This window comes from Citrus clementina, unplaced genomic scaffold, assembly GCF_000493195.1.
Source record: "Citrus clementina cultivar Clemenules unplaced genomic scaffold, Citrus_clementina_v1.0 scaffold_4, whole genome shotgun sequence".
NCBI classification, from domain to species: Eukaryota; Viridiplantae; Streptophyta; class Magnoliopsida; order Sapindales; family Rutaceae; genus Citrus; species Citrus x clementina.
The window spans coordinates 18,470,169-18,754,816 of NW_006262274.1; the positions used below are offsets into that span (position 1 = coordinate 18,470,169).

General features: G+C 35.4%; 25 protein-coding genes, 1 long non-coding RNA gene and 9 pseudogenes across 55 annotated transcripts in view; 12 read left to right on the top strand and 23 right to left on the bottom strand.

The window, feature by feature from the left end:
* Window positions 1-2,938, bottom strand: part of LOC18044802 (MAP3K epsilon protein kinase 1) — a 16,608-nt gene extending 13,670 nt beyond the window's left edge. The window contains exons 1-7 of one of the 2 annotated variants that reach the window (XM_024186720.1): window positions 2,537-2,938; window positions 1,987-2,121; window positions 1,768-1,788; window positions 1,283-1,356; window positions 1,100-1,190; window positions 922-1,005; window positions 1-53 (exon numbers count right to left, since the gene is read on the bottom strand). The exon at window positions 1-53 is cut by the window's left edge and continues 49 nt beyond it. In XM_024186720.1, the coding sequence (XP_024042488.1) occupies window positions 1-53; window positions 922-1,005; window positions 1,100-1,190; window positions 1,283-1,356; window positions 1,768-1,788; window positions 1,987-2,121; window positions 2,537-2,596 (518 nt within the window). In that variant the 5' untranslated portion in view covers window positions 2,597-2,938. The remainder of the gene's footprint in view (window positions 54-921; window positions 1,006-1,099; window positions 1,191-1,282; window positions 1,357-1,767; window positions 1,789-1,986; window positions 2,122-2,536) is intronic. The other variant, XM_006437460.2, reaches the window with a different exon arrangement.
* Window positions 2,939-7,223: 4,285 nt separating this feature from the next.
* Window positions 7,224-7,970, bottom strand: LOC112099166 (protein FAR1-RELATED SEQUENCE 2-like). Its single transcript, XM_024186276.1, has one exon. It carries the CDS (start codon window positions 7,968-7,970, stop codon window positions 7,224-7,226), a length of 747 nt encoding a protein of 248 aa, XP_024042044.1.
* A 5,611-nt stretch (window positions 7,971-13,581) lies between these two features.
* Window positions 13,582-23,553, bottom strand: LOC18044803 (alanine--tRNA ligase). 2 transcript variants are annotated; one of them, XM_006437461.2, is made up of 22 exons: window positions 23,195-23,553; window positions 22,860-23,098; window positions 22,475-22,762; window positions 22,189-22,341; window positions 21,537-21,666; window positions 19,923-20,019; window positions 19,507-19,627; window positions 18,912-18,971; window positions 17,981-18,031; window positions 17,803-17,898; window positions 17,546-17,647; window positions 17,014-17,136; window positions 16,591-16,734; window positions 16,427-16,498; window positions 16,250-16,325; window positions 15,564-15,706; window positions 15,357-15,465; window positions 15,088-15,275; window positions 14,578-14,667; window positions 14,267-14,446; window positions 13,994-14,173; window positions 13,582-13,858 (listed from the first exon to the last, which is right to left on the bottom strand). In XM_006437461.2, the coding sequence occupies exons 1-22, from the start codon at window positions 23,484-23,486 to the stop codon at window positions 13,787-13,789; spliced, it is 3,006 nt and encodes a 1,001-aa protein (XP_006437524.1). In that variant the 5' UTR covers window positions 23,487-23,553; the 3' UTR covers window positions 13,582-13,786. The 2 variants fall into 2 exon arrangements, with proteins under 2 accessions (XP_006437524.1, XP_024042489.1); XM_024186721.1 differs by having other exon boundaries at window positions 13,994-14,176.
* A 21,444-nt stretch (window positions 23,554-44,997) lies between these two features.
* LOC18043716 (tetratricopeptide repeat protein 27 homolog) lies at window positions 44,998-58,805 on the top strand. 11 transcript variants are annotated; one of them, XM_024185475.1, is made up of 21 exons: window positions 44,998-45,596; window positions 45,697-45,847; window positions 45,950-46,281; window positions 46,633-46,714; window positions 46,791-47,079; window positions 47,742-47,800; window positions 47,899-47,988; window positions 53,347-53,438; window positions 53,618-53,716; window positions 53,809-53,886; window positions 54,633-54,717; window positions 54,805-54,863; window positions 54,966-55,035; window positions 55,126-55,223; window positions 55,930-55,992; window positions 56,153-56,219; window positions 57,102-57,200; window positions 57,312-57,467; window positions 57,833-57,949; window positions 58,193-58,345; window positions 58,515-58,805. In XM_024185475.1, exons 1-21 carry the CDS (start codon window positions 45,178-45,180, stop codon window positions 58,608-58,610), a joined length of 2,754 nt encoding a protein of 917 aa, XP_024041243.1. In that variant the 5' UTR covers window positions 44,998-45,177; the 3' UTR covers window positions 58,611-58,805. The 11 variants fall into 11 exon arrangements, with proteins under 11 accessions (XP_024041243.1, XP_024041237.1, XP_024041242.1 ...); XM_024185469.1 differs by having other exon boundaries at window positions 57,102-57,467; XM_024185474.1 differs by having other exon boundaries at window positions 57,102-57,377.
* A 393-nt stretch (window positions 58,806-59,198) lies between these two features.
* Window positions 59,199-63,097, bottom strand: LOC18043718 (probable LRR receptor-like serine/threonine-protein kinase At3g47570). The gene is made up of 3 exons (XM_006437465.2): window positions 60,502-63,097; window positions 60,067-60,416; window positions 59,199-59,399 (listed from the first exon to the last, which is right to left on the bottom strand). Exons 1-3 carry the CDS (start codon window positions 63,095-63,097, stop codon window positions 59,199-59,201), a joined length of 3,147 nt encoding a protein of 1,048 aa, XP_006437528.2.
* A 3,863-nt stretch (window positions 63,098-66,960) lies between these two features.
* On the bottom strand, window positions 66,961-67,744 carry LOC18043719 (annotated as a pseudogene).
* A 4,281-nt stretch (window positions 67,745-72,025) lies between these two features.
* Window positions 72,026-129,147, top strand: LOC18044937 (tetratricopeptide repeat protein 27 homolog). The gene is given in 17 exon segments (XM_024185480.1): window positions 72,026-72,074; window positions 72,779-72,839; window positions 72,970-73,027; window positions 73,247-73,535; window positions 74,236-74,294; window positions 74,393-74,482; window positions 124,588-124,679; window positions 124,859-124,957; window positions 125,070-125,147; window positions 125,885-125,969; window positions 126,040-126,098; window positions 126,201-126,270; window positions 126,367-126,458; window positions 127,163-127,225; window positions 127,386-127,452; window positions 128,334-128,699; window positions 129,060-129,147. Coding segments are annotated over 16 exon segments (1,443 nt in total). The 5' UTR covers window positions 72,026-72,067; the 3' UTR covers window positions 128,508-128,699; window positions 129,060-129,147.
* Window positions 76,531-77,334, bottom strand: LOC112098879 (annotated as a pseudogene).
* LOC18044933 lies at window positions 94,048-94,809 on the bottom strand (annotated as a pseudogene).
* LOC18044936 lies at window positions 120,685-121,614 on the top strand. 2 transcript variants are annotated; one of them, XM_024185487.1, is made up of 3 exons: window positions 120,685-120,792; window positions 121,022-121,174; window positions 121,309-121,614. In XM_024185487.1, the coding sequence occupies exons 1-3, from the start codon at window positions 120,703-120,705 to the stop codon at window positions 121,402-121,404; spliced, it is 339 nt and encodes a 112-aa protein (XP_024041255.1). In that variant the 5' UTR covers window positions 120,685-120,702; the 3' UTR covers window positions 121,405-121,614. The 2 variants fall into 2 exon arrangements, with proteins under 2 accessions (XP_024041255.1, XP_006437538.1); XM_006437475.2 differs by having other exon boundaries at window positions 121,344-121,614.
* A 1,132-nt stretch (window positions 129,148-130,279) lies between the features above and the next one.
* Window positions 130,280-131,041, bottom strand: LOC18044938 (probable glutathione S-transferase parC). Its single transcript, XM_006437477.1, has 2 exons — window positions 130,670-131,041; window positions 130,280-130,597 (listed from the first exon to the last, which is right to left on the bottom strand). Exons 1-2 carry the CDS (start codon window positions 131,039-131,041, stop codon window positions 130,280-130,282), a joined length of 690 nt encoding a protein of 229 aa, XP_006437540.1.
* A 1,980-nt stretch (window positions 131,042-133,021) lies between these two features.
* LOC112099167 lies at window positions 133,022-141,503 on the bottom strand (annotated as a pseudogene).
* A 3,246-nt stretch (window positions 141,504-144,749) lies between these two features.
* On the top strand, window positions 144,750-159,147 carry LOC18044939 (annotated as a pseudogene).
* LOC18044941 lies at window positions 150,661-151,779 on the bottom strand (annotated as a pseudogene).
* Window positions 159,148-159,235: 88 nt separating the features above from the next.
* Window positions 159,236-160,036, bottom strand: LOC18045360 (probable glutathione S-transferase). The gene is made up of 3 exons (XM_006437481.2): window positions 159,925-160,036; window positions 159,720-159,832; window positions 159,236-159,640 (listed from the first exon to the last, which is right to left on the bottom strand). The coding sequence occupies exons 1-3, from the start codon at window positions 160,034-160,036 to the stop codon at window positions 159,236-159,238; spliced, it is 630 nt and encodes a 209-aa protein (XP_006437544.2).
* A 17,848-nt stretch (window positions 160,037-177,884) lies between these two features.
* LOC18045361 lies at window positions 177,885-182,723 on the bottom strand (annotated as a pseudogene).
* A 1,293-nt stretch (window positions 182,724-184,016) lies between these two features.
* On the top strand, window positions 184,017-187,404 carry LOC18045362. Its single transcript, XM_024186277.1, has 9 exons — window positions 184,017-184,163; window positions 184,274-184,423; window positions 184,526-184,857; window positions 185,208-185,289; window positions 185,366-185,654; window positions 186,359-186,417; window positions 186,516-186,605; window positions 186,947-187,038; window positions 187,218-187,404. The coding sequence occupies exons 2-9, from the start codon at window positions 184,379-184,381 to the stop codon at window positions 187,402-187,404; spliced, it is 1,176 nt and encodes a 391-aa protein (XP_024042045.1). The 5' UTR covers window positions 184,017-184,163; window positions 184,274-184,378.
* Window positions 187,405-187,887: 483 nt separating this feature from the next.
* Window positions 187,888-189,807, top strand: LOC112098881. 2 transcript variants are annotated; one of them, XR_002905927.1, is made up of 6 exons: window positions 187,888-187,953; window positions 188,305-188,378; window positions 188,468-188,524; window positions 188,626-188,695; window positions 188,792-188,883; window positions 189,600-189,807. It is a non-coding gene; the product is annotated as an uncharacterized LOC112098881 (long non-coding RNA). The 2 variants fall into 2 exon arrangements; XR_002905926.1 differs by lacking the exon at window positions 187,888-187,953 and having other exon boundaries at window positions 188,149-188,378; window positions 189,600-189,795.
* A 1,084-nt stretch (window positions 189,808-190,891) lies between these two features.
* LOC18045363 lies at window positions 190,892-193,435 on the bottom strand (annotated as a pseudogene).
* Window positions 193,436-197,709: 4,274 nt separating this feature from the next.
* Window positions 197,710-204,878, top strand: LOC18045364. 4 transcript variants are annotated; one of them, XM_024185484.1, is made up of 8 exons: window positions 197,710-198,132; window positions 198,974-199,032; window positions 199,131-199,220; window positions 199,561-199,652; window positions 199,832-199,928; window positions 200,072-200,163; window positions 200,654-200,770; window positions 201,025-201,299. In XM_024185484.1, the coding sequence occupies exons 2-7, from the start codon at window positions 198,982-198,984 to the stop codon at window positions 200,655-200,657; spliced, it is 426 nt and encodes a 141-aa protein (XP_024041252.1). In that variant the 5' UTR covers window positions 197,710-198,132; window positions 198,974-198,981; the 3' UTR covers window positions 200,658-200,770; window positions 201,025-201,299. The 4 variants fall into 4 exon arrangements, with proteins under 4 accessions (XP_024041252.1, XP_024041250.1, XP_024041249.1 ...); XM_024185482.1 differs by lacking the exons at window positions 197,710-198,132; window positions 201,025-201,299 and adding exons at window positions 198,225-198,273; window positions 204,729-204,878; XM_024185481.1 differs by lacking the exon at window positions 197,710-198,132 and adding an exon at window positions 198,225-198,273.
* LOC18045365 lies at window positions 201,304-202,172 on the bottom strand (annotated as a pseudogene).
* LOC18045366 (protein TORNADO 2) lies at window positions 202,882-204,655 on the top strand. The gene is made up of 2 exons (XM_006437487.2): window positions 202,882-203,562; window positions 203,935-204,655. The coding sequence occupies exons 1-2, from the start codon at window positions 203,065-203,067 to the stop codon at window positions 204,247-204,249; spliced, it is 813 nt and encodes a 270-aa protein (XP_006437550.1). The 5' UTR covers window positions 202,882-203,064; the 3' UTR covers window positions 204,250-204,655.
* Window positions 204,879-205,274: 396 nt separating the features above from the next.
* On the bottom strand, window positions 205,275-206,233 carry LOC18045367 (probable glutathione S-transferase parC). The gene is made up of 2 exons (XM_006437488.2): window positions 205,835-206,233; window positions 205,275-205,755 (listed from the first exon to the last, which is right to left on the bottom strand). The coding sequence occupies exons 1-2, from the start codon at window positions 206,150-206,152 to the stop codon at window positions 205,411-205,413; spliced, it is 663 nt and encodes a 220-aa protein (XP_006437551.1). The 5' UTR covers window positions 206,153-206,233; the 3' UTR covers window positions 205,275-205,410.
* A 3,056-nt stretch (window positions 206,234-209,289) lies between these two features.
* Window positions 209,290-211,108, bottom strand: LOC18045368 (probable LRR receptor-like serine/threonine-protein kinase At3g47570). Its single transcript, XM_006437489.2, has 2 exons — window positions 209,791-211,108; window positions 209,290-209,705 (listed from the first exon to the last, which is right to left on the bottom strand). Exons 1-2 carry the CDS (start codon window positions 211,106-211,108, stop codon window positions 209,290-209,292), a joined length of 1,734 nt encoding a protein of 577 aa, XP_006437552.2.
* A 7-nt stretch (window positions 211,109-211,115) lies between these two features.
* Window positions 211,116-212,756, bottom strand: LOC112099168 (LRR receptor-like serine/threonine-protein kinase EFR). The gene is made up of 4 exons (XM_024186278.1): window positions 212,713-212,756; window positions 212,315-212,414; window positions 211,362-212,203; window positions 211,116-211,242 (listed from the first exon to the last, which is right to left on the bottom strand). Exons 1-4 carry the CDS (start codon window positions 212,754-212,756, stop codon window positions 211,116-211,118), a joined length of 1,113 nt encoding a protein of 370 aa, XP_024042046.1.
* A 4,074-nt stretch (window positions 212,757-216,830) lies between these two features.
* On the top strand, window positions 216,831-217,988 carry LOC18045369. Of its 2 annotated transcripts, XR_002905925.1 has the most exons (3): window positions 216,831-217,281; window positions 217,394-217,540; window positions 217,643-217,988. XR_002905925.1 is itself a non-coding variant. In XM_024185486.1 (2 exons), the coding sequence occupies exons 1-2, from the start codon at window positions 216,863-216,865 to the stop codon at window positions 217,647-217,649; spliced, it is 426 nt and encodes a 141-aa protein (XP_024041254.1). In that variant the 5' UTR covers window positions 216,831-216,862; the 3' UTR covers window positions 217,650-217,662. The 2 variants fall into 2 exon arrangements, 1 of the variants encoding a protein (XP_024041254.1); XM_024185486.1 differs by lacking the exon at window positions 217,394-217,540 and having other exon boundaries at window positions 217,643-217,662.
* A 1,161-nt stretch (window positions 217,989-219,149) lies between these two features.
* Window positions 219,150-220,192, bottom strand: LOC18045370 (probable LRR receptor-like serine/threonine-protein kinase At3g47570). The gene is given in 2 exon segments (XM_024186279.1): window positions 219,150-219,412; window positions 219,415-220,192. Coding segments are annotated over 2 exon segments (1,041 nt in total).
* Window positions 220,193-220,300: 108 nt separating this feature from the next.
* Window positions 220,301-221,842, bottom strand: LOC112099169 (putative receptor-like protein kinase At3g47110). Its single transcript, XM_024186280.1, has one exon. The coding sequence runs from the start codon at window positions 221,840-221,842 to the stop codon at window positions 220,301-220,303; it is 1,542 nt and encodes a 513-aa protein (XP_024042048.1).
* A 6,470-nt stretch (window positions 221,843-228,312) lies between these two features.
* Window positions 228,313-231,343, top strand: LOC18044419 (probable metal-nicotianamine transporter YSL7). The gene is made up of 6 exons (XM_006437492.2): window positions 228,313-228,880; window positions 229,210-229,373; window positions 229,492-229,589; window positions 229,684-229,818; window positions 229,915-230,104; window positions 230,203-231,343. The coding sequence occupies exons 1-6, from the start codon at window positions 228,505-228,507 to the stop codon at window positions 231,292-231,294; spliced, it is 2,055 nt and encodes a 684-aa protein (XP_006437555.1). The 5' UTR covers window positions 228,313-228,504; the 3' UTR covers window positions 231,295-231,343.
* A 987-nt stretch (window positions 231,344-232,330) lies between these two features.
* On the bottom strand, window positions 232,331-235,895 carry LOC18044420 (probable metal-nicotianamine transporter YSL7). Its single transcript, XM_006437493.2, has 6 exons — window positions 235,220-235,895; window positions 234,398-234,561; window positions 234,198-234,295; window positions 233,978-234,112; window positions 233,671-233,860; window positions 232,331-233,572 (listed from the first exon to the last, which is right to left on the bottom strand). Exons 1-6 carry the CDS (start codon window positions 235,623-235,625, stop codon window positions 232,451-232,453), a joined length of 2,115 nt encoding a protein of 704 aa, XP_006437556.1. The 5' UTR covers window positions 235,626-235,895; the 3' UTR covers window positions 232,331-232,450.
* A 2,968-nt stretch (window positions 235,896-238,863) lies between these two features.
* Window positions 238,864-243,024, bottom strand: LOC18044421 (4-hydroxybenzoate polyprenyltransferase, mitochondrial). Of its 7 annotated transcripts, none has more exons than XR_002905964.1 (8): window positions 242,412-243,024; window positions 241,851-241,972; window positions 241,532-241,601; window positions 241,262-241,411; window positions 240,561-240,696; window positions 240,380-240,476; window positions 239,675-239,978; window positions 238,864-239,158 (listed from the first exon to the last, which is right to left on the bottom strand). XR_002905964.1 is itself a non-coding variant. In XM_006437495.2 (8 exons), the coding sequence occupies exons 1-7, from the start codon at window positions 242,952-242,954 to the stop codon at window positions 239,909-239,911; spliced, it is 1,188 nt and encodes a 395-aa protein (XP_006437558.1). In that variant the 5' UTR covers window positions 242,955-243,024; the 3' UTR covers window positions 238,864-239,158; window positions 239,907-239,908. The 7 variants fall into 7 exon arrangements, 5 of the variants coding, with proteins under 5 accessions (XP_006437558.1, XP_024041546.1, XP_024041545.1 ...); XM_006437495.2 differs by having other exon boundaries at window positions 239,907-239,978; XM_024185778.1 differs by having other exon boundaries at window positions 238,864-239,734; window positions 239,907-239,978.
* A 687-nt stretch (window positions 243,025-243,711) lies between these two features.
* LOC18044422 lies at window positions 243,712-260,297 on the bottom strand. Of its 5 annotated transcripts, none has more exons than XM_024185246.1 (25): window positions 260,031-260,297; window positions 259,159-259,753; window positions 258,939-259,063; window positions 258,735-258,829; window positions 258,415-258,630; window positions 257,254-257,341; window positions 256,379-256,430; window positions 252,234-252,299; window positions 250,498-250,652; window positions 249,846-249,916; window positions 249,503-249,697; window positions 249,360-249,398; window positions 248,698-248,805; window positions 248,519-248,608; window positions 248,289-248,364; window positions 247,613-247,709; window positions 247,460-247,529; window positions 247,187-247,363; window positions 246,966-247,088; window positions 246,236-246,319; window positions 245,416-245,600; window positions 245,118-245,256; window positions 244,970-245,029; window positions 244,197-244,268; window positions 243,712-244,104 (listed from the first exon to the last, which is right to left on the bottom strand). In XM_024185246.1, the coding sequence occupies exons 2-25, from the start codon at window positions 259,722-259,724 to the stop codon at window positions 243,997-243,999; spliced, it is 3,057 nt and encodes a 1,018-aa protein (XP_024041014.1). In that variant the 5' UTR covers window positions 259,725-259,753; window positions 260,031-260,297; the 3' UTR covers window positions 243,712-243,996. The 5 variants fall into 5 exon arrangements, with proteins under 5 accessions (XP_024041014.1, XP_024041012.1, XP_024041016.1 ...); XM_024185244.1 differs by having other exon boundaries at window positions 257,254-257,344; XM_024185248.1 differs by lacking the exon at window positions 252,234-252,299.
* A 1,587-nt stretch (window positions 260,298-261,884) lies between these two features.
* On the bottom strand, window positions 261,885-266,019 carry LOC18044424 (glutamine synthetase nodule isozyme). The gene is made up of 12 exons (XM_006437500.2): window positions 265,811-266,019; window positions 265,653-265,692; window positions 265,408-265,511; window positions 265,240-265,288; window positions 264,990-265,096; window positions 263,281-263,497; window positions 263,112-263,186; window positions 262,953-263,006; window positions 262,820-262,857; window positions 262,570-262,729; window positions 262,400-262,460; window positions 261,885-262,239 (listed from the first exon to the last, which is right to left on the bottom strand). The coding sequence occupies exons 1-12, from the start codon at window positions 265,882-265,884 to the stop codon at window positions 262,148-262,150; spliced, it is 1,071 nt and encodes a 356-aa protein (XP_006437563.1). The 5' UTR covers window positions 265,885-266,019; the 3' UTR covers window positions 261,885-262,147.
* Window positions 266,020-271,910: 5,891 nt separating this feature from the next.
* On the top strand, window positions 271,911-278,721 carry LOC18044425. The gene is made up of 13 exons (XM_006437502.2): window positions 271,911-272,386; window positions 272,492-272,569; window positions 272,740-272,897; window positions 273,575-273,650; window positions 274,086-274,153; window positions 274,334-274,592; window positions 274,789-274,917; window positions 275,041-275,147; window positions 275,236-275,289; window positions 275,393-275,476; window positions 276,501-276,664; window positions 277,565-277,714; window positions 278,336-278,721. The coding sequence occupies exons 1-12, from the start codon at window positions 272,065-272,067 to the stop codon at window positions 277,710-277,712; spliced, it is 1,647 nt and encodes a 548-aa protein (XP_006437565.1). The 5' UTR covers window positions 271,911-272,064; the 3' UTR covers window positions 277,713-277,714; window positions 278,336-278,721.
* A 2,755-nt stretch (window positions 278,722-281,476) lies between these two features.
* The window catches only part of LOC18043451 (nucleolin 2), a 6,008-nt gene continuing 2,836 nt past the window's right edge, over window positions 281,477-284,648 (top strand). For both annotated transcript variants that reach the window (XM_006437504.2, XM_024185835.1), the window contains exons 1-10: window positions 281,477-281,657; window positions 281,765-281,813; window positions 282,038-282,228; window positions 282,449-282,541; window positions 282,630-282,749; window positions 282,869-282,994; window positions 283,232-283,381; window positions 283,604-283,741; window positions 283,837-283,950; window positions 284,497-284,568. In XM_006437504.2, the coding sequence (XP_006437567.1) occupies window positions 281,625-281,657; window positions 281,765-281,813; window positions 282,038-282,228; window positions 282,449-282,541; window positions 282,630-282,749; window positions 282,869-282,994; window positions 283,232-283,381; window positions 283,604-283,741; window positions 283,837-283,950; window positions 284,497-284,568 (1,086 nt within the window). In that variant the 5' untranslated portion in view covers window positions 281,477-281,624. The remainder of the gene's footprint in view (window positions 281,658-281,764; window positions 281,814-282,037; window positions 282,229-282,448; window positions 282,542-282,629; window positions 282,750-282,868; window positions 282,995-283,231; window positions 283,382-283,603; window positions 283,742-283,836; window positions 283,951-284,496; window positions 284,569-284,648) is intronic.

Sequence of the window (284,648 nt, forward strand, 5' to 3'; positions counted from 1 at the left end):
TCAGCCTCAGTTAATTTTGTGGCAACACCAAAATCAGCAAGTTTCACAAGACCCTAAAAGCATCAATTAGGTAAAGTTAATACTTCACAGAAAGGAACCTTGAAATGCTGGAGATTTTATAATCATGCAAGCCACATGGCTGGAATAACAGAGCACACTTAAACAAACAGATGTATTAGGTGAGGGCTAACAAACAATCAATTTCTACAAACAACAAAAGTTTGATTGACTTAAGGTAAAAAAAAATATACTGCAGTGATCAGACTTAGTTAAACAGACTATCCACTGGATTTATAAAATAAATAAGAAAATCTCCAATTATTTGTTCAATCAGATTGGCTTAGTCAGAATCAGCTACATCAGCAATGATTTTAATGCTCACCACCATGAATCACTTCTTCATTAAGCCACAAGAACACACACTCATAAAGACACTGTTATGTGTTACTAATAAAGCCAAATAACCGCATTAAACTGATAACATAAGACCAAACATGAGAAAACCTAACAATCATTCCCCTCAGCCACCTGTGGTCAATGCTAGTCCATAAGCACTTGAGTTCATTTCCTCACCATCCATCTACTAACAGAGCAATGACAAGTCACAAATTAATTTTTCATGATAACTCAAAGCACAACCCGTACCCGAACAATAGTAAATTTTCACAACTATCAATACACTCATGTAAAAAGTTCCTGTTGACATTAAATAATACCACAAGACCATGTGTGAGCCCCCCCCCCCTCCCCTTCCCCTTTTACCATAAAAGTATTTGAGGTGTGAAGTGGAATAAAATCGCATTATAAGATTAAATGACTTTTGGGTAAGTTACCATTTCATGCAATATAGTGAATAAGCACAACCTGCATGTGTATAAATTACTCTTGCTAATACAACAAGAACAAAAAAATTCAAATTACCTCTTTGGTTGTCAATATGTTTGCACCTTTAATATCCCTATGGATAACACCTTGTTCATGAAGATAAACCAAGCCCTCCAACACCTGTATATATATATATATATATATATAATTATCATGGACTGATGAAACTTGAATCCCCAACCATTAGCAATAAACTGCAACTACAAGAACAAACCTGAGCAATGTAAACAGCCACCAGCGATTCTGGAAAAGGCCCAAATTTATTTGGCTTAATAATATTTGCAAGAGAGCCATTCTCCACATACCTACAGCATACAAAAACTACAGCATAAGCTTTTTCGGCTCCATTTCAAGAAATACCATGATTAAATGTTCTTCATCACTATGCCTTACTTACTCAAGAATTATGTGAAGGTGACTCCTTGTCTTCAATGACCCGAGATATTTCACAATATTTTTGTGGTTCAGATTCTGTAAGAGAAATTTGTACTTAAATAGTATGAATGAAAATGTTGAGAACACACATTACTCCAAAGGACAACATAAAACGGTCTTGGTCCATTACTTCATAAGACAAAACCAAAGGGCTGTCAGAGGATCCAAATCCAGTGGCAAAACAATTAACAGACAAGACAGCCCAGTCAGCTTTTTCTCACAAGGTATAATTGGTCACTGTTTATTGCGAAACTAACTTCCAACAATTTCAGCATATCTAAATGAGTTACTCCTTTAAGATTAATACAAATCCTTCAGGTGCTGACCAAGAGGCGAATGCAGTTTGGCATTGGCAAAGCATATGTCAGAGTATAACAAGAAAAATTAGAAAAAACAAAGAGGAAAAAAGCACTTGAATGAAGAATAAAAACAGTGGAAGAAAGCTACCTTCAATAAATCAATCTCTTGCTGGAATGTTGATGAATCCCCCAAAAGCAGCACGCACAGGAAAATGGCAACAAGTCAGGCAATGTTATAAATAAGAGAACCAGAAGCAGTATAATTTCCAAAAATGCAAGATGTACCAAGCAAAAAATATGAAAAAAAGCACCAACTTAGGAAGTGTAAAGACCAAAAACACATTTCAGAGAAAATAAGGAACCAAACCATTATAATATTGAGGTCTTCTTGAGCAATATTCTCCAACGAAACTTGTTTAATTGCAACAAAGTCTCCATTCTCCAAATCCAGGCCTTTGTACACACGACCATAAGCTCCTTTCCCAATCTCATCTCCAAGCATCTAAACCAAACAATGACAGACAAACAAAAGCCACACAGTCAAATTCCAAATACTCCAGTCCAAGTAATTCACATTGCAAAACCAACAAAAACCCTAACGCCTAACTTGGGTCACTTAAATAAACTTGCAATTCTAGGGTTTTTACTACTCAAACATAGCAATAGCACATTATTTGACTTCAATCACGGCTTTTCTTTCACTCAAGTTCTCCAAAACTAAATGAAGAAACACACACAATTCATTTCACTAGAGTATAATTCACTCAACTGTAAACCAACAGACAGTTTCTTCAAATGCAAACAAAACAGAGAATCAAAAACCCTAACCCAACCCAGCCCTTCTTGTTCTACAATTAATCTCAACAAAAGAGTAAAAGAGACGATCGAATTACTGAAAATTAACGAAATGGGCTTACGTATTTGTTGTCAAGAGTCTTGGATTTGTGGAAAGCGGGCGTCGTCGTCTGGCGAGACATTTCTTTCTTCCTTTCACTGCGTGTATATATCTCCCTATCTATTCTCTCCTGAAAAATGAGAATTGATTGCTTTCAAGAAACAGACTCCATTTTTTTCTGAAAATATTTAAGAGGGAGAATTGAGAATTTTTCCGGCGGGAAAGCAATGACCAGAGCTGTCTCTCCGGCCAGAAAAGGAAAAAGAAAAATGTTTAAAAAGGAAAAAAAGAAAGAGAAAGTGAGAGGCAATTGGTGCGTTATGCAAATAAATGGAAATGTAATTGACAGTAATGGCATTAAAGAATTATTAATTGTTTAACAGGGTGTAAAAATTATTGTCTGAGCTTTTGATTTGGAGACACAGTTGTCTTTTCGTGTCAATTACAACAATATTTATTATACCATATCATCCAATATTTGGCGTGCGTGGCGTGGCCACTGGCCCCGATCCACTTCGGATGCTCCGGTAGTCGGGTTATCATTCGGAAGTTTTACCGCCTATTTTCTTTTATGTTTAATAATATTATAATGAATAGATTATTTTAACTTAAATTTTTTATTTCATTTCTTAAAACGAATGATATACGAACTCAAAGAAGATAAAAAGACGACAGAAACGCAGCGTTCAATTGTCGTTTCACGCGTTGAGTTATGCTTCTTTTAGTCTTGCGTGGATCCACAAGAAATAAAAAAAGAAAAGAATGGAAAGCTGGTCATTTCTGCCCCCCTCTCCAACCACTCATTTTCTTTTCCTTAGTTTACTCTCCCGCCACTCATTTTACTCCCCCTCCATTTACTTCGTTACCGGACTCCCCCTGGATGACAACCGCTTCTTATTCTCGCCGAGCCCCTTCTTTTTTTTTTTGCTCGCCCAGCCTCATTTGCTTCGTTACCAGACGACGTCCACCACTCATTTTACTCCCCCTCCATTTGCTTCATTACCGGACTCCCCCTGGACGACAGCCGCTTCTTGTTCTCGCCGAGCCCCTTCTTTTTTCTTTTTTTCTCGCCCAGCCCCACTTGCTTCGTTACCGGACGACAACCGCTTCTTGTTCTCGCCCAACCCAAATCTACAACGGACACGATCAACTCTTCTTCATCTACGACATCGCTGTTTTGGAGACTTCTAGTTGTTGCTTGCTGTTGTAGTTGCAGTGACCCATCTGTAAGCATTTCTCTTTTTTTTTTTTTTTATCTTGTGGATGATGAAATTTTGAGATTGACAGTGTGAGCATTTCTTCCGTAAGCATGTTCAATTCAAGCTTATTTCAATTCTCAGTGCTACCGATTAACAATTTGAGATCATCTTTGTGTATCAACTAGTAATGGGTGCTGAATAGATAATCCCTTTTCTAATTAATCTTTTCTGAATTCTATTAATCTTTTACTGCGATTTGTCACACTGATGATATATTAAAAAAATAAAAAAGCTGCACTTTTGATATAAAAGATAATTATCTCTAATTAATTTTCATTTTTGCTATGAAAAGGTAATTATTCCTGAAAATCTTTATTCTCCTGTCCCCATAAAATTAACCATTAAATTGTTGTTACCTTTTATTACTATTTGATGCAAGAATAATTTAGCAACTAGAATTTCCATATATAATTTATTTTGCCTTAAATAATTTCCCAAATTGTTTTTCTACTTCTGGGAGCTGTATTTCTTGCATTTGTTGTTACTTTTAGTTTTTCTTTTTCCTGCTACGAATAGACTTGTTTCTTCTGACAAGCTTTGAATAATATATGCTTCAAATCATTCTCATTGAAATTATTTTGTCTGTGGAATTCTTGTGGTCAATTCTATTATAGCACAACTTAAATTTCTATTGTTATATTCAAATTATAAATTTCTATTCTTAATATACAATATATTGAGAGTTGAAGACTAGTCACTTTTTTCTGGAAAAAAAAAATCATATTGGCGTACATTGGGAAGAACATAATAATCAGTTCAATTTCAATCTTAAGTTACGTGACTTATTACATTTATTTTGATTGACTGTTTGAAGCCATTATTAGATAAAAATTTGGTTATAATAGAGATGGTCGACTGAAAGTCCATAAGATCAATGTAAGTGCAGGGCAAGGAAATCAACAAAGTCCATAAAAATTTTAGAGTCTTACTTCCCTGTATTGCATATCAATATATATTATCATTAGGAGTTTCTTAGCATAAATGTCTAGAATATTTATTTGTGATAATATTTTATCTAAATTTTTCCAATGTAGAATTCAAATGCCTACTCAAAGCCATTATGTTGTTTTCAAATGACGAAAGCCGGGCATATACAATTCTTGGCTTGAATGCCAGATGCAAGTAACTAGATTCAAAGGGAATTCTTATAAATCTTATAAATCTTTGTTGGATGCTGAAATAGCCTACAATGATTACATAAAAAGGCATGAAAAATTGCCAGAGACATCCAATATGCTAGAAACTACAAAATTTATTGTGAAAACACTCGAAAAGGGGCTGCAAACTGAAGTGCCTACATGCAACAAAGCTGTGCAAACTGATAAAGGCAGAAATGATTGTATTATTATGTCTATATTATCCATTGTATGTTGTATTTTAGGGATAATCGTTGCTATATGTATTTTACATAAATGAAATTGTACCCTGTATTATGTATAAATTTAAATAATTTAAATAAAATGATTGTTGTGTATGAATTGTTTTCCTCTAGACCCTATACATATGAGATATGAATTTTGTAACATAAGAAAAGTAATTTTGTAAAATTATGTCCTTGCACACATTTGTGCAACATGGCTCTTTAAGTGAATTTTAATTCTATGCATAGGGCCTCTGTTATCTACTAGTGAAAACAAAGCCTCCAATTTATATTAATATTGTATCACACATTAGCTTTGCATTTGCAAAAGGATACAAGAATTGAAACAGTGATAAATTGAAGATGATTAGATTTGATAACTTAAACAGAATTGAGAACCTGAAGAAAGGCATGGACATAAGTATAAAAGTAGAAAGAACAGTTCAATTAAAGACGTGGACATGAGTATGAAAACAAAATTTAAGAGGAAGAATTATTACCTTTCACATAGCTGGAAATATTTGCACTCACTACAAAACCATCGGTGCCTATACAATATCACTTCATGACAGTGTGAGCAAACAAATTGCAAGTGGACAACATTAAACAAATCTAACATAATTTCAAAAATTTTAAGTTCAATTCAACACAAAACATTATTCCATTACTACAATTTCAAAGATTTAAAGTCAAATCTAACATAATTTTAAAATTTTAAAGTTCAATTTAACACAACATTATTTCATCACTACAATTTAAAGCTAAAATACAAGTCAAGTATCATCATTGTTATCTTCATTACGCTGCTGCTGCTGTAGTAATTGTTGGAAATTCTCACTTTGAGATCCTTGATAAGTCATCGAAGAAGAAGAATAATGCAACTGCGAAGTATACGGTGGGACTGGTTGCTATAATACATAAAAATAAATAGGGATGGGCAAAAAAACCGTAGTCTTAAAAAAACCGAACCGAATCGACGGTTTTTTCTAATTCGGTTCGGTTTTTATTTTTTAAAAAAACAGAATATATCGTTTGTAAAAAAAATCGAAATGTCAGTTCGGTATTCGGTTCACTTAGCTGAATCGAAAAACCGAACCGAAAAACCGAATTATTTTTTGAATTTATTCAAATCAAACATGTGTTATTTCTCTTTATAACATTATGATTATGTTTATATAAATGGAGTATTGGAGTTTCGTTATGTATTTTGAAATTTTAATATTTCATATTTTGGGAATATCTTATTAATAGTTAGTAAGATATTGTGATAAAATGTGTTTTGAATACTTTGTATTTATTGTTAATATTTGTAATAAAATTAGGATAAATTAATTGTTGAAAAAAATTATTACATTCATGAAGGCCCAATGGGCTAAAATTTTAAAAATTCAAAATAGGCCCAATAAGCCCAGAACCGAAAAAACCGAACCGAATCAAACCGATCTGAAAAGAATCGTTTGAGTTCGGTTCTTATTGAGTTCGGTTCTTATTCGGTTCATTTTATAAAATAACCGATTTAAATCGGTTCTACTTAATTTCTAACCAAACCGAACCGAACCGAACCGAACCGTGCCCACCCCTAAAAATAAACATCATATTACATTATAGAAATATTAAAATATATGTATTCATTAACGACTTGTAAACAACAACTTATTGTGTGCCAATTATAAGGAAATGGCTGATAAATGTTGCTTCCACCGAATTGGGATTGGTACATAGGTACTTAATCAAATAATAAAATATATGTAAAATTCATATAAAAATTTTAAAACAAAAATTTAAATAATTTAATTCTTACATTATAATAGCCCATAGTGCCGCATTGGGTGAGATTTTCGTAAATAATACTTCCTTCTTATAGTGTCTATATATGCACAATCTTATACTTAATTACATATCCTCGAAATAAAAAAAAATTTTAAAAGAAAAAAATTCACAAAATTTATCGTAGCTATGTTCCTCCCTTGTGTGGAGATTTCATTAGGCACATGATAAGATGATGGGGCATTTTCTTGTAAATCCTATAAAATTATTAAAGACAATTAAACTAAGACCAAATTAATTAGAAAATAGATCTTTATTTTTAATCATACCTTATTTTTTTGTGCGAACTTGTTCTTTTGAACGGATTTCTTACGAATCGAAGATTCTTTCCTTAGGCAAGGTGGAGGGCCTTTATGACGTGTCACTACTGGATCATTCAGTGCAAGTTGAACACTGTTGCTGCTACAACTTACTTCGCCAATAACAGTTCTTTCCACACTCTCACTGTTAATTTGTTTGTTGCTGCTACAACTTGCTCCACCAGTATTAGTTTTTCCCACACTTTCACAGCGAATTTGCTTGGGCAGATCTTTTATTGCTTTCTCAATCCAATCCAACACCGTTTTATAGCTATTTTCATCATCGGAGGCTATGTCTGCAACCTCATTGAAAGCGTTACACATTTTTTCATATCTTTCTTGCTGGATGGTCAAATTCTGCACACCATAACAAACTTTCAGCTTACTATAACATCTCCTCACATCTTTCCTCCACCTTGATAAAATGTATCTTTCTAGAAGAAATTCAACTAAGTTACGTATCAGCACTGCAAGGGCATGCCTGCAAAGAATCCCCATAAACTGGAATTTTGAACATATACAATTAACTTCACACTCAGCTTCTTCAAAAACAACCTCAAAGAAGCCTCTCCGACCTTGCCCAAATAATTCAATTATTTGATATATTGATCCCACAGAATCCAAGATATCACAATACATCAGAGCAGTCAATTCTTCTTGAAATTCTTTAAACTTGGAAATGGTGTACACTTCTTCAACTTGCCTCTCCATCTCATATCTTGATACGCATGGTGTCCTTTTACTAAAACACTTGGCATCTGCTTGTCATTCTAATTCAACTTTCCTCCTCAATGCATTTTCATATTGTTTTACAAACTGTTTCAGATTTGTTTTTAAGTTAACAAATCCATCAAAAAATGCATTCATACTTTCACTTCGCTGAGTTGTTGACATTCCTGCCCAAAAATAGCCTTTTAAATAGCATGGGACCCAACAATGCCTCTACTCGTACAAATTATTTAACAAATCATTATCCCATAAATCATATTTTGTAATCATGTAATGCCAAGCTTCCTCAAACGCATCAGAACTCAGTGAATCATAAACAGCAGAAAGTAGGAAAGATATAATACTTTCACGTTGTTTAAAAGCCCCTAACTTCTCATGCACCTTCTTCATTATGTGCCATAAACATCATCGATGCCTAATAGTAGGAAAAACATTTTCAATTGCCTTTTGCATTGCCCTGTCTTGATCTGTAATGATACCAATGGGAGGAAAATCAGACATGCATGATAGCCACGCCTCAAATAACCACGTAAATGTCTCCGTATCCTCGCGTGAAATCAATCAGCATCCCAACAAAAATAGATTGTCCATGGTGATTAACTCCAACAAAGGGCGCGAATGGCATGTCATACTCGTTAGTCAGATATGTAGTGTCAAATGTGATGACATCTCCAAAATATTTGTAAGCTGCCTACTCCGCGAATCTGCCCAAAACACATTCTTTAATCGATCCTCTTCATCCAAATCAATGCTAAAAAAAAATCCATTACATTCTGTTTGCTTTTTCTGGAAGTACTTTAAAAGCGCCATAGCATCTCCTTCCTCAAGCTGTAATCGCCTTGTTTTGTCAACAAAACTTCTACAATCTTTTTCTAAGAATGACACATTTTCATACCCACCAGCTCCAACAACAATAGAATTGAAATTTTGGGCAATTCTAATTCCTACACAATCATTCATTTCAATTCGCTTTTTAGCGCTTGCACTAATTCTGCGATTGCATGGGAAATACCTAGCTTTGTCTGGACTCAATCCATGGTTGTGTTGAAGATTTAAAGTTCGAAGAACCCATTTTCCATCTTCATTTAGACAACCTCCAATTTTTGCATCACAACCATTTTTCACATTCGGTTTTGACTTCAATGCATTAGCAGATTTACTTTCTGACTTGCCGATACGCCCACATAGAAATGTTGCATCTTTTACAATTCCATCGGTCCCCTTCTTAGTACTTCAAACCTTCACAGGAAACCCCTCTTCTTTACCATAAGCTTTGTAAAATGCAAACATTTCTTCATGATTATCAAATAACATTCTAAGAGCTGGCTCACATTTGTTCGGTTCCACAATTTCATTTACATCGTTAGCTCTTGTTTCTTGCAACTCTTCAAATGCATGCTCATTTTCCAAATACTCCATTTCTACAAAATAATTAACATTTGTATTAAGAAACTTATATAACATTTTGTCCAGTAATGAAAATTCCTAACAATTTAAATATATAAAACACATCTACAAATTGTTATAATTTATTCCATTATCTCCAACAATTTAAATTATAAAATCCTAACAACTTAAATATATAAAACACATCCAGAAATTGTTATAATTTATTCCATTATTTTCAGCAATTTAAATTAAAAAAATCCTAACATATATAAAACACATTTAGAAATTGTTATAATTTATTCCATTATTTACAGCCATTTAAATTAAGAAAAATCCTAACATATATAAAACACATTCAGAAATTGTTATAATTTATTTCATTATTTCCAACCATTTAAATTTAAAAAATCCTAACATATATAAAACACATTAAGAAATTATTATAATCTATTCCATTATTTCCAGCCATTTAAATTAAAAAAATAACAATTCATAACAATTTAAATATATAAAAAGCAAAAATCTATGAATTTTTATAATTTAAATTAAATATTCTAACCATTTAAATATATAGAACACAATAAAAATTTTATTTGAATGTAGTGAGAGTCACCAACTTACCAATTAATCAGTACCAATTTTATCAAGACCTCTGTTTGTAGATCTAGATCTAACTTCTTCCTTGTGATAAGTGAGATGTAGAGACGGAACTGATTTTTCCTTCCTAAATGCAGATGGTTCACATTGAGTAAATGAGAGGTGAGAGATGGAGAGAGACTAAAGATGATTGTAAAAAAGTAATCTCTTTTCGTTACTTTTCTTTTTTTCTTTTGATTATTTTATTTTTTAAATGAAAAAAGTAATAGACAAAAGCTGGTGAGTGCAGTTTAAGCAACAGACATTGACGTGCCAATTTTTTTGTCGTCCCTTTGTCGTCGCAGAGTTCAAATAGCAGAACTCTATTTATTATACCATATTATCCAATATTTGGCGTGCGTGGCGTGGCCACTGGCCCTGATGCACTTTGGATGCTCCGATAGTCGAGTTATCATTCGGTAGTTTTACTGCCTATTTTCTTTTATGTTTAATAATATTATAATGAATAGACTATTTTAACTTAAATTTTTTATTTCATTTCTTAAAACGAATTTTGAGTAATTTTTATTGATTTAATAGTGGATGAATAATTATTATTAAATATTATTTTAATTTTCCAGATTTACTAGTAGATTATTTGCAATCTATAATCAAAATTTTAAGTTAAAATAACCTAATTATGAAAGAATAGTTATTGTGATTTTTTAATACACACAAATTAATGAAAGCAATATTTGATTTTACATAACTTTTAATTGAAAAATAAATAATCGAGTGTCCAAGTGGGTGTGAGCATAAATCACCACCCACGGAAAACTTTACCAAATATTGAATTGCTTAAAATTTATAGCCCAAATTTTGTTCAAAATTTTAAGGAAAAAATTAAGTCAAAATAATAGCCCTCACCTTTCTTGATTTAGTCCGATCCCATAAAAGTCAGCCAAAAACACATATCCATCCCCTAACTTTTACAAACAAAACATCACACGCCCATATATTAGTTTTCTTCATAAAATGTACCTTTAATTTTTGAATGAAATGTGGCAGAATTTTATTTTTTTAATTAATGGATAAGTTTTTAATATAATTGAGCAAAATTAATCGATTTTGATTGTATTTTTATCTCTTTACTTTGGTAATATGGTCGCGCATTGTAGAGTTCATTCCGTTCCCCCATCAAATGAATATTTCCTCATCATTATTGTTTAGCACGCCACACACCACCAATACCATAAATTTATAAAGATAACTCATTCAAACGATTGTTTAATAGGTAAAGATAACTAATTCAAATGATTATTTAATAAGTATTTTATTAAAACATTAAAAAACTGATATAATCATCCATTAAAATTTTAACCTTTCAAACTGTCAATTTCTTTCATTTACAATCCCAGAAATGATTGCTTAAAAAGGCAATCGAACACTACAAAAAACCAAGTACTCAGTTTCATATTGATTCAAGCATTCTGACTTCCGCCGGTTAAATACCAAAAGAAATCTCTCTGATCTTCCCGTGGACAAAAACCCAGAAAGAAAATGAAAAGAAAAGGGCCCAGGAAAAGAGGAAAACAAGAATGTCCAACAGCAATCTAAGGGCCTGTTTGGTATTGTTTTTGAATCTGTATTTTCTGAGAATAAAAACGAAAATAAAAATGGTATTTTGCAGTTACTGTATTTCGAATTTAAATATGCGTCTGGTATCATTTTCTGTATCCTATATTTTAAAACTGAAAACAGTAATATGCGTTTGGTAGACACAGTTAAAAATGATAAAAACAGAGAATATGCGTTTGGTAATGCTTTTTTCAAAAACAGTTTTTACTAATCATTTACATTATATTTATAGTCATAAAATAATTATTTAGCTAATACACACAAATACAACAAAATAATTTAACCAAATTTAATATAAAAAATTACATGATAATAAAGTTTAAGAATTAACATTAATTAAAAAGAAGTTTGACATTGTCATTGTTTTTACACTATATAATTAAGATCTATATTACAACACATGATTTAAACAAAATAATTATAAAAAAACTACATGATACACATTATACATTACGTATGTAATCATGCCACATAAAAGCTGCAATTCCATCTCTTGTAGCATTCATCTCTGCGACACTTGCTGGAGATAAATCAAAAATAATTTCGACTAAGCATTTAAGTCATGTTTATTGTTACAAAATAATTGTTTAACTAATACATACACAAATATACCATAATAATTTAAACAAAATTATTATAAAAAATTACATGATGATAAATTTTAGTTTTAGCATCAATAAAAAAAAATTACATTGTCATTGTTTTTACATTATAATTAAGATATATATTACAACACATAATTTAAACAAAATAATTATAAAAAATTACATGGTAGACATTATGCATTACGTGTGTAGTCATGCCACATAGAAGCTGCAATTAGACTCTACAATTAGAGGGACACATGCTGCATTTTTTACAATTTCCAGACCCCAATTAACTGTCTCAGCTTCTGCAGATTGCTACATTGCCATTAAAACTGGATTTCTTTACAGCAGCAGCTGCAAATTCTCCCTTATGATTTCTGATGACAATTCCCAGGCCAACATATTGATCTTTCCAACTTGGCTGAGCAAAAAAGCTAACACACCTAAATCATTTTCTTTTTTTAATAACACAAATTCATGTCAAAATGGTATTCATGGAGTGACAGAACAAACGGAACATGTGTATCGGCAACAAAACAGCAAACCACATTTAAAAAAAATTAATTCACATTTTAAAAAATAACTACCCATCGAATATAATTCACGGTAGCAGTTTGCCAACATCCAAGTAAACTGGACAATGTTCTTATACTAACACCAACTTAATCAATCTCATGCCAACAAAATCATATTTACCAAATAGAAAATAATTATTAAATATAAGAAAGAAGGGGAATGATACAAAAAACTACTAGCAAACACAAAGATTCTCAACATTCACCATTTTCCCAAGCAAATTAAAACCCAATGGATAGCAAATTCGATTGTATGCAAGCCTTAAAAAAGAAAAATATTAGCAACTCACATAACAAAGATGGAGCCGAGAGGGCAAAAGCAATCGAGGTAGTTGGATGGAGCAGCAGTGGTTGCGGCGAGATGGCGCACTAGCGGCGACGGAGATGAAGCAGCAGCGGCACCGGAGATGAAGTGCATCAACCGAGATGGGCACATAGAGAGAGAGCAGATCTGGAGAGAAAAGGACAGAAAGCTTGCTGTTGTGTGTAGATCGGCGAAGATAAGGAGAGGGAGAGAGAGAGTTTCGTTGTGAGCAGATCAAGAAAGGAGGTAGAGAGAGCACCGTGAGTCCGCTTCGTTGTGAGTAGATCAGGAAATTCGTGAACGAAATTTTTTGTTGGCTTTTGTTTTTTGATTTGTTTTTGAGTTTGACTTTATAATAAGTAGAGAACATGTTAAACATGTTTTTGCTTTGCTAGTCATAAAAAGTAGATTTGGATTTCTTATTTTGTAATTTGTTTTTGGATTCAGCCCACCAAACATGTATTACATCAGTACTCCGAAAATGAAAATGAAAACACTAGCCCAAAAACGATACCAAACGGGCCCTAAATAGATAGATGATCAACAATGATGTATACAGTATAATAATGTTCAGTAGCAATTGCTTTTTAATTTCCTGGCTGATATAAACACCCTAATCATTTTCCTATATTCTTCTGTTTCCTTTCATGTTTCAATAATACTTCAGTAGATGTTCATGACGAGCAGCAACATCATATTTCTGGAAAGACAAACTTAAAAATCCTTTGGTCACCTCAATTTCATTGCCGCAAATTCTGCTGCCAAATCCATGGCCGGGGTCACTTGGGCCGCATCTGTTCCCTGCAATTATATTTTAACGATAAAAGTAGATAAATAAGTGAACTACGAAGATTTTTGAAGTAGATATGAAACTAGTAAGCACAAAATACAGGATTTAGGAAGCTTATACTTGTAACCCATGTAAAACCCACTAACCTGTCCAGAAGCAAGACCTCCTTTACCTTTACCACACCTCCCTTTCAGTGGCTGCAAAGCTGCTGTCAACCACTCTGACACCTCCAACTGTTTGCTCTGGTCTGATTTCTCTGGTACACCTGCACATACGACAGCCTTATTCGTGGTTTCATCGGTACTGAAGACCATGACCGGCATGCCCTGTCAATAAACACCAGCACTGGTATAATTTCCTTCTGTACTTGTCCATAGCAAGCAGATATTTAAATAGAAGCAAAATAGTACTATCCACACCTGCTCTATGACTTTCAGAACTGCCTCACGAACTGCAGCTGCGTCCAATCCAACCTCAACACGAGAGATGCAGAAGGGTTTTCCATTTGAAGCAGCAGCTTCAGCCGTCTCAGTTGCCACCTTGACAGCTTTCTGAAGATTTTCTTCGGCAACCTTCTTTTGCGCCTTCCTCACTTGATTCTATAAAATAAAACAATTCAATACAATCCAGAAAAACAGATACCCAATCGGGACTAAGAAGAGTGCAGTCTGTCAAAAAAATAAAAGGTTCTACGATGCAACGTCTTGTTTAACCTAGCAATCTAAAATACCTGAAGTAACGCAATCTTAGCCCTGATATCAGCTTTCTTGGGTGCTGGAATTGCTGCTCCATCCACTTTACTCTTTAAAGAAGCCACTGTCTGAACAATAACAGCATTCAGAAAGAACAGCAGTTGGATATGTACACACTCTCTTTTAGCTTATAGTTTGAAGCCAGGAAACACATTTTTAAAATCAAAATCAAAATCAATTTATACATTCATCTTGTTGGCATTCAGGAAGCAAGTTCAGGAAACATTTGTTAAAAATCATGGAGCTAACATGTTTACAGCCCATAACTATAGATATACTCTAATTAACCAATTCTATAGATCTCCAAGATGGAAAAGGTTGGCAAGCATCAAACAATCAAGCATAAAACAAGAAAGAAAAAAGTATCCATACTCCCTGAAACACTGGGGTATCATGCATATGTGAAATAACATGAATAAAAAGCTAATGGTATGATATTACTGCATATAAAGCCAGAGTGAGAGAGAGAAATAGCAAGATGAACAGACCTTTTCCAGCAAGCTTCCTTCTATTTTTGATGCATCATCTACTTCCTTCTCAAGCGAACATGCTGCTTCAAATGCCTTATAAGCCAACCCAGTTGTAACAGCAGTTATCCTTCTAATTCCTTTAGCAATACCCTCCTCAGATAAAAGAGCAAATGCTTCAGCTTCTCGGGTATTTGATAAATGGGTTCCTAAAAGTGTCCATTAAAACTTCAATAAACAATTCAAAGCAAGACTCCATAAATGGGAACAGATGATTGCAACATACTGACCTCCGCATAGTTCTGCTGAAATTGACAACCATTCTTTATTTTCTGGATCAGCCAATAGATCCTCAACCTTCCGACCAATTGCAACTACTCTAACAGGATCAGGATAAACCTGCACCAGAAACAGAGATGATGTTACAGAATAGGTTTTGATATTTTATGTACAAACACAGAGCAGAGAATAAAGTTGACAAAAGCAGCCCAGCTTACTTCTCCAAAAACAGCTCGCAACCCATTGATGCGCTTGGCTTCAGCAAGTGTTGCCTCCTTTGAAAACACATCTAATTCAGCTTTTATCTGCTCGTTTACAATTGATTCAATTCTTCTTAAATGCTCAGGATCAACTGGTTTGCCTATTCAAAATTAAACAGAAATTTAAAATATTCTGCAAAATGTACCAGGTGCAGCCATTTTGAAAATGAATTTGCTCTTATTTAAATTTTCCATCTTAAGTTTTTCACTGCATAAGGCATTTGTGCACCCTCTATTGATGCACAATTCCAATGATTCAGAAACCTGATCCACCATATGTTTGGGGTAAAATAACTTTTTAATTTATAATATTTATTTTTGAGTTGCTCTTAGTTTTACATGCAGGGGCAAAAAATTGTATCAGATCAGTAGTGTTTCACCTAACAAATATTTCAGTAAAATTGTCTTGTCTAGATCGAGTTATCAGGTCATGATTTGGTATTTATTGATTATATTGAGTTCGTGTGCTCTTTCTTCTTTAAAAAGCCCAAATTACCTTATTCATCAATATTCTTTCTTACTCTTCACACCTCTATCTACCATGCTATTTGCAGTAACTACTTACTTCAGTAATCTCCCACTTCTCCATTATCCCTTATACTAAAGCTAGACTACATTGCAAACACTCAATTGATAAACCTTACCATGAGAAAAGTCGAATCTTAACTTTTCAGGAAGAACAACGGACCCTTTCTGATCGACGTGATCACCAAGTACTTCCTACAGTCATATTGAAAACTTCTGAGAACATGTAGAAACTGATATTCAGATAATGATTATAAAATTCTTACGAGTTCACAATCACTGGCACCTAGACATACCCTAAGAGCAAAGTTCAACATATGTGTGCAGGTATGATTAGGGGCAATAAGCTTTCTCCTATCATAGTCAACCTGCGGGTATAAAAGCACATAAAAGAGTTACAAAAAAAGAGAAAATGGAGAAATAAACTTACAAAAGAAGATTGTAAAACTGCTGAGCTTACCTTACAAATTACTTCCTCACCGACAGAAAATCTGCCAGCCCCTTCCGTAAGAGAACCAATATGAATAACAAACCCTCCATAAATTTGAACATTACGTACATAGAATGAGCCAAAGAGGCCTTCAATAAATCCCTCATCAAAAATCTACAGCCATAAAAGACTATGTTTAATGCATAATGCCTTACAGCAACAGGAAGGTGGGAAAGAAGAAAAACGCCAATAGAAGAAACTCAATTTACATGAACTGAACTGCTACCATTAGACTGAATAATTTAATTTAAAAATCATTTTATTTTCGAAAACAAATTTTCTAATAGTTAAAATCATCTGAAGCAAGTGAACTCCCTGTATCTCTGAATTGCATCTGACGTTGTTACTGTAATAGGTTATACTAGCAAACTTAAATCATATAAATGTCAGTACCTGACCACCTTGCTCAGCGTAGAAACTGGAAGACTCCAAAACGATACCGACTTCATTGCCGGGAACAACACTTTCTATGAACTCTGAACCAGTGTAAATAGCTTTTATTACACTTTTATGGTCCTGAAATGCCAAGGTGCAAGATTAATAACTTCAATGAAACATGCAGTAATCCAATTGCAAAAGGGGCAATGAATAACAATACCAACTTAGTTTGTCTTACATTACTGGAACAAAGGACAATATATTGCAACAGTTTAGACACTGAAGAATGAGAACCATACAGGATACTATGTTAACTTTAAACTTGTCTTTAAAAAAAGGAAGAAGAAAGAAACCATGATGCATGAGATACAAAACCTAACTCCGATTTTTTCTAGTTTGTATATCCTATATGCACAGTGAAAAGGGACAAATCCTTCCTTCCTAATCCAAACTCCAGGAAAAAATGTAGCTGCCCCATTCTACCAACTTGAAAACACCATATTTAAAGTTTCTCAAAGAGATATCTGATAACAACTTGTATGTTTACCTGAAACCAAAAAAATTTGAAGGAATCATCTGTTGCCAAAACTCCTCTCTTATGCAATGCAGCAGTGGCATCAGCATCCATGACAATAGCACCACCAGCTTGCTGAAGAAATCGATATCAGCACAAAAAAGTTGAAAATTTCTTATTTCCTTCTTCATGTTATTGTAACATTTGTCCAATTACTTGGGAAATAAATCTAGTATGTAACAACTATGACAGACATAATACTGAAAAAACAAAGTGAACCCATATGATACCTTATTTTGTGCACTCCTCGATCTTTCCCGTGCCTCATCCATAGCATTGTTGAAACCCTCAATGTCAACTAGTAAGCCTCTTTCTTCCGCCATTAACTGGCATGGAGGGGAAAAAAATTAAGAGGCAGACACAAGTTTGTCTATATTTAGAACAAAAGGAACAAAGCTCTCCATGTACCTGAGTCAAATCTAAAGGGAATCCATATGTATCCCACAAGATAAATGCATCCTGCAACCATAAGGAAAAAAAAAGAAGTTAGAAGATGAACAAAGAAAAAGAAAGCTGGGATGCTACCTCCCATCCTAAATACAAAATGTATCTTGATTTTCATTTACCATGTGACGATTAAAGACTCATCTTTTCCAAATTCAAAGATGGTCTGTGCACCTTTTGCATATGTTCATCTCTTTCTCCACTAATTTTGTCTTATTTGATTTGAATATAAACACCCCATGAAAACCAGTATACCACCCAATTCTCTTTTCCATAGTACAATTATCTTATTCAAGTAGAAGGTGAAGAAGAAATATAATTTTCTGTTGCAGCATTTTGAGATGTTGAACTCACCTTCAGCATATAAGATAGACTCTTTATAGACTCATCATCTCTAACTTTCAAGTTCAACACCAAATGAGCAAACATTTGTCTTAATTGTTGAATACATAAAAACAGTTCATAAAGAAAGGAAGCAAGTTAGGGGACAAAGTGGGAAGATCTGATTTATGTCAAAAGTTCCACTGCCAGCTCAACCATGTCATTGAGTAATTTCAAATATGTACACCAGAGAAAAAATGTACAAAGCAACTTGGGGAACTATTTCAAAGAGAGGACATCAATCCCAATTTTAAGACAAAGCCATCTCAATCCCAATTTTAAGAAAAAGCCATCTCCTCATCAAAAAGTGACAGCAAAACCACAATAATCTCAGGCAAGTGATAAATCAAAGACTGTTGTTGTATGCTTGATTTATAACAAATACAGAATCATATTAGTGCTGGAGAAAAGTACTCGTATCAGTAACTAAGTCGAGCATTAATCTAGATTATAACTAAGTCAAGCATTAATCAAGATAAAGTAACAATGCTAAAAGAAATTAGATTATACTTGCCTGCCCACTCAAAACTTTCCCTTGAACATCCTGAGCAGCCTTCTTAAATTTCTCAATTCCCTGAATGAAAATTCAGGATCAATCAGTCTGCAAAAGGATGGTTTATAATACTATTCACACAAAGAAGCAATGCAACTGATTGAAAATTATTCCAAAGTTCAACATAGTCTCAGCAAGAAGTTGATACATTCTAACATAACAAAACCCATAATTACGCCAGACACAACTTTCCCATATCTTTAGTGCCGTAGAACAGTCAGAAATAAAAGAGCAATGAGATAACAATACTTCACATCATAACAAATGATGATGAGTTAAATCTAAATACCAGTTAACTTTTCAGAATTTAATTTCAAAAGCTAGCCTGTATAAAGTAGCAATTAGAAGTTATCATTGGATAAACCCAAGAAACTCATAATTTTTCCCCCCATTATCATACAGAATAGTCTGGAAAAAATCTATCAATTAGGATGGGAGGAAATGAAGTGCAAACTAATCTAATTTCTTTAAATCATAACATTTTGTTGATTTAAGAGATTATTAATCAATATAAAAAATTTTAAGGGGTTATGGAATTAATAATAATCAGACTTACTTTAAGCAAAGTTTTGCCAAAACTTGCTTCCTCAGCCGCAATGATCTCCCGTATGTGAGCTTCACGTTGCTTCAGCTCAGGAAAAACATCACCCATAACTTTCACCACGATATTTACAAGCCTGAATTCAACCAATAATGGGCAACAAGTTACAGGCAACAAAGCGTATGGGCCAACAAGCCAAAATAGTGGATGGTTCGTCAATTTTCCATATCTCACCTTAAATGTTCAGAAATAATATAGTAGAATGGAAGACAAACTCAACAAGTACCAGAAGAAAAATGGTGAAAAATTAAATAATGAACTTAAGATATTACTTAAGGAATGTGACTGGTGTGGCTCTTAGGCGCAAAAATTACCAAACTTATGTACATAATATAATGTAATATAGCATAACATATGTTGGTCATGCCTACCCATTGAAAAATCCATCTTGGGCTTTTAGGACCTCGCTTCCATATCGTACAGCTCGACGAAGAATACGCCTTAGAACATATTCACGGCCCTCATTGCCTTTAAAGCAAACGTAAATATCACAAGTTACATGGGAAAATAGCAGATAAACATCCAGCAAAACACTGAATGATTCGGGAAATATGAAAACACATATACGCAGAGTGTATATATACTTATGAAGCTGAACACCATGAAAGAAGAAAATGGATATATTGAAAAGAATCAGCAACTCAGAGAACAATGATCAGAGCATTCCAAAGCAAAATAAATGTATATGAGATGCTTTCAAATATCTCCTGTCGCAAGAAAAAATATAAGTACGTATTTTAATTTCTCAGTTATGTTGCAACAAAAGCTATAGACATCAAGTTCATGTCATAATGCAAGAAAGACAATTAAAAAAATACCCATTTGGGTGAGGAAAGTGTTATAGTACTACAGAATGTGCCCAAATGCAAAACATTTGACTTAGTCACACATCCAGTATTTCTCATAACATAGGTAAAAGTAACCTCTCAAAATCTACAGATTTTAACAGGGCCAAGTGTGTACAGCTAGCAAGTCCCAAAAAACCATGCAGAGAAAGATACTAAAAAATGATAGCCGGTGCATCAAAACAAAAATTCAATGGTATAGAAGCCATCAATATTGATGTCCCATTGAAAAACAACTGAAAGAGTTAGTAAAGTGAACTCATTCTTCTCTTTGCTACTATGAGCACATTAATCATTCAAAAGAATGAGAGCCACTCAACTAGATTAGGATGAATCATCACAACAAAATAAGGTTCTATGCAAAAAGCCCAATTTACTCTTAAAAATGTTTTACATTCAACAAAATTAACTCTCGAAAATGTTTTATATTCAACGAAGCTGCATGCCAATTTCAGAAACTAGAACCCAGAAAGAACTCAAAGACCACTTCAAAGTGGAGATTTTTCTGGGAACTGAATAGCAAGCAAGTATTTCTCATAACATAGGTAAAAGTAACCTCTCAAAATCTACAGATTTTAACAGGGCCAAGTGTGTACAGCTAGCAAGTCCCAAAAAACCATGCAGAGAAAGATACTAAAAAATGATAGCCGGTGCATCAAAACAAAAATTCAATGGTATAGAAGCCATCAATATTGATGTCCCATTGAAAAACAACTGAAAGAGTTAGTAAAGTGAACTCATTCTTCTCTTTGCTACTATGAGCACATTAATCATTCAAAAGAATGAGAGCCACTCAACTAGATTAGGATGAATCATCACAACAAAATAAGGTTCTATGCAAAAAGCCCAATTTACTCTTAAAAATGTTTTACATTCAACAAAATTAACTCTCGAAAATGTTTTATATTCAACGAAGCTGCATGCCAATTTCAGAAACTAGAACCCAGAAAGAACTCAAAGACCACTTCAAAGTGGAGATTTTTCTGGGAACTGAATAGCAAGCATGCACATCACATTAAAGTGAATTGGCGCTTTGGTTTAAAGAGTAAGAAAAAGCACTGCTGGCCTCAATGAAAATACTAAAAGAACAGCTAGAGACAGATACGCACAGACACAAACTCTTCAATTTCAAATTTCTACCTGGGCAAGAACCATCAGCAATGGCAAACGAGAGAGTTCTAATGTGGTCAGCGACAACCCTATAGGCCATATCAACTTTGTCTGCATCATCTGCTCCAACTTTTCCAGAATATGGCCGGGCCCCAGTTGCCTAGCAGAAAGGAGAACAGAAGATAATTATATACCAGGGGACAATATGATATTCTGTATAAAAAGAATGAAAGGGGGGAAAAAAGGCACTTCACACCATCAAGCTATTCAAATTCGACACCTACAAGCTATTCAAATTCGACACCTATTTACAAGGATCATCTAAATTTATGGACATGACTATGTTCAAAAATTAACAACTGCAAGAGTATTTTAGTTATTCAAGCATCAATAGTATCCATGCTAACCAAAAAGAAACCAGACAAATATACAGCACCAGAAAATCCTGAGTTCTTTTCCCTGAGGGCATTTGCGTTCAGGATTGCACATTCAGTCCAAACATAGTTTTAGATGAATATAATACAATTATGGAAAAGAACTACAGAACAAGATAAAAATGAAGTTATTTACAGGTATATTAGTATTTCTGGGGGAAGCTTTTGGTATATTGAAAATGTTAACAACTAAAACACTGAAATTGGGTAAGATATAGCAAAAGAAATATGAAAGACCGTCATCTTACTTGTTGAATAGCATCAAAGATGGGCATGAACACATCAGTATCATAGTTGCTCATCTTGTTCTGTAATATAGAAGTTAATCTTTCAAAACCCAACCCAGTGTCAACGTGCTTGGCAGGGAGAGGCTTTAGAGAACCATCACTTTCCCGGTTGAACTGGTCAGAACAGCAATTTAACGAAAACCAACATTATCAATCAACAGTCAAGCAGTTCATCATACTATATGCAAATTTCATCCTATCTTGCCATGTCAGCAGAATTCAACATACATGATTGCAAATATAATACCTGAATAAACACAATGTTCCATATCTCAATGCAAGTAGGATCGTCATTATTAACCAATGAAGCAGCATCCCGGTTACCAGTTCTGTCGTAGTGTATTTCACTGCAAGGACCACAAGGACCAGTATCACCCATCTCCCAGAAATTATCCTTACAACCGAAAGGCAGTACACGCGAAGCTGGTAAAAACTTGAGCCAAATGTCTCTAGCTTCATTATCAGGTGCAAGCCCAGCTTTCTCATCACCGCCAAAATAAGTAGCATAAAGTCTATCAGCCGGTAACCTATAAACCTAAAAATCAACAAACAAGCAAAAATAAATAAAATTAAAGAAATAATACAACTGAATTACTTCAATAATTACTTAATCAATTTAAGTAACTAAATACCTTGGTAAGCAACTCCCAAGCCCATTCAATAGCTTCGTTCTTAAAATAATCACCAAAAGACCAGTTACCAAGCATCTCAAAGAAGGTGTGGTGATAAGTGTCCTTCCCCACATCGTCTAAATCATTATGCTTACCACCGGCGCGTATACACTTCTGAGTGTTACACGCGCGCGTCAGCTTACTCAATTGAGTATTCGGATCCGCGGTTCCAAGAAAAATCGGCTTGTACTGATTCATCCCTGCGTCAATTCATTAATAAACTCTCAATTCCTCCCCCAACACACCTCCTCAAACGAGCAAATAAATGAATAAAGAAACACAAAATTTGATGATACCGGCATTGGCGAACAAGAGAGTAGGGTCATTGACAGGCACGACGGGGCTGGATTTCCAGTTGACATGGTTCTTATCTTCGAAGAATTTGAAAAAAGTGTCTCGTACTTTGGTCGCCGGCCACTCCACCACTTGAGGATCAGCGCCTGGCATGGCTGCTACGGCTGAAGCTGAGAAACGAGAAATTAACGAGTGATGGTGATTTGTGACTGCGAGGGTGAGGGATGGATTTAACAAAACCCTAGCCGTCGCCACAAAAGATGCCGTTTCAGTTTTACGCAACAGACCTGTCATTCATTTTTTATCCTTTTTTTTTTTGTTTTAATTACAACGCTACTACCACGCTTTTGAGTGCCAATTGCCTCCGGTACACCTCCATACTTAAAAATTTATCACAATACCCTCAAATCTATTTTTGCCAAAATTTTCATCGATACACTTTAAAGATTGATAGGAAATTACTAAGCTATCTTCATTTTAAAACATTTCAACTCAACGGACAGCTCATCTCCCTTCTCTACTGAAGCAAACAAACACTCATCTGCTGCAATTCCCTCCATTATCAAACTCAAACAAACAAACAAACAAACACTACAATTCCCTCACCGGCATCACCTCTACCGAAACAAACATTCATTCTCCATACATGGTAAATCGAACTTCAACACGAGCAAACTAAGCCTGAGAAGGGGAAGCTGCCACAACTGAGAAAGTGAAGCATAGTTCGTCACTACATAATCGCTGGAGAGAGTTGAACATTTACTGTAAAATTGTCAGAATGTAACTAGTTGAGACAAGTAATTCCATGTAATTAGTTTTCTTGTTAATATTCAAGGGAAAAAAAATAAAAAGTTAGGATTTTATATTGAAAAAATAGATTAATTAGTTGTGGGTCTCTCATAACATGTTTGAAAACAAATTTCTAGTTGTTTTGCTGCATGCAAATTGTGAAAAATTAATGAATTGTGCTAATTATAATTTTGTTATGTAACACAAGATTTGGTCGTGTAAGGTTATGTAAAATTCAAGGTTGTGTATTACACGACCTTCATGTGTTGCACGATTACACGATCTTCATGTATTGCACGATTACACGACCTTTATGTATTACACGTTTACACGACCTTCATGTATTGCATGTTTATACGACCTTCATGTATTGCATGTTTATACGACCTTCATGTATTATACAATTACACGATCTTCTTGTATTACACAATTACACAACCTTAAATTTCACATTTTGTTTTTTGTCAATAGAATCTACACATTATATTTAGTTTAATTAGGCTCACAATAAATTGAAATGGTGCATATACATTTACCTGGTGAAATGTCATTAGTTAGAGAGATTCTTAATTTCCAATTATAAGCCATGTTAAGTCATGATATGTCTAGTTATGAGTGAAAATATTTTATCATTGCGAATGGTGTTCTTATGTGTATAACATTACATTAATTTCCTATAGTTGATATATTTTTTTTCTTAATTGATTTCATGGATTAATTATATGCAGGCATTCCTCATGTATGCTTGTATGCTTGGCCAGAGGAAGAAAGCACTTTGAAGATAAAAAAAAAAAAACTTTTTAAATGGCTGTAATATGTTTAATTACGACTTTAAAATTACACGAATTTTTCCATTAATCATTAGATTAATTTAGTTCTTTAAAGACTTAATTTGTGCTAAGAATTTATATTTGTTGCTATGCAGAAAATGTCAATGAAAATTATTAAAAAAAAGAAGTGAAATTAAATTGGAATCTAAAAAAATTCCACATCATCATTGGTTTGAATTGTAACTGGTGGCATAAGATCAGATGTCTTAAGTTTGAACTTCATTGTGATTTCGAATTCCGAAGTATCTATATCAATAACTTCAGCTATCTTCTCCACCAATTTGGCATATGTTGTCGATCGTGGTATCATTATCCCTTTAGCCTTTGAACATTTGAACTTATACTCGTCATTTTGCTCAATCCATTCACCATTGAAGAGAATATGCACACATACCAAAACCATATCTGATGATACAATAAAAACAATAATATTAAATTTCATATACAAGTAACTACACGACCTACAAGACTATATTACTTACACGACTATATTTCTTACATGACCTACACGACTATATTTCTTACATGACCTACATGACTATATTACTTACACGACTATATTACTTACACGACCTATATGACTAACTATATGACGTACGCAGTATCAAAAGAATGCACGACTCGAAACATTTTCGCCATAAATAAGTTATATTGCTGAAAAAAATAATTAAACAACCTACATTGCATATATTTCTATGTATAAGAAAAAATGGTGAAAATAAAACATTGTAATGTGAGGAAAATTTCTAAATTTTCCTAAAAATTAAAAAATTTAAAACCCAACAACATTAACATACCTTATTGGGTTGTTTAATAAGCAATGCACCTTTAAAGAAAGAGTGGGTGTTAAAGAAATGAATACATAATTGTATTTGTGTAAGAAGTTATGAGAGATTTTGAGAGATTCTAAGAGATTTTAAAAGAATCGGCAGCAAAAATAGATTTTGGTGAAAGAAATGATGAAAGAAATATGAAGATAATTCATTGAGTGAATTTGATGCATTCATTAAGGGTATTTCCGACTTTGCTCACATTTGTTAGGGTATCCATAAAAACAAAAAAGGGAGGGAGTATTTAAATAATTTTGAAACTATTAAAGGGTATTTAATTAAAAACCCCCGCTTTTGAAGATTGCCTTTATTCCATCCATTTGTTCGAATTTCCATATCCATTAAATGATACTTTAATTGCTTTCGCTGGGAGTGTTTTTTTTTTTTTTTTTAAATGGTACTCTGAATTTTTTATCGGCTAATTTACGTATAGGTCCTTTTTTTCCGACGAAAAATCAAATATATTAGATATTATTTATCAACTAAAAAGTAGATCCTTTGTGTTTGCAAATTTCTGCACGGGGGTCCTTTTACTAAATTTGACCGTTGCTTTTGGGTTCACATTTTCACAGTGAAGAGAATAGCAGCTTTTGCGTTTGACTATTTGATGGGCGCAAATGACATTATCAAATGATGCGATTATAAATAAATAAATATGATAGTTGGACTATTGGCTCCCTCCAAAATCCTCTTAAGCACCTTTTTTATATTTAATTATGCCCTAATAATACTAAAAATATTACTTTTTTTTCTAAATAAACATAATTACATCTTTCAGTGTCTATAATTTTCTATTTCTTAAATTTGTTTTGCAGTCTTAATATTTATATTTATATTTATATTCTTCTCTTTTAATTTTCTCTCTCTAAAAATTCAAAAAAATAGCTTCCAAAAAATAAATAAATCAAAACATAAATTTTCTCTTTCTATAAACGAAGGAAAAAAATAATGTTTTAAGTTGTGGAAATAAATTGTATAGGTGAAACTATGAAAGAGACCGAGAGATGAGCAAACTTTGGATTTATAATCAAAAAACAAAAAATTCATACATTCACGTGCAAGATAAATAATAGATTGAGGGAGAGGTTTAAGCAAAACTTTTCTCGTTGACGGGCTTTAGGGAAAGGTACTTGGGCATCACCGAGGAAGAAGGGAGCAGCAGCCTTTGCTTCACGGGTTGGATGGTAATTTTGGGCACGAATCCATACCTCGTTATGGATTTACGATGTGTTTATTTATTGAGAGTGAGAATAAAAATTAAGGCATGCATATGAATGATGTGTTTACATACTTTAATGAGAAGTGGAATGAAAATTAAAGTGATGGGTTTCACCTAAAATTGATAATGAATACTAGAGATCTCATTCCCATGAGGAGATGAGTATAGGAATTTCATTATATAAATTGACCATATTACTACTACTTAAATCTTAAAATTTTCATTTTATCTTGTCTTATATATTATTATTATTATGAAAAATTTATTGTTGATAATAATAATAATAATAATAATAATAATAATAAATATTATAAATAGTAATCATCATCATCATTGTTATTATTATTATATAAATAATGACAATTATCAACTAAGGTTAGTTTAGTTAATTATAACAATCCATTCAAATTCTAAGATAAAATAAATACATCAATGTCAGTATAGTTCATTCTAATTTTGATTTCCCCAGCTAAAGTAAATAATTTATTTTAATTTTCATTCCTCATTCCGATTCCACGCCACTCCGATCACTAATTAGTAAACACACTATTAGAAACCTTAAATTTGTGAAGACTAGTTTCATGAGAATATTATCTAAAAATGAATTATCTTTTAATTTTTTATAAGGATGAATGAGTTTTATTATCGTTTGACCCCTTTAAAAAAATGAAGGGAGAAAAAAGAATCAGTGGCATTAATTTTATAGGTCCCTCTATGATGCCGTAATTTTTTTATGGCATTAAAGTGTAAGAATTATTGAAATTTTTAATTATTTCAAAAATATTTTAACCTATTAAAAACCAGTTAAAAAGGTTATTTTAAATTTAAAAATAGAAAAAATAGAGATATGGTAAAATACAATCTCTCTCTTTATATCTCACGTTCATATATTTACAATTGGATTCTTGAAGACTATCTCAGTTTCCTAATGATTAGATGAAAGAGATTCGATATGTTATTCTTGACAAGTATTACGGTAAGTTGTTTTTCAATTGATTTTATAGTGAATCCTTGTGAATTTCAATCATATTTTCAAACTAGATATTTTTTAATAACATAACAATTAGTTTTTCAATGTATTGTCAGTTTATTGCCTTGAGTATTTGTAGCCATGGTTTAAGGCATGTCCTATGCTGCTTAAAATCATTCTTTAACGTGTCTAAAGACACTAGGCGACTTAGAGGCTCCTAAGGGGTCATGGAGAGTGCTAGCCATACAGAAAAAGCCGAGGTTAGAGCAACCATGAGGCAAGGTACACATAAGGTGAGATATCGAATCTTAATTAGGTGTGGGGCTTTGCAAATTCTTTCATGATTTTTTTTATCTTTTTTATATCTTTTGATAATGAAAATTTACTTGGTCGCCCATGTTGACATTTTGCTTTAGTTTGAATTTCTCCAAGTAAACAAAAGATTTAGAGTTCCACTTTTATGCAAGCCGCGAATCCCTTTAATTATTTAACTCTTCTAACTTTTTAGTTTAGGAAAGATTTTAATGTTGGCTTATCACACACACACACACATATAATGACACTTGCATTTTTGTTGTATTGTTGTCACCAGAGAGAGATCATAATAACCTTGTTGTTAATAGACATTAATTATAAGAAGCATAGATAGTATATTTCGTCGTAGATTATGTGATTATACTATTACAGTGCTAAACAACATGTATGATTAATTAATTCGCGAGGCAACTAGGCAAGTTGGTGTGTCTCTGTTTGATGATATATTGGTTTCGACAAATTCATTTGACTTATTTCAAAGATTTTATTATTCTTCTTAGTTGTTAGAATAATATTGGGAAAGAAATAACTGAGTATGTTGAAAATGCTCAAGAAAATTATCCATTTGGAAGCATACATCGCCAAGAGTTTTTTCCGTTACACTTTACAAATTTATGTTATTTTGAGGAGGAAATTCAATTCAATGTGAATATTTTACAATTGAATTTTAAAAGTTGGTCTTTAAATTCTAAAAATTAAAGACAGCCCTAATATGAAAATATAGAAGTTAAAATTTCCAGTTTTATTTATTGATATTTTATTTGTTTAGTTTCATAATTTTATACTTGATGTTACATGATTAACTAAATACTAACATAAAAATGTAAATGGAAAGAAAAAATGATGCAGAACTCTATAAAAGCATAAAAACAAATGGAAAGGGTGAAGCAAACTTTCGAAATTGCAACCATAAGAAGGAATTGACAAAGCTTAATGAAAAAATTGATCAAATGACATTTAATCTTGTCAATATCAGGTATGAACTTGGTGAGCTAAATAGGAACAATTTAGATACTTATGCATTAGTGCAAAAAATGTGCAGTGTCGTTTAAGCACTTGAACATTATAACTCATATGCTATCACACCCATGGGAGGAAAATATGACTTCTTCTGGTAAAGATGTTCAAAATAGCAAAAATAAATCAAGTGGTCAAAATTTCCATGGGAAAGGGAGATGAGTTCAGGGTGAAGATAGCAGAGATTAAGGAGAAAATTAAAGATGCATGCGTTCAAAATTTGTCATTGAAAAACCTATTCACATATAGGAAACTAAAAACATAACCAAATCTTCCACAATGTTGTTAAAAAGGTATGATAGTAAACTATTATTCTATATTTTTTTTTCAAAAACTATTTATACTAGCACATTCATTAAACAAAAAAATTAATAAAATTCATGTTCTTATGTATGCAGGATAAAGCCATGGAGCGGGTTAATTTTGTGGATTTGGTATCATCTGTCGAACTAAATGCAATTGAGGGTAAAAATGTGTGTCCTCAAAAGCCCAATCGTTACAAAAAATCCCCTTATGAAAATTTCACCAAAAAAAGAGGCCGTCGCAACAAGGAGTTTGGTTGATCCAAACATAAAGCTTCTTTTTTGGAGGAAGAATGGTATATTTTACAATATATTTTTCATGAACAACTAGATAAAAGGTGTGGAAGTATTTAAATATGATAATATTTTGTATCTTTGTATTTTGATGTTCTTATTTGTTTTAATCTACTATTAATGTGAGTGTATAATTTATACACAGAGAAAATTGTAATGACAAAGCGACATACTGCTACTCACTCCTTAATGTCTTATTTAACTTGTAATGTTTGGATATTTGATGAGGTATACGATATATGTCTATATATGTAGTGTGTGTGTGTATAATAATATTCAGATTGTAGTAGGATTACATATATTTAATTTATAATTTATTTTTCATTTGGTAGTGCATATTTTAATAATGATATTGTGATGATTTTATTCATAGATCATAAGTTGCTATGCTGAGTATTTAACTAGAAATGAGAGTTTGAAAGAACATAAATATCAGAATTGGTTTTCATTAACTCTTATTGGGATATGTTATATATTTTTTCTGTTACAAATGCATAATAGGTTTTTACCAAAATTTTAGATTTTTTTAAAGAACTTATATCTCACCATCTTCATATAATTATTACTTTATGAATTTTGTAGCAAATAGTGGGGAATGTGTCAAGTGTCTCAAGCGTTGATAGATCAGATATTGAAATTTTGATTTGTAAACATAACATTTCTGAATTTTACGTGAGTGCACTTAAAAAATGTGAAAAGGTCATAAACATTATCATATGTTCAAAAAAGAAAAAAATTATTTAATCAAATATCATATGTCTTATTATTACAATTTGAGGTGTGTAATGATTAGTACAAAATTTGTGTATTGTTCCATAGATATGTTCCTCTGGATGATGGGCATGCAAAACATTAGTATCTTGCGATAATGAATACAAAAGATAAGACTGTTGAGATTTGAGATTCTTTGCCTACTTTTGAAAAATAACCAAATCATCGCCAGGAAATGGTTAAGCAAAACGTAAGTTCAAATTTATGAATTGTCCATAAAATTACTAGATGCAATATGTAATAATTATTAACATTACTATTGCAGTTACGTGCATTGGACCTGGTATTGTTTCATGATATAGCCTTTAACTTTCCTTCTGATTGGTATTTCGTTGATTTTGACATTTTTTATCCAAATAATGTACCAATCCAACTAAATGAAAGTGATTGTGGCTTATATATGATGAAGTTCATGGAGACTCCTTGTGAGATGTTATTCCCAACTTATAAGGCGAAGTAATCATACAATTCATTTTTCTTGGTTTTCGCAATACTTTAATCAATATTAAATTTTGTTACTAATTCTATCATATGCAGTATGAGTTGGATAAAGAAATATTTCGTCTTGCACTATACCTTGTAAATGGTGATGCAAATGAAGCAAAAGATAGTGTTGTACAAAAAGTATTATCATCCTGTAGTCTTAAGACAAGTGTTATTTCAACTAGTAAATGCAAATGAAGTAAGAGATAGCGTTGTACAAAAAGCACTATCATTCTATAGTCCTAAGACAAATGTTATTGCAACTAGTAAAGTTAAAACTAAAGTTGCTTCTTTAAAAAATATATATATATTTCAATTTATAAAGTTAGAACTATAATTGATATCAGAGAACATTTGAAGAAACCAGCAAGAAAATCCAATTGAATTGCCTAATAGAGGTTGAATAAATTTGATATTAGATGTAATTTGTATTTTGTTACTTTTAATTTTTTTGTCCCTTTCAATTGAACTATGTATTCAATGTAAAGTTTTTTTTTTTAAGTTTCTGGTCTCTTTTAATATTTAAGAGAAAATATCTACTTTTGGTATTCCATGTTGAGCTCAATGATAGATGCAAGTATATACATGTTGAGGATCTTTCAAAATGATTCGAATACTTCAACAAAATCAGCATCTTAAATTTGCTTCAGTAGTTGCCCAAAATTAAGAGTTTAGGACTTAGTATTATACAATAGCAGCATGTCAACATACTAGGTGGAAAAAATAATAGCATGCTTTTTTAAAAAAAAAATTCATACTACAAGTAAATGATTGTAAGTCATTACCTAAAAATCTCAAATGCCAATTTTCGTCTTAAGATGATATTTCAAAGATAAATTTTAGAAGCCAGCCTCAGTCTCTATTCCAATGTACTTTATGAAAATTATGTTGGAAAAAATTATCGAATTTTCTTTTAAAATCGAGTCTTGAAAGATGACTTCAAGAAATCAAAGGAGCACATGGTCGAAGGAGCACAATTGGAGAAAGTATTCACAATTTCTCATTCCAAAACCCACATTTATATCAACCCAATTCGAAGTAACTAAACTGAGTATCTGCACAAATAATACATACATATTACTACATACGTAAAATAGGCCAAGCTGCCAAGCCATCAGCAAATCACAATCACTGCACCAAGATCCTGGCACTTGATAAGAGCTCTTCAATGGAATCTCGAATGGCTTCGTCAGTTATTACATTAGATAAGATAAATCTCCAATTTCATATCTCCATTACATATTACGTCTAATAGTTTTTTATTTCTAAAACGAAAAAATAAAACATTCAACATCATAATTACAGGAAAAGGGTTAACAAAAATAAAAACTTGTGAATTCATCATATACTACTTATTTAATAATCAGCAAAAAACTTTGTCATCTTCTTGCAATTTCTCCTTAATAACATCCTTATTTAAATAGTCTTATTGGAAATTTAAGCTTTATTAGCACTAAAAGCATATTTTTTAAGCTCAATAGCCTTATTGGAAAAAAAAAATTTACATGGCCATTGGCATAAATAACTTGTTTACCAAATTAATATCAAATGGAACATTTGAATTGACTTCGTGATCTGTAATATTTTTTTGCTTCTCATCACCTTTTTTCCCAACCTACATTATATCAAACAAAAATGCATCAATAAAAATAAATTCTAATAACAACCAAAATACTCAGCATTTGTAAGAATTATGCTAATATAAATATACTTGATTAAGTATTGGACATTTGCGTCTATTGTGTCTGGGTAAGTTGCAACACCCACATTTTTTCAAGTTGACATCTTTATTAAATGTTACACTAGGAGCACATTTCGTCTTCATAATTAAATGATCTTTTATAATAACAACATTTCTCTTCTCACTGGACCATCTACCTCTTTTCTTTTCAAAAGTTCCATTCAATTCTATCATCTCAAACTTGAGTTAGGTGATAAGACCCTTTAATTTCAAGTATCCAATATCGTCACCGAGGCATAGTGACAAATCTCATTGAAGTCGATACTTAATGACCCATATCTAATCATTTTAAGAATATCCCTTAATTGATCATCCAATGACTTCGATAGACATTTAATTACTTTCGCATCTTTACTCTATCTTTTATTAAACAATGAATCAGGTATCTTAGAAAGATGCAAAGACTTCGTCATACAAAATAAATAACAACATGGAATGTTGGATGATTGAAACTCCATGCATTTACACTCAAAATTTTGATCCTTTGGGTGGTACACAACAATCCACTTGTTCTCTATTTGTCCGAATCTAGTTAATTGGTACACTTGCCTCTCCAGAACAGTCACATGGTTTGGCCCTATAAACTGAGCTTCCTTGCAAATCTGATCAAGAACCATGAAAAATAAATTATGAGTGTAAATGCTCTTAACATGCTTCCTAAGCTTTTGAGATGGATACTCATCAAGGAACTAGAATACTTTATTTTAAATGCTTGCTCTAATTCTTTGTATCTTGTGTGTGACAAGGCTTGATCAACTTGTCGAACAAATTCTTTCAACTTTAACTTCTATTAAAGAAATCTATTCATATGTGCATTCATTCCCTCACACCATTGTGTAGTATGCATGTCAGCAAAGAAATAACCCTTTAAGAATGTTTTTGCCCATCTATGTCGTTTTAAATAAATTTTATTATCTTAATCATTATTTTGCAAATCTTTTGCCTTCACAAAATTCCACAATAACTTATCAAACTCTTCAAGTGTAAGAAATTCAAAAAATACAATTCATAAATACTTTTATGAAATTAGGTTTATTAAGTACATTAGATTATGCATTTCTATGTAGATGCCAAACACACAAATGATGTCGAGCTTCAAAAATCACCTTCTTAATTGCCTTCCTTATTGCTCGATCTCCATCAATCACCATAGAAATAAGCTTTTTATTATTCATAGCAGACAAAAATGTTTCCAACATATGTCTCAATTGTCTCATCCACAAGTAATGCACATCTAAAAAAAATGTTGCATAATAAGTATTAACTCACACTAACATGACTAATGGCTTACTATACTCATTTGTCTTGTACGTACTATCAAAAGCTAACACGTCCCCCAAGTGGTGATAATTTAAACGAGCAATATAATAAGCCTAAAACAAGTTTGCGAGTCTATTCTCTTAGAGTATAGTGTATTTACAAAAGAAATTAAGATCCATATCAATTTTTCTTTTTAAGTATGCGAGTGCAGATTCTGAATCAATTTTAAGTGTCATAGATCAACGTTTAACATCTAATGAATTATAAAAACCCTCTAGTGTGAAGCCCATGTTGTCATAACCCTCAGCTTGATTAATTAAAAAGTCCATAATTTGACCAGTCTTAGTACCAACAGTTTTTATTGAAGTAACTTGAGCTATATCATAACCTTTAACTAATTGATGGGATCGACTTACTGTCATAATCCATTTTCAATTCATGCGAGTGTTCATGAATAAACTAATTAAAAACCTTAGTACCACGTTTCTTAATCATTCTCACTTTGAAAGCAACTGGACACTTGACTCTCGTAATAGCCATATATTCCTTATTACAAACCCAACAGCTCACATTGGTTTCACCATCATTATCATACCTAATATTATTCTTACGAATGCTGAAGCCCATTACTTTCGAGTATTTTTCATAAAAATTCTCAACATCTGTAAGTGACTCAAATTGGCCTCTAATTACATCTTCACCAGTGAGTTGTTACATGTGCTTACCATTAAAATAAATGAAACACGAGGAATCATCTACACTTGTCAGAATGTTTGCCCTAGCCATTGAAGGAATGTCATGTGATGAAGGAATGTCAAACTCTGCTTCTTTTGAATTTTGGTTGATAACTGTAACAATAATATTGAACATTTTGCTATTAGCAAACTTGCATGATTAAACTGTATTTATCTATAATATCTAATATTACATATTATATATGATTAGATACATAAATGAGTCTAGTTATAGAGAAATTTTACAGAATCAAATTTCGACTTCTTTTCTTAAAGATATTTAGGATTCAATAAACAAAGGTCACAGGTGTCCTAAAAAAACACAAGGCCAGAAGTTTTCACTTAACTGGTATCAACTAATCAAGAATAAAATTACAAGCTATATACCCCTAGAAGGCTATATTTGTCAAGAGTTCAAATAATTTTACGTTTTCAATTTAAAGTTTTCTACATGAAGATATGGCTTAAAGAATTCTGACTGCTCAGAATCACTGAAGCAACTAAATCCATGATTATCAGCCAAATTTCAAGATTTAATTGTATTGATTTAGAATATATGAGATTGCATACTATATATAGTTGAATAGATAAATGTGTCTACTTATAGAAGAACTTTACATAATCAAATTCGAACTTCTCTTCTTAGAGATATTAAGGAGTTACTGCATAAACGTCACAACTGTCTTCACACAAAGGTCACAACTGTCTTCAAACTACACAAGGCCATAAATTTTTGAATTAAATGATATCAACTCCTCAGGAACAAAATTACAATCTATATACCACTAGAAAGCTTTAATTGTTAGAAGTTCAAATAATTTTACAATATTCAATTTCAGTTTTTCTACATTGAGATATGACTTAAACAATACAAACTACTCTGAAACATTGAAGTAATGAATTTAGAAGATGTATTAGTTCTTTCTTTCAGCCTCTCTCTTCAAGAAGCATGACTAGCAGACATTATATGCTCAATTTTCTTATGTTTCTATATGTTTTTTTTTCTTTTAGTTTGGACAAATGTCGAACAAGTGTTTGATTTTAAAGCATTAGTCATTACACGGTTACATAACTGAAATCTCCTCATAACCATCTCTCTACTCAACAACAAAATAAACATAAAAATTCTAAATATCAAATTATAAAGAATAGATACAGTACTAACCTTGTTGATCAATATCCATGGCTTTCTTGTAGTGATAGCTCTCAGATTTACCTTGAACATAATTTTTTTCAAAACCAAAAAACTTGATTAATTGACAAAAAACTCTACTCAAATTTAATTAGATTGATTGACCAAAAACTCCACTCAAATTTGATCTTTGATGAGATATTATTTGTTTTTACAAATATTAGTTTGAATTGTGTTTCGTTGCTGATATGAATTTATTTTGCCAACAATCAAAGTGGTTAACATGTTGAGAATTTTTAGAATAAACCGTCTTGATTGTGTAGTTGGCTGAAGTTCGGGAAATTTCAGTGACCACACCTACAATTTCATTTGAATAACATGTTTTTTTTTAATTACACAAAGTTCATAGGAATGTTTAAATACACTTTAAAATTTATTTCACTATGTGTCCTACACCATTCATTATCGGCTTTTCATAATTTACTAAGAAGTAACATTAAGGATATGATTTAAGTATCATATGATATTTATTTATTATTTTTATCCTATATTACTATATTTATATTTATTTAGATTTTCTAATCAAAAGTTATAATAGTCATTATGAAACCAAGAGGATTTGTATGACCATTTAAGCAAATCTTAGGAGTGTATGTGGTTTTTTCTCAAATTAATATTTACTAGCAACTTATATGTTACCTGCTATATTTTAATTATTTATTTAATTATTCATTATATTAAATGAATGATTCAAATTAAAACTCTTACATTAAGGGTCCATATTAATCGCATTATAAATGTTGTAAAAACACATACCACATTGTATCGAAATCCTAATTTTATTTGTATTTGTTTTTAAATGAAATTGTCATATCATGGAGGTTTTATGAGATTCATGAAGGGTGCCAATAGTGGAGCCCATCCGTGTGGAAGCGAGAACCCATAAAAAAATCATTCGTGTAGTATCCAGAAAACGTCAAAATTAAGCGCATTAGCAACTTTGCTTTGACGACAAGCCAGAAGGACTTTGAAAGCTGGCCCAGCAGCTAGGAAATGGGAAGAAAAGATAAATAAATAGTGGGTGTTTTGACACCTTTTTAAATTCCTTATAAAACTTATTTTTTTAATTGAAATTATTTAAATAAGTAAAAGATAAATTAGTTTCCTTTTTGTTCTAAATGAAAATTCAAGTAAACATTTAAATAAATAATTTTTACACCCACCCTCTTTCATAATTTGTATTTTTATTTTAAGTTTTGATTGAAAATATTTTTTTAGAAACTTTTAAGAATTACGAATAGTGGAGATAAAAATTATGTAACAAGAATAAAATAATTTTAATATTTTAGGAATTGTATGCATTTATAAATAAAAACTTAAAAGAATACTCTTTTTAGGGTAAAATTTAATGAGAAGATGATTGATTTTGATTTATAAATTAGTATTTTCAAATTAAACTAGGCGAATTTTGGGGAATAGAATTCAAAAGGGATGTTATAATGATTTTTTAGGAACACTAAAAGCTCTACTCTAAAGCCGTTTATTAATCTCAATAAATCTTAAATCTTATTCTATTATGGAGTAAGAGCATCTCCAAAAGACTCTTCAAATTAAATTCTACTTCTTATTTGAAGAGTCATATCAATATTAAACACTCCAAAAGACACATTAATTTAGATTCTTCAAATAAGATTTGTTTTTCACTCTTCAATATTGTCGAGTGAGTTTATCCCTCTTCTATTAATATTTTATTATTATTTATTGAAAAGATAAGACTGCAATAATTATTATTTATGTTTGCTTTCAAAAATATAACAGCAATTTAATTTAATAATGGAATGATTTAATTAAAATAATGTTAACTTATTCTTCTTTGATGAGTCTTTTGGAGGAGATTGTATTTTTCCATATACTTATTTGCCACATCAGTAAGCAAATTGACATTTGAAGAGTAAAATCTAAAAAATCTTTTGAAGATGCTCTAAGTTCAAGAGATACATTTTTAAATACAAATTTAGACACAATATTATAGCCAGTAGATTACAACTAATTAAGAATTGAGATTAAAGATGATATGACTTTTTTTTAATTTTAAAAACTAACAAATTAATGTAGGAGGTCCTCTTATAGTAATAAATTATTGCTCTTTTTTTTCTCTTTTAATTAATATATACCATTTATCTCTTTTATAATATTACTTGGGTTATTTAACTTGATTCTCTTTCTTTTTGGACAAATTCATTTGTCATGTCTTGACTTGTCCCATAAAATACAAAATATTTTCTGCTTACTTTGAGATAACTTAATATTACTTTTCAATCTGCCCTCTCTCTTTCCACCTTAGTTTATGAGACATTATGATCTAAAAATTGTAAATAGAATGATTACACATGCTTAATATGGTAGAATAAACATGCAATTCCTTTTTTTTTTATATTTAAAATGTTGAATATTCAAGTAAGAAGTCAGACTAAATGAGAAGAGGAACATAAAAATTACTTTTTCAATGGCCACCGGTGTTTCTCTTTCGTCCAAAGATGATGGCTCTGAATCTAATTTTTTTTTAAAAAAAATCTATTAATAAAAGAGAAATCTTGAAGAAAAAATCCAACAATTTTCACTAGATAATGAAAGAAGCTTTAGTTTAGAAAGTTCTTAATTTGGTGCGCCCTGCATACAAAATTTTCAATAAGTTGATTTGGCATTTCTTACCATCTTCATCTTTCGTATGTTTGAAAACTTTTTATATTTAAGACTGGCTATCAGAATTATTTTCTTTCAATCATACACTAGTTAAGTTGCTGATAGTCCCACACTATAAATAATTTTACAGACACATGCAACACATTTTCAGAAACCCTACTATATATAATTCCAACATTACCCTCATTAATCTCTTCTCAATATAAACTTTCATTTTTAATAGCCATATCTTCTCTGAACAGCGGCCACCCTTGCCGCAAAGCAGCATCTTCTTCTCTTCTTCGCTCAACAACCGCGTGATGCCACCCGCCTACACATTGTTTTTTTTCCAGAAAGTTTTTCCCCACCACGGATTTTATCCATTGACCGAAAAAATCAAAATTGTCATCGATAAAATACTTCTACAAACACGATCTCATGTCACACATCATATTGCTAATATATGTATATAAGTTCTTTAGTAAAATATGCTTTAACTAAAATACAATTTCATGGTGCAATCATGACATGTCAAATCAATTTGTGCCCTCAAAATTATCCCATCATCCACTCATATTCCTCAACTCATCAACTCCACTCCACCGGCCCTATTTCCTGCCATTCGTTTTCTCTAAGCAAAGCACACAAAAGTTGACAATTTGGCTGTTCATGGACAAAAGATAAAGCATCCACAGCTAGATTTTGTCACTATGAAACGACGAGATTCGCTAATCTGTCTAAAAGTCTTTTTACGTTTTCAAAGTGGTGCAAGAAATATACTTTGGTGATACGGTCTAGCTAAGCTGGCAGTGGACAAAGGCAATGCCTGACGACTACTGAACCAGCTGGGTGGTAAATTTGGAACACAATTTTTGAATTAGATTATAGGCTTGAGCGACGGCAGCTGCCCATGTTCGCCATAATGTTACGTGGCTCCACCAATAACAAAAATAATGATTATACTTGTATATAAGAATGTATTTATAGTTTTTATATTTCAACTTCAATTTTTAACACAAAATTTGAGGTGGATAAATTAATATAATTAATTGTTACTTTTATTTTCAATATCTATCATTTGATTGTGTAAGATCAAGGGCTCTAATTTTGTGTCAAAAATTTAAGTTAAAATATCCTCCCTTTCATATAATTAATTAATTAATGATGAAGAGATTGTAAACCTTCTAAAAATTTCTATCCATGAAGCAAATAATCTACCAGCATGATGACAGCTAGTGTGGCAAAAGAGTAATAACTTGATGAATTTTATGAACAACGTAACAATTGGATTGAAATAGCCGGCTTATTCCAATAAACCAGAACACACTGATACAATATAAAGCACCATTATATGTAATTACGATAAAGAGAAAAAAAAATAAAAAATAAAAAATAAAAAGATATCCAAATTAATTTCAAACCTCTAATTCATTTTTCAAGGCCAGATCTGTGTTCTACTTGTAATTACTATCTTATTATACCAACCTTAAAATACATAAATCAAAATTAAAGCCTCTCTCCCAAACCCTAGAGTGAGCGTATTCAAATAACTGAACCAACCAGCAATCATACAGTAGAGTGTACTAGTTGGAACTTACCTTAAATTTGTATGGCGAATGGAAGATTTAGGGGTGGTGGCACGACAAAAACCTTTCATGTTTTCCCACGGCATTCTTGAGCTTTGCACTGATTAAAGATTTGCATATTAATTGCTTGTTAATAGCACAAAAAAATTAACCGTACTAATTAAGTTCAAGAAAGCCGTGGAAAAGCATGCAAAAGACCTTTAATTAATTTCCTGTCTGCGTATCTTCTTCTTCATAAATTCCAGAGAGAATTCAGTTAAAAGAGAGCAAGGAACGAAGATGGAATATGAAGAAGAGAAGAAGGGCTGCGGTAGTGGAGCTGAAGATAGAGAGAAGTGAGAGTGGTGACAAAGTAACAGACAAAAGAGATAAACAAGAAAACAGAAGTGGGTGGGTAGGTTGGTGCACTCAGCACTTCTGCCTTCCACAGCACTGCTCTTCACTGCACCGCACCGCACACGCTCTTATTACTACTAGTAAGTCTACTACTGATTGAAACTGATTCCCTATTTTATTTCTTTCTCTGCTGTTATCCACACGTGCACCCACCCAATCATTTTTGGACACGTTATTAGCAATCTTTTTTTGAAAAAAAAAAGTGGGGTATGTATGATAAGATCTATCCGTCCAATTCCAATATGAGATATTCTAGTGGACGACGACACTGATCACTTTAAATGGTGAACCATAGTATATGTAATATTGTCTTTTAACATTGTTTGTAGAAATAATGAAATTTTACCATGCGTCCAGGTGCTCATAATATGATGGTACTAGTACTCACTAAATCATCTTTTTAAATTCAATTATGAATGTTAATATACCACGTATATTCATATATGAAAGTGATTATATTGCATAAATATATATGTAAATAATATAGTAAAATCTCTCTACAATGATACTTTATATAAGAATAACTTTCATATTGTTATAAAAAAATTTCATCCTAATATGTGCCAATTATAAATGATAATAAATTTTACATTATAATAAGTTATAATTTTTGTAAATCATGTCTTAGTGAACTTGCCACCACATAATAATGATTATTTGTATATTCTATAAAATATATGATATATTATATTAAAGGTTTAAGATGAAAAAATATTTTTTTTCAGAGTTGCTTTGAGCAATGATTTATACAATATACAATATTTATAGAATTTATATTTAAAAAATTAAAGAGAATACAAAAGTTTAGACTTTTAAGATGACTTTACATAATACTACATAGATACATAACCTAATTTTTTGAAACTATATCTATCTCTTTTATCAATATCTGTACGTTGGGTTTGACATATTTCTTTAATTAATTATTAATGGAGTGTATTATCTTTATATTACTTGTACTAAGGATAATTAAGCCAAAACATCAATTTTTGTAACTACATATATATTAAGTTATAACATCGTTATAGTAATTGAATTAGTTTAGTCTCACAATATGATCGTAAAGATATTTTATTGTAATAGAAGCCATCTTACAATGTGTAACACTATTAGGGATAATAATCTATCCTCATATCTATGATACATAAATAAGGGAAAAAAAAATTCTCGGAGGATCAAACTCCCTACCTCGTATCCCTCTCCTTAAATTAGATGAAAGCGGAAATTTGTACGGAACCATTATTTTAGTTAGGTTTAATTTGACAATAATGTTGTTAACAGTAATTGAAAAAATATTGTTGTTGAGTTACTAATTAATGAGAGAGTGTTTAAATTATTTTTAGTATTGGGATAATAATGCTTACAAATTCTGTCATGCAAACTAAGTGCTAAGATCGCATGTCTCACTATTTACTTCCGTTTATTTTGAGAATTTATTTATTTTTTTTAACAATGATATATACACACACAAAACCAAATGCTACTAATATTTGCAATCAAAATTCTATTTAATTACTCTAAATAAAATATATTACATTACTGTTTAGATTTCTATCTTTACTCATATAGGAGGTATATCTATTCCACACATAACAATGAATGAAATATCTATCTCCACCCAATATGATTGAGGGAGGAAACTATTGAGTTGTATCCCCAACACCCCATAAAATTTATTAGACAATTTATTTATAGTGATTACACGTGTAAATCATATTTTAACTAACAAAAAGAAATGTATTAACATGTTTATCTTACAAAAATTGTATATTATAATAGAATATCCGATCATTGGTCTTGATTAAATTTTCTAAATGTCCCATTACACATTGCAAATTAAGGTGTGAATGGATGAATGTGACAAGATAATTGCAAAACGTAAAGGTTATCAAATAATCTCATTTTAACTAAATAAATATGGCCACTCAGTCAAAGTGGCCGAGTGGTGGGCCACTTGCTCTCCTAAATGTGAGAGCAGTGGTTCAATTTTTTATGTACTCAAATCCTTCCTTAATTAAGTATGATTGAGTGGAATCAATTTGTAGTCTTTCTTCTTTACTAAATGCTTCATAAAATTTAATGTAAAATTATAGTTTCAATTAATTTTTTATTGTAAATATCAGTAATTATTTGCTGAATAATGTTTATTGTTTAATAGAATTTAATGTAAAGTTGTAATCCCAATTATTTATTTAATTGTAAATATCAGTAATTATTTACTAAAATAGTAGTTATTAACAGTTGTGAATACGTGGCGTAATATCAATTGTTAAAAAAAAAACTAAATAAATGATGTGATAGGCATGGCATAGGCTGGTTTGGTTCAGGGACTGTGATACAGGCCGCAGCTGAATGGAAGGGGAAAGGGGACAAAAAGGGGACAGGGGAAGCTGAAAAGAAGGGTGTTACTGTAACTGCTGTAGTTGTGGATTTGGTCTGAAAAATGGTGCGGTGATCAAATTTTGACCATTCCTTTTTCTCATTTTTGTTGGTTTCCGATGAGACTGTTCGTGTTTAGCAGCAGCGGTTGTAGCAGGAAGCAGAAGGATCAGCAGCAATCAGCACCATTTCCCGATCTCCTTCCGTGCTGCGCGCCGTATTGTGCGCTGACGACACTTCTCTGTACCATCAATGTGCCTTGGGCCCCATTCTTTTCACGTGCCTTTTTTTTATTTTTTAAAACTTTTTCGAGGAAACATTTGTTATAACTAACTTTTCAAATATTGTTTAAAGTAATTACAATATAACATCTATAAATTAATACTCGATATATTAATAATCTCTATAATATAATAATTTTTTACCGTCCCGACTTCGGCCTGAAGCTAAATTAATAATTTTAATAAATTAATAAGATAATAATTTTTTTGAGAACTCATATATAACTCTGTGGTCTCATTTATATCATAAATTAATAATTATAGAAATCACAAATATTGTGAAATAGTAAATGTAATTGACTATCTCAATTTATTAAAATAAGAGTCTATTGTAACTTATTTTTTCTTGAAGTTTAAATCTAGTTAAATCTCATCTCTAAGTTTAAATCTTCTTGAAGTTTAGTTCATTGAATACATTTAGATAAATTTATGTAAATACATTAATTTAGTTAATCAAGTAGATAGGTACATTAGATTAGTTCTAATTCAATTTATATAATTTAATAACTAAACATTTAATTTAGTTCATTGAATACATTTAGTAAAATTCATGAATTTATTTAATCAAGTATACATTATTTATTTGATGAATTTATTTAAATTCTATTGATTATATTTGTAAAATACAATGAATTTTCAGTCAATTAAATGTTAGTTATTTGTACTGTGAATACATTCTATAAATTAATAAATTATTAATTTATCGATTAATTAATATCTCTCTAAATTAATAAATTTCTATGGTCCCCACATTATTAATTTATAGAGGTTATACTGTAATTAGATATCAATATTTTTTTTAAATTTTGTTTAAAATAATATAATATTTCAGTTAAGGGTTACCAAAAATCTAAATTAAATACACATCTCCAGAGTTTACTAACATAGATGAGACTTTTATGCTGATAAAAGTGAGATATTCCCCCACTCACAATTATTTACGTGCCAGGATATTGAAGCTATAATTGGGGGATTTTATACGCTTTGTTATTGGAATTATGCTTGTCATTTTACCTCTTTATTGTGTGAGAAAAAATTTAGGTGGATAGTATGAGTATTTTTCCAATTTGTTGTTCTCCATTGCAAAAGTCTCGAAAAGATGCGGGCCGAATTTTAAACTTTGCCTTACGAAATAAGTTCAAATTTAAACCCAATTTGGCCCATACGAAAATTATTATCCCGAGCCTGGCCGCACAAGAAAACACTGGCCTATGTCTGGCCCCTCTAACTAAAACAATACTCAGGTTGGACCCAAGCTTTATACTGAATTTAACCGGAGTTTTGTAAGAGATTTTTTTTAATACACCGATATTATATTCAGGGACTATTCTTATACTTCTACTTTATCATAGTCCAAATTTTAGGTTATTTTTAGAAATATTAGAGATATATCTATTCTACTGTAATTTATTGGGAGACAATTCTACCCTTACTTAATTTTTTTATATGGAAATAGAATTCCAACAAGGGTAAATACATGTCTAATTTGACGTATTTTATTTAGACCATTATATTAATGTAAGTAGAGTTATCTTGACATATTTGACAGTTCATACCTTGGCTTAAGGGTCAAATTGATATGTTGGATAACTTTAATGAAAAAAATTTATTTCGTGTTGATTAAATCTATAAAATTTATACTGACATATCAGATAACCTTTATGTTAATAAATAGGTCATGTGACATGTCAATTTAACTTTTATATTGACATTTAAAAATATAAATATATATTTTGACATAAAAATTGCATGACTTGTGGTTTAGCGTTTATTTATTTTTATTGGTAGCGTTTATGTTGATGGAACGGTTTAAGGAAGTGTCAAATTCTTGGTTGTTCGGTGATAGTTTTCAAAACCTGGATCACGCGGGTTATTTTTCGTTACCTTTATCACCGAAAGGCTGTTTTAACCAACTAAAAATTAAAAGCTAAAACCCAAAACCCCCTCTTGTTCGTTTCCAGGGACTTCACCTTGATGGCCGAAAAGCAACTGGAAATCCTCCGCGGGTACGAGCTGCGGCTCTTGCGCTGCACCCTCGCTCCCCCACCGTCCGATCTTCGCATTCAATCGCAACCGTTGAACGAAGAAAGCCAATGCTCTCTCCTTCCACTCCACGAGCACATCAACAGCCTCATCGACTCCATCGAGTCCGGCCACTATCTCCAGGCTCTGTCCTCCGACGCGGCTAAACTCGTCCTGGACACGCTCGACTTCGTCGACCTCAACGACTCAGCCGAGTGTGCCGACCGCGTCTACTCCGCACTTCTCCAGCGTGTCGAAACGTTTATTGTGAACGATTCCGAAAATGACGTGGATAAGGCTTGTCGAGTTATTCTGCTCATGTGTCTTTCAATTGCTGCTCTTTTTTGGTTCACTCAGTGTAACGTGACTGGGTGAGTTGCTTATTTATAAATTTTTAAATAATTGCAATTAATATAATAAATATTAATAAAAAAAAAAAGGTTTAGTGATGAACTTTTGAACATGAATTAGTAGGCCTTCAGTTCTTAATTTGCCAAAGTGTCGGTTTCCACTAGAAGTTTCAACTTTAGAAGGCAACGAATTGATAGAGTGGGAGAATTGGGCGCGTTATCAGCTCATGTCTGTTGGCTCTGACTTGCTGGGAAAGTTCTCCTATCTTCAGGTACTCAGTCTATCCAAAAATGAATAGATTCTATTGCTTAGACAGTGTTAATATTAATATTAGCTTTTTTAACTTATTTTACATTTTGTGATCTTTTTGTAGTATATAGTTTTTGCCAAAATGTTGCTCATCAAGACAAAAGATTTGCTGTTTGATGCAACTGTGTTGCCTGTGAATGGGATTAGAACCATTTCATGGTGGCTCACAAGACTCCTACTTATGCATCAAAGGATTTTAGATGAGCGGTCGTCTTCTTTGTATGATCTATTGAAAGTTTTTATGGCTGAGACTTTACAACATTTTGGCACTTTGGAAAACGTAACTACTTATTGGGGCAACCAGTTGCATGATATCGATCCTTCAGAGATTGTTTCAACAGTTCATTTGGAAGCAGGACTGTTAGAACACATTTACAGGAGAGTTGATTCTTGCAGGTGAGTTATCCTGGGAAAGTTTTATATTCGGTGGTCTTATTTCTGGCTACATTAGAAAAGTTTTCTCTTGGAAACATGTTATTTCCAACATGGAACTTGCCTGTAGAACTCTCTCAGTCATTGCAGATGATTTTGTGCATTGTGTGTGAGGGAGGTGCAAGAATGAAGTTTTATGTTTGGACTTCATCAAAATCTCCCATTTTTTAATGTATATTGTTTCAATCATCGAACATTAGTTTGAGTTGTTAGCACTGGAATTTGCATTAACTGATTACTAACTTCCATCATTACCATTACTATAGGACTTCTTCTATAGTTTCTGCTGATTTCTAAAATGCTTTACGGTATCAGGAAACGTTTTGAATCAGCTGAAGTGGCAGCTGGTCTCCAGCTTTCGGTTACTGCGGTTCTTGGTTTCCGTACCATCCACCAGGTAAAGATCGAATGTGCATCATTTATAAAGTTGTCGGGATCTACCTTCTTAGCTTTGAGATTGCTCCTGCATATAGGTAGAGCCAAAGGCACAAATGGTACTTGTTGCAAACACAAGCTCATCCAACACTTCTGATGCCTGCCCTTCAATAAGCCAAGTCATTCATACACATGATTCTACTATTGGTGATGCCACTGATGTTTTTGTGACCCCAAAATTATTGGGGAATAGTCATGAATCTGAAACTGGAGTCCAATGCGTTCATGCTGGTGGCTCAGCAGCCCATTTAAAGGCAATCCAACAGGCAGTGATCTTGTCGAAGTGCCTTCTAATAGAAAAGAGCTCACGGCAAGATGAAATGCAAAGTAAGTTGTTTTATGGTTGGGCAGTGCGTAGTCGTCTTGTTAAATGCCATAAGACGTTAAGCATATTGCTATTTAATTTTTAAATCATTCTCAGTAATAATTCCTTTAGTAGATTGATGATAAGAGATTGCATTACAGATGATAACTGAGCACAATTTTTGTAGTTGTATCCCTGTACATCCATCTTAATATCCTCATTATATTCACATGCCTTTTACGGGTGTTATTTCTGGATGCTGAATGCTTTGTTCCACTTCTGGATACCAAATGCTTTGTTCCACAAAGCTGAGCTGGTTGCAAAGCTAGCTGATGAGGTCAACATGTCCCTTAACTAATTTGAGGATGAACACTGTGTTCCTGAAAGTCTTACTCTAATGATACTTAAAGAAGCAATGAGAATGGATGTTGCAGCAGCTTTGCCTGAACTCAACCCCAGTTCCAAACATGGAACATGTGAAAACCAAAAATGCTTTGTTTTTTTCTCTTTATGACTTCTCTAGTTGGGGAATGTATTAGATATTCACCTAATCAGTAGGCCTTGAAGGGATCCCATGTTAGCCCCTTGATGTTGGTCTGTAACTAAGTAAATACTTGACCTTGAAAAAGCTTTTGGATCTGTTGATTTGGTCATTTGCTGATTTATAGCTTGTTTTCTGATTCAGGATGGGATATGGCTCCATACATAGAGGCAATTGATTCACAGCAGTCGTCATGCTTCATTGTAAGTATATATACAATACAGTGTCAGTTTTTCTTGATGTTAAATTTCATATCTTGAAGTGGTACTTCTGATTCTCACATGATTTTTCCATCTTTCAGCTAAAGGTTTTCTGTGATCTCTTACGTGTTAGATGGGAGTCCACCCGTAGTCGCACAAAAGGGCGTGCTTTAGAGATGTTGGACAAACTGGTATGATCTGTGAGCCTTTTCTTCTTAAATATTTTGTTGCCTAAACATTTACATTCAAATCGACAAGAGTTGCTTATCCATCTATAGAAGATTCCAAACTTTCTGCAGCTAGTACTTTATTGGACCCAAAAGCTTTTTTGCTTTTTCTAAGCTGCTAATCAAGACTAGATTTCTCTCCCTTATATCGCTAGATATCCCATTAATTGTTAGATTTAATTGTCTAGAGACATTATGTACTGTGAAAATTCAGATTTCCTCTGTTTTAATCTCTATTTTCTCTTATTATACAATAGAGAAGAATACCTATTTATATACATTACACCCTAAGAACAAAATGGTAAAAACAGTTAGGATATTGCAAATCAGTATCCCTGAAAATTAGGGATTGTATCTCCTAAAATCTAGTATTTAAGTCAACACATAACTGTAAAATACAGCTGACATCTACAACAATAGTCAACACACAGTTGTAAAATACAACTGACATCTGCAACACTCCCCCTCAAGCTGGAGCATAGATGTTCTTCATGCCGAGCTTGCATACAAACTCTTCAAACTTGTGTCCAAGTATTCCTTTTGTCAACATATCTGCAGTTTGTTGTCTTGTTGGAATATACACCAAACAGATAACTCTAGTTTCCAATTTCTCTTTAATAAAATGTCGGTCTACCTCCACATGTTTTGTCCTGTCATGATGGACAAGATTATGAGCAATATTAATTGCTACCTTATTGTCACAGTAAAGTTGCATAGGACTGTTTTTGATTAACTGCAGTTCTTTGAGAACACGTTCTATCCACATAAGCTCACATACCGCATGTGCTAGTACTCGAAACTCTGCTTCTGTACTGCTTCGTGCCACTACAGTTTGCTTCTCCACGTTACAAGGTTTCCCCACACCTTAGTACAATAACTTGTTGTAGACTTCCTATCCATGACGTTTCCAGCCCAATCCGCATCAACAAAAGCTTCTACATTCTTTTTTTCTCCCTTTTCAAAATAAAGTCCCTTTCTCGGTGTTGACTTTAGGTATTGAGCTTTTCTTGGAGAGTGCATAAATTGGCTCACTAAGCTAACAACAAAAGTAATATTAGGTCTAGTATGGGAAAGATAAATTAATCTCCTTATTAGTCTTTGATATCTCCCCCTCTCCACGGGTGCACTATTTTCTTCAAGACCCAACTTGCTATTTGGTTCAGTTGGTGTGGCAGCAGGTTTACAGTCAATCATACCAGTGTCCTTTAGCAAATCTAGGGTGTATTTCCGCTGTGTAACTAGAATACCTTTAGCTGTTCTAGCTACCTCCATTCCTAAAAAATAACGTAATGGTCCAAGATCCTTGATTTCAAACTCACAAGCTAATTTTGCCTTTAATCCTTCCAGCTCTTCTTTGTCATCTCTTGTTAGTATAATGTCGTCAACATATACACGATCAAAATAGCTAACTTCCCTTCTTTAGAGCGTTTGTAGAACATAGTGTGATCAACTTGCCCTTGAGAATAACCATAGTTCTTCAAGACTTTTCCAAATCGGTCGAACCAGGCCCTAGGGGACTGTTTAAGGCCATATAGAGACATTTTTAACCGACAAACTCTTCTAGCAGGTCCTTTTTCTTCAAAACCAGGCGGCATATCCATGTAAACTTCCTCTTCCAATTCTCCATTCAAGAAGGCACTCTTGATATCGAGCTGGTTGAGAGGCCAATCTAAATTTGCAGCAAGAGAGAGAAAGATCCTTACAGTATTAAGTTTTGCCACTGGGGCAAAAGTCTCTAGGTAGTCCACCCCATAGGTTTGTGTGAAACCCTTCGCCACGAGTCTTGCTTTGTACCGGTCTACACTTCCATCAGCCTTATATTTGACTGTAAATACCCACTTGCACCCCACAGTCCTCTTGTCTTTACGTCTTGGTACAAGCTTCCATGTGTTATTCTTTATTAAGGCTGCCATTTCTTCTTGAACAGCTTTCTTCCACTCATTTGACTCTAAGGCTTTATGGATGTTTCTTGGAATAGTGCTATGAGATAGATTAGCCACAAAATTTCTATACTCTTTAGATAGATTTGCATATGACAAGAACTTGTAGATAGAATGTTTGGTGCAATTTCTTACCCCTTTCCTTATCGCAATAGGCAAATTTGTGGACTTCTGAGCTTCGTTCTCAGCATATTCAGTAGGTGGGTTTTGATCCTCCCTGAGTTCAGATCTTGGTTCTGCTTGGTCTATAAGTGGCTGTACCTCTTGAGTTTTATTCTTCCTTCGTGAATAAACATGAAACTCGCCTATAGGTTCCTCCAAATGTGAATTGGCTTTTATCCCTTCATTCCTTGGTGACACTATTGGTTGATTAAGTTCTATGGTGTTAGGTAGGTTAGGATGAATGTCTGGACTGAGGGAGGAGGTATTTGGTAGATTGAGTTGTAGGCTGGAACTGCTGGACATATTGGGTTCTAGGCTGGAATTACTAGGCATCTTAGGTTCTAAAATGTCAAGAAGATCCCAAGAATTATCTTCTCTCAAATTCTGCCCCTGAAGAGAATTACTCGGGTAAAAAGGCCGATTTTCAAAGAACTTAACATCCATGCTGACAAATAATTTTTTTGTAAGAGGATAATAGCACTTGTACCCTTTCTTGGTAGGAGAATATCCTAGAAATAGGCACTTGATGGCTCTAGGAGACAGCTTTGTTCTTTGAAGACTTGGAAGATAGACAAAGGCTGTACAACCAAAAGTTTTGAGTGCAAGATTAGAGGTAACAAGGTGATTTTGTGGGTAGCTGTCAAGAAAAACATAAATAGGTGTCTTGAATTTAAGAACTTGAGAGGGCATACGATTTATGAGATAAGATGCTGTAAGAATGGCCTCTCCCCAATATATTTTTGGTACATTAGTTGTGAACATAATGGCCCTAGCAACCTCTGAAAGGTGTATGTTTTTACGTTCCGCAACCCCATTTTGTTGTGGTGTTCCGGAACAAGAACTTTGGTGGACAATTCCTTGTTGTGATAGGTAATTCCCTAAAATAGAATTGAAATACTCAGTTCCATTATCTGTACAGAATACACGAATGTCAGTTTAAAACTGATTTTTTACCATGGCATGGAACTGTTTAAAAGTTTGTCCAGCTTCAGATTTTTCCTTCAAAAGGTACACCCAAGTGGTCCTAGAGAGGTCATCTATGAATGTAATGAACCATTTTGCTTTTGACAGGTTGTGAACCCTTGAGGGGCCCCAAATATCACTATGAATCAAAGAGAAAGGTTGGGATGGTTTATAAGTACGGGCAGGAAATGGAACACGTGTTTGTTTACCCATTTGACAAAAATCACAATATAATAAACTCAAATCTTTATTTTTAAATAAGGAAGGAAACAAGGTTTTTAGATATGGAAAGCTAGGGTGGCCTAACCTATAGTGCCACAACATTATTTCAGAAGAAACAAATTCACATTGAGAAACCTAAGCATGTCCTTTCACGGGTCCTTTATTCTCGAGATAATACAGCCCCTCATATTCCTTCGCATTCCCAATCATCCTCCCCAAGATTGGATCTTGAAATAGACATTTAGAACCACAGAATTTTGCTACACAGCTTGTGTCCTTGGTAAGTTTATTAATTGAAAGAAGATTACATTTAAGATTTGGGACATATAAAACTGAAAAAAGAGTCAAACAATCTGATAGTTTTATTGTTCCTTTTCTAGCAATAGTGGATAATGATCCATCAGCAATCCTCACTTTATAATTACCTGGACATGGAGTGTAACTAGAGAAAAATTGAGAAGACCCTGTCATATGGTCTGAGGCCCTTGAATCAACAATCTAAGGACCTTTTTCAAGGGATTGGATGTTAAGGGCTGATGGGTTACCTGTATGGACTGCATTACAACCAGAGGAGGTCAAGTCATTTCTTTTTGCTTGCTGATTTTGTATGAGAAGCTGTTGCAGCATCTCAAATTGATCTTTTGTGAGGGCAAACTGATTAGTTTTCTCTGTCACCATTCCTTTTGCTTCCTGCTGACGTTTTGGTTTCCAATCTGCTGGCTTTCCATGAAGCCTCCAGCATGAGTCTCGAGTATGTCCTTTCCTGTGGCAATAGTCACAGTAAGGACGTTCTCCATGTTTTTGTCCCTTTTGGTCAGCTGACTAGTCTGTCTTTTTGGTCACCAGCGCTGATCTCTCTGTCTCGGCTTCCTTTACCAGTCCCATCATGACTCTTTTTTGACTTTCTTCACGCCTTACCTCAGCAAAAGCTTCTTGGATGGAGGGTAGAGGATTCTTTCCCAATATTCTGCCACGAACTTCATCAAGTTCTTTGTTGAGTCCATAAAGGAAATCAAAGAGGCGTTCTTTATTCAACATCCTCTTATATTTAATGGCATCCTCGGAGCAATGCCACTGCGATTCATAGTAAAAGTCGAGTTCTTGGCATATATTGTTTAGAGAACTGAAATATTGAGTCACTGAAAGACTCCCTTGTTTCTGGTCACGTAATTGTGACTTGATTTCAAAGAGCTGAGCTGCATTCCCAAGGTCAGAGACTCAGAGTAGGTTTCTGTCACAGCTTCCCAAAGCTCCTTCGCAGATGGTAGGAAGAGATAAGTCCTACCAATATCCACGTCCATCGAGTTGATCAACCAAGCTTGCACCATTGAATTTTCAGCATCCCACTGCGGATAACTAGGATCTAAGACATCAGGGGCTTTGGTTTCCCCTGTAATATACCCTAATCGGCCTTTGCCACAAAAAAATAGGGTGACGGATTGAGACCATTGCAAAAGGTTTCTGCCATTTAACTTGTGCAGAGTTATTTGCAAATAGGGGTTTTTGGTACCTAAGGAGACTGAAGAGATGTCCTGCCTTGTTACAGAACCGGAGGAAATCTCAGATTCTTGTGCAGGGTTTGTTGTCTTCTCCATTGGATGGTTTGAGACTTTAGAATTGGAAGAGGAGAAAATTTCAGAGGCTCAGCTCAAAAGCTGCTCTAATACCATGTGAAAATTCAGATTTCCTCTGTTTTAATCTCTATTTTCTCTTATTATACAATAGAGAAGAATACCTATTTATATACATTACACCCTAGGAACAAAATGGTAAAAACAGCTAGGATATTGCAAATCAGTATCCCTGAAAATTAGGGATTATATCTTCTAAAATCTAGTATTTAAGTCAACACGTAGCTGTAAAATACAGCTGACATCTACAACAATAGTCAACACACAGCTGTAAAATACAGCTGACATCTGCAACATGTACTTGCATCTCTGCTTTTCACTTCACAACTGATTTCATGTGCTATCTTGTGTTCTGGTTCAAGATTTTTGATGGTTGCTTAACATCATATTTTGCTTTGTTTCAGGTTGAGGGCATTTCTAATTCTTCTCCCGGTGTGACTCAAAGGATTCCCTTTTGTTATGTGATTTACGTTCCAACTATTCCTGCCCTGCGAAAGTAAAACTATTTCTTCTGCATCTTTGAATGATTGTGATTTAGTTTTCTTGTCATTTTGCCAACTATCATTATGCTGTCATTGTTTCATATCTTAGTTGATATATGTTGACTTGGTTAGAGTTTAATTGCTCTGTTTATTCTCTTCATAATCTGTCTATTTCGATTTTTCTTGATTTTAGGGAATTTGCTGAACTTTTAGTAAGCTGTGGCTTGATTGGAGAGGCTATTAAAATTTTTGAGGATCTGGAGTTGTGGGATAATCTAATATACTGCAACTGGTATGGTGTCATAGATAACCATTATCCTAATCTCTCTCTCTCTCTCTCATGTTGCTAATGGGAGTTGGTTTTGTGTATGATGTAAAAAACAGCCTATTGGGGAAGAAAGCAGCAGCTGTTGAACTAATAAAAGCAAGGCTGTCTGAAAAGCCTAATGACCCTAGATTATGGTTTGTTGATGAGCCTTTTCTACGATCCATTTTATAGTTACTTCTCATTTCAGTTAAATCCATTGTTGATGTCACTTATTGCAATGTAGGGATAATTGTTCATTGGATGTGAGGATATTGTCAAAAGAAAATGAAACATTTTAATTTTATCTTTTACTTGCTGTAGCCGATTTAAAAGCTCACAGTGCGTTCTTACTGATTGCTTTTGGTCTTGCATTTGAGTCAATGGATTTTATACTCATATTCTGACATTTATTGTTAGTCTTCTGACGGTTCTGCACCTTGGTCCTATATTATCTTCAGCAGTATTATCTAAAAGATAAGTTTTTGCCGAAGAAAATTTGCATTCTAAACTAGAAAATGAGGGGCCTGGGGGGGGGGGGGGGCGGGGGCGCAACAGGAGACTGTTTTCCACTTATCCTCTTCCCTGCCTGCATTTTAGATGATTCTGATGCACCAGGTGCTGTGAAATGGTTGAGAAATACATACCATCAAGTGAATTCTGAAAATCATATCCTTCTTGAAAATATTTGGTGCTAGACATTTGAATATATGGCCACAATTTAAACAATAAAGATTTTCTGCATTGATTTCTTATAATGGATATATGCATGTAAGTAAAATATGATATCTTTTGATTATTGGCCCATTTGTTCAGAAAGAAGGAAAAAAAAAAATACATGGTGATAATGTAGCCAGAATGATGAGTTGAATTGTGGGTTGCTGACTTGTGATACATTTTGTAGGTGTTCATTAGGTGATGTTACAAATAATGATGCCTGTTATGAAAAAGCTTTGGAAGTTTCGAATGATAAGTCAGCTCGAGCTAAGGTGATATTTGTTGCACAGAGAAAATGTAGTTCACATTATGCTTGTACCGTGATCATTTTTTAGTTAACATATCTTTATGTGAATCAGAGGTCTCTAGCTCGTAGTGCTTACAATAGAGGGGAGTACGAGACGTCTAAAATCCTTTGGTATGTTGCTTTAATGCTTTACTTCTCTTTCTGCCACACAGTAATTTGCTGCATTGACAACTGAGATGGCTGAATGACAATTTACCCTTGGTTTTGTCTCAGGGAGGCTGCCATGGCCTTGAATTCTTTGTATCCAGATGGCTGGTTTGCTCTTGGTGCTGCTGCATTGAAGGTATCATATTTTTGTATTAGTATGTGTTTAGTGTGGAGAGATTTCTTATCCTTTTGCCCCAAGTTTCTGAAACTCTCGGCTGAAATATAAATACAGGCTCGGGATGTTGAAAAGGCTCTGGATGGGTTTACTCGGGCTGTTCAACTTGATCCAGACAATGGGGAAGCTTGGAACAATATTGCTTGCTTGTATGCTCTTTTCTTTGTCATCATGTCATTCCATCCTCTTGCTCTGTATTCTTTAATATGGTGTCAATCACTTTCATCTTCTATCTGCAAGAGTATGCTTCCCATATTTGGTTTACTTTGTTTTGACTTTCTTGTTGCAGTTGTTCTATATAAATTTTATATGGTTCCATATTCCCTTGATGAGTGAATTTAGTTGCTGCAAATGCTAAGAGCTAGATAGTACTGTTATAATTAGGAATAGGGCAAATATTAGCCAGCTCTTTTGAGGATTATCCATAGCATATGCCTCCGTCGTTTTCAAAGCAATTGAAGTTCTCCTTTTCGTCTTATTTAAAAGAAAAAAGCACAAATTGCTTCCCTCACATCTCTCTACAGTCTCTTTTCTCTCTGTTTAATTTTTTCTTGTGCTTATTATTTGTCTTTTAATGCGTCTTTTCTTCTTATTTTATACTGTACTAGAGTTTGTGCAGTCTCAATTTCATCTTGTCTGTGACTTACTGTTTTTTTCGCAATTGTGGAACTTTATTTAGCAGCATAATTATTAGTTAGTGAGACATTAATTGGTAAACACCACTTGTGAAAAGATACGAAGAGCTACTTATTCTCTCTACTAGTACATTTAAAAAATTCATGAGAAAATATCTGGGATGGTAAAATTCTCGTCAATTATAACAATGGAAGTCTTGAGATTTATGTAATCTTGCAGGCATATGATCAAGAAGAAGAGCAAAGAGGCTTTTATAGCATTCAAGGAGGCCCTAAAGTTCAAGTTCTGTTTTTTTCCCCCCTGATCACAACATTTTTATTTTCTGTCATGCACAATGCAGTCGGACACTATCTGATCACTAGAACACTGTCATACATAATTTGTTGCTGCTAGGCAAAAGGTGATATCTAATGTAATAACCTATAACATGATTTTGTAACAGACGGAACAGTTGGCAATTGTGGGAAAACTACAGCCATGTTGCTTTGGATGTGGGCAATATTGGTCAGGTAACCGCGGTTGTGCGCTTAATTTCGATCATTTATCACTGAAATCTTTTGAGATGAAGTTGGCATTTTCTTAGCCACCCTCTGATGGTTTTGATTGCTTCATGTATGTTGTCATCTTTGTCAACTAATGAAAGCTGCAGAGATTTTGTCATCTTTTCATTTAAAAGAATTTGATAGTTTATAGCCCATTGTCATTTTTGCATATGTATGTTATTGTTCTTTTGACCTTTTTGTACCTCAGCTTCATCCTTTTATGCAAGCAATTCGTTGTCAAGAAATATCTGGATAACAATTTTTTCCCATGAATATTTTTACGCTCATCAAGGTCCTTGAACAGTCATGGTTAATGGATTACAGATTCTCAAATTTATAATTATTTTTTTCAGGGTCATTGTCCTTTGATATATGCAACTTGATGCATGACTTTCTAATGATTAACTCCCTGCCCTCACCATGGTCGTATAAATATTTTGACAAGTGGGGATTGTATGATTACTTTGTGCTAGGAATTTTTTTGGTTGGAAAGAAATGGGAGGATTTTTCAAGAAGCTAGGGAGGGAAGACACCAAATTATTTTTGGTGGATAAAGCCTGCTGTCACTTTGGGCATCAATTTCTAATGAATGCAATAATGTTCCTTTCTTTGCTATTCATTAAAATTGAGTTGTTCTTCTTGGATGGCCTTCTTTTTACTTCTCATTATTTTGCCAGCTTGTTGATTGTCATTTTTGCTTGTTGGCAGTCTTTTCCTGCAGTGTTAATAATATTTAATTATAATATTAGACATCAGTGTCCTCAACATGATCTCTCTCCCAAATTTTTACTCTTTTATTCATTATAGTTTTAGCAGTTTCTTTATTTTTGTTTTATTTTATTTTTGCAGGCTCTAGAGGCTGTGCAGACGGTGTTGAACATGACTAATAATAAAAGAATTGATACTGAATTATTAGAAAGAATAGTGCTAGATCTGGAAGGAAGGACTTCAATTATAGAATCTGAGTCTTGCAGGACTACGCATAATCTTAACAGAACTAATAACACTTGTGCAAAAGATTTACCTGTAGAATCTGTCCATGTATCATCACCTGAGGAGTCAATCATGGGAAGATCACGAGAAAATGAGCACTTGATGGAGTTTCTTGGGAAAATTCTTCAGCAGGTTGCACATGTTTCCGTGATCATCTTTTTTCCGTCTTTTAATACTGAGCTAAGGGACATTCTCTCTCTTTCACGCATATCCAAAACACATGTACATATTTCTCATATTTCTATGCGTATATATTATCATTTCTGATCTTTCTTAGTTTATATGATAATTGTCTTTGGGCATATGATTCATATTTGCTGGGCATCCTATGGTCTGTGGGTCAATAATAATCCATAGTATCTGAATTTCTTGACAAAATTGGTCATTTTGGCAAATCATTTGGACGTATCTATGCAGCAGTTTACTATTTTAGTGCTTGCAGGAATTGGTATGCTTAAATTTTGGGCTTAAATTGTGGGAAAATAATCAAAGTGATATGCAAATTAATTCAAGCCACACGAGGAAAGAATATCCTTTCTTTTTTTTTTTTTTTAAGCTTATGTTACATGTTTCTCTGTATGGCATAGGTAGTTCGAAGTGAGAGTAGTGCAGATATGTGGGGATTATATGCAAGGTGGCTTAAATGTAAAGGAGATCTTACAATGTGCTCTGAAGCCCTCTTAAAGCAAGTCAGATCATATCAGGTTTTTCCATAAATCTCATCATCTTATAATAAGTTAGCATTATGTTTTACTTTGATGTTGATGGAATTTGTTAATGCTAATCAAATTTTGTTAATCTCTCTCTCTCTCTCTCTCTTTTAAAAAGAAGGCAAAGAAAAAGCTGTGATTTCATTTTTGTTTTCTAAATTTGTTAAATAAAGGAATGACAAGTTGACAACTCAGCCTCTCTCTCTCTCTCTCGCTCTCTCTCTGTGTCTGTGTCAGGGATCTGATTTGTGGAAAGATAGAGATCGGTTTAAAAGGTTTTCATATGCATCCTTGGAACTTTGTAAGGTTTACACGGAAATTTCTTCCTCTTCTGGTAGCCGTCGAGAACTCTTTGCTGCTGAGATGCACCTGAAGAACGTACTTAAACAAGTAAAACACCTTATAATTTGATATTTAGGACACTTACAGTTGGTTTAAAGATTGCATTTTCCGTTTCTGTTTTTGACTGGTTCAGGGTAAAACTTTTTCCCACTGTGTTAGAGTGCATTTCTGTTATTATATAGTTTCTTAGAAGAGAATGCGCTTTTTGGAATCTCAGGCTGAAGGATTTGCTGACATGGAAGAGTTCAGGGATCTTCAAGCTTGCCTTGATGAAGTGAAGACGAAACTCCAATCTGGTCCCGTGGCTACCTAAGTATCAGGAACGTGCTATTTTTGAATATCAGGAATGTGCTATTATTTTAGTTCGTACTGTAGTTGAGACCTTAACCATGACTGAATATCTTGTATTGCTGTACCACCTTTTCTGTAACAAAACAGTCTAGTTTTAGTATTTTTATTATTTTTGTATTTTCAGTGCTGTAACTAATCTCATTTGACAATGTAAATATATGGCTTCAAGTTATTTAAATGTAAAATCAAGTGTTGTTTTCAACCTCTGTTCTTTTATGTATAGCTTACATGCCGTGATTTCATTAACCTCAATTTAAGGACAATTTCATATCTTTTTTCTTTCTGCTTTTCTTTTATCATTTAAGAACAAATATGAATATATTTCAGACAGCATTTAAACAAAGCAACCGAACGTCGCTGGTTTCTATTATTACATTGACAGCAATAAAACAAAGAAGCAACTGAAAGTTATCTTCATATGAGAATGAAAGCTTTTCAGCAGCATAACACTATTCATTTCCAAACGAGTTCCTCAACATGAGAACAAATTCGTAGACCTTTTCTGGGTCTGGAAGGATCCTGGCAACAGTTTCCCTTTGCATGCACTTGTTCATCCAAGCGGAGAATTTGGGGCACTCATTCGCATCCTTAAATCACCCAAATTTCTCAACCGCGTAAAACCAACAAATTTCTCAACCCCCAAATTTGGGACATCAACGAATCCAAAGCTATCCCCGCCAAAGAAATCCTTCTCCCCTAAAGCTCCCTCTAGTTGCTTCAATATCTCTATAAATTCATTCTTTGCCGTCTCCTGTGTTTTAAAAAATCTATTGTAATGGATCTATTGTAAATTTATCTAACTGCTTGTTATAATGCTTCTATTGCGGTGTTATTCGAGTTGTCATTTTCAGTTTTATTTTATTTGTTCTTTAAACATAGTTAATTTGAAATGTTCTTTAATATCCATTACACTTGAGATCATCAAATAAGTGATTCTTGAATATAATTGCTGTTGTTACTCGAATAAGAAAAGAAAACAAAAAATAGCTAAGGTAAAAGTAAATGGAAATGAGAGCAACGTGATTTTGCAAAGAGAACTTCACACTATCATAAAACCGAAAACATTACAATTTAAAGCTTTAATAACAACACATCAAAGTCAAATAACGACCCACTAGAATCATGGTCCAAAGATTGTGCCATGATCACAACATGAACTACAAAAAAATAACCAACACCAGAAAAGTAGGAACAGTTTGAAACTTTCAACTAAGCAGCATTTATGATTCCACATCAGCAGCCCTAAACACATCTTCTAACAATCGCAACTGCTCATTTTTGCTTCTGCCAATAAAGAGTTGATTGTAACCAAAGATTGTTGTCTTTATTGTCATTTGAGAGTAACAAATTACTTACGCAGTCACGTAAGTTGTTGGTTGGCCTCGCACATTTTTGAGAAGTTTGTTTCTGAAGGAAACCAGCTGAGCCGCAACCTCTTCCATGCTCATTCGTTCTCTCGGCAACTCTGAAGAGCAAATGGCTCCGATTCCCAGTACGGAAACCAAGCACTCTTTACCACTAAAACTTCTGGTCCATTGTTTGTGAGCATTGGCGTTGCTTTTCTCCCCTTCTTCTCTTTCTACAAGAAGCACTGGATCAACAATTTCAGCGAGTCTTTCAGGAAGAGCTTCCTTGACAAAATTATGTAGGGTTAGATTGCCTGTAAACATTTCATTCGTCGGCCTCTTTCCTGTAAACATTTCCAGCAAGAGTATTCCAAAACTGTACACATCTCCACTTGTTGAGACTTCGCTCCCCATTCCGTACTCTGCAATTCGAAAACTAAAATTGTTGGTTCAACTAGTAAAATCTCAAAGGATTGAAAGACAAGTTAATTAAATAATAGTAATTACCTGGAGCAGCATAACCAACGGTTCCTTTTACTCCAACAGAGCTTGATTGATTAGATGACAAGTTATTGGTGGCTTCCGGAAGGAATTTTGCTAATCCAAAATCACCTACATGGGCAGTCAATTCACTATCCAGAAGAACATTGCTTGGCTTGAGATCACAATGGACTATTGGAGTTTCGCAATAATGATGAAGATAATCCAATGCAGAAGCAACATCAACGGCAATACTCAGTCTTTGCAGGAGATTTAGATTCTTAAGTGCCTCACGGTTTGGATGCAACCATTCCTCCAGGCTTCCGTTAACCATGAACTCATAAACTAAAGCCTCGAAATCATTTCCTTGGAAGTCAACACTTGCACAGGAAGTTATTATTTTGACGAGATTCCGATGCCTAATATTTCTCAAGGCCTGACACTCCGCTATGAAACTCTTTGAAGCTCCTCGATGTTGAAGATTAAGCACCTTAACTGCCACCAGCGTTTCATGATCATCATGATTGAGGACTCCTTTATAGACCGAACCAAAGCTACCGGCACCAATCAAGTTTTCCAAAGAGAACCCGTCAGTTGCTTTGAACAGATTCTCATAGGACACTCGTAAAACCGAAGCCAAGAGAGCTGATGGAGGAGTGGCCGGCTTCCTTTTTGATTTGCCCCGCCAGGAAGTAATTATCAAACACGACATCCCTGTTACTAACAAAATTCCTGTAACAACAGGAATAATCAGTTTCAGGAAACGGGAACGTGATTGCATTGATTCTTTGATGGAACAAGTAGATAAATGCAACTCAGATATGCCACCACAGAGGTTATCATTTCCGTCAAGAGATATAGCACTCGAATTGCTGAAGACTCCTTTTATTGGTACTTCACCCTCAAAATGATTAAAAGACAGATTTAAATTCTGCAAAAAGGGAAAGTTTTCCAGATATTTTGGAATTCGGCCAGACAAATTGTTCCTCGAAAGATCAAGATTCTCAATGCCTCTCAAAGAACTGAATGATGAAGGGATATTCCCTTGAAAGAAATTACCATTCATGATGAGTTGTACCAACATAATGCAACTTCCTATACTGCTTGGAATTTCACCAGACAATTTGTTCTCCGATATGTCTATAAAACCCAGATTTTTCAAGATACCAAAATTAGAGGGCAAAGGACCATTCAAATGGTTTTGAGATAGATCAAGATAGATTGACAAGGAAGAGAGGCCAATCACTTCAGTGGGTATGGTACCACTGAGGTTGTTATTGGAGAGATCTAATAATATCAAGTTTTGGCATTTCCCTAGACTTGATGGAATGTTTCCCTCTAACATGTTTTCCGCAAAATCTAGTATAGCTAACGATGTCAAATTTCCTATAGAAGATGGAATTTCCCCCCAAAACTTGTTCCCCAGAAGCCACAACGTCTGCAGCTTATGAAGATCTCCTATACTTCCCGGAATTCGGCCTGTGAATTGGTTGCCCCCAAGGTGTAAAAGCTCTAAGTTAACAAGATTTCTTAATCGATTTGGGAAATTTCCGAACAACTGATTGTTTCCAACTATTAATATTCTAAGTCGGGTTGACAAGTTCCCCACAGCTTCAGGTAACATTCCACCAAAATTGTTGTCACTAATTTGCAGTAGCTCTAGTCTGGAAGCGTTGACCAAAGAATTGACAAATTCCAAGTCATCCTTTTTCCCATTTCCTAAGTGATTCAGATAAAAACTAACCCATTGGAGTTTATGTAAATTTTCCAAACTAGGCACCTTTCCACTGAATCCATTCATTGGGATTGTAAGTCTCATTAGATTTGAGGCATTGGATATTGAAGCAGGAATAGGCCCAGTAAACTGATTACCACCAACGTTTAATCGTTCAAGATTAGGCAGAGTGAAGCCTAAGTCTGATGGAAGGCTTCCTTGAAGTTGGTTATGAGGGAAATCCAAATAATTAAGCGAAGACAAGTTGTAGATTGAGAAAGGGATTTCACCTGATAGCTTATTTACTCCCAATAATATATCACGCATCCTCTTTAGCTGACCCAGTGTTTCAGGAATTTGTCCCACAAATTGATTTGCAGCTGCTGAGAGGACCTCGAGTGATGACAAATTGCCCAAGGAAGATGGGATTTCTCCCGAAAAATTGTTGTAGTGTACTGTGAGCATCCGGAGCTTTGATATGGAGCCTAGTAACCCAGGAACTTTCCCCACAAGCTCATTGACGCCTAACCTGAGGGATTCAAGGTTAACGCAATGCGATATGTTGTCAGGAATTTGACCTCCGAATGTATTGTTGTTCAGCTCCAAAATTCGTAACCTGAACAGATATCCAATCTCTTGAGGGATTTCGTTGCGGAAGCTATTGTTTTTGAGATCTAACACTCTGAGAAAACTCAAATTACCAATGTGAGGCGACAGAGACCCCTGCAAGAGTAAAGATGGAAGACGTAATCCAGTCACCCTTTGGTGCCGTCGACTGCAAGTGACACCTTTCCATTGACAAAAGTGCCTGGAATAGTTCCATGATCTCAAAACCTCAAGAGGGTCATGAGTAACTTTGGCCTTGAATTGAAGCAATGCAAGTTGATCAGTTTCATTGCTTTTGAGCATATAATCGGTTGATTGCAAGCTGAAGCTGAAGCAACATAAAATAAAGAAACAAATGCTTACAATGATTGAACTCATCATGTTTACAAAATTCATTTAACTGCCGAAGGAAATTAAAATGATAAAACTTTTATAGAGGTTTGTAAGATAAAATATGTTTGTATATATTTTGCAATGATTTATGGACTCTGTCTTTGATGCTCAAATGTGAACCAGGTGGCACCGTGACAGTGAAACTAATACTTTTTCTTTTTCTAATAATATTAATTATCATATTTATTACTATTGTAAGAATAATATACTGCAGCTTTAAAGAAAGACTCACCATACTCTCTTTTGAGTTTAATCACCAATATTGAAAAGGAAAAAAAAAGTAGGGCAAGAGAAAGGTAAATACGATGGGTGGAGTGTTAAGACTACTGTTAAATGAGTTGGGAAACGTTCAAAGCACGATGGGAATTAAAGATTCACAACACCTTTTTTCTAAAATTTTCAATACAGTCTCCCCCAAAATTTGCTAGTGCAACAAAGAGACGTCGCGCCGTTAACAATTTTAAACTGTAAATGACATGTCGTTTTCACAGAATTCGTTTAACTGCCGGAGGAAATTGAAATTATAAACTTTTATAAAGGTTGGTAAGAAAAAATATACTTGCACATATTTTTTTTTCAATGATTTATGGACGCTGTACTTGATGCTGAAATGTGAACCGGCTGGCACCGGGACAGTGAAATTAATGCTTTTTGTTTTTCTAATAATATTAATTATCCTTTTCCTTTAAGGAAGACCCGCCACACTCACTTTTGACGCTCTATCAGTTTCCAGCATGTTGTCGTTTTGTATTTTAGTGCATTAAAGAAATCCACAATGAATATAAAATAATTTAATCAACAGTATTAGAAAAAGAAAAAAAGTAGGATAAGAAAGTTAAGTATGATGGATGGAGTTTCACATTTCTGTTAAATGACTTAGGAAATGTTTAAAGCACCACAGGAATCAACGTTTCACACGCTTTTTAGATTTTTTTTCTAAAAGGAAAAAGATATTCTCACGAAAGAAAGTACAAAATTTCACACAAAACGGTGCATTTAAATAAAGTAAAATTGCAAAAATACTCAAAATATATAAGATTGATCATTTACACCCTCCTTGTTTTTTTTGGGTGAACTATTTCTGGAAAATGGGCAGAGCCTAGTTTTGGTTCAAAATTTGAAATAACAAATGGTATATTGGTGGAAAACCAACGACATATTTTCTAATGCTTAACCTAAATGGGAATTATATCGGTTTGTACTGTCAATATAACAAACAACTAACTAAATTATTTAGAAGTCATGAATAAAAATGGATAGAACAAGAAGTATATTGCTATTCGATGCAAGATGTTGGATTATTAAACCATAATAAAATAATATAACTACACATGTGCAATGTTATTCACTAAAAAGATTTAATTTAGATATTAAACAGTTAGTGCAACTGTATCGATCTCATCCTCATTAATTTAGAGTTTGAGAACTCATAATAAAAGAAAATAGAAATTTAAACATAGATCCTATCCTATTAAGTAGAATCAGAAAAGAAGTTTATAGAAATAATTTTTCACGGAAGCAATGAAATATTAATCCGGTTGATGGATATATTGGTGAACACATAATAGAATATTATAATAGATTTTTATCTATCAAGCAAAGGGAAGAATATAATTGGAATAACAAAAGAATTAGAAGTAAATAGTAATATGCTAATAGGATATAAAGGATTATTATTAATTATCGTATTTGTGTATATATATATATATTTTAAATGATTTAGGGACTCTGTACTTGATGCTGAAATGTGAACCGGCTGGCACCGGGACAGTGAAACGAGTACTTTTTTTATTATTACACGGCCTGTCGTTTTCAAAGAAAAATTTTATCATGGTATTCTTATCCCCTAGCTGCCGTTTGTCGTTTGGAATTTCTCTGTATAAGATTTTAAAGCAGCAAAAATTTCGCCATCTCGCGCCGGGGGGGTGGGGTGGGGGGAAGATGATGATTCCGTGGAATATTATCTTCGACTTATCTGCTATAATCAGTGCTAACCGATTTTGACACATTTGCAGTAACGGAAGGGTTACAATTACACGAGATTGACACGAGGTAATTAGCTAGTCAAGTCTCCGTGGGAAAATTGTAAGCACTCAAGACTTAAAAAAGACTTTATAAAGTAAGGCGTATTATGGATGGTGTGGTTTGATTCTCACTTGCATCAATTGTTCTTTTCATTTTTCATTGGAGGAAAGGAAATTCAAGAGCCTGGTGTATCTAGCAAATTTTGTAACACGTTCTTGTAAGATAAAATAAATAAATAAATATATCGGATCCTATTTCATAGTTTAGTTATAGGGTTATTCGGATGTCTGAATTCAAAACAAGTTAAGTTTAATCTCTAAATAATTTTGAGGAAATCTTTCTACAAGGAGAGTTTGAAATCAATCACTACCCATGTGTCATTGGTCAGATAAATAGGTTAAGAACTCTAATCCTATCCCGACACAAAAAAAAATCGTATCGACTCGGACCTAGTCCATTTTAAATAACGGTTTATTTAAAATAATTATTTTTATAATAATAATTACTACTATTAGTTGTCCTATTATTATTATTAACAATAATTATTTTAAATAAAAATTGTAATTATTATAATAAATGATGACAATAATCAACTAAGATTATTTTGGTATTGTAATAATCAATTCCAATTCCAATAAAAATTAGATACATTAGTGACAATATAAATTAGGGTAGGGGTGGGCAAATTCGGTTTGGATCGGTTTGGGACATATCCTCAAACCGATCCAAACTAATCGGTTTGAAATATTTTCAAACCGATATCAACCTAAAATTTTTTTAAACCGAACTGATCCAAACCGATTGGATCGGTTTGGATCCGGTTTGAACTTATTAGCTAAAATTTCACTTCTTTTATATTATTTTACCTAAATTATTTGTTATTTTTTTGTGTCCGCAATCTAAATTGATACCTCTTTTATATTATTCATATCTACTTTGATATCTACATAACAATTCAAAGATACATCCATACAAGTTTACAGCATAATACATCCTAATAAACAAGTTCTTAACCTGTTCATTCAAAACAAACTCACAAAATTAAAATAAACTTAAACCACACTTGACAATTAAAATATTGTGCATCTTGTCCGTCAAAATTTATAGTCCAATTACTTTTGATTTGTTAAAATCTGCATAAAATGATAAATATAATTATTTAGATTGATTAACTTAAAATATAATGTAATTATATAATATTTCTGGATTGGATCGGTTTGAATCGGTTTGGAATCCTTCCAAACCGAGTGATGTCGGTTTGCAATCCAATAAACTGAAACCAGTTTTTTTACTAATGAAACCGATCCAAACCGATCCAAAAGGTCGGTTTGGATCGGTTCGGTTAAAATATGCCCACCCCTAAATTAGGGGTTATTTTTAGAAACCTCCCCTGAAGTTTAGTGTATTGACAGTCGGATAGAAAGTATTCATATAATTACAGGGACCTCCCCTGACGTTAGTATTCCGCTAAGTGGACTGTCAGTTGACTATTGAAATTCCAAAAATGCCCTTGCCGCAAAAATATATTTTTAACATAGAGGAGGTTGCGCTCTGATCCTTTGTTCTGAATTCATTTTTTATCCTTTGTTCTTAGTCACGGTATATAAGCCCCATCCTTACCAAACAAAATTTTAGATCAAACATGCTTAAAGAAAATGGATAATGCAACATCTAAAATAATTTTAAAACACAAAACAACAAATACTCCACATTTCAAAGTAATAAAAAAATAAATAATCGTAGTGCAAATAGATTAAACCTGAGCAGATTTATAGGCATTAAGAGTATTCTCAACGGCGACTTTCCTCTCATCGCCAGTCTTAAACTCAGCCAAGTTAAGCAAACTCATGTCGAAACCAAAATTAGAATTTAGAAAGGAAAAAAACAGAATTGAGAATCAATTTATTTTTTGGGAGCACGTGAGTGATGAGTTTTGGAATCTAAAATGATATCAAGTTATGAAGTATTTTTGGTGTAAACGCAACAGCCATGAGAGGAGAGTGACGAGAAACTTCCAAAAAGAGGTGAAAAAAAAAACAGAAGAGAAAAAGGCCAAAAGGAAAAAGACTCAAAAAAACAAAAACAGAGAGGAGACGCAAGGGCAATCAAGCAAGCAGACAAACAATTTAAAACCTGAGCAGATAATCACCCTTCATCTTCAAATAAAACACCTTGGAATCGGCAGCGGCAGCGGTGGGAACCAATTTCTGGTCCAATAATTTCAAGATCCCGCCACAGGATCTCCATCAACTCGGCTTCGATCTTCGATCTGTACTCCTTAATCACGGAGACATGGTCTTGGTTGCCGTGCGACTCGTCCTTCTGCTCGATGGAGGACACGATGCACCAAGAGGCGCGCCGTGCGCCGATGACGTTCTTGTAGGCGACGGAGAGGAGGTTCCTCGCTGGTCGAGGCAGAGACGACGACTTTTTCCATGTATTGGACCATCTCCTCGTACCACTCGGCTTGCTCCGCAAGTTTTTCCATGTATACGTTTTCTTCCCGTGGAGAAGGGGCTGCCATTGTTCCGTTCAGTTATCTTTGTGTTTGTTTGAATTTTGTTTTTGTTTAAATTTTAAATTTATTTTTACGTATTTACCCTTTATAATAACGTTATACGTATTTTTGTATTAACGTTAGGGGAGGTCTTTGTAATTACATGAATATTTTCTATCCGACTGTTAATACACTAAACCTCAGGGGAGGTCCCTAAAAATAACCCTATAAATTATTACAGCTAAAATAAATAATTTATAATAATTCTAATTCTTTATTTCAATTCTATTTTGATTCTATCTTATTCCGATTACTGATTGGTAAGCATACCACTAAACGAAATGAAACTGTCCATACACAATAAAATCTCTTTAATTGATCATCTAGCCCAGCTAAAATCAACGGTCCCGAAAGAAACAATTTCGGAACTACTCAAGCCTGCAAATCTTGCACTGTCGTAGTAAGTTACAGGAATTTGATTGGACGATGTAATAAAGATGAAGGATAAGATCGCCATTCGCCAATCAATTTTCTGTCCGCATCAAGCAAATAGGCCATCTGTGAGGCGCAAAATGAGTTAAAAAGATGGATAATTTTGGAATCCATTAATCCACAATGAACATAAAACAATTTAATCAACAGTATTAGGAAAGAAAAGAAAAGTAGGAGAAGAAAGTTAAGTATGATGGATGGAGGTTCAGATTACTGTTAAATGACTTAGGAAAGGCTTAAAGCACCACAGGAATCAACGTTTCACAAAGCTTTTTTCCCTTTCTGAAATATTCGGTGCAGTCTCCCCCAGATTTTGCCAGTGCAACCAAGAGACGTCATGCCGTTATCAATTATAAACTGTAAATGACATGTTGTTTTTACAAGACATATTATGCGTCGATACATACCTATGAATGGGTTCAAGAAATTCAGCAGGTTGCGAAACAATAAGATTCATTCAATCCGCGTAGATATCTGACTGACTGAAATTAAATAAACGATGATGATAAGAAATTTGAAATCAACAAATCTCGGCACATCTATTCTGCAGTTTGGCCGTACTTCAAATAACCTTGCGATAAAAATTTCATAAAAAATCTCAGAAAGAGGACAGAACAACCAAGGCATCAGCGAAAGCAATCGAGGCAGGGCACGCTCAAGCCACGAATTAGAGGAATTTTAAATATCAAAACCTGCTCAGAATAATAAGAAATAAAATGAAACTACAAAAGGCTCAGATTTTTGGATGAGTGAAGGGAAGATGAGAAGATGAAATGCAGAAAGTCAAGAAATGAATAAACCAATATTAATAATCTTGGACCCACAGCTCTAATTTGGATTAAGCATCCATCTACCTATGTGGATAATATTTTTGCTAACTTTTCAGCCATGCAGCAGGATCATGTTCGTCCTGTTTTATTTGATAGAAGGAATTTTCCCCTGGAAGAAAATGATGAGTCGTTTCAACGTCATGCAACTGCCTAGACTGCATGGAATTTCACCAGACAATGACAATTTATTCTCAGATATATCTAACGCCCCCACATTTGCCAAATTTGAAGGCGTCCGTTTTGAGACTGATAAAAACGTTTTCCAAAAATTCGGGATTCAGGTCGATCAGACCGGTTATGTTTTGCAAAACTTGTAAATTTTCAGTGATCAAAATTCAAAACTTTGCAAATAGGTCAAAATATGAAAAATACTTGATATATTATTGAATACTCATTTTGTTTTGCATTAATATACGGCTGTGGGTGCTATCTAGTTCTATTAGTAAAATTCCTTGGGTTGAAAACAAGAAAACTAGCATTTGAAACTCACCCATATGGATGGGAAAGAAATTTAGTTACCATTGGATTAAAAAATAATAATAACAATTAGAAAAAAATTGTAAGGCTTCGACAAGATTTGCTAATCATGTATAGATTAATATGAAGATTAAGAACATCACCTAAGCCAATTATTGAAATTGAAATTTTAGGAGAAAAATTTATGTGGGTTTGGCCACCAATTTAGCATTAGGAACTTATTGTTTAGGAAGCTATGGTGGGTTTCGTAGTGGGACTTATCCTCTTTAATGCATATGGTGATTTTAAACCAACATTTATATAATCCCATTATAAAACTCATCAAACCTTCTAAAATAACTCGTTGAGATAGTGTGCTAGATCCATATAAATATTTCTCCAACTTCTTAGCTTGAAGCGATATTCATTTCCATTGATAGTTTAATGGGCAAAGCCTTTTGAATTCTCCAGGTTATCAAGTTATTTTTTGCTGGAAAATGCAATCCGGATATGAATAGATTTTTTTGTGCAATCAAATTTTCTATGTTGACGCATCCTCTAGAACTTTCAGTAAATTTTATGGAGAAGCTTTAATTTCTTAGTTGTTGATTTCGAATAAAAAATTAAACTTAACTTTAAAATTACAGTTGTAATTATAAAATATTTACTGAATACATTAGTGTTAATACTACAAATTGTTCCATTAAAAGTCTCTCAAAAAGGAAGAAGTGACTTAAAAAATTAAAAGAATGCAGGAGCTGAAGTTGGCAATTTTGTAAATTGCAATGGCAATTGTGGGCTAGTAAAATCCCTCAATGAGTCACAGCACTAGCAATTTCGTAATATACATTAGTGGCAATTTTGTAAAATTGAAGTTGTGATAGTTTTGCAAATAAAAGTAAAAGCTTTTTGCCTAAATTCGGCTGAGCTAAAAGCCAGCTTAGCCCACACTCTCCTTCGCCACCGGTTGACGAGCTCTTCCTTCAATTTTTGAACTTGAAGTGATGCCCCATCGATGTCCAGAATTTTTAAAGTCAGAATGATGATCCTAATGATTCTTTTTAGATAGTCACCTGTACGTTGACGTGTTTAATTGATGTTTATTTAAGCAGAAATTGAAGTTTGATCCCTGATTAATTAGATGAGAACACACATTCATGAGTAAATACTTAAAATTAAATTAATCAAAATAGTATAAATACAGGAGAAAATCGATCATATGCGTGCAGACATCACAATCGAATTATATATATCACCGCCGCACATAAATTTGATTCCCATGATATGTGATTAATTAATTAATTTTTTTAATAACAATTAAATTGTAATGTCAATTGTCCACATAAGTTTTTTGTTTTTGTTGATGAAAGTTAGTAATTTTTTTCCATCTTTTTAAATAAAAGTTGTTAATAAATATCAAGAAAATATTGGGACTTGAGATCAGGGTCTACTTAAGTTAGAATTTTTTATTAGAAAAGCTATAGCCAGCGATGAAAAATAAAGAAGTAACACAAGATAAAGAGTAAAATGAGAGAGCATATATTATAAAAAGATTTTACCCATTTCAAGTGTGCACCAAACAAAGAGACGAACTCTCATTTTATAGTTACATAATTATTACATGAAATTAATAAAAATATTAAGAATTATAATTCCTTGCGAGATAGTGGGAGTTATAGAAAAGTCAAGAGTTGTTAGTGGAAGATAGCAAGAAGAGTAAAAAATATATGTTATGAACATTCACATTTATTTTAATAAATTTACAGTATTTTTTTCGTTAAATAATAGGGTGTGGAGAACAATTGGAAGGACTTTACGTGTGTTTATATATTGACATAAAAATTGCAGGACGTGTAGTTTAGCGTTTCTTGGTTGTTCAGTGCTAGTTTTCTAAATCTCGAGCGTGCGGGTTATTTTTCGTTACCTTTATCACCGAAAGGCTGTTTTAACCAACTAAGAACTAAAAGCTAAAACCCAAAACCCCCCTCTTGTTCTTTTCCAGGGACTTTACCTTGTCCTTGATGGCCGAAAAGCAACTGGAAATCCTCCGCGGGTACGAGCTGCGGCTCTTGCGCTGCACCCTCGCTCCCCCACCGTCCGATCTTCGCATTCAATCGCAACCGTTGAACGAAGAAAGCCAATGCTCTATCCTTCCACTCCACGAGCACATCAACAGCCTCATCAACTCCATCGAGTCCGGCCACTATCTCCAGGCTCTGTCCTCCGACGAGGCTAAACACGCTCTCGACACGCTCGATTTCGTCGACATCAACGACTCAGCCGAGTGTGCCGACCGCGTCTACTCCGAGCTGCTCCAGCTTGTCGAAGCGTCTATAGTGAACGATTCCGAAATTGACGTGGATAAGGCTTGTCGAGTTATTCTGCTCATGTGTCTTTCAATTGCTGCCCTTTTTTGGTTCACTCAGTGTAACGTGACTGGGTGAGTTTCTTATTTATAAATTTTTAAATAATTGCAATTAATTAATAATAAATATTAGTAAAAAATTAATCAAAAAAAAGGTTTAGTGATGAACCTTGTCGAGGTGCCTTCTAATAGAAAAGAGCTCACGGCAAGATGAAATGCAAAGTAAGTTGTTTTATGGTTGGGCGGTGTGTAGCCGTCTTGTTGAAGGCCATAAGATGTTAAGCATATTGCTGTTTAATTTTTAAATCATTCTCAGTAATAATTCCTTTAGTAGATTGATGATAAGAGATTGCATTGCAGATGATAACTGAGCACAATTTCTGTAGTTGTATCCCTGTACATCCATCTTAATATCCTCATTATATTCACATGCCTTTTACGGGTGTTATTTCTGGATGCAGAATGCTTTGTTCCACGTCTGGATACCAAATGCTTTGTTCCACAAAGCTGAGCTGGTTGAAAAGCTAGCTGATGAGGTCAACATGTCCCTTAAGTAATTTGAGGATGAACACTGTGTTCCCGAAAGTCTTACTCTAATGATACTTAAAGAAGCAATGAGAATGGATGTTGCAGCAGCTTTGCTGAACTCAACCCCAGTTCCAAAAATGGAACATGTGAAAATGCATTGTTTTTTTTTTTTTTTTTCTCTCTCTTTATGACTTCTTTGGTTGGGAATGTATTAGATATTCACCTAATCAGTAGGCCTTGAAGGGATCCCATGTTAGCCCCTTGATGTTGGTCTGTAACTAAGTAAATACTTGACCTTGAAAAAGCTTTTGGAGGCATCAGTTCTCTCTGACTGTGTGCTACTTTTTGGATCTGTTGATTTGGTCATTTGCTGATTTATAGTTATTTTTCTGATTCAGGATGGGATATGGCTCCATACATATATAGGCAATTGATTCACAGCAGTCGTCATGCTTCATTGTAATTATATATACAATACAGCATCAGTTTTTCTTGATTTTAAATCTCGTATTCTGAAGTGGTACTTCTGATTCTCACATGATTTTTCCATCTTTCAGCTAAAGTTTTTCTGTGATCTCTTCCGTATTAGATGGGAGTTCACCCGTAGTCGCACAAAAGGGCGTGCTTTAGAGATGATGGACAAACTGGTATGATCTGTGAGCCTTTTCTTCTTAAATATTTTGTTACCTAAATCATTTTCATTCAAATTTACAAGAGTTGCCTATGGATCTATAGAAGATTCCAAACTTTCTGCAGCTAGTAGTTTCTTGGTTTCCGTACTGTCCATCGGGTAAAGATTGAATGTGCATCATTTATAAACTTGTCGGGATCTTCCTTCTTAGCTTTGAGATTGCTCCTGCATATAGGTAGAACCAAAGGCACAAATGGTACTTGTTGCAAACACAAGCTCATCCAACACTTCTGATGTCTGCCCTTCAATAAACCAAGTCATTCATACACATGATTCTACTATTGGTGATGCCTCTGATGTTTTTGTGACCCCAAAATTATTGGGGAATAGTCATGAATCTGAATCTGGAGTCCAATGCATTCATGCTGGTGGCTCAGCAGCCCATTTAAAGGCAATCCAACAGGCAGTGATCTTGTCGAGGTGCCTTCTAATAGAAAAGAGCTCACGGCAAGATGAAATGCAAAGTAAGTTGTTTTATGGTTGGGCGGTGTGTGGTCCTCTTGTTAAAGGCCATAAGATGTTAAGCATATTGCTATTTAATTTTTAAATCATTCTCAGTAATAATTCCTTTAGTAGATTGATGATAAGAGATTACATTACAGATGATAACTGAGCACAATTTTTGTAGTTGTATCCCTGTACATCCATCTTAATATCCTCATTATATTCACATGCCTTTCACGGGTGTTATTTCTGGATGCTGAATGCTTTGTTCCACTTTTGGAAACCAAATGCTTTGTTACACAAAGCTGAGCTGGTTGAAAAGCTAGCTGATGAGGTCAACATGTCCCTTAAGTAATTTGAGGATGAACACTGTGTTCCCGAAAGTCTTACTCTAATGATACTTAAAAAAGCAATGAGAATGGATGTTGCAGCGGCTTTACTGAACTCAACCCCAGTTCCAAACATGGAACATGTGAAAACCAAAAATGCATTGTTTTTTTTCTCTTTATGACTTCTCTAGTTGGGGAATGTACTAGATATTCACCTAATCAGTAGGCCTTGAAGGGATCCCATGTTAGCCCCTTGATGTTGGTCTGTAACTAAGTAAATACTTGACCTTGAAAAAGCTTTTGGAGGCATCAGTTTCTCTCTGACTGTGTGCTACTTTTTGGATCTGTTGATTTGGTCATTTGCTGATTTATAGTTTGTTTTCTGATTCAGGATGGGATATGGCTCCATACATAGAGACAATAGATTCACAGCAGTCATCATGCTTCATTGTAAGTATATATACAATACAGCATCAGTTTTTCTTGATTTTAAATCTCATATTCTGAAGTGGTACTTCTGATTCCCACATGATTTTTCCATTTTTCAGCTAAAGTTTTTCTGTGATCTCTTACGTATTAGATGGGAGTCCACCCGTAGTCGCACAAAAGGGCGTGCTTTAGAGATGATGGACAAACTGGTATGATCTGTGAGCCTTTTCTTCTTAAATATTTTGTTACCTAAACCATTCTCATTCAAATTGACAAGAGTTGCTTATTTATCGATAGAAGATTCCAAACTTCTGCAGCTAGTACTTTATTGGACCCAAAAGCTTTTTTGCTTTTTCTAAGCTGCTAATCAAGACTAGGTTTCTCTCCCTTATATCGCTAGATATGCCATTAATCGTTTGATTTAATTGTCTAGAGAGATTAGATACTTGCATCTTTGCTTTTCACTTCACAAGTGATTTCATGTGCTATCCTGTATTCTGGTTCAAGATTTTTGATGGTTGCTTACTATCATATTTTGCTTTGTTTCAGGTTGAGGGCATTTCTAACTCTTCTCCCGGTGTGACTCAAAGTATTCCCTTTTGTTATGTGATTTGCATTCCAACTATTCCTGCCCTGCGAAAGTAAAACTATTTCTTCTGCATCTTTGAATGATTGTGATTTAATTTTCTTGTCATTTTGCCAACTATCATTATGCTGTCATTGTTTCATATCTTATTTGACATATGTTGATTTGGATAGATTTTAATTGCTCTGTTTATTCTCTTTATAATCTGTCTATTTCGATTTTTCTTCATTTTAGGGAATATGCTAAACTTTTAGTAAGCCGTGGCTTGATTGGAGAGGCTATTAAAAATTTTGAGGATCTGGTGTTGTGGGATAGTCTAATACTGCAATTGGTATGATGTCATAGATAACCATTACCCTAATCTCTCTGTCTATCTCTCTCTCTCTCTCTTTCGTGTTGCTAATGGGAGTTGGTTTTGTGTATGATGTAAAAAACAGCCTATTGGGGAAGAAAGCAGCAGCTGTTGAACTAATAAAAGCAAGGCTGTCTGAAAAGCCTAATGACCCTACATTATGGTTTGTTGATGAGCCTTTTCTATGATCCATTTTATAGTTACTTCTCATTTCAGTTAAATCCATTGTTGATGTCACTTATTGCAATCTAGGGATGATTGTTCATTGGATGTGAGGATATTGTCAGAAGAAAATGAAACCTTTTAATTTTATCTTTTACTTGCTGTAGCCGACTTAAAAGGTCACTGTGCGTTCTTACTGATTGCTTTTGGTCTTGCATTTGAGTCAGTGGATTTTATACTCATATTCTGACATGTATTGTTAGCCTTCTGACGGTTCTGCACCTTGGTCCTATATTATCTTCAGCAGTATTATCTAAAAGATCATTTTTTGCCGAAGAATATTTGCATTCTAAACTAGAAAAGGAGGGGCCGCCCGGGCCCGGGGGGGGGGGGGGGGGTGTGTGTGTGTGAAGGAAGCATCAGGAGGTTGTTTTCCACTTATCCTCTTCCCTGCCTGCATTTTAGATGATTCTGATGCACCAGGTGCCGTGAAATGGTTGAGAAATACATACCATCAAGTGAATTCTGAAAATCATATCCTTTTTGAGAATATTTGGTGCTAGACATTTGAATATGTGGCCACAATTTAAACAATAAAGATTTTCTGCACTGATTTCTTATAATGGATATATGCATGTAATTATAATATGATATCTTTTGATTATTGACCCATTTGTTTAGAAAGAAGGGGAAAAAAAAAACATGGTTGAAAGACAACTGTTACTTGACCTTATCTTGGTCTGTTCACTGCCGTTTGTTTCCTATAACTTCTGGTGATAATGTAGCCAGAATGATGAGTTGAATTGTGGTTTACTGACTTGTGATACATTTTGTAGGTGTTCATTTTTGTTTTCTAAATTTGTTATCTAAAGGAATGACAAGTTGACAACTCAGCCTCTCTCTCTCTCTCTCTCTCTCTCTCTCTCTGTGTGTCTGTGTCAGGGATCTGATTTGTGGAAAGAAAGAGATCGGTTTGAAAGGTTTTCATATGCATCCTTGGAACTTTGTAAGGTTTACATGGAAATTTCTTCCTCTTCTGGTAGCCGTCAAGAACTCTTTGCTGCTGAGATGCACCTGAAGAACGTACTTAAACAAGTAAAATACCTTATAATTCGATATTTAAGACACTTACAGATGGTATTACATTGACAGCAGTAAAACAAAGAAGCAACTGAAAGTTATCTTCATATGAGAATGAAAGCTTTTCAGCAGCATAAGCCTTTCACTATTCAATTCCAAACACGTTCCTCAACATGATAACAAATTCGTAGACCTTTTCTGGGTCTGGAAGGATCCTGTAACAGTTTCTCTTTGCATGCACTTGTTCATCCATGCTGAGAATTTGGGGCACTCATTCTCAACCTTAAATCCCCCAAATTCCTCAACCGCGTAAAACCATCAAGTCAGTGGAATGGCAATCACATCAACGAATCCAAAGCTGTCCCCGCCAAAGAAATCCTTCTCCCCTAAAGCTCCCTCAAGTTGCTTCAAAATCTCTATAAATTCATTCTTCGCCGGGGACCTCGCCCTTCGTTTTGCATATGTTGCAGACTGGATCGAATACCTGCCAAAAAAGTGGTGTCATCTTTTAAGTTCGCATTTAGAAAGATACAAACATTTACACTTGAGAATTATAGACTGACCTTCTTGTCAATAAAATCTGCCCAGAACCTTGCCTTAGCTCTCTCAGAAGCACAGGATGGGAGAAGTGATGGCGAAGGCCAAGTCTCGTCAATTTAGTTGACTATAATAGTGGATTAACACAATGGTTCCCCATCGTGCAGCAAAACTGGGACTTTCTTGTAGATGGGGTTTGATTTGAGCAACAGGTCACTCTTGCCCCCGAACAAGTTCTCAGCTCTGGCTTCATATCCAACTCCTTTCTCAGCCAATGCAATCTTTGCTCTCAAGCAAAATGGGCTAACCCAACAGTCCAAAAGAACAACCTCTCCCTTTGACATATTCAACTATCAAGGTTGGTATTTATATAGGAGAAAAGATGAAATTCCCAAAGATTGTGTCGCAATCAAGGTTTGTTCGTTGGCACTTCGATAAAGGATGTGGCCTTGTTCTTATCATTTCTTAGTTTTTGAAGCTAAATGTTTTACTTGGCTTTCAACAGGCACAAGAACAAGTTTGTCTTGTGTAAATAAAATAAAACCATAAAATTCCATTATTAGTGTAAAACCAAAATAATTAAAATAATAAAAGTGAGTTAGTCGTGCGTGTGGACCTCCTCTTTATGAGTTTGTTATCACACCATATTTGGTTTCTATAAATAAAATAACTAAAACTCTCTTATCTAAGTAAGAATATTGTTATTTTGAAATACCAACTCAATCTCTAACAAATCTTGAGATATAACTTAAGATTCTTGAGCTTCCAATATAAAACAAGTAAGATTAACATAACTTTTTCACTTCCTTCCATCAAAGAAGGGAATAAGTTATATAATTTAATTTATGTTTAATTAAATTATTTTAAATGGGTAATAATTATAAATTTTTCCACTTTATTTAATTAACTAGATAAGACCATATTGTAAATTCTTACATTTATCACTTTAATCTCTTTCCTTTTTCATTCCAACTCCGGTACAAACTATTCCTTTTCAAAAAGTTGTACTCAAATTGATAAGTCTTGGAAGACCAAAACACTATTTAAAATTTATTATTTGCTTTAGTAGCTTTCATGGGTGCAAGGTAAGGAACAAAACTCGGTGGATTTTATGACAAAAGCTTTATCTTATGTAGCACTTTTTTCGATATCTCGAACTTTACTCTTTAAGAATGTTGTATAATATTTCTACAATAACAACAAACAAATTATAACCCTGAAAGATCTATATACACCTCGATCTCTAGCTAGTTCTCTACAAAATATGGCACTAAGTAACAATGTAATCGGAGCCATCAACTTTGTTGCCGTACTTCTTTCAATCCCAGTCATCGGTGCCGGAATCTGGCTTGCCACCGAGGCAGACAATTCTTGTGTCAAGCTTCTACAATGGCCAGTCATTATTTTGGGAATCTTGATTCTAGTCGTGGCTCTAGCAGGCTTTATTGGAGGATTTTGGCGCATCCCTTGGCTCCTTATACTTTATCTCGTTGCCATGCTCATTCTTATAATATTGCTGGCTTGTCTAGTTGTTTTCATTTACATGGTCACGATTAAGGGCTCAGGTCACCTTGCACCCAGTAGAGCGTACTTGGAATACCGCCTCGATGATTTTTCTGGATGGCTACGTAGAAGAGTTCGAAGCCCTTACAAATGGGATCGGATCAAAAGCTGTCTCAGCTCGACACAGATGTGCCCTGAGTTGAACCATGTAAAAATGAGTTGCAAATACTGTTTGGTTACTGAGAAACAGAGAGAAAATTGATGAATATTCCAGATCTTATTATTTCATTAATTACAAATGAGTAAATCACAAGTCTTTATACTTGCATTTCATTAGTAAAAGCTATTAACGAAACTGATCTGTATTAACTAACTAATACTAACTAACTAATCACGCGAACTCTCATTGCTGCATAACAGAATCAGCTGACTCAGCATTGTTGACGTGGCATTGCTGACGCACCTTAGCTTCTGACTTCTTCTCTCTTCTTAGCTCAGCACAATGAGCTTTCTTCACAGCCCCTCTCAAACTCAAGGGGCATAAATGCACATTGAGTTTGTTCCTCAGATAAATGAACTGAGAAGAGTTTAAGGGCTTAGTCATTATGTCTGCTATCTGTTCTGTACTAGGAACATATAGAATCTTAAGATCTCCAGTTAGAACCTTATCTCTGATAAAATGCAGATCGATTTCTATGTGTTTTGTTCTTGAGTGAAACACTGGATTATGAGCAAGATCTTTGGCACTTACATTGTCACACCATATAACTGGTTTCTCCACACGACATAGATTAATCTCAAGAAACAAAGATTTTATCCATGTTATCTCTGAAACAGCTGCTGCAAGTGCTCTGTATTCACTTTCTGCAGAAGATTTTGTAACTACAGATTGCTTCTTTGAGGACCATGAGATTAAGTTGTTTCCTAGGTACACACAATATGCACCAGTGGATCTTCTGTCATCAAGATCACTTCCCCAGTCTGCATCTGTAAATGCTGTAACCTTCAGCTCACCTTTCTTAACAAATTTCAGCCCATAGTCTTGTGTTTCCTTCAGATATCTAAGCACACGTTTGCATGCCATAAGATGTTGAAGTGTTGGTGAAGATACATACTGACTTAGCTTATGAACTGAATAGGCAATTTCAGGTCTTGTCAAAACTAAATACTGAAGACCTCCTACAATGCTTCTGTAATGAGATGGATCTTCTATGTAATAACCCATTTCCCCTTCTATATTCTTCTGCAATCTGTAATCTTTGCTGCTGCTCATTGGTGTATCTATTCCTTTACACTCGAGCATATCAGCTTTAGCCAGCAAGTCTCTGATATACTTCCTTTGTGATAGATACATACGGCCAAGATCATACAAAACTTCAATTCCAAGAAAATAAGATAACTTTCCCAGATCCTTTAATGCAAATGCAGAACTGAATAGCTTGATAAAATCTTCCAGCTCATCACAATTTGATCCTGTAATCAATATGTCATCCACATATATCAGGATTAAAATAATTGATCTTTTATTCTTTTTCAAGAACAAAGATGAGTCAGACTTAGAATTCTCAAATCCCCATTGCACAAGACTGTTTCTCAGCTTGTCAAAACATGCTCGTGGAGCTTGTTTCAAACCATAAAGTGCCTTGTGAAGCTTGCACACAAAATCAGGTCTTTTGGAATCAATAAACCCTTCTGGTTGACTCATATACACCTCCTCAATTAAATCTCCATTTAAGAATGCATTATTCACATCAACCTGTCTTATTTGCCACTGATTCATTACTGCTAGACTCAGGACTATTCTAACTGTTGCTGCTTTCACCACTGGACTGAAAGTCTCAAAGTAGTTCACTCCTTCTATTTGCTGAAATCCTTTAGCAACCAACCTTGCCTTATATTTTGCAACACTTCCATCAGTATTTGATTTCACTCGAAATACCCATTTGTTGCCAACAAGTTTGTGATGTTCTGTTCTTGGCACAAGTGTCCAGGTACCATTTGACATTAGTGCATCATATTCAGCTTTCATTACTTGAAACCATCTCTCATCATTGATAGCCTCCTGAACTGTATCTGGTTCTTTATGCAACAATACTGCAGTATATACCTTTGGCTTAAAGATACCTGCTTTCCCTCTAGTGATCATGGGGTGTTGGTTTAGTGATGGTGAGGTTGTCATTGTTTGATTGAGATGAGGGATATTGTTATTGTGTTGGTTTTGTGAATTTTCATTTGAGGGCTGTTCTAATGTTGTGTCAGGTATAGAAGGTAACATTATAGGTGCAGATGGATTATTTCTGTCTGTGTTTGAGGGTTGTTGATCTGTTACCTGTGTTGAGACTACTGTTGAAGGAAAAATGTTGCCACTGGAGTATGCTTGAGAGAAAGATTCATTGCTGGTGACTGAAAAATCTGTTATGACAGGTAATGTTGATAACTGGAAAACTTGTATAGGAGTAATTGTGCAATATGTATCAGACTTAGATTTATTTGAATTATGAAAGCTAGGATCAGCTGCAAATGGATAAGAGTGTTCATCAAAGACAACATGCCTAGCTATATATATATGTCCAGAGGGGTGATAACACTTGTAGCCTTTATGAGATGGACTATAACCAAGAAAAATGCATTTGGTTGTGTGATAGTCAAACTTGTGCTTATTGTAATCTCTCAGATATGGATAACAAGCACATCCAAAGCATTTCAGCATTTTATAATCAGCCTTGTGTTTATAAAGCTTTTCATATGGAGTAGACATCTTAAGTGCAGAAGTAGGGAGTCTATTAATGTGATAGACTGAGGCATGAAAAGCATCCCACCAGAATTGAAAAGGGAGTTTGGCTTGAGCTAGAAGTGTCAGTCCTAATTCTACAATTTGTCTGTGTTTTCTTTCAACAAGTCCATTCTGATGATGAGTGTAAGGGCAAGAGTGTCTAAAGAGAATGCCACATTCATTTAGAAAGGCAGTAAATGGTCTGTATTCTCCCCCCCAGTCAGATTGTAGAATTTTGATAGAAGTTTGAAATTGTTTTTCAACTTGAAGTTTGAACAGCTTGAACACTTCTAGAGCTTCTGATTTAAGTTTCAAAGGATAAATCCAGGTGTATCTGGTATGATCATCCACAAAGCTAATGTAATATCTAAAGCCATCTCTAGAATATGCTGGTGAGGGACCCCATAGATCAGTGTGAACAAGTTCTAGAGCTGATGTGGATTTGATATCAGTGATTGGAAAATGAAGTTTATGAAATTTTCCTAGTTGACATGCTTCACAGAAATGCTTTGTAGCTTGATTAACAATATTTGTAGAGCACAAATTGGGATGCACAAGCTTAAGCAAATGAATTAGACTTTGAGTATTAGGATGACCAAATCGTTTGTGGAGTAAAGACATTTTATTGAATGAATTAGTGCTACAAGTATTCTTATTTGACTGAAAACATTTTCCAGAACAAGAACTATTAACTGAAGTGCTGAAATAACACTGAGATAGCATGGACACAGGCTTATTTATTGAGCTCTGAGATAGAAAAGAGGTAAATGTAGATTGTGATGATGAACTCAGCTGCAATTTGTATAAACCTTTCTCAGCAATACCCAGTAGCAGAATTTTCCCTTTCAGTATATCCTTCACAAAGCAAACAGAACCAAGGAATTCAACAGATAAGTCATTATCAGTGGTCAGTCTAGAAACACTTATTAAATTCTTTGTAATAGATGGAACAAGCAGTATATCTTTAAGTGCAATGCATGTACTTGCATATTGTATTTTAGAGCTTTGAATTGTAAGATTGGCATTACCAACATGTGTGATTGACAAACCTTTACCATCACCAATGATAAGCTTGTCATTACCTCTAAACTCATTGCTGACATGCATATTTGCCATACTATTTGTTAGATGATGTGTAGCTCCACTGTCAAGGTACCATCCTTCATCTGTTGGTCCTTCAAAGTTAGCAGCATAAGCAGCTCCAGCTCCACTCACAGGTGAGCTCATTGAGTCAGATATGTATGAAGAATATGGTGTATTATACACGTGAGGTATCCCTGAATAATCAGCTGCAGCAGGCCATGAATCTTCAGTAGGTGCATTAAAATATGTCATATAGGCTGATCTCTGATTTCTTCCTCTTTTCATGTGTTGAGGTATATAATTTTCTTCAAACCTATGCCAACATTCTACTGCTGTGTGTCCAGATTTAAAACAGATCTGACAAACAACAGTCTGTTCCTCATTACCATCAGAATTCGACAAACCAGAATTAACACTATATTGTCCTCTCATGAATTGTGCCTGCTTATTATTGTTTCCAATCATTTGACCTCTGCCAAGATTATTACCAAGATTTCCAGATCCAGAGGGAAAGCCTCTTGGATGAGAATTGATAAACATTCCTCTTCCAGTATGAAAATTGTTTCTTCCAAATTGATTTCCACCATGAAATCCTCCATTATATCCACCTCTTCGAGCACTACCTCTTGTTTGAGCATAATAAGCATTCATCATACCATAGCCATTATTATTATGAGAAACATTAGCAAGATTTGCATTGAACATCTGTTTTTCATTTAGACTCTGTTCTAATCTTGTTTCATGCGTGAGCAGCAATGCATAGGAATCATCAAAATCTAGCTTACTAGCAGTAATGAAAGTTGCTAAATCTAGATAGCCTGGTCCAAGACCATTAAGGATCTGTTGTAACAGATCTTTGTCAGAAACTGGACTACCAGCACAGGCTAATTTATCTGCTATTTGTTTCATTTTCAAACAATAATCTTCTACATTTAGTGAATCTTTTCTCAAAACACTCATCTCATATTTGAGTTGAAGAACTCTAGCTTCAGATTTTGCACCAAACTTTTTCTCCAATGTTTTCCACACATCATATGCAGTATTACAAGAATGAACATGACTGAGAATACCTTCAGTGATTGAGCTTAATAGCCAGCTTAGTAATGTCTGATCCTGTGACCTCCAGATTATATATTCTGGATTTTCAACTTGTTGTGTAACTCTTCCCATTGTTTCAGCATAGCTTCCTGAAGTAAGAAATTGAGTAGGTGCTGCCTTTTCTCCATTGATGTAGCCTTCAAGTCTGTTTCCTCTTATAGAAGCTAATACTTGATTTCGCCAGAGCATATAATTGGATCTATCCAATTTGATTGGCGTAATGAATGAGAAGGTAGTTTGTATTGATTGATTCATGTTTGTTGTGTTTGGATTTGTGTTTAAATTGCTTGAGCTTACCATATTTCTGGCTCTGATACCATGTAAAAATGAGTTGCAAATACTGTTTGGTTACTGAGAAACAGAGAGAAAATTGATAAATATTCTAGATCTTATTATTTCATTAATTACAAATGAGTAAATCACAAGTCTTTATACTTGCATTTCATTAGTAAAAGCTATTAACGAAACTGATCTGTATTAACTAACTAATACTAACTAACTAATCACGCGAACTCTCATTGCTGCATAACAGAATCAGCTGACTCAGCATTGTTGACGTGGCATTGCTGACGCACCTTAGCTTCTGACTTCTTCTCTCTTCTCAGCTCAGCACAATGAGCTTTCTTCACAAACCAGAGTTATAGGATGGCTCAAGATTTCTTCAATGCACATATTACCCCTTTACAGGTAATTATAATTAATTAAGTTCTCGATTACCATTAATTTTATTTTATTTTTTTCCATTAATTTCTAGAAATTAAGATTTATTAGAACTCTAAAGTTAAATTCTGATTAAAATTTTAATTTTTAACGTACACATTCCTCTTTATAATTATGACCGTACGTAATTTTATAGCAGAGGATAATTCCTACCCATTAATTAAGCTAACCCACACGCCCATGGAACAATGAAGAAGTAGCTAATAAAGTAAAAACACTGTATTAGATTCGGAAAACCAAGTTTCAAATCTTCTTTTCAAAAATATTCTTCGTCTTTATCTTTATTGCGTGCCTTTGTGCTTTTTTTTTTCTATTTATTTATTTTTCTTGTTTACAGTCTGGATGTTGTAAGCCTCCGACAGAGTGTGGTTACACATTTGTAAACCCAACATATTGGATAAGTCCAATTAACAACGCGGCGGACATGGATTGCCTACAGTGGAGCAATGACCAAATGCAGCTTTGCTATAATTGTGATTCATGCAAAGCAGGATTACTTGCTAATCTGAAAAAGGAGTGGAGAAGAGTAGATATCATATTACTCGTTACTCTTGTTGCTTTGATATGGGTTTATCTGATTGGATGTTGTGCTTTTAGGAACGCCAAAACTGAAGACCTCTTTCGCAAGTACAAGCAAGGCACTTACACGTAATTGTTAGCTGCACGTAAACTCTCTTTGATAGTAATATTAATGTGTAATTAGGGACTGGCTTGAATTGTTATTTTGATAATTTTATGAATTTTTTGTTTAAGATCCGTCTTCTTGGTTACTTACATTTGGTTAAATTATGTGTGGGGTTTGATTTGATGACGACATAATCTTGAGTTGTGCGTGCGTGATTTGTGGAGGGCGCCGAAAGTAGGTGGCTTTTGAATATTTGCTTTTTAAGGAGAAGGGATTTCGCACTTCCGCTCCCTGCTTGCTCGCATAGGGCATTAATTGTAGCTTTGAAAAAAGTTCTGCTTCAGCATGCGCAAAAGTCAAAGAAATGGGACATGTGCTCATGCATTATGCAGCCAGCATATGGGTGATAGCAGACGTATTTAATCTTTTAGTCTTTGTTGACAACTCAGCCTCTCTCTCTCTCTCTCTCTCTCTCTCTCTCTCTCTCGCTGTGTCTCTGCGTCAGGGATCTGATTTGTGGGAAGATAGATATCGGTTTAAAAGGTTTTCATATGCATCCTTGGAACTTTGTAAGGTTTACATGGAAATTTCTTCCTCTTCCAGTGGCCGTCGAGAACTCTTTGCTGCTGAGATGCACCTGAAGAACGTCCTTAAACAAGTAAAACACCTTATAATTCGATATTTAAGACACTTACAGTTGGTTTAAAGATTGCATTTTCCGTTTCTGTTTTTGACTGGTTCAGGGTAAAACTTTTTCTCACTGTGTTAGAGTGCATTTCTGTTATTATATAGTACCTGTCAAAATTTTCCATTCCAATTAGTTACAGAGTGAATTCTGTAAGGTGTGGCGCCCCCTTGAAGGCCAGGAGAGCCGTGTTTAGGGCTTATCACCCCTCCAAGGTGTAATCCCTTGTATCCCTGTAGCTTATACCAGAGGTCCGGAGTACTGCAGACTTGTGGAGATACGGGGCTATGAGTTTCCATCTTTCGGACATCACAACACTTGTTCTGGAGAAATTATGGGTTTATTTCAGAACAGAGGAAGGTTACTTCATTAAGAGGAATGAGAGATTTACAATACACTAGATTTAGGCTCCAAGACTCGATGCCTAGATACAAACCAAGGGTTCCCTTTTATAGGCACAAGGGAACCACTATTACACACTGTAGTCATTATTGATCCTTATCTCTAAGGAATCTATTTTACAACTCACTCCTTACTTTATGTCACACTCATACTCTCATCCTTATCACAAAGGATGGTACACAATACATACGAATACAAATACATATATTATTATTATTAGAGATACAAATACATATATTATTATTATTAAATATACAAATACATATACGAATACAAAGGATGGTACACAATACACTCTGATAATAATAATATATGTATTTGTATTCGTATGTATTGTGTATCATCCTTTGTGATAAGGATGAGAGTGTGAGTGTGACATAAAGTAAGGAGTGAGTTGTAAAGTAGATTCCTTAGAGATAAGGATCAATAATGACTACAGTGTGTAATAGTGGTTCCCTTGTGCCTATAAAAGGGAACCCTTGGTTTGTATCTAGGCATCGAGTCTTGGAGCTTAAATCTAGTGTATTGTAAATCTCTCATTCCTCTTAATGAAGTAACCTTCCTCTGTTCTGAAATAAACCCATTTTGGTATCAGAGCCATATTTCCCAAAAGGAAACCCCTGGGTGTGCAACAATATTATGCTCTGTGGTTGCCGAAACACTTCGGATCCTCCACATCAGAAAGTTGTTGAATACTGATCTACCTGTCAAAATTTTCCATTCCAATTAGTTACAGAGTGAATTCTGTAAGGTGTGGCGCCCCCTTGAAGGCCAGGAGAGCCGTGTTTAGGGCTTATCACCCCAAAGAAAACCCTTTGTTTTCTCTTAGCCATGGAAAACTCAAACAGTAATAGATCTGGAAACCAAACAGTTTCTGACCAAGGATCCACTTCGGCTATCAGAGTTCTAACTGATAGTTCACCCTCTATAAACTTCCATTACGAAACCCAAGAGGATGAAAGCAGTGAGAGAGCGGTTCAGTCCTTTAGACTTGATCCGTTAGATCCCTATAGATACTACCATATCAATTCTACTCTTAATCAATTAAGAGCCATAATTCCTATTAGACAACCCAAGCTTAAAACCATCTATAAATCCTCTGAGATTACTGTCCAGTTCATCTCCTCCAGTTCTAAAGAAACATACCTTCCTATAATCTCTACCAATGAGGTTACAAGGTATAAGCTACAGGGATACAAGGGATTACACCTTGGAGCAATCTAGATAGGAATACAACCATTGTTCCTAGCTGGAAAAGATATCACATGCTTCATTGCCATCCTTGACACTAGATGGCAAACTTTTGAGAAAGCCTTGATCACTGCTGTCGAAGCAGGACTCAACCAAGGTCATGTTGTTCTCCAAGTTGAACCCAACTTCACCCTTGACATACACAAGCCATTTCTCACAGATGCCATTAAGGTATTAATTCAGGTCAATGGTCTAACCATAAAACCTGATGAATCTGCCTTGGCAATTCACCACACCATGACCTATAAAGTCCAAACCCATCTGTTCTCTATGAGCAGCTCTGGCAGGCCCATTACCAGATTTCTTGCTGGTGATGGCAGAGTCTTTCAACCTCGGACTTATAGGCAAAATCAGCTCATTTTTCTACCTCAATGGATCAATGAGTATGAAAAAAACAGCAAGCCTCAACAAATCCATGAGGTTCCAAAGATAAGCCGGTTACAAGAAGGAAGGGTATCAGTCTCTTTTCCCACTGAGACTAAAGCCCTCTATCCATGTGAAAAATGCCAGCTTGAAGGAAGGCATCCCTCCTTGTGCACTCATATGCCAAGAAGAATCACCTCCTGCAGAATCATGGGTCCAATTAACATGATCACCACTCCGGATCTTGATAATGAATTCCTCAAGGATATTCCTGGAGGAATGTATGTTGCCAAATGGGTAATACAAAAAACCAACCCAACTGAATTTGGCCCAATTGAGAAGGCGATCAACTGGTCAAACATCAATGCTGTTGAACAGAACCAAGCGTTGGGAGACATCATGGTTACCCAACAGCAAATTCTTGCTGACTTAGCTGTTATCAGAAAACAGCTAAAGAAAACCAGAAAACAGCATAAGGTGACTACCCAGCAGTTTTCCCAAATGCATGACAGTGCCTCCAGATCTATCAACATGATCGTAATGACCGGAGCTGCAGATGAGGACGGAATGAGAAGAACCAGAGAAAGCTATCAAAGGACAAAAGTGTCCAGGCACTGGAAGAGCAAGCCCACAAAGCCATGGCATGTCTGGGAAGAAAATGCATCTGGCAACTGTCAAAAGGCATTTTGGAGAAGCTATGCTCCACCTCCACAATATCCATGGCCCACTAAGGCTACAGGATGGGATGAGGATAAAGATACGGATACTGAAACAAGTATCTCCTCTGATGACCAGATCCCTCTTATACCAATTCTTATGCAAAGAGCAAATCCTCCAAATCCATTCTATGTGGATACTCGAGCTAGATTTGCAGCATCCACACCAACACAGGGTCAAACCTCTGATCCTACAAGACAAGAGCAAACTCAACACCCATCAGGAACAACCCAGTTCACTGCCCCAGAATTCGCTAATCCTGCTGCCCAACCAGAAGCATCTGGAGTAGAATCCACAAATCAAGAAGACAGGGCACCACATATTGATGAGGTAAATCAGGGAGACGAATGGGAAACCCGTGTCCAACTTGGGCATTCTACGACGGGAAAAATGTTCTGGAACATCGATAGAATGAAGCCAAAAGAAATATTGGCTTACTTTGAAAAGATGGTAGCTTGGTATGAAGGAGAATGCCAACGAACTCCCCAGTTGAGCAGAAGATCGGCAGCAATGAGACTTGTTGCAGGATTCGTTGGATCATTGAGAAGATGGTGGGGAAGAAAGCTCAGCAGAGAACAAAAGGAATTCATACTCAGCAGAGAAGACCCTTGTGGAAGCTTGGTAGAAAATCTATCCTTGGATTTTCTCGGCCAACACACAAGAGAAGAAGAAGTAGCTGAAAAACAATTTCTCCAGAACAAGTGTTGTGATGTCCGAAAGATGGAAGAGTACTACCTAGAGCAAGAAAGGTTGTACTACATCTTTGACAAACAAACTGACACCATCCACAGAACATTCGTGCTAAACATGCCAGGCCCAGTAGCGGAAATGATGGAGGCTAAATTCAAAGCTGATGCAATTGTTGATTTAGCACAGCTTAGCCTTGCTCAGCTCTATCAGATATCTATGGAGCTGATCCAAAGTCATTGCAGATCTCAAGACTTAAGAAGGCACATGAAGCAGATTGAGAAATCCTCTCTGCAAAAATTCTGTAATGAGGAACCAAACAAATTTGGTTGCCACCATACAGACAAAATGTGCTCTTGCAAGAACAACAGGCAGAAAAGGCCAAAGAAACCCTGGAAGCCCTACAAAGGAAAGAAATACCGTTTCATCAAAAAACGAAAACAAAAGAAAGGCTCGGGGAGATGTTTCATTTGCGGAAAGAAAGGTCACTATGCCAAACAGTGCAAATCCAAGAAAAGACTTCCAGCAAAACTTCTCCAGATGATCCAGCAGGAAGATTTTGATGATGACATCTATACCTGGTCAGATAGCCCTACGGTGTTGTATACACAATGGATAAATATCCTCTTTCAGACGACGATGATACAGATTCTCTTTCTAGCACTGACAGTGATTCTGATGATGATCCTGTCATGACCATCCATGAGCCTCTCCAAGCTAACCTGGCAATGGCCCCTGCCTCTCTCTTCAGACCACATATAAAGGTTATCCTCAACCCATCTGAGGATAAACAGGTAGCACTCACTGCTCTTATTGACACTGGAGCAATGTGCTCATTCATTCGAGAAGCTTGTGTTCCTTCCACCTTTTATGTTCCTACTAAGGTCTCGTTTGGCTCCGCTAGTGGAAGTAACTTCTCCAGTAAAAAGATTACCCGGCCTATAGAAATCCAGCCCTTTATGATAAGGCATGGCTTCTTTGCCTTTGATTATTCAGGCGAAGATATCTTGCCAGGCACCGACTTTTTAAGTCTGATTGCCCCTTTTGCCTTCTTTCCCGATGGCTTCTCTTATACCATTCGGAATCCTCACACGGGCACCACTAACACTTTCTGGGTACCCTGGGTTGAAAAACAATCCATTTTTGGGGAGGGTGGAAAACTACAAAATTACACCATCCATAAATATGAACCCCAAATTAAAGAACTCCTTGAATGCTGTGCAGAAGTGCCAAACCAGTTTTGGGCTAGAGAACAACATTTTGTGTCTCTACCATACAAGGATGGATGGACCATGCCTCACCAGACGGCCTCTCATCCAGGCATTCCTCATGACGAAGAACTATGCAAAACAGAGATCCAGGCTCTTATGGATCTAGAGCTCATCAGGCCCTCTAAGTCTCATTGGGCTAGCCCAGCATTTTATGTCAACAAGCATTCAGAACAGATACGTGGAAAAAAGCGATTGGTAATTCACTACAGAAAACTGAATGATTGCTTGCAGGACATAAGATACCCCATTCCACGGAGGACACACATTTTAAAACGCATTGCTGGTGCAAAAGTGTTTTCAAAGTTTGACATGAAGTCAGGCTTTTGGCAAATTGGGATTAAAGAAGAAGACAGACACAAGACAGCATTTGTGGTCCCCCACGGGCATTATGAATGGAATGTGATGCCTTTTGGCCTAAAGAATACACCGTCAGAATTCCAAAACAGAATGGATGAGGTGTACAAATCTATCTCAGGATTTTGCCTTATCTACATTGACGATGCTCTTATCTTCAGCAACAGTGAAGAAGAACATGCTGAACACCTGTCCCAATTCAAGGCACTAACCTATAAACATGGGTTAGCTTTGTCAGAATCCAAAATGAAGATAGGCCTTGATGAGGTGGACTTTCTAGGATTACACATCAAGCAGAGATTCATCATTCCTCAGCCACATATAGCTGAAAAAATATCCCAATTCCCAGACCAGCTGTCAACCAGAAAGCAGATCCACCAGTTCCTCGGGATAATCAACTATGCAGCAGACCATGTGCAGGATCTGTCAAAGATGACGAGAGTCAGATATCAAAGCACTTAAAGAAGAGTGCCCCACAATGGTCGGAAGACGCAACAAAAGCAGTGACAGACTTAAAGCAAAAGTGCCAGTCACTTCCACCATTAAAGATACCTGACAAGGGACAGCTCATCCTCCAGACAGATGCAAGTGACCATTATTGGGGAGCACTGTTGATAGAGGAATCCGAGGGAAACAGAAAAGTGTGTGGCTATAAATCAGGCCAGTTCAACGATGCTCAAAGCCACTACCCCTCCTCCAAAAAAGAAGTCTTAGCAGTTGTCAAAGGGATCAAAAACTTTCAATTCTTTCTTTCACTAACTCCCTTTGTGATTGAAACAGACTACAAATACCTACAGGGATTACTCAGGAGAAAAGAAGGAGAAATACCAGATCCACAGCTTGCAAGGTGGTCTGAGTCTCTCTCGAGATTCAAGTTTGAAGTAAAGCACATCAAAGGAGAATCCAACACTGTTGCGGATTTCCTTTCCAGACCGATCACCATGATCAAAAGAAGAAGCCTTCCAAAAAGATGGGACGAAGGCAGTTCTAGTGCTCACGCAGCCCGAGCACACTTTCTCAAAGATCTTAACATCTTCATTGCTTGGCTTCCTTCGGAAGTTCAAGATGACATCTTTGAGAAAGTCATCTGCCACAAAAGAGATCCAGAAGATCAAGCTCTGACATGGCGGGTATGGCAGCTCATGGCCATGCAGGAACACAGACCTGCCCATAACAAACAATGTCAAAGAGCTTTTGATCCACATCCAAATCCTGACCAGATGCATGAAACGGTCTTCAAGGTCGGTTGCACCTTCCACTATGTAATAGACGAGAACTCCAACTGGGGTCACTATGTTATCTGCGATATAACCCCTCAAGCCTATTACATAACTTGGTACTGGCCCAACATTTACCCAGTGGCAATCCTGTTTGAACCACATCTGATCCATACCAGCAGGAGATATGGGAAGGGAAGATGGTTCGACCGAATGTTCGCTCCTATCTTCGAAGACATCCTAACACTCCGGCTAATCAACGGATATCACATCACTCACTCTACTATAGTGATTGTGAAACTCACAGATATCTGGGGAAGATACAAGCAGCCTCTTGTGCAGGTGGTCCAGCATGACCTCAACCATGAAGAAATTGATTCCATGTGGACAGGCTGTTGGAATGCTAGAAAAGCTTTAGCTGAGGTATACGGAACTATTCCAATGTATAATACTCATAGCCCCGTATCTTCACAAGTCTGCAGTACTCCGGACCTCTACTACAGAGAGGAGATCAGGAATCTCAAGCTTCATGGAGAAGAAGATGAAGCAGCAGACTTGCAGCAGTGGTATAATGATTACCTCACTCGCCATGGCAGGCCAAAAGAAGTCACTTATCTGGACACTCCAGATATTGAAAGATGGAGGAACGAGCTTGAAGAAATGGCCCATTGGCTAGACCTCCAAGATTGGCCCCAACCTGAGTTAGACCCCCAGCCGGATAACATTGAAGATCCCATATGGCCAAATATGGGAGAAGATATGGATGCAGCATCCGAAGAACGATGGAACCACAGGTCAGGACGTAGCACACCAACAAGTGGCAACTCTGGACTATAGCGGAAGCTTAGTGGACCCTACAGTGGAAGCAATGGTGATAATAATATATGTATTTGCATTCGTATGTATTGTGTACCATCCTTTGTGATAAGGATGAGAGTGTGAGTGTGACATAAAGTAAGGAGTGAGTTGTAAAGTAGATTCCTTAGAGATAAGGATCAATAATGACTACAGTGTGTAATAGTGGTTCCCTTGTGCCTATAAAAGGGAACCCTTGGTTTGTATCTAGGCATCGAGTCTTGGAGCCTAAATCTAGTGTATTGTAAATCTCTCATTCCTCTTAATGAAGTAACCTTCCTCTGTTCTGAAATAAACCCATTTCATGGTTAGACCATTGACCTGAATTAATACCTTAATGGCATCTGTGAGAGATGGCTTGTGTATGTCAAGGGTGAAGTTGGGTTCAACTTGGAGAACAACATGACCTTGGTTGAGTCCTGCTTCGACAGCAATGAGAAGAAAATGCACTTTTTGGAATCTCAGGCTGAAGGATTTTTGGTGCTTTAACTAATCTCATTTGACAATGTAAATATATGGCTTCAATTTCTTTAAATGTAATAGCAAGTGTTGTTTTCGACCTCTGTTCTTTTATGCATTGCTTACATGCCGTGATTTCATTAACCTAAATTTAAGAACTGTTTGAGGGAAATACATCGAGGAGACCAGACGTGATGAGCAGGTGTTTGGTGGTGGAGTTCTGCGAGCAGGAATATTCTCCTCGTCCACGAATATGCCATTCGCGAGACCGAATTCATGTTAGAGGCATAAGGTCATTCCTGCTAAGGGTCGAGGCGAGGAGACCCGGTCAACGGCAGTTGGCAAGACGTGCCTTCCTATCCGAGAATCAAGGCACGAGGTCCATCTCCATTTGCCCACAATGACGACAATGGGGCATCCACATCCGAGGGTGGGGAGAATAACGGGCGTAAACTGCGGAAGATCGGGACTCAGAGGAAGCCTATAAAAAGGTAGCCAACAAAGGTAAAAGGGTTAGATTTTTTGCTATTTGAACTAAGAAAATAGAGAACTCGAAGGTCTGAGATTAGTGAAAAGCCATAAGATCCGTGGCAAGCATTCCCAGAACCTTCATATCTGACTTGAGCGTCGGAGGGTTTACGCCGGGAAAACAACCGGCGTGCTCTGACCTGTTTCTGTGGACGCAAGGATACTTAGAGAAGAAAGCGTACGAGGAGAGATCCTGATCGAGGTGAGGTTGATCGAGCAGACATCCTGGTCGTTGGAAGGTGTAACCAGAATCTCGCATCAACAAGAACAATTTCATATAATTTTTTTTCTGCTTTTCTTTTATCATTTAAAAACAATACTACGCACACACACACGCATATATTTCAGAAAGCATTTAAACAAAGCAACCGAACGTTGCTGGTTTCTATTATTACATCGACAACAATAAAGCAAAGAAGCAACTGAAAGTTATCTTCATATGAGAATGAAAGCTTTTCAGCAGCATAAACCTTTCACTATTCAATTCCAAACATGTTCCTCAACATGATAACAAATTCGTAGACCTTTTCTAGGTCTAGAAGGATCCTGGCAACAGTATCTCTTTGCATGCACTTGTTCATCCATGCTGAGAATTTGGGGCACTCATTCTCAAGCTTAAATCCCCCAAATTTCTCAACCGCGTAAAACCAACAAGTCAGTGGAATGGAAATGACATCAACGAATCCAAAGCTATCCCCGCCAAAGAAATCCTTCTCCCCTAAAGCGCCCTCAAGTTGCTTCAAAATCTCTATAAATTCATTCTTCGCGGTCTCTGGGACCTCGCCCTTGCTTTTCCATATGTTGCATACTGCATCGAATACCTGCCAAAAAAGTGGTGTCATCTTTTAAGTTCACATTTAGAAAGATACAAACATTTACACTTGAGAATTATAGACTGACCTTCTTGTCAATAAAATCTTGCCTTAGCTCTCTCATAAGCACAGGATGGGAGAAGTGGTGGCGAAGGCCAAGTCTCGTCAATGTAGTTAACTATAATAGTGGATTCACACAATGGTTTCCCATCGTGCAGCAAAACTGGGACTTTCTTGTAGATGGGTTTGATTTGAGCAACAGGTCACTCTTGCCCCCAAACAAGTTCTCAGCTCTGGCTTCATATTCAACTCCTTTCTCAGCCAATGCAATCTTTGCTCTCAAGCAAAATGGGCTAGCCCAACAATCCAAAAGAACAACCTCTCCCTTCGACATATTCACTTTCTTTGTTCTTGTTTCTTTTACTTGGTTGATAGTAATTAAACCTTGAGTATCAAGGTTGGCATTTATAAAGGATAAAAGATGAAATTCCCAAAGTTTGTGTCGCAATCAACGTTTGTTCGTTGGCACTTCCTTAAAGGATGTGGCATTATTCTTATCATTTCTTAGTTTTTGAAGCTAACTGTTTTACTTGGCTTTCAACATGCACAAGAACAAGTTTGTCTTGTGCATACGGAGTTTACTATGGACAAGCCGAATTGTAAGTAACCATTTACACTAATCAATCGGTATTGTCCAATGAAAATAAGTAATGTAAACTTATCAAAAAAAAAAGTAATGTAAAAAGTGTCTAGGATTTTGCCTAATATTTCTTAAAATAGGCTAATTAAGCCCAATTCTGGTGCTAGATTGGTTCAACTTTGAATCAAACTTGGAAACATTTTGCTTTAGATTATTATTATTAATTTAGAAGAGTCAAAAAGCTAAGAGTATCGTTGGTAAAGCTCAAACATGTGTAATATCACATATTACTTCTTTTTTTTTTTTATACAAGTAATATCACATATTACTAGTGAGTGAGTTTCATAAACTTTCCTATTGAAAAAGACACATTTTGGGTTGTAAATCCTAACACAATATTTATTCAGTTGTTGAGCCTGAAATATTACAGATATATCAAATATTATTTGATGTGGGCGCACAACCCTGCGTCTTCTTAATTAGGACAACCAATGAAACCCTGCGTCTTCTTACATAACTTGTATGTACACATTGGCGGGATATCCCAATTATGTACTCGTTTGTCTTCATGTGTTTTAAAAAAATCTATTGTAATGGATATATTGTAAATTTATCTAATTGCTTGTTATAATGCTTCTATTGCGGTGTTATTCGAGCTGTCATTTTCAGTTTTATTTTGTTTTTTCTTTAAACATAGTTAATTTGAAATCCATTACACTTGAATCATCAAATAAGTGATTCTCGAACATAATTGCTGTTGTTACTCGAATAAGAAAAGAAAACAAAGTATAGCTAAGATAAAAGCAAATGGAAATGAGAGCAACGTGATTTTGCAAAGAGAACTTCACACTATCATAAAACCAAAAACATTAAAATTTAAAACTTAAATAACAACACACCAAAGCCAAATAACGACCCACTAGAATCATGGTCCAAAGATTGTACCATGATCACAACATGAACTACAAAAAAATAACCAACACCTGAAAAGTAGGAACAGTTTGAAACTTTCAACTAAAGTGGGAAAGACCAGGATGGCACTGCATGCCCAGCCCACCAACATTAAATGCTTTTTTCCCTTATAATTTATCAGTCACATAATTTAGAGTGAAGACTTTAATGCTGTGTTTACTTGCTGGAGTGGGAGTGAGGAGTGTGGATTCCTCCCACTCCAGCGTTTACTTTCTCTGAATGGGAAGGGAGTGGGAATTCCACTCCGTGGGCCCCACCCATTTTTGGAGTGGGGAGTGGGAGTGGGACTCCCATATTCCCACTCCCACCTCTCCCTTTTTTACCCTTTTATTTTTTTAATTTAATTTAATTTAATATTTTATAATTAATAAAATAAAATAAATATTATTATATTTATTTGAATAATAATATTATATTTAACTAAATAATAATTTGCATTGATTCTAAGTTAAAATTATTTTAAAATAATATTATTATATTAATAGAGAATTAATAAATATAATATTATTATATTTATTTTAAAAATAATAGTACTATATTTATTTAATATTAATAAATAGTTTATTCTAAGAAAATATTAATTTTGTACTAAATAATATTATATTATTATTTTATATAATAATAAATTTAATATAATTATATTAAATAAAATAAGGTTTCATTTTGTATTAAAATTAATAATTTATTGTTGATAATTAAGAATATTAATAATTATAATAAATTTACAAATATAATAAAATAAATATTATTCATTAAATATATTTTTTATTAGTTTTGTAATTAAAAATTATAATTCTTTAAATAAGAATAAAATTGTAATTTGAAACTATTTACTCCCAATCCAAGACAAAGTAAACACATAAATTGGATTTTGATCTCTATTCCATGCTTCCATTCCAGTGTAAGTAAACAACCTACTCTCACTCCCACTCCACACTCTCAATCCTAGGATTTCCACTCCTCAGGATTCCCAATCCAATCCAAAAAGTAAACGCTACCTAAAAGCAAATAAATGAATTGGCTGAATCTAGCTAGGATGCCAGGATGGGCACGGATCCACAGATAACAAGTAACAGTCTTTAAATCTTCTGTTGTAAGTTCTTACGCCCCTTTTTTTTTATACGACGAACCCCCGATTCTACCCTCCAAAATCAACAATAGAGAATTTAGTCTTAGCCTCTCAAGATGCACTCAAACCTAAGGATGGCAATGGATCAGATCTGACCCAAGATCCATGTGATCCAAATCCAATTGGATCGAATTTGGGTCGGATTAAAATAGATTTGGATCGGATTTGGATATCGATGCGTGGATCTAAGGCGGATCTGGAGCAAATTCAGATTTATCTTAATATCTATATCCAAATCCATATCCACTCACCATTTAATGTAATTTTATTTTAAAAAATTCTTAACAATTATGTAATTATAAATGATGATAAAATTTATTCATTAGCATGTATTTAAGAATCTTAAAACTTAAAGGTACTTAATTGATAATAAGATAAAAATTTATCAAGTGTAAAATAAAATTAGGATAGTCTGCCCTAATTTTTTTAAGTTTTTCACTCTACAATTTAGTCTCTTTTTTCCTCTTTAGTCTACTCTCGCTTCTCCACTTCATTTGAATGCTTGGATCAGTTCTTTAATTGTTAGGAAAATCCATAGACTTGAGTTTATTTTTCTATCATTTTCTCATAATCTTATTTATTTTGTATAATCACTAATCAATGGTGGCTATCAACTATAAAATAATTATGTTAATCATATATTTAGTTAAATATGATCATAATAAAAATAATAAAGCACTGAATATAATAAATCATTTTTAACTTATATGTTATTATTTAATGATATAGGAATGATGATGGTGTGCAGTGGATATCAAGATAGTAAATGAGACATTAGAATATTATAATGATCTTATTCATGCAATTACTTTTTATCGATATTTTATTATCTTTTTTATTTGTTTATTTTGGTGTAAAAGCAGAAGCTACAATACTTATTAGATTTTTTGTACAAATTATATAATTTAATTGTTACCAATGCATTTTAGTCTTAAATTTTTTTTCTAAAAAAAATTGATCTCTTATTATTGAGATTTAGAATTCATGATGGATCTAGAGCATATTTAGATTGTAATTTTTCAATTTGGATTTGGAGCAGATATAGATCTTTATTTTTGTTTCGAATCTAGATATGGAGCGAAAATATAGATCCATAACGGATCTGGAGCAGATACAGATCTTAATTTTTATTACGGATCTGGATATGGAGCAATGTAGATCCAATCCATATCTGCTCCATTGCCATCCCTACTCAAACCTTGAGTATGGTTTTTACTTACGTATTATCGATTATGATTTTAACTAATCTCTCTTGTCAACGAACTTTTGGTTGATTATGGACGCCTTTTTTTTTTTAATCTAAACAATATAAGATTTCGTACAAATTGAATTTGTATAGACCTCATCATTTGGAACTTGTGTTGTATCCAAAAATATCACCCAACCCAAAGAAAATAAGTTCAATTCTATAACTCATTCATTTTTCTTATAGCCCAATGGATTGAGAGAATAGGCGTCAGAGGAAACTTTATTTCAATATATAAATATAGGCTTGCATACAATGCAAAATCATATATTCGAACCAATAGGCGAAGCATTGTCCCTCGTTGATCCACATGAGCCAACTAGTCAAAGTGGATCCACATGAGCCACTTTACAGACTGGGCATGCATTGCAACTGTTCATTTTTGCTTCTGCCAATAAAGAGTTGATAGTAACCAAAGATTGTATTCTTTATTGTCATTTGAGAGTAACCAATTACTTAGGCAGTCACGTAAGTTGCTGGTTGGCCTCGCACATTTTTGACCAGCTTGTTTCTGAAGGAAACCAGCTGAGCTGCAACCTCTTCCATGCTCATTCGTTCTCTCGGCAACTCTGAAGAGCAAGTGACTCCGATTGCCAGTACTGAAACCAAGCACTCTTTAACACTAAAACTTCTGGTCCATTGTTTGTGAGCATTGGCCTTGCTTGTCTCCCCTTCTTCTCTTTCTACAAGAAGCACTGGATCAACAATTTCAGCGAGTCTTTCAGGAAGAGCTTCCTTGACAAAATTATGTAGGGTTAGATTGCCTGTAAACATCTCATTCGTCGGCCCCTTTCCTGTAAACATTTCCAGCAAGAGTATTCCAAAACTGTACACATCTCCACTTGTTGAGACTTCGCTCCCCATTCCGTACTCTGCAATTCGAAAACTAAAATTGTTGGTTCAACTAGTAAAATCTCTAAGGATTGAAAGACAAGTTAATTAAATTATTGTATTTACCTGGTGCAGCATAACCAACGGTTCCTTTTACTCCAACAGAGCTTGATTGATTAGATGACAAGTTATTGGTGGCTTCCGGAAGGAATTTTGCTAATCCAAAATCACCTACATGGGCAGTCAATTCACCATCCAGAAGAACATTGCTTGGCTTGAGATCACAATGGACTATTGGAGTTTCGCAATAATGATGAAGATAATCCAATGCGGAAGCAACATCAACGGCAATATTCAGTCTTTGCAGGAGATTTAAGTTCCTTGGTGCCTCAGCGTTCGGATGCAACCATTCCTCCAGGCTCCCGTTGACCATGAACTCATAAACTAAAGCCTCGAAATCATTTCCTTGGAAGTCAACACTTGCACAGGAAGTTATTATTTTGACAAGATTCCGATGCCTAATACTCCTCAAGGCTTGACACTCCGCTATGAAACTCTTTGAAGCTCCACGATGCTGAAGATTAAGTACCTTAACTGCCACCAGCGTTTCATGATCATCGTGACTGAGGATTCCTTTATAGACCGAACCAAAGCTACCGGCACCAATCAAGTTTTCCAAAGAGAACCCATCAGTTGCTTTGAACAGATTCTCATAGGACACTCGTAAAACCGAAGCCAAGAATGCTGATGGAGTGGCCGGCTCCCTTTTTGATTTGCTCCGCCAGGAAGTAATTATAAAACACGACATCCCTGTCACTAACAAAATTACTGTAACTACAGGAATCATCAGTTTCAGGGAACGGGAACGTGACTGCTTGGATTCTTTGATGGAACAAGTAGATAAATGCAACTCAGATATGCCACCACAGAGGTTATCATTTCCATCAAGAGATATAGCACTTGAATTGCTGAAGACTCCTTTTACTGGTACTTCACCCTCAAAATGATTAAAAGACAGATTTAAATTCTGCAAAAAGGGAAAGTTTTCCAAATATTTTGGAATCCGGCCGGACAAATTGTTCCGCGAAAGATCAAGATTCTCAATGCCTCTCAAAGAACTGAATGACGAAGGTATATTCCCTTGAAAGAAATTACCATTCATGATGAGTTGCACCAACAAAATGCAACTTCCTAAACTACTTGGAATTTCACCAGACAATTTGTTCTCAGATATATCTATAAAACCCAGATTTTTCAAGATACCAAAATTTGAGGGCATAGGACCATTCAACTGGTTTTGAGATAGATCAAGATAGATTGACAAGGAAGAGAGGCCAATTACTTCAGTGGGTATGGTACCACTGAGGTTGTTATTAGAAAGATTTAATGATATTAAGTTTTGGCATTTCCCCAGACTTGATGGAATGCTTCCCTCTAACATGTTTTCCTCAAAATTTAGTGTAGTTAACAATGTCAAATTTCCTATAGAAGATGGAATTTCCCCCCAAAACTTGTTCCCCTTCAGGCCCAACCTCTGCAGCTTTTGAAGATCTCCTATACTTTCCGGAATTCGGCCTGTGAATTTGTTGCCCCCCAGATGTAAAAGCTCCAAGTTAACAAGATTTCTTAATCCACTTGGGATATTTCCGAACAACTGATTGTTTCCAACTGATAATATTGCAAGTCGGTTTGACAAGTTCCCTACTGTTTCAGGTAACATTCCACCAAAATTGTTATCACTAATTTGCAGTAGCTCTAGTCTAGAAGCGTTAACCAAAGAATTGACAAATTCCAAGTTATCTTTTTCCCCATAATTTCCTAAGTGATTCTGAGAAATACTAACCCATTGGAGTTTATGTAAATTTTCCAAACTAGGCACCCTTCCACTGAATCCATTCTTTGCGATTGTAAGTCTCATTAGATTTGAGGCATTGGATATTGAAGCCGGAATAGGTCCGGTAAACTGATTACCACCAACGTTTAGTACTTCAAGTTTAGGAAGAGTGAAGCCTAAGTCTGATGGAAGGCTTCCTTGAAGTTGGTTAAAAGGAAAATAAAAACCACTAAGCCAAGACAAGTTGTAGATTGAAAAGGGGATTTCACCTGATAGCTTATTTGCTCCAAACGATATATAACGCATCATCTTAAGCTCGCTCAGGGTTTCAGGAATTTGTCCCACAAATTGATTTGCAGCTGCTGAGAGGACCTGGAGTGATGACAAATTGCCGAAGGAAGGTGGGATTTCTCCTGACAAATTGTTGGAGTGTATTACGAGAATCCGGAGCTTTGGTAAGGAGCCCAGTTTCCCTGGAACTTTCCCCACTAGCTCATTGAAGTCTAACCAGAGGGATTCAAGGTTAACGCAATGCGATATGTTGTCAGGAATTTGACCTCCGAATGTATTGTTGTCCAGCCTTAAAATTCGTAACCTGAACAGATATCCAATCGCTTGAGGGATTTCGTTGCGGAGGCTATTGTTTTTTAGATCTAACACTCTGAGAAAACTCAAATTACCAATGTGAGGCGAAAGAGACCCCTGCAAGAGTAAAGATGGAAGACGTAATCCAGTCACCCTTTGGTGCCGTCGACTGCAAGTGACACCTTTCCATTGACAAAAGTGCCTGGAATAGTTCCATGAACTCAAAACCTCAAGAGGGTCATGAGTAACTTTGGCCTTGAATTCAAGCAATGCAAGTTGATCAGTTTCATTGCTTTTGAGCATATAATCGGTTGACTGCAAGCTGAAGCTGACGCAACAGAAAATAAAGAAACAAATGCTTACAATGATTGAACTCATCATGTTTACAAAATCCATTTAACTGCCGAAAGGAAATTAAAATGATAAAACTTTTATAGAGGTTGGTAAGATAAACTATGTTTGTATATTTTTTGCAATGATTTATGGACTCTGTACTTGATGCTCAAATGTGAACCGGCTGGCACCGTGACAGTGAAACTAATGCTTTTTATTTTTCTAATAATATTAATTATCAAATTTATTACTATTGTAAGAATAATATAATACAGCTTTTCCTTTAAGGAAGACCCGCCACACTAACTTTTGACGCTCTATCAGTTTCCAGTATTTTGTCATTTTGTATTGTAGTGCTTAATCCACAATGAATATAAAACAATTTAATCAACATTATTAGAAAAAGAAAAAAAGTAGGAGAAGAAAGTTAAGTATGATGGATGGAGGGTCAGATTACTGTTAAATGACTTAAAGGTTTAAAGCACCACAGGAATCAACGTTTCACAACGCTTTTTTCCCTTTCTGAAATATTCGGTGCATTAGTTGACTAGAATTATAATATATCAAACAACTACAAGAAATATTTTAATTTATCATTTTACTATTATATATTTACATAACTTATCATTTTACTATATTTCCGTAGTACCATTAGTTGACTAGAAAAATGTTAATTTTACTTTTGAAAAAAAACACAAATGGATATATTAAATATTTTTAGCTACTTTTTATTTTGAATTTATAATGTTGTAATACTTTGTGTTATTATTACTTTTTATTTTGCAAAAACAAATTATATAAAGAGAAAAATTAATATTTTATCAATTAACTAATTGATCTATATTAATTGAAATATAATAAATTAATATTTTATCAATTAACTAATTGATCTATATTAATTGAAATATAATAAAATAATATTTTATTTTTAAATATAATAAAATAATTTTCCCATGAAAGAAAATGATGAGTTGTTTCAACGTAATGCAGCTGCCTAGACTACATGGAATTTCACCAGGCAATGACAATTTATTCTCAGATAAATCTAACGCCACAACATTTATCTAGTCACCCAAATTTGCAGGCGTTCGTTTTGAGACTTGTCAAAACTTTTTCCAAAAATTCGGGATTCAGGTCATATCAGGCCGGTTATGTTTTGAAAAACTTGTAAATTATCAGTGATCAAACTTCAAAACTTTGCAAATAGGTCAAAATACGGAAAAAAACTTGATATATTATTGAATACTCATTTTGTTTTGCATTAATATAACGCTATGGGTGATATCTAGTTCTGTTGGTAAAATTTCTTGGGTTGAAAACAAGAAAACTAGCATTTCAAACTCACTCATATGGATGGGAAAGAAATTTAGTTATTATTGGATTAAAAAATAATAATGAGAATTAGAAAAAAATTATAAGGCTTCAACGAGATTTGCTAATCATGTATAGATTAATATGGAGATTAAGAACATCACCTAAGCTAATTATTGAACTTGAAAGTTTAGGAGAAAAAATTATATGGGTTTGGCCATCAATTTAGCATTCGGAACTTATTGTTTAGGAAGCTACGGCGGGTTTCGTAGTGGGACTTATCCTCTTTAATGCATATGGTGATTTTAAACCAACATATATATAATCCTATTATAAAACTCATCAAACCTTCTAAAATAACATGTTGAGATAGTGTGCTAGATCCATATAAATATTTCTCCAACTTCTTAGCTTGAAGCGATATTCATTTCCATTGATAGTTTAATGGGCAAAGCCTTTTGAATTCTCCATGTTATCAAGTTAACTTTTGCTGGAAAATGCAATGCGGATATGAATAGAATTTTTTGTGCAAACAATTTTTCTATGTTGACACATCCTCTGGAACTTTCAGTAAATTTTATGGAGAAGCTTCAATTTCTTGGTTGTTGATTTCGAATACATTAAGCTCTTATTTGGTATTAAAGTATTGTGGGCTAAAAGCTATAGTTTTTATGGAAAGAAATTTGTAATTGCGAAATAAAAGTTGATTCAGTGTGATAAATATAATTTCAGAATAAAAAATAAAGTAAACTTCGAAATTATAATAGTAAGTATTTATTAAATACTTTAGTGTTGCAGTAACTGTTTACTACAATATCAAATAGGGGGCTAGTACAACAAGTTGTTATATTAAAAGTCTCCCAAAAAGGAAGAAGTGACTTAAAAAATTAAAAGAATGCAGGAGCTGAAGTTGGCAATTTTGTAAATTGCAATGGCGATTGTGATATAGTAAAATCCTTCAATGAATCACAGCACTAGCGATTTCGTAATATACAGTAGCGGCAATTTTGTAAAATTGAAGTAGTGATAGTTTTGCAAATAAAAGTAAAAACTTTTTCCCAAAATTTGGCTGAGCAAAAAGCCAGCTTAGCCCACACTCTCCTTCGCCACTGGTTGATGAGCTCTTCCTTCAATTTTTGAACTTGAAGTGATGCCCCATCAACGTCCAGAATTTTTAAAGTCTCCCCACTGTACAAGTTAAACAATAAAGTCAGAATGATGACGGAGTTACAAACAATCAAATATGATCCTAATGATTCTTTTTATACACTCACCCGTGCATTGATGTGTTTAATTGATATATATTTAAGCAGAAATTGAAGTTTGAACCTGATTAATTAGATGCGAACACACATTCATGAGTAATTACTTAAAATTAATTAACCAAAAGAGTAAATATAGGAGGAAATCGATCATATGCGTGCGGACACCACAATCGAATTATATATTTATATCACCACAGCACATAAATTTTATTCGAATGATATATGATTAATTAATCAATTTTTAATAACAATTAAATTATAATGTCAATTGTGCACATAAGATTTTTTTTCTTGATGAAATTATGAAAGTTAGTAATTATTTTCCATTTTTTAAATAATAGTTGTTAATACAAATCAAAAAAATATTGGGACTTGAGATCAGGGTCTACTTGAGTTAGAATTTTTTATTAGAGAAGCTATTAGCCAGCAATACAAAATAAAGAAGCAACACAAGATAAAGAGTAATATATTATAGAAAGATTTTATTCGTTTCAAGTGTGTATCAAACAAAGAGATATTTATAGTTACATAATTACTACATGAAATTAATGAAAACATTATGGATCATACTTCCTTGCGAGATAGTGAAAGTTATAGAGAAGGCAAAGGTTGCTAGTGGAAGATAGTAGAGAGATTAAGAGATGTATGTTATAAACATCCAGATTTATTTTAATAAATTCATAGCATTTTTTCCCCTCAAATAATAGGGTGTAGAGAACAATTGGAAGGAGTTTACGCAGCCTATAAATTAATACTCTGACGAATTAATATCCTCTATTATATAATGACTTTTTTTAAGCACACTAATAGGCTAAAATGACAGTTCCAATAAATAAATAAAATAATATATTTTTTTTGAAAACCCTTACATAATATTGTGGTCCTACTCATATCATAAATTAATAATTTTTAAATTATATATAATTATTACACATAAATTATATATTTTTTAATAAATTCATAATATTTTTTCTCAAATAATAGGGTGTAGAGAACAATTAGAAGGAGTTTACAAGACTCGCCTATAAATTAATACTCTGGCGAATTAAAATCCTCTATTATATAATAATTTTTTTTAAGGTTGCTAGTAGGCTAAAATGATAGTTCCAATAAATAAATAAGATTATATTTTTTTTTAATGAAAACCCTTACATTACATTATGGTCCTACTCATATAATAAATTAATAATTTTTAAAATTACATATATAATATTTTATTTTAAAAATATGATTTTATTTTTTATTATTTTTTCTTGAAATTTAAATATAGTTAGATTTCATCTCTAATTTTTCTTATTACTTTTGAGGTTAAATTTTGAAATTGCAAAAATTTTGAATTTTTTTGGTTAATTAAATCTGCAGTGAGTGTATAAGATGATTAGATTAGTAAAATATAATAAATTTTTAGTTGATTAAATATATGTTCATTTAATATGTCTTGTGTATACAGAGTTTACTAAGGACAAGCCGAATAGTAAGTGAGCATTTACACTAATCAATCGTGTTGAGTTGTGTCTCATATTGGCTAGTAAAGGGGAGATACTTGGGTTTATAAGAAGGTATGTCACTCCACCTAAAAGACTAGTATTTTGGGTTGGATACCTAGAAATCTTATGTTAAGTCCCCTCAACAAATCGGTATTGTGCAATGAAAATAAGTAATCTAAAAATTGCCTAGGATTTTGCCTTATATGTCTCAAAATAAGCTAATTATGCCCAATTATGGCACTTGATGGTTCAACTTTGACATCAAAGTTGGAAACGTTTTTCTCTAGGGTGAGGCTATTTGCACTTGAATATCTACTTTGAACACTCATTTACTCAGCGCACTCAATTAATAATTTCAAACTATTAAATTTTACTTGGAACACTCTTTTGAATTCCTATATTATCCACATTTCTTTAATTACTTTATTTCTTCTTTGTACCCAATAAAATATTCATCATCACAAACAAAATATCTAACTTTTTTTTTCCATTTTTATTCACTTTTATTTTCTGTTCATAATCTGTTTTGATATGTATTTGTTCTTCTCTTATTGCTACAATTTAATTCTGTTTGTCAACCCATAAAAGCATGCGAATTGAGTGAAAATCAAAGTGCAAATTTAAAACAAAATCCTTTGATTTACTTGCGTTTTCTTATGTTGGAGTGGTGCAATTTGTTGTTTGTCCTCCACCTCTATTTTTAATTCCTTTTGTTTCAGTTATAAAGATGATCATGAACATGTTACTTGATGTTTTCCTAGCAATTCTATTAACCAAAAAAATGAAAAAAAAAAGTTTAGTCCATAAGTATAGACAATGTTTTCATTTGAATATTGATTCAATTCTTCGTTGTTAATGTGGTTTATTGTAGATAAAATATAATGTTAGATAAAAATTTGTTATACTGTATTTTATAATTGTCCTTAATAGAAAATTACATTAAGGTTAATTTAGTAATATAAAAATTATTAAATGTGAGTGTCCAAAGTAAATTTTAGAGTGCATATAGTCTCACCCTTTTCTTTGTGTTATTATAATTAATTTAGAAAGAGTTAGAAAGCTAAGAGTATCCTTAGTAAAGCTCAAATATGTAATACATATCACTAGTGAGTGAGTTTCATAAACTTTCCTAATTAAGTAGATGAATTTTGGGTTGTAAATCCTAACACAATATCTATTCAGTTGTTGAGCCTAAAATATCACAACTAAATCGATATTGTCCGATGTAGTCATGCAACCCTACATCTTCTTAGTTAGGACAATTCATGAAACCACTTATTTGGGATGTAGGAGATGATACAAAATTTGTATGTGCACGTTGGCTTAATATCCCAATTACACACTCGTTTGTCTTCATGTGCTCCGAAAAGATCTATTGTAATGGATATATTGTATCTTTATCAAAGTGCTTGTTATAATGATTCTATTGTGGTGTTATTCGAGTTGTCACTTTTAGTTTTTGATTATCTTTTTTAAACATAGTTAATTTGAAATGTTCTTTAATATCCAACACACTTGAGATCATCAAATAAGTGATTCCCGAACATAATTGCCTCTGATCATTTTGTTTGTGCCAATAAAGGGTTGATACAAACCAAAGACTTCTTGTCTTTATTGTCATTTGAGAGTAATCAATTACTTACGCAGTCACATAAGTTACTGGTTGGCCTCGCACATTTGAGAGTAACCAAATGGAAATGAGAGCAACGTGATTTTCCAAAGAGAACTTCACACTATCATAAAACTGAAAACATTACAATTTAAAGCTTAAATAACAACACACCAAAGCCAAATAACGACCCACTAGAATCATGGTCCAAAGATTGTTCCATGATCACAACATGAACTACAAAAAAAAAAAAAAAAAAAAAACCAACACCAAAAAAGTAGGAACAATTTGAAACTTTCGACTAAGCAACATTTATGATCACATCAGCAGTCCTAAACACATCTTCTAACAATTGCAACTGTTCATTTTTGCTTCTGCCAATAAACAGTTGATAGTAACCAAAGATTGTTGTCTTTATTGTCATTTAAGAGTAACCAATTACTTACGCAGTCACGTTAGTTGCTGGTTGGCCTCGCACATTTTTGACAAGTTTGTTTCTGAAGGAAAGCAGCTGAGCCGCAACCTCTTCCATGCTCATTCGTTCTCTCGGCAACTCTGAAGAGCAAGTGACTCCGATTCCCAGTACTGAAACCAAGCACTCTTCAACACTAAAATTTCTGGTCCATTGTTTGTGAGCACTGGTCTCGCTTGTCTCCCCTTCTTCTCTTTCTACAAGAAGCACTGGATCAACAATTTCAGCGAGCCTTTCAGGAAGAGCTTCCTTGACAAAATTATGCAGGGTTAGATTGCCTGTAAACATCTCATTCGTCGGCCTCTTTCCTGTAAACGTTTCCAGCAAGAGTATGCCAAAACTGTACACATCTCCACTTTTTGAGACCTCACTCCCCATTCCGTACTCTGCAATTTGAAAATTAAAACTGTTGGTTCAACTAGTAAAATCTCTAAGGAATGCAAAAGAAGTTAATTAAATTATAGTATTTGCCTGGAGCAGCATAACCAACGGTTCCTTTAACTCCAGTAGAGCTTGATTGATTAGATGACAAGTTATTGGTGGCGTCCGGAAGGAATTTCGCTAATCCAAAATCACTTACATGGGCAGTCAATTCACCATCCAGAAGAACATTGCTCGGCTTGAGATCACAATGGACTATTGGATTTTCGCAGTAGTGATGAAGATAATCCAATGCGGAAGCCACATCAACGGCAATATTCAGTCTTTGGAGGAGATTTAAATTCCTTGGTGCCTCAGGGTTTGGATGCAACCATTCCTCCAGGCTCCCGTTCACCATGAACTCATAAACTAAGGCCTCGAAATCATTTCCTTGAAAGTCAACACTTGCACACGAAGTTATTATTTTGACGAGATTCCGATGCCTAATACTTCTAAAGGCTTGACACTCCGCTATGAAACTCTTTGAAGCTCCTCGATGTTGAAGATTAAGCACCTTAACTGCCACCAGCGTTTCATGATCATCATCATTGAGGATTCCTTGATAGACCGAACCAAAGCTACCGGCACCAATCAAGTTTTCCAAAGAGAACCCATCAGTTGCTTTGAACAGATTCTGATAGGACACTCGTAAAACCGAAGCCAATACTGCTGATGGAGGAGGGGCCGGCTCCCTTTTTGATTTGCTCCGCCGGGAAGTAATTATCAAACACGACATCCCTGTCACTAACAAAATTACTGCAACTACAGGAATAATCAGTTTCAGGGAACGGGCACGTGATTGCTTTGATTCTTTGATGGAACAAGTAGATAAATGCAACTCAGATATGCCACCACAGAGGTTATCATTTCCATCAAGAGATATAGCACTTGAATTGCTGAAGACTCCTTTTATTGGTACTTCACCCTCAAAATGATTAGAAGACAGATTTAAATTCTGCAAAAAGAAAAAGTTTTCAAAATATTTTGGAATCCGGCCAGACAAATTGTTCCGCGAAAGATCAAGGTTCTGAATGCCTCTCAAAGAACTGAATGATGAAGGGATATTCCCTTGAAAGAAATTACCATTCATGACGAGTTGTTCCAACCTAACGCAACTTCCTAGACTGTTTGGAATTTCACCAGACAATTTGTTCTCAGATACATCTAGAACACCCAGATTTTTCAAGATGCCAAAATTTGAGGGCAAAGGACCGTTCAATTGGTTTTGAGATAGATCAAGATAGATTGATAAGGAAGAGAGACCAATCACTTCAGTGGGTATGGTACCAGTGAGGTTGTTATTAGAGAGATCTAATAATATCAAGTTTTTGCATTTCCCTAGACTTGATGGAATGCTTCCCTCTAACATGTTTCCGTCAAAACTTAGTGTGAATAACAATGTCAAATTTCCTACAGAAGATGGAATTTCCCCCAAAAACTTGTTCCCCTTCAGTCTCAACCTCTGCAGCTTTTGAAGATCTCCTATACTTCCCAGAATTCGGCCTGTGAATTGGTTGTCCCCAAGATCTAAAAGCTCCAAGTTAACAAGATTTCCTAATCCACTTGGGATATTTCCGAACAATTGATTGTTTCCAACGGTAAATCTTTTAAGTCGGGTTGACAAGTTCCCCACAGATTCAGGTAACATTCCTCCAAAATTGTTAATACTAATTTCCATCATCTCTAGTCTAGAAGCGTTGACCAAAGAACTGACAAATTCCAAGTCATCTTTTTCCCCATTTCCTAAGTGATTCAGAGAAAAGCTAACCCGTTGGAGTTTATATAAATTTTCCAAACTCGGCACCTTTCCACTGAATCCATTTTTCTGGATTGTAAGTCTCATTAGATTTGAGGCATTGGATATTGAAGCAGGAATAGGCCCAGTAAACTGATTATTACCAAAGTTTAGTACTTCAAGATTAGGAAGAGTGAAGCCTAAGTCTGATGGAAGGCTTCCTTGAAGTTCATTAACAGGAAAATCCAAAAGACTAAGCGAAGACAAGTTGTAGATTGAGAAAGGGATTTCACCTGATAGCTTATTTGCTCCGAATCCTATTGAACGCATCCTCTTAAGCTCGCTCAAGGTTTCAGGAATTTGTCCCACAAACTGATTTACAGCTGCTGAAAGGAACTCGAGTGATGACAAATTGCCAAAGGAAGATGGGATTTCTCCTGACAAATTGTTGAAGTGTACTGCTAGAGTCCGGAGCTTTGATAAGGAGCCTAGTTTCCCTGGAACTTTCCCCACAAGCTCATTGAAGCCTAACCAGAGGGATTCAAGATTAACGCAATGTGATAGGTTGTCAGGAATTTGACCTCTGAATGTATTTTTCTCCAGGCTTAATTTTTGTAACCTGAACAGATATCCAATCTCTTGAGGGATTTCGTTGCGGAAGCTATTGTTTTTGAGATCTAACACTCTGAGAAAACTTAAATTACCAATGTGAGGCGACAGAGACCCCTGTAAGAGTAAAGATGGAAGAAGTAATGCAGTCACCCTTTGGTGCCGTCGACTGCAAGTGACACCTTTCCATTGACAAAAGTGCCTGGAATAGTTCCATGAACTCAAAACCTCAAGAGGGTCATGAGTAACTTTGGCCTTGAATTCAAGCAATGCAAGTTGATCAGTTTCATTGCTTTTGAGCATATAATCGGTTGACTGCAAGCTGAAGCTGAAGCAACAGAAAATAAAGAAACAAATGCTTACAATGATTGAACTCATCATGTTTACAAAATCCATTTAACTGCCGAAGGAAATTAAAATGATAAAACTTTTGTGGAGGTTGGTAAGATAAACTATGTTTGTATATTTTTTGCAATGATTTATGGACTCTGTACTTGATGCTCAAATGTGAACCGGCTGGCACCGTGACAGTGAAACTAATACTTTTTGTTTTTCTAATAATATTAATTATCATATTTATTACTATTGTAAGAATAATATATTGCAGCTTTAAAGAAAGACTCACCATACTCCTTTTCGAGTCCTGTCAGTTTCCAGCATTTGGTCATTTTTTTATTTCACCGCTTAATCCACAGTAAATATAAAACAATTTAATCAACAATATTGAAAAAGAAAAAAAGTAGGACAAGAGAAAGGTAAATACTGTTAAATGAGTTGGGAAACGTTCAAAGCACGACGGGAATTAAAATTATAAACTTTTATAAAGGTTGGTAAGAAAAAACATATTTGTATATATTTTTTTCAATGATTTATGGACGCTATACTTGATGCTGAAATGTGAACCGGCTGGCACCGGGACAGTGAAACTAATGCTTTTTATTTTTCTAATAATATTAATTATCATATTTATTACTATTGTAAGAATAATATAATACAGCTTTTCCTTTAAGGAAGACCCGCCACACTAACTTTTGACGCTCTATAAGTTTCCAGTATTTTGTCATTTTGTATTGTAGTGCTTAATCCACAATGAATATAAAAGTTTAAAGCACCACAGGATGATGGATGGAGTTTCACATTACTGTTAAATGACTTTGAAAGGTTTAAAGCACCACAGGAACCAACGTTTCACAATGCCTTTTTCCCTTGTGAAATATTCAGTGCAGTCTCTCCCAGATTTTGCTAGTGCAACAACGAGACGTCATGCCGTTAACAATTTTAAACTGTAAATGACATGTTGTTTTTACAAGACATATTATGCGTCGATACATACCTTTTCTGGTTGTTGGTTTATAAAAATATATGAAACGGCATGAGTGTGACAACTCTTGTAAAATTTTTAAAAACAACATAATCAATGGTATTCTTATCTCCCAGCTGCCGTTTGCCGTTTGGAATTGTTCTGTATAAGATCTTGATCATCGAATTTACCACTAGGGCGTATGCTTTATTTTCTCGAATTACATTGCTGCCTCATCTTTTGTGTTTTCGGTTCTGTTGTGGATCTCCTCTGTTTTTTTCTGATTTTGGGCCCGAAGGGCACGTTAATTGAAATCAACAAATCTGGTAAAAATGACGTTAAATTCGATCAGATTTACATATTTAATTACAAATGCAGTAACCCCGATCAGATGCATACACTAATTTTATTTATTTTGTCAGCTTTAACCTCACTGTCATTTTGAATAGCCTACAAGAGTCGAATGACTAGATTTCCAATTTGCTATCATCCCCCTTGAATGGGTTCAAGAAATTCAGCAGGTTGCGAAACAATAAGATTCATTCAATCCGTGTAGATATCTAACTGACTGAAATTAAATAAATGATGATGATAAGAAATTTGAAATCAACAAATCTCGGCACATCTATTCTGCAATTTAGCCGTACTTCAAATAATCTTGCGATAAAAATTTCTTAAAAATCTCAGAAAGAGGACAGAACAACCAAGGCATCAGCGAAAGCAATCGATGTTAGGAAATTGGTGGGTGCAGCAGTACCGCAACTAAAATAAAATTGGAAATAAAATAAAGAACAAGCACAATAGAGGACACCAAAAATTACGTGGTTCGGCTTTTAGCCTACATCTACGGGCGAAGACAGAAGGAAATATTTTACTAGTGAAATAAGGATTACAAGTATTGTAAGATTTTAGCTCACTACCCAAAACCCCAATACACCCAATCTCTCACTCACTACACATGCAAGAGTTTATTAAACTCTTGAAAACTCTCAACACTCAAAGAAAGAAAAATTTCTCTCAATGGAATTGAATACAAAATGAAATGAGGAGCTCTGCCTTTTATAGCCAAAAAATGGCTATTAAATTATTATTTTTACCACCGTCTTCATTCTGCTATTTTCTTCTTTCTTCTTTTTTCTTCATTCCAAATTTGCTGCTGCCAAATTCTTCAACATTTTCTTTGGCCGGCTGTCAAAGCCAACTTTGCTTATTCAAGGGTTCTAGATGCAGTAGCTTCTAGATGCAGCCAAATTTGACATTCTCCCACTTGGAGATTAGATTGAGAATCAATCAATCTCCACATCATCCTTTCTGTTTCGCCATAATCATGTTGCCTACGTTGCTGCTAGGCCACAAGAGGATCTACTCCAGATAAACTTGTCAGCATTTATTGGCTTGGTCAAAACATCTGCTAGGTTCTCCTTCGTATGGATTTTCTGCAAATCCACACTTCCATCTTCCACTACTTCTCGAACGAAGTGATACTGAACTCCTATGTGCTTTGTCCTGGAATGAAAGGCTAGATTCCTTGCAATGTGCAAGGCACTCTGACTGTCACAAAACACAAGAATTTTCTGTTGTTTGTGCCCGAGCTCCTCCAATAATCTTTGTATCCAAATAGCTTCCTTGCAAGCTTGTGTAGCTGCCATGTATTCTGCTTCTGTTGTAGATAATGCCACAACGGTCTGCAGTTTCAAAACCCAGCTTACAGCTGCTCCCGCAAGTGCAAACACATAACCAGTAGTGGATTTCCTTTTATCAAGGTCTCCTGCAAAATCTGAATACACATAGCCCCTGACAGTAAACTCTGATCCTCCATAACATAATGCAACATCTGAGGTTCCTCTGATGTATCTCAGAATCATCTTCACAGCTATCCAATGCTCTCCGCCAGGATTCGCCATGTATCGACTGACTGCTCCCACTGCTTGTGCAATGTCCGGTCTTGTACATATCATAGCGAACATTAAACTTCCCACTGCTGATGCATACGGTACTCGAGACATCTCCTTCCTCTCTGCTTCATTGCTAGGACACATACTTGAGGATAATTTGAAATTAACAGGAAATGGGGTAGAAATTGACTTACAATCTTGCATGTTGAAGCGCCGCAAGATTTTCTTCAAGTAATTCTTCTGTGATAGCCAAATCTTCCTGTTATTTTTGTCTCGGTGAATTTGCATCCCTAGAATCTTGTTTGCTGGTCCCAAGTCCTTCATTTCAAACTCCCTAGCCAACTGTGCCTTCAATTCTTGGATTCGATCTTTGTTGGGACCTGCTACCAACATGTCATCTACATACAACAGCAAAATGATGAAATCATTATCTTCAAACCTCTTGTAATATGCACAATGGTCTGAACTGAGTCTGTTGTATCCAAGGCTCATGATGAAGGAATCAAATCTCTTATACCAACACCTCGGCGCCTGTTTGAGACCGTATAGAGATTTGTTCAACTTGCAAACCAAGTTCTCCTTTCCTGTTTCTGCAAAACCTTCTGGTTGGAGCATATATATTTCTTCTTCAAGTTCTCCATGAAGAAATGCAGTTTTCACATCTAACTGCTCTAGATGTAGGTCAAATGTAGCACACATTGCCAAGACTATTCTGACTGTTGTGAGTCGAACCACGGGCGAAAATATCTCGTTGAAGTCAATGCCTTCTTTCTGAGCATATCATTTCACCACCAATCTTGCACGATACCGCTCCACTTGGTCATTGCCATCACGCTTGATCTTGTAGACCCATTTGTTTCCAATGGCTTTTCTTCCATGTGGTAGTGGTACAAGTTCCCATGTCTTGTTCTTGTGTAGAGCTTCAATTTCTTCCTGCATTGCTGTCATCCACAAAGCAACATCTGAGCTGTTTAAAGCTTCATGGAAAGTTGAAGGCTCTCCATCCTCTGTTAAAAGACAGTATGCAACGTTGATCTCTGTGACATACTCAGAGTGCCACACCGGCGGTCGTCTCTCACGAGTTGACCGACGAACTTCTGGAGCCTCGGACTCGACTGGTTCTTGTTCCTCGTGCTCTGGTGCTGCTTCAGAAGAATCTGAATCTTCTGGATTATTTTCTACATATACCGGCACAATCTCTGACTTTTCTTTTACAGTGCCATCATCTCCATCTTTCATTTGCAGTTGATCTTCTACAAAAATAACATCTCTGCTGATGACGATCTTGTGGGCAGTGGGGTCCCACAGACGATACCCCTTTACTCCATCAGCATACCCCAAGAAGATACATCTTCTAGATTTTGGATCCAACTTTGTTCTTTCTTGGGCATTGTACATCACGTACACAGGACATCCAAATGCATGTAGGTAGGAATAATCAGCTGGCTTTCCAGTCCACATCTCCATCGCCGTCTTCAACCCAATCGCTGTAGATGGTGATCGATTTACTATATAACAGGCAGTTTTGGCTGCTTCTGCCCATAATGAATTGGGTAAACCAGCAGTCCTCAACATAGCTCTTATTCTTTCTGTAAGAGTTCTGTTCATCCGCTCTGCCACTCCATTTTGTTGAGGAGTGTACGCCACCGCGAACTGCCTCTGAATACCTTCTTGCTTACAGAAAGCAAGAAACTCGCCCTCTGTATATTCTCCACCATTATCCGTCCTCAAGCACTTGATCTTTTTACCAGATTCAAGTTCCACACGCGCTTTGTATTCTTTAAACACAGGAAATACATCTGACTTTTTCTTAATTGGATACACCCAACATCTTCTAGAATAATCATCAATGAAAGTCACTATGTACTTTGCACCTCCCATGGATATATCCGGTGATTCCCAAACATCAGAATGAATCAAGTCTAGAATGCATTTACTTCTAGCAATAGATCTACTGAATTTTAATCTATGCTGCTTACTTATAACACAATGCTCGCAAAATGGTCTGAATTTTAATCTATGCTGCTTACTTATAACACAATGCTCGCAAAATGGTAAACTTACCGATTTGAGCCCCGGAAGCAATTTTCGCTCAGAGAGAATCTTCAAGCCTTGTTCTGACATGTGACCAAGTTTGAGATGCCACATCATCGTTGATTCTTCTCCATTTGACGCGACACACGTATTAGCCTCCTGTAGTGTTTCTCCTCTAAGCATGAATAGATTAGCACCGATCTTTTCTGCTTTCATCAATACAAGCGCGCCTTTAACGATCTTCATAATTCCATTCTCCACATGAGTTTTGTACCCATGACTATCCATGTGTCCCAAAGACAATAGATTTTTCTTCAAGCCATTGACATGTCGTACCTCTCCAATTGTGCGAATTGTACCATCAAACATTTTTATTTTGATAGTACCAATACCAGCGATCTCCAAGGCATGATCATCTCCCATATATACAGATCCTCCTGAGATAGGTTCATATGTGTGGAACCATTCTCTCCGAGAGGTCATGTGCCAGGTAGCTCCTGAGTCTATAAGCCAGACATCAGACAATCGTTTTCTGCCTTCTGAAACAGTTGTTGCCTCGCTGTAAAGAATTTCGCCATCATCTGAGGTACTTGCTACACAACCCTGAGCATTTGATGACTCAGGTTCTTTTCCCTCTTTTCTCTTCTGGTTACTCCAACATTCTTTCTTGATGTGCCCTTTCTTGCCACATTTGTAGCATTTAACATTATTCTTACTCATGGATTTTGATCTACCCTGATTTTGACTCCCACTGGGGCCACGTTCCGTTGATCTCCCTCTCGTCACCGATAGCGCCTCCGCTTGCTGCGAACTTGCTTGTCTGTTTTCCTTATTTTTCCACCTGCTCTCCTCATTTAATACGGAGGCTGCAACATCGTCGAAAACTAGACTCTCCACTGGATTGTTGTTCGTCAGGTTGATGATGAGTTGATCATACGAATCTGGTAGACTTTGAAGTAGAAGCTCTGCACGTTCATTTTCCTCTATATTATGACCCAACATTGTGAGTTGTGAAAATAGAGTCTTCAATGTGTTGATGTGGTCGGTCACCATTGTAGATTCCGTCATTCGAAGAGTATAGAGTTTTCTCTTCAAGAAGATTTTGTTGTGTAGTGACTTGGCCTCATACAATTTTGTGAGAGTATCCCATATTTCCTTCGCCGTATTTTTCTCTGCCACACTGGATAATACTCCATCCGCAAGTGCCAAGTGTAGATCAGAAATGGCGTTGCCGTCTACCTCGTTCCACTTGTCATCAGTTATCTCCATGGGCCTTTCTCCAATTGCTGCCAAACAATTATTTTTCCTCAATACAGCTTTCATCTTCATTTTCCACAATGAAAAATTATTTCCGTTAAACTTCTCAATTTCATACTTTGCCGCCATTTTGTTGATAAATACTGTACACAAGTTAGTGTACCACCTTGAATAGTTGTGAGTATGTGTGATAATGCACACCAGGAAAGTTCCCAGGAAAGACTGGAGGGGTCACAATGGTCCCACTTAAAACCCAGACTCCTTAAGCTCTTATCGCCTTTGTGACAGAACTTTCCTAGACATGTACAAAACCACAGTTGTTTTTCTCACACTACTATTCCCTGCTTTGCACCGGAAAATTCTTGGATCGCTTCCACCGTTTCACGTGAATAGTACCGTATACGTGAACAATACCATATATGTGAACAAACCCGTATACGTGAACAACACAGTATACGTGAATAGTGTCGTATACGTGTACAGTGCCGTATACGTGAATAGTACCCCTTACGTGAACAGTTCCCGACTCCAAAAATACAACCAATAGCTCTGATACCACTGTTAGGAAATTGGTGGGTGCAGCAGGACCGCAACTAAAATAAAATTGGAAATAAAATAAAGAACAAGCACAATAGAGGACACCGAAAATTACGTGGTTCGGCTTTTAGCCTACATCCATGGGCGAAGACAGAAGGAAATATTTTACTAGTGAAATAAGGATTACAAGTATTGTAAGATTTTAGCTCACTACCCAAAACCCCAATACACCCAATCTCTCACTCACTAGACATGCAAGAGTTTATTAAACTCTTGAAAACTCTCAACACTCAAAGAAAGAAAGATTTCTCTCGATGGAATTGAATACAAAATGAAATGAGGAGCTCTGCCTTTTATAGCCAAAAAATGGCTATTAAATTATTATTTTTACCACCGTCTTCATTCTTCTATTTTCTTCTTTCTTCTTTTTTCTTCATTCCAAATTTGCTGCTGCCAAATTCTTCAACATTTTCTTTGGCCGGCTGTCAAAGCCAACTTTGCTTATTCAAGGGTTCTAGATGCAGTAGCTTCTAGATGCAGCCAAATTTGACAATCGAGGCAGGGCACGCTCAAGCCACGAATTAGAGGAATTTTAAATATCAAAACCAGCTCAGAATAATAAGAAGTAAAATGAAACTAAAAAAGGCTCAGATTTTTGGATGAGTGAAGGGAAGATGAGAAGATGAAATGCAGAAAGTCAAGAAATGAATAAACCAATATTAATAATCTTGGACCCACATCTCTAATTTGGATTAAGCATCCATCTGCCTATGTGGATAATATTTTTGCTAATTTTTCAGCCATGCAGCAGGATCATGTTCGTCTTGTTTTATTTGATAGAAGGAATTTTCCCTTGGAAGAAAATGATGAGTCGTTTCAACGTAATGCAGCTACCTAGACTGCATGGAATTTCACCAGACAATGACAATTTATTCTCAGATATATCTAAATCTAACGCCCCCACATTTGTTTAGTCACCCAAATTTGAAGGCGTCCGTTTTGAGACTGATCAAAACTTTTTCCAAAAATTCGGGATTCAGGTCGATCAGGCCGGTTATGTTTTGAAAACTTGTAAATTTTCAGTGATCAAACTTCAAAACTTTGCAAATAGGTCAAAATATGAAAAATTCTTGATATATTATTGAATACTCATTTTGTTTTGCATTAATATAAGGCTATGGGTGCTATCTAGTAATGTTGGTAAAATTTCTTGAGTTGAAAACAATAAAACGAAAATAGCTCTAATAGATCCACCCCTGTTTGAAACTCACTCATATGGATGGGAAAGAAATTTAGTTACCATTGGATTAAAAAATAATTATTATTATTAGAAAAAAAATTGTAAGGCTTCGACAAGATTTGCTAATCATGTATAGGTTAAAATTTATGTGGGTTTGGCCACCAATTTAGCATTAGGAACTTATTGTTTAGGAAGCTATGGTGGGTGTCGTAGTGGGACTTATTCTCTTTAATGCATATGGTGATTTTAAACCAACATTTATATAATCCCATTATAAAACTCATCAAACCTTCTAAAATAACATGTTGAGATAGTGTGCTAGAAGTATTTCTCCAACTTCTTAGCTTGAAGCGATGTTCATTTCCATTGATAGTTTAATGGGCAAAGCCTTTTGAATTCTCCATGTTATCAAGTTAATTTTTGCTGGAAAATGCAATCCGGATATGAATAGAATTTTTTGTGCAATCGAATTTTCTATGTTGACACATCTTCTGGAACATTCAATAAATTTTATGGAGAAGTTTTAATTTCTTAGTTGTTGATTTCGAATATATTAAGCTCTTATTCAGTATTAAAGTATTGTGGCCTAAAAGATATAGTTCGTATGGAAAGAAATTTGTAATTACAAAATAAAAATTGATAAAGTGTGATAAATATAATTTCAAAATAAAAAATAAACTTAACTTCAAAATTACAATAGTAATTATAAAGTATTTACTAAATACATTAGTGTTGCAGTAACTGCCCTACCACAATGACAAATAGGGGGCTAATACTACAAATTGTTCCATTAAAAGTCACCCAAAAAGGAAGAAGTGACTTAAAAAATTAAAAGAATGCAGGAGCTGAAGTTGGCTATTTTGTAAATTGCAATGGCAATTGTGGCCTAGTAAAATCCCTCAATGAGTCACAGCACTAGCAATTTCGTAATATACATTAGTGGCAATTTTGTAAAATTGAAGTAATGATAGTTTTGCAAATAAAAGTAAAAACTTTTTCCCTAAATTCGGCTGAGCTAAAAACCAGCTTAGCCCACAGTCTCCTTCGCCACCGGTTGACGAGCTCTTCCTTCAATTTTTGAACTTGAAGTGATGCCCCATCGATGTCCAGAATTTTTAAAGTCTCCCCATTGTACAAGTTAAACAATAAAGTCAGAATGATGATCCTAATGATTCTTTTTAGAGAGTCACCTGTACGTTGAAGTGTTTAATTGATGTTTATTTAAGCAGAAATTGAAGTTTGATCCTGATTAATTAGATGAGAACACACATTCATGAGTAAATACTTAAAATTAAATTAATCAAAATAGTATAAATACAGGAGAAAATCGATCATATGCGTACAGAAATCACAATCGAATTATATATATCACCGCCGCACAGAAATAACAATTAAATTGTAATGTCAATTGTCCACATAAGATTTTTTTTTTTTTTTTTTTTTTTTTTGTTGATGAAAGTTAGTAATTTTTTTCCATCTTTTTAAATAATAGTTGTTAATAAATATCAAGAAAATATTGGGACTGGAGATCAGGGTCTACTTAAGTTAGAAGTGAGAGTAGTGCAGATATGTGGGGATTATATGCAAGGTGGCTTAAAAGTAAAGGAGATCTTACAATGTGCTCTGAAGCCCTCTTAAAGCAAGTCAGATCATATCAGGTTTCTCCATAAATCTCATCATCTTATAATAAGTTAGCATTATGTTTTACTTTGATGTTGATGGAATTTGTTAATGCTAATCAAATTTTGTTAATCTCCCTCTCTTTTTTTTTTAATTTAAAAGAAGGCAAATAAAAAGCTTTGTGATTTCATTTTTGTTTTCTAAATTTGTTATCTAAAGGAATGACAAGTTGATAACTCAGCCTCTGTGTGTGTGTGTCTGTGTCAGGGATCTGATTTGTGGAAAGATAGAGATCGGTTTAAAAGGTTTTCATATGCATCCTTGGAACTTTGTAAGGTTTACATGGAAATTTCTTCCTCTTCCGGTAGCCGTCGAGAGCTCTTTGCTGCTGAGATGCACCTGAAGAACGTACTTAAACAAGTAAAACACCTTATAATTCGATATTTAAGACACTTACAGTTGGTTTAAAGATTGTATTTTCTGTTTCTGTTTTTGACTGGTTCAGGGTAAAACTTTTTCTCACTGTGTTAGAGTGCATTTCTGTTATTATATAGTTTCTTAGAAGAAAATGCACTTTTTGGAATCTCAGGCTAAAGGATTTTCTGACATGGAAGAGTTCAGGGATCTTCAAGCTTGCCTTGATGAAGTGAAGACAAAACTCCAATCTGGTCCCGTGGCTACCTAAGTATCAGGAATGTGCTATTTTTGAAATTTAGTAACAAGGTTAAATCTGCAACTAAAAATTATTTTAGTTTGTACTGTAGTGGAGACCTTAAGCAGGACTGAATATCTTGTATTGTTGTATCACCTTTTCTGTAACAAAACGGTCTAGTTTTACTATTTTTATTATTTTTGTATTTTCGGTGCTGTAACTAATCTCATTTGACAATTTAAATATATGGCTTCAAGTTCTTTAAATGTAACATCAAGTGTTGTTTCAACCTCTGTTCTTTTATGTATTTCTTGCATGCGGTGATTTCATTAACCTCAATTTAAGGACAATTTCATATCTTTTTTCTTTCTGCTTTTCTTTTATCATTTAAAAACAACACACACACACACACACACATTTATATTTCAGAAGAGGAAATTGCACGGGATATGACTCAATACTTGCTAAATGCCAAGACTATGACCCAATTATTTACATGCCGAGACTATGACCGAATAACAAGTGAAAGTACACAAATATCCTTATAAGTAACTAAGTTAAAAATATAAAACTTGAGTTAGGAAGTTTAGGAATGCATTGAACTTGTATTCATTACTTTGATTAATCCATTTACCGTTATACAAGACAATAACACGTACCATATCCATTTACATAAAAATTATGAGTTGACAAAGTAAGAATATTAACAAAAATAAGTTGTTAAAAGTTCTTGTAGACTTCTGTGCTTCAGTTCTAGACTTCTAGATTTATAGACTTACCTACATGTCTATAAGTCTAGATGTAAAGAAGTCACGAAAACGATAACAATGATAAACAAACTCAATTCAACAACAAATTTGATGTGTAAAAATTGTGTTGAAGAATTTTTTGGAATCTGTTTGAATTTGTTAAGGGAATGTGATGATTTTAGTAAGTGTTTGATAACAACTTAGAATGTTGGACGCATTATAGTGCTGGGTGCATGCTTTTGTTGGAAAAGATAAGGGCATTTTAGACTAGGGATCACCAAAATGTCATACAAATTTAATTGAGTAAAATTTGTCATATTTATATAAAATGTACATGATTTTGTCATATATAAATAAAAAACCCATTTCAGAAAGCATTTAAACAAAGCGAGAGTACAATAAAAAACCCATTTTAGAAAGCATTTAAACAAAGCCAGAGTACAATATAGAAAGATTTTACTCATTCTAAGTGTGTACCAAACAAAGAAATGAACTCTCCTTTTCTAGTTATATAATTATTACATGAAATTAATAAAAACATGACGAATTATAATTCCTTGCGATATAGTGGGGGTTATAGAAAAGTCAAGAGTTGCTAGTGGAAGATAATAGGGAGAGTACAATATATATATTATGAACATTCACATTTATTTTAATAAATTCATAGCATTTTTTTTGCTTAAATAACAGGGTGTATGTATATATATATTGACATAAAAATTGCATGACGTGTGGTTTAGCGTTTCTTGGTTGTTCAGTGCTAGTTTTATGTCAATTTTTATTGACATAAAAATTGCATGACACAAAAAAGGCTGTTTTAACCAACTAAAAACCAAAAGCTAAAACCCAAAACCCCCCTCTTTTTCGTTTTCCAGGGACTTCACCTTGATATTCAACCAACACTTCTGATGTCTGCCCTTCAATAAACCAAGTCATTCATACACATGATTCTACTATTGGTGATGCCTCTGATGTTTTTGTGACCCCAAAATTATTGGGGAATAGTCATGAATCTGAATCTGGAGTCCAATGCATTCACGCTGGTGGCTCAGCAGCCCATTTAAAGGCAATCCAACAGGCAGTGATCTTGTCGAGGTGCCTTCTAATAGAAAAGAGCTCATGGCAAGATGAAATGCAAAGTAAGTTGTTTTATGGTTGGCCGGTGTGTAGTCATCTCGTTAAAGGCCATAAGATGTTTAGCATATTGCTATTTAATTTTTAAATCATTCTCAGTAATAATTCCTTTAGTAGATTGATGATAAGAGATTGCATTACAGATGATAACGGAGCACAATTTTTGTAGTTGTATCCCTGTACATCCATCTTAATATCCTCATTATATTCACATGCCTTTTACGGGTGTTATTTCTGGATGCCGAATGCTTTGCTCCACGTCTGGATACCAAATGCTTTGTTCCACAAAGCTGAGCTGGTTGAAAAGCTAGCTGATGAGGTCAACACGTCCCTTAAGTAATTTGAGGATGAACACTGTGTTCCCGAAAGTCTTACTCTAATGATACTTAAAGAAGCAATGAGAATGGATGTTGCAGCAGCTTTGCTGAACTCAACTCCAGTTCCAAAAATGGAACATGTGAAAACCGAAAATGCATTGTTTTTTTTTTTTTCCTCTTTATGACTTCTCTAGTTGGGGAATGTATTAGATATTCACCTAATCAGTAGGCCTTGAAGGGATCCCATGTTAGCCCCTTGATGTTGGTCTGTAACTAAGTAAATACTTGACCTTGAAAAAGCTTTTGGAGGCATCAGTTTCTCTCTGACTGGTGCTACTTTTTGGATCTGTTGATTTGGTCATTTGCTGATTTATAGTTTGTTTTCTGATTCAGGATGGGATATGGCTCCATACATAGAGGCAACTGATTCACAGCAGTCGTCATGCTTCATTGTAAATATATATACAATACAGCATCAGTTTTTCTTGATTTTAAATCTCATATTCTGAAGTGGTACTTCTGATTCTCACATGATTTTTCCATCTTTCAGCTAAAGTTTTTCTGTGATCTCTTACGTATTAGATGGGAATCCACCCGCAGTCGCACAAAAGGGCGTGCTTTAGAGATGATGGACAAACTGGTATGATCTGTGAGCCTTTTCTTCTTAAATATTTTGTTACCTAAACCATTTTCATTCAAATTGACAAGTGTTGCTTATCAATCTATAGAAGATTCCAAACTTTCTGCAGCTAGTACTTTATTGGACCCAAAAGCTTTTTTGCTTTTTCTAAGCTGCTAATCAGGACTAGGTTTCTCTCCCTTATATCGCTAGATATCCCATTAATCGTTTGATTTAGTTGTCTAGAGAGATTAGGTACTTGCATCTTCGCTTTTCACTTCACAAGTGATTTCATGTGCTATCCTGTATTCTGGTTCAAGATTTTTGAAGGTTGCTTACCATCATATTTTGCTTTGTTTCAGGTTGAGGGCATTTCTAATTCTTCTCCCGGTGTGACTCAAAGGATTCCCTTTTGTTATGTGATTTAAGTTCCAACTATTCCTACCCTGCGAAAGTAATACTATTTCTTTTGCTTCTTTGAATGATTGTGATTTAATTTTCTTGTCATTTTGCCAACTATCATTATGCTGTCATTGTTTCATATCTTATTTGACATATGTTGATTTGGTTAGAGTTTAATTGCTCTGTTTATTCTCTTTATAATCTGTCTATTTCGATTTTTCTTGATTTTAGGGAATATGCTGAACTTTTAGTAAGCTGTGGCTTGATTGGAGAGGCTATTAAAATTTTTGAGGATCTGGAGTTGTGGGATAATCTAATATACTGCAACTGGTATGATGTCATAGATAACCATTATCCTAATCTCTCTGTCTGTCTGTCTGTCTCTATCTCTCTCTTTCGTGTTGCTAATGGGAGTTGGTTTTTTGTATGATGTAAAAAACAGCCTATTGGGGAAGAAAGCAGCAGCTGTTGAACTAATAAAAGCAAGGCTGTCTGAAAAGCCTAGTGACCCTAGATTATGGTTGGTTAATGAGCCTTTTCTATGATCCATTTTATAGTTACTTCTCATTTCAGTTAAATCCATTGTTGATGTCACTTATTGCAATCTAGGGATAATTGTTCATTGGTTGTAAGGATATTGTCAGAAGAAAATGAAACCTTTTAATTTTGTCTTTTACTTGCTGTAGCCGATTTAAAAGCTCACTGTGCGTTCTTACTGATTGCTTTTGGTCTTGCATTTGAGTCAATGGATTTTATACTCATATTCTGACATTTATTGTTAGTCTTCTGACGGTTCTGCACCTTGGTCCTATATTATCTTCAGCAGTATTATCTAAAAGATAAGTTTTTGCCGAAGAAAATTTGCATTCTAAACTAGAAAATGAGGGGCCGGGGGGAGGGGGGGGGGGGGGTAGGTTGGGAGGCAACGGGAGACTGTTTTCCACTTATCCTCTTCCCTGCCTGCATTTTAGATGATTTTGATGCACCAGGTGCCGTGAAATGGTTGAGAAATACATACCATCAAGTGAATTCTGAAAATCATTTCCTTTTTGAAAATATTTGGTGCTAGACATTTGAATATATGGCCACAATTTAAACAATAAAGATTTTCTGCATTGATTTCTTATAATGGATAGATGCATGTAAGTAAAATATGATATCTTTTGATTATTGGCCCATTTGTTCAGAAAGAAGGAAAAAAAAAAAAATACATGGTTGAAAGACAACTGTTACTTGACCTTATGATACATTTTGTAGGTGTTCATTAGGTGATGTTACAAATAATGATGCCTGCTATGAAAAAGCTTTGGAAGTTTCGAATGATAAGTCAGCTCGAGCTACGGTGATATTGTAGTTCACATTATGCTTGTGCCGTGATCATTTTTTAGTTAACATATCTTTATGTGAATCAGAGGTCTCTAGCTCGTAGTGCATACAACAGAGGGGAGTACGAGACATCTAAAATCCTTTGGTATGTTGCTTTAATGCTTTACTTCTCTTTCTGCCACACAGTAATTTGCTGCATTGACAACTGATACGGCTGAATGACAATTTACCCTTGGTTTTGTCTCGGGGAGGCTGCCATGGCCTTGAATTCTTTGTATCCGGATGGCTGGTTTGCTCTTGGTGCTGCTGCATTGAAGGTATCATATTTTTGTATTAGTATGTGTTTAGTGTGAAGCAATTTCTTATCCTTTTGCCCCAAGTTTCTGAAACTCTCGGCTGAAATATAAATACAGGCTCGGGATGTTGAAAAGGCTCTGGATGGGTTTACTCGGGCTGTTCAACTTGATCCAGACAATGGGGAAGCTTGGAACAATATTGCTTGCTTGTATGCTCTTTTCTTTGTCATCATGTCATTCCATCCTCTTGCTCTGTATTCTTTAATATTGTGTCAATCACATTCATCTTCTATCTGCAAGAGTATGCTTCCCATATTTGGTTTACTTTGTTTTGACTTTCTTGTTGCAGTTGTTCTATATAAATTTTATATGGTTCCATATTCCCTTGATGAGTGAATTTAGTTGCTGCAAATGTTAAGAACTAGATAGTACTGTTATAATTAGGAATAGGGCAAATATTAGCCAGCTCTTTTGAGGATTATCCATAGCATATACCTCCGTCGTTTTCAAAGCGATTGAAGTTCTCCCTTTTGTCTTATTTAAAAGAAAAAAGCACAAATTGCTTCCCTCACATCTATCTACAGTCTCTTTTCTCTCTGTTTAATTTTTTCTTGTGCTTATTATTTGTCTTTTAATGCATCTTTTCTTCTTATTTTATACTGTACTAGAATTTGTGCTGTCTCGATTTTATCTTGCATGTGAGTTACTGTGTTTTTCGCAATTGTAGAACTTTATTTAGCAGCATAATTATTAGTTAGTGAGACATTAATTGGTTAATACCACTTGTGAAGATACGAAGAGCTACTTATTCTCTCTTCTAGTACATTTAAAAAATTCATGACAAAATATCTGGGATGGTAAAATTCTCGTCAATTATAACTACGGAAGTCTTGAGATTTATGTAGTCTTGCAGGCATATGATCAAGAAGAAGAGCAAAGAGGCTTTTACAGCATTCAAGGAGTCCCTAAAGTTGAAGTTCTGTCTTTTTTCCCCCTGATCACTACATTTTTATTTTCTGTCATGCACAATGCAGTCGGACACTATCTGATCACAAGAAAACTGTCATACATAATTTGTTGCTGCTAGGCAAAAGGTGATATCTAATGTAATAACCTATAACATGATTTTGTAACAGACGGAACAGTTGGCAATTGTGGGAAAACTACAGCCATGTTGCTTTGGATGTGGACAATATTGGTCAGGTAACCGCGGTTGTGCGCTTAATGTCCATCATTTATCACTGAAATCTTTTGAGATGAAGCTGGCATTTCCTTAGCCACCCTCTGATGGTTTTGATTGCTTCATGTATGTTGTCATCTTTGTCAACTAATGAAAGCTGCAGAGATTTTGTCATCTTTTCATTTAAAAGAATTTGATAGTTTATAGCCCATTGTCATGTTTGCATATGTATGTTATTGTTCTTTTGACCTTTTTGTACCTCAGCTTCATCCTTTTATGCAAGCAATTCTTTGTCAAGAAATATCTGGTTAACAATTTCTTCGCATGAATATTTTTACGGTCATCAAGGTCCTTGAACAGTCATGGTTAATTGATTACAGATTCTCAAATTTATAATTATTTTTTTCAGGGTCATTGTCCTTTGATATATGCAATTGATGCATGACTTTCTAACCATTATCTCCCTGCCTTCACCATGGTCGTATAAATATTTTGACAAGTGGGGATTTTATGATTACTGTGTGCTAGGAATTTTTTTGGTTGGAAAGAAATGGGAGGATTTTTCAAGAAGCTAGGGAGGGAAGACACCAAATTTTTTTTGGTGGATAAAGCCTGCTGTCACTTTGGGCATCAATTTCTAATGAATGCAATAATGTTCCTTTCTTTGCTATTCATTAAAATTGAGTTGTTCTTCTTGGATGGCCTTCTTTTTACTTCCCATCATTTTGCCAGCTTGTTGATTGTCATTTTTGCTTGTTGGCAGTCTTTTCCTGCAGTGTTGATAATATTTAATTATAATATTAGACAACAGTGTCCTCAACATGATCTCTCTCCCAAATTATTACTCTTTTATTCATTATACTTTTAGCAGTTTCTTTATTTTTGTTATATTTTATGTTTTCAGGCTCTAGAGGCTGTGCAGATGGTGTTGAACATGACTAATAATAAACGAATTGATACTGTATTATTAGAAAGAATAGTGCTAGATATGGAAGGAAGGACTTCAATTATAGAATCTGAGTCTTGCAGGACTACCCATAATCTTAACAGAACTAATAACACTTGTGCAAAAGATTAACCTGTAGAATCTGTCCATGTATCATCACCTGAGGAGTCAATCATGGGAAGATCGCGAGAAAATGAGCACTTGATGGAGTTTCTTGGGAAAATTCTTCAGCAGGTTGCACATGGCTCCATGATCATCTTTTTTCTGTCTTTTAATACTGAGCCAAGGGACAGTCTCTCTCTTTCACGCATATCCACAACACATGTACATATTTCTCATATTTCTATGCGTATATATTGTCATTTCTGATCTTTCTTAGTTTATATGATAATTGTCTTTGGGCATATGATTCATATTTTCTGGGCACCCTATGGTCTGTGGGTCAATAATAATCCATAGTATCTGAATTTCTAGACAAAATTGGTCATTTTAGCAAATCATTTGGATGTATCTATGCAGCAGTTTACTATTTTAGTGCTTGCAGGAATTGGTATGCTTAAATTTTGGGCTTAAATTGTGTGAAAATAATCAAAGTGATATGCAAATTAATTCAAGCCACATGAGGAAAGAATATCCTTTTTTTTTTTTTTCAGCTTATGTTACATGTTTCTGTGTATGGCATAGGTAGTTCGAAGTGAGAGTAGTGCAGATATGTGGGGATTATATGCAAGGTGGCTTAAAAATAAAGGAGATCTTACAATGTGCTCTGAAGCCCTCTTAAAGCAAGTCAGATCATATCAGGTTTCTCCATAAACCTCATCATCTTATAATAAGTTAGCATTATGTTTTACTTTGATGTTGATGGAATTTGTTAATGCTAATAAAATTTTGTTAATCTCTCTCTCTCTTTCTTTTTTAAAGAAGGCAAAGAAAAAGCTTTGTGATTTCATTTTTGTTTTCTAAATTTGTTATCTAAAGGAATGACAAGTTTACAATTCAGCCTCTGTGTGTGTGTGTGTGTGTGTGTGTGTGTGTGTGTGTGTCTGTGTCAGGGATCTGATTTGTGGAAAGATAGAGATCGGTTTAAAAGGTTTTCATATGCATCCTTGGAACTTTGTAAGGTTTACATGGAAATTTCTTCCTCTTCTGGTAGCCGTCGAGAACTCTTTACTGCTGAGATGCACCTGAAGAACGTACTTAAACAAGTAAAACACCTTATAATTCGATATTTAAGACACTTACAGTTGGTTTAAAGATTGCATTTTCCATTTCTTTTTTTGACTGGTTCAGGGTAAAACTTTTTCTCACTGTGTTAGAGTGCATTTCTGTTATTATATAGTTTCTTAGAAGAAAATGCACTTTTTGGAATCTCAGGCTGAAGGATTTTCTGACATGGAAGAGTTCAGGGATCTTCACGCTTGCCTTGATGAACTGAAGACAAAACTCCAATCTGGTCCCGTGGCTACCTAAGTATCAGGAATGTGCTATTTTTGAAATTTAGTAACAAGGTTAAATCTGCAACAAAAAATTATTTTAGTTCGTACTGTAGTGGAGACCTTAAGCATGACTGAGTATCTTGTATTGTTGTATCACCTTTTCTGTAACAAAACAGTCTAGTTTTATTATTTTTGTATTTTCGGTGCTGTAACTAATCTCATTTGCCAATGTAAATATATGGCTTCAAGTTCTTTAAATGTAACATCAAATGTTGTTTTCAACCTCTGTTCTTTTATGTATTGCTTACATGCCGTGATTTCATTAACCTCAATTTAAGAAAAATTTCATATCATTTTTTTCTGCTTTTCTTTTATCATTTAAAAACAACACACACACACATATAAGCAAAGAAGCAACTGAAAGTTATCTTCATGTGAGAATGAAAACTTTTCAGCAGCATAACCCTTTCACTGTTCAATTCCAAACATGTTCCTCAACATGATAACAAATTCGCAGACCTTTTCTGGGTCTGGAAGGATCCTCGCAACAGTTTCTCTTTGCATGCACTCATTCTCAACCTTAAATCCCCCAAATTTCTCAACCGCGTAAAACCAACAAGTCAGTGGAATGGCAATGACATCAACGAATCCAAAGCTATCCCCGCCAAAGAAATCCTTCTCCCCTAAAGCTCCCACAAGTTGCTTCAATATCTCTATAAATTCATTCTTCGCCGTCCCTGGGACCTTGCCCTTGCTTTTCCATATGTTGCATACTGCATCGATTACCTGCCAAAAGAGTGGTGTCATCTTTGCATTTAGAAAGATACAAACATTTACACTTGAGAATTATAGACTGACCTTCTTGTCAATAAAATCTGCCCAGAACCTTGCCTTAGCTCTCTCAGAAGCACAGGATGGGAGAAGTGGTGGCGAAGGCCAAGTCTCGTCAATGTAGTTAACTATAACGGTGGATTCACACAATGGTTTCCCATCGTGTAGCAAAACTGGGACTTTCTTGTAGATGGGGTTTGATTTGAGCAGCAGGTCACTCTTTGCCCCCAAACAAGTTCTCAGCTCTGGCTCATATTCAACTCCTTTCTCAGCCAATGCAATCTTTGCCCAACAGTCCAAAAGAACAACCTCTCCCTTTGACAAATTCACTTTCTTTGTTCTTGTTTCTTTTAGTTGGCTGATAGTAATTAAACCTTGAGTATCAAGGTTAATTGGCATTTATAAAGGAGAAAAGATGAAATTCCCAAAGTTTGTGTCGCAATCAACTTTTGTTCGTTGGCACTTCCTTAAAGGATGTGTTTGAGGGAAATACTCCGACGAGACCAGACGTGATGAGCAGATGTTTAGTGGCAGAATTCTGCGAGCAGGTATGTCCTGTAAGAGCCAGGTAGCAGGGGAACAGGGGCAGGAATATCCTGCTCATCCACGAGCACGTCATCTGCGAGGCCAATTTCCTGTAAGAGGCATAAAGCCATTCCTGCTGTATTCTCGCTGAGGGTTGATTCGAGGAGACCCGGTCAACGACAGTTGGCGAGGCATGCTCTCCAGCCCGAGAATCTAGGCACGAAGGCCACGCAACCACCCATGACTACGGAAATGGGGAATCCACGTTCGAGAGGTGGGAGGATAACGGGCGTAGACTGCGGAAAACTGGGATTCAGAGGAAGCCTATAAAAAGGTAGCCAACGAAGGTAAAAGGGTTAGCATTTTTGAGATTAGAAGAGAGCTAAAGAAATTCTAAAGAAGAGCAAACTACGAAAAAGCCATAAGATTTGTGGCAAACATTCCCAGAACCCCTATATCTGACTTGAGCGTCGGAGGGTTTGCGCCGGGAAAACAACCGGCGTACTCTGACTTGTCTGTGTGCGCAGGAACCTCTGGAGAAGAAGCCTTACGAGGAGACCTCCTGGTCGTGGTGAAGTTGATCGAGCAGAGAGCCTGGTCGTAGAACGAGGAGAACCAGAATCTCGCATCAATAGGATGTGGCATTGTTCTTATCATTTCTTAGTTTTTGAAGCTTACTGTTTTACTTGGCTTTCAACATGCACAAGAACAAGTTTGTCTTGTGCATGCGGAGTTTACTATGGACAAGCCGAATCGTAAGTAACCATTTACACTAATCAATCGGTATTGTCCAGTGAAAATAAGTAATGTAAAAAGTGTCTAGGATTTTTCCTAATATTTCTCAAAATAGGCTCATTAAGCCCAATTCTGGTGCTAGATTGGTTCAACTTTGAATCAAACTTGGAAACATTTTTCTTTAGATTATTATTATTAATTTAGAAGAGTCAAAAAGCTAAGAGTATCGTTAGTAAATGTCAAACATGTGTAATATCACATATCACTAGTCAGTGAGTTTCGTAAACTTTCCTAATTAAGAAGACACGTTTTGAGTTGTAAATTCTAACACAATATCTATTCAGTTGTTTAACTTGGAATATTACAATTATATCAATATTGTTTGATGTGGGCACACAACCTTGCGTCTTCTTAGTTAGGACAGCCAATTAAATCCACTTCTTAGCGATGCAGGGGATGATACATAACTTGTATGTGCACGTTGGCGGAGTATCCCAATTATGCACTCATTTGTCTTCTTGTGTTTTAAAAAATCTATTGTACTGGATATACTGTAAATTTATCAAATTGCTTGTTATAATGCTTCTATTTGCGTTGTTATTCGAGTTGTCATTTTGAGTTTTATTTTATTTTTTCTTTAAACATAATTAATTTGAAATGTTCTTTAATTTTCATTACACTTGAGATCATCAAATAAGTGATTCGTGAACATAATTGCTGTTGTTACTCGAATAAGAAAAGAAAACAACGATTTGCTAAGGTAAAAGTAAATGGAAATGAGAGCACGTGATTTTGCAAAGAGAACTTCACACTATCATAAAACCGAAAACATTACAATTTAAAGCTTAAATAACAACACACCAAAGCCAAATAACGACCCACTAGAATCACGGTCCAAAGATTGTGCCATGATCACAACATGAACTACAAAAAAATAACCAACACCAGAAAAGTAGGAACAGTTTAAAACTTTCATTTAAGCAGCATTTATGATTCCACATCAGCAGTCCTAAACACATCTTCTAACAATTGCAACTGTTCATTTTTGCTTCTGCCAATAAGGAGTTGATAGTAACCAAAGATTGTTGTCTTTATTGTCATTTGAGAGTAACCAATTACTTACGCAGTCACGTAAGTTGCTGGTAGGCCTCGCACATTTTTGACAAGTTTGTTTCTGAAGGAAAGCAGCTGAGCCGCAACCTCTTCCTTGTTCATTCGTTCTCTCGGCAACTCTGAAGAGCAAATGACTCCGATTTCCAGTACTGAAACCAAGCACTCTTTACCACCAAAACTTCTAGTCCTTTGTTTGTGAGCATTGGCCTCGCTTGTCTCCCCTTCTTCTCTTTCTACAAGAAGCACTGGATTAACAATTTCAGCGAGTCTTTCAGGAAGAGCTTCCTTGACAAAATTATGTAGGGTTAGATTGCCTGTAAACATCTCATTCGTCGGCCCCTTTCCTGTAAACATTTCCAGCAAAAGAATGCCAAAACTGTACACATCTCCACTTGTTGAGACTTCGCTCCCCATTCCGTACTCTGCAATTCGAAAATTAAAATTGTTGGTTCAACTAGTAAAATCTCCGAGGATTGAAAAACAAGTTGATTAAATTAGAGTATTTACCTGGAGCAGCATAACCAACAGTTCCTTTTACTCCAACAGAGCTTGATTGATTAGATGACAAGTTATTGGCGGCTTCCGGAAGGAATTTTGCTAATCCAAAATCACTTACATGGGCAGTCAATTCACCATCCAGAAGAACATTGCTTGGCTTGAGATCACAATGGACTATTGGAGTTTCACAATAATGATGAAGATATTCCAATGCGGAAGCAACATCAACGGCAATACTCAGTCTTTGCAGGAGATTTAGATTCCTAGGTGCGTCACGGTTTGGATGCAACCATTCCTCCAGGCTCCCGTTAACCATCAACTCATAAACTAAAGCCTCAAAATCATTCCCTTGGAAGTCAACACTTACACAGGAAGTTATTATTTTGACGAGATTCCGATGCCTAATACTCCTCAAGGCTTGACACTACGCTATGAAACTCTTTGAAGCTCCACGATGTTGAAGATTAAGCACCCTAACTGCCACCAGCGTTTCATGATCATCGTGATCCAGGATTCCTTTATAGACCGAACCAAAGCTACCGGCACCAATCAAATTTTCCAAAGAGAACCCATCAGTTGCTTTGAACAGATTCTGATAGGACACTCGTAAAACCGAAGCCAATAATGTTGATGGAGGAGTGGACGGCTCCCTTTTTGTTTTGCTCCACCAGGAAGTAATTATCAAACACGACATCCCTGTCAGGAACAAAATTCCTGTAACTATAGGAATAATCAGTTTCAGGGAACGGGAACGTGATTGCTTTGATTCTTTGGTGGAGCAAGTACATAAATGCAACTCAGATATGCCACCACAAAGGTTATCATTTCCGTCAAGAGATATAGCACTCGAATTGCTGAAGACTCCTTTTATTGGTACTTCACCCTCAAAATGATTAAAAGACAGATTTAAATTCTGCAAAAAGAAAAAGTTTTCCAGATATTTTGGAATCCGGCCAGACAAATTGTTCCGCGAAAGATCAAGATTCTCAATGCCTCTCAAAGAACTGAATGATGAAGGGATATTCCCCTGAAAGAAATTACCGTTCATGACGAGTTGTTCCAACCTAATGCAACTTCCTATACTGCTTGGAATTTGACCAGACAATTTGTTCTCCGATATATCTATAGCACCCAGATTTTTCAAGATACCAAAATTTGAGGGCAAAGGACCATTCAATTGGTTTTGAGATAGATCGAGATAGATTGACAAGGAAGAGAGACCGATCACTTCAGTGGGTATGGTACCAGTGAGGTTGTTATTAGAGAGATCTAATAATATCAAGTTTTGGCATTTCCCTAGACTTGATGGAATGCTTCCCTCTAACATGTTTTCCGCAAAATTTAGTGTGATTAACAATGTCAAATTTCCTATAGAAGATGAAATTTCCCCCCAAAACTTGTTCCCCTCCAACCTCAACGTCTGAAGCTTTTGAAGATCTCCTATACTTCCCGGAATTCGGCCTGTGAATTGGTTTTCCTCAAGATATAAAAGCTCCAAGTTAACAAGGTTTCTTAATCCACTTGGGATATTTCCGAACAATTGATTGTTTTCAGCTGATAACATTCTAAGTCGGGTTGACAAGTTCCCCACAGTTTCAGGTAACATTCCACCAAAATTGTTATCACTAATTAACAGTAGCTCTAGTCTAGAAGCGTTGACCAAAGAATTGAAAAATTCCAAGTCATCTTTTTCCCCATTTCCTAAGTGATTCACAGAAATACTAACCACTTCGAGTTTATGTAAATTTTCCAAACTAGGCACCTTTCCACTGAATCCATTCATCGCGATTATAAGTTGCATTAGATTTGAGGCATTGGATATTGAAGCAGGAATAGGCCCGGTAAACTGATTATCACCAACGTTTAGATATTCAAGATTAGGAAGAGTGAAGCCTAAGTCTGATGGAAGGCTTCCTTGAAGTTGGTTGACAGTAAAATCAAAATCACTAAGCGAAGACAAGTTGTAGATTGAGAAGGGGATTTCACCTGATAGCTTATTTGAATCAAATGATATAAAACGCATCCTCTTAAGCTCGCCCAGGGTTTCAGGAATTTGTCCTACAAATTGATTTATAGTTGCTGAGAGGACCTGGAGTGATGATAAATTGCCGAAGGATGATGGGATTTCTCCTGACAAATTGTTGGAGTGTATTACGAGAATCCGGAGCTTTGATAAGGAGCCCAGTTTCCCTGGAACTTTCCCCGCAAGCTCATTACTGCCTAACCAGAGGGATTCAAGGTTAACGCAATGCGATATGTTGTCAGGAATTTGACCTCCAAATGTATTGTTGTCCAGCCATAAAAATCGTAACCTGAACAGATATCCAATCTCTTGAGGGATTTCGTTGCGGAAAATTAGAATTAGATATATTGATTTGGAATGTTTGTTTACAGAGAAAATCTGAGCAAGAGAGAAAGAAAATTTATTCTTGTTATTATTAACAAAATGGGATCACCAGCTTATATATGTTGCTTGCTGGAATCTCTTTTACGCACTCATCACTTTCACGTGTATTTCACCTTTTTAGAGAAGCTAAATAACAAACTAAACAGACTAACGACTACTTTGCTGACTGGACTGCCACGTCACCATAACTGAATTAACTAAACTAATGCTGTTAACACATATTCTTATCATCCCCCCTCAAGCTTAAGTTCGGGGAAGAACATTAAGCTTGGTACGAAGATAAGCAAACTGATCAAAGAAGAGGGGCTTGGTGAGAATGTCTGCAAGTTGTTCTGAACTAGAAACATGACTGATAGTCAGTTGCTTCTGTGCAATGTGCTCTCGAATAAAATGAAGATCCAACTCAATATGTTTTGTACGAGAGTGATACTTGGGGTTGCTAACTAGTGCCTCAGCACTCTGATTATCACAATACAAAACTGGACTGTGAGTAGGCTGAATATGCAGCTCTTGAAGTAAATAAGTCAGCCAAAGAATTTCAGAGGTTGCTGAAGCAAGAGCCCGATATTCGGATTCTGCTGAGGAATGAGAAACAATTGTCTGTTTCTTAGAAGACCAGGAAATAATGTTGTTGCCTAAGAAGGCACAATACCCTCCAGTAGACTTTCGATCATCTGGATCAGCTGCCCAATCAGCATCAGAAAATGCTGTTAAAGTCACTGATCCTGAATTCCAAAGTGTGAAGTAGCTTGTAGATATCGAAGAACCCTTTTGCAAGCTTGCCAGTGTGCAATAGTTGGATGAGCTAGGAACTGACTGAGTTTGTTTACAGGGTAAGCTATGTCAGGTCTGGTAAGCAACACATATTGAAGAGAGCCTACAATGCTTCGATACAAGGAGGGATTATCAAAGGCTGTACCACTGTCCTTTGTAAGCTTAGCACCTGGACTCATAGGAGTGTTAAAACCTTTGCTGTCAAGCATATTTGCTTTGCTAAGGATATCACCAATGTATTTGGTTTGAGATAAATGCAGTCCCTGAACAGAGGGTGTCACTTCAATACCAAGGAAGTAGTTAAACTCGCCCAGATCTTTGAGTGCAAATTCTGAATGAAGATATTGAATAACAGCCTCAAGATGTTGAGAATTAGAACCAGTAACCAAAATGTCATCAACATATATAAGAAGGAGCACAATATCATTGCCAATATGTTGAATAAACATAGAAGTATCAGATTTGGAAGAATGAAAACCTTTATTGAGTAAGGAACCCTTCAGCCTCTCATACCAAGCCCGAGGAGCTTGTTTGAGACCATATAAGGCCTTGTTTAATTTGCAAACATAAGATGGATGTGCAGAGTCTATAAAACCTTGTGGCTGATGCATGAACACATCTTCTTCAAGCATGCCATTTAGAAACGCATTATTAACATCCAGCTGTCTAATTTGCCAATGATGCATCACTGCGAGGCTGAGTACAACTCTGACTGTGCAAGGTTTCACAACTGGGCTGAAGGTCTCAAAGAAGTCCACTCCTTGAGTTTGATGGTAACCCTTGGCAACCAACCTAGCTTTATACTTGGAAATGCTGCCATCAGGATTATACTTCACCCTATAGACCCACTTATTGCCAACTATTTTAGCAGCACTGTCAGAGGGTACTAGAGTCCAGGTTTGGTTCCTTTGTAGAGCATCAAATTCCTCCTTCATAGCATGAAACCACTTAGGATCATGCAAGGCACTTTTTACACTGGCTGGCACAAGATTTTCAGTAGCTGCCAGATATGATTTGGGTTTGAAAACACCAGCTTTAGCTCTAGTAATCATTTGGTGAGATGGTAAAGAAGATGAGTGAGGTGGTTCAGCTGAAGAATGAAAGGAAGGAGAAGGCTGTGCTGAACTGGAACTTGATGGAGAAGACATTGCTGGCTGAGGATTAGGAGATGATGACTCTACAGTGCTACTGTCAACCTGAGCAGAACTTTGAAGAAAGGAAAATTGTACTGGTGAAGATGAGACATCAACAGTGGAGACTGATGAAATAGAGTGTTTCAAAAACAATTCTTTGTAAGGAAACTCAGTTTCATTAAAAACAACATGTCGAGCAACAAACACTTTACCAGAGGAATTTAAACATTTATAACCCTTGTGAAGGGGACTGTAACCAATGAAAATGCATTTTTGAGTGTGAAAGTCAAGTTTATGCTGGTTATAAGGTCTAAGGAATGGAAAACAGGAGCAACCAAAAACTCTGGGAAACTGGTAGTCAGGTAGTTGATTATGTAACTTCTGAAATGGAGATAGATTGTTTAGAACTGAGGTGGGCATCCTGTTAATGAGGAAAGAGGCAGTGTGAAAGGCTTCCCACCAAAAGGAAAGAGGCAATTGGGATTGAGCTAGAAGTGTTAAACCTGTTTCAACTATGTGCCTGTGTTTCCTCTCAACAACACCATTTTGATGGTGTGTGTATGGACAGTTATACCTAAAGCATATACCCTCTTGCTGAAGAAAGGTTTTAAAGGCTATGAATTCACCACCCATATCTGACTATAGTGTTTTGATAGACAAGGAAAACTGTTTTTCAACAAGAAGTTTGAAGTGTTTGAAGGTTTCTAATGCTTCTGATTTTGTTGTGAGAGGAAAGATCCAAGAATATCGTGTGAAATCATCCACAAAGGAGATATAATATCTGTATCCATTCATAGAATATTCAGGAGCTGGTCCCCATAAGTCTGTATATAGAAGCTCAAGTGGTGCTTTTGTTTTAATGGTAGTAACAGAAAAATGAAGCTGATGCATTTTGCCATATTGACAGGCATCACAAAAACTAATGAATTGATTTGAAAAACAATGCGTAGAAAGACTCTTAATAATTGTTTGCAAAGCATGTTTATTAGGATGACCATATCGATTATGAAGTAACTGAACTGACATCTTTCCAGTCTAGAAGAATTTCCAGAAACAGAATATGCAAAAGATTCAGTAGTATTTACATTGTGCAACTTTGACACATGATTATTTGACTCTGGTAGAGAGTTTACAACTTTATTATCAACACACAAAGACAGCATGGAACTTGGTTTAAAAGAATTTGGATTGCAATCTGCAGAATGGGGAGAGAACACATCAAGTGACAGTAGCTTGTAAAGACCATCTTCAACAATCCCCTGTGCCAGCAAAATTCCCTTCTTCTTGTCCTTAATAAAACACATGGTAGAATAAAATTCAATGATTATGTTGTTATCCAAAAGAAGTTTAGATATACTGATGAGATTTTTGGTTATTTTGGGAACACACAAAGTATTGGTTAAGGATAAACAGGTGCCAAAAGAAGTAGAAAGATAAGTGCAGCCAATATGTGTGATAGTGAGACCTTGACCATTACCAACAAACAACAATTGAGTGCCATTATAAGGGTTACCTTCAACCAAATTTTGCACATTGTTGGTGAGATGATGAGTGGCTCCACTGTCCAGATACCACCCCTGATCAGCAACTCCTTCTGAAGTAGCCATATAAGCTGTTCTTGGCCCTTGATTTGGCATTGGAGAATTTGGAATAAAGTTTCTGTTAAATCTGTTTCTGCATCTGCAGCTGAGTGGTTTGGTTTGAAACATATTTGGCAGGTGATATTTCCTCTGCCACCTCCTCTACCAAAACCACCAGAGGATGCTGGATTTCTACCATTAAAGCCACCATTTCCAATAAATCCACCAGTATTACCATTAAATCCACCAGAGTTTGAGCCTCTACCTTGATTTCCAAACCAGCCTCTCCCTGAATTTTGATCCATGAAGCCACCTCTGCCAGATCCATAACCTCCTTTGTTGTTGAAATTACCATTTCTATTTCTATTTACAAAATTTCCATTCCAATTGCCCTGATTATTATTATTCCAATTAGCATTGTTTCCTGACTTCTTTTGATTATTGCCAGTATTAGCCACATTAGCACTAAAATTCAACTTAGTTTCCTTAGCTACACCAGAATGATTACTCTCAAGCCTAGCTTCATGAGATAGCAGCATAGAATAAGCCTCATTGATACTTATTTTAAGAGCATTTGCTTCAATATAAACCACAACAGGGTAATAAGACTGTCCTAGACCTGAGATCAAATGTGTAATGAAGTCAAGAGAAGAAACTGAACTTCCAGCCATTGCTAATTCATCAGTTACTGACCTCAGTTTACAAAAATATTCAGTAATGGACATGGATCCTTTCTTAAGATTGTTTAACAACATCTTTAAATGCACTTTCTTTGCTGCTGTTTCAAATCCAAATTGTTCCTCTAGACTTATCCAAAGCTCTCGAGAGGTTTTAGAATTTACCACAATGCTTAAGATCTCCACAGTGATTGAAGACAGAAGCCAGCTCAAGATCATCTGATCTTGCCTTTTCCAAGTGATGCAAGCAGGATTCTCTGAGACAACCACTGCATCTGTGCTTGTTGATTCTCCAGTCAGCAGCTGGTTTGGACAGGTACGTGATCCATCAAGAAAACCTTCCAGATCATTTGCTCGAATGGCTGAAAGGATCTGAGATTTCCATATGGTGTAATTCGATCTGTCAAGCTTGATTGGTGTGGTGAAAGTAAATGTTGAGATTGCGGAAGAGACATTTGTACTAAGACTTGAAGAGGCCATGATCATGAAGTGATTCAAGGCTCTGATACCAAATTAGAATTAGATCTATTGATTTGGAATGTTTGTTTACAGAGAAAATCTGAGCAAGAGAGAAAGAAAATTTATTCTTGTTATTATTAACAGAATGGGATCACCAGCTTATATATGTTGCTTGCTGGAATCTCTTTTACACACTCATCACTTTCACGTGTATTTCACCTTTTTAGAGAAGCTAAATAACAAACTAAACAAACTAACGACTACTTTGCTGACTGGACTGCCACGTCACCATAACTGAATTAACTAAACTAATGCTGTTAACACATATTCTTATCACGGAAGCTATTGTTTTTGAGATCTAACACTCTGAGAAAACTTAAATTACCAATGTGAGGCGACAGAGACCCCTGCAAGAGTAAAGATGGAAGAAGTAATGCAGTCACCCTTTGGTGCCGTCGACTGCAAGTGACACCTTTCCATTGACAAAAGTGCCTGGAATAGTTCCATGAACTCAAAACCTCAAGAGGGTCATGAGTAACTTTGGCCTTGAATTCAAGCAATGCAAGTTGATCAGTTTCATTTCTTTTGAGCATATAATCGGTTGACTGCAAGCTGAAGCTGAAGCAACAGAAAATAAAGAAACAAATGCTTGCAATGATTGAACTCGTCATGTTTACAAAATCCATTTAACTGCCGAAAGGAAATTAAAATGATAAAACTTTTATAGAGGTCGGTAAGATAAACTATGTTTGTATATTTTTTGCAATGATTTATGGACTCTGTCTTTGATGCTCAAATGTGAACCGGCTGGCACCGTGACAGTGAAACTAAAACTTTTTGTTTTTCTAATAATATTAATTATCATATTTATTACTATTGTTAGAATAATATATTGCAGCTTTAAAGAAAGACTCACCATACTCCTTTTTGAGTCTCTGTCAGTTTCCAGCATTTGGTCATTTTTTATTTCACCGCTTAATCCACAGTAAAATATAAAACAATTTAATCAACAATATTGAAAAGAAAAAAAGTAGGACAAGAGAAAGGTAAATACTGTTAAATGAGTTGGGAAACGTTCAAAGCACGAAGGGAATTAGAAAAGAAAAAAAGTAGGATAAGAAAGTTAAGTATGATGGATGGAGTTTCACATTACTGTTAAATGACTTGGGAAAGGTTTAAAGCACGACAGGAATCAACGTTTCACAACGCTTTTTAGATTTTTTTCTAAAAGGAAAAAGATATTCTCACAAAAGTAAGTACAAAATTTCACACAAAACGGTGCATTTAAATAAAGTAAAATTGCAAAAATACTCAAAATATATAAGATTGATTATTTACACCCTCTTTGTTTATCTTGGGTGAACTATTTCTGGAAAATGGGCAGAGCCTAGTTTGGTTCAAAATTTGAAATAACAAAAGGTATATTGGTGGAAAACCAGCGACATATTTTCTAATGGTTAACCTAAATGGGAATTATATCGGTTTGTACTGTCAATATAACAAACAACTAACTAAATTATTTAGAAGTCATGAATAAAAATGGATAGAACAAGAAGTATATTGCTATTCGATGCAAGAAGTTGGATTATTAAACCATAATAAAATAATATAACTACACATGTGCAATATTATTCACTAGAAAGATTTAATTTAGATATTAAACAGTTAGTGCAACTGTATCGATCTCATGCTCATTAATTTAGAGTTTGAGAACTCATAATAAAAGAAAATAGAAATTTAAACATAGATCCTATCCTATTAAGTAGAATCAGAAAAGAAGTTTACAGAAATAATTTTTCATGGAAATAATGAAATATTAATCCTGTTGATGGATATATTGGTGAATACATAATAGAACATTATAATAGATTTTTATCTATCAAGCAAAGGGAAGAATATAATTGGAATAACAAAAGAATTAGAAGTAAATAGTAATATGCTAATAGGATATAGAGGATTAATATTAATTATCATATTTGTGTGTGTATGTATATATATATATTTTAAATGATTTAGGGACTCTGTACTTGATGCTGAAATGTGAACCGGCTGGCACCGGGACAGTGAAACTAGTACTTTTTTTCCCTTAAAGCACCACAGGAATCAACGTTTCACAAAGCTTTTTTTCCCTTTCTGAAATATTCGGTGCAGTCTCCCCCAGATTTTGCTAGTGCAACCAAGAGACGTCATGCCGTTATCAATTATAAACTGTAAATGACATGTTGTTTTTACAAGACATATTATGCGTCGATACATATCTATGAATGGGTTCAAGAAATTCCGAAGGTTGCGAAACAATAAGATTCATTTAATTATGTGGGTTTGGCCACCAATTTAGCATTAGGAACTTATTGTTTAGGAAGCTATGGTGGGTTTCGTAGTGGGACTTATCCTGTTTAATGCATTTGGTGATTTTAAACCAACATATATATAATTCCATTATAAAACTCATCAAACCTTCTAAAATAACATGTTGAGATAGTGTGCTAGATCCATATAAATATTCATTTCCATTGATAGTTTAATGGGCAAAGCCTTTTGAATTCTCCATGTTATCAAGTTAATTTTTGCTGGAAAATGCAATCCGGATATGAATAGAATTTTTTGTGCAATCAAATTTTCTATGTTGACACATCCTCTGGAACTTTCCATAACTTTTATGGGGAAGCTTTAATTTCTTAGTTGTTGATTTCGAATAAAAAATAAACTTAACTTTAAAATTACAATTGTAATTATAAAATATTTACTGAATACATTAGTGTTAATACTACAAATTGTTCCATTAAAAGTCTCCCAGAAAGGAAGAAGTGACTTAAAAAATTAAAAGAATGCAGGAGCTGAAGTTGGCAATTTTGTAAATTGCAATGGCAATTGTGGCCTAGTAAAATCCCTCAATAAGTCACAGCACTAGCAATTTCGTAATATACATTAGTGGCAATTTTGTAAAATTGAAGTAGTGATAGTTTTGCAAATAAAAGTAAAAACTTTTTCCCTAAATTCGGCTGAGCTAAAAGCCAGCTTAGCCCACACTCTCCTTCGCCACTGGTTGACGAGCTCTTCCTTCAATTTTTGAACTTGAAGTGATGCCCCATCGATCAAATATTTAAGCAGAATGATGACGGAGTTACAAACAATCAAATATGATCCTAATGATTCTTTTTAGAGAGTCACCTGTACGTTGACGTGTTTAATTGATGTTTATTTAACCAGAAATTGAAGTTTGATCCTGATTAATTAGATGAGAACACACATTCATGAGTAATTACTTAAAATTAAATTAATCAAAAATAGTATAAATACAGGAGAAAATCGACCATATGCGTGCAGACACCACAATCGAATTATATATATCACCGCCGCACATAAATCTTATTCCAATGATATATGATTAATTAATTAATTTTTTTAATAACAATTAAATTGTAATGTCAATTGTCCACATAAGATTTTTTTTTTTGTTGATGAAAGTTAGCAATTTTTTTTCCATTTTTTTAAATAATAGTTGTTAATACAAATCAAAAAGATATTAGCACTTGAGATCAGGGTCTACTTGAGTTAGAATTTTTTATTAGAAAAGTTATTAGCCAGCGATGAAAAATAAAGAAGTAACACAAGATAAAGAGTAAAATGAGAGAGTATGTATTATAAAAAATTTTTATCCATTTCAAGTGTGTACCAAACAAAGAGATGAACTCTCCTTTCATAATTACATAATTATTACATGAAATTAATGAAAATATTATGGATTATAATTCCTTGCGAGATAGTGGGAGTTATAGAAAAGTCAAGAGTTGTTAGTGGAAGATAAGAGAGAGAGTAAAAGATATATGTTATGAAGGTTTACATTTATTTTAATAAATTCATAGTATTTTTTTCCTTAAATAATAGGGTGTGGAGAACAATTGGAAGGACTTTACGTGTGTGTGTATATATTGACATAGAAATTGCAGGACGCGTAGTTTAGCGTTTCAAATAGGTGCTCTCAGTTGGAATTATATATAGAACATTATTTATGGCAAACAGGTGCTCTCAGGTGCTCTCAGTTTACGGCTTTTTACGGCAAACAGGTGCTCTCAGTTTTCAAAATCTCGAGCGCGCGGGTTATTTTTCATTACCTTTATCGCCGAAAGGCTGTTTTAACCAACTAAGAACTAAAAGCTAAAACCCAAAACCCCCCTCTTGTTCGTTTCCAGGGACTTTACCTTGATGGCCGAAAAGCAACTGGAAATCCTCCGCGGGTACGAGCTGCGGCTCTTGCCCTGCACCCTCGCTCCCCCACCGTCGGACCTTCGCATTCAATCGCAACCGTTGAACGAAGAAAGCCAATGCTCTCTCCTTCCACTCCACGAGCACATCAACAGCCTCATCAACTCCATCGAGTCCGGCCACTATCTCCAGGCTCTGTCCTCCGACGCGGCTAAACACGCTCTCGACAAGCTCGATTTCGTCGACATCAACGACTCAGCCGAGTGTGCCGACCGCGTCTACTCCGAGCTGCTCCAGCTTGTCGAAGCGTTTATAGTGAACGATTCCGAAAATGACGTGGATAAGGCTTGTCAAGTTATTCTGCTCATGTGTCTTTCAATTGCTGCTCTTTTTTGGTTCACTCAGTGTAACGTGACTGGGTGAGTTGCTTATTTATAAATTTTTAAATAATTGCAATTAATATAATGAATATTAATAAAAAATTACAAAAAAAAGGTTTAGTGATGAACGTTTGAACATGAATTAATAGGCCTTTAGTTGAAATTTGCCAAAGTGTCGGTTTCCACTAGAAGTTTCAACTTTAGAAGGCAACGAATTGATAGAGTGGGAGAATTGGGCGCGTTATCAGCTCATGTCTGTTGGCTCTGACTTGCTGGGAAAGTTCTCCTATCTTCAGGTACTCAGTCTATCGAAAAATGAATAGATTCTATTGCTTAGACAGTGTTAATGTTAATATTATCTTTTTTAACTTATTTTACATTTTGTGATCTTTTTGTAGTATATAGTTTTTGCCAAAATGTTGATCATGAAGACAAAAGATTTGCTGTCTGATGCAACTGTGTTGCCTGTGAATGGGATTAGAACCATTTCATGGTGGCTCACAAGACTCCTACTTATGCATCAAAGGATTTTAGACGAGCAGTTGTCTTCTTTGTATGATCTATTGAAAGTTCTTTGTATGATCTATTGAAAATTTTTAGGGCTGAGACTTTACAACATTTTGGCACTTTGGAAAATGTTAGTACTTATTGGGGCAACCAGTTGCATGATATCGATCCTTCAGAGATTATTTCAACATTTCATTTAGAAGCAGGACTGTAAGAACACATTTACAGGAGAGTTGATTCTTGCAGGTGAGTTATCCTGGGAAAGTTTTATATTCGATGGTCTTATTTCTGGCTTCATTAGAAAAGTTTTCTCTTGGAAACATGTTATTTCCAACATGGAACTTGCCTGTAGAACTCTCTCCGTCATCGAAAATGATTTTGTGCATTGTGTGTAAGGGAGATGCAAGAACAAAGTTTTATGTTTGGACTTCATCAAAATCTCCCATTTTTTTAATGTTTATTGTTTCAATCATTAAACATTAGTTTGAGTTGTTAGCAGTGGAATTTGCATTAACTGATTACTAACTTCCATCATTACCATTATTATAGGACTTCTTCTATAGTTTCTGCTGCTTTCTAAAATGCTTTACTGTATCAGGAAACATTTTGAATCAGCTGAAGTGGCAGCTGGTTTCCAGCTTTCGGTTATTGGGGTTCTTGGTTTCCGTACTGTCCGTCAGGTAAAGATTGAATGTGCATCATTTATAAAGTTGTCGGGAGCTTCCTTCTTAGCTTTGAGATTGCTCCTGCATATAGGTAGAACCAAAGGCACAAATGGTACATGTTGCAAACACAAGCTCATCCAGCACTTCTGATGTCTGCCCTTCAATAAACCAAGTCATTCATACACATGATTCTTCGGTGATGCCTCTGATGTTTTTGTGGCCCCAAAATTATTGGGGAATAGTCACGAATCTGAATCTGGAGTCCAATGCATTCACGCTGGTGGCTCAGCAGCCCATTTAAAGGCAATCCAACAGGCAGTGATCTTGTCGAGGTGCCTTCTAATAGAAAAGAGCTCACGGCAAGATGAAATGCAAAGTAAGTTGTTTTATGGTTGGGCGGTGTGTAGTCCTCTTGTTAAAGGCCATAAGATGTTAAGCATATTGCTATTTAATTTTTAAATCATTCTCAGTAATAATTCCTTTAGTAGATTGATGATAAGAGATTGCATTACAGATGATAACTGAGCACAATTTCTGTAGTTGTATCCCTGTACATCCATCTTAATATCCTCATTATTCACATGCCTTTTACGGGTGTTATTTCTGGATGCCGAATGCTTTGTTCCACGTCTGGATACCAAATGCTTTGTTCCACAAAGCTGAGCTGGTTGAAAAGCTAGCTGATGAGGTCAACATGTCCCTTAAGTAATTTGAGAATGAACACTGTGTTCCCGAAAGTCTTACTCTAATGATACTTAAAGAAGCAATGAGAATGGATGTTGCAGCAGCTTTGCTGAACTTAACCCCAGTTCCAAATATGGAACATGTGAGAACCGAAAATGCATTGTTTTTTTTTTTTTTCTCTTTATGACTTCTCTAGTTGGGGAATGTATTAGATATTCACCTAATCAGTAGGCCTTGAAGGGATCCCATGTTAGCCCCTTGATGTTGGTCTGTAACTAAGTAAATACTTGACCTTGAAAAAGCTTTTGGAGGCATCAGTTTCTCTCTGACTGTGTGCTACTTTTTGGATCTGTTGATTTGGTCATTTGCTGATTTATAGTTATTTTTCTGATTCAGGATGGGATATGGCTCCATACATAGAGGCAATTGATTCACAGCAGTCGTCATGCTTCATTGTAAGTATATATACAATACAGCATCAGTTTTTCTTGATTTTAAATCTCATATTCTGAAGTGGTACTTCTGATTCTCACATGATTTTTCCATCTTTCAGCTAAAGTTTTTCTGTGATCTCTTACGTATTAGATGGGAGTCCACCCGTAGTCGCACAAAAGGGCGCGCTTTAGAGATGATGGACAAACTGGTATGATCTGTGAGCCTTTTCTTCTTAAATATTTTGTTACCTAAATCATTTTCATTCAAATTGACAAGAGTTGCCTATGGATCTATAGAAGATTCCAAACTTTCTGCAGCTAGTACTTTATTGGACCCAAAAGCTTCTTTGCTTTTTCTAAGCTGCTAATCAAGACTAGGTTTCTCTCCCTTATATCGCTAGATATCCCATTCATCGTTAGATTTAGTTGTCTAGAGAGATTAGGTACTTGCATCTTTGCTTTTCACTTCACAAGTGATTTCATGTGCTATCCTGTATTCTGGTCCAAGATTTTTGATGGTTGCTTACTATCATATTTTGCTTTGTTTCGGGTTGAGGGCATTTCTAATTCTTCTCCCGGTGTGACTCAAAGTATTCCCTTTTGTTATGTGATTTGCGTTCCAACTATTCCTGCCCTGCGAAAGTAAAACTATTTCTTCTGCATCTTTGAATGATTGTGATTTAATTTTCTTGTCATTTTGCCAACTATCATTATGCTGTCATTGTTTCATATATCTTATTTGAAATATGTTGATTTGGTTAGAGTTTAATTGCTCTGTTTATTCTCTTTATAACCTGTCTATTTCGATTTTTCTTGAATTTAGGGAATATGCTAAACTTTTAGTAAGCTGTGGCTTGATTGGAGAGGCTATTAAAATTTTTGAGGATCTGGAGTTGTGGGATAATCTAATACTGCAACTGATATGATGTCATAGATAACCATTATCCTAATCTCTCTGTCTATCTCTCTCTTTCTCTCTCTTTCGTGTTGCTATGGGAGTTGGTTTTGTGTATGATGTAAAAAACAGCCTATTGGGGAAGAAAACAGCAGCTGTTGAACTAATAAAAGCAAGGCTGTCTGAAAAGCCTAATGACCCTAGATTATGGTTTGTTGATGAGCCTTTTTATGATCCATTTTATAGTTACTTCTCATTTCAGTTAAATCCATTGTTGATGTCACTTATTGCAATCTAGGGGTAATTGTTCATTGGATGTAAGGATATTGTCAGAAGAAAATGAAACCTTTTAATTTTATCTTTTACTTGCTGTAGCCGATTTAAAAGCTCACTGTGCGTTCTTACTGATTGCTTTTGGTCTAGCATTCGAGTCAGTGGATTTTATACTATTCTGACATTTATTGTTAGTCTTCTGACGGTTCTGCACCTGGGTCCTATATTATCTTCAGCAGTATTATCTAAAAGATAAGTTTTTGCTGAAGAATATTTGCATTCTAAACTAGAAAAGGAGGGGCCGCCCGGGAGGGGTGTGTGAAGGAAGCATCAGGAGGCTGTTTTCCAGTTATCCTCTTCCCTGCCTGCATTTTAGATGATTCTGATGCACCAGGTGCCGTGAAATGGTTGAGAAATACATACCATCAAGTGAATTCTGGAAATCATATCCTTTTTGAGAATATTTGGTGCTAGGCATTTGAATATGTGGCCACAATTTAAACAATAAAGATTTTCTGCATTGATTTCTTATAATGGATATATGCATGTAATTATAATATGATATCTTTTGATTATTGACCCATTTGTTTAGAAAAAAGGGAAAAAAAAAAAACATGGTTAAAAGACAACTGTTACTTGACCTTATCTTGGTCTCTTCACTGCCGTTTGTTTCCCATAACTTCTGGTGATAATGTAGCCAGAATGATGAGTTGAATTGTGGGTTGCTGACTTGTGATACATTTTGTAGGTGTTCATTAGGTGATGTTACAAATTATGATGCCTGCTATGAAAAAGCTTTGGAAGTTTCGAATGATAAGTCAGCTCGAGCTAAGGTGATATTCGTTGCACAGAGAAAATGTAGTTCACATTATGCTTGTACCATGATCATTTTTTAGTTAACATATCTTTACGTGAATCGGAGGTCTCTAGCTCGTAGTGCATGCAATAGAGGGGAGTACGAGACATCTTAAATCCTTTGGTATGTTGCTTTAATGCTTTACTTCTCTTTCTGTCACACAGTAATTTGCAGCATTCACAACTGATATGGCTGAATGACAATTTACCCTTGGTTTTGTCTCAGGGAGGCTGCCATGGCCGTGAATTCTTTGTATCCGGATGGCTGGTTTGCTCTTGGTGCTGCTGCATTGAAGGTATCTTATTTTTGTATTAGTATGTGTTTAGTTTGGAGAGATTTCTTATCCTTTTGCCCCAAGTTTCTGAAACTCTCGGCTGAAATATAAATACAGGCTCAGGATGTTGAAAAGGCTCTGGATGGGTTTACTCGGGCTGTTCAACTTGATCCAGACAATGGGGAAGCTTGGAACAATATTGCTTGCTTGTATGCTCCTTTCTTTGTCATCATGTCATTCCGTCCTCTTGCTCTGTATTCTTTAATATGGTTCCATATTCCCTTGATGAGTGAATTTAGTTGCTGCAAATGCTAAGAACTAGATAGTACTGTTATAATTAGGAATAGGGCAAATATTAGCCATAGTATCTGAATTTCTAGACAAAATTGGTCATTTTTGCAAATCATTTGGACGTATCTATGCAGCAGTTTACTATTTTAGTGATTGCAGGAATTGGTATGCTTAAATTTTGGGCTTAAATTGTGTGAAAATAATCAAAGTGATATGCAAATTAAATCAAGCCACATGAGGGAAGATTCTCTTTTTTTTTTTTTTAAGCTTATGTTTCATGTTTCTCTGTATGGCATAGGTAGTTGGAAGTGAGAGTAGTGCAGATATGTGGGGATTATATGCAAGGTGGCTTAAAAGTAAAGGAGATCTTACAATGTGCTCTGAAGCCCTCTTAAAGCAAGTCAGATCATATCAGGTTTCTCCATAAATCTCATCATCTTATAATAATTTAGCATTATGTTTTACTTTGATGTTGATGGAATTTGTTAATGCTAATCAAATTTTGTTAATCTCTCTCTCTCTTTTAAAAAGAAGGCAAAGAAAAAGCATTGTGATTTCATTTTCGTTTTCTAAATTTGTTATCTAAAGGAATGACAAGTTGACAACTCAGTCTCTCTCTCTCTCTCTCTGTCTCTCTCTGTCTGTGTCAGGGATCTGATTTGTGGAAAGAAAGAGATCGGTTTAAAAGGTTTTCATATGCATCCTTGGAACTTTGTAAGGTTTACATGGAAATTTCTTCCTCTTCTGGTAGCCGTCGAGAACTCTTTGCTGCTGAGATGCACCTGAAGAACGTACTTAAACAAGTAAAATACCTTATAATTCGATATTTAAGACACTTACAGTTGGTATTACATTGACAGCAGTAAAACAAGGAAGCAACTGAAAGTTATCTTTATATGAGAATGAAAGCTTTTCAGCAGCATAAGCCTTTCACTATTCAATTCCAAACATGTTCCTCAACATGATAACAAATTCGTAGACCTTTTCTGGGTCTGGAAGGATCCTGGCAACAGTTTCTCTTTGCATGCACTTGTTCATCCATGCTGAGAATTTGGGGCACTCATTCTCAACCTTAAATCCCCCAAATTCCTCAACCGCGTAAAACCAACAAGTCAGTGGAATGGCAATGACATCAACGAATCCAAAGCTGTCCCCGCCAAAGAAATCCTTCTCCCCTAAAGCTCCCTCAAGTTGCTTCAAAATCTCTATAAATTCATTCTTCGCCGGGGACCTCGCCCTTGCTTTTCCATATGTTGCATACTGCATCGAATACCTACCAAAAGAGTGGTGTCATCTTTTAAGTTCGCATTTAGAAAGATACAAACATTTACACTTGTGAATTATAGACTGACCTTCTTGTCAATAAAATCTGACCAGAACCTTGCCTTAGCTCTCTCAAAAGCACAGGATGGGAGAAGTGGTGGCGAAGGCCAAGTCTCGTCAATGTAGTTAACTATGATAGTGGATTCACACAATGGTTTCCCATCGTGTAGCAAAACTGGGACTTCTTATAGATGGGGTTTGATTTGAGCAACAAGTCACTCTTGCCCCCAAACAAGTTCTCAGCTCTGGCTTCATATTCAACTCCTTTCTCAGCCAATGCAATCTTTGCTCTCAAGCAAAATGGGCTAGCCCAACAGTCCAAAAGAACAACCTCTCCCTTGGACATATTCACTTTCTTTGTTCTTGTTTCTTTTAGTTGGTTGATAGTAATTAAACCTTGAGTATCAAGGTTGGCATTTATAAAGTAGATAAGATGAAATTCCCAAAGTTTGTGTCGCAATCAACGTTTGTTCGTTGGCACTTCCTTAAAGGATTTGGCATTGTTTTTATCATTTCTTAGTTTTTGAAGCTAACTGTTTTACTTGGCTTCCAACATGCACAAGAACAAGTTTGTCTTGTGTATGCGGAGTTTACTAAGGACAAGCCGAATCGTAAGCAAGCATATACACTAATCAATCGGTATTGTCCAATGAAAATAAGTAATGTAAACTTATCAAAAAAAAAAAAAAAAGAAGTAATGTAAAAAGTGTCTAGGATTTTGCCTAATATTTCTCAAAATACGCTAATTAAGCCAATTCTGGTGCTAGATTGGTTCAACTTTGAATCAAACTTGGAAACATTGTGCTTTAGATTACTATTATTGATTTAGAAGAGTCAAAAAGCTAAGAGTATCGTTGGTAAAGCTCAAACATGTGGTATATCACATATTACTAGTGAGTGAGTTTCATAAACTTTCCTAATGAAGAAGACACATTTTGGGTTGTAAATCCTAACACAAAATTTATTCAGTTGTTGAGCCAGAAATATTACAGATATATCAATATTATTTGATGTGGGCGCACAACCCTGCGTCTTCTTACATAACTTGTATGTGCACGTTGGCAGGATATCCCAATTATGTACTCGTTTGTCTTCATGTGTTTTAAAAAAATCTATTGTAATGGATATATTGTAAATTTATCTAATTGCTTGTTATAATGTTTCTATTGTGGCGTTATTCAAGTTGTCATTTTCAGTTTTATTTTGTTTTTCTTTAAACATAGTTAATTTGAAGTGTTCTTTAATATCCATTACACTTGAGATCATCAAATAAGTGATTCTCGAGCATAATTGCTGTTGTTACTCGAATAAGAAAAGAAAACAAAGTATAGCTAAGGTAAAAGCAAATGGAAATGAGAGAACCGTGATTTTGCAAAGAGAACTTCACACTATCATAAAACCGAAAACATTACAATTTAAAGCTTAAATAACAACACACCAAAGCCAAATAACGACCCACTAGAATCATGGTCCAAAGATTGTGCCATGATCACAACATGAACTACAAAAAAAATAACCAACACCAAAAAAGTAGGAACAGTTTAAAACTTTCAACTAAGCAACATTTATGATTCCACATCAGCAGTCCTAAACACATCTTCTAACAATTGCAGCTGTTCATTTTTGCTTCTGCCAATAAGGAGTTGATAGTAACCAAAAGGTTGTTGTCTTTATTGTCATTTGAGAGTAACCAATTACTTACGCAGTCACGTAAGTTGCTGGTTGGCCTCGCACATTTTTGATAAGTTTGTTTCTGAAGGAAAGCAGCTGAGCCGCAACCTCTTCCATGCTCATTCGTTCTCTCGGCAACTCTGAGGAGCAAGTGACTCCGATTGCCAGTACTGAAACCAAGCACTCTTTAACACTAAAACATCTGGTCCATTGTCTGTGAGCATTGGCCTTGCTTGTCCCCCCTTCTTCTTTTTCTACAAGAAGCACTGGATCAACAATTTCAGCAAGTCTTTCAGGAAGAGCTTCCTTGACAAAATTATGTAGGGTTAGATTGCCTGTAAACATTTCATTCGTCGGCCTCTTTCCTGTAAACATTTCCAGTAAGAGTATTCCAAAACAGTACACATCTCCACTTGTTGAGACTTCGCTCCCCATTCCGTACTCTGCAATTCGAAAACTAAAATTGTTGGTTCAACTAGTAAAATCTCCAAGGATTGAAAGACAAGTTAATTAAATTATAGTATTTACCTGGAGCAGCATAACCAACGGTTCCTTTTACTCCAACAGAGCTTGATTGATTAGATGACAAGTTATTGGTGGCTTCCGGAAGGAATTTTGCTAACCCAAAATCACCTACATGGGCAGTCAATTCACCATCCAGAAGAACATTGCTTGGCTTGAGATCACAATGGACTATTGGAGTCTCGCAAAAATGATGTAGATAATCCAATGCGGAAGCAAGATCAACGGCAATACTCAGTCTTTGCAGGAGATTTAGATTCCTTGGTGCCTCACGGTTTGGATGCAACCATTCCTCCAGGCTCCCGTTAACCATGAACTCATAAACTAAAGCCTCGAAATCATTTCCTTGGAAGTCAACACTTGCACAGGAAGTTATTATTTTGACGAGATTCCGATGCCTAATACTTCTCAAGGCTTGACACTCCGCCATGAAACTCTTTGAAGCTCCTCGATGTTGAAGATTAAGCACCTTAACTGCCACCAGCGTTTCATGATCATCATGATTGAGGACTCCTTTATAGACCGAACCAAAGCTACCGGCACCAATCAAGTTTTCCAAAGAGAACCCGTCAGTTGCTTTGAACAGATTCTCATATGACACTCGTAAAATCGAAGCCAATAATGCTGACGGAGGAGTGGCCGGCTCCATTTTTGATTTGCTCCGCCGGGAAGTAATTATCAAACACGACATCCCTGTCACTAACAAAATTACTGTAACTACAGGAATAATCAGTTTCAGGGAACGGGCACGTGATTGCTTTGATTCTTTGATGGAACAAGTAGATAAATGCAACTCAGATATGCCACCACAGAGGTTATCATTTCCATCAAGAGATATAGCACTTGAATTGCTGTAGACTCCTTTTATTGGTACTTCACCCTCAAAATGATTAGAAGATAGATTTAAATTCTGCAAAAAGAAAAAGTTTTCAAAATATTTTGGAATCCGGCCAGACAAATTGTTCCGCGAAAGATCAAGGTTCTGAATGCCTCTCAAAGAACTGAATGATGAAGGGATATTCCCTTGAAAGAAATTACCATTCATGACGAGTTGTTCCAACCTAACGCAACTTCCTAGACTGTTTGGAATTTCACCAGACAATTTGTTCTCAGATACATCTAGAACACCCAGATTTTTCAAGATGCCAAAATTTGAGGGCAAAGGACCGTTCAATTGGTTTTGAGATAGATCAAGATAGATTGACAAGGAAGAGAGACCAATCACTTCAGTGGGTATGGTACCAGTGAGGTTGTTATTAGAGAGATCTAATAATATCAAGTTTTGGCATTTCCCTAGACTTGATGGAATGCTTCCCTCTAACATGTTTTCGTCAAAAGCTAGTATAGCTAACGATGTCAAATTTCCTATAGAAGATGGAATTTCCCCCAAAAACTTGTTCCCGTTCAGCCCCAACCCCTGCAGCTTTTGAAGATATCCTATGCTTTCCGGAATTCGGCCTGTGAATTGGTTGTCCCCAAGGTCTAAAAGCTCTAAGTTAACAAGATTTCTTAATCCACTTGGGATATTTCCGAACAATTGATTGTTTCCAACTGATAATTTTCTAAGTCGGGTTGACAAGTTCCCCACAGCTTCAGGTAACATTCCGCCACAATTGTTAACATGACCTTCCAGTCGCTCTAGTCTAGAAGCGTTGACCAAAGAATTGACAAATTCCAAGTCATCTTTTTTCCCATTTCCTAAGTGATTCCAAGAAATACTAACCCATTCGAGTTTATGTAAATGTTCCAAACTAGGCACCTTTCCACTGAATCCATTCCCTCCGATTGCAAGTCTCAATAGATTTGAGGCATTGGATATTGAAGCAGGAATAGGCCCGGTAAACTGATTTTCACCAACGTTTAATTCTTCAAGATTAGGAAGGGTGAAGCCTAAGTCTGATGGAAGGCTTCCTTGAAGTTGGTTAACAGGAAAATCAAAAACACTAAGCGAAGACAAGTTGTAGATTGAGAAGGGGATTTCACCTGATAGCTTATTTACTCCAAATGCTATAAAACGCATCCTCTTAAGCTCGCCCAGGGTTTCAGGAATTTGTCCCACAAATTGATTTGCAGTTGCTGAGAGGACCTCGAGTGATGACAAATTGCCAAAGGAAGATGGGATTTCTCCTGACAAATTGTTGTAGTGTACTGAGAGAAGCCGGAGCTTTGATAAGGAGCCCAGATTCCCTGGAACTTTCCCCACAAACTCATTGGAGCCTAACGAGAGGGATTCAAGGTTAACGCAATGCGATATGTTGTCGGGAATTTGACCTCCGAATGAATTGTTATACAGCATTAATTTTTGTAACCTGAACAGATATCCAATCTCTTGAGGGATTTCGTCGCGGAAGCTGTTGTTTTTTATATCTAACACTCTGAGAAAACTTAAATTACCAATGTGAGGCGACAGAGACCCCTGCAAGAGTGAAGATGGGAGAAGTAATGCAGTCACTCTTTGGTGCCGTCGACTGCAGGTGACACCTTTCCATTGACAAAAGTGCCTGGAATAGTTCCATGAACTCAAAACCTCAAGAGGGTCATGAGTAACTTTGGCCTTGAATTCAAGCAATGCAAGTTGATCAGTTTCATTGCTTTTGAGCATATAATCGGTTGACTGCAAGCTGAAGCTGAAGCAACAGAAAATAAAGAAACAAATGCTTACAATGATTGAACTCATCATGTTTACAAAATCCATTTAACTGCCGAAAGGAAATTAAAATGATAAAATTTTTATAGAGGTTGATAAGATAAACTATGTTTGTATATTTTTTGCAATGATTTATGGACTCTGTACTTGATGCTCAAATGTGAACCGGCTGGCACCGTGACAGTGAAACTAATACTTTTTGTTTTTCTAATAATATTAATTATCCTCTTTAAGGAATAATATACACTTTTGACCCGCCACACTCACTTTTGACGCTCTATCAGTTTCCAGCATGTTGTCGTTTTGTATTTTAGTGCATTAAAGAAATCCACAATGAATATAAAATAATTTAATCAACAGTATTAGAAAAAGAAAAAAAGTAGGATAAGAAAGTTAAGTATGATGGATGGAGGTTCAGATTACTGTTAAATGACTTAGGAAAGGCTTAAAAAGCACCACAGGAATCAACGTTTCACAAAGCTTTTTTTCCCTTTCTGAAATATTCAGTGCAGTCTCCCCCAGATTTTGCTAGTGCAACCAAGAGACGTCATGCCGTTATCAATTATAAACTGTAAATGACATGTTGTTTTTACAAGACATATTATGCGTCGATACATACCTTTTCTGGTTGTTGGTTTATAAAAATATATGAGACGGCTTGTTAGCTTTAACCTCATTGTCATTTTGAATAGCCTACAAGAGTCGAATGACTAGACTTCCAATTTGCTATCATCCCCCTTGAATGGGTTCAAGAAATTCAGCAGGTTGCGAAACAATAAGATTCATTCAATCGGCGTAGATATCTAACTGACTGAAATTAAATAAATGATGATGATAAGAAATTTGAAATCAACAAATCTCGGCACATCTATTCTGCAATTTAGCCGTACTTCAAATAATCTTGCGATGAAAATTTCATAAAAATTTTCAGAAAGAGGACAGAACAACCAAGGCATCAGCGAAAGCAATCGTGGCAGGGCACGCTCAAGCCACGAGTTAGAGGAATTTTAAATATCAAAACCAGCTCAGAATAATAAGAGGTAAAATGAATCTATGAAAGGCTCAGATTTTTGGATGAGTGAAGGGAAGATGAGAAGATGAAATGCAGAAAGTCAAGAAATGAATAAAACAGCTCTAATTTGGATTAAGCATCCATCTACCTATGTGGATAATAATTTTGCTAATTTTTCAGCCATGCAGCAGGATCATGTTCGTCCTGTTTTATTTGATAGAAGGAATTTTCCCTTGGAAGAAAATGATGAGTTGTTTCAACGTCATGCAACTGCCTAGACTGCATGGAATTTCACCAGACAATGACAATTTATTCTCAGATATATCTAACGCCCCACAATTTAAACAATAAAGATTTTCTGCATTGATTTCTTATAATGGATATATGCATGTAAGTAAAATATAATATCTTTTGATTTTTGGCCCATTTGTTCAGAAAGAAGGGAAAAAAAAAAAAATACATGGTTGAAAGACAACTGTTACTTGACCTTATCTAGGTCTCTTCACTGCCATTTGTTTCTTATAACTTATGGTGATAATGTAGCCAGAATGATGAGTTGAATTGTGGGTTGCTGACTTGTGATACATTTTGTAGGTGTTCATTAGGTGATGTTACAAATAATGATGCCTGCTATGAAAAAGCTTTGGAAGTTTCGAATGATAAGTCAGCTCGAGCTAAGGTGATATTGTAGTTCACATTATGCTTGAACCGTGATCATTTTTTAGTTAACATATCTTTATGTGAATCAGAGGTCTCTAGCGCGTAGTGCATACAATAGAGGGGAGTACGAGACATCTAAAATCCTTTGGTATGTTGCTTTAATGCTTTACTTCTCTTTCTGCCACGCAGTAATTTGCTGCATTGACAACTGATATGGCTGAATGACAATTTACCCTTGGTTTTGTCTCAGGGAGGCTGCCATGGCCTTGAATTCTTTGTATCCGGATGGCTGGTTTGCTCTTGGTGCTGCTGCATTGAAGGTATCATATTTTTGTATTAGTATGTGTTTAGTGTGAAGCGATTTCTTATCCTTTTGCCCCAAGTTTCTGAAACTCTCGGCTGAAATATAAATACAGGCTCGGGATGTTGAAAAGGCTCTGGATGGGTTTACTCGGGCGGTTCAACTTGATCCAGACAATGGGGAAGCTTGGAAGTTGGAACAATATTGCTTGCTTGTATGCCCTTTTCTTTGTCATCATGTCATTCCATCCTCTTGCTCTGTATTCTTTAATATTGTGTCAATCACATTCATCTTCTATCTGCAAGAGTATGCTTCCCATATTTGGTTTACTTTGTTTTGACTTTCTTGTTGCAGTTGTTCTGTATAAATTTTATATGGTTCCATATTCCCTTGATGAGTGAATTTAGTTGCTGCAAATGTTAAGAACTAGATAGTACTGTTATAATTAGGAATAGGGCAAATATTAGCCAGCTCTTTTGAGGATTATCCATAGCATATACCTCCGTCGTTTTCAAAGCGATTGAAGTTCTCCCTTTTGTCTTATTTAAAAGAAAAAAGCACAAATTGCTTCCCTCACATCTCTCTACAGTCTCTTTTCTCTCTGTTTAATTTTTTCTTGTGCTTATTATTTGTCTTTTAATGCATCTTTTCTTCTTATTTTATACTGTACTAGAATTTGTGCTGTCTCGATTTCATCTTGTATGTGAGTTACTGTGTTTTTCGCAATTGTAGAACTTTATTTAGCAGCATAATTATTAGTTAGTGAGACATTAATTGGTTAATACCACTTTTGAAGATACGAAGAGCTACTTATTCTCTCTTCTAGTACATTTAAAAAATTCATCACAAAATATCTGGGATGGTAAAATTCTCGTCAATTATAACTACGGAAGTCTTGAGATTTATGTAATCTTGCAGGCATATGATCAAGAAGAAGAGCAAAGAGGCTTTTATAGCATTCAAGGAGGCCCTAAAGTTCAATTTCTGTCTTTTTTCACCCTGATCACTACATTTTTATTTTTTTGGTGGATAAAGCCTGCTGTCACTTTGGGCATCAATTTCTAATGAATGCAATAATGTTCCTTTCTTTGCTATTCATTAAAATTGAGTTGTTCTTCTTGGATGGCCTTCTTTTTACTTCCCATCATTTTGCCAGCTTGTTGATTGTCATTTTTGCTTGTTGGCAGTCTTTTCCTGCAGTGTTGATAATATTTAACAAATTCGCAGACCTTTTCTGGGTCTGGAAGGATCCTCGCAACAGTTTCTCTTTGCATGCACTGATTCTCAACCTTAAATCCCCCAAATTTCTCAACCGCGTAAAACCAACAAGTCAGTGGAATGGCAATGACATCAACGAATCCAAAGCTATCCCCGCCAAAGAAATCCTTCTCCCCTAAAGCTCCCTCAAGTTGCTTCAATATCTCTATAAATTCATTCTTCGCCGTCCCTGGGACCTTGCCCTTGCTTTTCCATATGTTGCATACTGCATCGATTACCTGCCAAAAGAGTGGTGTCATCTTTTAAGTTCGCATTTAGAAAGATACAAACATTTATACTTGAGAATTATAGACTGACCTTCTTGTCAATAAAATCTGCCCAGAACCTTGCCTTAGCTCTCTCAGAAGCACAGGATGGGAGAAGTGGTGGAGAAGGCCAAGTCTCGTCAATGTAGTTAACTATAACGGTGGCTTCACACAATGGTTTCCCATCGTGTAGCAAAACTGGGACTGTCTTGTTGATGGGGTTTGATTTGAGCTGCAGGTCACTCTTGCCCCCAAACAAGTTCTCAGCTCTGGCTCATATTCAACTCCTTTCTCAGCCAATGCAATCTTTGCTCTCAAGCAAAATGGGCTAACCCAACTGTCCAAAATAACAACCTCTCCCTTGGACATATTCACTTTCTTTGTTCTTGTTTCTTTTGGTTGGCTGATAGTAATTAAACCTTGAGTATATGAAGGAGAAAAGATGAAATTCGAATACCGCTTTTGTTGGCATTTATGAAGGAGAAAAGATGAAATTCCCAAAGTTTGTGTCGCAATCAACGTTTGTTCGTTGGCACTTCCTTAAAGGATGTGGCATTGTTCTTATCATTTCTTAGTTTTTGAAGCTAACTGTTTTACTTGGCTTTCAACATGCACAAGAACAAGTTTGTCTTGTGTATGCGGAGTTTACCAAGTACAGGCCGAATCGTAAGTAAGCATTTACACTAATCAATCGGTATTGTCCAATGAAAATAAGTAATGTAAAAAGTGTCTAGGATTTTGCCTAATATTTCTCAAAATAGGCTCATTAAGCCCAATTCTGGTGCTAATTTGGTTCAACTTTGAATCAAACTTGGAAACATTTTTCTTTAGATTATTATTATTAATTTAGAAGAGTGAAAAAAGTTAAGAGTATCGTTGGTGAATTCATGCCTAGCCCCACTAGAGAGTGAGTTTCGTAAACTTTCCTAATTAAGAACACATGTTTTGGGTTGTAAATTCTAACACAATATCTATTCAGTTGTTAACTTGGAATATTACAATTATATCAATATTGTTTGATGTGGGCACACAACCCTGCGTCTTCTTAGTTAGGACAGCCAATGAAATTCACTTGTTAGCGATGCAGGGGATGATACATAACTTGTATGTGCACGATGGCGGAGTATCCCAGTTCTGCACTCGTTTGTCTTCCTATGTTTTAAAAGATCTATTGTAATGGATATATTATAAATTTATCTAATTGCTTGTTATAATGCTTCTGTTGCAGTGTTATTTGAGTTGTCATTTTCAGTTTTATTTTATTTTTTCTTTAAACATAGTTAATTTGAAATGTTCTTTAATATCCATTACACTTGAGATCATCAAATAAGTGATTCTCGAACATAATTGCTGTTGTTACTTGAATAAGAAAAGAAAACACCAAAGTCAAATTAAAGCGCAAATGCTAAAAGTAAATGGAAATGAGAGCAACGTGATTTTGCAAAGAGAACTTCATACTATCATAAAAATGAAAACATTACAATTTAAAGCTTAAATAACAACACACCAAAGTCAAATAACGACCCACTAAAATCATGGTCCAAAGATTGTGCCATGATCACAACATGAACTACAAAAAAATAACTGTTAAGTAAATAAAAGCACCAGGTCGGCCATGCTACTATTTCCACGCCAGTATGGATCACCTCAACCAAATGGTACGAGCAGAACACGGGGACAAATATGGTCCGACCAGAGATGAGTACCAACCAAGAGAGTATACCGACCAGAGGTAGATACCGAGCCGATACCCATCCCCCAAAAAAGCGGAAACACGATCTCACAGAATCACGGTAGTTGCGCTTTCCCAGAACCGTTGCGGGAGACGCGAGATCCCACGTTTGCCCATAATGCAACAGTTAGAGTCCCATGAGGGGCTGCCACTACCCGAAAAAGGTGGGATGAAGGGCAAACGGGAACGTGGGGACAACGGCTATAAAAGAAGAAGAAATTGATGAAGACAGGGATAGAAAAATTAAGAGAGGGAAAACGCTGCCAAATTGCAATCAAACATTTTTCTTACAAACTTCGAAACAAGTTAGAAACCCTTCTTGAATCCAAATTACACTGTTTTCCCGTAAACACCTTGTGCTAACTTAGGCATCGGAGGGTTTACGCCGGCAAAACCACCGGCGTCTCTGATCCGTTTTTGGTGAACGCAGGTCTAGTAAGAGAAAGGAGGGCGATTCCAACCCCAGTGGTCCGAGCAACAGTTGACAACACAAACGTTGGTGAAAGAATCTGGTCGGTCAAAAGGCGAGCATATTTAAGCATCAACATTTTGGCGCCGTCTGTGGGGAGCTGAATAAAAAGCTACCACCAAATTACTAATTACCGGAGAAGCAGCGAATGATTGGATATGGACGTGTCAAGAAAGGATACTCTAAGGGAGGACAATGAAACGGTGGAGATAATCACTCTCCGGGAAATTGCAAATGAAGCTCGAGAGAGGATGATGCAAGATAGACTGGAGCGGATGGAGAAACAAATGGAGACTCTCGCGGCCATATTGTTTGAGCTGAGGGATGAGCGGAGAAGGGATTGTGAAACCCCCGTGGGAAGAGATGAAGTGGGAGCAGAACCCAGCCACCGGAGGCGTAGAGTCGAGGAAATCCCTCCGCCCACAGACCAACCTAATGGGGTACCTCCCCACATAAGTACTGGTCGGGTCCCAGGAGAACACGTGGATGAAGGGAGAGACCAACCTCGCCCCGGACGAATACCGGAAACTAATGGCCGAGGGGCCAGTGTTGATGAAGGAGAGCTCAGACAGCGGTTGCAGAACGCCGAGCAGGAGCGAGACCAGATAGCTGCACGTGATCCTGACCGTGCTATAGAATTGGAGGGGAAAGTGTGCAGATTGGCGCAGGTGATAGAGGAGATACAGTGCAAGAGAAAGCCCCCGAGCTGGAGGATAATGCTAGATGAAGAATCTCTGTTATCAACTGAGATCATGGGTACCATAATCCCAAGAGATTTCCGCTTCCCCGACCTCAAATACTCCGGGCGAAGTGACCTGCTGGTGCACATTGAGCGTTTCAATGACATGACGGGTGTGCAGGGGCTGACACCAGCTCAGAGGTGCAGGGTATTCCCGTTGACACTAGAGGGACGAGCTCAAGAATGGTATCGCAAGCTGCCCCGAGGAAGTATAAAGGGGTATAAGCAGATGTGCCAGGAGTTGGCCGAGCAATTCTGAGGGGCAGTGGCCCCAGAGGATGACATGATGGAACTGATGGGGATGAAATAGGAGGAGCATGAATCCCTTCGAGATTATGTAAAACGATATCACCGAGCCGTGCTGGATCTGGGAGCTTTTAATCACCCGCAGGCGTTGAGGGGATTAAAAGAAGGTGTAAGAATCGGCCGATTGTGGTATAACTTAAGAAGCCCCCTCGTATAGAATTACTCGTCGGGGTATAAGCAGGCGAGGCGAGATATAGAAATCGAAGAGGAGAAATCGGCAAGAATAAAAAGTGAACAGCTGGAAGAGCTGAGGCAAAAGGAACGGAGGGCCCCGAGAGGGAGCGGGTCAGGAAAACGAGCTGGAGAATCTTCAGTGATGGGAGGAATATCGGCTCGGTCCCGCCTTTACCCCATAGCTCCGAGATCACAACAGTTCCAACACAGCCGGGCTTAACCTCCGCGCCCCCCGATCCCAGAGCGGCAGCGAGAATTCAGGTAGATGGCTGCCCACCCTTATCACAGCACTCCCAGAGCGTTAAATGCAACTAATTACAGGTCTGGACGACCAGAGCAGCTATCGACTATACCAGCCCGAGGTGACATCCATGATAGCCGAGCAGTTCAGTTGGTTGACCAGAGCGTGACATATAGACAGTACACTCCATTGAAAATCTCCATGGAGGAACTATATGACAGGATTGAGGGGCGAGGACTGCTGTATACTCCGGCCCCTATAACAAAACCCGCTCACCGGCGTGATAAGAGCAGGTTCTGCAAATTCCACAACACTCACGGTCACACTATTAGCCAATGCCGTGACCTAAAGATTCAGGTGGAGGATTTGGTGAGGAACAAGTACTTGGATGAGTATGTAGATGGAGTGTCCCCCGTCATTGAATCGCAATATGCACGGGATGAAGGAGTTGAAAGGGGTTTGGAACGAGAACAGCCGACCATCCGGGTGATAGCAGGAGGGCCAACATTGGCCGGGGATTCGAACAGAGCACGAAAGAACTATGGGAGATATGCCATGACTGGCAAAGAGGTGCTTCTCAATTTGCCAGTAGCCAAGAGGGCAAAAGTGCGGCAAGTTCCCATTATGTGGACATAGGACGACGAAGAGGGCATTTTATATCCTCATGATGATGCACTGGTGATTAAAGCATTGGTGGCTAGTACAGAATTGCGGCGAATACTGGTGGACACAGGCAGCTCAGTAGACATTCTGTTTAAGTCGGCCCTAGATGATATGGGGACTTCAGACTTGAAGCTGGAGCGGACGAATACATCCTTGAAGGGATTTGGAGGAGGACGGCTAACTCCCATGGGGATCATCGAACTCCCAATTATCGTGGGATCAAAACCGTTTGAAAGAACGATGATGCTGGATTTTGTCGTGGTAGAAGAAAGAAGTCTTTATCAGATGATATTGGGGAGACCGTTCATGAGGATCAGCCAATGTATAATGTCCACGTATTATCTGGCGATGAAGTACAGAATAAATGGAGTTGTTGGTGTAGTAAAAGGCGACCAGAGAATGGCCAGGAGCTGCTATGCTACAGCGGCCAAGGAAACGCTGCAGGTTACCTCTCTAGATAACCGAGGGGATTCAAAAAATGGTCGCCAGAAACCTGTTGAGAAGCTGGAGGGGGTTGTTGTAAGCAGGAGTGACCCGGTCAGAGTGGTTAAAGTCGGATCAGAATTGGACGAAGCAATAAAAGGCGAGCTGGTGAAGTGTCTACAGTCCTATGCAGACATATTTACCTGGTCTCATGAGGATATGCCAGGTATTGATCGCGGGGTAGCTTGTCACAAGCTGGCAGTCAAGAAAGAGGCAAGGCCGGTGAGGCAGAAAAGGAGGTGCTTCAACTAGGAAATGTATGAGGCCATAAATGCAGAGGTGGAAAAGCTGCCGAAAGCAGGATTTATAAGGGAAGCCAAGTACCCGGAGTGGATTTCCAATGTAGTACTGGTAAAGAAGGCCAATGGGAAGTGGAGAATGTGTGTAGACTTCACGGACCTCAATAAGGCATGCCCGAAGGACAGTTTTCCCCTACCAAAATAGATCAGTTGGTGGACTCGACCGCGGGTCATAGTCTACTCAGTTTCATGGATGCCTTTTCCGGATACAACCAGATACCCATGGACGAGCAGGATGAGGAAAGCACTACCTTTATAACTAACATGGGTTTGTTTTGTTACAGGGTGATGCCCTTTGGCCTGAAAAATGCAGGAGCTACCTATCAAAGGTTAGTGAACAAGGTCTTCAAACCATTGATCGGTCACACTATGGAAGTATATGTGGACGATATGATCACCAAGTCAAGAGAACCAAGAGATCATGTGAAGCACTTGGAAGAGACCTTCGAATTGCTGAGGAGGTATGAAATGAAGCTGAACCTAGAAAAATGTGCATTTGGGGTCAGCTCGGGCAAATTTTTGGGATACCTGGTAAGCCATCGAGGGATTGAGGCCAACCCGGAAAAGATACGGGCGGTGATAGAAACGAGGTCCCCACGAACAGTTAAGGAGGTGCAGAGCCTTACGGGGAAATTGGCAGCATTGAACCGATTCATTTCGCGAGCCACTGATAAGTGCCACCCTTTCTTCCAAATCATAAAGAAAGGGAGGAAGATGGAATGGACACCGGAATGCGATGAGGCATTTGGACAGTTGAAGGAATACCTAGCCCGCGCCCCGTTACTCTCAACTCCGAGAGAGGGTGACCAGCTGCTTTTGTACTTGGCAATCTCTAAGTGGGCTACCAGCTCGGTCTTAGTCAGGGAAGAAGAAGGGAAGCAACACCCGGTATACTACACAAGCAAGGCCCTGGTAGACGCAGAAACCAGATATCCACTAATGGAGAAGTGGGCGCTGGCTCTGATAACGGCAGCACGCAAACTCCGACCGTATTTCCAAGCCCACCAGATCGTTGTGATGACTGACCAGCCCCTTCGGCAAGTGCTTCAAAAACCAGATGCGTCTGGTCGGTTAGTAAAATAGTCCGTGGAGTTGAGCGAATTTGACCTGTCTTACAGGCCCCGAGGAGCAATCAAGGCCCAAGCCTTGGTAGATTTTATGGTTGACCGTGTTGAACCAGGGGAAGAGGTCCAAGAGGAACAACCAGCAGAACGGGAGGATTCAAAGGGGATGTGGCTGGTAATGGTTGATGGGTCACGTAGTGAACAGGGATCCGGGGCAGGAGTTATAATACGAAGCCCAGAAGGTGTCGAGGTATCCTATGCTGTAAAGTTCGAATTCCAGCTTTCGAACAACCAAGCTGAATATGAGGCCTTCATTACTGGGCTCGGTCTTGCACATGCACTACGAGCAGAAAGGGTAAAAATCCGAGCAGATTCCCAGCTAGTATGTAACCAGCTCAACGATCAATTCCAAGTAAGGGAAGAGAAATTGGGACTTTATTTGAAGAAGGCGAAGCAGATGGTTGAACTCTTTAATGAGGTAGAGGTGAAGCAGATATCCCGGAATGAAAATTACCGAGCTGACATGTTGGCTAGGATGGCCGCAACTGTAGATCCCAAATTACCTAAATCAGTTCCACTAGAGGTGAGAACCTCGCCGAGTATAGGAGAGGAAGTAGAGGTAATGAGAGTAAGCACTGAAGAATCCTGGATGGACCCGATTCTTGCATACATCCGCGATGACGTTTTACCAGAGGACAAAAAGCAAGCAAAAAAGCTAAAATACCGAGCAGCGAGGTACACACTACTCGATGGGGTACTCTACTGCCGAGGATTCACTTTGCCCCTTTTGCGATGTGTGGATAATGAGGAGGCAGATTATGTACTAAAGGAGATTCATGAAGGAATCTGCGGCAATCACTCGGGAGCAAGAACTTTAGCCTTTAAGGCACTCCGGCAAGGATACTTTTGGCCGACCATGCACCAGGATGCGAAAAGGATGGCAAAGAATTGCAAAACCTGCCAAAACTTCTCAGAGGTTCCCGCACAACCCCCAGAAAAGCTGACCACTATGACATCCCCATGGCCTTTTGCTCAATGGGGAATCGACCTGATTGGTCCGTTACCGAAAGGCCGAGGAGCGGCGACCCATGCAATTGTAGTAATAGACTACTTCACCAAGTGGATAGAAGTGAGGGTCCTTAGCCAAATCACGGAGAGAAAGACAACGGATTTTATCTGGAAGAATATCATCTGCAGATACGGAATCCCTTATACCATCATCACCGATAATGGGAGGCAATTTGACAACAACAACTTCAGAGAGTTTTGCCGGAACCTAGGGGTGGACCTGAAATTTTGCACCCCCGCACACCCCCAGGCAAACGGACAAGTGGAAGCAGCCAACAAAGTGGTAAAGAAACTCCTGAAGACTAGACTGGGAGAGAAGAAAGGAGCTTGGGTTGACGAGCTACCAGGGGTACTGTGGGCTTACCGGACAACTCACAAAACCGCCACAGGGGAAACCCCGTTTGCCTTAGCTTTTGGTCATAAGGCGGTAATCCCGGCAGAAATTGGAGTGGGGACACATCGGACGGAATACTTCAATAAGGAGCAAAATGGCGAGCAGATCTACTTGAGCCTGGATCTGCTGGAGGAGAAAAGGGAAGGGGCTTCGCAGAAAGTAGCCCAGTGTCAGCAAAGGGTCACGCGTTATTACAACAAGAACGTACATGTGAGACAGTTCCGAACAGGAGATTGGGTGCTCAAGAAGGTGAACTAAAATACCAAGGACCCTAACCATTGAGCTCTTGGTCCGAAATGGGAAGGCCCGTACAGGGTGATACGAGCAACTGGACCAGGAGCTTACAAGCTAGCGTACCCAGACGGACGAAATGTGAAGAGGTCGTGGAACGCTGAGCACTTGAAAAAGTACTTCCAGTAAGCAAAGTGCTCTATTAGTTTTCATTTTGATAAGTTATTCCTTTCAAATGCATGATGGCTTGTTGGGCATGCATATATGCTGTATTTCTATAACGCATTCAAAGTTCAATAAAGATGAATTCAGCATGAAATCCCCTGGCCAATAAGTCCATTAAAAAATTCTACTAAGGCAAGTAAGTGCCTACTTCTGCTCGGTCAGCGAGAGACCAGCAGCTAATTCTACAAAAAATCTGCTAAGGCAAGTAAGTGCCTGCTTCTGCTCGGTCAACGAAAGACCAGCAGCTAATCTATGAAAGATCTACTAAGGCAAGTAAGTGCCTGCTTCTGCTCGGTCAACGAGAGACCAGCAGCTAATTCTACAAAAAAATCTGCTAAGGCAAGTAAGTGCCTGCTTCTGCTCGGTCAACGAATGACCAGCAGCTAATCTACGAAAGATCTGCTGAGGCAAGTAAGTGCCTGCTTCTGCTCGGTCAACGAAAGACCATCAGCTAATCTATGAAAGATCTACTAAGGCAAGTAAGTGTCTGCTTCTGCTCGGTCAACAAGAGACCAGCAGCTAATTCTACAAAAAATCTGCTAAGGCAAGTAAGTGTCTGCTTCTGCTCGGTCAACGAATGACCAGCAGCTAATCTACGAAAGATCTGCTAAGGCAAGTAAGTGCCTGCTTCTGCTCGGTCAACGAAAGACCAGCAGCTAATCTACGAAAGATCTACTAAGGCAAGTAAGTGTCTGCTTCTGCTCGGTCAACGAGAGACCAGCAGTTAATTCTACAAAAAAATCTGCTAAGGCAAGTAAGTGCCTGCTTCTGCTCGGTCAACGAATGACCAGCAGCTAATCTACGAAAGATCTGCTAAGGCTAGTACGTACCTGCTTCTGCTCGGTCAACGAGAGACCAGCAGCTAATTCTACAAAAAATCTGCTAAGGCAAGTAAGTGTCTGCTTCTGCTCGGTCAACGAAAGACCAGCAGCTAATCCTACGAAAATTCTACTAAGGCAAGAAAATGCCAGCTTCTGCTCGGTCAACGAAAGACCAATAGGCAATTTTACAAAATTTCACTAAGGCAAATAAGTGCCTGCTCCTGCTCGGTCACCGAAGACCAGCAGGAAATTTTGCGAAAATTTTACTAAGGCAAACAGATGCCTATTCCTGCTCGGTGCACTAAAGAACCAGCAGGCAAAATCAGATAAATGGTCAAGTTAATTTGCAGAAGCAACCCATGAGCAAAAAACAGGCAAGAAAGCCAATAGAGAGCATTTAAAAATTTATAAACGTTCAAATGTTTACAAAGCAAATGAAAATCTAGAGTCTTTACAAAATTAGACCTAAGGATTATGAGGGTCAACGGCCTCAGCAGGTGAGGGATCAGCAACATCAGGAGGTGGGAGATCAGCAGTACCGGGAGGAGGAGGCATGGACCCTTGACCCACTTCGAAAGTGCGTCCCCCAGCTTCCCCCTCTTGTACCCCATCCAAAGGAGCCTCCACCTGATCCTGCTCACCCTGCTCCTTGTCTGCCTGGCCGACCTCTACCATATACCGCTGCACTCCAGCCTCCAACTTGCTCATGTCCAGCTCGGGATATTCTCCCTGAAGCACAGACATAATGCACTTATAGGAGAAAGCAACCCTCGAGTCATACTCGGCATCCAACCGATCGTCCACATCAGCGGATTTGCTTTTTTCCTCAGCCAGCTGCTCATTCAGGGATTTGATTTCTCCCTCAAGGGCGGTCCTCAAAGTATCTCTTTCACTTTGAGTTACCTGAAGGTCCGACTTCAGGCCACCCAACTCACCCTCAAACTTAGAGGCAGTGGACTCAGCAACTGCAACTTTCTCCTCCAGCTCTGTAATCTGCTTGTTTAACTCGGCCAATTTCTCCTTGGAGCGGTCAGCAGATTCAGTTTTCTTCTTCAACTCCTGGTTATCAGCTTGAAGCTTCCTCTCATGACGCGCGGACCCGGTCTTGTAGCACGAGACCATTGTAGCCAGCCTAAAGGAGACTCTTTGAACAGAAGCAGCTAACTCAGAGAGGTTCATGCTCTCGATGTCCTTCACCATCTTGGGCCCAACCGATTTTTTATAATCCTTCTGATATGGGCTCAGGTAGTCACCTTGATCCCGAGATGGAAGAGGAGAAGATCGGTCCCCAGACTGCAAGCTGACCTCAGGACTCTTGTCGGAGATTTTCTCCCCACCAATCTTACGAGGTGGTGGAGGGGGCAGAGCAGGAACAGGCGCCTTGGAAGGACCGACGCTGGGTTTCTTTAGAGGAGGAGGAGGGTTGCTGGAGCTGCTTGGAGCCCGACCACGTTTTCTGCTCATCGCGCTGAGGATCTTGTTATCCATTCCAGCAGCAATATCTATCAAGCCCGAACCGACCAAGTTTGTTGGCGACAGAAGGTCTTGGCAAGTAGACGCGTTCACCAGAGCAATTTCCACCTGAAGCAAAGGTCGGTCTTCAAGGTCCTTCACCAAAACCCACGATTCTGAAAAGACAAACAAGGTTAAAGAACCCAATAAGTGACAATTGGAGAAAAAACATAGGCGAAAAATGAACGACCTAGGGTGACAAACTGCGTTGGAAGGTAAATATCACCACCCAACGAACGAAGTGCTGAACACCACTTTCCCCTAGCAAAGAAGAATTTGTTCTTCCAATTTTTGCACGAGGAGGGGAAACCGGTGATTGGTTTTCTCTTCGCAGAACTGGACATGAAGTAGTACCAGCCCGCCTCCCTTGGGCTGCTCCGCAGCTGGTACAAATGCTTCACTTCAACAAGGGAAGGCTCCTCCGACCCGCACCTCTCCCACAACACAAACATAGCCGAGAGAACCCTCCACCCGTTTGGGTGTAGTTGACCTGGGGCCAGGTGCATACCCCTCAGTATCTTGGCAAAATAACGTTGAAGGGGCAGCCGAGCTCCTAGTTTGAAACTCTCTAAGTGCATCGTCACATACCCTCGCGGAGGCCGACTAGGAATGTCACCCTTCCCAGGAACTACAAGGAGAACCTCCTCAGGAATGTCGTAGAGGTTCCTAAGCTTGAATAGGTCAGTGTGGGTGGTAGCACAGGCTATGTGGTCAATAGGGTAAGAATCCGCCTCCACCCTATGCCCAAGGTTTCTTTTCTTAGGTGGTCGGCTCGGCCCGGAGCTGCTTCTCTCACCATCACCCACTTCTTCAGGAACCCCAACCCCACCAGAACTGTGGTTCTCACCAGAGCCCGACGCAGGTCCCCCTCTATTTCCAACAAGCTCTAGGTCAGGGGAAGATGAAATGGTCAAAGGACGTGGGTACTCAAGGGTGTCCCTGCCATGGGAGAAGCCTACGCTACTAGAGGGATGTAAAAAATCAGTGGGTACTGCCAAGTTAAGGTCTTAATCCCCCGTTTCTTCGTCACCCTCATCGGCAATCAATTTCCTTCTCCGATTTGACATATCAGAACCTCAAGAGGAAACCGAAACAAATCCAAGTATACGAATACAAAAAGGGGCAACACAGAACCCAATCAACAACAACCAAAGAAGAAGTTAAAGGCTGTACCTGGGATAGACTGGCACTGATAATGTCGCTGTGATGGAGGAAAAACCCCGCAAACGGAAGTCCTAGACGCGGAGAGTATGAACAAAGTTCGTAAGAGTTGTCTCACAACAGAGAAGCGAAGAGAACAAAACGACGATGATTTAAGTCTAGGGATTTGAAGCGAAAAGGGAAATGAAAGCATTTAAGTGAAGGGGATGCCAGCTCACTCACCGAATTTCGAGGATGGATAGCCCGTCGTTTCAAATTTCAAATACGAAGAGTCGGGAAGCGCCACGTCACTAACCGTTACAAGAGGCCAGGCTAGATGCAGGCCCAGATATGCAATGGACACGCTTATTAAGGCCCATGCTCAGGTCAGAATCTCCCCAGAGGAAAGATGGTACCGCAGGTCTGTCCCGGTATAACAGAAGACCAGATGAGAAGCCCCCGGGCTGGTAAGATTCGACCATCAGTTTCTACTCTTAACTCATTTCACTCGCAAGACCAGAAACTGGGGGACTGGTGTTAAGTAAATAAAAGCACCAGGTCGGCCATGCTACTATTTCCACGCCAGTATGGATCACCTCAACCAAATGGTACGAGCAGAACACGGGGACAAATATGGTCCGACCAGAGATGAGTACCAACCAGGAGAGTATACCGACCAGAGGTAGATACCGAGCCGATACCCATCCCCCAAAAAAGCGGAAACACGATCTCACAGAATCACGGTAGTTGCGCTTTCCCAGAACCGTTGCGGGAGACGCGAGATCCCACGTTTGCACGTAATGCAGTAGTTAGAGTCCCATGAGGGGCTGCCACTACCCGAAAAAGGTGGGATGAAGGGCAAACGGGAACGTGGGGACAGAGGCTATAAAAGAAGAAGAAATCGATGAAGACAGGGATAGAAAAATTATGAGAGGGAAAACGCTGCCAAATTACAATCAGACCTTTTTCTTACAAACTTCGAAACAAGTTAGAAACCCTTCTTGAATCCAAATTACACTGTTTTTCCGTAAACACCTTGTGCTAACTTGGGCATCGGAGGGTTTACGCCGGCAAAACTACCGGCGTCTCTGATCCATTTTTGGTGAACGTAGGTCTAGTAAGAGAAAGGAGGGCGATTCCAACCCCAGTGGTCCGAGCAACAGTTGACAACACAAACGTTGGAGAAAGAATCTGGTCGGTCAAAAGGCGAGCAGATTTAAGCATCAACAATAACCAACACCAGAAAAGTAGGAACAGTTTCAAACTTTCAACTAAGCAGCATTTATTATTCCACATCAGCAGTCCTAAACACATCTTCTAACAATTGCAACTGTTCATTTTTGCTTCTGCCAATAAAGAGTTGATAGTAACCAAAGATTATTGTCTTTATTGTCATTTGAGAGTAACCAATTACTTACGCAGTCACGTAAGTTGCTGGTTGGCCTCGCACATTTTTGACAAGTTTGTTTCTGAAGGAAAGTAGCTGAGCAGCAACCTCTTCCATGCTCATTCGTTCTCTCGGCAACTCTGAAGAGCAAATGACTCCGATTCCCAGAACTGAAACCAAGCACTCTTTACCACCAAAACTTCTTGTCTCCCCTTCTTCTCTTTCTACAAGAAGCACTAGATCAACAATTTCAGCGAGTCTTTCAGGAAGAGCTTCCTTGATAAAATTATGTAGGGTTAGATTGCCTGTAAACATTTCATTTGTCGGCCTCTTTCCTGTAAACATTTCCAGCAAGAGTATTCCAAAACAGTACACATCTCCACTTGTTGAGACTTCGCTCCCCATTCCGTACTCTGCAATTCGAAAACTAAAATTGTTGGTTCAACTAGTAAAATCTCAAAGGATTGAAAGACAAGTTAATTAAATAATAGTATTTACCTGGAGCAGCATAACCAACGGTTCCTTTTACTCCAACAGAGCTTGATTGATTAGATGACAAGTTATTGGTGGCTTCCAGAAGGAATTTTGCTAATCCAAAATCACCTACATGGGCAGTCAATTCACCATCCAGAAGAACATTGTGTCGGCATGAGTTGGCATGAACTGTTGGCATGTGCTGTCAATTATAGAATTGATTTTGTAATTACGTCCATGAATCTTTTAGTTGATCAATCTTGTTTTTAAATATAGAAACAATTTATTTCTTCCTTTTTTAGGATGTAATTAGCTTCATATATTGCCTCTGATTTGGAGAAGAATATACGATAGAATTATTTTCTGCATTGAAACCTTTGTTTGTCATGGTATCAGAGCAGGTTCCTCATCAAGAGAATTTGTGTTGACAACCGAATATTTTCTTTTTCCTTTTTTCTCTCGAAATTCGTATTCATATTCTGAATATTCACCGTTGTTGTGAACTCTATGGCTGATATCACAGGCGTATCAATGGATATTATCCCACCACCAGCACCACAAGTTGTTGTTCATCAAGACAACTCGGCATTTCCAACTGGAATCACTCTGGATGAGACCATCTACTCATTATGGTCTCAACTCATGGAGATGCGGATTAGTGCTCGCAACAAAGCTGGTTATCTTACTGGAGAAACGAAGAAACCAGCACCTGGAGATCCGAATCTTGGATCATGGATTACTGAAAATCAAAGAGTCAAGAGCTGGTTGATTGACTCAATGAGTCCATCGTTGATGCAACGATTTATTCGTCTCCCTACAACCAAAGATATATGGGAGGCTGTATCGAAAACCTTCTATGACGGAACCGATGAAACCTGTATTTTTGAGCTGAACCAGAGATCTTTCTCTACCAAACAGGATGGGCGACCATTGCCAACGTATTACAATGAACTAGTTGCCATTTTTCAGGAAATCTATCATAGGACTACCACTCAAGAAGGCACAGTCAAAGGGGTGTTACAGCTGCATTCTGAATGGCTAGGCTTCGAGTTCATATTTTTCTAAGTGGCCTCGACTCAGAGTTTGAACAGGTTCGTGGAGAAATATTGCGAAAAGACCCAAAGCTTGATTTAGAAAGCACATATGCTTATGTTAGAAGGGATTACCAACAGAGACAAACAATGGGAGGCTCTCATTTAATTTCGGAGAACCTTGCCATGCTGGCCAGTCAAAACCGAAATGGATCTTCGAAAAATCGAGGCAATCAATCGTCCAATAAAGTTAACAACCTTGTGTGCACTCATTGCAGAGAAAAAGGTCATTCACAACAACGCTGCTATGAAATCATTGGCTATCCAGATTGGTGGGATTTCTCAAAGAAGCCCCGTAAGAAAATATCTGGGAAGGCTAATGTGACAGCAGCAAAGGATGAAAAACAACCATCCCCTTTAGCAAATGTTGCCCACCCAGGTATTATTGGTAAGGCATCTGTATGTTCTGTAACTTCTAAGAATAGAATGTGGATTATTGATACAGGTGCATCTGAGCATATGACCAGAGATTCTGGCCAATTAAAATCTGTTCTTCCTTCTTCTCAATCTGTTATCTCCACTGCAAACAGTAATACTTCTCCTATTATTGGGGAAGGGTCTATTACCCTGAGTAATACTCTTACATTAGATACAGTTCTTGTTGTCCCATCTCTTGAATATAATCTTTTGTCGGTTAGCCAAATTACCTCCACACTTGCTTGCACTGTAACGTTTTGGCCCACTTTTTGTGTTTTTCAGGACATCCTAACTCGGAAGATTCTTGGTTATGGTGTTAGACGGGGTAAACTCTATTACTTGGAATTGACAGAAAATGAGGGACCAAGTATCAGTCAGGCAAATCAAGCTTCTAATGAAGATAGAACTTGGGCAAATGTTTGGTTATGGCATCGTAGATTAAGACACCTTTCTTTTGGTTATCTCAAAAAATTACAGCCTCATCTTTTTTCAACTCTAAATGGTTTGAATTTTCATTGTGACATTTGTGAGATGGCTAAAAGCCATTGTACTTCTTATTTACCAAGTTTAAATAAAAGTCTAGAACCTTTTGTGGTGATTCATTCTAATGTTTGGGGTCCTACAAAAGTTGCTTCTCTTTCTAAAGCTCTTTTTTTTTGTGACATTTATTGATGAATGCACTAGAATGATTTGGGTGTCTTTACTTATCAGAAAAAGCGATGTATGTCTAGCCTTTCAAGAATTTCACAAAATGGTAAGTACTCAATATCAAAAGCAGATTCGTGAACTTCAATCTGACAATGGTACTGAGTATATGGATGCCTCTCTTGGCAAGTTTTTAAACATTCATGGAATTCGTCATCAGACCTCATGCACTTACACCCCACAACAAAACGGGCTGGCTGAGAGGAAAAATAGACAGATTTTAGAGGTGGTTCGTGCTTCTCTTTTTGGCATGAACATGCCTCGGTTTTATTGGGGAGAAGCTGTAAAATCTGCAGCTTATCTCATTAATCGAACCCCTTCACGAGTGCTAGATTTTCAAACTCCCCAACAAAAAATGCAATCCTTACTCTCAATTCCTCATCTTCCTAATCTTGAACCCCGAATATTTGGTTCTATTGTTTATGCTCACATTCCAAAAAGTTTACGAACTAAACTTGATCCATGTGCCAAACGCTGTGTTTTTATTGGCTATTCTGATCTTCAAAAAGGTTATAGGTGCTATGATCCACACACACAAAAATTACATGTAACTTTGGATGTCTCTTTTCATGAATTAGAACCTTATTATTCAGGGGGAGTCTCTGACCATTCCCTCCAGGGGGAGAGTTTGTGTGAAGAGAATGGTCAAAGGGAAAATGAAGGAGGAGGTGAATTTGTAGAATTAGAAGACATGGTCGAAAAACTTCAAAACGGTGATGGAAATGAGGTTCAACAAGGGTGTGATAACATGACTGAAACCGAATGTGATCCCTCCAATTTTCTGGACATGTCCGAAGCACAATCAAGGCCATTAGAGCTACCCATGTCTACACCATTAACTGAAGAATTAACCGAAAGTGTTCCTCCTCAGGTAATTTCAAATCCATTGTCTAATGAGTCTAATGAACTATTTTTTTTTGTAGAAGACATGAATCCTAGATATCCACAAAGGTCAAATAGAGGAATTCCAAAGAAACAATATGAACCTGATCCCAAATCCAAAATAAAATACCCAATCAGTAATTACATGTCATCTCATAGGTTGTGTGAATCATATGCACTTACTATTAATCAATTATCCACTATATCTATTCCTAGTAGTGTACAGGATGCTTTGGAGGATCCAAAATGGACTAAGGCGATAAATGAAGAGATGGAAGCTCTACAAAAAAATGCCACTTGGGAACTGGTTTCACTACTTAAGGGAAGGAAAACAATTGGATGTAGATGGGTATTCACAGTAAAACTCAGAGCGGATGGAAGCATTGATAGGTATAAAGCGAGACTAGTGGCAAAGGGATATACACAAAGGTATGGAATAGATTACCAAGACACTTTCGCACCAGTAGCCAAGATAAATACCATTCGTATTATTATTTCTATAGCAGCAAATCGAGATTGGCCCTTAAAACAGTTCGATGTCAAAAATGCTTTTCTCAATGGAGATTTAGAAGAAGAAGTTTACATGGAGCTACCTCCTGGTGTCAAACATAGTTCTATGCGTAGGAATGAAGTATGTAAGCTGAAGAAGTCCTTGTACGGACTAAAACAGTCACCTAGGGCATGGTTTGGGAGGTTTTCAGCGACAATGAAAGCTGCTGGTTATAAACAAAGTAATTCAGACCATACTTTGTTTATAAAACACAAAGGCAGAAAAGTGACGGTGTTAATAGTGTATGTTGATGATATGGTATTAACAGGGGATGATTTATCTGAAATGAAAGCACTACAAGAACATTTGGCTGCTGAATTCGAAATGAAAGATCTTGGGCAGCTTAAATACTTCTTAGGGATTGAGGTAGCAAGATCGAAAAGTGGAATTTTTCTTTCACAACGAAAATACGTGTTAGATCTCCTCACTGAAACTGGTATGCTTGATTGTAAACCAGCTGAAATGCCTATAGAGATGAATCACAAGCTCGGGATTTTACCAAATCAAACTCCAACTGATAAGGGTCGTTATCAACGGCTAGTTGGGAGGTTAATCTATTTATCCCACACAAGGCCAGACATAGCATATGCCGTAAGTATAGTAAGCCAATTCATGCATTCACCAAGTGAAGAACATATGGATGCAGTCTATCGAATTCTGAGATATTTGAAGTGTGCTCCTGGAAAAGGTTTATTGTTCGCAAAAAATAATGTCTCAAACATTGAAGGATATACGGACTCTGATTGGGCAGGTGACCAGATAACAAGAAGATCGACCTCAGGTTATTTTACATTTGTTGAAGGCAATCTCGTCACTTGGAGAAGCAAGAAGCAGAAGGTTGTGGCAAGATCAAGCGCTGAAGCGGAATTTCGTGGAATGGCACAAGGTGTGTGTGAGATGTTATGGATCAAGAACATACTAAAAGATTTGGGGATTGATTATGCAAAACCCATGAATCTTAAATGTGATAATAAAGCAGCCATAGAGATTGCCCAGAATCCTGTACAACATGATCGCACAAAACATGTTGAAGTAGATCGTCATTTCGTCAAGGAGAAGCTTGACGAGATTCCGATGCCTAACACTTCTCAAGGCTTGACACTCCGCCATGAAACTCTTTGAAGCTCCTCGATGTTGAAGATTAAGCACCTTAACTGCCACCAACGTTTCATGATCATCATGATTGAGGACTCCTTTATAGACCGAACCAAAGCTACCGGCAGCAATCAAGTTTTCCAAAGAAAACCCATCGGTTGCTTTGAACATATTCTCATAGGACACTCGTAAAACCGAAGCCAAGGATGCTGATGGAGGAGTGGCCGGCTCCCTTTTTGATTTGCTCCGCCGGGAAGTAATTATCAAACACGACATCCCTGTCACTAACAAAATTATTGTAATTACAGGAATAATCAGTTTCAGGGAACGGGCACGTGATTGCTTTGATTCTTTGATGGAACAAGTAGATAAATGCAAGTCAGATATGCCACCACAGAGGTTATCATTTCCATCAAGAGATATAGCACTTGAATTGCTGAAGACTCCTTTTATTGGTACTTCGCCCTCAAAATGATTAAAAGACAGATTTAATTTCTGCAAAAAGAGAAAGTTTTCAAAATATTTTGGAATCCGGCCAGACAAATTGTTCCGCGAAAGATCAAGCTTCTCAATGCCTCTCAAAGAACTGAATGATGAAGGTATATTCCCTTGAAAGAAATTACCATTCATGATGAGTTGCACCAACAAAATGCAACTTCCTATACTACTTGGAATTTCACCAGACAATTTGTTCTCAGATATATCTATAAAACCCAGATTTTTCAAGATACCAAAATTTGAGGGCAAAGGACCATTCAACTGGTTTTGAGATAGATCAAGATAGATTGACAAGGAAGAGAGACCAATTACTTCAGTGGGAATGGTACCACTTAGGTTGTTATTAGAGAGATTTAAGGATATTAAGTTTTGGCATTTCCCTAGACTTGATGGAATGCTTCCCTCTAACAAGTTTGCGGAAAAATCTAGTATGGTTAACGATGCCAAATTTCCTATAGAAGATGGAATTTCCCCCAAAAACTTGTTCCCGTTCAGCCCCGACCCCTGCAGCTTTTGAAGATATCCTATGCTTTCCGGAATTCGGCCTGTGAATTGGTTGTCCCCAAGGTCTAAAAGCTCTAAGTTAACAAGATTTCTTAATCCACTTGGGATATTTCCGAACAATTGATTGTTTCCAACTGATAATTTTCTAAGTCGGGTTGACAAGTTCCCCACAGCTTCAGGTAACATTCCGCCACAATTGGTGTCACTAATTTGCAGTAGCTCTAGTCTAGAAGCGTTAACCAAAGAATTGACAAATTCCAAGTCATCTTTTTCCCCATTTCCTAAGGGATGCTGAGAAATACTAACCTCTCGGAGTTTATGTAAATTTTCCAAACTAGGCACCTTTCCACTGAATCCATTCCCTCCGATTGCAAGTGTCATTAGATTTGAGGTATTGGATATGGAAGCAGGAATAGGTCCAGCAAACTGATTATCAGCAACGTTTAATAGTTCAAGATTAGGAAGAGTGAAGCCTAAGTCTGATGGAAAGCTTCCTTGAAGTGGTTAACAGGAAAATCAAAAACACTAAGCGAAGACAAGTTGTAGATAGAGACAGGGATTTCACCTGATAGCTTATTTATTCCAAATGCTATAATACGCATCCTCTTAATCTCCCCCAGGGTTTCAGGAATTTGTCCCACAAATTGATTTCGAGCTGCTGAGAGGACTTGGAGTGATGACAAATTGCCCAAGGAAGATGGGATTTCTCCTGACAAACTGTTTAAGTGTACTACGAGAATCTGGAGCTTTGATAAGGAGCCCAGTTTCCCTGGAACTTTCCCCACAAGCTCATTGGAGCCTAACGAGAGGGATTCAAGGTTAACGCAATGCGATATGTTGTCGGGAATTTGACCTCCGAATGTATTGTTGCTCAGCCATAAAATTCGTAACCTGAACAGATATCCAATCTCTTGAGGGATTTCGTTTCGGAAGCTATTGTTTTTTAGATCTAACACTCTGAGAAAACTTAAATTACCAATGTGAGGCGACAGAGACCCCTGCAAGAGTAAAGATGGAAGAAGTAATGCAGTCACCCTTTGGTGCCGTGGACTGCAAGTGACACCTTTCCATTGACAAAAGTGCCTGGAATAGTTCCATGAACTCAAAACCTCAAGAGGATCATGAGTAACTTTGGCCTTGAATTGAAGCAATGCAAGTTGATCAGTTTCATTGCTTTTGAGCATATAATCGGTTGACTGCAAGCTGAAGCTGAAGCAACAGAAAATAAAGAAACAAATGCTTGCAATGATTGAACTCGTCATGTTTACAAAATCCATTTAACGTCCGAAGGAAATTAAAATGATAAAACTTTTATAGAGGTTGGTAGGATAAACTATGTTTGCATATTTTTTGCAATGATTTATAGACTCTGTCCCTGATGCTCAAATGTGAACCGGCTGGCACCGTGACAATGAAACTAATACTTTTTGTTTTTCTAATAATATTAATTATCATATTTATTACTATTGTAAGAACAATATATTCCAGCTTTAAAGAAAGACCCACCGGACTTCCTTTTGAGTCTCGGTCAGTTTCCAGCATTTTGTCATTTTTATTTTATTTTAGTGCTTAATCCACAGTAAATATAGAACAATTTAATCAACAATATTGAAAAAGAAGAAAAGTAGGACAAGAGAAAGGTAAATACGATGGATGGAGTGTTAGACTACTGTTAAATGAGTTGGGAAACGTTCAAAGCACGACGGGAATTAGAAAAGAAAAAAAGTAGGATAAGAAAGTTAAGTATGATGGATGGAGGTTCAGATTATTGTTAAATGACTTAGGAAAGACTTAAAGCACCACAGGAATCAACGTTTCACAAAGCTTTTTTCCCTTTCTGAAATATTCGGTGCAGTCACCCCCAGATTTTGCTAGTGCAACCAAGAGACGTCATGCCGTTATCAATTATAAACTGTAAATGACATGTTGTTTTTACAAGACATATTATGCGTCGATACATACCTTTTCTGGTTGTTGGTCTATATAAATATATGAGACGGCATGTGTGTGACAACACTTGTCATTTGTGTTTACACGGCCTGTCGTTTTCAAAGGAAAATTTTATCATGGTATTCTTATCTCCCAGCTGCCGTTTGCCGTTTGGAATTGTTCTGTACAAGATCTTGATCATCGAATTTACTACGAGGGCGTATGTTTTATTTTCTCGAATTACATTGCCGCCTCATCTTTTGTGTTTTCGGTTCTGTTGTGGATCGCCTCTGTTTTTGTTGATAGGCGATTTTTACCTAAACTAAACCATTATTGGTGGCATGTTGATCCTAGAATTAAGGTGTGGATGGCTCCACTACCGCATAAAAAGGAGAAATTGGCCAACTATTAGGGAGGGGGCAATATAAGTTAAAAACAGAGAAGAAGTGGGTGTGGGGGGGGGGGGGGGGGGGGGGGGGGGTGGATTATGAACCTTTTCGATAATAACTAGAGAACACTATGCATGACATTTTGGATGTCGAGAAATTCATGTTCAACTCACTGTACAGATCGTGCTCTCTTTCCCCATCAAAACAAATTCAATTGTTGAAGTTGTTTTTCGGCATCAACAGTTTTGATGTGTGCTATGTTTTTAATATACAAACATAATTTTCTTTATTCAGATTGGAGATCTTTTTCATCCAACATAATTTTATATCCCTAGTATCAATTCGATCATTTGAATAGCTCTTCAGTTTTAAGTTCTGCAAAAAGATAGATCTAAATTCACCCTCAAAATGGTTAAAACTTAAAAGAGACTTAAATTCTGCATAAAGGGAAAGCACTCAAATTTTTTGGAATTTGGCCGGACAAATTGTTGCGAGAGAAAGATCAGTTCTTAAAGAACTCAATGGTCTTTTCCCTTGGAAGAAAATGATGAGTTGTTTCAACGTAATGCAACTACCTAGACTGCATGGAATTTCACCAAACAATGACAATTTATTCTCAGATAGATCTACCGCACCCACATTTGTTTAGTCACCCAAATTTGAAGGCGTCTGTTTTGAGACTGATCAAAACTTTTTCCAAAAATTCGGGATTCAGGTCGATCAGGCCGGTTATGTTTTGAAAAACTTGTAAATTTTCAGTGATCAAACTTCAAAACTTTGCAAATAGGTCAAAATATGAAAAATACTTGATATATTATTGAATACTCATTTTCTTTTGCATTAATATAAGGCTGTGGGTGGTATCTAGTAATGTTGGTAAAATTTCTTGAGTTGAAAACAATAAAACGAAAACAGCTCTAATAGATCCACCCCTGTTTGAAACTCACTCATATGGATGGGAAAGAAATTTAGTTACCATTGGATTAAAAAATTATTATTATTATTAGAAAAAAAAAATTGTAAGGCTTCGACAAGATTTGCTAATCATGTATAGATTAAAATTTATGTGGGTTTGGCCACCAATTTAGCATTAGGAACTTATTGTTTAGGAAGCTATGGTGGGTTTCGTAGTGGGACTTATCCTGTTTAATGCATTTGGTGATTTTAAACCAACATTTATATAATCCCATTATAAAACTCATCAAACCTTCTAAAATAACATGTTGAGATAGTGTGCTAGATCCATATAAATGTTTCTCCAACTTCTTAGCTTGAAGCAATATTCATTTCCATTGATAGTTTAATGGGCAAAGCCTTATGAATTCTCCATGTTATCAAGTTAATTTTTGCTGGAAAATGCAATCTGGATATGAATAAATTTTTTGTGCAAACAAATTTTCTATGTTGACACATCCTCTAGAACTTTCAGTAAATTTTATGGAGAAGCTTTAACTTCTTAGCCGTTGATTTCAAATATATTAAGCTCTTATTTGGTATTAAAGTATCATGGCCTAAAAGTTATAGTTCGTATGGAAAGAAATTTGTAATTACGAAATAAAAATTGATAGTGTGATAAATATAATTTCAGAATAAAAAAAAACTGAACTTTAAAATTACAATAGTAATTATAAAGTATTTACTAAATATATTAGTGTTGCAGTGACTGCCCTACCACAATGACAAATAGGGGGCTAATACTACAAATTGTTCCATTAAAAGTCTCCCAAAAAGGAAGAAGTGACTTAAAAAATTAAAAGAATGCAGGAGCTGAAGTTGGCAATTTTGCCTAGTAAAGTCATCCATCAGCACTAGCAATTTCGTAATATACATTAGTGGCAATTTTGTAAAATTGAAGTAGTGATAGTTTTGCAAATAAAAGTAAAAACTTTTTCCCTAAATTCGGCTGAGCTAAAAGCCAGCTTAGCCCACACTCTCCTTCGCCACCGGTTGACGAGCTCTTTCTTCAATTTCTGAACTTGAAGTGATGCCCCATCGATGTCCAGAATTTTTAAAGTCTCCCCATTGTACAAGTTAAACAATAAAGTCAGAATGATGTCGGAGTTACAAACAATCAAATATGATCCTAATGATTCTTTTTAGAGAGTCACCTGTACGTTGACGTGTTTAATTGATGTTTATTTAAGCAGAAATTGAATTTTGATCCTGATTATTTAGATGAGAACACACATTCATGAGTAATTACTTAAAATTAAATTAATCAAAATAGTATAAATACAAGAGAAAATCGATCATATGCGTGCAGACACCACAAACGAATTATATATATCACCGCCGCACATAAATCTGATTCCAATGATATATGATTAATTAATTAATTTTTTTAATAACAATTAAATTGTAATGTCAATTGTCCACATAAGATTTTTTTTTTTTGTTGATGAAAGTTAGTAATTTTTTTTCCATCTTTTAAATAATAATTGTTAATACAAATCAAAAAGATATTAGCACTTGAGATCAGGGTCTACTTGAGTTAGAATTTTTTATTGGAAAAGTTATTAGCCAGCGATGAAAAATAAAGAAGTAACACAAGATAAAGAGTAAAATGAGAGAGTATATATTATAAAAAGATTTTATCCATTTCAAGTGTGTACCAAACAAAGAGATGAACTCTTCTTTCATAATTACATAATTATTACAAGAAATTAATGAAAATATTATGGATTATAATTCCTTGCGAGATAGTGGGAGTTATAGAAAAGTCAAAAGTTGTTAGTGGAAAATAAGGGGAGAGTAAAAGATATATGTTATGAAGGTTTACATTTATTTTAATAAATTCATAGTATTTTTTTCCTTAAATAATAGGGTGTGGAGAACAATTGGAAGGACTTTACGTGTGTGTGTGCCGACCGCGTCTACTCCGAGCTGCTCCAGCTTGTCGAAGCGTTTATAGTGAACGATTCCGAAAATGACGTGGATAAGGCTTGTCGAGTTATTCTGCTCATGTGTCTTTCAATTGCTGCTCTTTTTTGGTTCACTCAGTGTAACGTGACTGGGTGAGTTTCTTATTTATAAATTTTTAAATAATTGCAATTAATATAATAAATATTAGTAAAAAATTAAAAAAAAAAGGTTTAGTGATGAACGTTTGAACTTGAATTAATAGAGGCCTTTAGTTGATAATTCGCCAAAGTGTTGGTTTCCACTAGAAGTTTCAACTTTAGAAGGCAACGAATTGATAGAGTGGGAGAATTGGGCGCGTTATCAGCTCATGTCTGTTGGCTCTGACTTGCTGGGAAAGTTCTCCTATCTTCAGGTACTCAGTCTATCGAAAAATGAATAGATTCTATTGCTTAGACAGTGTTAATGTTAATATTATCTTTTTTAACTTATTTTACATTTTGTGATCTTTTTGTAGTATATAGTTTTTGCCAAAATGTTGATCATGAAGACAAAAGATTTGCTGTCTGATGCAACTGTGTTGCCTGTGAATGGGATTGGAACCATTTCATGGTGGCTCACAAGACTCCTACTTATGGATCAAAGGATTTTAGACGAGCAGTCGTCTTCTTTGTATGATCTATTGAAAGTTTTTATGGCTGAGACTTTACAAAATTTTGGCACTTTGGTAAATGTTAGTACTTATTGGGGCAACCAGTTGCATGATATCGATCCTTCAGAGATTGTTTCAACATTTCATTTAGAAGCAGGACTGTTAGAACACATTTACAGGAGAGTTGATTCTTGCAGGTGAGTTATCCTGGGAAAGTTTTATATTCGATGGTCTTATTTCTGGCTTCATTAGAAAAGTTTTCTCTTGGAAACATGTTATTTCCAACATGGAACTTGCCTGTAGAACTCTCTCCGTCATCGAAAATGATTTTGTGCATTGTGTGTCAGGGAGATGCAAGAACAAAGTTTTATGTTTGGACTTCATCAAAATCTCCCTTTTTTTAATGTTTATTGTTTCAATCATCAAACATTAGTTTGAGTTGTTAGCAGTGGAATTTGCATTAACTGATTACTAACTTCCATCATTACCTTACTATAGGACTTCTTCTATAGTTTCTGCTGATTTCTAAAATGCTTTATGGTATCAGGAAACATTTTGAATCAGCTGAAGTGGCAGCTGGTCTCCAGCTTTCAGTTACTGGGGTTCTTGGTTTCCGTACTGTCCGTCAGGTAAAGATTGAATGTGCATCATTTATAAAGTTGTCAGGATCTTCCTTCTTAGCTTTGAGATTGCTCCTGCATATAGGTAGAACCAAAGGCAAAAATGGTACTTGTTGCAAACACAAGCTCAACCAACACTTCTGATGTCTGCCCTTCAATAAACCAAGTCATTCATACACATGATTCTACTATTGGTGATGCCTCTGATGTTTTTGTGACCCCAAAATTATTGGGGAATAGTCATGAATCTGAATCTGGAGTCCAATGCATTCACGCTGGTGGCTCAGCAGCCCATTTAAAGGCAATCCAACAGGCAGTGATCTTGTCGAGGTGCGTTCTAATAGAAAAGAGCTCACGGGAAGATGAAATGCAAAGTAAGTTGTTTTATGGTTGGGCGGTGTGTAGTCCTCTTGTTAAAGGCCATAAGATGTTAAGCATATTGCTATTTAATTTTTAAATCATTCTCAGTAATAATTCCTTTAGTAGATTGATGATAAGAGATTGCATTACAGATGATAACTGAGCACAATTTCTGTAGTTGTATCCCTGTACATCCATCTTAATATCCTCATTATATTCACATGCCTTTCACGGGTGTTATTTCTGGATGCTGAATGCTTTGTTCCACTTTTGGAAACCAAATGCGTTGTTACACAAAGCTGAGCTGGTTGAAAAGCTAGCTGATGAGGTCAACATGTCCCTTAAGTAATTTGAGGATGAACACTGTGTTCCCGAAAGTCTTACTCTAATGATACTTAAAGAAGCAATGAGACTGGATGTTGCAGCAGCTTTGCTGAACTCAACCCCAGTTCCAAAAATGGAACATGTGAAAACCGAAAATGCATTGTTCTTTTTTTTCCTCTTTATGACTTCTCTAGTTGGGGAATGTATTAGATATTCACCTAATCAGTAGGCCTTGAAGGGATCCCATGTTAGCCCCTTGATGTTGGTCTGTAACTAAGTAAATACTTGACCTTGAAAAAGCTTTTGGAGGCATCAGTTTCTCTCTGACTGTGTGCTACTTTTTGGATCTGTTGATTTGGTCATTTGCTGATTTATAGTTATTTTTCTGATTCAGGATGGGATATGGCTCCATACATAGAGGCAATTGATTCACAGCAGTCGTCATGCTTCATTGTAAGTATATATACAATACAGCATCAGGTTTTCTTGATTTTAAATCTCATATTCTGAAGTGGTACTTCTGATTCTCACATGATTTTTCCATCTTTCAGCTAAAGTTTTTCTGTGATCTCTTACGTATTAGATGGGAGTCCACCCGTAGTCGCACAAAAGGGCGTGCTTTAGAGATGATGGACAAACTGGTATGATCTGTGAGCCTTTTCTTCTTAAATATTTTGTTACCTAAACCATTTTCATTCAAATTGACAAGAGTTGCTTATCGATCTATAGAAGATTCCAAACTTTCTGCAGCTAGTACTTTATTGGACCCAAAAGCTTTTTTGCTTTTTCTAAGCTGCTAATCAAGACTAGGTTTCTCTCCCTTATATCGCTAGATATGCCATTAATCGTTTGATTTAATTGTCTAGAGAGATTAGGTACTTGCATCTTTGCTTTTCACTTCATAAGTGATTTCATATGCTATCCTGTATTCTGGTTCAAGATTTTTGAAGGTTGCTTACCATCATATTTTGCTTTGTTTCAGGTTGAGGGCATTTCTAATTCTTCTCCCGGTGTGACTCAAAGGATTCCCTTTTGTTATGTGATTTACGTTCCAACTATTCCTGCCCTGCGAAAGTAAAACTATTTCTTCTGCATCTTTGAATGATTGTGATTTAATTTTCTTGTCATTTTGCCAACTATCATTACGCTGTCATTGTTTCATATCTTAGTTGACATATGTTGACTTGGTTAGAGTTTAATTGCTCTGTTTATTCTCTTCATAATCTGTCTATTTCGATTTTTCTTGATTTTAGGGAATTTGCTGAACTTTTAGTAAGCTGTGGCTTGATTGGAGAGGCTATTAAAATTTTTGAGGATCTGGAGTTGTGCGATAATCTAATATACTGCAACTGGTATGGTGTCATAGATAACCATTATCCTAATCTCTCTCTCTCTCTCTCTCTCTCTCGTGTTGCTAATGGGAGTTGGTTTTGTGTATGATGTAAAAAACAGCCTATTGGGCAAGAAAGCAGCAGCTTTTGAACTAATAAAAGCAAGGCTGTCTGAAAAGCCTAATGACCCTAGATTATGGTTTATTGATGAACCTTTTCTATGATCCATTTTATAGTTACTTCTCATTTCAGTTATATCCATTGTTGATGTCACTTATTGCAATCTAGGGATAATTGTTCATTGGATGTGAGGATATTGTCAGAAGAAAATGAAACCTTTTAATTTTATCTTTTACTTGCTGTATCCGATTTAAAAGCTTACTGTGCGTTCTTACTGATTGCTTTTGGTCTTGCATTTGAGTCAATGTATTTTATACTCATATTCTGACATTTATTGTTAGTCTTCTGACGGTTCTGCACCTTGGTCCTATATTATCTTCAGCAGTATTATCTAAAAAATAAGTTTTTGCCGAATATTTGCATTCTAAACTAGAAAAGGAGGGGCGCCCGGCGGGGGGGGTTGTGAAGGAAGCATCAGGAGGCTGTTTTCCACTTATCCTCTTCCCTGCCTGCATTTTAGATGATTCTGATGCACCAGGTGCCGTGAAATGTTTGAGAAATACATACCATCAAGTGAATTCTGAAAATCATATCCTTTGTGAGAATATTTGGTTCGAGACATTTGAATATGTGGCCACAATTTAAACAATAATGATTTTCTGCATTGATTTCTTATAATGGATATATGCATGTGATTATAATATGATATCTTTTGATTATTGACCCATTTGTTTAGAAAGAAGGAAAAAAAAAAAACATGGTTGAAAGACAACTGTTACTTGACCTTATCTCGGTCTCTTCACTGCCGTTTGTTTCTTATAACTTGTGGTGATAATGTAGCCAGAATGATGAGTTGAATTGTGGATTGCTGACTTGTGATGTTCATTAGGTGATGTTACAAATAATGATGCCTGCTATGAAAAAGCTTTGGAAGTTTCGAATGATAAGTCAGCTCGAGCTAAGGTGATATTCGTTGCACAGAGAAAATGTAGTTCATATTATGCTTGTACCATGATCATTTTTTAGTTAACATATCTTTATGTGAATCGCAGGTCTCTAGCTCGTAGTGCATACAATAGAGGGGAGTACGAGACATCTAAAATCCTGTGGTATGTTGCTTTAATGCTTTACTTCTCTTTCTGCCACACAGTAATTTGCAGCATTGACAACTGATACGGCTGAATGACAATTTACCCTTGGTTTGTCTCAGGGAGGCTGCCATGGCCTTGAATTCTTTGTATCCGGATGGCTGATTTGCTCTTGGTGCTGCTGCATTGAAGGTATCTTATTTTTGTATTAGTATGTGTTTAGTTTGGAGAGATTTCTTATCCTTTTGCCCCAAGTTTCTGAAACTCTCAGCTGAAATATAAATACAGGCTCGGGATGTTGAAAAGGCTCTGGATGGGTTTACTCGGGCTGTTCAACTTGATCCAGACAATGGGGAAGCTTGGAACAATATTGCTTGCTTGTATGCTCTTTTCTTTGTCATCGTGTCATTCCATCCTCTTGCTCTGTATTCTTTAATATGGTGTCAATCACGTTCATCTTCTATCTGCAAGAGTATGCTTCCCATATTTGGTTTACTTTGTTTTGACTTTCTTGTTGCAGTTGTTCTATATAAATTTTATATGGTTCCATATTCCCTTGATGAGTGAATTTAGTTGCTGCAAATGCTAAGAACTAGATAGTACTGTTATAATTAGGAATAGGGCAAATATTAGCCAGCTCTTTTGAGGATTATCCATAGCATATACCTCTGTCGTTTTCAAAGCGATTGAAGTTCTCCCTTTTGTCTTATTTAAATTTTTAAAAGAAAAAAGCACAAATTGCTTCCCTCGCATCTCTCTACAGTCTATTTTCTCTCTGTTTAATTTTTTCTTGTGCTTATTATTTGTCTTTTAATGCATCTTTTCTTCTTATTTTATACTGTACTAGAATTTGTGCAGTCTCGATTTCATCTTGTATGTGAGTTACTGTGTTTTTCACAATTGTAGAACTTTACTTAGCGGTATAATTATTAGTTAGAGAGACATTAATTGGTTAATACCACTTGTGACAAGATATGAAGAGCTACTTATTCTCTCTTCTAGTACATTTAAAAAATTCATGACAAAAAATATCTGGGATGGTAAAATTCTCGTCAATTATAACTATGGAAGTCTTGAGATTTATGTAATCTTGCAGGCATATGATCAAGAAGAAGAGCAAAGAGGCTTTTATAGCATTCAAGGAGGCCCTAAAGTTCAAGTTCTGTCTTTTTTCCCCCTGATCACTACATTTTTATCTTCTGTCACGCACAATGCAGTTGGACACTATCTGATCACAACAACACTGTCATACATAATTTGTTGCTGCTGGGCAAAAGGTGATATCTAATGTAATAACGTATAACATGATTTTGTAACAGACAGAACAGTTGGCAATTGTGGGAAAACTACAGCCATGTTGCTTTGGATGTGGGCAATATGGGTCAGGTAACCGCGGTTGTGCGCTTAATGTCGATCATTTATCACTGAAATCTTTTGAGATGAAGTTGGCATTTTCTTAGGCCATTAATTGTAGCTTTGAAAAAAGCTCTGCTTCGGCATGCGCAAAAGTCAAAGAAATGGGACATGTGCTCATGTATTATGCAGCCAGCATATGGGAGATAGCAGACGTATTTAATCTTTTAGTCTTTGTTTACCAAGCTTTGTTAATAATGTCACATTACATTAGGGGAAAGCCGGGAACTTTGTTTGTTGGTTCACGTGATAAGTATATATAAAAAAATAATATATGGTTGATAAGTCAAGCTTTGTTAATAATATATCTTATTGATAAGTTAAGAGTTTGAACGCCAAAAAAATTCGATAAGTTCAAAAAATTTGTTTAAAAAAAAATTAACTCTCTCACCAATTGTATATATGTCTCTATTTATTGGATGCAAGTATATTATATGAGGTTGGTTACAAGAATTTTTAAAAATAAATCCTAAATTAAAATCAAATCAGAATCTAAATTTAAACAAATTCATATTTGCTGGGCATCCTATGGTCTGTGGGTCATTAATAATCCATAGTATCTGAATTTCTAGACAAAATTGGTCATTTTTGCGTATCATTTGGACGTATCTATGCAGCAGTTTACTATTTTAGTGCTCTCAGGAATTGGTATGCTTAAATTTTGGGCTCAAATTGTGTGAAACTAATCGAAGTCATATGCAAGTTAATTCAAGCCACATGAGGAAAGAATATCCTTTCCTCTGTTCTTTTCTGTATTGCTTACATGCCGTGATTTCATTAACCTCAATTTAAGGACAATTTTTTTTTATCATTTAAAAACAATACACACACACACGTATATATTTCAGAAAGCATTTAAACAAAGCAACCGAACGTTGCCGGTGTCTATTGTTACATTGACAGCAGTAAAGCAAAAAGCAACTGAAAGTTATCTTCATATGAGAAAGATAGCTTTTCAGCAGCATAAGCCTTTCACTATTCAATTCCAAACATGTTCCTCAACGTGATAACAATTTCGCTTGTCTCCCCTTCTTCTCTTCCTACAAGAAGCACTGGATCAACAATTTCAGCGAGTCTTTCAGGAAGAGCTTCCTTGACAAAATTATGTAGGGTTAGATTGCCTGTAAACATTTCATTCATCGGCCTCTTTCCTGTAAACATTTCCAGCAAGAGTATTCCAAAACTGTACACATCTCCACTTGTTGAGACTTCGCTCCCCATTCCGTACTCTGCAATTCGAAAACTAAAATTGTTAGTTCAACTAGTAAAATCTCTAAGGATTGAAAGACAAGTTAATTAAATTATAGTATTTACCTGGAGCAGCATAACCAACGGTTCCTTTTACTCCAACAGAGCTTGATTGATTAGATGACAAGTTATTGGTGGCTTCCAGAAGGAATTTTGCTAATCCAGAAGAACATTGCTTGGCTTGAGATCACAATGGACTATTGGAGTTTCGCAATAATGATGAAGATAATCCAATGCGGAAGCAACATCAACGGCAATATTCAGTCTTTGGAGGAGATTTAAATTCCTTGGTGCCTCAGGGTTTGGATGCAACCATTCCTCCAGGCTCCCGTTCACCATGAACTCATAAACTAAGGCCTCGAAATCATTTCCTTGAAAGTCAACACTTGCACACGAAGTTATTATTTTGACGAGATTCCGATGCCTAACACTTCTCAAGGCTTGACACTCCGCCATGAAACTCTTTGAAGGTCCTCGATGTTGAAGATTAAGCACCTTCACTGCCACCAGCGTTTCATGATCATCGTGATTGAGGATTCCTTTATAGACCGAACCAAAGCTACCGGCACCAATCAAGTTTTCCAAAGAGAACCCATCAGTTGCTTTGAACAGATTCTGATAGGACACTCGTAAAACCGAGGCCAATAATGCTGATGGAGGAGTGGCCGGCTCCCTTTTGATGAAGAGATATTCCCCTGAAAGAAATTACCATTCATGATGAGTTGTTCCCATAACGCAACTTCCTATACTGCTTGGAATTTCACCAGACAATTTGTTCTCAGATACATCTATAACACCCAGATTTTTCAAGATACCAAAATTTGAGGGCAAAGGACCGTTCAGTTGGTTTTGAGATAGATCAAGGTAGATTGAGAAGGAAGAGAGCCCAATCACTTCAGTGGGTATGGTATCACTGAGGTTGTTATTAGAGAGATTTAATAATATTAAGTTTTGGCATTTCCCTAGACTTGACGGAATGCTTCCCTCTAACATGTTTTCGGCAAAATTTAGTGTGATTAACAATGTCAAATTTCCTATAGAAGATGGAATTTCCCCCATAAACTTGTTCCCCTTGAGCTCCAACCCCTGCAGCTTATGAAGATCTCCTATAATTCCCGGAATTCGGCCTGTGAATTGGTTGAACCCAAGATCTAAAAACTCCAAGTTAACAAGATTTCTTAATCCACTTGGGATATTTCCGAACAACTGATTGTTTCCAACTACTAATTTTCTAAGTCGGGTTGACAAGTTTCCCACAGTTTCAAGTAACATTCCACCAAAATTGTTGCCACTAATTTCCAGTAGCTCTAGTCCGGAAGCGTTGACCAACGAACTGAAAAATTCCAAGTCATCTTTTTCCCCATTTCCTAAGTGATTCTGAGAAATAATAACCCGTTGGAGTTTATGTAAATTTTCCAAACTAGGCACCTTTCCACTGAATCCATTCATATAAATTAAAAGTGCCATTAGATTTGAGGCATTGGATATTGAAGCAGGAATAGGCCCAGTAAACTGATTATCACCAATGTTTAGTTGTTCAAGATTAGGTAGAGTGAAGCCTAAGTCTGATGGAAGGCTTCCTTGAAGTTGGTTAACGGGAACACAAATATAATTAAGCGAAGATGAGTTGTAGATTGAGAAAGGGATTTCACCTGATAGCTTATTTACTCCCAATAATAAATAAAGCATCCTCTTAAGCTGACTCAGGGTTTCAGGAATTTGTCCCACAAATTGATTTCGAGCTGCTGAGAGGACTTGGAGTGATGACAAATTGCCCAAGGAAGATGGGATTTCTCCTGACAAACTGTTTAGGTGTACTACGAGAATCTGGAGCTTTGATAAGAAGCCCAGTTTCCCTGGAACTTTCCCCACAAGCTCATTGACGCCTAACCCCAGGGATTCAAGGTTAACGCAATGCGATATGTTGTCAGGAATTTGACCTCCGAATGTATTGATGTTCAGCTCTAAAATTCGTAACCTGAACAGATATCCAATCTCTTGGGGGATTTCGTTGCGGAGGCTATTGTTTTTGAGATCTAACACTCTGAGAAAACTCAAATTACCAATGTCAGGCGACAGAGACCCCTGCAAGAGTAAAGATGGAAGACGTAATCCAGTCACCCTTTGGTGCCGTGGACTGCAAGTGACACCTTTCCATTGACAAAAGTGCCTGGAATAGTTCCATGATCTCAAAACCTCAAGAGGGTCATGAGTAACTTTGGCCTTGAATTGAAGCAATGCAAGTTGATCAGTTTCATTGCTTTTGAGCATATAATCGGTTGACTGCAAGCTGAAGCTGAAGCAACAGAAAATAAAGAAACAAATGCTTACAATGATTGAACTCATCATGTTTACAAAATCCATTTAACTGCCGAAAGGAAATTAAAATGATAAAACTTTTGTGGAGGTTGGTAAGATAAACTATGTTTGTATATTTTTTGCAATGATTTAGGGACTCTGTACTTGATGCTGAAATGTGAACCGGCTGGCACCGGGACAGTGAAACTAGTACTTTTTTATTTTTCTAATAATATTAATTATCCTCTGTACGGAATAATATAATACAGCTTTTCCTTTCAACAGTATTAGAAAAGAAAAAAAAAAGTAGGGAGAAGAAAATTAAACAATTTAATCAACAGTATTAGAAAAGAAAAGAAAAGTAGGAGAAGAAAGTTAAGTATGATGGATGGAGGTTCAGATTACTGTTAAATGACTTAGGAAAGGCTTAAAGCACCACAGGAATCAACGTTTCACAAAGCTTTTTTCCCTCTCTGAAATATTCGGTGCAGTCTCCCCCAGATATATCATGCGTCGATACATACCTTTTCTGGTTGTTGGTTTATAAAAATATATGAGACGGCATGTGCGTGACAACACTTGTCATTTGTGTTTACACGGCCTGTCATTTTCAAAGTAAAATTTTATCATGGTATTCTTATCTCCCAGCTGCCGTTTGCCGTTTGGAATTGTTCTGTATAAGATCTTGATCATCGAATTTACCACTAGGGCGTATGCTTTATTTTCGGTTCTGTTGTGGATCTCCTCTGTTTTTATTTATTTTTTGTCGGCTTTAACCTCATTGTCATTTTGAATAGCCTACAAGAGTCGAATGACTAGACTTCCAATTTGCTATCATCCCCCTTGAATGGGTTCAAGAAATTCAGCAGGTTGCGAAACAATAAGATTCATTCAATCCGCGTAGATATCGAACTGACTGAAGTTAAATAAATGATGATGATGATAAGAAATATGAAATCAACAAATCTCGGCACATCTATTCTGCAATTTGGCCGTACTTCAAATAATCTTGCGATAAAAATTTCATAAAAATCACAGAAAGAGGACAGAACAACCAAGGCATCAGCGAAAGCAATCGGGGCAGGGCACGCTCAAGCCACGAATTAGAGGAATTTTAAATATCAAAACCAGCTCAGAATAATAAGAAATAAAATGAATCTATGAAAGGCTCAGATTTTGGATGAGTGAAGGGAAGATGAGAAGATGAAATGCAGAAAGTCAAGAAATGAATAAACCAATATTAATAATCTTGGACCCACAGCTCTAATTTGGATTAAGCATCCATCTGCCTATGTGGATAATATTTTTGCTAATTTTTCAGCCATGCAGCAGGATCATGTTCTTCCTGTTTTATTTGATAGAAGGAATTTTCCCTTGGAAGAAAATGATGAGTTGTTTCAACGTAATGCAACCGCCTAGACTGCATGGAATTTCACCAGACAATGACAATTTATTCTCAGATATATCTAACACCCCCACATTTGTCTAGTCACACAAATTTGAAGGCGTCCGTTTTGAGACTGATAGTTTTTTTTTTCAAAAATTCGGGATTCAGGTCGTATTAGGCCGGTTATGATTTAAAAAACTTGTAAATTTTCAGTGATCAAACTTCAAAACTTCGCAAATAGGTCAAAATATGAAAAATACTTGATATATTATTGAATACTCATTTTGTTTTGCATTAATATACGGCTGTGGGTGCTATCTAGTTCTATTAGTAAAATTCCTTGGGTTGAAAACAAGAAAACTAGCATTTGAAACTCACTCATATGGATGGGAAAGAAATTTAGTTACCATTGGATCAAAAAATAATAATATAACAATTAGAAAAAAATTGTAAGGCTTCGACAAGATTTGCTAATCGTGTATAGATTAATATGAAGATTAAGAACATCACCTAAGCCAATTATTGAAGTTGAAATTTTAGGAGAAAAATTTATGTGGGTTTGGCCACCAATTTAGCATTAGGAACTTATTGTTTAGGAAGCTATGGTGGGTTTCGTAGTGGGACTTATCCTCTTTAATGCATATGGTGATTTTAAACCAACATTTATATAATCCCATTATAAAACTCATCAAACCTTCTAAATTAACATGTTGAGATAGTGTGCTAGATCCATATAAATGTTTCTCCAACTTCTTAGCTTGAAGCGATATTCATTTCCATTCATAGTTTAATGGGCGAAGCCTTTTGAATTCTCCATGTTATCAAGTTAATTTTTGCTGGAAAATGCAATCCGGATATGAATAGAATTTTTTGTGCAATCATATTTTCTATGTTGACACATCCTCTGGAACTTTCCATAAATTTTATGGAGAAGCTTTAATTTCTTAGTTGTTGATTTCGAATAAAAAATAAACTTAACTTTAAAATTACAATTGTAATTATAAAATATTTACTGAATACATTAGTGTTAATACTACAAATTGTTCCATTAAAAGTCTCCCAAAAAGGAAGAAGTGACTTAAAAAAGTAAAAGAATGCAGGAGTTGAAGTTGGCAATTTTGTAAATTGCAATGGCAATTGTGGCCTAGTAAAATCCCTCAATGAGTCACAGCACTAGCAATTTCGTAATATACATTAGTGGCAATTTTGTAAAATTGAAGCAGTGATAGTTTTGCAAATAAAAGTAAAAACTTTTTCCCTAAATTCGGCTGAGCTAAAAGCCAGCTTAGCCCACACTCTTAGAGGTGGCAAAAATACCCGCCCGGTCCGAACCCGGACTGTACTCGGACGTTGCGGGCCGAGTATTACCTAGCCCGGGTATAAAGCCGGGTCGGTTTTAGGCATCACTTGATAAACCCGGAACCCGGATTTTATTTAAAAAATTATAAAATATATATTATTTTAAATATTTTATATTTATTTGACTTATTTATTATACATATATAAAGTTTTAAACACTTAAAGTTTATATTTTCATGTCAAATTTTATTGAAATAAATTTAAAACTTATAAAATTACCAAAAAATAAAAAATATATACACATAAAATATTAAAAAAATATAAAATTCGGGTACCCGGATTAAAACCCGGCCCGGACCCAGACCGATTGCATCCGGGCAGGGTCCGGTCATGGCAATACCTGGACCCGGCCCGGGGTTTTGCCATCTCTAGACACTCTCCTTCGCCACCGGTTGACGAGCTCTTCCTTCAATTTTTGAACTTGAAGTGATGCCCCATCGATGTCCAGAATTTTTAAAGTCTCCCCATTGTACAAGTTAAACAATAAATTCATAATGATGACGGAGTTACAAACAATCAAATATGATCCTAATGATTCTTTTTAGAGAGTCACCTGTACGTTGACGTGTTTAATTGATGTTTATTTAAGCAGAAATTGAATTTTGATCCTGATTATTTAGATGAGAACACACATTCATGAGTAATTACTTAAAATTAAATTAATCAAAATAGTATAAATACAAGAGAAAATCGATCATATGCGTGCAGACACCACAAACGAATTATATATATCACCGCCGCACATAAATCTTATTCCAATGATATATGATTAATTAATTAATTTTTTTAATAACAATTAAATTGTAATGTCAATTGTCCACATAAGTTTTTTTTTTTTTGTTGATGAAAGTTAGTAATTTTTTTCCATCTTTTTAAATAATAGTTGTTAATACAAATCAAAAAGATATTAGCACTTGAGATCAGGGTCTACTTGAGTTAGAATTTTTTATTAGAAAAGTTATTAGCCAGCGATGAAAAATAAAGAAATAACACAAGATAAAGAGTAAAATGAGAGAGTATATATTATAAAAAGATTTTATCCATTTCAAGTGTGTACCAAACAAAGAGATGAACTCTCCTTTCATAATTATATAATTATTACATGAAATTAATGAAAATATTATGGATTATAATTCCTTGCGAGATAGTAGGAGTTATAGAAAAGTCAAGAGTTGTTAGTGGAAGATAAGAGGGAGAGTAGAAGATATATGTTATGAAGGTTTATATTTATTTTAATAAATTCATAGTATTTTTTTCCTTAAATAATAGGGTGTGGAGAACAATTGGAAGGACTTTACGTGTGTGTGTGTGTATTGACATAGAAATTGCAGGACGTGTAGTTTAGCGTTTCTTGGTTGTTCAGTACTAGTTTTCAAAATCTCGAGCGCGCGGGTTATTTTTCATTATCTTTATCGCCGAAAGGCTGTTTTAACCAACTAAGAACTAAAAGCTAAAACCCAAAACCCCACTCTTGTTCGTTTCCACTTTCCAGGGACTTTACCTTGATGGCTGAAAAGCAACTGGAAATCCTCCGCGGGTACGAGCTGCGGCTCTTGCGCTGCACCCTCGCTCCCCCACCGTCCGATCTTCGCATTCAATCGCAACCGTTGAACGAAGAAAGCCAATGCTCTATCCTTCCACTCCACGAGCACATCAACAGCCTCATCAACTCCATCGAGTCCGGCCACTATCTCCAGGCTCTGTCCTCCGACGAGGCTAAACACGCTCTCGACACGCTCGATTTCGTCGACATCAACGACTCAGCCGAGTGTGCCGACCGCGTCTACTCCGAGCTGCTCCAGCTTGTCAAAGCGTCTATAGTGAACGATTCCGAAATTGACTTGGATAAGGCTTGTCGAGTTATTCTGCTCATGTGTCTTTCAATTGCTGCCCTTTTTTGGTTCACTCAGTGTAACGTGACTGGGTGAGTTTCTTATTTATAAATTTTTAAATAATTGCAATTAATATAATAAATATTAGTAAAAAATTAATCAAAAGGTTTAGTGATGAACCTTGTCGAGGTGCCTTCTAATAGAAAAGAGCTCACGGCAAGATGAAATGCAAAGTAAGTTGTTTTATGGTTGGGCGGTGTGTAGTCCTCTTGTTAAAGGTCATAAGATGTTAAGCATATTGCTATTTAATTTTTAAATCATTCTCAGTAATAATTCCTTTAGTAGATTGATGATAAGAGATTGCATTACAGATGATAACTGAGCACAATTTCTGTAGTTGTATCCCTGTACATCCATCTTAATATCCTCATTATATTCACATGCCTTTTACGGGTGTTATTTCTGGATGCCGAATGCTTTGTTCCACGTCTGGATACCAAATGCTTTGTTCCACAAAGCTGAGCTGGTTGAAAAGCTAGCTGATGAGGTCAACATGTCCCTTAAGTAATTTGAGAATGAACACTGTGTTCCCGAAAGTCTTACTCTAATGATACTTAAAGAAGCAATGAGAATGGATGTTGCAGCAGCTTTGCCTGAACTCAACCCCAGTTCCAAACATGGAACATGTGAAAACCAAAAATGCTTTGTTTTTTTCTCTTTATGACTTCTCTAGTTGGGGAATGTATTAGATATTCACCTAATCAGTAGGCCTTGAAGGGATCCCATGTTAGCCCCTTGATGTTGGTCTGTAACTAAGTAAATACTTGACATTGAAAAAGCTTTTGGAGGCATCAGTTTCTCTCTGACTGTGTGCTACTTTTTGGATCTGTTGATTTGGTCATTTGCTGATTTATAGTTTGTTTTCTGATTCAGGATGGGATATGGCTCCATACATAGAGGCAACTGATTCACAGCAGTCGTCATACTTCATTGTAAGTATATATACAATACAGCATCAGTTTTTCTTGATTTTAAATCTCATATTCTGAAGTGGTACTTCTGATTCTCACATGATTTTTCCATCTTTCAGCTAAAGTTTTTCTGTGATCTCTTACGTATTAGATGGGAGTGCACCCGTAGTCGCACAAAAGGGCGTGCTTTAGAGATGATGGACAAACTGGTATGATCTGTGAGCCTTTTCTTCTTAAATATTTTGTTACCTAAACCATTTTCATTCAAATTGACAAGAGTTGCTTATTTATCGATAGAAGATTCCAAACTTCTGCAGCTAGTGCTTTATTGGACCCAAAAGCTTTTTTGCTTTTTCTAAGCTGCTAATCAAGACTCGGTTTCTCTCCCTTATATCGCTAGATATGCCATTAATCGTTTGATTTAATTGTCTAGAGAGATTAGGTACTTGCATCTTTGCTTTTCACTTCACAAGTGATTTCATGTGCTATCCTGTATTCTGGTTCAAGATTTTTGATGGTTGCTTACTATCATATTTTGCTTTGTTTCAGGTTGAGGGCATTTCTAATTCTTCTCCCGGTGTGACTCAAAGTATTCCCTTTTGTTATGTGATTTGCGTTCCAACTATTCCTGCCCTGCGAAAGTAAAACTATTTCTTCTGCATCTTTGAATTATTGTGATTTAATTTTCTTGTCATTTTGCCAACTATCATTATGCTGTCATTGTTTCATATCTTATTTGACATATGTTGATTTGGATAGATTTTAATTGCTCTGTTTATTCTCTTTATAATCTGTCTATTTCGATTTTTCTTGATTTTAGGGAATATGCTAAACTTTTAGTAAGCTGTGGCTTGATTGGAGAGGCTATTAAAAATTTTGAGGATCTGGAGTTGTGGGATAGTCTAATACTGCAATTGGTATGATGTCATAGATAACCATTATCCTAATCTCTCTGTCTATCTCTCTATCTTATTTTTGTATTAGTATGTGTTTAGTTTGGAGAGATTTCTTATCCTTATGCCCCAAGTTTCTGAAACTCTCGGCTGAAATATAAATACAGGCTCGGGATGTTGAAAAGGCTCTGGATGGGTTTACTCGGGCTGTTCAACTTGATCCAGACAATGGGGAAGCTTGGAACAATATTGCTTGCTTGTATGCTCTTTTCTTTGTCATCATGTCATTCCATCCTCTTGCTCTGTATTCTTTAATATGGTGTCAATCAAGTTCATCTTCTATCTGCAAGAGTATGCTTCCCATATTTGGTTTACTTTGTTTTGACTTTCTTGTTGCAGTTGTTCTATATAAATTTTATACGGTTCCATATTCCCTTGATGAGTGAATTTAGTTGCTGCAAATGCTAAGAACTAGATAGTACTGTTATAATTAGGAATAGGGCAAATATTAGCCATAGTATCTGAATTTCTAGACAAAATTGGTCATTTTTGCATATCATTTGGACGTATCTATGCAGCAGTTTACTATTTTAGTGCTTGCAGGAATTGGTATGCTTAAATTTTGGGCTTAAATTGTGTGAAAATAATCAAAGTGATATGCAAATTAAATCAAGCCACATGAGGGAAGAACATCCTTTCTTTTTTTTTTTTTTTTAAGCTTATGTTTCATGTTTCTCTGTATGGCATAGGTAGTTCGAAGTGAGAGTAGTGCAGATATGTGGGGATTATATGCAAGGTGGCTTAAAAGTAAAGGAGATCTTACAATGTGGTCTGAAGCCCTCTTAAAGCAAGTCAGATCATATCAGGTTTCTCCATAAATCCCATCATCTTATAATAAGTTAGCATTATGTTTTACTTTGATGTTGATGGAATTTGTTAATGCTAATCAAATTTTGTTACTCTCTCTCTCTCTCTCTCTCTCTCTCTCTCTTTTTTTAAAGAAGGCAAAGAAAAAGCATTGTGATTTCATTTTTGTTTTCTAAATTTGTTATCTAAAGGAATGACAAGTTGACAACTCAGCCTCTCTCTCTCTCTCTCTCTCTCTCTGTGTCTGTGTCAGGGATCTGATTTGTGGAAAGAAAGAGATCGGTTTGAAAGGTTTTCACATGCATCCTTGGAACTTTGTAAGGTTTACATGGAAATTTCTTCCTCTTCTGGTAGCCGTCAAGAACTCTTTGCTGCTGAGATGCACCTGAAGAACGTACCTAAACAAGTAAAATACCTTATAATTCGATATTTAAGACACTTACAGTTGGTATTACATTGACAGCAGTAAAACAAAGAAGCAACTGAAAGTTATCTTCATATGAGAATGAAAGCTTTTCAGCAGCATAAGCCTTTCACTATTCAATTCCAAACACGTTCCTCAACATGATAACAAATTCGTAGACCTTTTCTGGGTCTGGAAGGATCCTGTAACAGTTTCTCTTTGCATGCACTTGTTCATCCATGCTGAGAATTTGGGGCACTCATTCTCAACCTTAAATCCCTCAAATTCCTCAACCGCGTAAAACCATCAAGTCAGTGGAATGGCAATGACATCAACGAATCCAAAGCTGTCCCCGCCAAAGAAATCCTTCTCCCCTAAAGCTCCCTCAAGTTGCTTCAAAATCTCTATAAATTCATTGTTCGCCATCCCTGGGACCTCGCCCTTGCTTTTCCATATGTTGCAGACTGGATCGAATACCTGCCAAAAAAGTGGTGTCATCTTTTAAGTTCGCATTTAGAAAGATACAAACATTTACACTTGAGAATTATAGACTGACCTTCTTGTCAATAAAATCTGCCCAGAACCTTGCCTTATCTCTCTCAGAAGCATAGGATGGGAGAAGTGATGGCGAAGGCCAAGTCTCGTCAATTTAGTTGACTATAATAGTGGATTAACACAATGGTTCCCCATCGTGCAGCAAAACTGGGACTTTCTTGTAGATGGGGCTTGATTTGAGCAACAGGTCACTCTTGCCCCCGAACAAGTTCTCAGCTCTGGCTTCATATCCAACTCCTTTCTCAGCCAATGCAATCTTTGCTCTCAAGCAAAATGGGCTAACCCAACAGTCCAAAAGAACAACCTCTCCCTTTGACATATCCACTTTCTTTGTTCTTGTTTCTTTTAGTTGGTTGATGGAGATTAAACCTTGAGTATCAAGGTTGGTATTTATATAGGAGAAAAGATGAAATTCCCAAAGATTGTGTTGCAATCAAGGTTTGTTCGTTGGCACTTCGATAAAGGATGTGGCCTTGTTCTTATTATTTCTTAGTTTTTTAAGCTAAATGTTTTACTTGGCTTTCAACATGCACAAGAACAAGTTTGTCTTGTGTAAATAAAATAAAACCATAAAATTCCATTATTAGTGTAAAACTAAAATAATTAAAATAATAAAAGTGAGTTAGTCGCCCAGTTAATAGATTCTCAGAATGGGTCCTCTCTTGGGTTTGGTTTCGTGCGTGTAGACCTCCTCTTTATGAGCTTGTTATCACACCATATTTGGTTTCTATAAATAAAATAACTAAAACTCTCTTATCTAAGTAAGAATATTGTTATTTTGAAATACCAACTCAATCTCTAACAAATCTTAAAATATAACTTAAGATTCTTGGGCTTCCAATATAAAACAAGTAAGATTAACACAACTTTTTCACTTCCTTCCATCAAAGAAGGGAATAAGTTATATAATTTAATTTATGTTTAATTAAATTATTTTAAATGGGTAATAATTATAAATTTTTCCACTTTATTTAATTAACTAGATAAGACCATATTGTAAATTCTTACATTTATCACTTTAATCTCTTTCCTTTTCATTCCAATTCCTGTACAAACAATTCCTTTTCAAAAAGTTGTACTCAAATTGATAAGTCTTGGAAGACCAAAACACTATTTAAAATTTATTATTTGCTTTAGTAGCTTTCACGGGTGCAAGGTAAGGAACAAAACTCGGTGGATTTTATGACAAAAGCTTTATCTTATGTGGCACTTTTTTCGATATCTCGAACTTTACTCTTTAAGTATGTTGTATAATATTTCTACAACAACAACAAACAAATTATAACCCTGAAAGATCTATATACACTTCGATCTCTAGCTAGTTCTCTACAAAATATGGCACTAAGCAACAATGTAATCGGAGCCATCAACTTTGTTGCCGTACTTCTTTCAATCCCAGTCATCGGTGCTGGAATCTGGCTTGCCACCGAGGCAGACAATTCTTGTGTCAAGCTTCTACAATGGCCAGTCATTATTTTGGGAATCTTGATTCTAGTCGTGGCTCTAGCAGGCTTTATTGGAGGATTTTGGCGCATCCCTTGGCTCCTTATACTTTATCTCGTTGCCATGCTCATTCTTATAATATTGCTGGCTTGTCTAGTTGTTTTCATTTACATGGTCACGATTAAGGGCTCAGGTCACCTTGCACCGAGTAGAGCATACTTGGAATACCGCCTCGATGATTTTTCTGGATGGCTGCGGAGAAGAGTTCGAAGCCCTTACAAATGGGATCGGATCAAAAGCTGTCTTAGCTCGACACAGATGTGCCCTGAGTTGAACCAGAGTTATAGGATGGCTCAAGATTTCTTCAATGCACATATTACCCCTTTACAGGTACTTATAATTAATTAAGTTCTCGATTACCATTAATTTTATTTTATTTTTACCATTAATTTCTAGAAATTAAGATTTATTAGAACTCTAAAGTTAAATTCTGATTAAAATTTTAATTTTTAACGTACATATTCCTCTTTATAATTATGACTGTACGTAATTTTATAGCAGAGGATAATTCCTACCCATTAATTAAGCTAACCCACACGCCCATGGAACAATGAAGAAGTAGCTAATAAAGTAAAAACAGTGAATTAGATTCGGAAAACCAAGTTTCAAATCTTCTTTTCAAAAATATTCTTCGTCTTTATCTTTATTGCGTGCCTTTGAGGTTTATTTTTTTTTCTATTTATTTATTTTTCTTCTTTACAGTCTGGATGCTGTAAGCCTCCGACAGAGTGTGGTTACACATTTGTGAACCCAACATATTGGATAAGTCCAATTAACAATGCGGCGGACATGGATTGCCTGCAGTGGAGCAATGACCAAATGCAGCTTTGCTATAATTGTGATTCATGCAAAGCAGGATTACTTGCTAATCTGAAAAAGGAGTGGAGAAGAGTAGATATCATATTACTCGTTACTCTTGTTGCTTTGATATGGGTTTATCTGATTGGATGTTGTGCTTTTAGGAACGCCAAAACTGAAGACCTCTTTCGCAAGTACAAGCAAGGCACTTACACGTAATTGTTAGCTGCACGTAAACTCTCTTTGATAGTAATATTATAATGTGTGATTAGGGATTGGCTTGAATTGTTATTTTGATAATTTTATGAATTTTTTGTTTAAGATCCGTCTTCTTGGTTACTTACATTTGGTTAAATTATGTGTGGGGTTTGATTTGATGACGACATAATCTTGAGTTGTGCGTGCGTGATTTGTGGAGGGCGCCGAAAGTAGGTGGCTTTTGAATATTTGCTTTTAAGGAGAAGGGATTTCGCACTTCCGCTCCCTGCTTGCTCCCATAGGCCATTAATTGTAGCTTTGAAAAAAGCTCTGCTTCGGCATGCGCAAAAGTCAAAGAAATGGGACATGTGCTCATGCATTATGCAGCCAGCATATGGGTGATAGCAGACGTATTTAATCTTTTAGTCTTTGTTGACAACTCAGCCTCTCTCTCTCTCTCTCTCTCTCTCTCTCTCTCTCTCTCTCTGTCTCTGCGTCAGGGATCTGATTTGTGGAAAGATAGATATCGGTTTAAAAGGTTTTCATATGTATCCTTGGAACTTTGTAAGGTTTACATGGAAATTTCTCCCCCTTCCGGTAGCCGTCGAGAACTCTTTGCTGCTGAGATGCACCTGAAGAACGTACTTAAACAAGTAAACCACCTTATAATTCGATATTTACGACACTTACAGTTGGTTTAAAGATTGCATTTTCCGTTTCTGTTTTTGACTGGTTCAGGGTAAAACTTTTTCTCACTGTGTTAGAGTGCATTTCTGTTATTATATAATTTCCTATAAGAAAATGCACTTTTTGGAATCTCAGGCTGAAGGATTTTCGGTGCTTTAACTAACCTCATTTGACAATGTAAATATATGGCTTCAATTTCTTTAAATGTAACAGCAAGTGTTGTTTTCGACCTCTGTTCTTTTATGCATTGCTTACATGCCGTGATTTCATTAACCTAAATTTAAGAACAATTTCATATAATTTTTTTTTCTGCTTTTCTTTTATCATTTAAAAACAATACACGCACACACACACGCATATATTTCAGAAAGCATTTAAACAAAGCAACCGAACGTTGCTGGTTTCTATTATTACATCGACAGCAGTAAAGCAAAGAAGCAACTGAAAGTTATCTTCATATGAGAATGAAAGCTTTTCAGCGGCATAAGCCTTTCACTATTCAATTCCAAACATGTTCCTCAACGTGATAACAAATTCGTAGACCTTTTCTGGGTCTGGAAGGATCCTGGCAACAGTTTCTCTTTGCATGCACTTGTTCATCCATGCTGAGAATTTGGGGCACTCATTCTCAACCTTAAATCCCCCAAATTTCTCAACCGCGTAAAACCAACAAGTCAGTGGAATGGCAATGACATCAACGAATCCTAAGCTATCCCCGCCAAAGAAATCCTTCTCCCCTAAAGCTCCCTCAAGTTGCTTCAAAATCTCTATAAATTCATTCTTCGCCGTCTCGGGGACCTCGCCCTTGCTTTTCCATATGTTGCACACTGCATCGAATACCTGCCAAAAAAGTGGTGTCATCTTTTAAGTTCGCATTTAGAAAGATACAAACATTTACACTTGAGAATTATAGACTGACCTTCTTGTCAATAAAATCTGACCAGAACCTTGCCTTAGCTCTCTCATAAGCACAGGATGGGAGAAGTGGTGGCGAAGGCCAAGTCTCGTCAATGTAGTTAACTATAATAGTGGATTCACACAATGGTTTCCCATCGTGTAGCAAAACTGGGACTTTCTTGTAGATGGGGTTTGATTTGAGCAGCAGGTCACTCTTGCCCCCAAACAAGTTCTCAGCTCTGGCTTCATATTCAACTCCTTTCTCAGCCAATGCAATCTTTGCTCTCAAGCAAAATGGGCTAGCCCAACAATCTAAAAGAACAACCTCTCCCTTGGACATATTCACTTTCTTTGTTCTTGTTTCTTTTACTTGGTTGATAGTAATTAAACCTTGAGTATCAAGGTTGGCATTTATAAAGGATAAAAGATGAAATTCCCAAAGTTTGTGTCGCAATCAACGTTTGTTCGTTGGCACTTCCTTAAAGGATGTGGCATTGTTCTTATCATTTCTTAGTTTTTGAAGCTAACTGTTATACTTGGCTTTCAACATGCACAAGAACAAGTTTGTCTTGTGTATGCGGAGTTTACTAAGGACAAGCCGAATCGTAAGCAAGCATTTACACTAAACAATCGGTATTGTCCAATGAAAATAAGTAATGTAAAATAGTGTCTAGGATTTTGCCTAATATTTCTCAAAATAGGCTAATTAAGCCCAGTTCTGGAGCTAGATTGGTTCAACTTTGAATCAAACTTGGAAACATTTATCTTTAGATTATTATTATTAATTTAGAAGAGTCAAAAAGCTAAGAGTATCGTTGGTAAAGCTCAAACATGTGTAATATCACATATTATTAGTGAGTGAGTTTCATAAACTTTCCTAATGAAGAAGACACATTTTGGGTTGTAAATCCTAACACAATATTTATTCAGTTGTTGAGCCTGAAATATTACAGATATATCAATATTATTTGATGTGGGCGCACAACCCTGCGTCTTCTTAATTAGGACAGCCAATGAAAGCCTGCGTCTTCTTACATAACTTGTATGTGCACGTTGGCGGGATATCCCAATTATGTACTCGTTTGTCTTCATGTGTTTTAAAAAAATCTATTGTAATGGATATATTGTAAATTTATCTAATTGCTTGTTATAATGCTTCTATTGCGGTGTTATTCGAGTTGTCATTTTCAGTTTATTTTATTTTTTCTTTAAACATAGTTAATTTGAAATGTTCTTTAATACCCATTACACTTGAAATCATCAAATAAGTGATTCTCGAACATAATTGCTGTTGTTATTCGAATAAGAAAAGAAAACAAAGTATAGCTAAGGTAAAAGTAAATGGAAATGAGAGCAACGTGATTTTGCAAAGAGAACTTCACACTATCATAAAACCAAAAACATTACAATTTAAAACTTAAATAACAACACACAAAAGCCAAATAACGACCCACTAGAATCATGGTCCAAAGATTGTGCCATGATCACAACATGAACTTCAAAAAAATAACCAACACCTGAAAAGTAGGAACAGTTTGAAACTTTCAACTAAAGTGGGAAAGACCAGGATGGCACTGCATGCCCAGCCCACCAACATTAAATGCTTTTTTCCCTTATAATTTATCACAGTCACATAATTCAGAGTGAAGACTTTAAAAGCAAATAAATGAATCGGCTGAATCTAGCTAGGATGGCAGGATGGGCACGGATCCACAGATAACAAGTAACAGTCTTTAAATCTTCTGTTGTAAGTACTTACGCCCCTTTTTTTTTTATACGACGAACCCCCGATTCTACCCTCCAAAATCAACAATAGAGAATTTAGTCTTAGCCTCTCAAGATGCACTCAAACCTAAGGATGGCAATGGATCAGATCTGACCCAACATCCATGTGATCCAAATTCAATTGGATCGGATTTGGATATCGATGCGTGGATCTAAGGCGGATCTGGAGCAAATTTAGATTTATCTTAATATCTATATCTAAATCCATATCCACTCACCATTTAATGTAATTTTATTTTAAAAAATTCTTAACAATTATGTAATTATAAATGATGATAAATTTATAAATGATGATAAAATTTATTCATTAGCATGTATTTAAGAATCTTAAAACTTAAAGGTACTTAATTGATAATAAGATAAAAATTTATCAAGTGTAAAATAAAATTAGGATAGTCTGTCCTAATTTTTTTTAAGTTTTTCACTCTACAATTTAGTCTCTTTTTTCCTCTTTAGTCTACTCTCGCTTCTCCACTTCATTTGAATGCTTGGATCAGTTTTTTAATTGTTAGGAAAATCCATAGACTTGAGTTTATTTTTCTATCATTTTCTCATAGTCTTATTTATTTTGTATAATCACTAATCAATGGTGGCTATCAACTATAAAATAATTATGTTAATCATATATTTAGTTAAATATGAGCATAATAAAAATAATAAAGCACTGAATATAATAAATCATTTTTAACTTATATGTTATTATTTAATGATATAGGAATGATGATGGTGTGCAGTGGATATCAAGATAGTAAATGAGACATTAGAATATTATAATAATCTTATTCATGCAATTACTTTTTATCGATATTTTATTATCTTTTTTATTTGTTTATTTTGGTGTAAAAGTAGAAGCTACAATACTTATTAGATTTTTTGTACAAATTATATAATTTAATTGTTACCAATGCATTTTAGTCTTAAATTTTCTTTCTAAAAAAAATTGATCTCTTATTATTGAGATTTAGAATTCATGATGGATCTAGAGCAGATTTGGATTTTAATTTTTCAATTTGGATTTGGAGCAGATATAGATCTTTATTTTTTGTTTCGGATCTAGATATGGAGCGAAAAATATAGATCCATAACGGATCTGGAGTAAATACGGATCTTAATTTTTATTACGGATCTGGATCTGGAGCAATATAGATCCAATCCATATCCGCTCCATTGCCATCCCTACTCAAACCTTGAGTATAGTTTTTACTTACATATTATCGATTATGATTTTAACTAATCTCTCTTGTCAACGAACTTTTGGTTGATTATGGACGCCTTTTTTTTTTTTTTTATCTAAACAATATGAGATTTCGTACAAATTGAATTTGTATAGACCTCATCACTTGGAACTTGTGTTGTATCCAAAAATATCACCCAACCCAAAGAAAATAAGTTCAATTCTATAACTCATTCATTTTTCTTATAGCCCAATCAATTGAGGAATAGGCGTCCGAGGAAACTTTATTTCAATATATATATATAGGCTTGCATACAATGCAAAATCATATATTCGAACCAATAGAAGAAGCATTGTCCCTCGTTGGTCCACATGAGCCAACTAGTCAAAGTGGATCCACATGAGCCACTTTACAGACTGGGCATGCAGTGCAACTGTTCATTTTTGCTTCTGCCAATAAAGAGTTGATAGTAACCAAAGATTGTATTCTTTATTGTCATTTGAGAGTAACCAATTACTTAGGCAGTCACGTAAGTTGCTGGTTGGCCTCGCATATTTTTGACCAGCTTGTTTCTGAAGGAAGCCAGCTGAGCTGCAACCTCTTCCATGCTCATTCGTTCTCTCGGCAACTCTGAGGAGCAAGTGACTCCGATTGCCAGTACTGAAACCAAGCACTCTTTAACACTAAAACTTCTGGTCCATTGTTTGTGAGCATTGGCCTTGCTTGTCTCCCCTTCTTCTCTTTCTACAAGAAGCACTGGATCAACAATTTCAGCAAGTCCTTCAGGAAGAGCTTCCTTGACAAAATTATGTAGGGTTAGATTGCCTGTAAACATTTCATTCGTCGGCCTCTTTCCTGTAAACATTTCCAGCAAGAGTATTCCAAAACTGTACACATCTCCACTTGTTGAGACTTCGCTCCCCATTCCGTACTCTGCAATTCGAAAACTAAAATTGTTGGTTCAACTAGTAAAATCTCCAAGGATTGAAAGACGAGTTAATTAAATTATAGTATTTACCTGGAGCAGCATAACCAACGGTTCCTTTTACTCCAACAGAGCTTGATTTATTAGATGACAAGTTATTGGTGGCTTCCGGAAGGAATTTTGCTAATCCAAAATCACCTACATGGGCAGTCAATTCACCATCCAGAAGAACATTGCTTGGCTTGAGATCACAATGGACTATTGGAGTCTCGCAAGAATGATGAAGATACTCCAATGCGGAAGCAAGATCAACGGCAATACTCATTCTTTGCAGGAGAGTTAGATTCCTTGGTGCCTCACGGTTTGGATGCAACCATTCCTCCAGGCTCCCGTTAACCATGAACTCATAAACTAAAGCCTCGAAATCATTTCCTTGGAAGTCAACACTTGCACAGGAAGTTATTATTTTGACAAGATTCCGATGCCTAATACTCCTCAAGGCTTGACACTCCGCTATGAAACTCTTTGAAGCTCCACGATGTTGAAGATTAAGTACCTTAACTGCCACCAGCGTTTCATGATCATCGTGACTGAGGATTCCTTTATAGACCGAACCAAAGCTACCGGCACCAATCAAGTTTTCCAAAGAGAACCCATCAGTTGCTTTGAACAGATTCTCATAGGACACTCGTAAAACCGAAGCCAATAATGCTGACGGAGGAGTGGCCGGCTCCCTTTTTGATTTGCTCCGCCGGGAAGTAATTATCAAACACGACATCCCTGTCACTAACAAAATTACTGTAATTACAGGAATAATCAGTTTCAGGGAACGGGCACGTGATTGCTTTGATTCTTTGATGGAACAAGTAGATAAATGCAAGTCAGATATGCCACCACAGAGGTTATCATTTCCATCAAGAGATATAGCACTTGAATTGCTGAAGACTCCTTTTATTGGTACTTCGCCCTCAAAATGATTAAAAGACAGATTTAATTTCTGCAAAAAGAGAAAGTTTTCAAAATATTTTGGAATCCGGCCAGACAAATTGTTCCGCGAAAGATCAAGCTTCTCAATGCCTCTCAAAGAACTGAATGATGAAGGTATATTCCCTTGAAAGAAATTACCATTCATGATGAGTTGCACCAACAAAATGCAACTTCCTATACTACTTGGAATTTCACCAGACAATTTGTTCTCAGATATATCTATAAAACCCAGATTTTTCAAGATACCAAAATTTGAGGGCATATGACCATTCAACTGGTTTTGAGATAGATCAAGATAGATTGACAAGGAAGAGAGGCCAATTACTTCAGTGGGTATGGTACCACTGAGGTTGTTATTAGAGAGATTTAATGATATTAAGTTTTGGCATTTCCCCAGACTTGATGGAATGCTTCCCTCTAACATGTTTTCCTCAAAATTTAGTGTAGTTAACAATGTCAAATTTCCTATAGAAGATGGAATTTCCCCCCAAAACTTGTTCCCCTTCAGGCCCAACCTCTGCAGCTTTTGAAGATCTCCTATACTTCCCGGAATTCGGCCTGTGAATTTGTTGCCCCCAAGATGTAAAAGCTCCAAGTTAACAAGATTTCTTAATCCACTTGGGATATTTCCGAACAACTGATTGTTTCCAACTGATAATATTCCAAGTCGGTTTGACAAGTTCCCTACTGTTTCAGGTAACATTCCACCAAAATTGTTATCACTAATTTGCAGTAGCTCTAGTCTAGAAGCGTTAACCAAAGAATTGACAAATTCCAAGTTATCTTTTTCCCCATAATTTCCTAAGTGATTCTGAGAAATACTAACCCATTGGAGTTTATGTAAATTTCCCAAACTAGGCACCCTTCCACTGAATCCATTCTTTGCGATTGTAAGTCTCATTAGATTTGAGGCATTGGATATTGAAGCCGGAATAGGTCCGGTAAACTGATTACCACCAACGTTTAGTACTTCAAGTTTAGGAAGAGTGAAGCCTAAGTCTGATGGAAGGCTTCCTTGAAGTTGGTTAAAAGGAAAATAAAAATCACTAAGCCAAGACAAGTTGTAGATTGAAAAGGGGATTTCACCTGATAGCTTATTTGCTCCAAACGATATATAACGCATCATCTTAAGCTCGCTCAGGGTTTCAGGAATTTGTCCCACAAATTGATTTGCAGCTGCTGAGAGGACCTGGAGTGATGACAAATTTCCGAAGGAAGGTGGGATTTCTCCTGACAAATTGTTGGAGTGTATTACGAGAATCCGGAGCTTTGGTAAGGAGCCCAGTTTCCCTGGAACTTTCCCCACTAGCTCATTGAAGTCTAACCAGAGGGATTCAAGGTTAACGCAATGCGATATGTTGTCAGGAATTTGACCTCCGAATGTATTGTTGTCCAGCCTTAAAATTCGTAACCTGAACAGATATCCAATCGCTTGAGGGATTTCGTTGCGGAGGCTATTGTTTTTGAGATCTAACACTCTGAGAAAACTCAAATTACCAATGTGAGGCGAAAGAGACCCCTGCAAGAGTAAAGATGGAAGAAGTAATGCAGTCACCCTTTGGTGCCGTCGACTGCAAGTGACACCTTTCCATTGACAAAAGTGCCTGGAATAGTTCCATGAACTCAAAACCTCAAGAGGGTCATAAGTAACTTTGGCCTTGAATTGAAGCAATGCAAGTTGATCAGTTTCATTGCTTTTGAGCATATAATCGGTTGACTGCAAGCTGAAGCTGAAGCAACAGAAAATAAGGAAACAAATGCTTACAATGATTGAACTCATCATGTTTACAAAATCCATTTAACTGCCGAAAGGAAATTAAAATGATAAAACTTTTATAGGGGTTGGCAAGATAAACTATGTTTGTATATTTTTTGCAATGATTTATGGACTCTGTACTTGATGCTCAAATGTGAACCGGCTGGTACCGTGACAGTGAAACTAATACTTTTTACTTTTCTAATAATATTAATTATCATATTTATTACTATTGTAAGAATAATATATTGCAGCTTTAAAGAAAGACTCACCATACTCCTTTTTGAGTCCCTGTCAGTTTCCAGCATTTGGTCATTTTTTTATTTCACCGCTTAATCCACAGTAAATATAAAACAATTTAATCAACAATATTGAAAAAGAAAAAAAGTAGGACAAGAGAAAGGTAAATACTGTTAAATGAGTTGGGAAACGTTCAAAGCACGACGGGAATTGAAATTATAAACTTTTATAAAGGTTGGTAAGAAAAAACATATTTGTATATATTTTTTTCAATGATTTATGGACGCTATACTTGATGCTGAAATGTGAACCGGCTGGCACCGGAACAGTGAAACTAATGCTTTTTATTTTTCTAATAATATTAATTATCATATTTATTACTATTGTAAGAATAATATAATACAACTTTTCCTTTAAGGAAGACCCGCCACACTCACTTTTGACGCTCTATAAGTTTCCAGTATTTTGTCATTTTGCATTGTAGTGCTTAATCCACAATGAATATAAAACAATTTAATCAACATTATTAGAAAAAGAAAAAAAGTAGGAGAAGAAAGTTAAGTATGATGGATGGAGGTTCAGATTACTGTTAAATGACTTTGGAAAGGTTTAAAGCACCACAGGAATCAACGTTTCACAACGCTTTTTTCCCTTGTGAAATATTCAGTGCAGTCTCTCCCAGATTTTGCTAGTGCAACATCGAGACGTCATGCCGTTAACAATTTTAAACTGTAAATGACATGTTGTTTTTACAAGACATATTATGCGTCGACGCATACCTTTTCTGGTTGTTGGTTTATAAAAATATATGAGACGGCATGTGTGTGACAACTCTGTCATTTGTGTATACACAGCCTGTCGTTTTCAAAGTAAAATTTTATCATGGTTTTCTTATCTCCTAGCTGCCGTTTGCCGTTTGGAATTGTTCTGTATAAGATCTTGATTATCGAATTTACTACTAGGGAGTATGTTTTATTTTCTTGAATTACGTTGCTGCCTCATTTTTTGTGTTTTCGGTTCTGTTTTATTTTCTTTGTTTTTGTTGATAGGCGGTTTTCACCTAAACTAAACCATTATTAGTGGCATGTTGATTCTAAAATTAAGGAGTGAATGGCTCCACTACCGCATAAAAAAGAGAAAATGGCCAACTATTGGTGAGGGGCCAATATAAGGTAAAAACCGAGAAAGAGAGGTTGGGGGGAATTATGAACCTTTTCGATGATAACTGGAGAACACTATGCATGATATTTTGGATGTTGAGAAATTCATGTTCAACTCACTGGACGGGCTCAGATCGTGCTGTCTTCCCCACCAAAACAAATTCAATTGTTGAAGTTGTTTTCGGCAACAACAGTTTTGATGTGTGCTATGTTTTTAATATACAAACATAATTTTCTTTATTCAGATTGGAGATCTTTTTCATCCAACTTAATTTTATATCCCTAGCATCAATTCGATCCTCTAAATAGCTCTTCAGTTTTAAGTTCTACAAAAAGATAGATCAAAATTCACCCTCAAAATGGTTAAAACTTGAAAGATAGACTTAAATTCTGCATAAAGGGAAAGCATTCAATTTTTTTTGGAATTTGGCCAGACAAATTGTTGCGAGAGAAAGATCAGTTCTTAAAAGAACTCAATGGTCTTTTCCCTTGGAAGAAAATGATGAGTTGTTTCAACGTAATGCCACTACCTAGACTGCATGGAAATTTCACCAGACAATGACAATTTATTCTCAGATATATCTAACGCCCCCACATTTGAAGGCGTCCGGTCTGAGACTGATCAAAACTTTTTCCAAAAATTCGGGATTCAGATCGTATCAAGCCGGTTATGTTGTGAAAAACTTGTAAATTTTCAGTGATCAAACTTCAAAACTTTGCAAATAGGTCAAAATATGGAAAATACTTAATATATTTTTGAATACTCATTTTGTTGTGCATTAATATAAGGCTATGGGTGCTATCTAGTTATGTTGGTAAAATTTCTTGGGTTGAAAACAAGAAAACTAGCATTTGAAACTCGCTCATATGGATGGGAAAGAAATTTAGTTACTATTGGATTAAAAAATAACAATAATAATTAGAAAAAAAAATTATAAGGCTTCGACAATATTTGCTAATCATGTATAGATTAATATGAAGATTAAGAATATCACCTAAGCTCGTTATTGAACTTGAAATTTTAGGAGAAAAATTTATATGGGTTTGGCCACCAATTTAGCATTAGGAACTTATTGTTTAGGAAGCTATGGTGGGTTTCGTAGTGGGACTTATCCTCTTTATTGCATATGGTGATTTTAAACCAACATATATATAATCCCATTATAAAACTCATCAAACCTTCTAAAATAACATGTTGAGCTAGTGTGCTATATCCATATAAATATTTCTCCAACTTCTTAGCTTGAAGCGATATTCATTTCCATTGATAGTTTAATGGGCAAAGCCTTTTGAATTCTCCATGTTATCAAGTTAATTTTTGCTGGAAAATGCAATCCGGATATGAATAGAATTTTTTTGTGCAATCAAATTTTCTATGTTGACACATCCTCTGGAACTTTCAGTAAATTTTATGGAGAAGTTTTCATTTCTTCGTTGTTGATTTCGAATATTTTAAGCTCTTATTTGGTATTAAAGTATTGTGGCCTAAAAGCTATAGTTCGCATGGAAAGAAATTTGTAATTACAAAATAAAAATTGATAGAGTGTGATAAATATAATTTCAAAATAAAAAATAAACTTAACTTCAAAATTACAATAGTAATTATAAAGTATTTACTAAATACATTAGTATTGCAGTAACTGCCCTACCACAATAACAAATAAGGGGCTAATACTACAAATTGTTCCATTAAAAGTCTTCCCAAAAAGGAAGAAGTGACTTAAAAAATTAAAAGAATGCAGGAGCTGAAGTTGGCAATTTTGTAAATTGCAATGGCAATTGTGGTCTAGTAAAATCCCTCAATGAGTCACAGCACTAGCAATTTCGTAATATACAGTAGTGGCAATTTTGTAAAATTGAAGTAGTGATAGTTTTGCAAATAAAAGTAAAAACTTTTTCCCTAAATTTGGCTGAGCTAAAAGCCAGCTTAGCCCACACTCTCCAGAATTTTTAAAGTCTCCCCATTGTACAAGTTAAACAATAAACTCATAATGATGACGGAGTTACAAACAATCAAATATGATCCTAATAATTCTTTTTATACACTCACTCGTACGTTGACGTGTTTAATTGATGTTTATTTAATCAGAAATTGAATTTTGATCCTGATTAATTAGATGAGAACACATTCATGAGTAAATACTTAAAATTAAATTAATCAAAATAGTAAATACAGGAGAAAATCGATCATATGCGTGCAGACACCACAATCGAATTATATATATCACCGCCGCACATAAATCTTATTCCAATGATATATGATTAATTAATTAATTTTTTTAATAACAATTAAATTGTAATGTCAATTGTCCACATAAGATTTTTTTTTTTTTGTTGATGAAAGTTAGTAATTGTTTTCCATCTAGTAATTTTTTCCCATCTTTTTAAACAATAGTTGTTAATACAAATCAAAAAGATATTAGCACTTGAGATCAGGGTCTACTTGAGTTAGAATTTTTTTATTAGAAAAGTTATTAGCCAGCGATGAAAAATAAAAAAAAAAGTAACAGAAGATAAAGAGTAAAATGAGAGAGCATATATTATAAAAAGATTTTACCCATTCCATGTGTGTACCAAACAAAGAGATGAACTCTCTTTTTATAGTTACATAATTATTACATGAAATTAATGAAAACATTATGGATTATAATTTCTTGCGAGATAGTGGGATTTATAGAAAAATCAAGAGTTGCTAGTGGAAGATAACAGGGAGAGTAAAAGATATATGTTATAAACATTCACATTTATTTTAATAAATTCATAGTATTTTTTCCTTAAATAATAGGGTGTAGAGAACAATTAGAAGGACTTTATGTGTGTGTGTGTGCATATATATATTGACATAAAAATTGCAGGACGTGTAGTTTAGCGTTTCTTGGTTGTTCAGTGCTAGTTTTCAAAACCTCGGGCACGCGGGTTATTTTTCGTTACCTTTATCACCGAAACGCTGTTTTAACCAACTAAAAACTAAAAGCTAAAACCCAAAACGCCCCTCTTGTTCTTTTCCAGGGACTTCACCTTGATGGTCGAAAAGCAACTGGAAATCCTCCGCGGGTACGAGCTGCGGCTCTTGCGCCGCACCCTCGCTCCCCCACCGTCCGATCTTCGCATTCAATCGCAACTGTTGAACGAAGAAAGCCAATGCTCTCTCCTTCCACTCCACGAGCACATCAACAGCCTCATCGACTCCATCGAGTCCGGCCACTATCTCCAGGCTCTGTCTTCCGACGCGGCTAAACTCGTCCTCGACACGCTCGACTTCGTCGACCTCAACGACTCAGCCGAGTGTGCCGACCGCGTCTACTCCGCACTGCTCCAGCGTGTCGAAGCGTTTATAGTGAACGATTCCGAAAATGACGTGGATAAGGCTTGTCGAGTTATTCTGCTCATGTGTCTTTCAATTGCTGCTCTTTTTTGGTTCACTCAGTGTAACGTGACTGGGTGAGTTGCTTATTTATAAATTTTTAAATAGTTGCAATTAATATAATGAATATTAATAAAAAATTACAAAAAAAAAAGGTTTAGTGATGAACGTTTGAACATGAATTAATAGGCCTTTAGTTGAAATTTGCCAAAGTGTCGGTTTCCACTAGAAGTTTCAACTTTAGAAGGCAACGAATTGATAGAGTGGGGGAATTGGGCGCGTTATCAGCTCATGTCTGTTGGCTCTGACTTGCCGGGAAAATTCTCCTATCTTCAGGTACTCAGTCTATCGAAAAATGAATAGATTCTATTGTTTAGACATTGTTAATGTTAATATTATATTTTTTAACTTATTTTACATTTTGTGATCTTTTTGTAGTATATAGTTTTTGCCAAAATGTTGCTCATGAAGACAAAAGATTTGCTGATTGATGCAACTGTCTTGCCTGTAAATGGGATTAGAACCATTTCATGGTGGCTCACAAGACTCCTACTTATGCATCAAAGGATTTTAGACGAGCGGTCGTCTTCTTTGTATGATCTATTGAAAGTTCTTTGTATGATCTATTGAAAGTTTTTATGGCTGAGACTTTACAACATTTTGGCACTTTGGAAAATGTTAGTACTTATTGGGGCAACCAGTTGCATCATATCGATCCTTCAGAGATTGTTTCAACATTTCATTTAGAAGCAGGACTGTAAGAACACATTTACAGGAGAGTTGATTCTTGCAGGTGAGTTATCCTCGGAAAGTTTTATTAGAAAAGTTTTCTCTTGGAAACATGTTATTTGCAACATGGAACTTGCATGTAGAACTCTCTCAGTCATTGAAAATGATTTTGTGCATTGTGTGTAAGGGAGATGCAAGAACAAAGTTTTATGTTTGGACTTCATCAAAATCTCCCATTTTTTAATGTTTATTGTTTCAATCATCAAACATTAGTTTGAGTTGTTAGCAGTGGAATTTGCATTAACTGATTACTAAAACATCAGAAGTCCCTTCAAAAAAATTGTTTGCATTTTCAAAAAAAAAAAAAAACCAGTCTTTCACGGCACATAATGATTTTGTTCACAATCACAAACTGTTTTATTTTTCTTTGAACTTATTGATCTTGATGACATCACAAACTCCGCTCCCACTTTACATGACCATGAACACTGCTGATCAGATCAAATTCTAGTACCCTATGACAATTTCCCTCATTTGCAGCCTCATGTATTGAGGGAAATTGTCATTATTGCCATGAAAAAGACGCGATTGTTGCTGATAAATTAAACAAACGAGTGATTAAAAATTGTATATAAAAATTGAACATAGGCATCATAACCAAGGGGAATAAAATTGCAACATATACACCATTTGCGACTTGAATTCCAAAGTACAAATTCAAAGGATGATACATATTTCGATGCACATGCACATATCTTGAGCTTGCTAATTGTTGTAACTAATCTCATTTGACAATGTAAATATATGGCTTCAATTTCTTTAAATGTAACAGCAAGTGTTGTTTTCGACCTCTGTTCTTTTATGCATTGCTTACATGCCGTGATTTCATTAACCTAAATTTAAGAACAATTTCATATAATTTTTTTTTCTGCTTTTCTTTTATCATTTAAAAACAATATCACGCGCACACACACGCATATATTTCAGAAAGCATTTAAACAAAGCAACCGAACGTTGCTGGTTTCTATTATTACATCGACAGCAGTAAAGCAAAGAAGCAACTGAAAGTTATCTTCATATGAGAATGAAAGCTTTTCAGCAGCATAAGCCTTTCACTATTCAATTCCAAACATGTTCCTCAACATGATAACAAATTCGTACGTAGACCTTTTCTGGGTCTGGAAGGATTGAAAGACAAGTTAATTAAATTATAGTATTAACCTGGAGCAGCATAACCAACGGTTCCTTTTACTCCAACAGAGCTTGATTGATTAGATGACAAGTTATTGGTGGCTTCCAGAAGGAATTTTGCTAATCCAAAATCACCTACATGGGCAGTCAATTCACCATCCAGAAGAACATTGCTTGGCTTGAGATCACAATGGACTATTGGAGTTTCGCAATAATGATGAAGATAATCCAATGCGGAAGCAACATCAACGGCAATATTCAGTCTTTGCAGGAGATTTAAGTTCCTTGGTCCTCAGCGTTCGGATGCAACCATTCCTCCAGGCTCCCGTTGACCATGAACTCATAAACTAAAGCCTCGAAATCATTTCCTTGGAAGTCAACACTTGCACAGGAAGTTATTATTTTGACAAGATTCCGATGCCTAATACTCCTCAAGGCTTGACACTCCGCTATGAAACTCTTTGAAGCTCCACGATGTTGAAGATTAAGTACCTTAACTGCCACCAGCGTTTCATGATCATCGTGACTGAGGATTCCTTTATAGACCGAACCAAAGCTACCGGCACCAATCAAGTTTTCCAAAGAGAACCCATCAGTTGCTTTGAACAGATTCTCATAGGACACACGTAAAACCGAAGCCAATAATGCTGACGGAGGAGTGGCCGGCTCCCTTTTTGTTTTGCTCCGCCGGGAAGTAATTATCAAACACGACATCCCTGTCACTAACAAAATTACTGTAACTACAGGAATAATCAGTTTCAGGGAACGGGCACGTGATTGCTTTGATTCTTTGATGGAACAAGTAGATAAATGCAAGTCAGATATGCCACCACAGAGGTTATCATTACCATCAAGAGATATAGCACTTGAATTGCTGAAGACTCCTTTTATTGGTACTTCGCCCTCAAAATGATTAAAAGACAGATTTAATTTCTGCAAAAAGAGAAAGTTTTCAAAATATTTTGGAATCCGGCCAGACAAATTGTTCCGCGAAAGATCAAGCTTCTCAATGCCTCTCAAAGAACTGAATGATGAAGGGATATTCCCTCGAAAGAAATTACCATTCATGACGAGTTGTTCCAACCTAATGCAACTTCCTAGACTGCTTGGAATTTCACCAGACAATTTGTTCTCAGATAAACTTATAACACCCAGATTTTTCAAGATACCAAAATTTTAGGGTAAAGGACCATTCAATTGGTTTTGAGATAGATCGAGATAGATTGAGAAGGAAGGGAGACCAATCACTTCAGTGGGTATGGTACCACTGAGGTTGTTTTTAGAGAGATCTAATAGTATCAAGTTTTGGCATTTCCCGAGACTTGATGGAATGCTTCCCTCTAACATGTTTTCCGCAAAATCTAGTATAGCTAACGATGTCAAATTTCCTATAGAAGATGGAATTTCCCCCCAAAACTTGTTCCCCTTCAGCCACAACCTCTGTAGCTTTTGAAGATCTCCTATACTTCCCGGAATTCGGCCTGTGAATTGGTTGTCCCCAAGATCTAAAAGCTCTAAGTTAACAAGATTTCTTAATCCACTTGGGATATTTCCGAACAATTGATTTTCTGCAACTGATAATTTTCCAAGTCGGGTTGACAAGTTCCCCACAGCTTCAGGTAACATTCCACCAAAATTGTTGTCTCCAATCTCCAGTAGCTCTAGCCTAGAAGCGTTGACCAAAGAATTGACAAATTCGAAGTCATCTTTTTCCCCATTTCCTAAGTGATTCTGAGAAATACTAACCCATCGGAGTTTAAGTAAATTTTCCAAACTAGGCACCTTTCCACTGAATCCATTCATATCAATTAAAAGTGTCATTAGATTTGAGGCATTGGATATTGAAGCAGGAATAGGCCCAGCAAACTGATTATCACCAAGGTTTAGTTGTTCAAGATTAGGTAGAATGAAGCCTAAGTCTGATGGAAGGGTTCCTTGAAGTTGGTTAAGGGGAACACAAATATAATTAAGCGAAGACAAATTGTAGATTGAGAAAGGGATTTCACCTGACAGCTTATTTACTCCCAATAGTATATAACGCATCCTCTTAAGCTGACTCAGGGTTTCAGGAATTTGTCCCACAAATTGATTTTCAGCTGCTGAGAGGACTTGGAGTGACGACAAATTGCCCAAGGAAGATGGGATTTCTCCTGACAAACTGTTTAAGTGTACTATGAGAATCCGGAGCGTTGATAAGGAGCCCAGTTTCCCTGGAACTTTCCCCACAAGCTCATTGACTCCTAACCCGAGGGATTCAAGGTTAACGCAATGCGATATGTTGTCAGGAATTTGACCTCCGAATGTATTGTTGCCCAGCTTTAAAATTCGTAACCTGAACAGATATCCAATCTCTTGAGGGATTTCGTTGCGGAAGCTATTATTTTTGAGATTTAACACTCTGAGAAAACTTAAATTTCCAATGTGAGGCGACAGAGACCCCTGCAAGAGTAAAGATGGAAGAAGTAATGCAGTCACCCTTTGGTGCCGTGGACTGCAAGTGACACCTTTCCATTGACAAAAGTGCCTGGAATAGTTCCATGAACTCAAAAAGTGAAAAGGGTCACGAGTAACTTTGGCCTTGAATTCAAGCAATGCCAGTTGATCCGTTTCATTGCTTTTGAGCACACAATCGGTTGATTGGTAGCTGAAGCTGAAGCAACAGAAAATAAAGAAACAAATGCTTACACTGATTGAACTCATCATGTTTACAAAATCCATTTTACTGCTGGAGGAAATTAAAATGATAAACTTTTATAGAGGTAGGTAAGATAAACTATATTCGTATATGTATTTTTTTAATGATTTATGGACTCTGTGCTTGATGCTGAAATGTGAACCGGCCGGTACCATGACAGTGAAACTAATATTTTTTATTTTTTATAATAATATTAATTATCATATTTATTACTACAGTAAGAATAATATAATACAGCTTTAAAGGAGGCCCACCATACTCCCTTTTCAGTCTCTATTAGTTTCCAGCATTTTGTCATTTTTTTTAATTTTAGCGCTTAGTCCACAATAAATATAAAACAATTTAATCAACAACAATAAAAAAAGGAAAAAAAAGGGTAGGATAGGAGAAAGTTAAATATGATGGATTGAGTGTCAGATTAATGTTAAACTAGTTGGGAAACGTTCAAGGCACTACAGGAATTAAAGTTTCACAACACTTTTTTCTAAAATTTTCAGTACAGTCTCCTCCAAATTTTGCCAGTGCAACATAGAGACGTCATGCCGTTGTTAATGACATGTCATTTTTATAAAATATATTATGGGTCGACACATACCTTTTTCGCTTGTTGGTTTATAAAAATACATGAGATAGCATGTGTGTGATAATTCTATCATTTGTGTATAGACGGTTTGTCGTCTTCAAAGTAAAATTTTATCATGGTATTTTTATCTCTTTGCTGCCGTCTGCCCTATGGGATTGTTCTGTAGAAGATCTTGATCATGGGATTTACTACTAGGGTGTGGAATTTCTTCTTTAGGACTTAATTCATTCAAGAAATAATACAACTAGTATAAGAAAAAGTATATTTCTCCTATGGAAAATAATCATTATATATAGAGGGGTTGGATTCACTTATTTGCATAACAAAAAAATCAATTCTCCGCAAGTAAATAGTTTCTACTATGAGAGAAACACTAGGACTATTAATTGAGAGATTGGTTGTTATTGGAGTTTTGGATATGATGAAAAATAGAGTAATTGTAATAATTTTTTATATGGTAGATTTTGCTCTCGTCGTCTTTGGCCGCCATGGTTCTTTTCCGATATAGGAGTTTTCTACATAAATTTTTGTATTGTGTGATTGGTTTTATTCTCCATCTATTTTATATTTATTATTTGCTTGATATTTTTGTTTGCAAGATCTTAGGTTAAAATTCCCTAGCAAGTGGTATTAGAGTTAAGGTTGCAATGCAGAGCACATATGCCAACAATGAGGTTTTAAAACTTATGAAGGTGGAAATAGAAAAGCTTAATGGAAGAATCAATTTTGGCTTGGCATATTCAAGTCAAGGATATATTGATTCAATTTAGTTACACAAGAAAAGCAAGGGTGATGTAAACCTTCTTGCCACGGTGAATGGAGATGCATAGACAATCAAGGTACCTTAAAGAAAATTATAGGAATACAACAAGTTCGGCAAATAGCTATAAATTAGTAGATAGAGATATTGAAAATTTCAGCTAGCTAGTGGTATGTCTCTTTTTATTATGAGAGATTGGTTTATCCTTTTTGGCATGCCATGGAAGAGCATGTGTTACTACTATTTGTTCTATAAGATTTGCACATAAGGCTTGGTTTGACATTTATGCAAGATGTGTGGTGGATTTTTTTTTTTTTTCTCTTTGTGTCGATGGCCAGAGACTCTCAAGGAAGCCAAACATGAGAATGGGTATAAGCAAGATGATCGACATGTTCTGAATATATGTACTCTAAATAAGGTAGAGTATGATAATTCTTGGTGTAGAGAATTATGGCGATTGAATAGAGGACAAGATTTTACCTGTGGTGGAGTGATTCTCATAAACCGTATGTGAGTGTAGTTTTAGTGGAGTAAAGAAGGTGGAGACAACATGGTTCTGTAGATACATGGTGGATCATGTTTGTCGCCTAATTGAAAAACTCGCCAAGATAGAGATTGTTAGGATATATATCTTATTTTTCAATAAGGATTTCCAAGGATGATTTATTTTTTAACAAGATTCTTATTTAGGAAATAAGTAATTTTTCCTTTGAGACTTAACTTATTCAAGGAAGATTACAACTAGTATAAAAAGAGGAATATTTCTCCTATAATAAATAATCACTATATAGAGAGGTTAAATTATGCACTTGTTTGCATAACACAACAATCAATTCTCTACAAATAAATAGTTTTCAATAAAAGAAATGGTAGACCTTTAAGAGATTGGGAGTTGTTAGGGTTTTAAGAGCGAGGAAAAATACTAGAATAATATAATATTTTTTACATAGTAGATTTTTCTCTTTTCGTCTTGGCGGCTATGATTTTTTCCCGGTATATGAGTTTTCCACATAAATTCTTGTGTTGTGTAGACGCTATATTCCAAAGGCACCAAATCTTGCCACATGTCTATCTTTTCAAATAAAAGAAGCTATTTCGGGGAAATAACACCCAAACTATTCCGAGAGAATACAACCAAAGGAAAAATTCCTTCGCAGCTCATTAAGATGGCAAGAGAGGAGAATTAGTTCCACAGTCCATTAGTTTAGGGAAATCACACTCAAAAGTTATAATGACAGGGAAATATGCATGTGCAGAATAATTTCTTACGATCAAATTTACTCCATATGTATAGAAATGACTAGTGGCACGTGTCATTAAGTAATTTAAGTTGAGGGTTCAAAGCAAAACCCTAAAAATCTATATCACTCATCGTCTATAAATAATGACCTATCTCTAAGAGAAAGAGGTCTTTGGCCTAAAAAAAAAACACTCTTTATACTTAGAGAGAGAAACTCATTTTCCCCATCTTTCTTCTTTCTTTAATCTTGATCAAACATTAACTTAAGCGTCAGAGTGCCTTTTTCAGGCACTCACCCAATATATTTGAGGCCAACGATCATGATAAGTTCTTCATAAATCAAAAATAAGTGTGAAGGTAAAAATTCTAACACCTTCATTGTGATTGGTTTTATCCTCCATCCATTATTTTTATTATTATTTGCTTAATTTTTTGCTTGCAAGATCTTGGGTGGGATTAAAATTTCCTAGCATTACCCAAATTTGGAGGCATCTGTTTTAAACAAATCAAAACTTTTTCTAAAAATTCGAGATTTTCCTCGAGCCAGGTTGGGTATGTTTTGAAAAACTTGTCTATTTTCATTTATCAAAATTAAAAACTCTGCAATTAAGTGAAAATAAGAAAATACTTGATTTATTAAAAGGTACAGTTGTTATGAAAAGAAATTTGTAATTATGAAATAAAAGTTGATAATGTGTGATAATTATAATTTTAGTATAAAAAATAAACTTAACTTCAAAACTATTATAGTAAGTGTCTACAAAATACTCTAATGTTGTCGTGACTGTCCTACCACATTAACAAATAAGGGGATAAACCTACAACTTGTTGCATTAAAAGTCTCCTAGAAAGGACTAGAACTAAAGAATTGACTTAAAAAATTAAAAGAATGCAGGAGCTAGAGTTGGCAATTTTTTTAATATCATGCGGTGGCAATTTTATGAAAGGCCTTGCTAAGTTACAATTATGTTGCATTTACATTTCGGATTAAGGAATCAGAATTATTGACAGTGTTTACTTCGCAAAATAGAGTCAGGAATTGGAATCAGAATTGTGGGGCCACCCACAATTTGGGAATGAGGAATAGGAAACTTCTTCTCAAGGGGGGAGGTGGGAATGAGTCTCCCATTCCCAAGAATGACTATTTTGTCCTCCCCAAAATTCAAAATGCCCATATTGTCCTCATTTATAATTAATTAATATATTATTATAATTAATTAATATATTATTATTCATTAATCAATTAATATTTATTAACAATAATTATTACTAATTATAGTTTTTGAATAAAAAATCACAATAATTAATATACTTTTATTATAATTAATTAATTAATATACTATTATAATAATTACTAATATAATTATTTTAATTAATTCATATATATTTTTAATTAATTAATATAATTATTACTGTTAATTAATATATTAGTATATTATTAACAATAATACATTAATAATTATAATTAATTAATATATAATTATATTATTAACAATAATATATTAATAATTATAGCTTTTGAATAAATAATGACAATAATTAATATGTTTTTATAATAATTATTATTATAATTATTATAATTATTATAATTAATCAATATATTATTATAATTAAATAAATGAAAATTGTACAATTAATTAATATATTAATATATTATTGACAATAATTACTAATAATAATAATAATTTTTGAATAAATAATCACTATAATTAAAATATAAAATAATAATTATGACAATAATTCATTAAGTACTTTTTAGTAATTTGTTACAATCTACCTCATTCTGATTCTGATTCCAAAATAAAATAAACACATCAATGAGATTCCAGCCCATTCTGATTCCAATTTCTGTAGGTCAAGTAAACAATTTATTTTGAATCACATTCCCCATTCTCATTCCAGCTCATTCTGATTCCAGCCTATTCTGATTCCAACCCATTCCAATTACTGACAAGTAAATGCACCATTAATGTAACTTACAACCCACTTAAAACAATACAAAAATCAGGTGGATCTCACTGTTATGTTACTCATTTATACATATAATATGTGGGTTACATTAATTGCAACTTAGTAAAATCGTTCAATGAATTACAGCACTCACAATTTTGTAATCCTTCAGTGAATTACAACATTGGCAATTTTGTAATATACAATACTGGCAATTTTATATAATTGAAGCAGTAATAGTTTGGCAAATAAAATTAGAAACCTTTCCCAAATCTGGCTGAGTTAAGAGCCAGCTTAGCCCACACTCTCCTTCACCACTGGTTGATAAGTTCTTTCTTCGATTTTTAAACTTGAAGTGACATTCCTTCGGTGTCCAAAATTTTTATAGTCTCCCCACATCCTCTAAGTTCAACAATAGAGTCAGAATGACGATGGAGTTTCACACAATCAAATATAATCCTAATGATTCTTTTTATACGCCCACTCGTACGCAGACTTGTTTAGTTGATGTTTAATTAAGCACGAAATTGATGTTTGATCGTAATTAATTAGATGAACACACACATGCATGAGTAAATACATAAAATTAAATTAACCAAAACAGTAAATATAAGAGTAAATCGATCGTATGTGTGCAGACACCACAACCGAATTATATATATCACCGCCAGACATAAATCTTATTCCAATGATATATGATTAATTATTGTTATTAAATTGTAATGTCAATTGTGCATAGAAGATTTATTCTTTCTAGATGAAATATGAAAGTTAGTAACTTTTTTCCCTTTTTTTAAATAATAATCGTCAAAACAAATTAAAAAGGATATTGGGACTTGAGTTTTGGGTCTACTTGAGTTAGAAATATCGCTAATAGGGTAAATCAATAATACAATACTTTTTTCTTTTTTTGAAAACCCTCATATAGTTCATGGTCCTACTCATATACTAAATTAATAATTCTTTGAAGTTACCAATAATTGTTATAATATTTTATTTAAAAAATATGATTCTATTTTTCACTTATTTTTTTCTTGAAATTTGAATCTAGTTAGATTTTATATCTAATTTTGTTTAATGTTTTTAGAAGTTCTAGGTTGAACTCTCAAATTGCAAATATTTTGATTTTTTTGGTTAATTTAATCAGTGGTGGATCTAGAAAAATAATTTATCGGGGGCTAAATTAAATAATAGCAAAATGTAAAAATTAAAAATTGAATATATAAATTTTTTTATAATACATTTATAATTGTTCTCTACACGATTTCATATTCTGAAAACGTTGTGCAATAGACTCATTATCAACACTATTAAATATATCTTTTTCTACATAAACAATCAAATTATCATTCATCCATTCATCTTCCATCCAATTCCGAAGTTCATTCTTCATAAATTTCATTGCTGAAAATGTTCTCTCTATTGTGGCTGTAGAAACTCGAAGAACGGAGCTATTTGATAATTTCACAGGGATTATTTAAAAATTTATTATTTTTTCTTTTAAACAAAACACTGCATCCACCCCTAAATTTAATGTGTAGTTAATGGATTAATTCATTTTTAACTGAAGACTAGATTAGAAAAATACAATAAATTTTTAGTTCATTAAATATATGTTCGTTGAATTAGTATGTATACTCTATAAATTAATATATTTCGTATGGTCTCACATTATTGATCTATAAAGGTTTTACTATGCAATATTAAGTGCACCTATCATCTGAGTATCCATAAAATAAAATCTTGCCACCTATGCACCCATGAGTACTTACTCATAATGTTTCAAAATTTGACCAAATGTGAGAGAGAAAACGTGGAAAACATGTAAAAGTTGCACACGTGTCAAAGTTTATCAAAAGAGATCTACCATGATAATACTATGTAAGACTTTCTCACTAGTTTAACCTAATTTAATTGATTTAAGAACTTGTACTTCTGCACAAACACAATTTCCTTATCCTAGGCAAAATCTGATTTCCATCAGTTTCCCACTAATTTAAATTACATAATTAAAGATTCTCAATATCTCAAGCCGCTAGCAGAATTTTAGACTAATTGGACTTCCATAACAATTTCGGATAATAGATTCAAGATAAATACACTCTAGATTTCGACACTCAATACAGAGTCATAATAGAGGAAAAGCAAATCAATGGAGAATAAAAATAGTGGAGACAGAAACCCTAAAGCCGAAGAAGAAGGAGATGATCATGATGGTGAAAAGTTAGTGATGGAGGATGCCTTCAAGGACGTGGAGGTGCCTTCATGGAGGAAGCAAATCACTTTTAGGGCAATGGTTACGAGTCTTCTCTTGAGCATCGTCTTTAACTTCATTGTTTGCAAGCTTAACCTCACCACCGGCGTGATACCATCCCTCAACGTCGCCGCCGGGCTGTTGGGTTTCGCCATTGTCAAGGCCTGGACATCTTTGCTTGAAAAGTTTGGTGTCTTGAAGCAGCCTTTCACTCGCCAGGAGAACACCGTCATTCAAACCTGTGTTGTTGCTTCCTCGGGAATAGCTTTTAGCAGTATGTGCTCTCTAGACTTTATTTATATTAATCATTTTCTTAATGTTGTTTTATATATCATCATAAGAAAATATAACTGTGGAGCAAAAATTAAATGGGATTTTACGACATCTATATAAACATATTTACAATCCAAGTCTTTACCTTTTAGTCGCTCGATTTCTAGTAATAATAAAATAGTGCAAATAAATAAAGCTTGAAACTCTTTTTAAGGGGGTTGTTTTTTTTAAAAAAAAGAAAAACAAATATGAATGGTGTGTGTGTGTGTGTGTGTGTGTATTGTATAAATTTTGTTAACGATGATGTGTTTGTTATTGTAAATCCAATAGGTGGTACTGCGAGTTATTTACTAGGAATGAGTACAAGGGTAGCTGCACTGGCAGATAGTGGGAACACACCAGCCAATGTGAAGCAACTCTCCTTAGGCTGGATGTTTGGGTTTCTCTTTGCTGTGAGCTTTGTTGGCTTGTTCTCTATTGTGCCCTTAAGAAAGGTAATTGCAAATTTGAATCTTAGTTCATGTTTATAACAATTTGTTCTTTTCTTTTATATATAACTGGCTGTTATTTTATCATATTCAAAATTTAATCGTATATCATATATACACACAGATGATGATCCTGAAGTACAAGCTGACCTACCCTAGTGGAACTGCCACTGCTTACCTAATCAACAGCTTTCATACACCCAAAGGAGCCAAGCTGGCTGTGTAAGTACCCTCATCATTGTACGATTACTGATGAGGCTAGTAGTCTGTGTATATATATATATATATTAATGTGTTTCTTCCAATGGATATACAGGAAACAAGTTGCGGTGCTACTTAAAAGCTTCTGTGTTAGCTTTGCATGGGCCTTTTTCCAATGGTTTTTCGCCGTTGCCGATGGTTGTGGATTCAGCAGCTTCCCAACATTTGGTCTTAAAGCATATAAACAGAAGTAAGATTCATCTTTATATATACATCCCTAACTATTGTTCTGGACTAATTAAGTCTCTATATTCAAATTGATAATAACACGCTTATTTTGTTACAGGTTTTACTTTGATTTCTCGTCGACTTATGTTGGTGTTGGAATGATTTGCCCTTACATGGTCAACATATCTCTGATGATTGGAGCTATTTTGTCCTGGGGAATCATGTGGCCTTTAATAGAGAAAAACAAAGGTAGCTGGTATAGTGCTGATCTTCCTGATAGTAGTCTCCATGGCCTTCAAGGATATAGGGTACTTCAATTTTTCGATTCTTCTTTCCTTTTCTAGTCGCAGGCATCTCCCTTGTTCTAGAACATTATTACATTTTTTTTTCTGGTCAAATTTGACAGGTTTTTATAGCTATTGCTATGATGCTTGGTGATGGGTTCTACCATGTCATTTTGATGCTAATCAAAACCTTCGGCAGCCTTGCAAATGCATGGGGTGCCGAAGTTGCTGATCAAAACACTCAAATAACAAACTATGATGAGCTTCAAAGAAAAGAATATTTCCTCAAAGACCAGATACCAAATTGGGCAGCTCTCCTTGGCTACATCTTCCTTGCAGCCATTTCCATCGTCGTAGTACCCATCATATTCCATCAACTGAAATGGTACCACATACTTGTTGCCTACGTAATTGCTCCAGTCTTGGCCTTTTGCAATGCCTATGGCTGCGGTCTCACGGACTGGTCACTGGCCTCCAACTACGGCAAACTCGCCATCATCCTTTTCAGTGCTTGGGTGGGCCTAGACACCGGTGGAGTCATCTCCGGCCTTGCCTCTTGTGGGGTCATGATGAGCATCGTTGCCACAGCATCTGATCTAATGCAAGATTTCAAAACAGGATACTTGACTCTCTCATCACCTCGGTCAATGTTTTTAAGCCAAGTTATTGGCACAGCCCTAGGTTGCTTCATAACCCCATTAGTCTTTTGGATCTTCTACAAGGCTTATCCTCTTGGTGACCCCGAGGGCTCATTCCCGGCACCCTACGGGCAATTGTACCGCGGCATTGCATTACTTGGAGTTCAAGGTTTAGGCTCTCTCCCCAAGCATTGCGTTGAACTTGCTATCGGATTCTTTGTCGCCGCGATCGCCATCAACACCATTCAAGAGGCGTTACTGCGTAGGGAAACCAAGTACAAGATCTACAGATTTATACCAAGCCCTATGTGCATGGCCATTCCTTTTTACTTGGGTGGTTATTTTGCCATTGACATGTGCGTTGGGAGTTTGATTCTTTTCTTGTGGAGGATGAAGAACAGGACCTCGGCTGATAACTTCTCGCCGGCCGTGGCCTCGGGGTTAATCTGCGGTGACTCGTTGTGGGGGATTCCGGCAGCTGTGCTATCTCTTGCTGGGGTTAATGCTCCCATCTGCATGAAGTTTCTTTCAGCCTCTGCCAATAACAAGGTCGATGGATATTTGGTGGGTCGCTAATTTTTTGGTCTTCCAGTGAAGCTTTGCTTTGCTTTTCATGTTATTTGATTCGTACATATGCAGTTTTTTCTTTTCTTTTCTTTTCTTTTTTCTTTTTAAAGTTTTTTTTTTTTTTTGGGGGGTTATGAATTTGGTTTGGAGAAAGCTCTAGGTTTTTCATTTGTTAGAATATCTAAAGCAATTTTTTAATTTTTTATGTTATAAAATAAAAATTTACTCTCTGTTACTTGCGCAGTTCCAGCATGTTTAATAGCTTCATTATTACTACTGTTGTTTTGTACAGTACAAACATCCAAATATATTCATCCCATGGCGTGGATGAATATATAAATTTGTGAATTTTGATAATTTACTCGTATAAAAAATCATCGTATGTACGTGATAAGCAATTTGTGAATATAAGTTATTACATATGATGAAATCAATCCAAGATGGTTATTGAATTCTAAGAAATTAATCTTCATTTTGACCCAATATTCAAGAAATATTTGTATGTTCTTTTCTAGATCAAACGGAGGAATTGAAATCTTATTCGTATTATTATTGTGAATGGGATAAAGAAATTAAAGAGTAACAAAATAAAAAAGAAAGAAAAAAAGGACTATTCCCAGACAGCTAGCAATAACGATATATATATTTTTTTTGGGGGTTTTGAGCACTAATATAATTTTAAGAAATTAATAGCTTAATTGACAAAACGATAATAACTTTAGAGGCCGATACAACGAACTCCACATATCCCCACTCAAAATTGAAGTATCCCCTTAGAATATTAGCAACTTGACCACCCAAAATAATGCCATGTACGTATAAGCATAACGTACGAAGCAGCAAAAGCGAAATGAAAATATTAGCAAAGACTCCCTCTCATTCGGTAAGAAAAAGCATAGGAATATGCTACATTTCCCCATACGATAATTTACTATATACATATGTTATGAAAAAAAAAAAATTGTTATTAAATAAGACATAATTCAAACTTGAAAAGAAACATCTATCGTTGATACATTCACTTATATAATACAACTCTGAAACACCTTTCTAATTATTATTTTTTTTCTTTTTTTGAAATCTACAAAAGCATATGATCGAAATAATATAGCCAAAAAAAATAAACTTAACCTAAAATTAAGCCAACTAATTAATTAAGTACACATCAAGATCCAGTTAAAAAGGCATCAACCTTGTTATTGGTAGCAGCAGAAAGGAACTTCATGCAAATAGGAGCATTAAGGTTGGCAAGTGAGAGTATAGCAGCCGGCACACTCCACAAAGAGTCACCACAGATGAGGCCGGAAGCCACTGCCGGTGCAAAGTCAGCAGCCGACCTCTTGTCCTTCATCTCCCATACAAAAAGTATCAAGCTCCCAACACACATGTCAATGGCAAAATAACCCCCAAGATAAAATGGAATAGCCATGCACATAGGGCTTGGAATGAACCTGTAAATCTTGCACTTGGTATCCACATGCTGCAACACTTCTCGGATGATGTTCAAAACAATGGCAGCAGCGAAAAAGGCAATGGCAAGTGTGAGGCAATGCTTTGGAAGGGAGCTAACACCTTCAACTCCAAGAATGGCAATGCCGCGATAGAGAAGGCCATAGGGGGATGGATATGTACCCTCTGGATCCCCAATTGGGTACGCGTTGTAGAAGAACCAGAAGACGAGGGGTGACAGGACAACTCCTAGGAACGTCCCGAAGACCTGGCTGAAGAACATAGACCGAGGAGACGACAGAGTGAGGTATCCTGTTTTGAAGTCCTGCATGAGATCAGAAGCTGTGGAAACTGTGCTCATCATCACTCCACAAGAAGCAAGCCCCGCGATGATGCCTCCGTGTTCTAGGCCAACCCAAGAGCTGAAAATGATGATCGCAAACTTGCCATAGTTGGAGGCAAGTGACCAGTCAGTCAGGCCACATCCGTAGGCATTGCAGAAGGCTAAAATCGGGGCAAATGAGAAGGCCACGAGGATGTGGTACCATTTCAGTTGATGGAAGATGAAGGGTACGGCAATGATGGCTGCAACAGCAAGGAGTATGTAGCCTGAAACAGCTACCCAATTGGGGATTTGATCTTTTAAGAAGAACTCAGTTCGTCTCTGATCATCAAAGTTTACTATTTGCGAGCTCTCATTGCCAACCTCAGAAGAAACAGTAGAATTTGCTTTACGCCTTGAACTGTATTGCTGAACAAGACTCCGAGAGGTGGTGACAATCATGTACACAACATGGTAAATACCATCACCAAGCATCATAGCAATAGCGATGAACACCTGTTGCATATGAAAAAAAAAATGAAATTTTGACAAATGATTAATAAGAAATTTACTAATTTAGTAACCTGTCTTGAAAGATTAGGATGAGCAAGTACCCTATATCCATTCATGCCATGAAGATTGCTATCGGATAGCTCTGCCTTATACCAAATACCCTTCTTTGTTTCGATGATGGGCCACATGATTCCCCATGACAGGACTGCTCCGATGAGCAAAGATATGTTAACCATGTAAGGGCAAATCATTCCAACACCAACATACGTAGATGAGAAATCGAAAAAGAACCTGTGAACAAAATTTGGTATCAGACAATCATGATTGATTTTAGAAAGCATTTGATTGATTTATAGACATGGAGATTGTAATTCATAGAGACAAGGGGCAGGGGGAAAGGAATATTACTTTTGTTTAAAGGCTTTGAGGCCAAATGTAGGGAAGCTACTGAATCCACAGCCGTCACCTGCGGTGTAAAACCACTGGAAAAATGCCCACACAAAGCTGAAGCCAAAACTTCTGAACAGCATAGCTACCTGTTTCCTGTAAGCAGTTGACTTAATTGATTAACATGTAAGAAAAACATAATATACGATTAATAAAATTACTCGTGAATTAATGCATATACTTGGCTAGCTGGGCTCCTTTCGGCGTGTGGAAACTATTGATAAGATAGGCAGTTGCAGTTCCGCTTGGGTATGTCAATTTGTACTTCAAAATCATCACCTAATAGAAAACAATTTCAACTAGTAATAACAAAAATAAGATGATCTTTTGATGCTCGTAAATTACTTATTCACGTATGATCGAGATTTATTGCTTGTGTACCTTTCTCAGGGGCACAATGCTGAACAAGCCCAGGAAGCTGACAGCGAAGAGGAAAGCCATCATCCAGCCAATGGAGAGAGACTTAATATTTGCCGGGGTGTTTCCCCCATCTGCCTGGGAAGCTATCTTAGGACTCATTCCCAGCATATAACTGGCAGTACCACCTACGTGATTAACATCCCAAAAGTAATAATTAGAATGACAAAATATTAAATGATTTGCAGCTATTTTCACTCACTGTGCTGACAAAAACATAACACCATGTTTTGAAAAATCTGTTCGTATGAAATAGTTGCAATCAGAGCAGTAATATTAAGATTTCATAAGAGATCAAAATATAATATGTTTCATTACTTTAATAATAAGACCAGACATCTAGATTAATTTTATAAGTCTCAGGTTCTTCTAACCAAATAGATGTGTTTTAAAATACGAAGTCCAAGAACATAAATGTCTCCAAATCCCACCATATTTATTTATTTGTAGGGACAATTCAAATCAATTCATCTTACTTACAAAAACTCTATGCTTTACCCACCCATACTCATAGATTTTTATGTGTTTATGAATATCAGTTCCCTTCTCTATACTTTTCTGTTTTTGGAAACAAATGATCTACAATCTAAGAAAACGAACGTTAGATTTCTATACTTCTTAAAATTATTTCAGAAAAAAATATAAGTTGATCGTTTCTATAACTCTGTTTCCAAATTTCATCCCAAAACTTAATATACTGCAAACTGTTTAATTATGAGTTACTCACACATCAAACAATATATTTGAAGCGAAAAAACAATAACAAAAGCTGAGAAAGAAACATACTGCTGAAAGCAATTCCAGAGGAAGCAACAATACAGGTCTGAATGACAGTATTTTCCTGCCTCGTAAATGGTTGCTTCAACAAGCCAAACTTTTCAAGAAGAGTGGTCCAAGATTTGACAAGTGCAAATCCCAACAACCCGGCAGCAACATTCAGAGAAGGAATGACACCAGTTGTGAGATTAAGCTTGCACACAATAAAGTTAAAAATAACGCTCAGAACAGCACTTGTGGCCATTGCCCTGAATGTTATTTGCTTGGTCCATGGAGGCACAGGCACGTTCTTAAAGGCTTCTTCAACCATAAGTTTATCTTGTTCTGCATCATGATCATGCCATTGCTGCTGCCTCTCTTCTTCTCCATGGTTGTTGTTATTGTTGTTGTAACTTCCTCCTCCTCTTCTCTCCATATTGCCTAGGCTTCGCACTCAAAGAAGATTTGATCAGATTCTTGGGGTTTGGTTTAATGTTATTGTGAAAATGAAAGGAGGAGAGGCTTTTGTGTAACTGTAAATAACAAAGGAGGCATGAATTAAAACAAATGCTCGTTGTTTTACCATGTGTGAAAATATATATATATATATATATGAGATTTTCGATCACCTAATTATGGAATTAATTTAAATGGTTTTGACAGGTTGGATACACATTTGAGCGCAGAACAAGCCGAATCTGCTTCGAAATATTGGTAAGAATGAAACACTTCAATTAGAATGGGATTATTAGATGATTTTTTATACAACAAAATAGATACTTCATCTAGTAAATGAAATTAATTTCTTCATAACAAATGAGATATTCAACCATGACGTGCCCCGATCCCTCTGTCGGATTCGAGGCGAGTATGACAGTTGTCTTTCGTAAACATTATTTGATGTAGTTTTGTTATGTATTCTATGTTTGATTTCATATTTGATTATGTATTATGTTCGAAGTTGAGTTATGTCATATAATTATATATAAGCACTACTTTATTTTTTGTATATTAATCATATTCACTCACTAAGGTACAAACACACTATTTTTCTATTTACCCATTTTTCTTAATTTATGATTAGTTGAGTTTGGTCTACGATACACATTACTGCATGTTTTGCATTTTAAGTGCATCTATGTTTATTTGAGCAGTATGTATGCACAGTGAGATGTGAAGTATGTATGTTTTCAATATATTTTTTGGATGGGACACATGACCTAGTTATAAATTTATAGTGGAAGTTCGAGGCCAACGTATTATATATTCATGAATTAAATTATGCTACGTGCTTTAGATATGAACATAATACAGTGATTATCTCACAATACAGTGATTATCTCACAAGTGGCCTCGAATCCAAGAGAGGGATCCATAGGTCATACAATTTAGTATTCGAAATAGGATAATATTTTTCATTGTTAATACAAAGAAAAATATTATGAAAAGGAATATTGGATAAGTATTTTTATTTGTATTAGTCTTGCTTTATTAAATTCTTACTATGTGTACCTTTCAGTCAATTAAAAAATGTTACAACAAATTTATCGAGAATTTAGGCGAAAAGGTTGCAATGTACCGACTTTATTAAGAAATTTGAGTAATGATATGTTTTAGGGAGATGAAACATCCAATGCCCTTTTAGTCACGGCTTAGGATAATTAACTTGAAATTTTGAGCCACAATTAACATGTACGCTGTATTTTGCAATTCCTCGGTTTGTGACAATAATGGAAAACTCTTGAGAATTTTGGGATTGGAGTCGAGCAAAGCAATCACATTACGGTATTTGCAAAGCATTTTCCTTAAATAGCTGTTGAAATTTAATGCTTCAAGCTGGCCCTTAGCTGTCACGACAACCTGCATTTGCACTGTCATTACAATTTATGGAAATGAAAGTAATTAATGGTTACAAATCAATTGGCTATTGAAAGTGTGGCTTGAAAATTGACTTGACTATGAAATTCTCGAACAAATCGTATTCTAAATATAGGTCTTTTTCCTTTTTCTGATTAATGGCTTCCCAATGAAACCAATCTGCTCTTACGAGTAACAAAGCGTTAATTTCTTGCAATTAAAATTGATGTTAATGATAGGACTTTCCTATTAACATAACAAAAAAAAAAAAAAAATCAATTATATATGACATGCGTGTCTACCAAGCATAGTTCATAAATCTATAAATACTGTACTAATAAAGCTGAAAACTACTCTCATCCCATATCAAGCTGATTTTTCACTTATAAAGAAGTGAAAGTAATTGTGTTTGTTTTTTATCTGAACCTGAATAAATCTGAATTTAATTAAAATCCAAAGAGATCTGAATAAAAATATTTAAATGACATTTTTTTTTTTCAACATCTGAACAGAAAAATTTTTAAATTAATAGTTTCACATAAATATTCTTTCAAGTGATGCATATATTTATTCTTCACATTTAGAAATTTAACAAGTTGATTGATTTCATAACATTAAAAAACAATATTATCATTGTTTCTTAATTTAATTATAAAATAAAATATGTAATTATAACATCAACTTTCATTATAGAACCAACATTGTGGGCTTACTTTTCCTTCGTCACAATAGATGACTATATGATTTGTTCAATATCTTGGTTTAGTTAATGTTACCATGTGAATAAAAATTTAAAGCAATTAAAAAAAATAAATTCGAGGATAATACAAAAATATTAGATAATACATAATATATGAAATGCATGACTTGTTAAGAATGTTTATGAGATTTGAAATTAAAATTTTCCACCTAAATATCAAACTTTAGATAAGTGATTTTTTTCAATTCAGGTAAAAGTATCTGACAATAAGAGATATGTTAAAAATACAAGCAGTGCAAAACAAATAAATATCTCAAAAAATTAAATTCAGACAAAAGAACGATCGACACCTAAGCCTTCACCAACATTTTTTTTGACACGAACTTTAATATCATATCTTCTGCACGTCTCCTGAGTTCAGGGCCATTACAGCCTATTCATTCAGTTAGCTGGACCCAATGCACACCTATAACATTACCACAAAGCAAAATTTTATAGATCTTACACATATACTCACTTGTGGGAGCTGGATTCTTAAATCACACTCTGCCCCACGTTACTCTTGAACATTCTCGAAAATGCTTTTGAGACTTATTGCTAGGATTAAGATCATGTGGTTGGGATGAAGAAAAGATTAAAATGTACAAATTAATATTCACAATTAATTCTTAAATCACACCCTGCCACACGTTACGACACTCTTGAACATTCTCAAAAATGCTTTTGAGACTTATTGTTAGGATTAAGGTCATGTGGTTGGGATGAAGAAAAGATAACAATGTACTAATTAATATTCACACGTACAAATCTATTAGGACTTTATACAGACTGTTCTGTTGCGGCGTAGTCCGAATTTATAGGATAAAATGAGTCAGATCTACTTCCAAATAATTAGGGCGGAAGGAAAAAGCCTTTTCTACCCTCAATGCACAGTAGATTTGGATCCTTATTCTGAGATCCAAATCCAACAAGTCGATTCATTCAACATTTCTAATAAAAATATCTATTTGCTCTTTAAATTAAAAAATAAAACTACATGAAACATTACAAACAATGTGCCCAACTCATGGACATAATATCTCATCCACTTATGAATAACCAAAAAAAAATGAAAATATTTTTGAAAAGTAAGAGATCTCTGCATATTTTTACTTCTGAATAATATTCATCTAATGTTACAACACTATCTACAATTCCAATATGGGATACAACAAGCACTAATGATCCTATACCAAAAGTTGATGCTAACCCTCATATGAAGTACAGCGATCCTAATTTAGAAAAATCTTTTCTATTTTCAACTTAAAATGCAGCAAAATTGGCAGAATAAAATTAGCCAAACCTGTCCCAGCCATCTAAAATCTGCAAAAACAATTGCCCAGAACTTCCACCCGTGAGATGGCATCTGATACCTGATTCATAAGAGTGTGAAATTAATTTATCTGAACCACATTGTCAATATGAGATGAGCAATTCCCTCACAGCTGCATAGCTGTGAATAATCACATGAAACAAACATTTTTATATCTAGTTTCATTTTGTTAATAGCCATTCAGCATTTTTGTAGCTCATGTCCATGGAAAAAGAACATACAAATGCAAAAGTGCAATGTTAAAATGATTAATGCAAAAAAGAACCATAATTTCCAAAGCCTGCCAATGAATGAAAATTTCTAACCACATAAAGAAATTGATAGCATATGCCCCAATAAGAAGTTTCCATCAGGAAAGTGTGAATGGTGTCCTGAACTACTTGCAAACAATAAACTTTATCAACACAACTTAAAATAAGAAAATAACATTCTAAGAATAAAATAATATTTTTTTGGCTAGCAGCTATACTGGAATTGAGAAACTGAATATGAAAGCATTTGCTGGTGCACGCACAAAGAATATATAAAGGAACAATAATCTGTTATATAGAGCTACCATGCTAAGCGCTTGCGATATTTATTCTGTCCCAAAACCTTTCTACTCCAAAAATTCAATCTGCATTCATAATACAGACACAAGAGATAATTGCGAACAAATACATAATTAAAAACACATAATTCGCCAATTCATAAAGATCACCATATCGTCAAGCAAACATCAATCATGGATGAATTTCGTGAGTTATACCGCAAATGTTACAAATTCTAGGAGGTCAATGTACCTCTACCTTTATTGCATGAGTCTTCCAAATAGAATCCCACTAAAAACAATTGCACCAAACCATTTATTGGACACAAATCTGTAACAATGGAAAGAAGAAATGGAAGAAGTTAAGTAGTTGATAATGTTAACAGCAGAATAAATACATATTTGCCTGCATTAAAACGCATTAAAGCTTGTAACAATGTCAATTAGAAGCAATGAGCCTGATTTCAAGATACAATTCTCTTACAACTCGACAATCAACAAATTGAAAATATAATTGGAGAAATAGATCATGGACTATTTAATTCAGGCAGATAGGTGAAAGTGACCGTAGAGGCTGCTTTCCTCAAGTTTACACATGATTTTTGAAAAAATGTACAAGGAATAACTGTGATCAAATCATAAAATGGAAAATAAATATTAATGTTCAAGAATGAAAATAAGTAGGCTCAATGGTAACTGAAATCAAATTACTTGTTTGGACTAAGTACGTACTTTCTATTGCAATCAGCGCGGCTGGATAAATCAACTGTCCATATTTGCCAACCTAAGTGTCCTGATGCAGCTGCCAGGAAAGCATAATATGGCCAACCTGTGCAAAAGAAAAAAAAGGCTCAAACAATAACTAATGAAAGAAGTCGTGAGGAACAAAAGACAACCAAGAGCAAGTAAATACCGATGTCAGCATTATATCCACTGAGGGCAAGACTGCTTATGCATGCAATTCCGAACCCAGTAGTCCATTCCTTAGAAGAATCCCCAAATCTCAAAGCAGTAGATTTTACACCAACTTTCAAATCATCTTCTTTATCCTGGACACCTCTCAAACATCATTCGTTATTTAGAAAAGTGAAAATCATCTATTTATTTTTACTTCATCTCATTAGATCTTTGAATGTCAAATCTTTAAACAATTATGAGAAGATATCTCTAAATCACTAAAATAGATGAATATTGAAAAATCAGACAACAATGAACATTTTAAATGATCATAAGATAAGCTGAGATCAGTATGCTCTATTGAATATAAAGGTGCCCAAGTAAAAACCTAAACAGTAAAGTTGAAAAAGAGAATAGCCCAGAACCTAAAAAGTGTCTGAAATGAACTTCTGGTAAACTTTAATAACTGCCCGGCCTCATTAATCATTTTTTTTTAATGCTGTCTGACAAGAGTTTTTTCTTTGCTTTCTAAAAGCAAACAAATTAGAAAAATGAGAAAGAAAACTAACAGACCCCAAAGACGTGAGAACACGCTATTTCATAACCCTAGGAATCTTCTGTTACCAAACTTTCCACAAGACTTTAATTCCATAAGAAGTTGAAAAGAATGGGCATGGCATAAAGCGATTATAATTTTCAAAAGACATATCATTATACCTGATGTGCATATATTGTATCATACACGAGAGTCCAAAAAACTCCAGAAATGTACATTGGGAACACAACAGCCAGATCTAAACTCCCTTTGACTGCAGCCCATCCTAATAAGGCTCCCCAGTTGAAGGTCAAACCTAGATAGGCTTGAGGCTGAACCAGAATAATTTAATTACATAAGCACAAGTTAGTTCACACAAAACAATTCCTCAAAGATAAAAAAAGAGTCACAAAATAACAGAAAGTACTTATATATATGTATATAATCATTACCCAAAAAGTAAACCTCTTCATGAGGGGGTAGGAGAAGACTAACAGCAAAGATGAAGCCCCCAGAATGCGGCTGTTAAAAATAAGCAAAATCAGCCCCAAGAAGCACAAATGCTTCATATATATGCAGTTTTCATTATTAACCAGATCAACAAACCAAAACAGAAAAAAGAAAATCAAAGGCCTAATATAAGCAACAAATTCCATTCATAGTTTTATGTAGGATGTTGTTTGCAACATTACTTGACTCCGCTCATTTTGCAAAATTCTTTGGACATAGGTAATCAGAAAAGTATATATCGATAGGTTGAAAAGCACAAACCTAAAATTATTCAACTGGAGAAGAATCCCAAGACCTAAAAGCAATTGAAACCCAAGAAAAGAAAGTCCTTGAAACGGTGTTAGAAGACCACTCGCAATGGGCCTTAACCTTGTGCGTTCCACCTGCATTACACAAATATCAAATATAAAATCATCCAGCTCTTAAAGAAACAGTCATTTTTCAAAGAAACACTTCACACAATCAGTTGAATACGCAAAAAATATGGAGGGATGGATTTTGACAGGACCTAAATTAAATTAAAAAAAAAACTACTCATTCAAACCACTATAACAACTAAGCAAGTTACAGATGATCATTAGTGAATTCATAAATGTCTACTGATTTTCGAAACTTCAATGTGAACTTTGAGCTCTTCTGCTCCCTTCTCCATGTGAGTATCAATAAAGGGTTTTGCGAAAGTACCAGCTCAAAAACATCACTAAGGCATTATTTAATTTAACCAAAAAGACCAAAATTATTAGCAAATAAAAAAGAAAAAAAATTTATTGAAAATGTCAAAGATTAAAATCAAATACGGCGAGGTAGAATCAAAGCAGTTACCATATTATCAATATCCCTATCAAGGAGGTCATTAACGGTACACCCGGCCCCGCGTAGAAGGAGAGCGCCACAGCCAAAGAGCGCCATCATTTTGAAATCCGGAAAGTGTCCAGGTGGCGCCGCCATTGTAATTGACCACATACAAGGCCAAGCCAGCAGCCACGTCCCGATCGGCTTATCAAGCCGAGCCAGCTTCGCATAAGCCCTCGCTTGTCTCGGCAAATACAAGTCAATCCACGATGATTTCTCATTACTACTACTAGTCTCTTTCTCAACACTTGACTGCGACGGTGTTGTACAGATGCTTGCTACCCATGCGTATCTGAAATTTTGTTCAGAATTTGGCATCCAACGGTAATGATTCGTCAATTTGGCTACATGAGGGCTAAGTTTAGGGTTTAGGACTGGATTAGATGGATTGTTGTTGCCGCTGAGGAGAAGAGACAACGATGGTTTTAGGTATCTGCTCCTCCGGAAAACGCGAGGCACCGAAAACGACGACATTTTTCGCAAATTATGCCGTTGTGCTCCATGCTTGAACATCTAACTAAAAGTTTCGTCCCACTCTGTAGCGTACTCTGTGGCCACGCACGCTCGAATTGCCCGCGTGGTTAAAATTTTAGTGTCATTTACAGTTAAGGCCTTGTAGTTTTTTAAAAGTTTAGTTAACGAATACGTTTGCAAGATCACTCATTTAAACTCCCTGTGCTGTGCGTGTTGTGTTGTTTCACTGGTTTGTAAACCAACATAAAAAGTTATAATATAAAATATTTTCTGTTTGCAATATTCAATAACCATTATATTGTCTCTCATCTAACTCTAATACTAAAACTCAAAGCCCCAAAACAAATAGTGAAGAAGCCTTGCAGTTGGATCAAATAGCTCCAATTCATGGTGCCATTTTTGGTTCTTTTAATAGATAGTTAGATACAGCTTTCAATTTATGTAACAATGTGAATTTCTTCCCATTTTTCAGAAAAGCTATCTTGGAATGGATTAAAAAGAGTAACAAAATGCTTTATCCACAGTAAAACTTACCTAAAGAGCACAAATTTTATGAATTCAATTCGGTAAAATACACTGAAGCACTGAAATTATAACAGATAAAAGAACATGAATATGATTAAATCACATACAAGAGCTGCCCATTTAAAAATAAATTTGAAAAAGTAAAGAACTGAACTAAAGATGGGGAAAATGAAAATGAAAGATTTTATATATCGAACTTATTTCTCAACCTACGAACTATAATGCTGCTCAAAATTGTTCATAATCTGTTTATCTAAAACAAGAAAATATTAAAAAAAATTATATAATGTTACGATTACAACATACATGGCATAACTTTTGCCAGGAAATTTTGATTGTAGGGGTCGGAGAAAAAATTTACTCTACAAACATGACCTACAAGAATACACCACCTTGGATGATTGAGATGGAGATCTTTCTCACCCAACACAAAATGTATGAACATGAGAGAATTCTTTCTGGTGATATATCAAGATCGGACCTGGAGCCTTTTTCCGAGAATAAATTAATAATAATAAAATAAATTAAGGAAAATAAAAACCCTATTGTGTTAGCTTCAAAAGCCGAAAGGTGATTTTCTCCTGCTTCCCCCTTCTCCATACTGTTCATTCCATTTTCTCAACTCATTCATGCTTGCAGCATCATAAGCAACCGAAGGGCCAACCTACAGAGTAGATCATGAATACCAAGGTTCAAAACAGCATATTTACAAATAGAAAGAGTATACAAATGTGATAAATTGGCAAAATTAACTACCTTGGCTTTTGACTGAATAAAGTCCTCCAACTTAAGTGGCCTCAATACTGGAGCTGCATCATTTTTGCCTCTCTGTATAAAAAACAGACAAAATTCAGTGGCAGGACACAATCAAATAGCAATAAATACTATTAGATCATAGAACTGCAACATAAAGATTGTAGATTAAGCAACATAAAATAACATGCAATTCAAAGCTCTATCTACACCATGAATTGTCTGATTATATCACATGATGGTGAAATTCCAACAACAAAAAAGGAAAAGTGACCGATAGTTTCTATGTTTATCTCAAGGACATGGCAAGAGATCCCAATGTTTAAGTTTAGAAGTTATCGTCTCTAATTTACTTTAAGTTTAGAAGTTATCATCTCTAATTTACCACTGACCCCTGATTATAAATTAACCATCGTCCCAAACAAGGCAGCATACTACAAGGTGTAAAAGGGAGTATACGAACAGCACTTCATCTTACCTAGTAACTTGGGAAGGAAATGTACTGTTCACAGACAACTTTAACTAGTTACAAGCAGTATAAAGGTTTTTCCTTTTTTCCTCCAGTTTGTAAGAAAGCAAACAAATCCCAATATATTTTCTTTTCTGACTTCTATATACTTTTCTAGGTTACCGAATAGCAATAAAGTTTATCAAAACGTAGCATGATCTGAAATTACAATTGTCCCACAATTTAGATGAACAAAAGCACAGTCCTCATAATGATCTTGCATTTTACATGACAATCAAACTAACAGCTGGAAACCAAAGGCACACACCTTCCTTTCTTCCTCTAGAAGTTCTTGGACAGGTCTATATGCTGCAGCAATACAGAGGTTCTGTACAAGAGCACAAGACAGTATGAGATGCAAAATACACGCGTCAAAAAATTTAAATAAAGATTGAAAGTAAATGTCTGAGTACTACCTTCAAATCACTGCCAGAATATCCCTCAGTCGCATTCGCAAGTTCATTAAATTGGAAACCAGATTCTAAACTTTCATGAGCAAGAAAAATTCTAAGAATCTTCATACGATTTTCAGCATCCGGTAAGTCCACATATATCCTAAATAGCAAAAAAGGAACTGCATTAAGCAACATGACCAGTTCCACATCTAAAAGTAGACAAAAGGAAGTGAACTTGCTTGTAGAATCATTTGAAAAATGGTCAACAATTGCAAGATATATTATTCTTCAAGAGACTAGTACTATATTGCAATCTTACCTTCTTGGTAAGCGACGAATGACAGCATCATCAAGATCAAATGGCCGATTTGTAGCACCAAGGATGAGAATTTTTTGGCTCTCTTTTGACCTCAATCCATCCCATGCTGACATGAACTCATTTCTCATTCTTCTAGTCGCCTCGTGTTCAAAAGCACCACCACGAGCACCAAGCAAGCTGTCAACCTATATAATATGGAGTCCAAAATTTATTACAGCGAGGCTGAAAAGAAAGCTGAAGGGAAATAACCTTTTAATCAAGGAATCCGTTCTTGGCCACTGTGGCCATAATTTAACCACACAAAAGATTAAAAAAAAAAACTAATATTTTAGAGTTAAAATAAACAATCTAAGAAGGAAAACAAATGTTTCTCAAAGATTATGATTCCCATATCTCATGAACATAAATCTACAGACATAGATGGACTGAAAGTTCATGCATTTCATTTCATCCTTAAGACTTCTGACCACTACTACAAGTGGCTACACATATTCTTCCTGAACCAACTTGAAGATTAGATAAAGAATAAACCATTCATGATGATTTTCCAGTGGATCATAGAAAAAGATGTACCAAAAATAAAAAAGTAGGTCCTTCAAATTGAAGACTCAGAATTCATAAACCTCTACAGTTGGTGCTCTTTTATAATTCTTATGCTTCTCCACAAAACTTCTAATCTTTTTTTAAATTCACCTTTTTTGGCAAATTAAATAAAGAAAAAACACAAGCAAAGTAAATGATGATGTCATAGAAAAATTCCATGCTTAATGATTGTAAAACAACAGCTTATTATGCCAAATTTTAAAAAAGAGAATTCTACCTCGTCAACAAATATTATGACAGGTGCCAACTTGCTGGCAAAAGAGAAGAGAGCTTTGGTAAGCTTTTCGGCATCACCAAACCACTGTATCACAAAGAAATAGGGATTTAGCATATTCTCTGTTCAAAGCAGAAGCATGACAATTCTTCAATGAAATTAGAACAGATGTTTATAAACTAGGGTTGTATATTACTAATAAACAATTCGTCAATGTCCATTTATCCAACTAACTTCATATTTCCAGCTACACTTCAACACAGACTAGACATGATGTATAAAAAGGAGAAATAGGATAAGAAAGCCCAGAAATTCTCTCTTTTGGTGCTTTATATGCGTGTTTTCTAGAAGACACATACCCAAGAAGATGCTTATTTAGATACCAAAAAGAATCATAAAAAACTCAACAACTAATAAATATAGCGATCAATATAATTTCTTCAAACAAATTGGTACTAATCAAAGGATCAACTTGGTCTTTGACTTTTGCAATGTCTAGGGAACCACAGTGATGCCTATTTGGTGCTGGAAGTAAAAGAGGAACTTAAAAAGCTCAGAGAGCGTCATTGCTGCTTAAAAGTGAGCATTTGAAAAGAGTAAAGATGGCAAGGTTTTGAAACCCTGCTTCTCCAAGTTTAAAAGCAAGAAAGGGAATTTGGCAAAGTTAAGATGAGAGAATAGAAACTTGATCCTGGAAAATTCAAATCTTAATAACCGGGATAGAGCGGCATACCTTTGAGGTTAGAGTGGAGCCTGTAATGCTAATAAAGTTTGCACCCGCTTCTGTTGCAAGTGCCTTGGCAAGCAGGGTCTTCCCAGTTCCTGGAGGCCCAAAGAGTAATATGCCTTTGCACGGCTGAAAAAAGCTTAATATAATTACACAATGGTAAAGGCATAGCACAAAATTCACTCCAATTTCCATCAAAACAATCTGCATAGATATCTATTGAATACCCTTAACAAATTTCCACGAGAAAAGAGATCTGGTCTTCTCATTGGAAGAATAACAAGCTCATTTAAGGCCTTCTTCACATCTTCAAGAGCACCTATATCATCAAATCTCACACCAATTTCACCAGGAGGTACAACGGCTGAGACAAAATTGCTTTCATACTCATCCTTCGCAAGGTTCTGCCAAGGATAACATATGTTAGAGGTGAAGGATAATATTCAATAAGTTAATCATTTGAACAGCATCCGTAAAAAACAGAACATCAAAATACATGCCTTTAAATTTTGGGTCGGCTTTCGGGATGCAGTTTCTTGCTCCTTCAACCTCAAGATTGCAATTTCAAGGCTTTGACATGAAAAGACAGCAATTACCTTCAAGTACTGCACATGATGTTACAATAAGCATGTTTCAAGAAAATAAAATGATACCTTTCACGAGGCAGGTGCAATCGCTGCCCTTTCACGGAAGGAAAAGAGCAAGATGACAAGTAATGATTCTTTGCCCAGCCAACAACCTTCTCAGCTCCTGCACAGAATTGAGTAGGTAATAAACTATTGCACAATTGCATAAACATCGCATGCTTAATCACTACTAAGATTCTGCAGCCAGTTAAATTTGCAGAGTTTCCTAAAAAACATTTTTCTGAACTTGGAGAAGGATTTAAAAAATCCAAAATTAAGCTTTCAAATAGGGTAAATAGCCATAAAGAAATAACAGTACTAATTACATTTATAATGAGTAGAATGAAATCCTTCAAATATAAACCAAAGTGGAATCATGGACTTCACAATTTTTACGGGTCTCAATAGCCCTTTTTATATCACATATAATAGCCACATACATATATTCTTATAATGAGACTTCATTTTTTGTCACCCCAAAAATGTATCACCTGTCATGCTGCTCAAAAATCTTGCCTCATCAATTAGTAGCAAACTTTGAACCAAGAAATCCGAAATTTTGACTACACAATATTTTACCCGAAAAAAGGGGACCAAAACCATTACTTGACATCAACACCAGATTATTGGAATATTCAAATAGATGTGCTACTCATTAAATAGTGCTGAAATCTGTTAAAGTATGTCAGCTTTGGTTTCTTACTCTGCTTTGTCAGTATCACACCATCAGTGTTTACATGTAACAAGTCCGTGCATGACAGCTCATGGTCCTCAAGAACCTGCAAAATATTTAATTTAGAAGTACTATCAAAGATTCAAAGAAGTCATCCTAGCATCAAAACCAATGGACTTTACACCACATATATTATTTAACAAATAATTAAGATTGCCCAGACAATAATATTAAAAAAAGGGGGGTCAAAAACTCCATACCTTGTGTAATTCATTCAAATTGCTCCTATATATCACTATTCTCCTATCCTCCTCAACCTGTTTATTAAATGTTCTAAGGAGATCTTCCTCCTGCAAAATGGGAACATTGAAGAAGATGTGATAATGGCAATCTTCACATTTTGAAAATTTTTAACAAAAAATTAAAACATGCATTTTACCTTTGGAGGATGTATAGATAAAACATTAGTGAAGAGGTTATATATTTCGTTATCATCAGATCTCTTTGTTGCTTTGAGTCCTTCGGTAAGCCGTTGCAGCGGCAGTGGCTGAAAAATTAAAGTAATCTAAATTGAATTCACATCTTAGAACAGTAGGAGAAATGACAATAAGATTGCCACGAAGTTCAACTTTAAAACAAGAACAATTAACAACAAGCATGAAAGCCAAAGTTATTGATGTCTCCTTAGTCTACTAATGTGCCAATAAATTGTCAGGAAAGTAGAGGGGAACCATGGTCAGTACTTTTATCAAGACATTTGCCAAAGAAACAAATAACAACACATTTTGCATAATCTTGCTTAATTGTGACCAATCTTAAAAAAGAGGTACAAAACTATTATAGGGCATCACACCACCGAAAGTTGGAAACAGCACACTCCATATTACTAAGTGTTCTAACCAGAACAAGGTTGAGTACACAATCACAAAATTGAAAGTCAGATTCCAAAACTAAACAACAAACAAACAATCGATTTATTCAGAACAATGCAAGAAAAAAAAAAAACTGCTATAAATAAGAAGTGAATCGTCAACAAAGTGATTTATTTAATACAAATAGCTTGTTAAATGAAAAAACTTTCTAAAATGTTAGAAGCATTACCAGCTTCGCAAGGCGTCCAAAATTAGGGAGTATCATCGTCTGTTGAGCATCATAAAACAAGTGGAATAGGTAAAGTCAATCAAAGCAGCATATTATTTGTGTCCATAGGCATTTATAACTTGATATTAGACTATGAAGCTTACAAATTTCTCTTTTTCCTTCGGTCCAGTTTCATTTTTGTTCTGCCCACAAATTAAAACTACGGGACCTGATAATTGATCAAACATCTCCTCCACCTTACGGACAAATTCCTTACGATTACACCTGGGAACTGCTCTGGACAACCAAAGAGAGGAGTCTGGGAAATAGACAATAAGAGGCTGTGTGGAATGCAAAACCTGAAAACAAAGCAAAACAAACATCAAATACAGTTGCGATATAATGGTCTACACAAACAAAGAAAGATGGAGCTTTAGAAGAAGCTTGGGACTCAACATACATCATAAATTTTCAGATAAAATATAGGCAAAAGTTTTATCATGATACCTCACACAATGCCTCCATTGCAATATAGCAATCCTCCGCCTGTGTATCAAGATCGTGCTCAATGTGCTTAACTGTACCAGAGTAGAATTTTCAGATTGCTCACATCTAATGAACAAAAATAAAAAGGATAACAATCAAACATAAACTATGATTTTCTAAACAAAATTGGCATATGCATGGCAAGAAAACAATTATACCAAATGGTTGAAATTTTTTTTTCCCCTTTCTAATCAGAAGTTACAGCTACAAACAAACGACAGTCACATTTTAAGTACGCTAATTCATCCATATCCAACCTTATGTTATATTGAAGATATGTGAAAATGGATGGTTGTCAGCTAGCCTAGTTAGTAAAGCCACTTGTCAGAACCAAGTCCCAACAAAAATGCGAGAGGGAGAATTTATGTAAGAGCAGGCTCTCTCTACTCTGTAGCTCACAGGCCAGCCATAAAAGGATGATAAATGTAATAAAAAAAAATTTTTTAAAATAAAGATGGAGTGGGAAAGTTTAATGTTAGTGGCATTGACTGGAAACTAAAAACAAGTAAATTCAAAAGACAATGATACTAAAATATTAAAACTTGAAGAAATTGCAATATGACATCCACAATGAAATTATAACATATATTCCTCACTGATTTGAGAATATTACCATCTATCCAGTAAACTGGTGGTCTTGCAGGCTGCTCTGCCACTTTGTCATCCTTTTCTCCTTCACCTTTATTGTCAGCACTAATATCCAAAATGACAGCAGCTCGGTCTCCATTCACCTCATATACCTCTCCACGTTGACCACTGGATAAAGCCCTGCAAATATGGATACTTTGATCAAAGCTGCTAGAATATATTGAGAATGCACTTAATCTAAGGGTTAAAGCATTGGATGGCATTCAAAGGATCAACTGTGAAAGAGCTGTAGGAAGTCTTGTCCTTCAGATCCAAATCAACTACTGAAGTCAGCTATACTGGTAGACTGCTCAATAAATTCAAAGACTAAAAATTCAGACTATACAGCTAGAAATAATTTTGGGATTTAAGATACCAGCAGTTTATTCAATAGAAAGACAATAACTGTCTAATAACACCAACAAACAGATCAGAGGCCCAAGTCAACAAACAGGGGCCCATTCATCAGGAAAATTGCACAGTTTACGACCAAAACTTTGTGCATTTTTTCTGTAACTGAATCAAGCTTCTGATTCTAAATCTTCCTTCAAGTGTTACAGTGCCTTTACTTCAGAGCCATCGCCATGTTCATCTATACCATAAGACCAATAAATCGGACTTGAATATTATAGCACTTCCCTAATCATCATAAATTAAAAGAAAAGGAAGCAAGAATTCTCATTGAATCTATGGCCAACAGAAAGAGAAACAGAGTTAATGACCATTAAATGTACTCAACACAATCCACACTAAGTCTACCATGTTTAATCAGGCCCAATCAATTATCTGGTAACATGCACCATATGTCTATGGAAGAGAATTAACTACTTCAACTGTCTATCCAAAAACTACCCAGGTATGGTCTTGGCTTGGATAATAGCCATCACTTGGCAAATACATTTAACGAACAGGCATATTGCAAAATAATCACAAAAAGGTTAATGGTGAAACGATATATATTGCTAGAATTTGGAAGAGGAAACCAGTTCCAGTTTTCCATGTACAATGATGATTCTATGGAAAACAAAAACCATTCATCAGTGATTTTTTTTTTTTAATTTTGGGCCAAGTATTCGCATACAAATACCTGCAGTGTGAACAAATACATGTCTTAAATATTCTTCAATGCCTCACTATGGTACTTCTATCTTCTAACAATCATGCATTACATGAACCTTACTGTTTTTGTAGCTACGACTTAGAGAAATCTTCTGCAACGTGCTATGTTTCGACTGAACTAGAAATGTTTCCTTCAACATCAAATTCTAGAAAGCAGAAAACCAACATCTTTCAGAAGATTCCACCAAAATAGAAAGGTTTAAAACTGTACCCGGAAAAAAAAATAAAAGTAAACTGTTATAAATTATTATAAACCAGATCTTTTGTGGAGTTTAAGACTCTTACGAAGACTAGTGCTGAAGACTTGGACTGGTATGTATGTGTATGTATTTAAGAATAAAACAACCTTTTACAAGCTAAAAATGTTTGCATATAAAAAGGCAAATCCAAAAACTCAAAGCAAAATTTTTTTTTTGTTCCAAAACATAAAAACCAACTGTCGAGTTAGATAATATTTTCAGCATCAAATAACTAGTTAAAACTATGACAAAACAAGGAACCTACTGTGATCCTAACAAGAAAAATAAACCACCGACACGTGCAGCTCAACAAGAGGTATTTATGAATTTTTCTTCCCTATACTGGGACGACTTACCAACCCACCTGTCAGGAATAATGGTATAAGCATTTTTCGGACCATCAGATGTCATTATCTTCCCCAAAATGATCCTGTGATGCATATATAAGTTAATATCACAAAACCGTGAAGCCAAAGTTCACAGTTGGATGATTTTACACCAAAAGGTTCGTAAAAATATAACAATAAGATGACCCTTTAGTAGCAAGGTTGTCAGTCTGCACACTGTTTTAGATCCAACAAGAGGCAGCTAAGTAATGTAAAGATGCTAATATCCTAAGCCCCACATGTAAACTAATCACATATACTTTGGGAGGAGAAGGAAAAAAATTCCCAACTATACCAACTAAAATCAAGATAAATAGATAAAAATATAATATAATCCTGAATTTAAATGTCACAATATCCAAAAAAGCAGACAATTGAAATTAAAATCACCAGATAATATTAACAATATAATGATGAAAATCCACTTGCATCAAAGGATATTTTTAACTTGTATGAAGATGAGCGTCTAAACTCATGTGTTCACCAAAGCTAAATACAAGAACAACACCAGCTTCTAGTAGGTGAAGATATTACTCAAAAGTCCGTAAACGTTTTGCTATTGATAAAATTAGGTTATACAATGTCAGTTTATGCAATTGGAAAAGCAAAATCTGCAGAAAAAAGTACAAATACATATAAAAAATAATTGAGTTTGTGTAAGTTCAAAAATTGCAAGTATACACCCCCGATGCTGATCCTCTCAATTTCTATGTCCTTTTCTCGTTGTCCAAGGGAAGAGAAGTCTATATTTTTTAAATTATGTCCTTTTTTTGTTGTCCAAGTGGAAAAGGAGTCTATATTTCTTAATTATGGTTGAGCATAATTTTTCAGAATTTGCTTACAAGGTACTTATGTGGAGAAGATGACGATGTTAATTGGTTAAGGTAATTCAATATAAACAGGTATTCATATTTCTGCAATAAAACTCCAGTATCCAGATAGATGCCAGTCATTTGATTTTCTTTCAGAACCTAACTCTACAGTGACATAATAACAGATGTCCTGGAGACCAAATGTAAGTTTGGCAAAGAAAGCAGCACACAGGAAAGCAAGGGGCCCCAGGGAAGAAACCCAATACTCAATGCATAGCTCAAAATAAGTAGATTATAATTTATAAACCTGGTGTGCATCTAAACAACTTAAGCCTTGGGGTGAAAAACTTGTGTAAACCTAGTTGATTACAGACAGCAGTTTTTTTTTTTTTTTAATTTTTATCTATTCTGCACTTTTTGGATCATAAGGTGAGAAACTAGCATAAGTTGATCAATGATAATGGACCATATTTTCTCTCCTCTCGATAGATATCTACTATCGAGCCCTATAAAAATTGTAGAACTCTGTTAGACCAATACAACTTATGTTAGGCACAAGTGTAAAGGGGCAAGGGCAGTTTAGTAATTTTAGGGGCAGGGGCAGTTTAGTAATTTTATTTATTCATTAATTAGGGCTCAAATATAAATAAGAGATTAAGGAGTCATTTAGGGTTTATGTTGATTTTTGTCTAGTGTTAGGAATAATTAGGAGTTTTGGGAGAGATTGACCTACCTCTAGAATTATAGGTCAGGATTGTTCTTTCTTTTGATTCAATCAATAAAAATCAGCCCTAATTTATCCTTAAGTCCTATCAAAGTGGTATCAAAGCAAGAATTTTGGGACAATGGCAGCGAAAAAGGTGGACGCGCTTGAAGAGAAATTGGAAGTGGAGGTCGGATCGCTCAAGGCCACCATTGATGAGCGATTTAACACCGTTCAACAACAATTTTCATCCCTTGAAGCCATGTTGCTGAAAATGACAGAACTCCACCTTAACCCACCACCGGCAACATCGACGAGCCACAGCGTCGTGGCAGGAGAAGGACCCAATGGTACAAAACCCATGGTTGGCGGTGACGTGGACCAACCTAGCACAGCCAGGGGTGACAAGTCATGGCGGATTTGGAGGCGGGGAGGTCAGCCCAGGGGACGCGCGGCCTGGGGGAGCCTTTCCCAATGTTAGGCACGACGGAGGAAGCTGGGTCGTGGCTGGGGGTGGTGGATCTAAGGATTAGGAATTCGCATTTTGGCGTCGGAATGCGGCGCACAGGAGTCGAGGATGGTCAGGCTTAGCGACTCGATGGTGTTTGGGGGTGATGCACAGCCTGGGCAGGCCGGATTTTGGGTCGGGCAGGGCCGTTTTGGGCCTAGGCAGGTCGGGCAGGGCTGCTTTGGGTCGGAGCAGGCTGGATTTGGGCCCGGGCAAGGCGGTTTTGGGTCTGGATAGGTATTTGGGAGCGGATGGCCGGGAGGAGGGGTTTCTGGCGAGAGAGGGAGCCATTATGTCTGGAATGCGGCTGGGCAAGGGATTTCAGCCCAATATGGGGCTGGGCAAGGAGAATTTTGGGTTGGGTCTTCAGGATTTGCGGAAACTAGAGTAGATTTGGGAGGTTGGAGACCTCCAATGGCGCGAAATTGGGGGGGCCAAACTCAATTTGGGGCAAATTCTAGGATAAGGAAACTGAAAATGCCTATTTTTCGAAGGCGAGGATGCCTATGGATGGGTGTATATGGTAGAGCGCTATTTCGCCATCAATGGACTCTCAGAAAAGAAAAAACTGATGGCGGCCGCATTATGTTTGGAGGGAAAGGCCCTTGCATGGTTTCAATGGCGGGAACAACAACAACCATTGAGGTCGTAGGGTGAATTTAAGGATCAGCTTTTGGAGAGGTTTCGAGCCACTCAAGAGGGAGATTTACATGAACAGTTTTTTGCTCTAACTCAAGAGAGAACATGAAGTATGGGGAGAAGTTTGAGTTGCTATCGGAACGTCTAGGGGGAATCCCAGAGGCGGTATTGGAAGGGACTTTTATGAAGGGACTGAAGCCAAAAATCCGAGCCTCGCTACACTTGCTAAGGCCGAGAGGGTTAGGGGAGTTAATAGAGTTGGCACAGATGACTGAGGATAAGAACACAGCAGAATGGGTTAATAGGAGCAGTTCAGTCAGTTTTTCATACCGAAACAGCACACCATTGGTAGGAAAAAAAAAAACCCAGACTTTGGGGTTTTAGCAAGAGTTCCAAAGCAAAAACCCAGACTTTTGGGTTTCAGCGAGAGTTCCAAAGCACACCACCGGAAGGCCAGAAAAAGCAAATGATGGGGTTACAAAGAGATTTCCAAAGGGATCGGGTTAGTGGGGCACGACTGAGGGTGACTTTCAAACACCTTACGGAGACAGAGATTCAGGATAAAAGGGCGAAGGAATTGTGGTTTCAATGCGATGAGAAATTTTCATTAGGGCATCGATGTAAGGATAAATCACTAAAAGTCCTGACTGTGTGTGATGAGGAGGAAAGCGGGGAAGAAGCTGAGAAATAAGAGGCAACAGTTTCCTGAATTTCACCTTGAGGACAAGGTGTCTTTTTGGGGGGAGTAATGTTAGACCAATAAAACTTATGCTAGGCGCAAATATAAAGGGGTAAGAACAGTTTAGTAATTTTAAGGGTAGGGGCAGTTTAGTCATTTTCTTTATTCATTAATTAGGGCTCAAGTATAAATAAGAGATTAAGGAGCCATTTAGTGTTTATGTTGAGTTTTGTTTAATGTTAGGAATAATTAAGAGTTTTGGGAGAGATTGACCAACCTCTCGAATTGTAGGTCAGGATTGTTCTTGCTTTTGATTCAATCAATAAAAATCAACTCTAATTTAGCCTTAAGTCCTATCAAGCTCTAATGTGTCTGATTCAAAGAAGAAGCTCCTCAAGACCCTCGTAATAAATCAATCACAAAATATAAAATATTCAGATGCAGGAATATCATGAAAAATGTAAAGAAAATTACACAAATTCACATTTATGTGAAGACCATCAGTAATTCGTTTTATTCTTCAACTTATCTCCAATTTTCAGTAACTCTTATGCATTACAAACTGTATTTTCTCAGTGAACTACAATTAGTTCATATCCATTCATTTGAATTGTCTGACCAATGACCTTTTCTTTTCTAACATGCAAGAGGCCTTTACTAGCTTCCAAAGAAGTGACGGGGGCACATATAGACTCTGAAAGTAGATTTTACTATTTAAAACTTTATGCCAAAATATTGTATCTTAAATATGCAAAGGTCATAGACAATAACCAATTGATTACCTATTATCAGCTTCAATGCGTACAGAAGGCCCAATGTACTTCACTCGATCCCCTAAGAAAAGATCACAAAGTATAATGAATTAGTTAAATTCAAAGAAGAAAAACAGAAAACATGATAATTTCTATCTTTGATCAGAGATTTCTCTATTAAAAATACATTAAGTTATTTTATTAATGGAACTAGATTGTTAGCACATAGCACATGCAGAAATGTATATGCAAATATCCAAAATCAAAACTTTCATTAGCATTTGACGCAAAACTTCATCTTCATCACAATGACACTTCTAACTCAAAACCAACTGACCATAATAAAGTCAATTCTGTGATTGTCACTACCAAGGGATGTGATCAAGAGCTGATGAAATTACAAGACCAATTAGCCCCACCTTTTTTCTTTGAAAATAGGTTCAATTCTATAAAGTCTTTATTTTAGTTTCAGCTTATGAAAATGGAAAAGCAGTGAGCAAAGTTTAAGTTTTGATTCCAAGAAAGTAGAAAATTCAAACCAAAATGAAAAGTTGGCCTATAATAATAAATAATTCTCATCTACCAGCCATTAACACCATATCCTATCTGTGACTCACAGACTCTTCTGCACTCGAACACATCTGGTCAGATGCAACACACAGTACCTTTCCCTCTACCTCCTCAATCTCTCCTTCCCCCATCACATATGCCTCTTGCTAGATTGGTTTAATCAGTAGTAGATCTGTGCATGAGTGTGAAGTAGAGAAGAGTGAAAAAAATAAACTATATTTTTCTTGACCAGCCTAAAAAATTCCATGTGGTCTTTTCTGGGCAATTGCCAAAGAGATCCAGCATGATCTCTTTTTAATTTTTTTAGAGTACTACAACAGTTCAGTTCATAGTACCCTTCTTTAGCAGCCGTTTGGATGTATCAGAAGGCTCAGCAGCCTCAGACTTCGATGACTCAGAAGAACTGTCAAGTTCTCCAGAGAGCTTCTGCAACAAAAGCAACATCAGGATCAGGAAGATAAATCATAATTTATAGTTCAATTTGGTAACAATATAAATGAAAAAAATTCATACTTATGTGAGACATTTATACAGCAGCAAACAAGCTATCCATAATTGTAAATATGAATCAAGGATCAAAATGATACCAGAAGTGACAACAAACTTTCATGACTATGCCATACTATAGAATATGTAACTTTTATATAAGAAGCAGAAAAGAAAATATACCAAGGTGTAATTGTAAAGTAAAAGAAGACAACCAGAAGAAGATATCGTGAACATGTTATACCACAGAATATGTTACTACATACCAATATAAGCCCAAGCACTAGAAATTTAAAAATTCAGTTGGGTCAAAGAACAGAGAAAAGAAGCTGAGAGATTAACACTTTTTAACTAACCTATTTAGCAAAGAGGTTCTAAGATATTTTTAGAGAACTGCAAAAGACACAATACACACACACACACACACACACATTCTATGGGATACAATTCTGAGATACGGGATTTCTTATTGGCAAGTTCCAACTTTCCAGCTGTCCAAGACCAACCTCAGACCTAAATGCCTGCCTAATCCAATCATTATAACAGTTTAAAACTGCTCCTACTTTGACAAATATATATCCTGAAAAGGTCTACAAGAGCTCAAAATGTTATTTCTCTAGTTTGGTTATCTCCTTGGTTTCTCATAAATGATAAACTTATTTGCTTAATTAAGAAAGCATAGTTAGAATGATGTCTCCTACCCTGTAAATATATTATGACTCATATTGATAGAATTATCTCTTACTTCTGTTCCAAACATAATACTGTCTCAGACTGAGGCAATATCAAAAAAGGTTCACAAATTTCACTTATGGTTTGCCAGGATATAAAAGATAATGTAGAAATCACATATAAGACAATCAAACCATATTTGAAATTGTAAGACATTCTGACAGGTTATATTCTCATCTCTAAATACTATAAGAACTCTGTCAGATCCTCACATATTCAAGATAAATAATCACCGCCATATTTTTCATTGAATTCACTATAGTCTGGAAAAATCATACCTTCTCTAACTCTTCTAGGTTGAAGGGAACAAGCTTCTTGAGTGCTGCCTCAGCAGTAGCCTGCATATCAGCTTCACTATCACTACCATCTGTTCTCGCCTCATTACTGCTTGTCCATTCTTCTTCATTACTAGCATCATTCTCATCTTCAACTTCTGACTCTGAAGTTTCCTCATAATTATCAGACTCACAGTCTGATGAATCATCAGCAAAATCCTATGCCAAAATGAACAGACATAATGACAAAAATTTACTTGGAACATTTTTTTAAAAGGAGGGGAAAATAATATCTTAACATTTCCAGAGTATTCAAATCTTACATAAGGAGCAAGAACACTACTGTCAAGCACCAACAGGGGGACTTGTAACTCTCGTGCAAGTGCTCTGATTAATCTTTCTCGATAAAGCTCAGTGCCTACAGATGGCATCATTTTTAATCCAATTAACTTCGAACTTCCAGAATGCAATTTAATAAGTTAACAAGCTGAAGAACATGGTTTAAGTCGGATTGAAAAATTAACAACCTGGAACACTTCGAAGCAATATTCTACCACTTGAAGATGTCAAACGAGCACCGAACGTAGCAGTGAACTTCTTGTGTTTCAAATGGGAACCAACACATTCTACCAAAAGACTTTTGGTATTTTCGCTATAAAATAAATAAATAAAAGAACTTAATTACAACCAAGCTGATCATGAAGACAAAATAAGGATGACTACAAGATAACATTGTTGGATAATTACTTAATGTAGTACGGAAATGTGTCCCAAGAAATGTTTATTTTCTCCCATGGAACAATCCTCCTTGAGAATTCATTTTTGAACCTCTCACGTCTAGTCAAAAATGGTGATTCTCTCTTTTTACTCTCAATAGCGGCCTTTTCGTTATTTAGCCACTCTTTTTGTTCATGTTCTCCAAGTCGAGCATGTGCGTCCTTGTTCTTCGCATCTTCCTTAACCTTTTCCCTTCGAGTCTTTCCTTTCTCTCCCTTATCAAAGTTAGCACCATCATCAACGGGCTTACGATTATTCCCACTTGCATTCCTTCCATCAGCTTCAGAGCTAAAGGCACATAACTGAATTCTATTCGAACACAAACTAGACCTCACAACTCCCCGCGAAGGGATTGAACCTAAAAAATATCTTCTAATCAAACTACCATCCTTGGAGTGGTTTCTTAATGCAGAAGCATGGCTAAAAGATTGCGAACAAGCACGATCTGTCAACCTGTCTTGCCCAAAAGAATTTTTAGATGGCTGAAACACGGAACCCCATCTCTGACTCTTACACTTTAATCTCCTAGCATACATTGCAATTCTTACTCCCAACTCCAAGTACACTGCAAACGTTTAAATAGCTAGTAAATCATTTTAACGACACTAAAGAACGACAGAACACAGCACCAAACAATATATATTTCAGTATGCAACTGAATTGCAGATTAAAAACAATAGAAACACTAACAAACAAACTAAGCAGATTTCATTTAGCGTAGCATACATAAAAACAACCAAAGTTCTTCATTGAGTAACCTAAAAACATGAAAAGGGATAAAAATTTATGCAAAAAAATGAAGTTTAAGATGAAATAGAAGTTGGGGTAACATGAAAACGAACCTCGTGCTCTTCTTATTGTTTTTTTAAGTTTTTTTTTTTTTTGGTTATTACAGAAGTCAAGCTAAGGGTTGGTGCATATTTCTCTATATAGACAGTGAAAACGGAAAGAAGCCAAATTGAGAGGAAAGGCGGGGAAAGCGTTGAGTGGGAGAGAGAAAGGATCTCAAGGTGCGAGAAAGCAGCTGCGTTTAAGGAGATTAGAGGAGGGGGTTTGTATGTTTATATTGGACTGTGGCTTTGTGTATTTTTGCAACTGGAAGATTTGTGTTTTCATATATCCGTAGGTTCGTAAATTGCAATCACTAGCGCCTTCCAAATGGGATTGATGATTAGGCCCACTAACCTTTATTTTTCTATGTGGGCTACTTGGGCCGCCCTACCCTGAAAAAAGTTAAAAGTCAAAAACAATTTCTTTCCGTATGCACATGAACTCATTGTAAAAAATGGAAAGTCAAAGTATATTTAGGGCCGCTGAGGGTTGTCTTCTTAGAGATTCAAATCTAATTTTAAAAGTTAAAAGTTAATTTTAGGGTTTGGTAATTGTTTTTAAAAATTATTTTTAAAAAAATCATTCTATATTAGGGTAGATTTAAAAAAGTAAAGAGGGACTACCTTTTCAATATCTGATTGTGAGAATCAATTATATAAGAAATACAATTCCATATATATCTTTACATATATTATAGAAATCTAAAATTATCCTTATTTAATTAAAAAATAAAATCATCAAATTTAAAGAGATTAATATTATTACAAATTATATTTAGATAAAAAAAATCATTTTACTTATAATTATTATATATACTAAAAAAATTATTATATATACATAACTATAAATATGTAAATATATTGTATTCAACATTATATTTATTTCAATCATTTATATTATTACAATAGTTTAAAAATAAGATTTACCAAATATGTATGATTATTTTTAAAATTTACAGCACTTTTAAAAATAAATTTTACCAACATTTAATTGGTTATCTTCATATATAATTATTTATACTACACATCTAATAATAAATTTAAAAAAGGTGACACATGTTTTAAAAATACTCGATTGAATGATATTTCGTTAACTTTTGCCATTAATTCTAATGGATCGAGGGTAAAATCAGAAAAAAAAAATAGATATATATTCTTTTTATAAAGTTAAGGAGATAAAAATATTGGATTTATGTATTGCTTCCATAAGAAATCTACTTCTTTATGTTCACAAATCAGTTTGAATCAACAAGAAAATTAAAAAAAAAAAGATTATTTGATTTAACCAAAAAAAGCCTTGTTCATTAGACTTGGATTTAATTTTTTATACATTTTTCAATTCAAAAAATAAAAAATTATTGAGTAGGAACAAAAATATCTTTTTGTAACTAATTAGAAGGATAAAAATGTCATTCTATAACTAATTTTAGAGATAAAAATATCATTTTATAATTAACTATATGGGTAAAAATGTCATTTTATAACTACTTGACTGTTCTCATCGAGTATTTTTTAAATATGTGTCATTTTTTTAAAATTTATTAAACCACGTACCAACCAGAGTAGTTAACCCTATTTTTAAACTTTGTTGCAGCCATCTGATATAAGTAAAAACAGAGAGCACGATGATAAACAAAAGGAGATAAATGATATTATCCTTTGTTATATATCTAGAGACTGTTCGTTAAAACAGAAAGCCAACCTTTTAAGTTACTGTATTCTCAAATTTCAGTATACGGTCAAAAGGCCTTGTACTTTTAGGGGAATTTCAACCTAATGCATATTATTAAAATTTAAAAAGCTAGAATCCATTCTAAAGTGCCCAACATCTTCTAAATCGTCAGCATCTGAATGGCTCCCAAAAATGCTATAAATCTTCTTTATTTTTTAAACAGAGGAGAAGTAGTTTTAAACTATAATATAGTAATCACAACCGAGCATCCCAAAGAATGAAGAACAAGAGAAACGGAGTACAGTTTTGAATGGCAAGGAACAAGTTCAAACAACAGACTTAAATGCATAGACACATTACAAAGATAAAAACATAAGAATTATTTTTGTGGTGGGTTCAATTTAAGCTTTCATTTTCCCTCGATTTCTTCTTCGTCATCGATGCTCAAGTTTGTTTTCTAAGGCTTCCAGAGAATGGTGGTTTCAGCGATCATTGAAGTCACAACATATGGGTCCATGTTTGAAGCTGGCCTTCTGTCTTCAAAGTATCCTGCCAACCATAACAAGAAACAAAAATTAGCAAAACAGAAATAAAAGGAAATGTGGGAAACGGTTTGCTCTAGTAGTGCAGACGTCCTCGCATTTTAAAATACATAATTGAGCTAGATGACACTATTTAGGTATAATTAAAAACTGAAAGATATGCTTACCCTTTCCTTCTTTCTCAGTGTCACGACCAACGCGAATGGAGGCACCTCTGTTAGCGACACCCTTTAATTTGCAAAAGAAATAAATTAGGACCAATGGAGGATTATTATTATGAAATGAAATGATTGATAAAGGTATTCCAAATCTTTGAATATAGGAAAATGGTTGTTACCCAAGAGAAAGTGTTGATATCTGCAGTTTCATGTCGACCTGTCAGTCTTCTTTCGTTGCCCTCTCCATAAGCAGCAATGTGTTCCCCGTGGCGTTTCCCCAACTTTTCAATTGCCTTCTTGATCACATCAATTCCACCATCATTCCTCATAGACTTGGTGCTGCAAGGGAAAAAAAAAATTGAACCAAAAACTCAAAATGCTATTCCCATATTCTTGTCATTGTTATGGAAAATTAGTTTTAGTATGTACCTGTAGTTGGCGTGTGCACCAGCACCATTCCAGTCACCCTGATCATTTAGAGGAAAATTCAAGGAGGATTAAGCAAACTAATTGGGTAATTAAATCACGTACTAAAAATGCAATGGTTAGAGTAAAAAGGAACCTTGATTGGTTTTGGATCAAATGAGAGAACAACTCCGGCAATTTCAGTAATCCTCTGTTTGATTAAGCAGAATAAAAGTAGTTAATAAGATAAGATTAAAAACCAATTCATAATATGATTATAGTTTATAAGCATATGCAATCATCTTCATTTGCATACCTCGAGTATGTACCGAGCCATCCATAACTGATCACCAGAAGCGATACCCACACAGGGACCCACTTGGAATTCCCACTGTTAAATAAATAAATGGCCAACATAAAATAAGTTAGAAAGACAAAAAACAAATAAATAAATTGCGGTGTGAGAGTTTTGGTACGAGGCATACCTGACCCGGCATAACTTCACCGTTAATGCCACTGATGTTAATTCCAGCGTAAAGGCAAGCTTTGTAGTGAGAATTCACAATGTCTCGGCCTAAAGCCTTATCAGCGCCAACACCGCAGTAGTAAGGTCCCTGAGGGCCAGGATAGCCGCCAACTGGCCACCCCAAGGGCCAGTTTATGTCTTTTTGAAGAAGAGTGTACTCCTGCTCAATGCCATACCTGATAAACGCAAATTATCAAACAAGGCTTAGGCTCCGATCAGTATCATAGTGCCGTGGCTTTGATACTTTAAAACATGACTTTGAAATGATAATTTTAATAAAAATATTGTAAATTTTTTTACAAAAATAACTGTGTGATAATCGTTTCCACAGGCTGACACGCCTTAGAGGTGCCAAACAGAGAGTTTCAGTTACATAATTCACTTTCAAACTGATGGTGTTATTTGTCAACATAAATAGTCCAAAAAATCTGTCTTTTTAAACGCTTCCATGGATTGTATTATTGATAATGCGAGGAAGGAGCTGGTAATTTAGTCAGTTGACTGTAATATTGGTTCAATATCATCATTTTTCAGGAAAGTTGGAGCTCACTCAACCGAAGCATACCTACCAACTCGGTTAGGTACAAATTTAAACTATCTGGTCCCACTAATAACACTCTTTTTCTTGTAATTTAAATTTAATAAATGTGACTGTTATATTATTTATGATTACAGGGGCCAATGTTGTCATTCTCTATATGGAAGATGAATTCACAGAGACTTGTAGCGCAGAGGCGACAAGCAAGTGATAAGCATAGCCACGACTAAAAGGACACGGGAAACCAACCCACCTACAGACAAACTATTGAACATGTACTGAAAATAACTACCAACTTTAATAATTTTCCAAGAGCATAAATGTATAATAATATATGAGTAATTTTATGGATTTTAATAATTGAATCTCTCACTATGAGTCCCAATTAATATGACAAGGTATTTATTAGACAGTAAAATATTATTTAATAATAAAAAAACAAAAATAAATAAATAGAAAAAGTTATTCAGCCGATTAGCCAATCCAAATAAAACCCACGAACAGAAAATATAGACAAAGCTTGTGATGCAAGATGTATACTCGGCATCATAAAGAATTACAATATTAACAAATTTCTTTAATTTTTTTTTAGTGATATTTTGAATTATCACAAACTACAATTATATTATAATCTAAGATCTACAAAAAAATTTAGATACATGTTTTTTAAAAATAAAGCCCCAAAATTCTACGGAATGTATGTTACATAATTTTTCTTTGTTTATAACTACTAAGTCATAACAATTGTTTGTTTATATTTATTAGTCACGGCTTGTCTTGACTATTAAAATTTACTGATGACTGGTCAACTTGTCTACTAAACCTTATCTCTTTGCTTGATTCCTGTGATCTCTGCTGGATCTGAAGTTAAATGTTTGAATTTTACGCAAGATCACATTATTGGGAGCCCGAGGAATTTTATTAATTTTCAAACAATTGGGCCCACGATTTCTTTTATTTATAATGATAACAAAGTTTTCTTTTCCTTTTCTGCTTTCAACCCAACAAATGGAAAATGACCCGCCGCAAATAAAAAAATAAAATAATAAAATAAACAACAATAATATTAAAAAAATACGAATAAATTTATCTTTTAGAATTAATTAATCAAAAAATAAATAAATAAATACCATGGCTCTTCGGCGACAACATCGGGGTGGCCGAAAACTTTGGCGGCATTGAATCTTTTGTTTGTTGGGATGGGCTCGCCGGCTGGAGTGTACGCATCGCACATTACCTAAATTTTTTAATAACCAATATGTGTAAAGACTTTATTGCCCCTCATTCACCTTAAGATCCTCCGAATCTAGTCAAGGATCATCCTACCAAAAATCACGGGACTGAAAAGGTAAAAACAATTGGGTGGCACGAAGAATTTACCAGGATATTGTTCCCTCTTCTGAAAGGATCCTTAAACACCGTTTGCGGGCTAGTCGAATCAAAATCAAGCAGAAATAATTAATAAAAAAAAAAAGATTCCATGAGATCAGTTTTTGAATATACTCATGATCAAAGATTCCCACGATGAATTAGGAGGCTGACACGTACTACAAAATAACTTCACTGTCATCACCAGGGGCTTGGTTAGTGCTGGAGCCATCGTAATTCCATTTCGGTAGCTTGGTAGGGTCCGTTGTTGGAGCTGGCAAAGTCTGTTTGTTTGACGATCATACTCGTAATTAAACGATTAAATTAAAAAAAAACATTAAAAATAATAAATAGTAATAACAACAAAGATGAAGAAAGAGAGTATATAATTTCTCATTTCTCAGTTATGAGTTTTCAGTGCTCACTCTGGCTTTGCTTCTCAAATCCATACCAGATCCGCCTATCCTGTAAAATGAATATTGAAAAAATAATTAAGAAAAATTAGTGATCGAAAACAAATTAACAAGATTAATTAACATGTTGTTTATGAGAGATCAATTAGTTTATATATATGGTACCATACCATACGTATTCGGCGATGACTTTTTCGGTGGATTCAGAGAGATTAAGGTTGAGGAGATCGTTGAGAAGAGACATGGCTGCCTAGCTTGCAGCTTTGTTTGTTTTGAAACGAAAATGAAAATAAAAAATGAGTGAGAAAGGTGGGAGGAGAGACAGAGAGGCTTTGATTGGTGGTTGAGTGCTTAAATAGTGAGAGACGAAGGGGTAGGTTATCACCCAATCGCCCGTAGTCGTAGAAGAGGAAACTAATTAAGTTTTTTGTTTTCTCAAATAAGTATATAATCTTTATATTTGTATTGAATAGGTCCCTAAATTAGTAAGCTTACTAAAAATCAAAGAGTCCTAAATTATTAATTGCGGTAGGGAGATTAAAAAAAATTTGACCTACTATATATCAACTTTTGTCTTCTAATATAATGTAAACTAAAATGACCATGAGCACAAAGTACATTGAGAGTCAAGTAAGGATTAAAAAGCTCACGCTTTAATAAATGATAATAAAAAAGAAAATATAAATTTCAATGTACTAAAAGAACAAAAAAAGATATATTATATTGAAATTCATATTCTTTTATCTTTTAATTTATTCATCAATTAGTTGAAATAAAAACTTTATCACCTGAAAATTATTTATAAGCAAGATACTCTTTATTGACACTGAAATTTGGTCGAGCCGATTAGCGGCTTGATACCAAAATCTTGTGTCACCATTAAATTTATTTGTAGGGGAAGCGACTTGTTAATCTCCAATAAAATCCTCCAACCATGAGCAAAAATTTCATGAGCTGATGATCAGTGAACACCTGAAACCACAAAAAATTGTAAGAGGTGCGAAAGTTTTTCAATTATTAACCCTCCGACACTTAAGTCAATAATTTGGGTTTACTTGAAAATTTTCGTACCACAATTCACGTGGCTTAATTATGATTGCTTTAAACAAAAAGATTTTAAGTAAATTTAAAGGAAAAGAATAGAAAATAATCAATCTTAAAGAAAAGAAATTATGAGAGAAGAGAAATTTTCCAATGGTAGAGAGAAAAAAAAAATCAAATGAGTTGTCAATCCAAGCAAGAGAAAGAGAATCCCCCTTGGCGTGATTTTTATGGCGTTTTTATAGAGTAATGGATCAAATTTGTATCCTGATTTTTTGGGAGAGATGTGTAGTGGTTCGTTCTAATTGAGTCTTGCTTCTTGGTGACCTTCTAGTCGAGATGATCTACTCAAGATCACCAAATAATCTCCTAGTCAAAGTGATGTGCTCAAGATGACCAAATAACTTCTTAGTCGAGGTGATGTGCTCGAATTCACTAAATAATCTCCTAGTCGAGGTATTCTGTTCGAGATCACCGAATAACATCCTGGTCGAAGTGATCTGTTCGGAGTCGTCAAAATTACCACCTGATCGAGATGGCGTGCTCAAGGTCACCATAATTTTTTCCTGCTAACCTATCAACTACTTGCTCACCTTTTACTTTGAGGAGAGCATAATAACATCTAAGCAAACACCTCAATGTAATCATCCTATTTCATTCCCCAAACAATTTTAATGTTTTAGATTGTTGATATTTGAGAGTGATGATATGGACAAAGACTACCTCAATATAAAATACTAGATTCCGTCAATCACAGACTCTTACTCGATAAAATAAGTAATACTTAAAATGAAATAAAAAATGTGACTCACTAAATCAAAAGAAAGAAAATTTAGAGGATGAGCCTAGTTTTAGTTGAGAGTTATACACGTGAATTTTTTTCTCCTTAATGATATGTACATAATAAAAAAGTTAATTTCATTATAGGTTAGAGTCTTGTTTGATACAAATGGACAAACTGTGTCAGTACTTGATAAATTATAAAAATCGGGGAGCTTCTAAGGAGATACTCTTAGGAAAGCACAAGATACTCCAAAATCACGGCGGAATTTTCAAAGCAGCGGAAATTAACATATTATTGCCAGCTGCCAACTTGTCAATTATGCCTATGGTACTTTTTTGTAATTTTCCTTTTGAAATATGAATATATTTAAATTTGACGGAAGACTTAGTAGTCCTGAATATAAATGTACGAAGGACATACATACATACATACATACATACATACATACATATATATATATATTTCGTCCGATGATTGTGTATAGTTGTTAAGTTTTTTGTTTCATAAGAATAAATTATGAATTATAATATGTTGACATTTATGTTCATATAAGTATTATTATATATTTGATAAGTTAAAGATCTCAAGTAAATTAAAATATTTTTTAATATTAATTATAACATATCTATTTTTTTCAATACATACAATTTTAAATATACTGTTAATTACATTATTAGTGTGTGTTATATGAATTCATTTTTGTTTAATCACACAAGTTAACATAGAATCATTTAACAATTTCAAGTAAAATAGCGTTTTACAAATATGGAATATAAAGAACAACCACGACCTAACATATTAATTTTGTTAAAGGTTTTGTTGAAAATGATTGGTATAAACAAAATAGCCCAAGATGAGTACAAAGTCAAGTCCAAGAATATGAATTTTATAAAATAAGTTGATTCAATCGTATAAAATATGCACAAAAAAAGGGCAATTGAAAATAGTAAAATAGAAATTAGTTTTATTTGATTGAAAATAAGCCTATTAAATATAGGTACTGGTACTTTTGAGAGATTGTAGTTAATTTCCATTCATGCATTTTTCAATTTAGATAAAAGTCAAGTTATTTAACTTTTTCCTTGTATATGTCTGAAATTCATTTTCTAAATTTTCTCTCAAATTATCCTCAATCATGTTCTTCATTAATTATATTAACTCTAGTCAAACTCAAATTAAGCTCTGTTTGGTATATCTTTTCAAGTAAAGCTTATTTAAATAGAGTTTTTATTAGTAGAGATTTTATTAAAAAATTAATTATTTAGTTGCTAATGAGAGTTTTTATTAAAAATTATAAAATTACTTTAATAAATAATTTTTAAAGTTATGTTATAAAAAAATAAAAATAAGATTGTTAAATAAGTAGGAGATATTTCATATATTTTAATTTTTTTAAAAAAAAAATTCAACTTCTACTCTCAAAAATCTAAAATTTAAACTTTTACTAATAAAGACAATGTAACTTATTTAGCTCTACTAAAAAAATAAAAATTTTGATAAAAATTTATGAAATTAAATAAGGGTTTATGATCATCAGATAAGTTATATCTACTAACCATTTAATATATTTTATTTCATGTGTACATGTAGTTGAGAGTTTTGAGACTTTTTTTATTATTATTTAAAATTTTATTCTCCTCATTGGATCATAATTTGAGTGCGCATATTATATTGACGCAATTACAAATAACAATAATTTTTGCTTCTTCATTGGAAGATAATTGATTAATAGTCAAGAGCTTGTTAAGGTAAATGATAATTAAGGATTGCGTCTAAAATAGGGTCCAGCTACAATACAATTGTGGTTTCATACACCATTTTTTGTCTTTTTGTGATCCAACCATTGGATTCAACCCAAGAGTTGCAAAAGCTATCCCAACGGCATGGATGCTTACTTGGTTATTAACGATGCAGTCCCTTCTGTTTACTAAAAAAAATAAGGAAAGATTAAATTTAAAAAATTTGACACATTAGTCCATTAAAATATTTTATTGTATGAGTCAAAAGTAATTTAGTAAATGAACATATTTATATATTAAAAATATGGATGGATTATTTTAATTTGCTAAAACACTCTCCACTTCCATTTACTTAAAATACCAATTGGATTATAATAATATTATCTTGTTTTTTGTGTAATACAATATTGGATAAGGTTTTATAAAAATTTTGACAATATCAAAATGAAAAATAAATAAATATTAAATAAATGCTTGGATAGTCATTTAAATTTCATTCTGGAGTTTATAAATAATATTTTTAAAATAATAAATTTCTATATGTAAATTTGAAATTATGTAAAATTATTTATACCTTATTACACATATGAAGCTGATTAATTATTTACGTAATGTGAAAACAAATGCATTGTATAATATTTATTCTATTACTTAAATTTAAAATTATAAAGAATGAAACTTAAATTTAAAATTGTAAAGAATGAATAATAACTTAAATTAATAGATTATGGGAGGATGCCTTTCAAAAAAATTAAAATTAACAAACTTTTTAGGCTTCTAACATAACATTTTTAATTTTTGTTGTTAACATAAGACAAAAATTTAGTCTAAAAACCTCATTCTAGGGTCTCCTTAGGGTAAAAAAAAAAATCATTATCACATGATAATTTGGTAGCCTAAGTTGTATTATTTTTAGTTTATTCATTCATGCCAAACACCTTATTGAGATTAAATTTTAGTAAAGTAAACCCATCCCACCATCTTTAATCGCATTCAATTGGCCCTAATTGATTAGATCTTGTTATGAAAAGTAATATATAACTCTTTCTTTATTACAATGGTAAAGAAAAAAACACAAACACAATATATTTCTTTTGAGAAAATGCAAGTATTATGTTTTTTAGGTTTTGTGTTTAAGAAATTAACTAATTTATGTAGTTAGAAGACTCTTATTTTTTATGTTTTAGAATAATTATATGTTTGATAATGAATAAATTAAGATTTAAAGTAGGAAAACTAATTTGAGAAGGAGATAGAAAGAATAAATTTTTTAGAATTTGAAAATTATTATATTTTAATTGAGGCTTATTATATAAAATTATTAAAACATATGGTTTTTATTATTTATAGAAAACAATAGGGATTGCTAAAGAAAACACTAAATAATTTTTTTTAATTTGAAATTATTATATTTTAATTGGGGCTTATTGCATAAAATTTTAAAACTTATAGTTTTTATTATTTATAGAAAACAATAGGGACTGTTAAAGAAAATACCAAATTTGGGGGTTTGGTACAACGGTTGCAAAGTAGTTTTGTCCGTCTAAAATAAAAGTAAAAGATGATACGTACAGGAGATTATTGAACAAATAGCAAATTTGAGTTTGAATTTTGATTATGGTAATCAGATGATGGGATATTGATATCCCGAAGAAAGAGCCTGATAGATTGCCATATCATGAGTCATGAACATATTTGTAAATATGAAAAGATTTTAAAAAGTGATTGCCATCTAATAAAAATGATAAAATCAGATACGTTGAGAACAACAAGTCTAGAGTTTTAATAAATTCAGTTCAAATTGCTTCAGACAGTTTGAGTATAGTTGCGTTTAGGCATTTACCCCTTAATCGTGCGTTTATTTTACTAGAGTTGAAAAGGAGAGTATGAATTTTTTCTACTTCAGTAAATACAACTTATTTAAAAGGAGGGGTGGAAGTTCTTCTCTATGAGTCCTATTTATTTTTAGAGTACTAAGAGGAATTCTCATTGCCATGGAGGTGAGAGTGACTCTACCTTTTTTTTTTTTTTTTTTACCCTTTTTATTAATATAATATAATTATATTTATTAAAATAAACTAATGTTATATTTTAAGAACATAATTACATTTTATTAAAAATAATAATATTAAATTTATTTAAATATAATATTATTATATTTATAGGGAATCAATAATATTATTATATATTATTTTTTTATTTAAGAATATAATAATATTATATTTATTTAAATTTAATAGTATTATATTAATTTAATATTAACAATTAATAATAATAAATACTTTATTCTAAAAAAATTAAATTTATACTATATTATTAAATAATGTTTTATTTATATTACTCTTATTAATAATTTTTAATGTACATAATTAAATTTAAAATTAATAAAATTTTGTGATTTAAATAATTAAGAATTTTAACAATTATTATTAATTTATATAATTAAAATTAATGATAAAATAAATAATTTATTTTATAAATATATTTTGATTCATTTTATAATTAAAAAATATAATTCTTTAAATAGAATACAATTATAATTTAAAATAATTTACCCTTTATTCAAAATAAACACATAAGTAAAATTTTAATTTTTATTTCGCACTTCCAATGTAATTAAAAAAAAATTATTAAAAAGGGAGAAAAATTTCAGTGTTCTTAATTAAAAAAGAGTTGGAGTAAATTTCAAATGAGCAACGTGTCGGGTTTCAAGTCAGAAAACAGAAATAAACAACTGCAGGGAAAAAAAAAAATATCTTCAACTCGAATACTGTCGACTGGTCATTTCTGATTTTCAAATTGGACCGATCCATTTTCTTCTGTAGATGAAGAATTAGAGCTAACCAGCTGAAGTAGAGCAATGTTGGGGGGTAGGTTCTCATTATTCGGTGGCGGCGGTGGAGGTGGAGGTGGCGGATCTAAGTCGAACAAGGTAGCGAATAATTCCAAAAACGATGGAGTTCTGCCGACGCTTAAGCTACAGACGGATAAAAACGTTTACACTCCAGGCGACACCGTTTTCGTGACCGTCGAGATCTGCAATCCTTTAAGTAGCGGCGATAATGCTGTTTTGTCTTCGCTGTTGATTGAAAGCCTTTCGTTTGAAATTAAAGGGATTCAGAAATTGGATTCTCAATGGTTCGCTACTCAGAAGCCGCTCCCCGGATCCAAACAAAGGAGAGGTTTTGCATTTTCGTGATCTGGCTTTGTTACTTATTATATACAATTTATATTTTGGTAATCAGGATTAATATGCTCTTTATTGAATTATTATTATTTTTTTCCAGGTGAATTTGCTTTTCTGGACATTTCAGCATCAAAATTGATCTCGAATCAGATTGTGTCCTCTGATACTACAAAATCATGTAAGAAGCTTGTTAAATCTTAAACAACTAGCATGTGTCTTACAGTGTAAGATTTGATAAAGTGATCAACAATTACTGTTTTTATACACTCCTGGATATTGAATGAAAATTTTTGTTGAGAAAGAAGATTAGGGAGGCTAATCATCTTCCTTAATTTATTGTCATTGCAGATGTGATCCGAACTGAGTTACCTAGCATTATACCACCTTCTTACCGGGGTGCCACCATTCGCTATTTGTACTATGTTAAGAGTACATTATCTGCACGATGGCTGATACTTGAAAATGGTCTTACCCAGAGAGAGTCCAAAAGAGATCTTACTCAAGTGGTCTGTGCATTTAATTTTCATACTTTATAATCATGTCGGTCATTTTGTTTGTGTTACATTCTTTTTTCCAGTAGAGATTGCACACGGCTTATTCTTTTCTTGTGAAGTCATTTGTATTCTGACTTAATTATTAAGGTAGGAATACGATGGATCAAAATCAAAGTATTAACATCATTTTCTCTTCTTATCAATCGAAACTGTCCCTACTGAATTATATTTCTGACCCTTCCCTTTATGAGAGCTTTAAAGTAGGCATACAACATTCGTTATGTCCTATGAGTTAAAGAAATAGTAAATCAGCAACTAATTCTTTAGCTCTTATTAGTGAATGATATATTAATTATAACCATCTGATTTTGACACTAATGTAGAAGTAAATGGTTCTTAGTGTTCTTAATAAGTTTGAGTAATAATAATAATTGTTTTATTTTTTTAATAGAAAATATCAGCAATATTTTACAGTCAGGTGCTTTCAGCTGCTGAACTTGTACAATTTCTTAGAGCCTGTCATCGTTCACAATATTTGATGTTTATAGAGTTATGATTCAATAATTTCTTTTTCTTCTCACTCTTCTTCTACCCAAACAAGAAGCTGACATCTTTCACGATATTTGATGTTTTATGGAGTTGTGATTTTCATTATTTCTTTTTCTGCTTACTCTTCTTCTTCCAAACAGGAAGCTCGTCTACCATTACAAATATGGGTCACCCAGAAAGGCAATGGGTTACTTACAGAAGAAAATCAAAATGATGGTGAGCTTACATTGAAGATTTCTTACACTGAAATGTAGACAGCAAAGTATTGATCTTTCGGCCTAACGTTTAATTCTTGAACAAATTATAATCATTATATTATTTTATCACGTAACTACTATATCTAGGTTTAACTGACAGCCAAAAATAAAGTGTGGTGACCTATATAGTTGTTGCGATGGTGAGGGTTTTTTAAAGATAGATTAGTTTTAATTATAGTTTATCTATCGAGGGTCATACCTTTGTTTTTTCATTGTCAAACGTGACCTTCAAAATGTAATCATAAAGGAACCATGCTATACAGATATTATAGAATGACCTAACGGTAAATTTTCTTTTCAATGTTTGAGTGATAGAACACTTATTATGCTGCTGTATATGCCGTAAATGAAAGGAATAGCTTGAGAATTATGCATATATGCTCAATGGTTTCAGGAATTGTTCCTGCCACTACCATCCAAATGGACATATATTGGAAAGAGACGGATGGAGATTCTGAATGGGTAAGCTGTTTATATTGCTTGTCTATATCATATGTGGCTTTTAATATCTTCCAAAGCCTTTTTTTTTTTTTTTCTCCTTTGAGTCATGTACAGCCGCTATAATGACATTTTATTTTTCAAGTAATGGATTTTGTAGTTAGTTATTTTATAATCACTTATTCAACTGATCTCTTGATATAGTCTAGAGCAAATGATATATATGATGGGGTTGAGGAAGGGTATGAGAGTTCCAGGGATGAAATCTCATCTGTTTCGTCGTACAACCCCAGTAAAGAAAATTTACTCAAAACCTTTGGAAGTTCATTATCGTTGCAATCATCTACTGCAAGGTCTTCAACTAAGGATATTCCAGCTTTTGAAGGAGAACTTATGAGGTTATCTTCAAATGTAGCACTTCCTCAGCTATCTGCCGCAGAAGTTCTGTATGATTCTAGTGCAGGTGAGTTGCACTTGAAAATGTGCTAATCACTACGTTTACAACACATAATACACATCATACGTCGAGCTCATTTTGTGTTTTTCAAAGTTTTCTCCAGTTTCTTTGGCATGCATGTAAAAGTAGTGAAATCCTTGTTCATTGTTACGCTAAAAAACGGATACAGCTTTTTTAAAATATTGGTTATGTTTTTACACAGATGTTATATCACCTAACAAATTGGCAGCTGTTATGTCTCCAAGCCAGCAGCAGAAGCTTACAAAACCAGCGGATGATATAACAGGGGCATCCCCTTCACCCCGGGCGGGAGTCGTCGAACCTGCAGCATGTAAGCATAAATTTTTTTTCCACTGCTTTCAAACTTTTTTATGAATGGATATCATGTATCTTGGGTCTGATTATAACATTGCTAAATCCTAGTAAACTTATTTGCTGAAAACATTTTCTGCAGCAGAAGGTTTTATTCGAGGGAGGTCTTACAATATTAGGATGGATGACCAAGTTCTGCTAAGATTTTCTCCAAAAAATTCAGAATCAACTTACTACTTCAGTGATATGGTAGTGGCAGTTTTAAATGATATTTCTGATACATTGTATGATTTAATATTCTTCTTCTTTTTGGTTCTACTTACTTATTTTAATACAGATAGGTGGTACTCTTACTTTCTTTCATGAAGAAGGAGCCAGGAGGTGCCTTGAGGTAATTTCATATGACAACTGCTGTGAAATGATTATCAGAAATTAATTTAGTGAAGTGTTATTCATGCTGCTTGACTTTAATTTGAGTGTTTGTTTTCTTTCAGGTTTCAATAACATTGGAAACTTCAGAGACCATAAACCGGCGGTTCGTACATCCTTCTCGTAGAAATTCCCCAACAATCACAAAGGTTCACTTTTTGATTCTATAATATGTTCCATTGGTGATAACTGACTTGGAGTGGTATTTATTATGATAATATTTGTTGAACCTTTTGGCATACTTCATGTTATTCCAGAACCTTATCTTTTGAATACTAACCGAGCTGTCAAAAAATTTTGGAAAACAAAAAAAGATGAAAAAAAGAAGAAGAAGAAATTGCTGTATGTGATTTGATCATGAGGTGCATGTTATTGATAAATCCCAGTTTGAAGTTGGTATTCTTCCATTCCATAAATAAACTATATTGTCTCCAAAACTTTAGAATAATAAAAGATAATTCCCTTGGGAAGATAAGTTTCATTATGGAACATCTGGGAATAAAACATAATAGTAGCTAAGTAGTTTGACATAAAAATATTTTCTCTCTCAGCACACATTGGTTTTGTGCTTTCTAGGTCTAGTTCATTTTTTTATGATTTATGAACAGGCGGCAAATGACATTTTGTTGTATTGATTCCGTATGATTTCTTTAGTGAGTACATGAGTTGTGCTTCTTTGGCTACTTCATTTCAACATTGATTAATGCCTTTACCGAGCGGATCATGACCTTTTGTATTGGATTATAAGAGAGCTGAAGGTTTAGTTGTAGCTGGCCTGGAATAAAGTAAAAATGGCTAGCTGTATGGTTTAACGGTCAAATAATGATGTATAGACATGTCATCTGTTGTTCTTATCAAGAAATTTGAAAAAATAAAGTATTGTATCAGTAAATGTATAATTTAAAAACTATTAGACTTTTTTGTTCAAAGAAGTTATATCAATTTCATATTTTCTGTTGAAGTTTTTTCACGAACATGCTCTTCATATTGCAAAAATCTCTTTTTTCTTTGCTTTTACTGTTGATATTACATTGCTCAGAGACCCGCAATGTGATTGTAGATTTACCCTTTTTGTGAACTTCTAAGGATTAATATTTAAACTTGGTATTCTTACACGCATAAGACATTCTTATGTTTTTATTTTGTCGAATGTGTACTGGATGATTCCTGCAGATTCAGAGTGATCACCATGAAGTTGTTGCAGATTTGGTGCAAACAAGCTTTCTTTTTTCTATTCCCATGGATGGGCCAATGTCCTTTTCTACACCTTATGTCTCTGTGCAATGGGCCCTGCGGTTTGAATTTCTCACCACTCCAAAGCATGTACAATGGACAAGGTATTACTAAATATTATCACCATAACAACATCTTAAAATCCCACTTCTTAATTTATTAAACAAGGAGTTGTACAGGTCCTCTTGATACGTAATCATAATTGATGTGCTTTGTGTCAGAAAATGTGCTATTGGCAGGCAAGAGATTAAAGGAATTATCTTTAGATTATTAATACAAGGAGGAACAAGATCAGTAAAAATCTGATTAGTCTGCAGTCATCATTGACTTTTTATAATCAATTCAAACTCGAGGTGGCATGTTTGAACTGATTTAATTAGAAAGATTGTACCATAAGAAGGTTGTCCGTGGTGCCTATAACGTCAAAATGATATGGGGGCTGTGGTTTGGGAGTTTGCCAGAGTGAGAAGATAGGAGTATTTATTAAGAGACTTTAGTATACACTTCCATTAAGTTATTATTTGTACTGTTAGAATTTTCTATTATTGTGATTCCTTGCAAACCAGGATGTAAACACAGAAGGAAATGATTGTGACTTAATTGTCTTAAGCCGTAAAGATCATGTGTTGTCTGTTTGTTGAAATTGGTAATTATTTGGAGTAAATGAAAATTAGCGTCACCAATATAACCATGTAAGAAGTAACATATACTCTTACTTGTTACCAATTTTCTATTATTGTGGTTTCTTGTGAGCTAGGATGCAAACATGGAAGGCAATGATTGTGACTTAATTATCTTAAGCCGTAAAGATTATGTGTTGTCTGTTTGTTGAAATTGGTAATGATTTGGAGTAAATGAAAATTGGTGTCACCAATGTAACTATGTAAGGTGTAACATATACTTTTGTTCCATTTGAGTAACTTCTTTTCCATGTCTTTTGCATTGCTGCGCTTAAATACTTGTTATCCTCTGTTTGGATTTAACTATGGATGTTCAAATTTCAGATATGAGCATCCACTTCTTGTAGAGGGCAGAGACAAAAGTGAGTGGGTTCTTCCTATAACCGTGCACGCCCCTCCTTCTGGAGCTCCAGCTGGTCACAACCGAAATGACAAGCATTTTTCTTTGGAACCCTTGTGGGTCCGTACTTGAAGGTGAAAGTGATTTGACTTAAATTATATGACTTTATAATAGCATATTATGAGTGTCTTTTCTAAATTTACATGTGGAAGCGTTTGGTGTTGTCACATGGGTTGTACTTATATTCTACGTTATAGGAAGTTATAGGAGAGACTGGTTTTATTCTAGGTTATGTAAAGTTAGAGGAGAAACACATGATGTCTCAGCTCTGTTGATATTTGTGACACATAACCTGCTTATTTCAAAGATGCAGCCAGCTGAATTTTGGAAATTCACTGGGAGAATCTCTTTTGTACCTTAGGTGCTAGAGAATCCCACTGCGAAAAACAACGATCATGCTATTTATATCGAACTTTTGATTTGATAAAAAACAATTATTCAAAATGTTGTGTTGGGTCTCAGTTATGTTTATTTGCTTTTGATGCATTATTTGGTGAGAAACGGTTTCACGAATTCATTTCACTATTATGTTTTCACCTTTTTTCAAGTTGCTGTTCTTAACACCTAGTCAACTTCAAATTACCAACTTAAGCTTGTGTTTTATGTTCGCTAAATGGAAAATGAAACTTCAAATTTCCAATTTGTGAGCTATGGATTTGTTTTAGAGCTTGATTGTTTATGTTGGTCTTCAATAGGTGTCTTTGAGCAAATGGCAGGGAAGGAACACAGAGAAGAATGGTGCTGTTATTGTGGTACATAGTCTTTACGGTCAGTACCTGTCAAGGAACTTACCAATTTTTTGGCTTTATGTGGTACATAGCCTTGTGAAGCGATGAGTTGTTGATATACGGAGCTTTCTTTTGCCAAGATGATTAGCTGTTGAAGGGCAAAATTGATTTTGCTTATCAAGTGTTACGGACTCGGTAGTCACTAGTTTCTCATTTTAGGCAATTACGGTTGTAAAATATGACATGTCGATTTTTAACCTATGATTTTGAATCAATATTTGTTAATTCTGATAAAAATAAACATAGTTCCCATAAGAAACCAAGCAAAAAGTTAATGGAGAAACTGTTACTTTGTCAAGTGATTTTTTGTGACTGGAGATTTTATTTTATTTTTGTTTTTCAATAATTTTATTGTCATCCTACATAATGTACATAAATCAGTCACTTCGAAGATTTACACCATAAAGAATGCGTTTGGGATTGAGGTGCTGTATTTTTTTAAATACCATTGTTGTGAAAGAAAAATTGTGACTATAAAATAAAAAATTAATAATATGTAGTAAATATAAAATTTAAATAATAATTTTGATAAAATTATTAAAAATATAATACATTTTCTATTATACAAGTGAAAAATCATATTAAATATTTTTTAAATATATCAGTTAGTATTTATTAAATATTTTAGTGGTATAACTTAAAAGTTACAATTTTTCAATTTTAATCTCAAACGCACTCAAAGTTGGCATCCAGTTAAAAACCATCTCTTTGACTAACATGAAGTGGACAATCGGTTGGTACTTGGTACAATCTCATTGCCGAGTACCAGAAGAAAAACAATGCACAAGGCAGCACATTCCTCCATTAAAGATATTGGGAACAAAATAAATTAGAGCTCGGTTGAGGTACTTCGCAAAAAGGGTTTTTCATTTTCTTGAGACTTGTTTTGATTTATTTAAAGTTGAAGTTGAAGTTAAAGTTAAAAAATACAATTTATTGTTTATTAGGACTTGGGAGTTGTCTATACTCTTATCTGTCAGAGTTGAAATAGACCATGAAACATCCACTTCCAAGAAACGGAAGTAAATATGCTCTTCCACACATACCAAGAGATTTGATCCCTTAATGATAAATGTATTCACTTATTAGTGTTAAAAATTTTATATTTATTAAGGAGTAAAAATTTTATTTTATGCCTAAATATAATTTATATTTATAATTATGTAGCATATTATGAATTTTTAATTATTTTTTTAAATATTTGATTTCTGTATTTTTTTGTGTTTATTAGTTAAAAATAATAATTTCACACAATTTGAGGCTCCAAACAAATGTATGGATGTCAAATTTGGATTCCGAAAATATGAGAAATTAAGTTATTGTTGAGGAGAATCCACAACTTTTGTTGTAAATTTATAAGTTTTTACCATGGTAAATGTGGTAATTGTGAAATTATAAGTTTTTACTATTTTAGGTATTGTAATTGTTAGTGGAATGTGTTGGATGTGCTTGAGTAGATTAAGTTAAATTTATATTTTGTTAGTGAGACAAATGTATGGTTAAAATGTAATTAGCTTTATTTATTTGTGTAGTGTGGATTAATCATGTATTAGTATTAATAAAGATAGGGGAACACACCTCTCTACACATTTTCTTCTCTTCTTTCCCTTCAAATTCTTGTTTTCATCTCTCTTTATAATATATTTTCAATAAATAAAATTATTTTTATTTTCAAATTTCAAATACTTTTTTAATTATGTTTTTTATTTTAATAATTCCCTTTATTTCAATTATATTTAGTTAAATATTACTAGTTAGGAGAAGGTGAAACTCTTAGTAAAAAAATATGATTCAATCAAATTCTAATTTTAATTATATAAATTAAATTATTTTATATTTAATTTTATTCATGTTTTATATTTTGAAATTTTGATTTATTGTAGACAAACATGAGAGTTTGTCAAAATGAATTCTTAATATCTTAATATAAAGTATGGTAAAATAGTATTTTGACTTATTGTAGACAAGTTAAGTTTTGGCACATTAAGTACTTAATCCATAATAAAATTAATTAGAAAATAATTGTAATTTATACAATTAATCTTTTGAGCAATAAAAAAATAAAAAATTTATTAAATTGTATTTATTATTAAAAGTGGATCCATAACCCTAGCTAATTTAATTTCATAGCTTATCTTAAATTAAATTGCATATATTTAAATTTTATTTTCATTTTTTAGATAAACTTAAATAAACAAATTAAATCTTTTTTTTGTAGATCGACCTCCGACTAAACACTCTTATACTTGGAAGTAAATTAAACACTTTTAAATCGTGTCATTCACCACTCACTAAAAACAATGAGTGGTTAACATCTAAAAAAAAACTTGTGTCTAGAAACACATAAAATATAATTAAATGTTCATTATCCATGGAATGAATATTACAAGTTAAATGAGCATCTACTAATACCAGAAATTGTTTGTAATCTCAATCATAAGATAAAGGTTATAATTTTTCTTTAATAATGACGTTTCTATTTTGTTAAAGTGAACATATCGTTAGAATAACAAAAAATGCTGATTTCAATATCTTAAAACATTTTTTTTTATCTATTAGTACATTAAAATTAACATTTTTATCTATTAGTAGTATTCTTACTTTATTAAAATAATAATATTCTCATTAATATATACACACACATACAATAATTTAATTACTTAAAATATCTTATTTTATTTTAACAATTTCACTTCGGTCATCTTCTTATATAATTTCGAGAAGCTTTCCTATGAAAACAATTGGCAAGTTTTTCTAAAACTTATAATGGATGATCAAACAACTAATTTATTCTAGTTTAAAAATCTATGTAAGAACTAAATATGTATTATCTTTTCACGTTTTTAGACCATCACCGCAATCAAACGCTACCAATGTGCTATTTAACGCTTTTAAACGTAAAATTAGCCGTCAGTGGGTTATCAACGGCGCTGATGAACCCACTGAAAATAAGCAGAAAGAGGCGCGTCTCCACGTAAGAATAACATAGACTAGCAGGCATACTAAAACCCTAAACCTCTCGTTAACGCGCGTATAAATAGATCCGGTTGTTTGCCTTTCCCCTCATCACGCTTATACTTTCAAAACCCTACAAAAATATCTTGCAACTAGGGTTTTGCATTTCTGCCTTTCTTTTCTTTCAATTGTCTGCCTCTCTTTTTTTCCTCTTCAACTGAAAACAGTATAATCTCTGAACATGGGCAAGTCTAGCAAGAAATCTGCCGCCAAAGTTCGTTACTTTTCAATCTTTTCGTTTGGATTCTTTCACTTTCTTTGTATGTAAAGCTTGTAATTTTAACGGCATTTTTTGCTTTATTTTTTGCTTCTCTGCTGCAGGTTGATGCAGCTCCTGTTGTAGCCACTCCTACAAAGTCTGCTAAGAAAGGTACGATTAGCTTCTCTATTGTGTGTCTTTCGGCAGTTTATGAGCTCATATATCAACCACTATTTGCTTAATTTGACTGTTTTGACTGCGTTGCTTGTTTTTAATTATTATTTTAGGTAATGTGTCATGTTTTTGGGCACCATTAAATCAGTTCAAAATAAAGAAATGGATGTGTTGATCATGTATTTTGCTGATAAATAGTTATTGTTCTTTTATCATTTTAGGTGGTAAGAGAGAAGCTGAAGATGCCATAGAGAAGCTAGTGAGTGCAAAGAAGCAGAAAGTAAATGATGGGGTAGCACAGGCTGTTAAGAAGGCGAAGGTTGAAGCTAAGACTCAGAAGAAAAACAAGAACGATGAAACCAGTAGTAGTAGTTCAGAGGAGGATTCTTCAGATTCTGAGGAAGAACAGAAGGTGTGTATTCATACATATATATATTTGATTGTGATGAAGATTCATTGATTTCTATATTTACTGCCACTTATGTTTTGCTTCTTGTATATAGTTTGGTGCAGAGCTATTTTTTATATTAGTTTATTTGTCTCGATGATGCAAAAGCATGACTTGTTTGTGTTCTTGTAGAATAAGCTTATGCAATATATTTACTTACTTTGGACGCTATCTTAATTATCAGGTTAAAGCTGTTGTGACTAATAAGGGAGGAAAAGCAGCAAAACCCCCTGTTAAAGAGTCTAGTAGTGAAGAGGAGGATTCATCTTCTGATGAAGTGAGCTGGACACTCTGGAATTTAGATATTATTTTATTTCAGCATGTAATTTATTGACTGGACAATAAATGTAATTTTAACTTGGCAGGAACCACCAAAGAAGCAGCCAGTAGCTGCAAAGAATGGCGCTGTTGCTGCCACTGCTAAGAAAAGCAAGCCTGACAGCAGCAGCTCTGATTCATCTGATGATGATTCTGATGAGGATGAGGTTAGTATATACTGCTGGTTACTTTTGGGCTTTCTTGAGGAGCAATGTTCGTTATTTTATGGCTGTTTGTGGTAAATATGTTAATGCCTTTTTCTAAAATATTTGATTATTTGTTTCAGGTTCCTACATCAATCAAAAAGTTGCCAGTTGCTGCAGCTAAGAATGGCCCTTCTGCTCCTCAGAAGAAGAAAGATGATTCCAGTGACAGTTCTGACGAGGAATCAGATGAAAGCTCAGACGAGGATGTAAGTGATGGTCTTTATGGTGGCTTATTATTGCTTGTTTGATCTACTAGTGATAGACAGTTATTATAATTGATTTTGACATATTCCTAGATGATAATTCAAGTGAAAAGAATACATACTCCAGTAGTTCCTCAGCTTCTTGAATTACTAGTTAAAGTTTAAATTGAATTATTGCTGAGCAATATACTTCAGATTCTTATTACATAATTGAAGCTAACAAGTTATTATGCTATTCAGGACAAATCGACAAAAGCAATTCCTCAACCTAAGAAATTGCCAGCTTCTACTGCAAAGAAAGGCACTGTTGCTGCTACTAAGAAATCAACTGGTAGTTCAGATGATGATTCCTCAAGCTCTGAAGATTCTTCAGAGTCAGAGGAGGATAATGTGAGTATTAGGATATCTTTTGTGCATTAGTTTTATCTATTGTGATAGTGCTCCCAGGAAATTTATTTTTGCTGATGGAAGAAAATCATGCTATCAGCTTCTTTATTATTTACGCAACTAAAGTGTCCTTAGGCAGTTGTGCTAGACAGTTGTATAGCTGTATTGCTAGTGAATACAAGTTTCCTGTAAACACTGTAAATAATAAATTATTTATTTATGTAGGGAGCTCCTGCAAAAGTAACTTCTGAAGCCAAGAAATTGCCAGCTGTAAAGAATGTTCCTGCTCCTGCTGCCAAGAAGAAAACTGAATCAAGTGATAGCTCTGATGAGGAAAGTGAAGATTCTAGTGATGAGGATGAGGTTGAATTTTCATTCCTTTCTAAATGGTTTAAATTTTTGGAGGTTTGGATTTACGCTTGGTGTTAGGTTAATTTTTCTCTCTTGTGCATATGTAGGAACCAACTCATGTCACAAAAGCGACTCCGGTGAAAAAATTATCTGCTGTGGTTACCAAAAACAAGGTGGAGTCTAGCAGCTCCTCTGATGAAAGTGAGTCAGAGGAAGAAAAGGTTTGTTGTTTCCATCAGTATCCTATGGAATTAAGTTGTTGCGTCCGTAGGTTTTATATCATGTTTGGTGTTAATGTATCTCACACAATGCATTTGGCCTTATTATTGCAATACTTAATTGTCACTGGAAAGTTGTTAACAAAGATGTGAAGTAGTCAGCCGAGAGGAAGGGAATCTAGTAGTACTACTCAGCATGTGCTATTGTGATTGTTAATTCATCGAAACACACATTTTCTCAACAAATTTTTTTTTCAACAACCTGAATGTTTCCTAAATTGTTTCCTTTGATTTTCGGACTGCTTATTGGAGGGAGAGTATATGTGCATTTCATACGTTGTTTGGCTATATAATTTACAATACCATTAGGGATGTTATTATGTACTTCTGAAGGGGATGGATTATATTTTATTTTTTTCAAGTTATGCTCAAAACTTAATTTTGGTTTTAATATAAAAAAAAGATTAATCATGAATTTTGAACTTTGCCCACTGTTTTCATCTCAAGGAGTTGTATTCTTACTGCTTATCTGTTATTTTGCTGTGACAGCCACCGGCAAAGATGGATGTTGACAGTAGTTCCGAGGAAGAAAGTAGTGACGAAGAGCCTCAAAAGAAAAAGGTAATCTTTTATTATATGCCAAATGCGCATCAAAATTCTGTATTTTTGCACCTAAGATTACTAAATAACTTTGTTTGATT

Coding starts and splice junctions, on each gene's coding strand:
- LOC112099166 (XM_024186276.1), bottom strand. CDS start 7,970: ATGGAGAGGCAAGTTGAAGAAGTGTACACCATTTCCAAGTTTAAAGAA.
- LOC18044803 (XM_024186721.1), bottom strand. CDS start 23,486: ATGACAGGTCTGTTGCGTAAAACTGAAACGGCATCTTTTGTGGCGACG. Junction 17,137..17,545: donor TCAAATTTTTTTGGTTTCAG/GTAAACATACAA, acceptor TTGGCATTTCAG/GACCATAAAAGTGTAATAAA. Junction 15,276..15,356: donor TTCAGCAGAACTATGCGGAG/GTCAGTATGTTG, acceptor GGACACTTTTAG/GAACCCATTTATCAAATACC.
- LOC18043716 (XM_024185469.1), top strand. CDS start 45,178: ATGGCCGAAAAGCAACTGGAAATCCTCCGCGGGTACGAGCTGCGGCTC. Junction 53,887..54,632: donor CCTAATGACCCTAGATTATG/GTTTGTTGATGA, acceptor TACATTTTGTAG/GTGTTCATTAGGTGATGTTA. Junction 54,864..54,965: donor GAGACGTCTAAAATCCTTTG/GTATGTTGCTTT, acceptor GTTTTGTCTCAG/GGAGGCTGCCATGGCCTTGA.
- LOC18043718 (XM_006437465.2), bottom strand. CDS start 63,097: ATGCTCAAAAGCAATGAAACTGATCAACTTGCATTGCTTCAATTCAAG. Junction 60,417..60,501: donor CGTTGGTTATGCTGCTCCAG/GTAATTACTATT, acceptor TTCGAATTGCAG/AGTACGGAATGGGGAGCGAA. Junction 59,400..60,066: donor AAGAGGTTGCGGCTCAGCTG/GTTTCCTTCAGA, acceptor TTTAAAACACAG/GAGACGGCAAAGAATGAATT.
- LOC18044936 (XM_024185487.1), top strand. CDS start 120,703: ATGTGGGGATTATATGCAAGGTGGCTTAAAAGTAAAGGAGATCTTACA. Junction 120,793..121,021: donor AGCAAGTCAGATCATATCAG/GTTTCTCCATAA, acceptor TGTCTGTGTCAG/GGATCTGATTTGTGGAAAGA. Junction 121,175..121,308: donor TGAAGAACGTACTTAAACAA/GTAAAACACCTT, acceptor GTTATTATATAG/TTTCTTAGAAGAAAATGCAC.
- LOC18044938 (XM_006437477.1), bottom strand. CDS start 131,041: ATGCCAATTAACCTTGATACTCAAGGTTTAATTACTATCAGCCAACTA. Junction 130,598..130,669: donor CAGATTTTATTGACAAGAAG/GTCAGTCTATAA, acceptor CTCTTTTGGCAG/GTAATCGATGCAGTATGCAA.
- LOC18045360 (XM_006437481.2), bottom strand. CDS start 160,036: ATGTCCAAGGGAGAGGTTGTTATTTTGGACAGTTGGGTTAGCCCATTT. Junction 159,833..159,924: donor TGAGCCAGAGCTGAGAACTT/GTTTGGGGGCAA, acceptor CATTGTGTGAAG/CCACCGTTATAGTTAACTAC. Junction 159,641..159,719: donor CAGATTTTATTGACAAGAAG/GTCAGTCTATAA, acceptor CTCTTTTGGCAG/GTAATCGATGCAGTATGCAA.
- LOC18045362 (XM_024186277.1), top strand. CDS start 184,379: ATGTCTGTTGGCTCTGACTTGCTGGGAAAGTTCTCCTATCTTCAG. Junction 185,655..186,358: donor ACGGGAAGATGAAATGCAAA/GTAAGTTGTTTT, acceptor TTTCTGATTCAG/GATGGGATATGGCTCCATAC. Junction 186,606..186,946: donor TAGAGATGATGGACAAACTG/GTATGATCTGTG, acceptor GCTTTGTTTCAG/GTTGAGGGCATTTCTAATTC.
- LOC18045364 (XM_024185482.1), top strand. Junction 199,033..199,130: donor AGCAGTCGTCATACTTCATT/GTAAGTATATAT, acceptor TCCATCTTTCAG/CTAAAGTTTTTCTGTGATCT. Junction 199,653..199,831: donor ACTATTCCTGCCCTGCGAAA/GTAAAACTATTT, acceptor TCTTGATTTTAG/GGAATATGCTAAACTTTTAG.
- LOC18045366 (XM_006437487.2), top strand. CDS start 203,065: ATGGCACTAAGCAACAATGTAATCGGAGCCATCAACTTTGTTGCCGTA. Junction 203,563..203,934: donor CACATATTACCCCTTTACAG/GTACTTATAATT, acceptor TCTTCTTTACAG/TCTGGATGCTGTAAGCCTCC.
- LOC18045367 (XM_006437488.2), bottom strand. CDS start 206,152: ATGTCCAAGGGAGAGGTTGTTCTTTTAGATTGTTGGGCTAGCCCATTT. Junction 205,756..205,834: donor CAGATTTTATTGACAAGAAG/GTCAGTCTATAA, acceptor CTTTTTTGGCAG/GTATTCGATGCAGTGTGCAA.
- LOC18045368 (XM_006437489.2), bottom strand. CDS start 211,108: ATGTTAGAGGGAAGCATTCCATCAAGTCTGGGGAAATGCCAAAACTTA. Junction 209,706..209,790: donor CGTTGGTTATGCTGCTCCAG/GTAAATACTATA, acceptor TTCGAATTGCAG/AGTACGGAATGGGGAGCGAA.
- LOC112099168 (XM_024186278.1), bottom strand. CDS start 212,756: ATGACCAAATGCTGGAAACTGACAGGGACTCAAAAAGGAGTATG. Junction 212,415..212,712: donor GGGACTCAAAAAGGAGTATG/GTGAGTCTTTCT, acceptor CTGTTGCTTCAG/CTTCAGCTTGCAGTCAACCG. Junction 212,204..212,314: donor TTACTTATGACCCTCTTGAG/GTTTTGAGTTCA, acceptor TTACTCTTGCAG/GGGTCTCTTTCGCCTCACAT.
- LOC18045369 (XM_024185486.1), top strand. CDS start 216,863: ATGGTCGAAAAGCAACTGGAAATCCTCCGCGGGTACGAGCTGCGGCTC.
- LOC112099169 (XM_024186280.1), bottom strand. CDS start 221,842: ATGGATTTTGTAAACATGATGAGTTCAATCAGTGTAAGCATTTGTTTC.
- LOC18044419 (XM_006437492.2), top strand. CDS start 228,505: ATGGAGAATAAAAATAGTGGAGACAGAAACCCTAAAGCCGAAGAAGAA. Junction 229,374..229,491: donor CTATTGTGCCCTTAAGAAAG/GTAATTGCAAAT, acceptor ATATACACACAG/ATGATGATCCTGAAGTACAA. Junction 229,819..229,914: donor CTTAAAGCATATAAACAGAA/GTAAGATTCATC, acceptor ATTTTGTTACAG/GTTTTACTTTGATTTCTCGT.
- LOC18044420 (XM_006437493.2), bottom strand. CDS start 235,625: ATGGAGAGAAGAGGAGGAGGAAGTTACAACAACAATAACAACAACCAT. Junction 234,296..234,397: donor GCATTGTGCCCCTGAGAAAG/GTACACAAGCAA, acceptor GTTTTCTATTAG/GTGATGATTTTGAAGTACAA. Junction 233,861..233,977: donor CTCAAAGCCTTTAAACAAAA/GTAATATTCCTT, acceptor TTTTGTTCACAG/GTTCTTTTTCGATTTCTCAT.
- LOC18044421 (XM_006437495.2), bottom strand. CDS start 242,954: ATGTTCAAGCATGGAGCACAACGGCATAATTTGCGAAAAATGTCGTCG. Junction 241,973..242,411: donor ATAGGGATATTGATAATATG/GTAACTGCTTTG, acceptor TGTGTAATGCAG/GTGGAACGCACAAGGTTAAG. Junction 239,979..240,379: donor CGCGCTGATTGCAATAGAAA/GTACGTACTTAG, acceptor CCATTGTTACAG/ATTTGTGTCCAATAAATGGT.
- LOC18044422 (XM_024185244.1), bottom strand. CDS start 259,724: ATGTATGCTAGGAGATTAAAGTGTAAGAGTCAGAGATGGGGTTCCGTG. Junction 248,365..248,518: donor ATTTGAATGAATTACACAAG/GTATGGAGTTTT, acceptor AATATTTTGCAG/GTTCTTGAGGACCATGAGCT. Junction 244,269..244,969: donor TTCTAGAGGAAGAAAGGAAG/GTGTGTGCCTTT, acceptor TTTTTTATACAG/AGAGGCAAAAATGATGCAGC.
- LOC18044424 (XM_006437500.2), bottom strand. CDS start 265,884: ATGTCTCTTCTCAACGATCTCCTCAACCTTAATCTCTCTGAATCCACC. Junction 265,512..265,652: donor ATTTGAGAAGCAAAGCCAGA/GTGAGCACTGAA, acceptor TCAAACAAACAG/ACTTTGCCAGCTCCAACAAC. Junction 262,730..262,819: donor GGTGCACACGCCAACTACAG/GTACATACTAAA, acceptor TTTCCCTTGCAG/CACCAAGTCTATGAGGAATG.
- LOC18044425 (XM_006437502.2), top strand. CDS start 272,065: ATGTTGGGGGGTAGGTTCTCATTATTCGGTGGCGGCGGTGGAGGTGGA. Junction 272,387..272,491: donor CGGATCCAAACAAAGGAGAG/GTTTTGCATTTT, acceptor ATTTTTTTCCAG/GTGAATTTGCTTTTCTGGAC. Junction 275,290..275,392: donor GAGCCAGGAGGTGCCTTGAG/GTAATTTCATAT, acceptor GTTTTCTTTCAG/GTTTCAATAACATTGGAAAC.